At 36.2% G+C, this 288,358-nt stretch overlaps 1 protein-coding gene, 1 non-coding gene and 1 pseudogene across 4 annotated transcripts; 1 reads left to right on the forward strand and 2 right to left on the reverse strand.

Annotated features, from left to right (window-relative positions):
• Positions 1-35,654: 35,654 nt before the first annotated feature.
• LOC117025970 (60S ribosomal protein L19-like) lies at positions 35,655-36,375 on the reverse strand (annotated as a pseudogene).
• Positions 36,376-46,646: 10,271 nt separating this feature from the next.
• GRB14 (growth factor receptor bound protein 14) lies at positions 46,647-162,095 on the forward strand. Of its 3 annotated transcripts, XM_033112858.1 has the most exons (14): positions 46,647-47,388; positions 48,624-48,756; positions 119,465-119,621; positions 136,157-136,278; positions 138,117-138,191; positions 141,120-141,257; positions 145,893-146,003; positions 146,197-146,292; positions 152,098-152,178; positions 157,597-157,713; positions 157,805-157,877; positions 158,022-158,109; positions 160,304-160,397; positions 161,705-162,095. In XM_033112858.1, exons 1-14 carry the CDS (start codon positions 47,198-47,200, stop codon positions 161,849-161,851), a joined length of 1,623 nt encoding a protein of 540 aa, XP_032968749.1. In that variant the 5' UTR covers positions 46,647-47,197; the 3' UTR covers positions 161,852-162,095. The 3 variants fall into 3 exon arrangements, with proteins under 3 accessions (XP_032968749.1, XP_032968750.1, XP_032968751.1); XM_033112859.1 differs by lacking the exon at positions 160,304-160,397 and having other exon boundaries at positions 47,017-47,388; positions 161,705-161,895; XM_033112860.1 differs by lacking the exons at positions 46,647-47,388; positions 48,624-48,756 and adding an exon at positions 100,593-100,768.
• A 52,677-nt stretch (positions 162,096-214,772) lies between these two features.
• On the reverse strand, positions 214,773-214,901 carry LOC117026415 (small nucleolar RNA SNORA25). Its single transcript, XR_004423766.1, has one exon. It is a non-coding gene; the product is annotated as a small nucleolar RNA SNORA25 (small nucleolar RNA).
• Positions 214,902-288,358: the final 73,457 nt, after the last annotated feature.

The following is a 288,358-nucleotide window of genomic DNA, read 5'->3' on the forward strand; positions in this document are numbered from 1 at the left end:
AGGAGAATAACTGAATGGCTACTTTCTCTGAATTTGTATTCATTGTGTATTTTAAGCTTGGCTTGATTATTACTTGTCTTCCTTTTAATTGATACCCACAAGGTAACAAACTTCACTATTTCATAAATTGTAAAAGTCTCTAAGAATCATAAGGAATAATAGACATTATACTAGTAAATACATTTTGCGTGTCCCAAAATTCTAATTTCATGATAATATTACAGTAACATTTAACTGAGGAGAGATTTTATTGCTTTTGCTGGAATCAGTTTCATTCAGGAGGACATAGAGTCTTACGTAAGGCAATGTTATTTTCGGGGACCTCAGTTCTAGTGCTGGTGATGCCCCAATTTGCCACATCTTATACAAGGCATTTAATTTCTCAGAGCTCAATTTATTCACTAGTAAGAGAAAGTTTCTGTTAAATGACCCTTGTCTCTCCAGAAAACATATATTTTAATGAATCATCCATCACACCAGACCTGGGAATTTAATAGTAACATGTTTTAAAGTAGCCATTTTTAAAGGGGGAAAAAGAAAAACATCCTTTCTGGAAATCTAGATTCCCTATAAGTGATACTGTTTCTCTATGAAGAAATAGAATGAGCTATGGTGAAGTGACTTGTGTAAATGATCTCATTCAGGAGGCACCGAGGGGACAGAAACTTGTCATTGCCAAGTAAGTCACATTTAAATTCCCTCAAGCCTTGAGAAATAATGTGAGGGAAAGTGCAAAAATAGCACAGTCATTCCTTTGGACCAAGTCGACTCCTAAGCCTCCTGAGAGTGCCACAGCTGTGTATTCATCTATATGCAAAGAGAAATAATAAGAATCATCTATATTTGGCACATGGCACTTTGCTGTATACCCGGGTGCTCATCTATCAATGTATTTTTTGCTGAGCCTTTCGGTAAGGAAAGATCCACCACGCACACTGCCTTAGCTACAGACATGTATTGAAGATGCTTTCTTTCCCCCACCCCCCCAGCAATAGAAAAATAGCAAGTGCCCATAGCCTCACTAAACCAACCAGAATGAAACCAGAGGCAGCTGTATCTGATTGAAACCATGGAGAGAATTGAGATTGACAGAATCGCAGGGCTAGGAGGTTAATGAGTCCATAGTCCTGCCTCCAGGCAGAACTGTCCGGAACCATTCCAGGCAAATGACAGCTCAGCCTCTTAGAAAAAAAAAAAAAATCTTTATAACATGCTTCGGTAACATATTCCATTGTCTAAATGTCCTGATCTTCATAAAGTTCTGAAAGCAATATAAGTCCACACTCTTCTCTGTTTAATCTCCATGTTGACAGATACATAGAATAATAAATTGACAGAAACGTCAAAGATGACGAGAGCCTTAGAGATGGGTCACAGAATTGATTATCATCACCTTTCCAGAGACCTCAGAGGAGAGAATAATTAGAAAGTTTGTGGACGGTTGCAATAATATTATGGGTCCAAGTATTTGTTTGTATAAATAAGATATATTTATCATGAGTCACTAAATGAAATTTTGCTTTGCACTTCAGAGCAAGAAGGACCATGGATTTAGCAAACACTATCTCGAGTTGAAACATGTAATCAAAGAATAGGTTCTTACATTAAAAAAGCGAAGAAAGTATAGAACTGGTGTGCAAATAGGCTCCTATTGCTGTATTTTCTAATTTGTTTGTTACCGTATTCAAATTTATGGATGCTTTCTTACATATACTACTCCTAATAATAAGTTACTACCTCTCTTTTACTTTTAGGAGTTAAAGATAATGACTGTGTTGGCAGAGTCATATAAGAGAAAAGAGTATGATCTGTGAAGACCCCGGTTCAAATCCCTTGTATACTACTTATCATGTGCATGGTCTGTAGTAAGCGGCTTGATCTCTCAGTTCTATTGTTCTCACCTGTAAGGTTGAACTAGTAACACTTATTTCACTATGGTCTTGGAAAATAAAATGGGATAATAGTGGTAAAAGCATCTAGGGCCTAGCAGGCACTAGAATAAATGTTACCTGACCATGAAAGTGATGTGTCACACATTGCCTTTCTTTCCTCTTCTCCCTTCCTTACAAGTTCTGAGAAGTGATTGAGTGAGAGACAAATTTGTGTCCTCTGAGAGTGTCACCAGGCCGTGTTTCTGCTTCTGTTAGGCTTCTTTTCTCTGTTTGCTGAGCACCCTGCAAACTCGTGGGGGTATGTCCCTTAGGGACTAAAGGGTAAGGACAAGGAGACCTTCTGATGCCAAGTTAAACCTGATGCTGGGTTTTTGCTTGAGTTTTAAAATATCTGTACATGTTACATTTGTGCTAACAACAAGTAGATGGAATTCAGATTCTGAAACACTATATTCATTTATAGAAAGCTGTGATAGAACTGCTTTGTGCAAAGGATAAAAAGGCAGATTCAAAGATAGACTTAGTTCACATGAGTGAGCAATAAGAATATTATTCATTGTGAAGTAGAAATGTTATATGTCCACAATTAGGAATAGATTTAGGTAACTTTCTATCAAAGAAATATGTTTGTGTTACAAAAAACACATAAATCTAGAGACATTTTAAAGCATTACTCCTAATTTTATAACCCAGAGCCAACCACTGATAATATTTGGGTACATTTCTCTCTTATCTTTTTCTGCACACATTCTGACAAGCAAGATTGCTTTCAAGTTCAAATTCTGCCATTTACTAGTTGGTTTTCAGCAGGTTATTTAGTTTTCTAAGCATCTGTCACTGCATCTGAAAACTGGTATCAACTTCATAGTTTTTGTGATGATTAGTGCAATAATGCTTACAAAGCACTCAATATTATATATGGTACATAATACGCATTCAATTTTGTCAGCCACTATTATTATTAGCTTTGTTATACATTATATTTTAAATGAAAAAATGGCAATTCAAGGAGAGGAAATGAAGGTCACTAGCAAGATATTATGACCTGGGCTTTTGGAGTCTGTGCAGTACAGAAAGATTTCTCACAGAACAACATAATAGACAATTTATTGAATGCTTTGCTATGTGGTTTAGGATATTATGATATTATAACTCATTTAATCTTCACAATAGTCCTGAGACGGGTGGTATTATTAATAGCCCCATTTTACAGATGAGTAAACTGAGTCAAAGTCAGGTTAAGTAACAATCAAAGTCTCACAGATAAGTGGTAAAGCTGGCATTTGGATGCAATCAATCTAATTCCAGAGTCCATTTTTATGGACAGATATAGAAGAGTTTACTATTGAACAGGTATTTTTGTAAATATCACAGTTTAAGTCAAACATTCTACAAAGCACATGATTTGCAACTAATTAGAAAATGACCAGATAGATAAATACCAAGAAAAGAATTAGAGGGATGTCCTATTCTTTTACACAGAATATTTTGCAATGTTCCCAATAGGCCCATTATGCCCATCCAGCAGTTACAGGGCCTCACATTCGATCCATTTCTTCTGAACTTTGTAGGTGGCTAGAAATGGTTAGACAGTAAGCAGCAGTGTTCTTGGAAAAATAGATTTGTATTACCCTTGGAAACAGACTGTGTTGCAAGAAATTCTTTGGCATGAAATAAGGCTGAGTATACACAGTTGTCTCTCAGATGGTGTGGGTTTGGAAACATAAGTGGACAAGCCAAACCCTTTCAGTCTTCCTTTTCCTTTGAATTGAATTCCAGAATGTGTTTTTGATGTCACTATGTAGCATTTGTGTTTATACTTATTTATTACTGCATACTATTTTATTGAGTGCATATAACAATGGCTATTGAATGAAAACAAAAAGATTCCTCAGTCATTCCAAACTAAGTTAAAAGTTCCATGCTCGCCAAGTTTATCTACTGATCCTTTTTGGATAGTAAGGAAAAAGAAAAGAAAAAGCATCCCAATGCATGGGTGTGGATAATGATAAGGTGAAATTGCTCTCAACTTTTGGGTAAAACTGGTATGTTCAGATATTGCTGATGAAAGTGTAAATTGGTATATTTCTTTTAGAAAACAACTTGGCAACATGTACAAAGTGTACTATAAATGTTCATACCATTTGGCATAGTTCCTCCTATTCCTGGGAATTTATCCTAAGGCAATAATTAAAAGAAAAAACAAACGAAATGTAAATGTAGACAGAATTGAACTATAGTGGTAATTATAAATAAAACCTAAGGAGCAAACTGTTCAACAATAGATAGATAAGTAAATATTCATGGAATATTCTGTTCCCTCTAATAATTATAAACATGAACTATATAATAACACAGAAAAACAAAAAGTTAAAAAGCAGAGCACTAAATGATCTGTATACTTAATTGTACTATATGATGTGAATAAACTGGAAGGTAACATTGAATAATGGAAACATTGTGTTAAAATAGGAATAAGATCTATGTAATTTTTCTTCTTAAATTTCTTTAAATGTTGTTTGAGATATGCAGAAAAATTAACAAATAAAATTAATGGATGAAGAGATTTCTCCACCATTAGAAGAGCAGGTAAATTTTTCTCTTCCCACCTCCCAGTGACTGAAACCAACCAACCAACCAAACACGTGAAAAACCAAACTACTCGCCATTTGCCTTCAGAGAGAGCTGGTGTGTTTAGGGATTACATGTGAAATAGCCACTCCAGTGAGAAAAGAGATTGAAAGAATTTTTGGAGTTTTGCTTCAATTTGCAGATTTCACTTCAAAAATTAGATTGTAGCTGTTCTTTTCTTTCTTTCTTACCTTCTCCCCTTCCTTCCTTCGTTTCTTCCTTCCTTCCTTCCTTCCTTCCTTCCTTCCTTCCTTCCTTCCTTCCTTCCTTCCTTCCTTCCTTCCTTCCTTCCTTCCTTCCTTCTCCTCTCTCCTCTCCTCTTCCTCTCTCTCTCTCTCTCCCATTGTTTTTCTATTTTTGAAAACTCTGACGGCAGCAGAGATATTGCTCCTTTCTTGCTTCCTCTTAACAAATTGCTTTCCCTTATCATCAACATGGCTTTAAGGCTCCCTTCTTAGTGTGTATTCACTTTTTACTTTATCTTCTATCTTGATGTGAGTATTTTACCTTTCAGTTCTATTTGTTATTCATAGTTGATTCTCTAATATATTTTTACTCTCACCCTGGCTGACTGGCTGTATTTTCATTTTCAGTAGTGGACATAAGGAAAGTTTAACTCAACTCTGTCTCTTAAATAGCACTGTATTTTGGTTAAATAATTTCTCAAAAGAACTAAATGATAATGGCTTTGTGTCACTAAGATCATCTTCTAATTATTCCTGTCTTTGATTCAAATTCTCTGTTGCAAACAGAGTAAATGCTTTAAATCTTTACATTTATTCAGTATAATTAGATGCCTTGTGGGGAAATTAACTGTTCTTTTTCATGTCATTAAAATAGTTTTTGTCACTTGGTTTTCATAGTTTGTCTTATAGCTGATTAGTATTTCTACTTTTTTTACGTGTTGGAGTAAACTAGTTAGGTATCTACTGTCTGTAGTGATTATTCCCTCATTTTGTGTTGCTAGTGCTTTATTGTCTGAGTTATTTAAATTGAAATATTTCTTTCCCAAGTGGATCATTTCCCTAAAGCACTTTTCAACTTAATAAATATAAGTTGGGCTTTTCCTTTCGTCATGAAGTCTTGCCTATAGGCAAGGTCTCTAATTTGACTTTGTTGTTTGACTTAGATCTTTTAGCATTTGAAAATACCAGATATTAGGTACAGAAAATTATGCTTCTCCAAATGGAAATGTAACACCATGGGCTGATTTCTCTGTTTATATAGGTGACATGTAAGTGCACTTCTGAGGCCTAATTTAACTATCATAGGTGAAAATTTGAGCTGTGTCATCATGGAATAATATGCAAATACTTAATCTTCATTTAACTATGATCACTGAAAATCTACTGTGTTAGGCTCAATGTAGGGTCCCCAAGATACAGGAGGAAGCAAAACTACCTTCTCCACATCTTGTACTCTTCACCTGGAAAATGGGAAACTGATACTTTATAAGTCTCTTCTTGAGTGTCAAATCTCTAATAAATCTGATTGATTATTTCAAGAATCATAAAAGATAATACATTTTAGTAAAAGCAAAAGTGTTTTTTAGATTAAGTGATACATGGCTTAATATTTACTTTACCACATAGACATTAATTAGCTTGTGAATGTTTGGGTTATCTTTGAATATGGCTATAAATATGTGTATTGATATTTCCAAAATTATGTGTATTGCATACAGAAATTTAAATGTGTAGGTTTTTCTATGCCCTCAGAAAAATTGAACAAAGGCAATGAAATATGATAAACATAATACAAAACAATAGGAGTTAGAGGTTTTTACATGTAGACTAAAACAATTCCCTGAAAAATTCAAGCATACATTGAATATTTCTACCATGACACTGAGATGAAAGAATGGTCCCATAATATTGTACGCCAACTCTTCAGAAAATCCATATTAAAAATTCTAAATATATAACAGGAGTAAGTGTATTAGTTTCATGTTATACCACCAATCATTTATAGATTTTCTTTAAAAGGAACCATTTATGATCTCTCCACTAGTACATTTATAACATGATTCCATGTGTGCAATTTTTATTTCTGTGCAATTTCTCAGTAACAAATCTATTGTGTAAAGCGTGGTCTACTTGCAATCTTCTTATACTGTACTAAGAAAGGCTGAATAGCCTCAAGGTCATTCATACTGGTTTTTGGCTTCTGTGTGAAGATAGCCCCAAGCTATTTAAGGAATATCTGTCTGCTAGAGAGCTTGGAGCCAGATTTGCAGCTCATCACTAGCAAGTGTATGTTTTTGAGATGTTAACCTCACTCCTGGCTCCATTTAACTTTTCCATTCTTATTTTTCCTTTAAGAAAAAACTGCTCTAAATTGTTGTTGGTGCACATCTAGATATAAAAATAAATGAATAAGGGCTAAATAATTTGGGGGATTATTTGGAAATCAAAAAGAGCAAAATTCTGAAATAATCAATGCATTAATTGGGTTTATGCTAAAATAGAAAATAAATAACCATAAAAAAGCATCACTTTTTAACAGACAATAACTCATATATTGATGAACACAGAGAGCTACAATGGGAAACTGACTTATTTAAATATATGGTTTTCCTTGAAGTAATCCTAATGGTATTTATTTATAAATTAAATTCTAAAGAGTATATGAATCTGTATAAGTAGACTAAGACATTTGAAAATTCCACTTCAATCCTTAAAACGGTACCTTAAAGTTGATTTATAGAATGATCCTCGTGAAAATACCTGATACCTACATTAATACAGTGAAAAGTTTGTAATCAGTGAAGATTCTGTGATTTCCACATGTATCAACAGTGGCACATTGCTTAATGTAACACTCAATTACATCATGTTTAATTTATGTGGAAATATTTGGATATGCCTTAAATGTCTGTGGTAAATCATTTGGGGATCTTAATTGAACATTTTTTCTGTGATAAATTGCTTTGTAAACACTGAAATAATATTCTTACATAACTACCAATTTATTTTGAAAGACTCCAATGACCTCAAATCATTATATTATTTTCTTTGTATGATCTAAATCTTGTATACTTCCGGAATTTATTCTTTTAGCCAGTAGAAAATAATTCTAACTTTTATAACATATTTATTTCCATCCCATACCTGGTTAGCATTTTTTAAAACTCAAAATATTTGCATGTTGTTTTAACATGTTATATATCGTGGTGAACTACAGTCTCTCCAACAATGAAAAATACTTAGAAGCAAAATTTGGCACTCTTTTCCACAACAATAAGCTACCGAATTTAATATACTAAAGTAGTTCTCTATTTTCAGATTCAATTAAACCATTATCTAGAATATTTAAGAAAAGAGTTCAATTTCATGGTGGACACTAGTTGAAATTTTATGTTGATGTTAGTACAGGAAATACTTTTTTTTTTTTAATTAGTTTCAGGTGTACAAAAATGTAATAGTTAGACATTTATACCCCTTACAAAGTGATAACCCCCTCCCCCAATCTACTACCCTTCTGACATTGCACACAGTTGTTACATTTCCACTGTCTCTATTCCTTATGCTGTACTCCACTTCTTGTGACATATATATATATATATATATATATAAAATTATAGTTGACATTCATTATTATTCAGCTTCAGCTTCAGGTGTACAGCGCAGTGATCAGGAATCTACGCCATCCCTGAATTGGTCTCCCTAATAAGACAAGTGTCTTATTATCCTAGTACTGTATCCGGGATACTGTAGGATATCCCGGATATCCTACAAAACCTTTACAACGTAATTGGCTATATTCCCCAAACTGTGTTTTGCATCCCCGCGGCAATCTTGTGGTTACCAATTGTGTTTTCTAGTCCTCTCACCTTCTCCCTCATCCCCACCCCCTTCCCATCTAGCAACCCTCAGTTTTTCCTTTATATCTACGAGACTGTTTCTGATTAGTTTGTTGATTTATTCTATTCTTTAGATTCCACATATAAGTGAGATCATGTGGCATTTGTCTTTCTCTGCCTGACTTATTTCACTTAGCATAAGGTTCTCTAGGTCCATCCATATTGTTGTAAATGGTAAGGTTTCATTCTTATTTTTGGCTGAGTAACACTCCACTGTATAAATGGACCACAGTTTCTTGATCCAGTCATCTACCGATGGGCATTTTGGTTGTTTCCATGTCTTGGCTATTGTGTATAGTGCTGCAATAAACATAGAGGTGCATAAATTCTTTCAAATTAGTGTTTTGGATTTCTCTGGATAGATACCTGGGAGAATTGCTGGGTCATAAGGTAATTCTATTTCCAGTTTTTTGAGATATCTCCATTCTGATTTCCATAGTGGCTGCACCAATCTGCAATCTCACCAGCAGTGCACAAGGGATTCCTTTTCTCCACACCTTGCCAGCACTTGTTTGTTGATTTATTGATGATAGCCATTTTGACTGGGGTGAGGTGGTATCCCATTTTGGTTTTTATTTGTATTTCTCTAATGATTAGTGAGGTTGAGCATTTTTTCATCTGTCTATTTGCAATACGTACATCTTCTTTATAAAAGTGTCTCTTCATGTCCTCTGTCCATTTTTTAATTGGGTTGTATGTGTTTTTTGTGTTGAGTTGAATGACTTTTTTGTGAATTTTGGATATTAACCCCTTATCAGATATATCATTGACAAATATCTTCTCCCATTCAGTAGGATGCTTCTTTGTTTTTATTGGTGGTTTCCTTTGCTGTGAAAAAACTTTTTAGTTTGATGTTATCCCATATGTTTATTTTTTCTCTTGCTTCCCTTGCCTGAGGGGATATATCAGTAAAAACATTACTAAGGGTAACATCTGCAAACTTTCTTCCTATATTTTCTTCTAGGAGTTTTATGGTTTTAGATCTTACATTTAAGTCTTTAATCCATTTTTAATTTATTCTTGTATATAGTGTAAGGTGGTGGTCCAGCTTCATTTTTTTGCATGTGTCTGTCCAGGTTTCCCAGCACATTTATTGAATGATTGTCTTTACTCCATTGTAAATTCTTGCTTTCACTGTCATAGATTAAATGACCATATAGGCATGGATTTATTTCTGGGCTCTCTATTCTGTTCCATTGATCAATGTGTCTGTTTTTATGCCAGTTCCATGCTGTTTTGATTACTGTAGACTTTTAGTATAATTTGACGTCAGATATCGTGGTACCTCCCACTTTGTTCTTATTTCTCAAGATTGCTGAGGCTATCTGGGGTCTTTTATGGTTCCATATAAATTTTAGGATTATATGTTCTATTTCTGTGAAAAATATCCTTGGTAGTTTGATAGGAATTGCATTGAATCTGTATATTGCCTTAGGCAGTATGGACATTTTAACTATATTAATTCTTCCTATCCATGAGCATGGTATGTGTTTCCATCTATTTGTATCTTCTTTAATTTCTCTCTTCAGTGTCTTATAATTTTCTGAGTACAGGTCTTTTACTTCTTTGGTTAAATTTATTCCTAAGTATTTTATAGTCTTTGAAGCAACAGTATAGGAAAGATTTTATGTGAATTTGAGAAATAAATATTTTTAATCATAGAAATACTCTCTAAAAATCAGAAACTTTCCATGTAGTCTTTACAACTATAAAATCCAGATATATGAGAATCTCTCTAAGGCTTAAATCGATACCTGATGAAATGTTTAAACCAAATTCTATTTTGAAAACTTTTATATGACCATTTAGTTGAAATATAATAGCTTCTAGAGCTATAGTTGCTCTAAGTAATGTAATTTAATTAAAATAGATGCAAATTTATATTCTAATAGTTATAAACTTAAATTGGACTATTGCTTTTTGTATCATTTTCCTGAACAATGAGCTAACAAATTAAGAAACTGTATCAGTCAGAGTTCTAGTTTGCAAATAAACAAATAGCAACAACAACAAAGAAACATGATATAGCAAAAAGGGAATAGTGTGCTACTGAGCTTGCTCTTCACCTGAGGCCTTACTGGATTTTGTGAGCCCCCTCCTCCATCACACTTTCCTTTGCCTCTAGCTTGAATGTCAGTGGGTCATGATTCGTTACGCAATATGGTGAGAGGTCTGAGCCGCTGATGGACTTGCTTAAATAATGTTGCAGTACTTGTATACTGACATTTTCTTCCTATCCACAAGTGTGGCAGTAAACCTACTTTACCTTAAGGGGAACAAACGTATTTATAGTAATACAGTAGCAATAGTAACAGTCTTTTCTCTTTTCCTTTTTGTTTTTTCCTGCTTACACAGGGCACAAAGAACCCAAATTGATTAGGTGCAAACTTAGGTGAAATTTCGATTCTAGTGGTCTATTTTATCAAATTTCAAAGTTGGAAAGACAAAATAATAATAACAATAATAATAATAGAAAGCAAACAATTGCCAAGTGAGTCAGTAAGTATAATTCTGAGAAGCCCATCCCAGTTTTGAACCCTGGGATTCCAGACTTGTCATATTTTGGTCAAGGGGAAAAATAACTTCCATATGGTAATCATTTGTTCTGAGAATAAATCATATCCTGAAAGACCGTACCTCCATTCCGGGTTGTTGACCCTTAGTTCAGCTCATCTGACTCTTCAATGACTAGTTCATTTTAAATAATGGAGTGTGCAATCATACCAGTGAATCCCTTGAACATAACCCATTGCCTTGCTTGTTTCTTTAGAAACTGAAGCTATTTTGCGTGGGATACCGTGGCCTTGCATAAGGCAACCAATTAATCTAAGATAGTGTAATCACAAAGAAAAATGACTAGAGAAAACAAAACAAAATCGGAATAAGTATTTACTGCAATAAAAGAACAACTGATGCTGCCCATTCCCCATCTCCCCAAAATGACAGGTGTCATGCATAAACAACTTGACACTAAATAGTCATTTGGTCCCCCTAGCCGTAATGCTTTTCAAGGAGCTCATGATCAATTGCTGATAATAGAAAATGGAACATTCATCAGACCTGTAGCCAGATGGCCTTTGAGGAGAACTCCATGTTGTTGAAACCATAGCTAATCTTCATTCCCTCCGTGACGAACATTCGGTTCTTGAATCCACTGGCATTGCTGAGAGAGGAGGTTGACTATATCTACTGAGTGGATCACCTTATCCATAGAGGCCTATGGTAAACATATAACTTCCTGAGAAATATACACATATCTCTTCAACATAACCTTTCTCCAAACATCCTCCACAGTCTCCTAATCCCGCTTTTTCCAACTGCCTGGCCATCTGACCAGTCCATGAGCTACTGAATTGATGTAGGTTCCTGTTCTGGTTATCTTTGCTGTGTTAAAGAAGAAAAAAATCAACCCACAATTAGCTGCTCAAAACAATCATTTTATTATGATCATGGACTACGTAGGTGAAAAATTCAGGTGGGACACAATGGGGCTTTTCTCTGTTCCGTGGTATCTGGTACCTCAGCTAAGAAGTCTTGAAGCTTGGAGATGATTCAATGCATATGCCCTGGAACAATCTGAAGACTCATTTACAGACATATCTGGTACATAGACTGGGCTGACTCACTGACTGGGAGTGTTGGCTGGAGTATGACCACACAACATGATGGCCACAGGATAGTAGGCTTTCCTTCCAGTGACCACAGGAAATAATTGAAGTAGCTGTTTCAGTTTTGCATACTAGAATCAGGCAGATCTAAATTCCATCCCTGAAAATGACTAAGTAGGATTTTCAATTCCTTCCTCCTCAACTAGTCTAGATAAAAGCCCTGAATTCTACCAATTTCCCTGAGACTCTGTGCTGCAATTCATGACTGGTAACAACGTCAGGGTCTTGGTTGCAAAACAGAAACGGACTCTAGTTCTACTAAGCAGAAAAGGACTACACTGGAAGAATACGGTTTGGCTCAGATAGTCCATAAGATGGCTAAAGAACCAACTTCAGAAAATAGTCTGAATGAGAGTCTGGGAAACAGACAATGTAGCTAAGCTCTTATCTCAGGATTAGCCTGGATAGCACATTGTCACTAGCAGTGCCACCCCTGGATCCTTGTTGTTGCAAGCGTGAAGACCTAGCACCACTGCGATTTGACTTAATTGCTCCATTGCGTCCAGTACAACCCCCAACAACCCATGATTCTGTTGTTTCCTACAGATCCAATATTCCTGCCTAGAGCTTCCTGTTGGCTAAATCCAAGTAACAAGCCTGTATTTTAATTCTCTGGGTAAGAGAATTCTCTGGGTAAGATTTAATTCTCTGGGTAAGAGAATAAATGTTCCTTGTAGTTCCCTGGAAGGAAGTGGGGCTTTGCCTCACCACATTTTCACAACATAATGTACCAAATAGAAAGGGAGCTTAGATTATGAGTAGAGAAAAGTAAATGTTTATCGGACATGCCTGACCTGATTATTTAATAATTAAAGTGAATGAATGGATGAATTAACAGTAACATTTAATTGGTTCAAGCGACTACTCTAATAAAAAGAGCTCTCCTCCCACAAATTCTTGCCTTGATGTTATCGTGTGACTGAGTAAATCATTTAAACTTTCTGGTTCTCTTTTCTCATAAATCAAACGAGGGTTTGACCTCTGATCTCTGACTTTTCATTGTAACCATCTTCTTTCTAAAAGTTGTTGTCAGTGTCATTTGCAGAGGCTTATCCACATGGTGGAGCTATATGCCTAAGACTTGGCAGTACCCACTGTACTAGTTTTAAAATATTAAAGAAATTCTTAGTGAACCAAGTTGGCTACTTTATTTTTAAGTTACAACAGATCGCATTTATGTCTGTATATAAAGATACAGTGAAGTAGTACTGAACAAAATTGGTTAAATTTCATGGTAATGCATCTAATTTTCCATTGTGTGTGCAGAAATTCGGGGATTTTTTTGGGGCATCGTCTCATTTTATTTTCTCAATTCCAATACAACTTGATTGTCTTGAGATAGCCTGGAGATCAGGAAACTCCGGAACCACCGTTCCCAAGAGACTGTGGGTTCTTGGTACAGAAATCTTCATGAGAGACTTTGTTCCAAGGTTATCTAGGAGAAAATTTGGGAACTTTCCATTTAGTTCACCTCATGTGAGTCATTCCTTCAGTGGCCTAGATGTCACCTCTGAGGATGGCCCCAACTTTTCAAGATAACACAGAATCTTTTCTCTCCTCTTTGGAAAAGATCACACATATTCTTTGGAGGAAAAGATGATGGCATTCTAGAGTTGTCTGGCTTTCCCTTTCACAGTGAATCTATCAGGGAGTTTCTCAAGCTTAGAGGGAATTCCCCTTGATCCATCTTTTGGCAGCCAATGTCAAACGGAAACTAAATCTTCAGAGATTTCACTCACAGTGGCTCCCCCACCGTCGTCCTATGTGAATGTCCCAGAACTTTCAAATGGAGAATTGTCTTACGAATTCAGAGAAACATGATTGCTTTTTGGACAAAAAGATAATTTGCCAACATTTTCAGTTTGCTGGCAATTTACTGTAGGATGGACCCAAACTTCCAAGCAAGGTTATGACAGAGAAATCAGACAATTGGAAAGGGCATTCAGAAATGGGTGAACCTCTGGCAACGTGAAATTCCTATATGTAAGAACTTTGGGTTGTATTTACCTCACCTGAGTCATGCCTGTGTTAAAGGGAAATTCCCAGTGAGGTCCTGGATGTGACCACTGGGTGTGCTCGAGCCTCCTCAAGCCAACACCAGGTCCAAACAGGACCTCATTCAGGGAGGCTTACACTCAAACTGGCTCCCACAATCTTGCTGTGGGACAGACTCCACGGTTACAGGGATTTTCACACAGCAGGAAGATGCATTCACAAGTTGCTTTTTGACCAGCTGCACTAAATGCCTATATTATGGAAGCCCATGGATATATTTTATCACTCAGAGCTAAAGATTACTGGTTAGTTGAATATTTAATACAAACAGATGATGGGTAGTTTTCATAAGTTACAGTGTTGCTTGAAACAATTTAGTTTGCTCATAGTGCAGCAAAATTACAAAAAAAAATTTTTTTAAGAAAAAATCACAACTGAAGAGATCAAGACTAACGATCTGCTTACTGAGCTGATGAAAAGAAAAATTCAGAAGATAGTAAATGCCCCTACTGTGTTAAAATTCTTTACACAGGGCCTGGCAGCAAATGATCATAATAGTGGATTGACATTTATGTTAGTTCACTTTGTGACAAAAGCATATTATTGCATCTATTTTCTGGAGAGGTACAAAAAGAGTTACAATGCCTAAGTAGATAGTACTAGTTCGAGTTGTATGTTTTAAGTTTTTATAAATGCACTGTGTGTTCTTCTGTCATTTTTTATTATAAACTTTTCATCCCTCACCTTTCCCTTTATTGATAGATTATCTTTAAAATTTGGCCATATATTATCACACTCTTTGCTATTCTAATAATAATTTAATCTAAAATGGAGATTAATAGCTGTTTATAACATTGGCCCTGGTGGAACTTGTTAGAATATGAAAAATCAGAACCAAAAATACAGGCAGGACTCTAAGTTGAGTGAAGACATGAAATACAAACACAAAGCCACTCATTTTAAAGATGAAGAGGTGAAGGTGTGATATTGAGAGTTCCAAACTTGGCCATACCCCCAAGGACAAAAGACAGGCACATCACAAGAGTAAGTGACCAAAGTTCTAAAAGTTCAAAGGTGTCCTTTCAGGGATGGACTCGGCCATTGGACACTAGAGAATACTAATTAGTTGACAGTTTCATACATATTATGGGTAATATTTATATGAAAAATGTTAGTTTTCTCATAATATTATCAATGTTACAAAAAAAAAATCAGAAGAGAAGAGACTGCTAAGTATGAACAAGTTAATGAGCTGATAGATTGATTTGGCAGCAGGTAATAGAGATCCTGAGTTAAAGAGGCCACGGTTCAAAGAAATGTGAATGGCAGGCATTGCTGGGTGGAAAGCCCAGGTGTAGAAATTGACACACAAAGTGGGACGATCAGAGACAAGGTAGAGAGAGGAATAATATCAAGGAAGAGACTCACAACCTGGAATCTGAGTTATCAAGGGATAGACTGAAATTTGCCGTAAAATCACCTGAATTTTGAGTTCCTGACAGAGTTGGAAAAACAGTCACAGATGAGTTTCTTCTGCTAGGGAATTAGAATTGGCAGGGAAAAGAAAAAAGGGACAGCTGTATTATAAGGAACATAAGCTAAGAATGAAGTAACACCATAGTTAGATTATATATTATTTTTTATAAAGTGAAACGTAGGTCTTTCAATTTATTCATTTAAATTATGTCACTATGCAAATTAATTTATGAGTCATCATTTAGAAATCAGTTGATATTTAAGTCCTTTTAATTAAAAATGCAATTATGGCAAAGGCATATTTGATTGTATATGTCCTAAAATCTGGTACTCATGCCCTGTTTGGAGAAGCCAATCCGGTCATATACTTAGCCTCACACTTTATCAACCCATCACTAAATCCCCCAAATATCTCTCGCCTCATTTACTTTCTTTCTCCCCCAGTGCCTCAACTTAGTCCAGGTCTTCATCTTATTTCACTTGGACTATTGAAAGGTTTTCTCAAACACATTTTTCACACCCGAGCCAGAATGATCTTTACGAAAACAATTACATCACGTCCCTTTCTCTTGCCTTTAGGAGCCCAGCTCAATTACCTCTTAGCTGTGCAACTTTGACAAAATGCTTTTAGTCTCTGGGCCTCAGTTTCATTGCCTTATAAAATCAGGAGTAGTAACTGTACCTAGAACATACATCCAGTGTGAAGACTAAGCGAGATAATTTCAGAACCATAGCAAGCACTAGAAATGTATTACATATTACTCTTATTATTTAGCATGACATCCAAATTCCTTTGTAGGCCATTCAGCACCCTTCATGACCTGGCCCTTGCTTTCCTGTCTGGCATTAACCCCCATTACTCTATCTATCATTCCCTCCCTGCCACCAGGAACTCTCTGTGCTAGCCATACTAAATTACTTGCAGCTATTTTGAACCTTCCATTCTTTTTCTTGGATTAGGGCCTTTGCACAGGCAGTTGTTCTATCTGAAAAGTCCTACCCTGAATAACTTGCCTGACTAAATTCTGTTCTTTGGGACGTAGCTTCACGGTCCTTTTCTTTGCAAAGGCTTTTCTGATCTTCCAAGCCTGGCCCAGATGCTCTTTCTGCCTTCATGCCCTGTAGTACCCCTGTTTACACCTACCTTCAGAAAACTCCTTTGTAACAACTGCTTGCTTCTTTGGCTGTGCCCCCACTAGTCCATAAGATTCTTGGATGCAGAGTTTTCTGAGGGCAGAGCTGTGGGGACAGAGTCAGGAGAGCAGTTTCCAAGTTCTCGCCCTCACGTGGAAAGGTGCTCACTTGGGTAGTAAATGGCCATCGACTGTGATTGCATGGCCATCAGCTGTGGCTAGTTGGCCGTCAGCTGTAACCAGTGAGCCATGGGACACTAATATAACTGCCGTGGCTACGCTAGCAGAAAATGGGGGCTAGCAAGGAGATGGTGGCTGAGCTAGCAAGAGAAGATTGCAGCTAGCAAGTGAGGTTGGTTGGCAGAGAGAAGTGGAAGGCAGGTTGCGGATAGTGTGGCTCCTGCTTCCCGTGTCTCCAACCCAATCGCCTGCGAGAATATAGTGGAATGACTCCCCTACCTATGGTTCCGTGGGTGTTCCTTTCTGGCCTCATCATATCCTGCGTTTTAATGTGGGGAGAGGGACCAGAGACCCCGCATGACAACCTGCATGACAAGAGCCTATGACAGTGCCTCGCACACAGCGTACATACGATTGAATATTTGTTGCTTTCATGAATGAATAGCTTGCTTAAGACATAATACCTTTGTTATTTCAAAGGTGAAACAAAGTAAAGCAAAACATTGGTGGCAATTATATTAACATCCTATCTTTTTCCTTCCCAAAATATTCATGCACACTGGAAATACATCAGTAAATGTGGCAGTTGGAGTATAAATATATCTTATTCAATATGGAAGTTTGTAACCATTACATATCATGCATTTTTTAAACATACTGTAAAATGCATGTAATGTAAGCTACAAATTGCATGTAAGCTACAAATTACAGTGCCAGATAGAAAACATGAAATTGGCAAATTAGCTAATTATATTTCTATTTATAATTATTTCTTACTTTTTTTTGTTTTTCAGTTAGGGTCTCTCTTTTAACTTTAAAACAAAAATGTTCATTGAGCATGACTTATTGGACTGTAACCCAGGACCAACTGAATCAAAGCACACTGGGGAAAATACAAATATGTATTTTTTTATCATGGCAGATGCTCTTTGAAACTTGAATTGTGAGAACAGAAGTTAGACTAATGTGTTTCCCATTTGTTCTTATGACAGATAGAGGCCAAATGACACAGTGGAAAGAACCTCAGCTAAGTGTCAAGAGAAAAACTTGTGTTCTAGAGTCCTCTTTGCCACTTAAAATAGCCTTGTGATTTTATATGCGTCGTCCATTATCTCTGAGGTTTAAAAATGAGTAAGACATTTTGTAAGTGGCACAGCATGGGTGGTAGAAAGGCTCTGGTATGTAGGTGCTAAGGAGTCCTGGTTTTGCCATTACTACTTGGGTAACCACTGGACCATCTGTTTCCATTTTCTCTTTTATCATTTGCATATTACAAGATCATACACTGACACTGTGTTAGGGGACTCAGAATGAAATATGTATCTCTCATCTCCAGGAGCTCAGAGTTCAGTGTAAAAGAGATATACAAACCTCTGATAACATCATCTCTAGCCACACATCTCAAAATTTTATGTGCATAAGAATCACCTGGGGATCTCCTTAAAATGCAGATTGTGATTCAGGAGGTCTGGGGTACAGCCTAAGATTCTGCATTTCTCACAAATTCCAGGCTGTGGAGACTGTAGACCAGTGCACCACAGTTTAAGAATTAAGTGCATTGAAATGTAAACAGAGAGATGCTAGAGGAGCACAGAAGAAAGGAAACTGACTCAATGAGGAAGGCTCCACAGAAGGAATGAGATGGAGTTGAGGGATGAGTAATGAAAGGTGAAAGGAAGTAGTAAATGCATTTGAGTAGAGAGAATATTTTGTATAGGACATAGAAGTATGAATGGCCATGATATGGGTATGGAAAACCTACAGGAGCATGTGGCAGAGAGACCAATTTCCAGGAAGTATCATAGTTCAGATAGGGAATGATGAAGGCCTAAATTGCCTTAATGAATTCATCTTATTATTCACAGCTCAGTTTTGTAAAAGGTGTGTGTCGGAGAGGGCCTAATGAAGGTGGAGACAGTGAAGAAGGAAAAAAGGAAATAGATTTCTCTCAATATATCATAGAGGTACAAAAAAAATGACAAGACCAAATCCCTGACTGAGTGTGGTTGAGGATAAAAGCAGGAGGCATGCAGAGGTGTTTGTAGCTTAGGTGACAGGAAAACAGGGTTGTTTTCTAACTCAGAGAGGGAAGCAGGCTTGAATTAGGTGGGGGAAGTGAAAAGTAAAAATGAAATGAATTATGAACATGTAAAATTTAATGACTGAGGGATAGAGATTTATACCCATTCAGGTCTAAAGACCTATCGTTGCTCCCTTTTGTTAAATCCAGCGTCCCTGCATGTTGTATAGAGTCACCACTATCTATTAGTAATAAATAAGACAATAGCTTTGAGAACAAATTCACATTTTACCCTCATTTCAGGAGTCCCTTCAGGGATTTTCTTTTCTCACATATAAATTCTCTTTGTGTATTCCTTAAAAGTCGACTCATGTCTTTTCATAGTATTTATTTATTTTTTTGTGAATACAGCATCCTTTTATCTTGCCCACAGTTGGGTCATATATAATACAGTTTATTTTCTGTCTCTTCTTCTTAATTATTGCCAGCATCATTGCAGCTGCTTTTGTTGAAAAGTGATTATTGACCTTCTTTTCTCCTTTGACATTACCTTTTTATTTCTCGTGGGCTATATCTGATTATATTACAGACTCTAAGTAAGTCATTCTGAAACAGTGTGTCATAAATAAATTCTTTAAGGTAGTAAATAAAATTGTTATTCTCAAAGAAAAACTATACAACAAAATGAATTTAGTAAACCTTGTCTCTATCTGTAGAGCTGATTTTTTTTTTTTTTTAATAATAGGAGTTGCAAAATCATAAATCATCAGGCCCAGAGAAGTACTGTAGTGAACGAAGTGTGCTGGTATTTTGATGCTGTCATAACTAGTGTTGAGCACGGAAGATGGAATTTGCCTTTGGTTTTATCTGAAGTTAAAACTTGGCCAGGGAGACATTAGTGACCAGTGTGAAGTGTAGCAAACTTGGAGAGCACAGACCCCCAAAAAGAAGAAGATGTCTGTAAGTTCCAGGGGATTGATACCATATGGGAAGGCAGATCCTCTCTTTGGAGATCATCTGATTTTTTTAAAGAGAATTGGGAATCTAGATTTTTTATTTGAAGTCTACTGAATAATGTTGGCTCAAATATTTAAAAAATAGTATTCATAATTGTTATGGGTTGAACTGTGTCCCCTAAAGATACGTTAAAGTTCTAATTCCTAGTACCTGTGGATGTTACCTTATTTTAAAATATGGCATTTGCTGATGTAATCAAGTTAAGATGAGGTCATTAGGGTGGGCCCAAATATGATATGACGGTGTCCTTACAAGAAGAGAAGAAAGAAACACACAGGGAAAAAAAGACCATGTGAAGAAGGAGGCAAAGATTATAATGATGCATCTACAAACCAAGGAATGACAAGGATTGCCAGCTATCAGCAGAAGCCAGGAAGAGAGGCGTGGGTCCAATTCTCCCTCACAGCCCTCAGAAGAAACCAATCTTGTGGCCTGGTAGCCTCCAGAACGGTTAAGACTATTCATTTCTGTTGTTTTAAGCCACACAGTTTGTGGTACTTTCTTACAGCAACACTGAGAAACTAATACAACAGTAAATACACATGCATGTGAGTTTTATATGTAGTTTGCCCCTACATAATATTAAGTAATTTTGTTACAGATAAAAAAAATAAACAGGAATTTGTAAAAATACCGTTTCCCCGAAAATAAGACCTAGCTGGACAATCAACTCTAATGTGTTTTTTGGAGCAAAAATTAATATAAGACTGGTATACATTCTATTCTATTCTATTATGTTATAAAACCTGGTCTTATGTAATAGTAAAATAAGACCGGGTCTTATATTAATTTTTGCTCCAAAAGGCACATTAGAGCTGATTGTCCGGCTAGGTCTTATTTTCGGGGAAACACAGTACATATCTTGGCTGTGCTTTTCTGGAATATGGCAAGTTACTTTGTGTCATTATCAACATCTCCACTTTTAAATGATGTCTTAAACCAGCAGATGACCAGAAAATTATTTGAATTTATTCCTTCAATAAATATTAAGCACTAAGCAAGTTCCAGATACTGGACTAGGTGCAAGGGGTAAACTATGAATAAGAACAACCTTTCCTCAAGAAATGTACCATTATAATTATACCACTGTACCACTGTACCACTGTAATTATAATACAATAAATATAATGACAGGAGAATAGCAGAGGTTGCTATAGGAAAGCATAAGGGCACCTAATACCAACAAGAGGCCAGGAAAACCACCCAGTTGTGATGTGCACAACTTAATGGTGAAGAAGGAGTGACATGTCAGCTACTTTGTCTTACAACTAGTACAGAAATAACCTGAGATTCCCGACCCAGGACCTCTGACCCAAATCTCGTTCTATGTACCCCACCAAACTACTATGGTGTTTTTATCTGCAAAAATGAGGATACTGTTAGTCTTTAAAACTTGTGTGAAGATTAAATAAGGCACATGAAGCACATCAGCCCAATGCTTGGTCACGTCAGATCTCACTAGTGCCTATTAGAATCTGGTTCTCCTACCTGTCGTGGATCCATGGAAGACTCTATTTCCCAGACTCCTCATCATGGGAATAGTTCCGGCCAATGTGTCAAAGCACATTAGAGCCAGTATGTAATTTTCCATGCTCTCTTTCCCTGATGCTAAGGCCACGGATACCATGTGTTCTAGACGAATGGAGCTGCATATGATGAAGCTTCTTTCAGCCGGAGTCTCTGAGCAACTATTAGAACAGGACCCCTGCCAACCTATGATGGAAATAAACCTCTGTTTTGTGAAACTACTGGGATTTGAGAGTAATTTTTTTTTTATATAGCAATTTATCTTAGTCTATTCTGACTAATACCCTGGTCCATAATACATGCTCCACAAATTTTCCTCTTTCCTTTGACAATAATTTAGGTCACAGGGTGATAGAAATAAGTTTTAATTAAAAAAAATAAAATCTAGGGCAAGTATTACCCAGATGCATAGAATATATTATTACTGCAGGTCCTGAGACAAACCAAAATCAGCTTACAATAGTTAAGAAAGTAACTGTGTCTTAGGACTAGGTGAAATGAAAAATCCATTCGCTGTCAGAAAAAAAGTCACCTTTCATTAAAGATCATTTCTCTCATTCCTTCAAACCAAATTATTTAAGGTTAAAAATAGCAAAAGGGACTTATGAAAAAACATATAAATGCTAAAAATCCCAGCCTGAGGTCTCAGCCACTATTCTTAACATACCTTCAGAGGGGTTTAACTGCCATTACTACAAATAGAAGACTTCCAGGAAGGAATTATTCAACAAAAAGAAGTCTTTTGTTTTCTCCACAAATTCGGGACATAGGGAGAAAGATGAGAGTAAATATAATTCCAAGTTTTCCATTCAAACGAATCTAAATGCTTCTGCCTAGGATTCAACATCTTGGTGATATTTTGTCATTTGCTAACTAACTGCACTTCCCACTTTTTTTTTTTTCCAACACGGATTCCATTTTCATCAAGTCTCCTCAAAGTCCACAAACAAGCAATATTCATCATATTTTTATACTTTTATCCATTTGCCTGAAATGCCCTCTCTCTTACTTGGAGAATGAACTCTAGGTCCGCTTCCTGTATTTTGTCCTCTAAGATTCAATACTTTCGTTGTTGTTGTTGTTGTTGATGATGATTTGATTTTATTTTGCCATTGTTTTAAAAGTTGATACATAACATTATATTAGCTTCAGGTGTACAACATAAATAATTTAATACATGTGTTTATTGATAAATGATCACCACAGTCAGTCTAGTTAGCATCTATCAATGCTTTTTTATGCCTACTAATTTTGTTTCTTATCTGGACCATAAGTTCTCCAAGAACAGGAATGATTTTTTACACTTCACCTCCCAAAGCTCTGGCACAGTAGTGAGCACAATATCATCAGTAAATAAATCTTCTTGGTTGATCAGTTTGTGAGTGCTTGTGGGGGTGGGTAGATAATGCAATTTGATCAGGGAGCATGGAAAATTGAAGAGGTTCCAGCAGAAGGACTCGTGACCGATGTGAAAATCAGTGTATGGGGGTGGGACGGCGGACTTGAAATCATCTTCCATAATTTTTTTTAAACCTGAGTATTACCAATTAGTATCCATTTGACAGTAGGTTTCCCACAACTGTCCCATAGAGAATGAAAATAGGTAATGAGGCACTTCAAATATTTCCCTGCTTGGGAACAGCTGCAGGTGGCTGGTGAAAGAGGCCCCCAAAATGATCCTGTTTAGATTTTAAAAATTAGATGTTGCATTTTCTGCTGTTGCCTCCAGTTTTGAGAAGCGAAGCAGATAGATGACCACCAGGTATATTATGTATTATGTCATTTCACTCAGGCTGTTACCTAAGTTTTAGATGCAGCACAAAGATGTTTTATGTAACAGCCGAGTTTCAGTTAGTAAAAAATGTTGTGACACATACTCACATGAAGTGTATTGGCACCAATAAATACAAACATTTAAGATGTTTGGGCAGGTTTTTCTCAGCTACCTAGTTGTACTACACTATGCTGTTATGATTGTAGTTTTCAGATATATTTTGTTAAACTAGGTGGTGAATTAGATTTCACATTCCTTAAAAGCAAAATCACATGGTAGGCAGCGTTATGAACTTAGCTGCTTGAATTAAGGTAAAGGACGGATTGAAGTAGGTATTAAATTGAGTCCAATTGGGAATTTCTGGTTAAGATGACAGAGTAGAAAAACACTGCGCTTACCTACTATCATGACTACATCAAAAATATAACTACACTACAGAATAATCATCATTGAGAATCACCTGAAGTCTAGCAAAACTGAAGCCCTACAACTAAGGACATACAGAAGAAGCCCCTTTGAGACTGGTAGGGCGGGCAGAGATGCGGAATAGGCTTGTCCCACATCCACGTGTGACCATTAAAAATCAGGAGAGATATCAGTTGTGAATGTCCACCCCCAGAGGAATGAGGGGTCCCAACCCCACACCAGGCTTCCCAGCCCAGGGTTCCAGTGCCAGGGAGCGAAGTCCTCATAATTTCTGGTTGTGAAAACCAGTGGCTGATGAAGACTACACTGACTTCAGTTCCAGGTGCTCCTCTTAAAGGGCCCACATATGGACTTAATGCTGACGGACTTACTCGCTCTGAGTTACATCGCAGAGGCAGCAGCTCAAAAGGCACCAGGGACGTATTAGGAGGAACAGAGTTGCCTGGCTTCAGGGCAAGGACTGGGGTGGGGAGGGGCTTTCTGCCAGATGGAGGAACTAGAAGAATCCATTGTTTCTTTGTTGAGCCCTCCCCAGCATGCAGAACTAGGCAACTGCCTTAGCTGAGTCTCCATCAACCTGGTTAACACTGTTTGTTCCCACCACCCTTGATTCTGAGGCTACACCCCACCCAACTAGCAGCCCACCCAAGCAGCTTCCAATGGCTTTTCCATGCAAATATCCTGCTATGGCTCATGGTGCAGACTTTCCTAAAATCTCTCAAAGGTTCACAAAATCCAAACAAGCAGCATCTGGATTTGACATATCCTGTACCACTTGCTGAGCAGACCTAAGCCTGGCACTAGCAGCAGCCAGCCTTGGTTCACAGTTGGGCCTCTTGAGGCACCTCCAAGCACAGTGCAGGCAGCGACCCTTTATGGATTGCTTTGTGCCTCATGCTAGGTGGCTCCGGGCAGAGCACAGGCTGAGGTGAACTTGGCCTGCAGTTGTTCCCCTCCCAGGACACCCTGGGGCTGGCACACCCAATGGCCAGTTTCAGACTAAGCCAAAGCATACTGGCCACCTAGAAGGATGACACATCCAAAGGGAAGACTGGGCAGGCATCAGAGCCCTGCTAAAGCAAATCATGATCCATAGGGTCAGCCCCTGCACAACACCTCCTCCTGTAGTAATGGCCAGTCTTCACAAACCATGAGCTTGAGGGTCAATCCCTCCCACTGATGTGCAAACAGCAACCAAGGCTCAACTATAACAGGAGGATACACACAACCTACACAAGGGACACACCTAGAACACCAGGCTCTGGTGACCAGGGAGACTGAGCTACTGGGCCCCACAGGACACCTACTACATAAGGCCACTCTACAAAGGCCAGGAGACAGAGCAGCCCTACCTAATACATAGAAACAAACACAGGGACATGGCCAAAATGGGGAAACAAACAAACAAAAATTCCCAAATAAAAGAACAGAACAAAGCTCTGGAAAAAGAACAAAATGGAGACAAGCAACCTACTAGATGCAGAGTTCAAAACACTGGTTATAAGGATGCTCAATGTTCTCAAGAAGAACTTCAACACAGTGATCAGAGACATAAAAGTGGAGATAAAAAAATATAAAAAAGAACCAGTCAGAAATGAGTACAATGACTGAAATGAAGAATACAATAGAGGGAATGCATAGTAGGTTAGATGAAACAGAGGTTCAAATCAGAAGTTTAGAAAATAAGGTAATAGAAAATACCCACTCAAAACAGCAAAAAGAAAATAGAATCCAAAAAAATGAGGATAGTTTCAGGGGCCTCTGGGACAACATTAAGTGCACCATCATTTGCATCATAAGGGTACCAGATGGAGAAAAGAGGAAGGAATTGAAAACTTATTTGAAGAAATAATGATGGAAAACTTCCCTAACCTGGCAAAGAAAAGAAATAAACAAATCCAGGAAGCACAGAATCCCACAAAAGATGAACCCAAAGAGGCCCGCACCAAGACACATCATAATAAAAATGCCAAAGATTAAAGACAAACAGAGAATCTTAAAAGCAAGAAAAGAGAAGCAGTTATAGTTACCTCCAAGGGAGATCCCATAAGGCCGTCAGTTGATTTCTCAACAGAAACTTTGCAAGCCAGCAGGGATTGGCATGAAATATTCAAAGTTATGAAAAGCTAGGACCTACAATCAAGGGTACTCTACTCAACAAAGCTATCATTGAGAGTCAAACGACAGATAAAGAGCTTCCCAGACAAGAAAAATCTAAAAGAGTTCATCACCACCAAACCAGTATTACCAGAAATCTTAAAGGGACTTCTTAAAATGAGAGGGGGTGGGGGGTAAGAGAGGGAGGGAAGGAGGAAGGGAGGGAAGGAGGTAGGGGTAAATATGAATAATAAAATGGCAATAACTACATATCTATCAACAATTACTTTTAATATAAATGGGTTAAATGCTCCAATCAAAAGACATAGAGTGGCTGAATGGATAAGAAAACAAGACCTTTATATATGCTGCCTACAAGAGACTTACTTCATATCGAAAGACACACACAGACTAAAAGTAAAGGGATGGAAAAAGATATTCCATAAAAATGGAAACAAACAAATACGGAAAAAATCTGGAGTAGCAATACTTATAAAACAGACAAAATAGACTTTAAAACAAAGACTATAACAAAAGACAAAGAGGAACTTAGTAATCCCACTTCTGGGTATTTATCTGGAGAAACCAAAATGCTACTTTGACCGGATATGTGCATCCATTTGTTCATTGCAGCATATTTACAATGGCCAAGATGTGGAGGCCATTGTAAATAATGAATGGATAAATGGATAAAGAAAAGGTGGTACATATATACAATGGGATATTACTCAGCCATCAAAACAGAATGAAATCTTGCCATCTGTAACAACATGGATGGACCTGGAAGGTATTGTGCTGAGTGAAGTATGTCAGAGAGAGATGTGATTTTGGAATCTAAAGAACAAAACAAACAAAAAAACAAACAAACAGAAGAGAGAGCAAACTCATAGATACAGAGAACATTTTGATGGTTGCTAGAAGGGAGGGGTTTGGAGGTGAGTGAAAAAATGGAAGCGATTAAGAAGTACAAATTGGTTGTTACACAGTAGTCATGGGGATGTAGGGTATAGCATAAGGAATAAAGTCAATAATGTTGTAATATCTATTCATGTTGTCTGATGGGACCTAGATTAATTGGGATGATAGATGGGAGGGGATTTGGGAGGCAGGGTGAAAAAAGGGAATGGATTAAGAAGTATAAATTGGTAGTTACAAAATAGTCATGGGGCTATAAAGTAAAGCATAGGGAATAGGGTCAATAATACAGTAATAACTACGTATTGTGCCAGGTGGGTACTAGACTAGTCAGGGAAATCACTTCTTAAATTATATAATTGTCTAACCACTATGCTGTACATCTGAAATTATTATAAAATAATATTGAATATCAACTACAATTGAAAAATCAAAAAGTGGGAGTAAATGTATAGACAAATAAGAGGTTCAAATTTTCAAGTATAAAACAAATAAGTCTTGGGGATGTAATATACAGCATAGGAAATGCAGTCAATAATATTGTGATAGCGTGGTGTGGTATCACATGGTTCCTGGACCTATCATAGTGATCACTTCTTTAGGTATATAAATGTTGAATAACTATGTTGTATACCTGAAACTATAATATTGTATGTTATCTATATTTTTAATTAAAATATTTAAAAAAATAGTTTCACTCTGAAAATGTGTATAGGTATATAAATGACCTTTGTGATCTTTGAAGGTATATCTTCTTCCAAATAGTCATTTTTTTTTCACAATAGTTTCTCAGTTTAAATTACCTGTAGATTTAGTTTAATCACCCTCAATTGAATAAATAATGTGATTATTTCCCAAAGAATAATATCTAGACTTTATTTTTCAAAAGAAAAAAAAAGCACTTCTGAATCGTCTATGGTAACTATGTATTAGAATATATATCAGTTATAAATACAAAGTCTGGAATCAAACTGCTTGGGATCAAATCCCAACTCAGCCAATTACATAACAACTCTATACTTCAGGTTCTTTATCTGTAAAATGGGTATAATTATTAATTATAATACCTATTTATAGGTATGCTGTGAGGATTAAGTGAGTTAGTGCTTGTAAAGCACTTAGAAATACGCTTGCTACAGAACAAGTACTCAATAAATGTTTATTAATTGTGGCTACAATTACAGTTATATATAGTCATGGCAACATAAAAAATAAATAAATAAATGGAGCCAAATTTTTATTCCATATGTATTTCTTGAATGCCTGGCAGTTCTAGGCACTGAGGAGCTACAGTTGAACAGGCAGACATTCCCTCTGTAACCATGAAGCTCATATTACATTTGGGTTAATAGACAATAAACAAATGAATAAATGGTCAAGACAGAGTCAGACAATGGTAAATACTAAGAAGAAAATAAGATAGGGTGTTATAACAGAGTATTGAGGGGTAGGGAGGCGAGGAAAGACTCTGGGGAGAGGACATGTAAGTAGAGGCCTAAATGACACAAAGGAGCAGCTTTACCCTAATGTGGGAGAGAGTGTCTCAGCAAAGGCCTTTCGGCTGGAGTGAGCTTTGTGTGTTTCTGTTTGAAGGCCAGTGTGATAGGAGCATGGCAGAGGGACAACGAGGAGGGGATGGAAGAGAGCATGGGATGGCTCAGCCCTGTAGGCTCTGGGAAGGAGATTGGGTTTTAATTAAATTAATTAACGAGTAGACCTCCTCACTACCTGGCTTGTTTTTTGTTGTTGTTTTTTAATTCTAGTATTATCTGCACATACTCTGTCTTTGTTTGCTATGTGTTCCTAGGTCGTAGCTTCAGGTCCGTGTTCTCCCCTTTCTTTTGTCCTGGTTGCTGTTGTGAGGAATCCACATCTTATAAACAGGAAGATAATATCTTTGAGGAATTACTTGGAGAAAACACATCTGTTGTGGTGACATTAACCCTATACCTTATAAAGTATATCTGGTCCTCATGTGTGGCTTATTTTGTACCAAACAGAGTACAGTAATGAAACTGAAATCTAAGAAATTTTATTTTATCTTTTATGGTATTGGTACCAGGGCCAATTTATCCATGTGGCACCATACCTAGGGCCCACAATACTTTTAGGGGCTCATAAAAATGTTTTAATTTATCTAAAAATAAAAAAAAAAACAAATAACTTTTAGGTTAGAGAAAACAAATAATATTAATATATTCATTAGGGCCCATGAAAGTCAATGCAGCCCTCCTTGGTGCTTATATGATAACAGATACTAGGGTACTGTTTATTTTATTCTTCAATGCAATTAATACTGTCACAGAAAAACATTTTATTTTGTTTATTCTAGTTTATTAATTTAGTGGACTGTAAAGTATTTGAATGGTGAACCCATAATAGTGAAAAAATTTTGTGTATTCTGTAGGTATATATTTATTTGTAATATATATACAACTATACTATTACATTTTATGAAATATAACATATACTTAGCTATAAATATATAAATAGAAAAATTTGAAGGCTAGATTAAAGATGAAATAATTTTTAAATAATTTTAAAAGTTTTTAATGATACATAAAATCTTTCCTCTTAATAAAGTTATTGATAATTATTTTTAGTGAAAACAATATAATTGAATATGCTGAATTTATATGAAAGTCATATTTTAACATTTAGTGATCTGAGAGTCAAGCTTTTAAACTTGGTTTTAAGGGCTAACATAGCTGAAAAAGATCCTTCACAAAAAAATCTGTATATTCCAATGGAACAAATACATCAAAAGAAGCACTTAGGAAATCATCATACTCGTTTTTCAATCCCATCTACCAATTATGCAAACATTGTATTGCAATTCAGAGCCCGGTATCTTCTTGGGCACAAATCACTTGTTTTTGACACCTAATCAGAAGTTGTTGCGTTGTTATATTTTTAGCAATGAGTTCAAGATCCACTGAAATGTTCATTTAGAAAGTTTTTGGACAGATTATAAAATGTTAGTTATGTTTTAATTAAGAGCAGCTATGACAGTACTTACAGATGACATATTTATATCTGTTGTTAAAGTGCAGCAAAACCACATAACAATGGAAACATCTCTGAAGATTCATTTTTAAAATGCTTTCTCTATATTAATGAGTTTTTCCCAAAGACAGTTAGTGAAGAACTCATTGTTAAATATCAACTTTATCTTGAGGGGATGGATTAAAATATGTATTTTCTCAAAAAATATCTACAAGGTAGCATTTTATTAAGACGCGCCTACTTGTATTGCAGCAAAGTTCAGCAAATTTGGAGCACTAATTTAATTTGTAAAAGAAATGTGTATAACTCACCTTTAATTTCAACAGCAAGTACTTCAATGAAATAACTTGTGCACTTCTTAGTAGGAAAAGACAATCTGGTGGTCATTGCCCTCCTCATTAGAAAGTATTTAAAAGTTATAATACTTCAAGTCATACATTTTAAAGCTCATTTAATGGGACAAGGAAATTGCAGTACATGGCAAATGCTGAAAGGGAACCCAGGAGTGATGGAGTCATTCTCAAAAAACTTTGGATGTCACAGTATGCTCTCAGTATACCCTGCACACATTGTATGATCTATTCCTTGCTGATATACACAAGAAGTGAGGATGCACTGTAAACATCTATATTAAAGACTAGTATGATCAAATTCGTTTTCCAATTTTTAGGCAAGAAATAATTACAGTTGTTTCATCTTCACTATAATGAGTTATATGACTTTGGATACCACTCTGTTAAATTGCCATTGGGTGTTTCTCATCTTTTTTTTTTTTTTACTTTTTATTGTAGTTGCCTTCTCCTAAACATGTTTACTATGATATTGATTCTTTTTCTTATTTTTGCCAATCAAAATGTTCTTTAAAAAAACAATAACAAATAAACATAGATATTACGGACACTTTCTAAATAATCTATGCATTTATACATATTCCTTTCAGGGGTTCTGATATCAGTTAAAATTAATAATAGATATTACTATTGAGGCTTGTTCCAAAGCCTCTGTTTATTATTCAAATAGAACAAGCCCAGATTAGCAAATATATTTTAAAAAGCTGTGAAATATGCAGTCTTACTAAAACTGAGTGAGTAAATTTTGATCTTGAGCAATAAAGTTATTTTTTCATTTTTTGTTTGCTTTCTATAAGAGTATCACATACTGAAACAATAGAAATATTCTGTGTGCTTATCAAAAATATCTGAACACAGAATAGCATCTCTGTGACTTAAAGCATTATGAAAAGACAGAGAAGCATATATTACTTATATGTCAAATTGGAATTTTTAAAAAGTAAAATGACATTATCTAACTTACTAAAGATTGGAAACCAGAGGGTAAAGAGGGATTAGTATTTCCCAGTCAAATATTAGAAAAATAAAAGAGTATATTAATAGCTGAGATTAAAGTCATTCAATTTATTATTTTCAATGCAAAGTATATTATAACATCAATTGCTAATAATTCAATTCATATTTGAATCAAGCAAGTCTAAAGGTTGGCTTAGAATATTCTGGAATGTTTTAAGAATGAATGAGGAATCCATCATCCATTAGCATTGCCTATTACTTTTATTCAAAATAGGGGGTGGAAAGCCTGGGAAAATAAACCAGTTTTGAAGTAGCATTGTAAAAATTGTTTTAAAAGTAAATGGCCACAAAAAATTTCTATTCAGCTCATCAAATTTGCCTTGGCCTAATCCATATTTACCAACTTACTTCCTCCTAGCTATTTTCATCATCTTCTATCATTAAACGAAGACAGTAGTTCTCAGTCTTGAAGCTAGCAGAAATAACCCCCTGAGGGAAGTAATAACTACCTACCTCGTTGACTGCGCCTTCTCTGTCTACTTTGAGGCTTTTCCTTCTTCCTTCTGCCCCCTAAATGTTCCCGCCTGAGGTTTGTGCAAGCCTTTACTCTTTCCTTTTCATACCCTTGCCTCTGATAATCTCATTTACCCCATGATTTCAATTATTGCCTCCCTGCAGGATCCCAAATAAGTGACTCAAGCTGAGACTTTTCCAGCTACAGGCTCACATTCAGACTTTCTGCTGGCCATCTACATGTGGGTATACTGCAAGTAACACAAACTAAATGTCACAAAACCAAAAGCATCATCTTCCTCCATTATCAGTTCAAGTTGTCTGTTTCTATGAATGCTCCCTTTGCCTACCTATGTTGCTTTGAGACTCAGAGCTCTTTGAATCCTCTGCTTCCTCTCTTATGGTCCCATCCTTACTATCGTCACATGCACTGTTATCCATAACATATTAACTAGTCTTCTTATTTCCAACCGAGGAACATGTCAATTTGAAGAATAGCTTTAATTATGTTTCATATCTTCTTTCAAAACCTTTGTTTGCATTGGTTTACTGATGGCTGAATGTTCAAATTTCTTAGTCTGCTGTTCAAGAAGTTAATGATGTTATACTTATCTAGATTCATTGCCCATCATCCTATCACTTATAGCTTATACACAGTTAAATTGTATTACTTAATATTTCCCCAATATAACATGCAGTACCTTGTCCCATCATCTTTGCTGATATCATGCATCCTGTCTCTAGCTTGAAGTAATGCACAGCCTTAAAAACGTAGTTCAAATTGAATCTTCGCTTAGAAGCTTTATCTGATAGATGGAGCTTAGCTATGATCTCTAACTGTTGATTTATTCCTATGGGCAGGCACCATGATGCAATGGAAAGGGTATATGGGCTTTGGAACTTTCGATGTCTAGATTCCAAAATCATTCTGTTAGCTCTGTGGCAATAGGAAAGTTATCTGACTACTTTAAGTCTTGGTTTTCACATCTATAAAATGGGAATAATACAGTTTAACAAGAAGTTCAAAAGAAATCCTGTGTGGTCTCATTGATGTCATCAGGAAAGAGGCCAGTTACATGGCTACCAAGAAGTCTGAGAAGGTAGGATTTGCATTCATTCAGATATATCAAATGCCAACAAAGGAGCAGGTACTTTATAGTGTGATAAACAAGATAAACACAGTCCCTGCCTTCATGGAGCTAACAGTATTAGAGTCTAAATTCACCTCCGCCTAGAATCTAGTCCTCTACTTTGCAGATTCAGACATGACCTGGAATGGATTGGATTGATGGATATGACTCTTGTTAACAACACCCTTAACACTGATGTATGCAACCAGGAAAACAATTTCTTATTTATACTGAAAATGTAACTGTCAAGCAAACTGACCCCTCAACATGGTCTAACCAGGTAGCTGTATGGAATCAGAAAGAGAAGTAGAAAAGATTTAAATGTTTGGTGGACTTGGGTCTGATAGCCAGATGGGTCAATCTCTAAAACAGGAAGATAGACTTTCTTTCTTAATATATGTGTATAAAGAGATCGCACCAGGAATATCAAGTTCAAGAGAATAATACCCAGAATGATACCATTCTCCTACTTTCCTCAATTTCTGAAAAAATTTCAGAATAGAGGCTTCCAACTATTTCTATGGATCTTAAAGGTAGGAATGAAAGTGCTTGCCACAGATCACTGTACAAGATGTTATCTCACAGCGAGGCTGAGGATAATGAGAGAAAGGAATAGAAGTCTGGACTTTTGATCAGGACTTATGAATCCTCAAGTGACAAAGAGAAATCACTGCATAAGAAAGAATGTACTCAACCGAGTATCTTCCATTAGGCAAAATAGCAGCTCAGGGTCAAACATTTTAGCATTGAGCCTAGAATGTCATTATTTCCACAACTACTTTTAAGTTGTGGATTGTAGTCCTATAAAATTATGCGTTTGCCAATCTACTATCTAAACTTGAAGGCTGAGACAAGGCCTGGTTTGGCTTTCCGGTAGAACACCATAGCCAGTAGACAATCCACTCTGCACGTACATTTAAGAAAGGAATGAATGACTCGTCTTACTCTTAAACAAGGGCATGCATGTTATCTAGGCATCATCTGCACGCTGGGCAAACCCCCTTATATAAGACAGATGATGGGGATGGGAAGAGGCCATGCGAAGCAGGCCTTGGTTGGCATGAGACTTAAGTAGTACTCAGGTTGCAGCAGAAGAGAGATTGAACTCTCATCTCTAGTCCCTCCTATCCCTTTGATATTTGAATGTTCAGTAAAGAGAGATCCCCGAGACAAACTGACTGGGCATGGGTAGAAGGGAAAATATAGGGTCAGAATAGCCTTAACAAAATAATGTTTCTCTGGCTTTGTCCATCCCCACTCTGAAGTCCATTTAGCCGTTCTAAAAACTCTAGAGTAGGTAGTAATAATTCTAAGCTGTTAATTATTACTGTCAGGCATCACATAACAATGTTTCCGGCAACAATGGATCGCATATACGATGGTGGTCCCATAAGATTATAACGTAGCTGAAAAATTCCTGTTGCCTGGTGACGTAACCATACTGGAGAGGTCCTAGAGCAGGCATTACTGTTTTGTCCAGCTCAGTCTATCTATAGTAGCACCTGGGGGCGCTCACCTGGGACCTGGGAGCTTCCACAGATGGCTTCCCCTTCCAAACCCATGTGACAACTGGACCAACCCTTATGGTTCCTATTATGATTGCAAGACACCCTTCAGTGATAACTGTTAGTAAACTTGGAAGAAAAAAATAATTTCTTACTTACATGCCTGGGGGTGTACAAGGCAGGCCGGGGGCACAGAGAGAGGCAGAATGAGCAGGAGGCCGGGGCACAGCTTTGATTGGGGTTGAGGTTGGGTGCCAAGAGTTTTACAGATTCACTCTGAATTGGTCAATTTAAAACATAATAATTTAAAGTGTGGGAAGAGAAAAAACAAGTAGCCCCCAAAATCATCAGTTATCAAACCAACCAAGATCTAAAACAAAGGTGTCTCAGTGGGAGAGGCGGCCTGACTCTTAATCCTGGCTCTTTATCAAGTCCAGTGGCTGGCAAGGTGTTTATTCGAGATAGCCTTTGTCGAAGTGGATGCCTCTTGGAAGTGGAGGCCTGGGCAATCGAAGCTTAAGTCAGGCACTTGCTTTACAAAGAGAAGGCCAGGGCTCACACTGCAACTGCGCAAGTGTTTGTGGTGATGCTGGTGTAGACAATCCTACCTTCACCCTGCCAGGCATATAAAAGTACCGCACATACAATGACAGGAGTACGTTATACCATTTAGGTTTGTGTAAGTTCACCTATGATGTTCATACAACAAAGAAATCACCGAATGACTCATTTCTCAGAACATATCCCCACCGTTAAGGAGTGCATCCCTGTGTTGTTATCTATCCATCTATCCATCACTTGGTTCATTCCAAAAACATTTGATTGGGGTTGAGGTTGGGGGTGACTTGAAAACATCCTGCAAGGTAACAATAAAAATAACAGCCACAATGAAATATATGCAGCAAGAAGTCAAAGTCAATTGCTGACAATAAAGAAAGCAAAATAAACGAAAGCCAAGGGTAGTGATCACACACAGAATGCAAACTTTTGGGATCTGTATACATGCTTAAATGTACTACGATATTGACACTGAGACTGACTACACAAGCATTCCAATTTCGCAGGTATGTTCTGATTTCCTTGGAAAATCTAAGTTCCTTAGGATGTGAGCTAAAAGAGAATCTTGAGAAAAAGAAGTGTATGTTAGCATTTCTTTAGTTATACTGTCAGATTTCCGTCAGCCTGAACACATGGCACATTGCTGGTTTAAAAGCTGTTACTTGAAATTTCAAGTCCTGCAGAGTGTTCCTTAAGTGAATTTTCATGTCTATACCTTGCCCCATTTGAACTTTTTGCTTTTGCTGTTTTTAAAGTAACTTAAATGCTTAAGACATTCACTCAAAAGCTAGCCTTTGGTTTTCCTGGCATTGCTGTTTAAATAAGACATACTTAATTTGTTTAATATTTCAAAAAATAATTGATAAGAAGGGAACTACATCCAGTCACTGAAAGTAATAAAAGTTGAAATATAGAATAGCTGCATTTTATACTTTAAAAAGTCAGTGGGAGAAGCTCTGTGACCCATCTGTAGCTGAGGAGTCTAAGAGAGTGCACGTTTTTTTTTTTTTTTTTTAGGCAGGTGAAAGCTATTTTATTGAATGATTGATCCATATACTGGACAATGGCTAGAAAAGCTGAGTTTAAGTACAGGCCACTATGTACAGGTAAAAGAGAGGGAGCTTTATTTCTTGGTCTCTTCTTCCTTGGACAGAGTCTTAATGATTTCCTCCTTCTTGGCCTGGAGTCGCTCTTCACGGCGCTTGCGTGCTTCCTTGGTCTTAGACCCTGCGGGCCTCAGCCTGGTCAGCAAGAAGCTTCTTGCGAGCCTTGTCTGCCTTCAGCTTGTGGATGTGTTCCATGAGAATCCGCTTGTTTTAGAACACGTTACCCTTCACTTTCAGGTACAGGCTGTGATACATGTGGCGGTCAATCTTCTTAGATTCACGGTATCTTCTGAGCAGTCGGCGAAGAATTCTCATCCTTCTCATCCAGGTTACCTTCTCAGGCATTCGAGCATTGGCTAAGTACCCTTTCGCTTACCTATGCCCATATGCCTGCCCTTCCTACGGGCCAAAGTGTTTTTTCGGCATCGAGCTCGGGAATGGACAGTCACAGGCTTCCGGATGATCAGCCCATCTTTGATCAGCTTCCGAATCTGCTGGCGGGAGTTGGCGTTGGCGATTTCATTGGTTTCATTGGGGTCCAACCAGACCTTCTTTTTGCTACAGCGGAGGACACTGGAGGCAAGCCTCTTCTGAAGCCTGAGCATACTCATGGCTGCGGCCGCAGCAGGGAAAGGGCGAGAGCGCACGTTTTTGATCTAATAAAGGCAGGGATGCACAGGTGTGTTGATAGGCACTCACTAAAAATCACGCTTCCAGGGCTGGAGAATTAAGCATGCACTCGGGAGTACTGCTGTGGTTTTCTTTTCCACTTAAAAAAAATTATATTGTACTGAATGTAGCTCATAAAAATGTCATGATAGTTTTGGAGTCACACATTTCTTCCAGCAAAGCAAGAGCAACACTGGGAGGAATATTATGCATTTGCTGAAACACTTGTAGTAATGGGACTTACTTGGGGCCCTACAGGAACTTCTAACCATGCAAAATTTTTACATAAATCGGGTTGAGCCTCTGAAGGCTGTCGTAGGAGACAAACGAATAAATGTAGAAGAAGTACAGGTAGCTTTGCATGTGAACTCAGTTATTGCTCCTAGAAGTTTCATTTTAAATTAAGCACAAAGATTATTTAAAATGGCCATTCATGGCAGAGGGCCACTTATCAGAAGGTAATGGGATCCCCAATAGAGTGTGTTCTTAGAAAGTAGGTCCTGCACTAGCTGACCACAGCACCACCCTTCTGTCTGAAAAGAACTTAAATTGTTAGTGTTACCCTCCTGTGCTTTATGTTACTCCGGTGTGGACTTAATCTTTTAAAAGTCACTGAAAAAAATATGGCTCCTAGATTAGATGGAAGATGCGTAAGCCTTTCCCACAATTACAAATTGCTTTGCTAGCAGAGCTAGCTGTAAACAAGGGGGCTATAGAAATCCTGTCTAAAGGAATAAAATATAATAGGTTAAAATTTGATGAAAAGACATCAAATACAGCATTTATTGATTCTAGAGGATAGTAGGAAGGCTGAGCAACTGTTTATACTCTTGTGAGGGCTACGACAATAGGGCATTATCAATGCAGAGAAAGGAGACCTGGTGAACACCCGTTGATTTAGGATGCACTATAGCAGTAATGGCAAATCAGAAGTAGGTAAGTCTTTTAGGGCCCCTAGAGCTCAGCTTTGCATCAGTTCCAGATGAGGTAACTCCAGAGTGCTCATGCTCTAGGAACCAGCAGAAGTAAATATAATCTTTTCTAAAGGATGCTAGCATCACCCTAGGCCTTCAAATATTTCTTAAAGTTATGAAAATACATAACCAGGTGCTCAAAGAGAAAATAAGACATGAATAAAATATAGCAGAAAGAGTAGACACACAGTGGCTTCAAATATTGGCATTATCAGTCACATATTCTAAATAACACCTATTATTTTCAAGGAGAGGAAATAAGATTGATAATTTCAACAAGGAAGATAACCAAAATTATGTATTTTTGTTATGGGTTTATTAATATCTTGGACTCAGCTGAATAAAGATTTGTCAGGAAAAAAATACCTAGAATAAAGCAGGAAGAAATTAAAAAGTTGATAATACATGAAAAAGGTTAAAAGACAAGTAAGGTCTAAAGTGTGTATAATTAGGATCCCAGAAAGGAAGAAAAGAGAGAAAGGGCAAGAAGCACAATTTAAAGAGATAATGGCTGAAAACATTTCCAAATTGACACACACACACACACAAAATTATGTCACTATTTAAGAGCACTTACAAATTGTAAGAGAAATAAATACAAAGAAATCCTGATGTAGGTACATCACAGTAAAATTGCTGAAAACCAAGAAAAAAGGAAATCTTAAGGGAGTTGATAGGGGTCAAATTACATTCAAAATTAATGACAATTATACTGAGTTGATTTCTCAATATAAACAATTAAGCCAGAGCAATTCAGGAATATATTTAAAGTGTTGAATGAAAGCATTTCCAACTAAGAATTGTATAGCCAAAAAAAATCATTTAAATATGAAGGTGAACAGAAAAGAACATTTAAGAAAATCCTACCCTTCTTCATAATAAAAACACTCAAAAATTTGGAATGGAAGTTAACTTTTTCAACTTGATAAAAGCGATCTGCGAAAACCCACAGCTAACATCATATTTAATGCTGCAGATTGAATATTTTCCCCTAGATAAGAGACAAGACAAGGATATTTGTTTTCACTACTTATATTCAACATTGTATTGGAGGTTCCTGGCCAGGGCAATTAGGCAAAAAGAAAAGAAGAAAAAAGAGAGACCAAAAAAAAAAAGTCTCTACTTTGGAAATGAAGAACTAATATTGTCTCTAATTGCAAATGGCATGATATTGTGTACATAAAATACTAAGGAATCTAGTAAAATAAAAACAAAACATTATTAGAACTAATAAATTAGTTTGGCAAGATTGCAGGATTCAAGCTCAATGTACAAAAATAAATTTTATTTATATAAACTAGAAATGAACAATACAAAAATGAAATTAAGAAAACAATTCCATTTACGTTAACATAAAAAAGATGAAGTACTTAGTAATAAATTAAGGAGTACAACATTTATAATCTGGAAACTGCAAAACATTGTTGAAAGAAACTAAAAAAGAGCTAATGATGAGAGATCCCATGTCTATGGATTGGAAGACAATATTTTTAGGAGGACAATACTTCCAAAATTGAACCACAGATTCAACGTAATACCTATCAAAATCTCAGCTGGCTCCCTTGCAGTAACCGATAAGCTGATATCAAAATTCAAGAGGAAATTCAAGGGACTCAGAATAGCTTAAACAATCCTAAAAAAAGAACAAAGTTGTTCTCACAATTCTCAATTCCAAAACTTACTACAAACCTACAATAATAAAAAGTATAGTACTAACATAAGAAAAACATAGATCAGTGGAATAGATTAGAAAGTTCAGAAATAAACCTTCATATTAACAGTCAATTGATTTTTGACAAAGATTCCTAGACAATTCAATAATAAAACAAAACAAACAAATAAACCACCAAAAAACAAAAACAATAACTAGTATTTTCAACAAATGATGCTGGTACAACTGGACAGACACATGTAAAATAATAAAATTGGACTCCATTCTTACATCAAATACAAAAATGTATCACAGACTTAAATGTAAGGGCTAACACTCTAATATTCTTAGAAGAATATATAGTATATCTTTGTGACCTTGGCCTTCTTAATGGTGACACCAAAAGCACAAAGAGTCAAAAGAAAAAATATAGGACTTTATCAAAATTAAAAACGTTGTGATTTAAAGATGTCAAAAAATGAAATGACAACCCACAAAATGAGAGAAAATATTTGCAAGTTACAAATCTTACAATTGACTTGTATTCAGAATATGTAAAAAAATTTTACCAGTCAATAATAAGAAGACAAACGACCCAATTAAAAAAATGAGGAAAGTTTCTGAACAGACATGTCTCCAAAGAAGATATATAAATGGCCCATAGGCACATGAAAAGATGTGCAATATCATTAGCCACCTGGGAAATGCAAGTCAAAACCATAATGAGATTGTACTAGGGACCCACTGAGATGGCTATAATCAAAAGACAGATAATAACAAGTGTTAGTCAAAATGTGCAGAAAGTGGAATTCTTATACATTACTGGTGGGAAAGTAAAATGGTGAAGACACTTTGGAAAATATTCTGGCAGTTCCTCAAGAGATTAAACATAAAGTTACCATATGGCTCCGCAATTCCAAACAGGAATGCAAACATATGTCCACACAAAAACTTGTATGCAAATGTTCATTGTGGCATTATTCACAACAGCTAAAAAGAGGAAACCATCCAAATGTCCATTAACTCATAAATGGATTAAAAAATATATATTAGGTCTGACACGTAAATTTGCGAACTCATCCTAGACAAAGTGCTACATACTTCATTGCTGAATATCACTATGGTCACCTTCGAGGTACTCCCCTTGGGAAGCTATGCACCAACACCAGCGCTTAGTCCACCCTTCAAAGTAATTTTGGAGCTATTTTTCTGGAATGACCATCAGAGCTATCATCATATTACACTTGATGTCCTGAATGTCATCAAAATGTCTTCCTTTCAATATTTCCTTTATCTTCAGGTAAAGAAAGAAGTCACTGGGGGCCAGATCAGGTGAGTGGGGAGGGTGTTCCAATACAGTTATATGTTTACTGGCTAAAAACTCCCTCACAGACAGTGCTGTGGGAGCTGGTGCATTGTCGTGATGCAAGAGCCATGAATTTTTTGGCGAAAAGTTCAGATCATCTAACTTTTTCATGCAGCCTTTTTAGCACTTCCAAATAGTAAACCTGGTTAACTGTTTGTCCAGTGGTACAAATTCATAATGAATAATCCCTCTGATAGCAAAAAAAAAGGTTAGCAACATCTTTGCAACAAGTTCGCAAACTTAATTGTCATACCTTGAATCTTGGATAAAAACCAAATGAGCAAAAAGTCCTAATCACATGTCATTTAGAAAAGACACTTCTAAAATAAGGAGATAAAACGATATTGACACTGAAAGTGTGGAAAAAGGTTACTTACCATAAAATATCAGCCAAACTGATTAATGTAGACAAAGACTTGAAGGCAGAAAAGTTACTAGAGATAAAGGAGGACACTTAAAAATATTAAATGCTTCAGTTTACCAAGGAGACCTAATAATTTTAAATTTGTAAATTAATATACTAAAATTAACCTCTAAAATATAACCTTTAAACATACAAAGCAAAAATAACATATAAAAATGAAAAGCCTACCATCATAGTGGGATATTTTAATATAATATCTCTCAGGAAATGATAGAACAAATAAAATCAGTACAAATACAGAGAATTTAAACAACATTGTTGACACATTTGACCTAAGTGACATATTACATATAACAATGAATCTACCTGCGGAACGCACCTTCTTTTCAACCACACACATAATATAAATATTAACCTTATGCTGGGCCATAAAGCTAGTTTCAACAAGTTTCAAAAGACTGAAATCAGAGAGTATTCTGTGACAACAAGGTAATTAAACGATATATTTAAAAAAGAACAAAACAAAAAGACAGTAGAAAAGTCTCTACTACAATGGAAACTATAAAATATTCTGAACTGAATGATAGTGAAAATACAACTTATTAAACTCGAGGGATATAGCTAAGGTCATACCTGGAAAGAAATATATGTCTTAAAATGTGAATATTAGAAAATATGATGAGCTAAATATTAATGAGCTATAAGCATCCATGTCAAAATTTAGGGGGGGAAAAGAACAGCAAATAAAAACAAAGTAAAAGGAGGAAAACAGAAAAGGTAAGACTAGAAATAAACAAGATAGAACAAACAAAGTAAGGTCATTCCTGAAAAGCTTTAAAATTGATAAATTCTGGTGAATATAATAAATGAAAAAAGAGAGAAGGCACAAATAAATATCCAATGTTAGGAATAAGAGCAACACAATGAAGCTTTATGGTACTAAAAGTTAAGAGGAAAATATGAATAATTTTGTACTAAAACATTTAAAAATTTCAATGAAAGATACATTTCTAGAAAATATTGTTTGTCAAAATTGACACTAAAAGACATAATTCAGAATATTCCTCTTAAATTATGAAACATTGAGTCATTTATTAAAAGCTTTCCCACAAAGAAAACCACAGGGCCACATGGCTTTACAAGTAAAGTGTATCAGCTATTAAGGAACAAATAACCCCAATATCATGTACTCTCTGATGAGGCCATCACAACCCTACAACAAACCTCATAAGAATATTACAAGAAAGGAAAATTATAGGCCATTCTCATTTATGAACATAGGTGAAAACATTATACACAAAATACCAGCAAACTTATCAAAAATATATAAAAAAGAATGAGTAGGGTTTATTTTATAAATGTAAGTTTAGTTTACCATTTAAAAAAACAACATAATTAACTACTTTAATAGAATGAAGGAGGAAAACCATATGATCAACTCAGTAGGTGCAGAAAAGCTGTTTAATAATATTCAATATCCATTTGTGATAAAATTCTTAGCAAATAAGAAATATGAGGGAATCTTCTCCCCTTAACTGATAAAGGGTATCTATAATAAAGGTATGACAGTATTATATTTAATATCTATCCTTTTGAGGTCAGAAATAAGACTAGAATCTTTTGTACTGAAATTCCTAAGCCGTATCATAAGACTAGACAAAGACATAAACGATATAAAAATTAGAAAGACAATAAAGAAAACCGTCATTAATTATAGAATGGTCATGTATATAGAAAACCTAAAAATGTTTTCAGTTAAATTTTTAGAATTAAAGTGTGAAAGTGTGGATTAAAAAGATCAATACAGAAATCAGTTGTTTTTCTCATCACAACAAATGATAGAAAATCAAATTTTAAAAAGTTATCTAAAATAGTATAAAAAAATAAAAAGAAAATAAAATAGTATAAAAACATCAAATATCTAAGGACTTGTCTAACAATACGTATGTGCAAGGTAACTATGCAGAAAACCATAAAACATGATTGCAGCAAATTAAAGACACAGTTGACTTTGAGAAAATCCATGTGTAATTTTTGACTTCCTCCAAACTTAACAACTAATGGCCTATTGATGACTGAAAGTCTTACTGATACCATAAACAGTAGATCAATACCTATTTTGTCTATGCATTATATACTGTATTCTTACAATAAAGTAAGCTAGAGAAAAGAAAATGATGTAAGAAAATCATAAGAAAGAAAATATACTTATTGTACAAATATTGTACTATACTTATCCATACTGTCCATTCACATCGTCTGTTTTAGGCTACACAGTTCTTCTGGGAGTTTTTTCAAATTGTTGATTGAAAAAAAAACGCGCATAGCTGGACCCACACACAAAAAATCAGTCTCAGGTGATCAGAGATTTAAATGTGAAAGGTAAAACAATAAATTTTTGGAATATTTAGGGAAAATTTCTAAGCAGTACATAAAACAATTATAAAAAGATAAATTTGCTTATATTGTACTTAAGAACTTCTGTTTATCAAAAGATACCATAAGAGGTCTAAGATGCAAGACACAGAATAGTAGAATATGCTTACAAAAGGTAATTAAAGAGCTGGTAACTAGAATACAAATAGAACTCCTAAAAAAGAATAAGAAAAAGACAGACAACCCCATCATGAAAATGGGTGGGAGGCTTGAATTAGTCCTTATCAAAAGAGGATGTCTAAATGGCAGACAATCATGTGGAAAGGTGCTCAACCTCATTGAGTCATAAAAAAAAGTCAAATTCCACCATGAGATACTGCTATACACTCACCAGAATGTCTATTGTAAAAATCCTAATAATATTCCGATTTTCAAGGATAGAAGAACTTGGGAAACTTATGTATAGCTAGTGGTGTGGAAGTTGGTATAATTAATTTATTTTACTATAAGACCCGGTTTTATTTTACTATATGACCAGGTATAATAATATAATATAATACAATAAATACCAGGTTTTACATTAATTTTTGCTTCAAAAGATGCATTAGAGCTGATTGTCCAGCTAGGTCTTATTTTCGGGGAAACATGGTATCACAACCTCACAGTGTTACTCGGGTATATAGACCATCCAGAAATGCATGCACTTGTGTACTAAGAGAAGTGTGCCAAATGCTCATTGCAGCAGTATTAATAATGGTCAAAAACTGGAAATAGCCGAGATATTTTTCAGTAGAATGGATAAATTGTGGTATTTACATACAGTACAATGAAAAAACTGCACCAGCTTGTAAAAGCATGGAAGAATATCGTGAATAATATGCACAAGGGTCATACTGTATGATTCCATTTATATAAAGGTCAACAGCAGACTAACTACTCTATTGTGCTTAGGGATGGATACTTATGGTTCTGAGTCGATTGTTATGAAGATCTGGATTGGTGGGAGGGGCTTTTGGAGGAATAAGAGTAATGCTTTCGTAATCTGACATCAGTGTTTGCCTTGTGGTAAGTCATCACGCAATTTTGTTTGTGAACTTCTTTTCTGTATGTGTATTATCCTTCCCAATATAAAGGGTTAAGAAATTTGATTTGATAAGAAAGGGAGAGTAAAGCAAGGACACATTTTTCTTGAGAGCTAGGAAGGCTAGGATCCCTGGGGAGAGACAGGTGAGGGAGGCGTAAAGGGGCAGAAAAGACTCATAGCGGGGGTGGAGCCAGGAGACAAACTGCTTCCTTTGGAATTTTATAGGCTTAAGGTAAAAGGAACAACAGCCACTCTGGGAGAACTTGTTGTTGGGTACCAAGATATTTGCCTTATTGTTTCAGCAAACTTTGTCATGTATGGGAAGAAAAATCTCCTTTTTTAACTCTCCTTTTGATAAAAGAATGTCTCTGCATTCTCTTAGGCTGTGCTAGGTCTGATAGTCTTCTGCACCTTTTACATCGCATAATGCTTTATTTAGAATCATTTTTTGTAAACCTCTTGGATTCAAAAACTAATTCTTTTGTTGGCTTGCTTAAAAAATGTGAATGAGCTAATTCTAATAATTCTTGGTACAAATCCTCAAGGTATCTGGGCATAAATTAAATATTTAACAATAGTTTACAAGACAAAACTATTTAGGTTCTCATTCCTTAGAGACTTCTTTTCTTTTTGGCCCCTGATAACTGTAGGTATTATAATTTTTACCCATAGGGATTAGAGGAGGAGCATAAAGCCTGTAAATGGATACTCCCTGGATTTTTACTAAGTGAGAAAATGCCTGGAGAGGGGAGACACAATTGAGATCTCATTCCAACCAATGAATACTTTTTCTTGAAGTTAAAAATTTATGCTGGGAAGTAGAGCAAGATACAATATTTACAATACTAGAAAAAGTATTTCTAGTGATTCCAAAGATATACACAGCTGTCACCTATCATTTAACAAAAAAGACCAGCTTGCTGTGTGTGTGTGTGTGGGGGGGGGGGGGTTGTTGAAAGTAGGGAGGAAAGAAACTTCAGTCATTGACTCTCCGGTTAGAATGCTCAAACGGTATCATTTTTAGAGGAGAAATGGCTGCCTGCAACAATTGGATGAAAATAGAGATGTTGATGATGATGATGATGATGATGATGATGATAAAAGTTTATTTCTTTCGGTACGTCTTTAGTTCAAATTATCCGCAAATACGCGTACATAACTCTTTTTCATTTTACTGGAATGACCTCCACATATCTGTACGCTTTTACATTTCATCGTTTATAAACCCATAGAATCCAGGCCATAATTCAGGGAATTGGATGTGAGTGAGGGCTTTGCTTGGAACACAGCATCAAGAGATGTTAGCTATCCTCATTAGTATTATTAATTTTAGCACTCAGGAGAGCTACTGTTTTGTCCTGGCTTGGCAATTACATTGTTATAAAGTATCCTGGAGATCACACCCACCGTGTGACCCTGGCCAGTACGTACTGCTCTTTATTGGGTCTTAATTTTGGCATCAGGAAAATGAAAAACTTGGATTTCATAAGCTCTTTGACTCAGATTTTCTGCCTCCATGGAGCTTCCCCTAGTTTCTTCCCTGTAAACTCTGGGAGTTAGTAACCCCGGAGTGTCAGCTGCGGTTGGTGCCATTGCATGGTGTGTGATGGGTGGGAGCGGTGGGGTGGAGGGAATGCACGGATATGGAGGGGGTTTTGCGGGTTTCTTCAGGAGGTAGTGTTTGCCTTTCCTGGGTAGGGGTTGTAAAGGTTAAGAAAACCTGGTGAAATGGATGCCAGGGACAAATGTTACCTAATTTGGTCAAAGAACAAAGAGTGTGTAAACCATTTGGAAATCCTCAGCAGTGCACTGGGATGGGGGCACTACTGGAAGAAACATACTATCACCCAGAATTTCAGAGTAGGGTCGCTGCATTCCAGAGGGTGAGCATAATGTAATTACTATTTCCAACAGTCTGGTTTGAGAAGGAAACTGGGTTGGAAGCTTGACTGCACCAATTACTAGTGCTATGTTGCAGAAGGTACTTGATGGCTTTGTTCCCCAATTTCCTTATCTGTAAAATGGGGTACATATCTAACTTATGAGGTTGTTGTGAGAGGGGATAGAAGGCAGAGTGGGGACTCATTAAACGAGAGCTGTTCTTACTAAAAGAAAATTAATCATTTTTCTAATTCTCAAGACACCATCAGGCTTACTCATGCCTTGCTAAGAATTCTCAAACATCTCAGTTTTCTGTACTGACTGTACTCCCGGCTCCCCCCCCCCACCCCCATTTCCCCCACCCCTGTCACCGGCTACGGAGTGGAAGGAGGAAAAAGCACGTGGGGACGGACTGGGGCAAAACTAGCCCCACGGCCCCTTGGCCCCCTGGCTTCCTGGCACGGTGGGGCCTGTCATGGCGGCCCAGCAACAGCTTAGGTGATCTCACATTGCAGAGCAGGAAGAATGGAAGGGTCGGGGGTCAGCGCAGCCCAGACCACCTACCCCGCCTGCGGTCCGCCAGGCTAGCCGGGCGCGAAAGCCGGCTCGGCTGGGTCCCCGCCTCCAGCGGCGCGGGACCCGCCTGGACCCCGCGCTCAGCCTCGCGCTCCGGCGCCCACCTGGAGAGGCGGCGGCCCGGGCCTCGGGCGCCGGCAGCGGAGGGCCCAGCGCGGGCGGCTGGGGACCGAAGCCAGGGCCCTCGAGCGCCCCGGGCCCCACGCGGGGCCCGCCAGGCGCTCGGCGCCCTCCCCGCCCCCTCCGCGCGTCGCTCCGCCGCCCGCCGCCCGCGGCCCCCACCCACCGGCCGCTCCTCCCCTCTCCCCACCCTCCTCCTCCGCCCCCTCCCCTCCCCCGCCGCCTCGCCGACTGCTCGGCCGAGCGTCTCAGCCGCCCGGGCCCGGAGCGCAGGCGGCGAGGCCACCGCACCTGCAGCAGTCTCGGGCCGCCGAACAGGCACCTCGCCTCCCGCCACCCGACCTCCTTCTCCCCTGCGCCGGGTCTCCCATGACGCCGGAGCCCCCCGACCGGCCACAATGACCACTTCCCTTCAAGATGGGCAGAGCGCCGCGGGTAGGGCGGCTGCCAGGGACTCGCCGCTGGCCGCCCAGGTGTGCGGCGCTGCCCAGGGGAGGGGCGACGCCCGTGACCTGGCGCCAGCCCCTTGGCTGCACGCGCGAGAGCTCTTGCCCCCTCCGGACGGGACCCGTGGCTGTGCTGCAGACAGGTAGGCAGCCCTCCGAGGGCGCGGGGGAGTGTCCTGGGTTGGCAGCCGGCGAGGGGGTGAGGAGGCGGTCCTAGGGGGTGAGCCATGTGCCCAGAGCTGGGCCAAGTTTGTGAAAGTCTCTGAAGACAATTCCCTTTGAGCTGGCTTCACTGGATCAGCAGGACATTGCGATCTCGCAGAGCCTTATAAATAGCATCACCGTTTCATTGAGAGCTCCCGGTCTCTCGCTTCTATCCATCGGTGTGAACTAAGAGGCCAAGCTCCAGGCTGACCACCCATCATGGCCCTGCATTTTGAAAACAAACCTTTTTTATTTTATGTATTTAAAAAATTGTGGCATAAATGAGTTCACCTCCTACATAAAGTCTTATAGCGACCGTGGAGAAGCAAAGCACAGATGACTTTTGAGCAGTCTTGCTGTTCAACACGAAAGAACAGAGGCTTTAAAAGGTTTCCCAATCTCCACAGCATTCAGCACTTAAGTGCCTTTAGAGTTAACAATTTTGCACATACTTTAGGAAAGAAAAAGGCTGCAACAATACAAAAATGTATAGTCCTTTATAGTCATACATTTAAATGGTACTTTTCCCCAGATTTTCAAAGTCCTTCAACTTCACTAAAGTTAAAATTACTCTGCAGTGGACTAGAGTACATTTATACTAGTTCTATTCACTTACCTCCTCAAAAACACTGCCTTGTGATTTAGTATCTATAAGCACTTGAAACATCAACAGACTGTGTGTGGGCAACATTGTGAATGAAATTTGAAGTGAGATGAACCACAGCTATAATTAATAAACCATAACTTCCAAAAGTGATTAGTAAAATAGCATAGGGATGGATTCGCTAAATTTCTATAGACCTTGTCAATTTAATGGATGCATAACAATATCTAACTCCTCAGGACGATTCTTGCATCAGTTATTATTACAGTATGTATTTTGGCTTCAGGAAAATTATCAAAGAGCTGGAAATGGGGTTTCCATGCCTGGTGACTTTTTAAAGGCCCAAAACAAAAACAAACAAAAGGATAGGATACTATAGATGATTGATTTAGATCAATGAACGTATTTTATTTTGACCCACAGAAAGTACATTACAGACCTTGGCTGTATACTTTATATGATAATGTTGTTGCAGAGTGGTACATGTTAGCCTCAACTTTTTAATCCTCACAGCAATTACATTTTACATTCTGTTTTATGTAAATTACATCCTATGTTCTCTTGGTGTAGGAGAAAAAAGAAAGATCTTGATGTTCTGGAAATGCCGTCTATTCCTAACCCTTTTCCTGAGCTGTGCTGTTCTCCATTTACATCGGTGTTGTCAGCGGGCCTGTTTCCCAAAGCTAATTCAGGGAAAAAACAGGTATGCATTTAAAACTTTTCTGATTCAGAAATCTTAGGAGTTCTAAATCCATTCAGTCTTTTAAGATATTCAGTAACCTACAACATTAACAAAGGATAAGCATGGCCTATTTTAAATAACTCTTTTGACAGACATAGTTCTTTGGCATTATTTTCCTTTAAGGACTTGTTTTCCATAGCTGTGTAATGGGAATGAATGGGAATGTTAAAACTTACCTGTCAGGCTTTTGGGATGAGTTAAATGAGAGAACATATGTAAAGCACAGAGTCTGAGAGCTATAATTATTCACAGAACTGGTGGGAGAATTCTATGTGATCAATTCTAGATGATCAATTTTAAGTTAGAAATTGGAAGGGAGTGCAGTGGTATTCGGGTGAAAAGGGGGTTGGCTGGTTCTTTCAATACCTTGTTTAATCTTGCACGTTTCAACCCAAGCCAAGCTCCTTTACTAAAGGAAAGTGATATAGTGAATCTGTGGCAAAGGTAATTGGAGTTTAGGACTTGACGTGTCTTCTTTATTTCAATGAATTCCTCAGTTTGGAGGCTTCTGGCTGCAGAAGGCAAATGACTTGTAAGTGATGATTAGAAAGTGGACTTTATTTTTATGATTTCCTTTCTTTATGAATTTCTAGTTTGGGATTGACTTAAGCAAATTAGAGTTCAAAGATGAAACAACTATAGGGAGATCCATTATGATTATATATTTTGCAAAACAAACAAAAAATATCAGTGTATCCTAGAATAATCCTATCTCTTCTTAATGTGCTTCCTCCCAGTTTTGAGTCAACAAAACAAAGAGAGGCTTCAGTAGGCAGAAAGTACCTTGTTCTTGCAGGGTAGAAGCAATAAATTTAAAGAATCAGATACTTGCAGTGAGAAGGACAATGAACAGAGAAGACAGTTAGACATTTTCCCCCAACTGTTGTTCCCTTTTTTTTTTTTTTGCACTTTTGCTACCTCTGTGATGTGTTTTTAGTAATGTCTGTTTATAGCTTTAAGAATGGAGGACATATCCTAAGAAACAGATGAATTCTTGATAACATACAGCAGTAATACAGACAGTACGGAAGTATTCCATGGAATATTGTGTTTTGATAAAAGTCTGGTATAACAAAGCATGTATACTTTGGGGGGTGAGGGTTGAAATTTAATTGGTGCATGTGCTTTTTGGATAAGGATTGGAGAAAATGGGAGTCAGTATCCCTGGAGCAGAGGTGTATTCTGAATTAGTCTTTGTTGTGGGAGGCAAGGCCTTAAGTCTCTGGGACTGTGACTTTGAACGCGGGATTGAACAAGGAAGAGACTCTCTTGAGAACTTTATTATCAGGATGAGATTTAAAGTCAGATCCCAAGGAAAAAATGCCCTGCTGAAACGTCTGGGCCTTTTGAGAGCTTGGCTTTTTGGGGTATGAGTGGGGGAATATGGATGATAGGTTTGTCTGTGTGTCATGGTGGTGGAAAAATTATTCTGGATTGTCTGTGTGACCAAGGAGGAAAGGAAATGTCTGAGACAACATACATCTGGGGAGTTGAATAGATTTCCCTGTTTATGGAGGGCCTGTTATGTTCTCTGCACTATCCTAGTCTCCGAGACACCGAGCTACGCAAAAATGCCATCTGAAGGGTGTTTACCAAGGTGGGACTTTGATTTGGAGTTGGGTTAGGGGTTAGGAGTTCGGAGTTGAACAGAGGAAGGAGAGAGGAGGGCCAGGCTTGGGCTTACTCCCATTTTTGTGAACGGATACTGGAAGAATATTGTGTCTAGGAGGTGCGTCCATGTGGTAGGTTTCTTTTGAATATATATATAGAGAGAGGGAGGGAGCAAGGGAGGAGGGGGGAGGGAGAGAGAGATTGAGAGAGAGAGAGAGAGAGAGAGAGAGAGAGAGAGAGAGAGAGAGAGAGAGAGAGAGAAAGTGTTGTATACTTACCCAACTTGTATTAATAGCAAAAAAGAGAGAGTGGGTGTCAGCGTGAGGGTTAAGTCAGAGGGTGCCCTAAGTGTTGCTAGTCATTATCGTAGAGTAAAGCGCCTCATGTTGGGGAATGACATCTCTTCAGATCAGGTTTAGGAAATTGGCAAATAGGAAAAGGGAGCTATATTACTATTGACTCAGACTGGTTCCTACTCAGGCCTTGTGTCTTGTTTCCACAATGACCTTCTCAGGGAGCACTGCACCCACACAAACAGCTGTGCTGTTTCATGAGCAGAGCGTTCTGGCTTGAGGCCTGGAGACCAGTCCCAGAGGGGTGTTTCCACTGGAAAGGGCCCTTTCTGCTATTCTCCTCCTTCCGCCCAAGGGTTGGGGATCTCTGAGAAGAGAAGGCTGCCCCAAAGTTGGGAAGAGGGAGGTTCCTTTTTATATACTCGTATGTATTTTATATTTCCTTTTCCCCACCTAGACTTTGTATTTAGAACATATCCTTTGTTTTTATTCTTTTGTATGTTCAGTTCTTTGGAATGAGTAAGGTTTTGGGAATAGATGGCTCTATGTCAGTAATTTCCCCAAGATCAATATCTTTGTGACACAGATTACCCTTTTACAAGATGGCATTTCTAGTCCAATTGTCTGTGACCTTTGGTTGAGCTGATGTAAATGACAGTATGTGATAGGTACTATTGAGTATTATTTATGGTTGAAACATTATAGGAGGTGATGTCCCTTCCTTATATTCCCTCTTTCATTTGGTTTGTTTAACCATTCCAGTCATTTTAGCAATTCTTTTCTTCCTATAGATAATGTGAAGAATTGCACTTGTTATGTACAAATAAATGACCAGAAAGTTTGAAAGAATCCAGACTAGAAATGTTAAAATTTGTGTGGCCTTTCAAAACCACAGTCAAAAATCATTTTATAGGCCATAAATATTTTTTTATAATTTGTAATGTGTACATAATGTAAGAGGAGTAAAGTGCATTCAGGCCACAAGTAAGATATGCTTTATCCCCTTTGGCAAGTGGAATGACCCAAAGTATACAGTACTGTTGGCTTATAGTATTTTCATTTAAAAATGATAGCTAGAATGAGATAGAATCTGTATTCTTTACTCCCTTTCCCTCCTAGTGTTTTTATAATACTGGCCAGATATATTTCCCAGGCATATGTCTTTGTGTTCATCAATAAAGCAGATTTATAATATACATTCCTTTATATACATGGTCCAGAAAAGTTACTTGCAATTTAAATTTTATATTAAAAGTGATTTACCTTATGCATTTAAATTTTTGTTGTTGCTATTTCTGATTGAAATTTACCGGGAACTCATCCCTGAGCAATTATTTGAAGAAAGGGGAAGAATCAGAGATCTTTGGCCCTTGCAGCAGAATCAGTTCTTGTCTTGAGTTTGTCAACCCCCAGAAAATTTTTTTGCTTGGATGCAGTTTGTATAGTAGCTCTGGTTAATCACTTCTCAGGACTATGTAGTAGAACTAATTCAAAATAAAGCCTCTGAAGATTTTAAAATAAAAAGACACTGTGAAAAACTGTTATGGAATGTTCGAACTGGAACAGATCTTTGAGATCATCTAGTTAAATGCTCTTTTACAGATGAGTAAGTGAGGCTAAGAAACGCTGTGTGTCTGCTAGTGGCATAGTTAGGACCTGAAATCTGGACTTTCTGGAGGCTTTGACAGCCATTTTTTAGGAATGTACAATTTTCAAAGAAATTGAGAACCGTAAGTGTAGTACAAGTAATAACATTATATCAGTGTTGTTAGTTATAACTCTACCCATAATATAAAAGCAAGGGTGACAAATACCATTAGTAAATATTCATCTAAGGACCTGGAATCCTCTTTTTGTTCCCCCCTTTGAAAGTATAACTGTCTGTTTGTGTTGTTTTTTCTCTAGCTTTCTTTTCCATCTTCTCCCTAACATTGATAGAAAAAATTTATCAAGTAATTGGTCATAGCACCAAATAAGATTTATTAGTATTACTAATAACTAGCATTTGTGTGTAGTTTATAAGCCCATAGGATATTACCTCACAAGTAAACACAAGCAAACACAAGTGGGTCTGTCACCCACATATTAAGCTTTAAAAAAGTGCAAAAGCTACAGGTAATTTGCCTGTGCTTCCACAGCTTAAATGAAGGGAGATAAAAAAGATGATCATGTCTCAGTGTGTGTTGTCCCTCACTACACTATTTCTAGTCTATTCTGTATTGAATTAAGCCTTTTTATGATTTCAGAAAAATAAAAAAAATATCTTCCCAATAATTAAGAAATTACTTTTCCATATGCTCTGCTTTGGAATTTTTTTCCTCTCACATGTCAGGGACTATAAAAAGATAAGTTCATCTATGGCTCCAAATTAAAGGGCCTCTGAAGTCAATCTTTTGTGATGTGAGTAATTACTTCAGTTTGTAGAGTGCTAACCTGTGCATGTAGTCTGTCAGGAATCTTGTGTGGCTGCTCCATTAACCAAACTGTCATGTATTCATTTTTCCAGTATACACAGTACCAAGCAATAAACTGTACCCCTCTGTTCCCATTCTCCAAATTTGGCAGTTTTCAAGATTTTGCCTTGTTTGCTTACTTTATCTACTCCTTTTTAAAGTTTTTATTGTCTTTGTTGAAGTATTTTAAAATAAATTCTGTACATCCTGTTATTGTATCCTTACGTAATTTTATATGAATCTCTGAAAAATACATCTTCTTAAATAACCAAAATGCCGTTATTCCCTAACAAAAATATTAATTTCTTGGTATCATTTAAAACCATCCATAATCAAATTTTCTCAGCTGGAGTGATACATGAAATCCTCAGATTACAAACTGGTTATATTTCAAAAGTTTTAAATTAGCTCTTTGTAAATTTAACTTCATTTTCATATGAAACAACATCTTAAATTGTATGTAGGCTCCCCGAAGTCATTTTACAAAAATCCCATTTAATGTGAAATGAAATGCAAATATGTATATACAGAAAGAATAATAGAAACAATACTTGCTCCTATTAGGGTTTCAAACAAATATCTTTCCAATAGCAATTGCTACTTTTGAATGTTGGCACTTGGTGAATATCGTTTTTCTTGTAGAGGAATTTGAAAGTACAAAGATCTTTGTAGCAGTATTGAAACAGGCTTTAGAGCAGTACTTCTCAAAGTGTAGTCACTGCACCAACTTACCTCAGAATGAGCAGGGATGCTTGTTAAAAATACAGATACTTGCAAAACCCATTGAATAATACCTTCCGGGTGAAGGGCATAAGAATTTGATTTTTTATTTTTTTTCTCTGACATAGATATAAAATCAGGGGAACTCTTATCCTCTGCAACTTTCAGACTCTGGGGCAATCTGACTTCAAAATTGTGGACAATTTCATTTAGTTGAGAAAAGGTAGCAATATTACAAATGGACTTTAGTTGGTAGAACTAGCCTGAAAGGTTATATTATAGTACCTGAAAGCCAAAAGTTCACTGAACTCATGAGACATTGGAATGGGAATTAGAAAGTCAGCAATCATCAAGGCAGCCACTTTCTGACTTTTGTTCTCTCACAAGCACAGCACATAGTCTGTACTTCTTGTAAATCTATTTCATTCTCTGATGTTTCTCTGCAGCCATGCTTGTCTTAATTGTGTGTGTCAGTGCATACTGCCCCAAATGGCCACCCCTTGGGGAATAAATATTTCCTCCTGTTAGTGGGTCAGCCCGTGGTAACTGACTGGAGTCTGTATCTGAACAGAGATATTAGCCCAGTTTGTCGAGCTCCTATTCAGTCGGCTGTGGCTACGGGGACACAGGGACCTGGACCACTGCTCATTCAGCAAGGGTTTTGGGAAAAATTTTGTGAACAGGAAGTGCAGGTTCAGTAGGTATGGCATATAGGGGTGGTGAGGACATAATGACAGCTAGTGAGTGCCCCAGGAAAAAAAGATTTCAAACAAAGAAACAGGAGGGCACAAACACCAATTCTTGCCATAAGTCTATGATATATGGTGATCCACTGACTGGTTTGGCTGACTTAGCCTAGAGAGTTCACAGTGTCCAGTTCCTTCACCTCAATTCACTTAATTCACTTGAAGTGTTTTTATTTGACAGTGTTTCAGTGATGGTAATCTTCCTTGGCCGTTGTCTTGAGCTTACATTTTAGCGAGGTCCCGTAGCCAGATTCTCCCTGCTTCAGGCTAGTTACCTTCCTTTGTAGCAGAAGACAGCTGTCTCTTCCTTTTTTAAAACTTAAATCCCCACCAGATATTCTGTTTGTCAAGATTTTATTTCCAGTTTGAATATTGCCTCTAATTTTTGGTTAATTTGCAGGGTACATTTGCAGTCCAACCTTTGTCTGCAATATGGGTTTTGTTTTTCACTTCTTTGAAAGCTCAGCTTCTAGTTTGTTTTTCCCTAGGGGCATATATTATCTTCTATCAAGAGAAGGAGAATTGGAGTCATTCATGGTTCAATATAAATGTGGATCTTAATTAATATAAAAATGCTTTCTGCAGTCTTATGGATGTTGCTTTCACAAATGTCAGCTGAAAAGGAATAGTAATAAATTGTGTTATGTAAGTATACACCAATGTGTATTTGAGCGAGTATAAGCAGACTTGGGAATTGTTCTTTTGGCACTTTAGATAAAGGACAGCTCAAGGGAGAACCTAAGAAGCCAAGGCTCGGAAGCAGCGGGGAAGCTTTTGGAATCAATTCGGAAGAGAAATGGGAGAGATGACATGGGGAGAGCATCCTTTACTTCTTGTTCTTCCCTTTGGTCCCACTTATTTAGTATTTTTCAAAGCCACAGAAAAAATAAGCACAAATAGGAGGATTAATATTCTTACAAATGCTTCTGTCTGTTTCAGAAGATCATTTGTAATTTGGCTGTGCACACATTTTCTATAGGTGTAATGTTACATGTGGTGGTTAGATTGCTACGGCAATCAGTAAATGTTTTTTCACCCATGATAGCTCCAAAGAATACTACATTTACAGCATCCTGTGCACCATTTTTAATATTGTTTCTGTGTGAGTCAGTATGATGTGATTAAAAGATACTGGACTGAAAATCAGCAAGCCTAGTTTTGAATACGGTCCTGCTGCCGAGTGATGCTGTATGAGCCCATTGTCCACACTCTCTGGGCCTTTGAGAACTACAGTTTTATCCTGTTCTGAGAGCAAGTGATTCTGATAACTCTTGAAGTATTAATACTAGTGACTTCGTGTAGTATATACAGGAATCTTGGGAATTTGCTTTGGTTCTATTGGTCCCAGAAGTTTCCTCTCGGCCTTTTTTCAGAACTTCCCATGTGGTCACCATACCTCCTTTGATAAAGAGTCCATTTAGGGTGGCCTGGGGCAAGGAGCGTAGGAGCCACCTTCATGGAGATGGTGGGGGCAGGAAGGACTAGTTAAACTAAAAATTATTCATCAAAGTCAAGTCCAAATGTTAGAGGTCAGAAAAGGTATCATATCAGAAAGGGGCCAAGTTGAGTGGTACAGTTGTATTTAAACTTAGAAATAAGTATATGAGATTAGATGTGAACTTTTGAGGCTGGCATAGGTCCAGTGTGTACTTGGATTTGCTTGACTTAAAGAGTTTGGGGCTGTCATAGCCTCTGAGTTCTTCTCTGAATTCCTCTTGTCCTATCCTCAAGTCATCCATTTGGTTGCTCACGCCAAATGGTCTTTGTGGAGTGCTGCTACATCTCTCATCACAATATACTTGAATCCATAAACTTCTTTCCATCTCCACTGCTACTGTCCCACTTTAAGTCACTGTCTTGTCGCGTAAAGAAGCCTCATAACTGGACTCCTTGTTTCTATTTTAGCCTATTTTGGTCCTTTCTCCATATACTTATTACAGTTAACTTTTAGAAATGTAGATCATATCATGTCATTCCCTGATAGCTTAGAATAAAATCCAAATTTTTACCTAGGCTTATAGCACTCTACATTTGGATTGGATTCTGTCTACCTCTTAAATCTCATCTGCATTCTACTCTTTGTTCATTATACTCCAGCCATGGTGGAAGGGCAGCCCTACCTGTTTGTGAACTTGGCAAGCTTTTTTCTACCTCAGAGCCTTTGGCTTGACTGTTTTCTCTGTCTGGAACCTCTTTTCCTGGCTCTGTATATAACTGATTCCTCTTTATTCTTTAGGTCTCAGCACAAGATCATCTATCTTATTAGGGAGGCCTTTTGGGACTAGTCTACATAAAGTAGTCCGCTATACCTGTTATTTTTTCCCCACCCCATCACATTTCCTGTTGTATTTCCTTGGCTGTACTTTACCAGAATCTAAATTGTCTTGTTTATATATTTAGTCTAATTATTTATTGTTTTCCCCTCTAAATAAAATATCTTGGGTTTGTTGTTTTTGGGTTCTTTCATTAAAAGAATGAATTACTGGATTATTGAAGATAGTTAAAACCAATTTTAACAAATTGTATTTTGACATGTTTATTTTAATCATGATCAGTCTTTTTTGTGCTCTTCATCAAATTAAAAATATATTTCTAATTCTATTAACAGATTCTATTAACAAAGATAAAGTTATATGCTAGGATCCTGGACCAATTGGATTTTAGTATATACCTTTTGCTTTCATTACACACATAGGAAATTTTGATCGCGTGTAATGAAATTAATAGATATATTTCTGATTTTATACGTTATTATTTAGTTAAATTTTAGAAAAACTTAAGTGGAAAAATCAATTGGGTTTATAACCTGAGTCTGTCAGAGCAAGGGGTAGATATTAGCAAATGTTTTAATTATTAACTATTAATGTCATAGGTGAATGGATTAGGCCAGTGTTCATCACGTGGAAATGGGGAAACATATGCTTCTTGATTATACAAGAAGGCTTTCCAAGGCGTGTATAAGCTCATAGATTTAGGATAATCAGTTTCTAAATCCTCATCTTCCATATGCACTTTTTCCTAAAACTTATCTTCCCGAGAGCCCACCTGTGTTCACAATGATCTTCTCACCTGGTGCTTTACCCGGGGGCATGTAAACCTCTAGGCCATCACCACAGGGAAAGCTTCTTTTAATGATTAATCAAAGCACCACAAATCAGAAGTGTTTTTTGTCTTTTTATACCTTAAACATATTTCTGTTAAGGGGAAATATATTTGAAAATGAGAATTTTGGCGAGTATTGAGATGTTCTGAATTTAGATATATGATGGTGTAATGGGCGTAGTGACAGTTTTTATTTTTAAATTTTCAATGATTGACTTCAGTCCTTCCTTCTCCTGCCTGTTGTCAGAGAATGTGTAACCATTGAGGGAGAGTTTCCTAAGAACAAAGCAAATAGTGCATCAGTGAGAAATACTGAATGCTGAAAGTGGCCTTTTGTCAGGTATTTAAGTGTATTTTCCACTATGCTCAATACTTGGGACACATCAGTAGCTGAAAGAAAATAGACCTCCAGACACCTGATGTGATATAGGTTACTGCTGCAGTGAGGTTCCCTGGGAAGCCATCTTGGAGCACAGGTTTGCCTGAAGGAAGTTTACTGCCGAGAGGTCTTGGGAACAATGCCTGTGGCGATAGACACGGGGAGTAGACATCAGTGCAGCAACCACCAAGGCCATAGCCAATCACATAGGAGCTCAGGAGTATGCATAGCCCTACAGAATTGTTCAGAATTAGGGCCAAAGGGCTGGGCTGCCCAGGATGGCATGGCTGTGGGCATGACAGCTTTCTTCAGCCGAGTGCAATGGCCGGCAGGGAGGACAGCCAGGAGGTGTTAGTGGTTGGCACTCTGACAGCTGTGAGAAGGACTGTTTGAGTCCTGAAGTGGGTGGGTTTGAATGGTATACCACAGCATCTGCAACAGTCAGTAACCGATGCTTTTACATTTGACAGTAATTCTGTCTGAGACTACCGTTTTTTTTAAAAAAGATAGATTGTATAAACTCAAAGAGATAACATGTACATGATTTCTTTCAGATTTTGTGTGTGGTATTTAATATTGTGCAATATTTAATATCCTGAAATATTTATTCCAATGCCAGTCAGTTCCCGTCCTATTTTATATAAAATATTTTACTATTTCCCACTTTCTGTTAATAAAAATATGCTAGCTTCTAGACTAATTGTTTTATGTTACATACCATTTGCTTTCATTAAACACATAAGAAGTTTTTATCATGATGAAATCACAATTAATGGAGCTACTTCTAACTTTATACTTGATTTTTATTTAGTTACATCCATAAGTTGAAAGTCAAGATGGAAATTATATTCATACAATTACCAAAGAAATTCCATGTCCTTCCTAGCACTTCATCATTCTCCTCAGAACCCTTAGTTCTGTATTATTTTAATTTTGACTTCTTTCAATTATTTATCTTATACAATATAATCATTACTTAATTTTCAGTGTTTTTTAGATATTTTTTTCTCAGAATGCATATTAATACCTCTTGAATTGAAAAGTAAAGTTGGACTTCATGAGTCTGATTTGGCTGATTGATTTGAAAATAACGACTAACTTTTCCAATTATGTGGTTGACATTTTCTTTAAATTGAATAACCTGTATTTAAGCCCTAAACTTTTGATGAAAAAATATGTAAAGCACATAATAAGACAAAAGCATTTATTTAAAAAAATTGGAAAGAAATCATGCAAAAGCCTCACCATATGTTGGTTTGGCAAGGTGTGATAAAATTCACACTTTTCCCCTAAATTTTTTCTGAGCGTATTAGTTTGAACAAAGTGCATTTAAGTGAAAGAGCTGCATATCATTAATGGTAAAGCCTTGGTGATAAACTGTCCAGAAATTGAGAAAGTGAATGAATGTGATTGGGTAATAAATCCTTTTCAAATTCGGATTTTCAAATTCAAATCCCTTTCCAATTCATTGTTGTAGGAGGCCCTAATTGATTTACTGGGTGATGGATCATTAGCACTCTTCTAGCTCAGATGGAATTGAAAGATTGACATTATCTTATACTACCTCTGCATTCTCTTTTCTTCCTTACCCAGCTTAATTTTTCTCTCTAGCACTTACCATCATCTTGCATGTTATATGTTCACACATGTATGTGTTTATTCTCTGCCTTTTCCCACTAAACAGAAGCCTTGTGAAGACAGGGACTTTGTTTTGTATACTACCCACTCTCGTGCATAGTGCAATGTCTGGCACTTAGTAGGCCCTCAGTACATTTTGCTGAATGAAAGAATAAATGAATGAATAAGTGAATGGGGAAAGACCAGAGAAGTGGTTGTTAGTAAGGGAAGGAATGAGAGAATATTTGGGAACGTACTGATAGTTTAATATAAATGATAAAGAGTTTGCAAGGAAACTTAGAACAGTGAAATTTAATTAGTTACTAAGAGGGGTCTGAAATTGGTAGATGTTAAAAGAGATCCTAGGCAGGACAAACATTTGAGTATTGATTTACCACTATTAGCACATTCTAAATTTGGATTACCCTTGCTCAGAATAAGTTCTGTTCTTTGTTTCTTTGGTCCCCTTTGGTAAGCATATTCAGTCTTACCAGCCCCTGTGTGCCAATTAAAAAGCATGTATACTTTATGGGGCTGAGTCCAGTAAAAGCTTTTCAATCAACCCACATTCACAGTGGAAGATTACTTTCATTCTTGGGAAGGGTGACATATGTGTGTGAAGCCCAGAATTCAGATGAAAGGGGTACTTTGGTATTATTCAACTGTGTATTGGCAAGACTTGGGCCAATATCTAGTTTCTCTTTAGAGACATTTTGCATTATATTACAGTACTCTTACTGTGCCGTGCCAGGGAAATTAAGATCAGCTGGAACACTCTGTAGGTCATTGGCTTGGAATCTTAGGGCACTGAGAACTTGATGTTTTGTTTTAATGACCTCATTTAGGCTGAACCTGCCTTTGTTCCAAAGGCATAAGGGCCCCTTTACAAAACCAGGTCTACACCTTGGGAAATATATGGGAGAGGTTTAGAGACAAGTGACTAAAATATTTGAAGGCGTTGGGTCAACCTCCATGTAAAGAGTACTTCATAAATTACGGCTCTGTAGCCAAGAAAGATGAAGAGGAGGCATAATTAAAGTCTCAACATGGATGTAGCCATTAAATTCCATGATATCTGAAAGGTACTTTGAAGGTGGAAGGAGGTTGTTTTGACAAAAATGAAAGGAAGAAATGTTTTTTACAGGCCATGGAGCAGTTCATGGGACTTGTGCTCTGGCAGATGCTTTCTGCAGAGATTTCCAGAGGACATCACTCTTGTGGAACGAAACACCTCCTGCATATTTCACCAAGTGGGAGTTTGTGATGTGTGTATGCATATGGGGTGTGCGAGGATTGTGGGAGGGCCATATGGGAAGTTGTATGATAAACACGGAACACCTTTCTGGAGCCGTAATTTCAGTTGAAAATAAGGGGAAAACATTTCTATATTAAAATAAAATTTCCTTTTTTTACGAGTAGAAGGCACAATTTACATGGATTTTTAAGAACAAATTAAGTACCTTAGAGTTATTGCCTGCCCAGAGATGGCAAAGGCTGTGTAATTACTTTCTTTTGCATTTTGGTAATTCTGGTGGAAAAATTTGAGAAACACTAGTGTCGTTTTCAGTTCTGTGGGAAGTGACTCTTTGTAATCCTCAGGAGGTTTGGTTATTATCTCTTTTCTTCTCAGTTCTTCTCTAGCCAAAGTTCTTTCTCTCTAAAGCTTCTCTTTTTTTATTGGTACCTGTATCGTTAATATTGAGGGTATTGGGTTGCCAAACATTTGATATGTTTTTTCTGCTCTTCTGCAACTTAGCAGGGTATTGCTTTCATTAAAGTCTCTGAAGACCCCCTTATTCCTGAAAACCCACTTCACTTCTTATTTGGATATCTCAGCAGTTTTTGGACATTTTTGACTACTCTTTCCTTCTTGAAATACTTTTTTGACTTTTACCTCTTACAGGTCTCTGTTGTAGGATCCTAATGTTGGTATTCCTTAGAGTTTGTCCCAGAACTTTTTGTTTTCATTTTACTGCCGAGGGTCTCATCTCTTCCAATTGCCTCAACTGCCATATATTTATCTATATCTATGTCTATATCTACATATAGATATAGATATATATATATCTGGGCTGCCTACTACATATCTTCACTTATACAGTTAGTCCATATATATCTCAAATTCAGCATATTCTAAACAGAATTAATACTTTCCCTTTTAAACTTGCTCCTCCTATGTTTCCCTTCATTGGGAATGGCATACTCTCTTCTCATACTAGAAAATCTGAAATCTTAGTTCATCTTTGGCTCCCCTCTATTTATCTCTTTCCTCATCCAGTTGGTTACAAAGTCTTCTGGGAAAAACAACTCTTGAATTTATCCATTCTTTACAACCTCTCTGCCATTGTGGTACTTCGGGCCAAATCATCTGTCTCATAATAATTCTGAGAGTCTCCTCATTGCTTACTCTATTTTCAGTCTTGCTTTACTCCTAGAAGTGCCCTATGCTTAATTTTTTTTTTTTTATCGAGGAGCTAAAATTTATATGACATAAAATTGATCACTTTAAAGCATACGATTCATTGGTATTTAGTACATTTCCAGTGTTACGCAACCATCATTTTTACCTAATTCCATCACCCCAATGGAAACTGTGTATCCATTAAGCAGTCATTCCTCATCCTGCCCTCCCCACTGCCCCTGGCCGCCGTTAATTTGCTTCCTGTCCCTATGCATTTACCTGTTCTGGATATTTCATAGAAATGGCATCGTATAATATGTCACTTTTTGTGTCTGGTTTCTCTTTCACTTAGCATGTACTTGAAGTTTATCCACATTATGTCATGTAATAATGTGCTTTGAACCATGAAATAGTTCCAGACATGCAGAGAAGTACATGTATTTTTTTTTTCTTTTGAAGAAATAGGGGGTTGTTTATACATGGTAATAGTCCCCCTCTTTATCCCTTTGTTCTCAATCCTGTTTTGTCTCCTTTGCCCCTACTGTGAGGGAACCACTTTTCTGAGGTTGGTGTGTATCATTTCCTTCCATGTTTTTATCCTTTTACAATATAAGCACTCTGTTGTGTTTTAATGATTTACGTATGTGTTATGTAAAAATTTATGTGTTTCTCTGCAACTTGTTATGTCAGTCAATTTTTTATTAATTCATGTTAATAAATGTAGATTAATTTACTTTAATTTTTATTGTATGCATACGTCACAATTAATTTAGTCTTTCCCCATTGAAGAAAATTGAGAATCTTCTCAATTTCCTTCATTAAAAACCATACTAGTGTGCATTCTTGTGCCTCAGTGCAAGGGATTCTCTACTGTATGCGTGTAGAAGTGGAATTACTTGGCTCTAGAGCAGGTGTGTACCAGCATTAGACGTGTCTTCATTTCCACACTTTCTTGTCAACAGCTGGTATTTTCAGATTTTAAAGTTTTTGCCAATATGGTAAATATAATGAAATTTAATAACGGTGTTAATTAGCTGGTTACCTGTGAGGTTGAGCATCTTTTGCTTTTGGGCATTCATATTTCTTCTTTATGAATTATCTGTATTTTTGTATTGTGTTTGTAATTTTAGGATTTGAAGGAGTCCTTTATATAGTATGGATACTGATCTTTTTGTAATTATAAGCATTGCAGTGATGTTTTCTCAGTAATTGAGAATTGTCTTAACTGTTTAGTGTCTCTTACGATACAGAATATTTTTGTTTTAATTTAGTTAAATGTAGTTTTGTACTGTTGTGTACCTTAAGACATTTTTTCTTTTACATCTTTCATATATATTTTAGTCACTCATTAAAACATTCTACTTCTTATACTTAGGTCTTTAACACAGCTTGATTTATTTTTATATATGATGGGAATCCAGTTCTTTTCCAAATAATGCAGACTCATAAAAGTACCATTTATTAAAGTTATTGCCTCTTCTTTTCCTAAAGGTTTTTAAGATTTCTTTGATCAAATATCAAATTCTCTTTTTTATAGTGAAGTGGTAATTGTAAAGGGCAAGTAAGAGTATGTCATTCTTCTCTTAAACCATTCCCTGGATCCCCCATCATTCTTTGAATACTGATGTTAATACTGATCATAATTGGGCCCTTAGGGTACCGCATAGTTAGACCACCTACCTCATCCTCCATGCTTTGACCACACTGAACTTCTTTTAGGTTTCTAGTATACTGTTTTATCTCTTATCTGACCCTGTGAGGATCGAGTCTGTACATATGATGTTCACTATTCCTGCATCTCTTTTCTTCTTACTCTAGCTAACTTCATGTACATTTCTTTGAAGATTCAGCTGAGAGAGTCTTCTCTCCCTCTACCAGATCTGCATTAGGTGCCCTGCTTAGAGGGAGTATCCCAGGTCAGTGATGTTATATTGTTAGTCTGTTTACTCATCAGTGTTCCACCATTCAGGAAACTCTCTGGGGCAGCAGGAACAAAGTCTGCCTTGGACATCAGTACATTTCCAGACCCTTACGTTGTACCTGGCACATTGTAGGTCCTCTGTGAATGCTTGCTGAATGAACGGATGGTTCAGATAACACTTTTACCTAAAGTAAGATTCGTCTCTGAAGTATCTGATAGATGATCATCCATATAGTCTCCTCGAGCATTTTCAATGATAATGAACTTGTTTTGCTTGTGATTAATAAAATCCCTGTATAAATGATTTCTTATGAACTACATGTAAAGCGAGGCTGTATATAATAATTGTTAGGAAAAAAATTAATTGCAAAAATTTTGGTAGGATTTAATCTTTCCTTATTTAAATCATAATTTTGATTCATTTTTCCAGCATGTCAGGATATTACTGAATTGTATTCTTTTATTACAGCAATTGCTCCTCTAAGCTTTGGTTTATTTGCGCATAGGTATAGATGATATCAATGTATCCATTGAAGAAAGACTAAGCTTGCCACTTTAACCTTCTTTCAGGGGGGTTTGCTATTGTATTAGCCAATACTTTAAGTTTTCTCAAAGCAATACTCATTCGTTCAACCAATATTTATTGAATGTGTGCCTTTGTACTAGTCATTATGTTTGGTATATATGATTGTGTTATCACTCTGGTCCTACTTCATCTTGTTCATCAAAAGTGTCATGAGGTATTTTTCAGTTAATCTTTAGAAATCAAGATACCTTCAGGCCTAGATATTCCTGTGACCTATCAGTAGAGCGGCTTACTTAAAATGTACTAACTTAGCAGTTATTACCATCATCAGTAATATTTATTCAGTTCTTACAATGCATTGGGTGCTCTGCTAAGAAGGTAAGTTGTATAATGTTTACTTTTCCTAATATCTCAGTGAGATAGACACTATCATCACATTTGTCTTGTAAAGGAGGACTTTTAGGTTGAAGAAAGATATTACTTGCTCAAAATTACACAGATGGGAAGTGACAGAGGCAGGATCCAAACTTAGACTGCCCCGTGTTAGTGACATTTCCTTCCTTCCTGTCTTCCTTCCCTTTTTTCCTTCCTCCATTCTTTCCTTATTATTTTTTAATTTTAAAAAACATTTTGGAGACAAAAATGGAAGGTTTTTAATAGACCAGGTCCATACTATGAATAGTAAGTATTAAAGGGTAGAATTCAAGAGCCAGGCATTGCTGAGATGTCATTTGTACATTGGTATAACTGACGTGCCTGATGGAACAGAACCAGTTTTAGACTTATCCAAAGTTTCTTTCACTCAGCATTAGCTTGGACTTGATTAGTTTAATTCTAGCATGCACGTTGCATTCTCTCTCTCTCCATATATATTACACACATATATATATATATATATATATATATATTATATATATAATAGTAATCATACAAAATTTAAATATAAAAATGCTTTTACTTCTTTAGGAAGAATGATTCTTCAAAAGTATGAAGACTATATCGTGGATTGCAGAGGTCTGTGTAGCTGTAAAGTCCTGCGACTTCTTTTCTCATGTTGGTTTCTATGGGTGCATATATCCTGCCTTTGTATTAGTGATGATATGGTTTTCAAAGCACTTTCAAATATGTTACTACCTGACTGTAGAAAGTATATGAGGTAGCTTTATCTCAGTTTTACAGATGGAAGGCGATAGGGCCAAAGATCAGGGGTTAAATTGTACAGTACTGCATGACAGAGCCAGGACTTGAATCCAGATTTTCAGATATTAGTTCTAGCTCTGAGTACCTTACACAGAATCAATAGGTGGTATTCTTTTTAAAAACGACATGCAAAATATCTCCTTTGTGCTTTCAGTATTGCAGATTTTTATATAGCGAAACATGGGTTGTGACAATAATAAAAAAAGTTGTTTTTTAAAACTGCACATGAAACCCAACCTTAATATATTTTGATCTCCCTCTACCTGAAGTGTTTTTCCTATGGTATTGGTATATTGCTTTCAGAAAACTAAAAAATCCTTTTTTTGTTATTTGAGGAAGTGTCACAAATCCTATTGTTATTATTATTATTTTAATTTGTAGGATTTTGAATGATTTTTCAGAAACTACCAGGCAAATTGGATCATTTTCAAATCAGAATGTATTCTGACGTAGTTGTGCTGTGGGGTGTTGAATTAATTTTCATTGACAGACCTCTCCCTGGTATTTAATTGAGATTTAAGTTAGTAAAAATCCTGCTCTGTGGCCTAGGGAACAATTGACAAAATAGATGAGGTGAAGAGGAATGTATTTTCTCACCTTTTTTCCCCCTGAGACAGAACCCAGGTCACTTCAGAAATAGTTGAGATTTTGTAGTTGAACTGTCATACCACTACAAGGTCACCATTAGCAAGTCCAACACCCATCATTAGAATAATTATGAGGCTATAAATATCAGTGCGGAGAATACTGGCTTTTAAAACATGGAATCAAAAATGATTCAAATATTTAGAGATCGAATTAAATTCCATTTTTAAAAAAGAATTTAGCAATCCTTCACTTACCACTATGATTACCCTTCCATCTTTGAACAGTTGTTTTATTTATAATGCTTTAGCGTGGCAATTCTCAAAATTCAGTGGGCATGTCACAGACCTAGTATATTTGGTATAAGTACAGATTCCTGGGCCTCATCTCTGGGGAGTCTATTTCCATAGGTCTGGAGTGGGGCTGAGTTATTAGAACTTTTAAGACACACCTGCCAGGAGATTCTTATGATTCTGATACAGGTTGTCTGTAGACCACTTTTGAGGAAGCCATGGTATAATCTGATTGAAACAGGAGTTGAAAGGACACCATTTTCCTCACAGAGGAAGAATTGGGCAATCTACCTTCATTTTGGCAGGACGTGTTACTAGTGCATCACATGCTTTATATACATTTGTGGTTCTATAATATTTTGTCTAAAGGATAAAACTTTTCTAAATATTTTTGCTTCATCTCAAACCTGATTAGCTTTTGCTTGAACTTTAAATTGCATTACCTTTAAAAATAAATTGTGTTGTTTAATAGAGAACCTCCATGGCAATGGGAATTGTCGGGGCTCCATGACGGCCGAAATGGTTCTTGAAGTAGATCACACAGGGGGGTGCTGTTGAGATACGTTTTTGTCTGTGGTTAGTTCCAAGTACAGACAGCAGAGGGGGTATGTTTTAAATGACCCAAAGAATCTGTGACCTGATTGTGTTAGTATGAATTATTCTAGATTGCATTGTTAATTCATTTAATTTACACTATGAGAGGAGAATCATTTGTTGGAATAAATGATTCATTTAAAAAAGGACCATGTGATTGGTAGTTTTTAAAAAGATAATTTTGAAGAAAAGTATTGTAATTATTTAAATTTAATTCTGGTTTCTATTCACATCTTCATATTACGTTATGAACAGTGGTTCTAGCTACCAACTTTTATAGGTTGGGTTTTTGTTTTTAGTTGTTAGAGTCTGGCATGCTAAAAAGTTAGTTGACTATAAAACTAGAATTGACAGATATGTCCTGCAAGTTATTTGTTTAATAAAGTCGTATAATGTTTTGCCTAAGAATTGAAGATATATGTAATTCAGACCAGGTTATATCATTAAAAAATTGGAAATAAATCCCATATCCTAAAACTTTTTTCCCTTTCCCATACTTAGTGCACATGTACTTTGTTTATAATGTGATATGTGGCGTTTGTTTTTAATGTCGTGTTTTTCCATACATGCTTTTATCAATAAATGCTCTGTTAGTAACAATAGAGTAAATCAACTTGAGTTAGGTTAAGCAGGAAAGGAATGCCTCTTTTGCTATTCTTTTTGTCAAATTGTGACCATTTTTTAAGGCTGGGACTGTTCCCTTTTTATCTGTTTAGTTTTGGCTATGAAATATTGGACAGAAAGAATTATGAGTGTCACCACTGGTGTCAGTTTCTAGATGCAGACTATGGTGGATGCAGGATGGCAATAGATTGGAATCTGTGACTCATCCTGTAGGATCTTGGAGGGTTCTGATTATTTGACTGATACAATACAGTGGAAATGACACTGTGACAGTTTCTGGTCCCAGGCTTTGAGAGACTGGCAGCTTCCGTATCCTGTTTCTTGGAGTACTCTCTTTGGGAAACCTGAGCTTTCTTATCTGAGCCCTGTCTTACTATACTGAGACCACCATGCAGGAGAGGCCATGTATAGGCTCTCTGATTGGTGGTTTCCACTCAGCCCTGCTTTTCAGCCATTCCTACCAAGATGCTAGACATGAGAGTGAGGCAATCTTGGATCCTTCAGACCAGCCCATCCACCAGCTGAATACCTTGTGACTTTCATTGACACATGTAGAACTGAAGAATTGCTTAGCGAAGTCCTGCCCTCCTGATCCACGAAATCATGAGACACAATAAAAGGGATGTTGTTTTAAGTCACTGTGTTTTGGGGCAATGTGTTAGGCCCCAGTAGAATAACCAGAACACAGGCGAAGTACCTGACACAAGAATAGATGGTGGCAACTAGAAAGAACCTTGAAGAAAATCTTATTTAACTCCTCCCTTTTATAGGGAAACACTGCATTCCAGAGAGATGAAGTGACATACTCACTTCAAGGTCATCTAGACGGTTACTGTCACAGTCAGAACTCTAATCTGCCTTTGTTACCCTTGCCTCTGGAGGACTCTACAAGATCATTAATTTTGCACTTTACAACTGGTAAATAAAAACATGGAACTAATACCATGATAGAAAGAACTTTTGCAACCTCAAAAAGGACCCCAAAAAAGTGTTTGTTCAAATACGCAGCCCAACCGTTTTGTACTATTTAACTACTATCATACAAAGTTACATTCTAGTATAAAAGTGTGTTTCACTTAATATTCAAATATATTAAGTAATACTAGAAAAATAAACGTACACCACTAATGAATGCTCATTTTTTATATAGTCAATCTCAACATTTATGTCATTTGTATTCCAAATATTCTTTGGTAAATTTGGAAACTTTGAATGCATTTTCCCGTAGAAACAATGGTATTCAAAATTCAGTTTAACATATAACATGCCTAATGGGTAGTGCTTTAAGTAATCGCCGTATTTATCAGTTTTCCATGGGAAAATGCTTTCCAAATTCCAGCTTGGTATTTTTGCACTCATCTGTCCAACCTCTTCCTTTATTTGACTTTGGCAGAAGAACTGGGTTCTACTCTTCCTGTGAGCTGTGGCTGTGGGCTCTTTACCTTACTCTTAGCACCAGCTGGTAGCAGATGCCTTCTTAGCCTAAAGATGAAAGAGAGAAGGTTGTGAGGGCTCCATGTAGTTGGACAGTGTGCTGTACTTGGTGATGAGGAAGAGAAAGGGAGCAATAGCCTGGTTCAGGACTTCCTATTGGTTAAATTTCATAGTTCAGCTCCCCTAGTGCTTTCCCTCCCCTCTTTCTTTTAAGTATCGTAAGAGATTGGTGTACTTTCTTTCCTTTCCATCTTTCCCAATAGCTTCCTTCTTTCAAGGTATCAGTTCTTAAACTCAGTAGACAACAGGATTAAGTCTTTCTATTTTTCTACACTTTCCTATTTCTAAAGATGACAGTAATTTTAATTTTTTTTCTTTTGGTTTTTCCTTTTCTTTTCTGTTTTCTTCTCTCTTTTTCCCCTTTCCCTCTTCTCTCTCCCCTCCCTCTTTTCTTCCCTCCCTCCCTTTTTTCCTTCCATCCATCCGTCCTCTTCACCCATTGTCTTATTTCTTTTAAAATCAACCTAATTTCTTTTATGCCTTGGGAACTGTTAGTTGGTATAGTTAATTAGATCCTTCAGTTTATTTTTAGATTTAGGGAAGGTGAGTGGCACCTTGACTGCTTCTATAACTAAGACAAATTATAGACATTTCCACTAGATTGTAAGCCCTTGATCGGAGGGAGTACATCTAATTTTTCTCTATAATCCATTTTTACATAATTTTGAAATACTTATTAGTTGTGTAAATGAGTAAAGATTAAAGGTCAAAATTATGACCTCTCTCTATGATTATATAACTGTGCTAGAAAGAGGGTGAAAATTCACCAAAGATTATTATTTTAAAATCCTGTGAATACTTGCATATTCCCCACATTTCTAGCCTGTGTGTTCAATGCAAGTGTGTGAAATTTTAAAGTCAATTTTTGCCCTTGGGTTTCTCTTTTACCTTTATTTTACACTCTCACTGATGTTCTGGTGATCCTGCTTGACTGTTGTTATGATACCATCAAACAATGGAGCTGTGTAAAGGCATAGATGTGTGGTAATTCACTAGTTGTAAAGAGAATATCTGACATTATTTTTATTCCTTAGAGTAAGATTAAGTAAATGAAGGTTTGGTAGGTTACTTCAAGGATTAAAAACTAGATGTAAGAAATATGTTTTTTTCAGCTGGTTTTTTGATGACACGTGAACTATAGTTCTTTACTCACACATAATAATCTGCACTGTGACAGTTTCAGCTTTCCTCAAGGATAACACAAAAGTTATGCTGAAAAGTTCAAGGTAATTTTTGTTTTAAGTTTCCTTGAGCCTGATTTGAACTGTAAAAATAAGATGCGAAGAAGTCCCAAGTTGAAGAACATATTATTCTACAAAATGTTTATCCTGGTGTATTTATCAGTTTTTTGCTCTTACTATTCAAAACTATTTGCTATTTTTATCTTCTTAGGCCAAATGTACTTTAAATAATTCCTCAAGTAATCAAAAACAGCTATGAGAGAATCCTAAAGAGAAATTTTTAAGAGAAACTTAAAATATGTAAGGAAACTTTTATTAAGGATCTTGGTAATTCTTAGTCTTTTTTTTTTTTTCCAATAAAACTGGCATTTTAATGACTTGAGGTGTATAATTACCTTCTTATGTTAGGGTTCAGGATTCTTCAGATATCCAATTGGTTGCAAATTCTTTAGAAACTCAGTATTTCAAAAGATGGAAAGACTATTTGCTTTACTAAAACTTGACCTATTAATGTCATAGATTTTATAAAAAGCAACTGTTATTGTGTTCCTTCTATCACTGTTTAATCACTTATGTTTAGGAAAAATTTATTTGTAATCATGCATGGAGTAGAATACCTATAGTATATTCCAGGTTGGAAGTTGATATGTAGGTAGCAAATATAGAATGCAGCTTTTGTTTACATTTTCTACTAAGCATATTCTAATTAGACTCATGATCTTCTTATTCTGCACTATTGCAGGAGTCTTTGAAATGCCATCAACTGCTCCCCGATCATACCTTTCTCTTCTTTTTCTGTGAGTTTTAGAGTACTCTCTCTAAAAACCTAAATCGGAACATGACATTTCTTCTGTTAATTCTTGAACGACGCTCCACTGCCTATAGAATAGTCTAAGCTCTTTACTATTGCTTGCTTACAAGGAGTTCTGTGATCTGACTTCTGACAACCTTCCCTTTGCCTGCTCTCTCATCTCCTTCCTCATTTTACTTTCCCCTCCAGGTGTAGCTTGTCAGGCCTTTCCTAAAGGGCATGTCCTGTTATACTCAAGAAAAATGGGTCACATTCTCCTTGTATCCCACTGTATCCTATGCGTTTGTGTTCATAGTATTTATACCATCTGTGCCTTTATGGTTTTTATATCTGCCTCTTTCAGCCACTAGACAATCAGCCTTTTGGGATTAGAGATTATGTTTTACTCATCCATGAATCCTTAGTACATAGCCCGTGGCACAGTAAGGTTTAAAAAAATGTTTAATGAATGAAAGAATGAGTAGGCTTATCAAACTGAAAATGCCCACTTGACTACATTCACATTGATTTATTATAAAACCTTTTGTATGTTCTCAGGTTATTTGTTCATCTGGGCTTGTTTTATTCTTTCGTTGATTTATTTAATAAATATGTATTTTGTTCCCTGTATTATAGATACTGAGTTGGCTCTGGTGAATGAAACAAACATGGGCCTATTAATCATCTGATATTATAATTTGGCATTTGAGGATTAAAACCATTTTTTTATGAAGAACCTTTGGCTGAGCCTGGCAGAAATGGATTTTGAGATTTAGTGTGAGTCTACTTTGAACACAGTAGGGGTATTCTCCTCTTTTTCCTTCTCTAAACCCTGATTTTACTTTTGTAAATTTCTTTTTGTTATAAAAGTTGACAGGGTAATATCTAGTAGATAAGTTAAAATGTGTACAAAATATTTATGGTAAAAAATGTATAGCTGTAAGATCACCTAATGAAGAAATGTAAAAAGAAATTGATTGCTTCTTCCTGCCCTTAGATATGGCGGCTACTTCAGCTAATATCTAAGAGATTGTCAAATTATGAGTGAGTCCAAATTTCTCCTGCACCTGTGGTAGGTAATGAGATTATTTGAAAGTCCCTGATAAATAATTACATGAAACATCTATACTTGACAAGAAAAAATACAATAAACAACATCCTGGAGTAAGAGTCAAGGAAGTTGGTTCTACCTGTGGCTCTAATAGCTAGTTTTACAGAAGTTAGCAGACATACTGCAAATTTCCTCATCAGTAATACAGAGATGATAATACCATCCCATTTAAATTCCATGGTGTCTTGTAGATTAAATAAGAAATTAGTCATGTGGACACATGAAGTTATTTTTGTGTCAAAATAATATATGCATATAGCTTAAAAAGTCAAAAAAGTAAGTCTTATAAAAACAAAACAAAGACTCTTTTGTCATTCTAACCCAGGGGCAAATTCTGACAAAGGATTTAGTCCTTTTTCTCTGTTATGTAATACAGTATTTTTTAATCAGTATATATAAACTGTGGTCTTGTGAGTCAACACAAGATAAATTTCTTTTTTTATTTGATAGACTATGAACACATGGTACTTTAATTGATATCTATGAACTTCCTATTATGGCAGCTGAACATTTTCAGTTCTTTGGCAGCGTCTCTTCGTCACTCTTCCCTACTGACAACATGATCACGTCACATTTTTTTGGTAATCACCTTAATATGACTATGTAAATACCATTCACTGCTACATAGTATATTATGATGACATTTATTTTATTGTGAGAACCTTTTGTTTTTCCTGAAATTAATAATTGCATCGTTTTTCAAAATTTGCTTCCTATTCTGTAATCTTATGACAAAATGTATTCACCCCTCCCAAGAAGCTGGGAAAAGACTCTCAGCAGGCCTTCTGAGTAGTCAACTGTGCAGGTAGTCTGTTGCTTTCCCACCCACGCATCCTTCTTGGAACTTTCTGTTCTCCTGTTTTTGTCCTGTTCTTGTCTGGAAAGGGTACTCTCTAGGATTGCCACAGAGCTATTGTGAGTTTGAGACATTGTTTTGCCTTTATTCTGAGACTTCCTTTTTTCTTTTACCTTTATTGGATTCCCTATTTCCTGAGTCTCGTGATTTCTTTTCCCTGTTTTTGTGATGGTGTACATAGCTGGGGGAGGGAGGAGTAATATTTTTGAGCCTACAGGTCTTAAATGTTTTTGTAATTAGGCTTACAATTCAGTATTAGTTTTGTTGAATATAGAATTCTAGTCATTTTTACTCTTTTAAAGACATTTCCCTCCCCCCCCCTTTTGTATTTGTAGATTGTTACTGAGAATTCCAGTTCGTTCATAATTTCTGTTCTTTGTGACCTGCTTGTTCCTATCTGGAAGTTTAGAATCGTCTCTTCGTCACTGATATTCTATAATTGTATGATGATGTGTCTTGTGGGATTTCTTAAAAACAAATTTATTGTGTAGGATACTTTATAAATCTTTTATCTGAAGATTATTATTATTCCTCCTCTTCAGCATTTTTTCCGTATTATTTCTGTATATTCCTACCCTGTGTTTTCTCTATTTTAGAATTGTATAAGTCAGATGTTGAGCCTATTAAATTGATCAAATTTTTAATCATTCTTTCCTTTCATCCTTTTTTGTCTTTTTGTTCTACTTTTTGAGTGATTTTCTTAATTTATGTTTCCGTTTTGGAATAACCATTTCGTTTCAGTAATTATATGTTTAATGTCTGAGAACTCTTTTCTTATTTCTAAGTATTTCTTTTTTATTTTTATAGTAAATGGATGCTATTTCTGCCATCCTTTTCAGGATATTACTTATGCCTTCTTTGATGTTATCTTCTGTCCCATTTGTTATACCTAATTCTTTTCTCTGTTTATTTGTTATTCTTCCTTTTTCCTGTGATGAGATATTCATTAAATGTCCGTTGACTTTTCACTGCCCATTTTTATTTATAATGAGACCATAAACTGATTACTAAAAGATCTGTTTGTTGGCTAGTAGATTTCATGATAGGGGCAGTATCAATCAAGCTTACTGAGGATTCAAGCTTTGAGATGATATAGGTCTTTTATCTGAAGCTATTTACTTCATCTGGACGGGGATCCTTTAACATTTTACTTGGAGATACAAGCCTGGTGGCTAGTATGTGGGAGCTAGGTGAGGACAGAGTGCTTGGAGAGTGGGTATCCTCTTGATTGGGATATAGATTTTCATGCCCAGCCTCCTCTGGTCCTGGAGCCTCTCCAACACCATTTCTCTTTAGACTGTATCTCCTCAGAGTGGTGATGATATAGGATTCTGATGTCTGGTGCCCTGAGTTCGTGGCCTCGCGCACTCGAAGAATGAGAACGCGGACCCGGACAGATCAATTGAAGCAGTATGCAGTTTCATTGAAAAAGCTAAAAGTGCAAGAATACAGCTCTCCGAAGAGAGGGGTGATCTGAACGGAATATTCTGTAGGCTAAGCTGAGCCGGAGACTGTATGTCCTTGGATCCATAATCTTTAAGTTGTTTACCAGGAGCCGGTTGGGTTCCCCCCGCGTCCCCTTTCTGCACCTGGGCTGGTATCTTGGCTGACTGCAGTCTGATGCGGTAGCCCCTCCCGCCTAGTTCCCTTTTCTACATTTCTTTTCTGTTAGTTACTGTTCTCTTTGGCCTTGAGGCCCTCCGCTGCATGTCCCTGACTGCCTACGATTTTCCCATCTCATTTTGAGACTGTTTGTCTGCGGTCCTGTCCCTAACTGCCTATAACTTTTCTATCTCAGTGGTAGAAGTAGTGTCCCTGCATGGCGGGGACTTGGGAGTGTAAAGACCCTTTATACAGATTTTCAGGCCATGACTTTGTAAAAAATATATCCAGTAACAACACCTCCTCTCTACAGGACTTACATTTCTAGTTTCTGAACATTTCAGGCATTTACTGGACATATTGGTTTGCTGCTCCTTGCTTTTGCCCTCAGGTTTGACCTCGCTTCTTTCTCCTAAGTCATCCTGCCATTCTTCCTGCCATTTTATGTTTCCATATGTTAAAGTCCATGGTTAAATCTATTTACCAGTTTTTTTTGTAGATGGAGTTAGTGTTTTTTGTTTATTGTTCTTGTTTGAGGGAATTTGAAAAGGAGGAGAAAATGCATTATTCTTAAAACTTTAAATCCATTTAAAGCACATTTATCCATTCAATTTTTAAATTTATTCTTCTGAGTAGGTATAGCATACATGTAGTTCACAATATAAAAATACAGTAAAATTAATTCGAAACGTCTTGCTCCCATTCTTACATCCATTGATGTCTCCCCCAATTCCCACAGGGATCCACTTTTATTAATGTCTTACCCATTTCCCTGTATTTATTTATGCAAATATTGATAACTATAAATATATTTATTTATAGGCATGCTCCACTTACTTTTGGCTTAACAGTTTCTCTGGAAATCTTTACATGAAAGCACCTTAAAGGTGTAAACTAGTGTATGACAAAAATTGACTTGTATTAATTTATAATTTGGGATTGTTTTTTGTACAGTTGCAACCACATATTTGTGAAACTCAAGGCTTATCATGGGGAAATGCAAAAGATTGGGGAATAGCAGATCAAAATGGCAGGTGCATAGAGGCAGAGCTGAGATGCAATGAGAGAAGCAGCACAATGGTGGAAGGAAGCACAAAAATTAGAGGTGGGTATGTAGGCCAACTTTCAGAAACTGAGGAGTATTTCTACATGTGGAAAAATAGTTTACCTAGTATATATAGCGCTTTACTCTATACAAAGCACATACAAAGTAAACAGAGAAGAAAGTTGGTTTTACTGTATGCTTCCCAAAATATCTGTGGTTAATAGCAAAGTTTGCCTCAGAAAGTTTTCCCACTTCTGAAAGACAATGCATATCAGTATACATCTTGAAAAGTTTTGATAGACTTGAGATTTTTAAGGATTTCTGTGACTTTTGGCTTATACATGTGTATTCAGCAATAACTATGCATTCAGTGACTCACAATGAGGATGATGCCTTTAACGAAATTATTTTCCAGGCATCTATCTTAACATTTTACAAAAACAACTAAAAGACTTTGCTGGTTGGAATTTAGTTAATGATGCTGTATAAAGAGTTCCATCAGGCTTTGTGGATGTGTAAATGAGATGTGTAAAACAGCATACAACAATACAAAAAAAGTTGGATGATTTGGAAAAACCTTGCCTGATTTTTAACATCAGTCTTTATTTGGGACTTTATTATATAATTTTATTTTGTATTTTTAATTTAAAATTAATATTAAATTTAAATAATTTATTTTAACTGTTAAATGTTATGGAAAACTAGGAACTATATACAAACAAAGGATAAAACTAAAACCACAGAACAAAAACTAAAAAAAGCCCAATCCCATTGCTTAGAAATACTCCTGCTGATGTCTTGGTTACCTCATCTTTTCTGCCTTTTTAATGCATCTATACATAATTAAAATGTTTTTGATCAAATACTGTATTTGCTCTAGAATCATAAGCTTTTAGCAGGAAGGGGCCCTGTTAATCATTTGTTCTACAAATGTAGAAACCAACCCAAATGAATTACTTGCCAGGACTTGGCCATAATCCTTTATCAAGCAGAGGGGAAGCAAGGTGTTCTGATGATCTTTGTACAGTGTCACTGGATGCAGGTCCCACTCTTCCTTTAATTACTGAGATTGTTAGTAGGTTGCCATGCACACAAGTGTCAGACTGTGCAGACTAAGCTGCATGAACATACTGTGCCCAGTGGCTGGTGCCAGCCACCTGCTTGGATCTCAGCCTGGCAGTGCCCATGAGGCAGGACCTTGAAGTCAGAGCTGGCTTGTTCAGAGTCGGGTCCCAAAGGCCTCACTGAGATCAGTCGTCTAGCAAGCGGAGGATCTGGACCAAACCTACCAAGCGTGTCCACCCACCTGCTGAGAACAATAGATACTGCGTTGGAGACGGCAATAGAATCAGGAAATGGTTTCTGTGGGAATGTAATTAGTGGGAATGAAGATAGAGAAATAAACTGCCCCGAGTCCTCTGGAAACCTCTGGCCTCCAGACCAACAACCCCAAGGACTGGAGGATGCCAGGTCTTCCTATATTGGTCCTCTAGTTCTCTGAGAAGTAGCAAAATTACAGGAAGGTCCTGTAGGACCCATTTGGGCGTCTGCAGAATAGCATTCCCCTTTCCCTCTTTTATTGAAGAACATAAGTACTATTAAGACACCCTAGGCCCAGTCTCTGCTTAAGGTAATGTTGATGTGGGGAGAATGGCAGGGAAGGAGAAGGAGGAAACGATGATATGTATTTTTTAAGTCTTGAAACATCCTAAGACTTTTGTTACTCAGTAGATACTTTCACTGCATATTTTGGTCAAAACCTCTTACTTAATGGACTGGGCTGGAGGCCACCTCTGTGAGATGCTGACAATAGAAGCAAATGCTAGTGTAACCTCCCTGTGTAGTCTCTTTCCATCCCTACTGTTAGAAACTCTCCCTTCTAACCTAGAAGACTGACATGGAAGCATATTTTCAAGTGCAAAATTATCTCATTGACTGCTGTTTTGGAGAAGAACTCTCAGGGAAATACACAGAAATTTCCATGTATTATCCCAATCAATTTAATACTAGAACTGAAAGCATTTTCTTAGAGCTGATGGAAATTCCTTAGGCCAAATAATTTTACTGGGTTAATGAACTGCATAATTGATTAGGATTACAGCCAAGTACTACCATGTTATTACACATGTGACATTACTGTTGGAAAATAAATCAAGTGGCAGTTTTGCAAATGTGGATTAGATCAATCACCGTTGAGCAGATCACCATTAGAACAGATCAGATTATCATGACTGATCTTAATAGAATATTACAATAGCAACATAATGGAGTTAATATTCTCTTGTAATGAAGAATACGATTGTGTCTCGTTTACAAAATTAAAAAAAAAAAGTGAAACTACTTCTATAAAGCACTATCAAAGTATTTTCAGTCGTAGGTTTAGAGGAAACAATGCTGTAGATGGGACATGTTTAGGACATGTTTAGGACATGTTTAGGACATGTTTAGGATGTCCTAAACATGTCAGGGTGCTATGTGCTGTATATAAAGCATACATTAAAGGTCCATTTTCACTAGATTATAATCTAAATAATAGTTTTGTTACTTTCACCCCACCTCCGAACTATTGAATTTAGCTTCATTTGGGTGTGGCTTAAGGTCAAGCAATGTATTTGTTTCATTCCAGAATTGATACATCGGAATGAGTGCAGTCGCATTACAAATGTCGCTGGAAGATGGCATCGATTCTAGTGATGGTGTTACTCCTCACCAGTTTTGGGACAACTGACTTAGTTTTTAGAGATTGATAACAATCTTTTAACAAATACTCCCATTGGTGACTGATCTTAATTCCTTGCAACTATCTGATTTTGAGAAAGAGCAAAACGTTTAGAGCCAATTCTAATGGCTCTAAAGAGAATGACATGAGAGCACTGAGAGTAGGCAATAGATGAAGACATTGATGAGGCTCAGCATTTCTTGCTTGACTTGAACACTTTCATATTCCTTAGTAAGAACATAAAAATTGCTTGTAGAGAGGAACGTAGTTAGAATAAGGATGAAGTTTAAAACTTTTTCTGTGGTATTTTTTTGTGGAACTGCGAACTAGAATATTTTTTACTAGGATAGTATTTTTTTCCAAGGCCAAGGTATTATTACAGTTGTAATTTGAGCTATAAACATCCTAGTATGACAACATCGTGAAAGCAAAAACACAGTAAATATAAATCCCTGTGAATAGCAGTTGAATACAGTCTTCTCTTCCAGCTCCTATAAAATGTCTGTAAATGTGCACATTGGGTCCAGAAGAGACCTCTGTGTACTGTGATGTGTACATTAAATGTGTAACAGAGCTGTGATTCTACTTCATCATCACAACTAATATGAATATGAATGCCTTTCTATGAATGTTGTGTAACAGAAATTTTTGGAATTATTTATCTGAATTGGGAATAAAGGTGCCTGGGAGGTTTACATAGAAACTATCTTTTTTTCTCACAGTAGCTTTCCCTGCAGCAGGCTGAATATTCAAAACCGCTGTCCTGACTTTAGAACCATGTTACCTAAAATAGCCTGCACCCCTTCCCCATTTATGCCAGAAAATAATGGTCTCTTGTTAATAAACTGTTAAATGGATAAAGGTGGCTGAAAATAAAAATAAAGGTTTATTTTAAACAATTTGTCATGAAGCGGCCCATGAGGAGCTCTACCTGAATAATTTCTGAGACAGTCACTTTTGAAGGTTTCACTCATTTGCTGTATCCTTATGTTCTGGTGTATTTGTTAAATCAGTGTATCGTTATCACATGCTCACACCTCATAAATATTTGAACTTGCGGTCCAAAAATGCATGTTCTTCCACAATTACAGTTAGTAGTTTTCTCTCTCCACCTACATACAACTTTATAATGATGTCCACATTTGCTTTCCCAAAGTTTCTGCTGTGACCACTGGCAGAAACAGCATAGCAGACCAGATGGTCTGTTGATTTGAGTAGAGAAATTCTTTGGCCCTCATTTAATTCAGTAGTTCTACTCAATCTGCTCAGGAGAGTCTAATGAGAGAACATAAGGATGCTGCTGTGAAGACGAGGTACATTGGCAACATTTCTGCATTTCTTGCCTACCCTCGGCTGGGCATTGTCGGTAGTTTTCTTATCTTTATAAAACCATTAAACGAATCATTTGAATATTAAAAGCATTTTCCCATGTGGTGTAATATTTTCTAAAAGGTTGTTCTAGGTTTAAATCCTGTTACCTATAATAACCTATGTAGAGAGACACTGAAGACCGGAAACACAGATTTTTATCTCTTAACAATTGACAAGAAGTTGACCATCTCATTTGGCTTAAGAAATGTTTTGGTGACTACTGTGATTCTCAGGTGGAAGGATTGCAGTGATGGAGTGAAGTCCCGAACGAGTGCAGGGACTCTCTTTGGAACTGGATGTTTTATATCAGAAATTGCCATGACAAACAGCGTCTTAGAAAAGACCCTTCACATGCTCACCTTCTAGTGTTACCTACAGCGATTCCACTTAATTCCCTCTCTGATGTGGTTTATTTCTGTGAGAAAATTTTTATGTCAGGTGTAGTTTTCTTTACAATTGGTCCTGACATCTAGAATGAAAATTGGCTTTGGAAGATAATCCTGAATGTCAGTTTCTGATAGGTAAGGTTAACAGACTGAATTAGGGAAAATAAAAGTGAGTAAATATCTTTGCCTTGAATTATTAATTGGAGTTTCAACTTATTGACTGCCTGACTGACTTCCTCCTTCCTTTCTTTCCTTTATTGTCAGTAAAGTTATTTGTTAGTCTGTGGTATGAGAATTGGCAGATACAAACAATATTAAATTATTATGTCATTTCTAACATTCAAAATACCTACCTATAGAAATATTGGAGATGAGGGTGTTTAGTGAATACAGCATTCCAATAAACTGATTTTTTATAAAAATTAACTAACTACAACTTTTTTATGCAGAAAACCTGTCTTGGTTACAGTAGTTCACCTGAAAGAAATAGTGACTGCCTAGCACTATGCCTGAAACAGATACAGTGTTCATTTATAATTAACAGAGAAAAGAGCTCTATTCTTAAGGACGTCTTCACTTGACCTTTACTCTTGTTTCATAATTTGTCTAGGTATAAAATTCCAGGTTCAAAATAATTTCACTCTCAGAACTTTGAAGATATTAATCCACTGTCTCTCAGCATCCAGTTTTGAAGTTAAAAACTTTGTTGCCATTCCGATTCCTGTTTATTTGTAAGTAAGACTTTTTGTTTTGATTTGTTTATTGGTTCTTAAGCTTCTCTTTGGAAGCTTTGAAGTTTTTCTCTTTTTGTTGGGGTTATGATATTTCACTAAAATATGTTTTAAAATTGTCTTAAAACATCCACTATTCCTGCTCTGTACTTGATAGGCTCATTTAATCTCAAGCCTACAGTCTTTTATTCAGCTAAGAGAACATTATGTGTTTCATTATTTTCCCTCTTCTGTTTTTTCCTTCTGGGTCCAAATTTTGCCAAGCATTATGTCAGCATTGTGGTTTTGAGCAAGTTAACCTCTAACATCTTTGATCATCAGTTGCATTATTACAAAGTGGAAATTATAATCCCCAGGAGGTCAGTACCCAATATGGTAATTATTCTTTCTCCTTCAGATGCCTTGCTCCTCTGAGCTTATCGTTTTGATCAAGGCACTTGAATCTAAATATAGACTTCTGGCTCTTAAAGTGATGTCTGGGCTGTTTTTAGCATGAAGGTTATTGGACATGACTCTGGTCTTCCTCAAGGTAGCACTGGCTCACTTCGGAGAGCTTCTTTGAATACTGTAGGCTTTGTTACATGGCAAATTTAGAGGTCAGCACAAGGAGAAGTCAAAGCGTCCGTATGTGGAAATGGTAGACAGAATGATAAATAACAAGGTGACACATAACAGTTTGTAATAAGGTAGAAGTCTATAAAAGAAAATGGTAGGATCAACAATATTTCCATATGGATTCATCTGATGAATGGTTGCCGGATTAATCATCCCAGAAGGACAGCTCTGGTCACATCACTGCTTAAAAAGTTTCATTGGATCCTGAGTGCCCACAAAATTAATATCAGATTCTTAAACTTAATTTTCAAGTTATGCAAAAGATTGGCTCCAGTGAAACTTTCCAACCTTGTATTACACTATTCTCTACCTATTCATTTAGTTTAATCAAAATACATTATTTCCCAAATCTAGCTCATACTATTCCATTTCCATGCCGGGAATCTATTCCATGCCTGGAATTCTCCTTGCTGCCCTTTTATGCTTGAGAAATCCTTCCTTTTTAAGGTCCACAGCCCCTTCCTTTGCAAAGCCTTTATCAATGTCTGTAACTCTTTATCTGTGTGACCCAAAGCACACGATTTGTGCATCTCTTATAGCACCTGACATATAAGGCATGGAAGTGCTGTTAGGTGGGAACTATGCCATACTCATATGTCCACCTCATACTGATCTAAGGTCTAAATATGGTTGAATAAATAAGTGAATGGATGCATTTCAGTTATGCTGCATTGTAACGTTTTATTTACATGGAGAAAAGTAAGTTGGGAGTTTTTTTTTAATGGAGCTGACTGGTGACTAAAATTGTGCTTTGTTGACTATTTTGACTACAGGATTTTATATTATCTGTATGATCACTTCTTGATATTTATGAGTAACTATAAGTACTGGTAATGACACAGGGATACCGTCAGATTGGGGAAATCGCAGTTACTCAGCTTTCAGTCCTTTTCAGGAGTTTATATGAAAACACTGCTCGTGACAGAAGATACTATATGCATTTTAATGAAATTTCTTGTGCCATTTCACTTGTTTACCTGTGGAAATAGTTTGAAAATAAACCATCTTGTTAACTTGGGATTGACAATAATAAATCTGCTGTGAGTTGAGGTCTATTTTAAAATGCATTCTGTCTTCTACTTCTTTTCCACTGATGAAGTTGAAGATACTGAAAGATCTTACTCTTTAAGTTACAGCGTTCCCCGTAAGGAAGTGTGTAACCTTTATAAAGGCACTAGCAGTTTCTTGATGGATATGAAGGAGTAGGGCAAGATATTTCATGGGAGTTGGTTATGTGTGATTTATAATATTTGCAAGAAGAGCAGCCAGAACTTTGTGTCTTTAGTCATAAGGTGACACTGATTTGTGGCAAGTCATTCCTGTGTAGTTTTGCAACATTGATGATGTCTAAGAGAAAAGTACTTAAATTTCCTGAAAAGGACTTTTGAATCGTAGGAACTTATTCCTAATCATCCTTCTGATAAACGTACACATATGTTCGTTTCTTTCAGAACATGACTTTGTTTTTAAATTTACATTAATGTTTTTTTCCTTAAAATAAATGGAAAAATACATAAGGACCATTTTGTACAAATAGTTCATTTTGCCAATAAGGATAGATGCTCTGAGAGTTGGTAGAGGACTTGGAAACAAAATTCAAGTCTTCCAACTTAATACTAATGGTATTAACAACAACAATGATAATGATACTAGCGGCTAATATGTATAGTGCGTATTAATTTCATATACTATCACTGTAAGGAAACTGAGGCACTGAGAATTAAGTAACTTAGTTAAGATCACACCATCATTAAGTGGTAGAGTTGGGGTTCAAATACAGATCATCTTTAGAGTCTCTCAATATAACCCAGACATGTGGTAGTCTGAGGGTTCATATATGAAAGCTTTTTAAATGAAGGCTTTGAGTACATATATATTCTGTAAGGAAATAAGGATTAACGTTAAATCTAACATCATAATGTTAGTATTAAAATGGTTTCCTAAATGTTGTTTCATCTCAGAGCGTACCTATGTTACAATTCATAAAGACAAGAATAAAACTTTCATTTTGGGGCTGAAAATTTTCTTATTTAAAATAAAAATATGATGGAAATTGAAATACAGTTAAACCTTTTGTAGTTTATAAATTGAATTAATTGTAATCCATTCTAAACTTCAGTATTACTATAGAATTTGATTAGAATGTCTAAGTGCATATGAGGTCACTTAATTGTATTAGATTCTCAGGAAGACAAAACATTAGTGTGATTTCCAACATCAGTAAAGAAGGAGACTCCCACGAAATGGAACTTACCCAGAATGTTTATAATCAGAATCTATGAAGTAACTATTTCAATTTTGATGTAAAAATTAGTACAGTATTTTACGATTTCAAATAGTTCATTGTATGCCCTTTTACTATTTCTCCCATCTGTTTTATGTTTTTTATTTTTTTTTCCTTGCCTTCTTTGGGCTAATCAAGTATTTTAAAATTATTTTACTGTTCTTCTCTATTATGTTGTGGATTTATACTATTTTAATATTCCTTTTGTGGTTATGCTAGACTTTGTAAGATGCATTCTTGACTCATTGAAGTGATACTGTTAACCATTACTTAGACCAGTTAAGTCTATTATTGCCCTCTATCCTTTGTGTTAATGTCATATATTTTAATTCTAAATATATATATATATTTCCCCAAAAATAAAACCTAACCGGAAGATAAGTCCTGGCATGATTTTTCAGGGTGACATCCCCTGAACATAAGCCCTAATGTGTCTTTTGGAGCAAACCTTAATATAAGACCTGGTCTTATTTTCGGGGAAACAGACGACACACACACACACACACACACACACACACACACACACGTGTATATACACATATATATGTGTGATATATATATTTTTTTAATTTTGGGGGTGAATATTGGGGAACAGTGTGTTTCTCCAGGGCCCATCAGCTCCAAGTCGTTGTCCTTCAGTCCAGTTGTGGAGGGCGCAGCTCAGCTCCAAGTCCAGTCGCTGTTTTCAGTCTTTAGTTGCAGGGGGCACAGCCCACCATCCCATGTGGGAATCGAACCAGCAACCTTGTTGAGAGCTCGCGCTCTAACCAACTGAGCCATCCGGCCGCCCCTCTGGCAGCTCAGTGGCAGCTCGTTGTCTTCAATTTATGTAGTTGTGGAGGGCGCAGCTCACTGGCCCATGTGGGAATTGAACCGGCAACCTTGTTGTTCAGAGCTCACATTCTAACCAACTGAGCCATCCGGCCGCCCGTGTAAATATATTTTAAACTTAATAAGATATTAATATGTTCACTCAAAATTCATTTTGAATTACTGATATATTTACTTTTTTCATTGCTTTTCCTTGCATTCTCCATTTTAAAAAAAGTCTGGAATCAATTTTCTTTTGCTTGAAGAATTTCCTTTAATATTTATTTTAATGCTGTTCTGCTAGTGACAAATTATCTCCAGTTTTCTTTGTCTGGAAATATATTTTGAACGATATTTTCACTGGCATAAAATCCTAAATTGGCATTATTTTCTATTAACATTTTATATAGATGTCCTTTCATTGTTTTCTGACTTCTGTCATTTCTGTTAAGAAAGAAGCTGTCAGTCTTAATGGTTTTCAAAGATATGTTACCCCCTCAGGCTGCTTCTAAGATTTTCTCATGTCTTTAGCTGAGCTTAGTTATTTTTATTTATTTATCTGCTTCATGTGTAGAGTGCTTCTTAATTCTTTGACTTGATGGCTTTTCTCAGTTTTGGAGTGTCTTGACGAAATGAAGAAAGTTCTTTAAATATTTTTCCCCCAATTCTTTCTCTGCTGCCCTTATGATCTTTGTTCCTTGCCTCATATGTACTCCTTTTTGGCCTTCTTATGTTAGCCTGAATGTTCTTACTGAGATATTTCAGTTCACCAATCTCTTTGGCTATACCCAAACTACTAGTCAGGCCAGGTTTTGAGTTTTTAAATTCACTATTGTACTTTTCAGTTCTAGGATATCCATTCCTTTTTATAGATTTGACATCTTTTGTGAATTCTCCATGTTGTCATCTATTTTCTTGAACACATTTGTTAAAATTGTTTTGAAATTCATATTCGATAACTCCAATATCTAGATCTTTTTCTAGATGGTTTGTTCTACCTTCATCCCTCACCCCTTCCCGACCCTGTTTCTTTGTATGTCAGTTAACTTGTTTATATCAAGTGTTGGACATTGTGTACGAAAACTTGACTAAGTTCTAGATAAACTCATCGTCTTCTTGGGAGTATTCATTCTGTCCTCTGATTGGATTGATTACTTCTGTCCATTCTTGAGAGTAGCTTAGATGACCAAAGACGACTGCTGCAAGGAGGAAGAGGGGGTGATACAGTTTAATGATAAAAGATTTAAAGCTAAGCAAACTTAGTTAAGAGGAAGGGAGACCTATGTAAAAACAGTAATGAGGAGTAAAAAGAACCTCTGCCCGTCTCTAGGTCCAGGGCCATGAGAAGTGGGGCAGACATTAGAGCCGTAATACCGTAAGAGGGCCATATGGGGACCAGTGGTCCTCTGTGATAAACAGGATGGAGTGATAATCAGTTAGAAGGAAGGGAAGTTGAGAGAAGAGGTTGAATTTTATGGGATTTTGTTCATGATTAACTGTGAGCTCCAGAGGTACAGTATTATAGAAGGATTTCAGTAGTTGGGGAAGTGTGGGTGACGAGGTAAGAGGAAGTGATGTACTGATCCTAAGCAGAGAGTCTGGGGCCTGAGGATGACCTGGGAGTCCTGGGCTCGGAGTAACTGACATAAACAGGAAAATGGGCATAACAAGATTTGTCTAGAGAACTCAGGTAAATAATCGTTGTAAAACCGTGAAGAGGGAGAGTGTATTAGCACACACAGTGTTCTGTGTTTTCCTATCAGCTATTCCAGTGTGGAAGAGGAGGTGTGTGGTCATGGGTGTCTGAAGCTTCCACTTCATTCCTCAAATTGTCTATAAGAGATGTAAATAAATAGATTAACTTGAGAGATATTTTGGAAGCAAAATTACCAGGACTTGGTGCCATGATGTATATAGGGTGTGAACAATTGGGGTATGTAAAATATTACTCCCAAATTTGTGTTTTCTGTAACTGGATGGATGGTGGTGCCATTCCCTGAGCTAAAAACACTAGAAAAGGACCAGGTTTGGATGGGAGATGTTGACATCATGAATTTATTTGGACTTTTCCAGTTTAAGTTGCTCTCATGTCATCCAAATGGGCATATTAGCCAATTAAATATATGAGTCTGTTGCTTCACAGAGATATCTGAGAAGATTTATGTTTGTGTGCATCTGCCTGTAAGGTGCTAAGTCTTTGGTCTGAATAGCTGGCCCTTTGGTCAACAGAGAGAGGCTCGCCAAGAATGTCAACATAATGTTGAAGGACAAATAGAAGGATGAAAAATGTCCATTTTACTTAGCTTCAAGGAGATCTTTGGTGAGAGTTGGGTTAACACCTTTAGAGTAGAGGCCTTAGAATATATTTGAAGAAGTTTGTTGGTAACAGAGGAAAAAAATAGATATTTTAGCAGGGGCAGTGGGGGTGGGGCATTTTAGTATCTTTTGTTTTTAAATGTAGGGGCTTAAAAGCCAGAGAGAGGAATTTGGTTGTTAATATGTTGACTATCCGAGAGAGAAGAGATCATAAAGTTTGGCTAAGAAGCTGGGACTGAAAGAGGGATGTATGAGTTTCCTATTGTTTCTGTAACAGATCACAACAAATTTAGTTGCTTAAAACAATATACATTTTTACCTTATAATTTCAGTAGTCTGAAATTAGTTCACTGAGCTAAAAGGAAGGTGTCAGCAGGGCCATATTGCTTCTGCAGGTCCCATTTCCGTACATTTGCTAGCTTCTAAGGCTGCCTGCATTCCTTGGCTCTTGGACTCTCTTCACTCTGACCCTGCTTCTGTTTTTACATCTCCTTATTTCTCTCTTTGCTTCTGTTGACAGATTTCCTTCTCCTGCCTCCTTCTTATAAGGACCCTTGTGAATACCTTGGGACCACCTCGATAATTAGGGATAATCTTTCTTTAGCAAGATCCTTAACTTAATCACATCTTAATAAAAACTCTTTTTTACCATGTATGGTAACGTTTATAGCTTCTGGGGATTAGGACTCGGACATTTTGGGGTGGCAACTCATAGTTGGAGGAAAAGGCTCTAGAAGAAAGAGAACATTTTCTAATTTACTTAGAAAGAAGGAAGATAGAATGCTTGCAAGATACGGGTGATTTGTTTGTCTGACAGTGGAAATATTTTGTGGCTGATGTTTCCTATTTCCTCTTTAAAATGGAATATATTTCACTCGCTTAAGGGGAGACACACAGATAGGAAGGAGATCCACAAAGGAGAATACCAATCTAACAACTACAGCACGCCTGAATTTAGCTAATAGTTAATAAGAGCCTGCTGGGAACCTGGTGGGCTCATGGATACAAAGCTGTCAACACACGGTGTTTATTACTTTTCTGTATATGGAGGTTGAGCGTGTTCTGAATGACCATTTGACCAGAGGCGTTTAGAAAGGATTTCTAGGTACGAAGTTACATAAGATAACTTCATAGACCATTCAAATATTTGCTTATTGTATAAGTTATGTGGACTTCTTAAATATAATATATTTTAAAGAAATGGATAATGTATCATAGAATGCATTACATGCTAATACCAGAGATAATTGCTCAGAAGTAAAGAATACAGTAAGAATTCTTAAGGAACTGTTATCAATATTGAGCAGTCAGAGCTCATGGCACTCTACTTTTATTAAGTACTTGACCTCTAACTTGAGCAATTTTATAGTGGTTAAATTTTAATTTTTCTATGAATACTGAATGAATTATAAAAGTTATAAAAATAAATACATTGAAATAACCACTTCACGATCACATCTCTTTTCAATCTCATGTTCCTCTTTAGAGATCAAAATTACTAAAAATTTGTTATGGATTCTTCTAGGTCTTCTTCTATGGGGTTACCTATACTTTTGTGTATATATAAAAGTATAGGTATTTTGTTTGTTTTTACACAAATGAACTCACATTAAATTACTGTTGTGTAATTTTAAAAAATTCAACAGTATGTTTAGCAATCTTGTTTTGTTAATCCATACCTTAGCTCTATCAGGTGCTGCCTAACATTCCATAGTTAATCTATAACCATTTTCCATATATCAGTTGTTTTCAACTTTTTTTCTCTTGTAAATAGTGATACAGTGAACATTCTTCCAGATGCCTTTCTAAACATTTTTGCTGATTAGTCTGAGTGTATACAACGAGGAAAGGAGTAGTAGCTATATCGAAGGACCTGGCTTCTCAAGATTTTTATAGACGCTGCCAAATGTCCTTCCAAAGTCTATTCTCATTTATTCTACTTTCATCAGTATCTGAGAGTACTGCTGCCTTCCTAACACTTGTGCCAGCACTTGACATTATTAGTCTTTTAATGTTTTGTCCAGTGGTGAAAATGCCTTATTTTAATATGCACTTCCCTTATCACTAGTGAGATTGAATATCTTTTCCAGTTTATATATTCAGTAGTATGTTTATATGTGTGTGTGAATTGTGTGTTCATATCTGTCCTTTGTTCATTTTTTTCTTGGGATGTGTTTATTTTTTTCTGTAAGTTTTTAGGAACTCTTTATATATTCTGAAGGTTAGTTCTTTTCTCTCAATCTGCCTTATATTTGAATTTTATGTATGGAGTCTTCTACTATAAACATTAAAAATATTTATGAGTTAATTTTTTCCTTTTTCTTTTTTATGGCTTGTAGGTCTTAGGAAGTTTTTTTTCCACTAGATTATTCATCCATTCTTTGTTTATTTCTTCTAACATGTATATAAATTAGTTAATTTTTAGAAATTTCTCCTTAGCTTTCTAATTTCAGAGTCCATTTTAGTGTATCATGTTAGGTAATGTTAAAAACAAAATTCCGTTGAGTAAATTTGAAGCTCTTTATAAAGGGATCATGAATTGGGCAACATCCCATCTGGCATCTAGAAGGGACTTCCAATGGGTTGTACAAAATGGAAGGTTTTTATAGGAAGAAGGGTGTGGCAGAGAGTTATTAGCAAAAGAAAAGAAAGGATCATTTTTAAAGCAGGACATCATCTTTTGAGAGGGAAGGGAAGGGCAAAGTTTTTATCATGTAGATTACCTCTTCTTTCTATTGAGGGGTTGGTGGTATAGAGAGGGATTACCTCATTGGTGTTGACCAGAAATTTCAGACTGGTTTATTAAGATTATATTTCTGTAAAGGTTGAAACTGCAATTAAGTCAGGTACTATTAAGTCTAGGTTTGGTGTCACGGGCTTTAGCACAAGTGATACCAATTTAGGCCTGTGCTTTTCTTTTTAACAGTAATGAATTTATATCTTTTATTTACTCATATGGGTATAGTTAGCCATTTTTTGAGTGTCTCATCTTTTCTCTGTTGATTTCAACTGTTGTATATACCTATGTATCTGTCACTTTCTTTTTAAAAATTGTATGAGTACAGTTTTATAATGCATTAATTATATCAGCTATGGAAAACCCTCCTTACTGATCTTGTTCTGATTTTCTTGGCTATAGGTGCACATTTTCTTTACTCTAAAACAGTTTGGATAGCATAGAAATTATTTGTTCCTTAAAAGTGAGATAAAATTTCTCTGTAAAACAAACCATCTGGGACTCAGCCACTTTTTTGAGGAGTAGCTCTTTGACAACTTTCTTCGGTGGTAATTGATGTTATTTCCTGGATTCAATTTGTGTACATTGTGTTGTCCTATAGAAGTATCCATTTCATCCAAGTTATATTTGCAAAAACTGGGATAAGTAGTTTTTTTTTAATATTCTTTTATTTGCTTCTTCATTTCTCTGGTATTATTTATTTTGTATATTGGCACTTTTTCGTTCCTCTAAATTTGTTTCATTAGCTATTTACTTTTTAATTTAATGATGTTTTCTGATTTTTAGGTGTTAATGAATTTATTTTTATTCTTGTTTATTAGTAGATATGTGGTTAAAGCTATGAATTACAGTATGATGGGATTTTATTTGCGACCTAAAATTTGACCAAGTTTTTTTTAAAAACCACTCTCTTAAAGAGAAGTTGTATTCTCTTATTTAACCTTAGAGTTCAATATGTAACAGTTAAATCCATTTTAATTATATCAGCCTATTTATATTTTTTATATTTTTACTTACTTTTTAATCTACTGTGCTTCATGGTTTGAGAAGGTTGGTAATCGTCTATTAATAATGAGTTTCTATCTGATTCTCCTCTCTCCTATCAGGTATGATTTACAAATGTGTGTTATATGTTATCTAGATATTCATAATCAGTATTTTTTAAATTCCGAATCACACCATTCAGCATTACAAAGTTTCCTTTATTTCTTGTTTAAAGCGTTTCTGTCCTGAATTCAATCCTGCAAAATATTGACCACTGTGTTCTTTTCTTTCTTCTTTCCCTCTCTTCCTCTTTTCCTTCTCCATCCCTCCTTCCCTCCTTCTTTCCTTCCTATTTTCACCCCACCCCCATTCCTTTGTTTCCAAACTTTCTGAATGACTTGGTTATAGGGGTCTCTTACCCACAGAATAGAATAAAATCTGCTTTATGATTCAAATGGCAAGTTTGTTTCTTTTCAGTAGGTTAGTTTAGCTCCTTGATATTTACTGAGATAACATAAAAGTTTGTTACTAATTCTGTTATATTATTTTATAGTATATTTTTAAATTTATGGGTTTTGAAAAAAAATTGTAATGTGTTCTGCTTTCTTAGCTTTGTGTTCTTTTAATTAGAAAGGTTTATATTTCTGTTGTCATTAGGACTAAAACTGTATGAAAACCCTTAAAACCTATTATTTTTTAAAACATTATCTATTAATCTCCTCTGAAGAACAATAATAAAATTAATATTTTTCCTCTTCCAATCCATTTTCTACCAGATAATTTTAGCATTATAGAATAACTTACTTAAATTCTCCTGTGATTTATCAGTTTTAAATAATATTGTTTTGATCTCAGTAATATTCCATGTTCTTCCTCCTTCAGCTTTCATCTTTTCTTTTTGTTTGTTTTATCATTTCTGCGTTGTTAAGGCTTATATTACTTATATTTTATTATAGCAACATAATTATATAGGGATTTATTTCCATAATTAGTTTTGGTGTTTATTCTAGTCCTTGTACTCTCATTTTTCCAACCATCTCTTGGATGACTGTAGTTTAATCTTTTTAGTAAATTCCTGAAGAAGATCCCGTGGGAATAAGATTTTGTGTGTTTGCATATGATCAAAACTTTTGAACATTGTCTCTTGCCTTTATAATTAATGAGTTTGGCTGGATTTAAAAATTTCATATATATTTTCTTTTCCCAAGGGTTTCATGGGCATTATTCCATTCAGTGGAGTAACTAGAAGAGGTCTCCTGAAACCTGTTGTTGGGGAGAAATACCACGACAGAGACCGATTCCCCTCCCCTTTTACTTACAAGCTACTGGAGCTTTTTCGCCTTAATATCGAAAAGATTTTTTTTAAAATTTGAAGTCTAGTAACTTTACTAGGATGTCTTACTCTTGACTGTCAAAATGAGTTTCTCTGGGGAACTCGGTGACCTTTCAATAGGTATTTTATTACAAAAAGTTTTCTTATATTTTATCTTTATATGTTTATTCTTTTCCATTATTTTGGTTTTCTTCTGTGGAGATTCTGCTTACATGTATATAGATCTCCTTTACTTCTCTTTAGATAAGTGTTTCTAATACTTTTTAAATTTAAAATAGTTTTTCTTTTTGTATCTGTCGTCTGTTTACCTTAACTCTGATTTCACTATAGATTTCAATACATAGCAATTAAATCTCTTGAGCTCTGCCAGCTGATGTTTCTTTTGATTATCTTGATGTTTCTTCCTTATGTTCTTAATTTTCTGCTTTGTGTATAAACAGTTATGATTTCATTTCATTAATTTTTATTCTTGTTTTAATGTATGATCTTAAATTTTATCTGATATTTGGTGGTAGTAATCCTTTTCTTCAGCTGAGAGTAGTCCTCATCTGCCATTTGTTTTTCCTGTACCTTTTCTCCTTTCTTTTCATTCGTAGTATGTTTGTACAGATTGGGTGATGGTTCCATTTTCTTATTATATCCAAAAGGGGTCAGTTTTTCTGGGAACATATTCATGAGAGGTTCGTCAGAAAGACAGTCATGGTCCAAGTTATAACTTTAAAAGAATTTTCTTTTTTTGTGTTAGGATTTTTCATTAATGAATTGATTAATTAATTAATTAATTCTTTAATTCCTCTAAGTTAATGGAAATGGGAAAGTGTGAAGTTTTTCTTAATATGACTTCCCACTGCTATAGAGGTATGGTGTTCCCTGAAAAAATGGATTTCTGATCTCCTTTGGTTTCTGTTATTTTTTGTGTATATGTTCATGAGGGATACCGATGAGAAATCAGATAATATTCTGATACCAGTCTGATTTTCATACCTTGCATATAAACATTAATTCTTCTCTAAGAGTGTTAAGAATTTTATTTTTTCTCTTTGAAGTGTCACATTTCCCACTATTTTTTCATTCAAATTATTTAACTGTCTGTGAGCTCTTTTAATTTAAAGGCTTGTGGCTTTTATCAACTCGGAACTTCTCTTCTACCTCTTCTTTCATTTTCAGTTTTTGCTCTTTCTATAACTCGTATTCTATATGTGTTGATCTTTCTGGATTGTTTCTCCATGTCTTTTCTTTTCTTTTCTTTGACTTTTCCCTTCACATTATGTGAGACACGCTCTCAATATTAACTCCCATATTACTTATTAGTTTTTAACTTTGTTCATTATGGTAAGATCTTATGTTGTCATATTTCCATACTATTTATAATATCCAAGAATGGTGTGTTTATTTTACACAGCAGAACATTCTATTTTATCAGTGCCACAGCACTTTGAATTTTGACGTCATCTGAGGAGTCCAGTTAGAGTTTTAAAAACATTATAACTTTTATCCCTGAATATCTTATATTTTTGGAGGAGATTTTTTTCTTTTTTGGTTCATATTTACATCCTTTTCATGTTGTTTGTTTTCTTCAAATGCTTATTGATCCTTGGTGATGAATTATTTAGAGATTCATTATTGTAATTCATTATTTAGAGATTGTAACTTTTTTTCTTTTTGGTCTCTTGGAAGGTATGGGTTGCCTTGGCCTCTGCATTACTTTTCTCTTAAGTATTTATGTAATATTTGTAACGAGCTTCTATTTTCTCGAGGTATACTCTAAGCATAATTTCTTTAGATCTGCCTTCACTCTCATTTCTCTGACACACAAATTCTGGCTGTAATTTCATGTATTCTTATCATTATTTGCAATGACTTTCGGTCTTCCACAAATTCTTTTAGTTAATGGTCTACTGAAGGTGTCTTTCTTATATTCTCGTGCAATAATAAAAAAAGAACGGACTTCTTCTTTCTCAGCAAGAAAATATTTTTTTCTTTTCCTTCTCCTCTTCCTTCTTTTTCTTGTTGTCATTTTAAGGTTTTGGGGATATGAAGAAAGGTAGGTGCTTGTTTTCTGTCTTGATCTAATCTCTGTAAAATTTTAATGACTATTTTTCTTAAGAAACCCTTAAAGTATGTGAGATCTGAAGAGTTTAGACAAGGTGTTTATCTCTTTATAGCCTATACTTTTGTTAATTATAACTTGTGTTGTACGCTCATATACAGGGAAAAAAAATAATGACTTTTGTGTGTATTTGACTACTTGATCTTGCTATTTCTTCCTCCTTGTCATCTCTGAAATCTTGACTTTCTTCTAATCTGGTAATTTGAATTTCTATTTTGGGCTCATTTAGGTCTTTCTGTTGTTTTCCTTGCTTCTAGTTAGCATTCTGTGAAATAACACAGGTTCAACTTCAACACTGAGGTAAAATTCACATTTTATCAAATATTGTTACCGTCAAGGACAAGAGACACTCCTCAGCATGACGTAGAATGACTGTTCTTGACTGGTCCCTCCCTCCATGTTTTTCCAGACTCATCTTTGTATATGCTTTCTTTATCCGGAATTACCTTCATTCTTGAATCCTTCGTCTACTTGGGGGAACTTGTCTGCTACCTCATGGTGAAGTTCATCTCTTTCTCTTTTGTGGTTCCAAAACTTTATTTATACTCAGTTACAGAACTTAACACAGTGTTATAATTTTTTTTTTTTTAAACTGTATCTGCCCTCCTATAGACAGTAGTTCCTTATTAGGCAATAATACTCCTAGAAAACTATCGGGTATACAATAACCTAAGTACTTTTTAAATACATGCATGAACTGTGGATTGCCAGTATTTATCATCACTAGGGCTTATAAGTCATTCAATAATTTCTTTGAAATACGACATTTTATTTTAGAATTTAGATCTATGAGAAATCCTAGAAATTCCTGTTACAAGGAAATAGCTCTCGGAATGGAGGGGGAATTAGGATAGAGGTAGATCAGATCACGCTCATCAAGTATGAAGACCGATGCCATGTCATATACCTAGGGAAGTGAAGGGTCTTAGTAGAGTGAGATGAGCAGGTTGAAACTAGAGGTACTGAATTTATATTTAAAGATTTAGACTATTAATTGGTATAACAAACTATTTTAAGATTTTTCTGAAACCGGTGTTTTTAGGACAACAGTTAAATTTAGTATCCACACTGCTAACCACTAACAGAACTATATAAGATAGCAACAGAATTTCCAAATGTTCCTGTGAGGAAGACTGTATGCTTTTGTTCAGAATAAATCATAAGGCTAGCAATTGATAATATGAGAAAAGAGGCTTGTCTGCCATGTAACCGGAGTGACTAGTCTTTCCACATTGATTGTGAGTGAACGTAATGCCTACTGTGTATGGAAAGCACTCTCCTAGGTGTTCTGAGAGCAGCAGAGGAGATAGAAGCCTGGGTCCCATGCTTAAAGATTATATTTTTGTTAGACGACAAACTAGGGCCTAAGAAAGAATGTATTAGTTAGTTATCAAAACAATGTATTAGTAAGTACAGAGCAAGACATGAGAAATGGAAAAGTTGAAGTCCTAAAATGTACAAAACAAGGAATGGTATAATTTAGATGGAAGAATGACTTCATGGAGAGGTGAATTTTGATCTGAGTCTTTGAGGGAGAAGATGGACCTAGATAGGCACTGAGGTATCCCAAATGGATAGTACCATAGCACAAAACACACAGGGAGAAAGTGAAGGGGCAGAGCAAGTTGTATTTTATATAAGGCAGGAGATTGATCAGTTGGTTAGCTAAAGAAGTATTTCTAGGACTTAGTAATCAGAAAGCATTATTTTGTCATAGCATTTTTTTTTTCTGTACAAAACCACTGGGTAGACAGTACAACAGTTAAAGAGAAGTACCTGTTTCTACTCTCAAGGAGCCTACATTCCAAATGATTTAGAGTGCGCACACATAGGAAACAGTAGCTGAAACTTGACTAAACTAGTAGATTATCAAGGGAAAAGAATCAGTAAGGAAAAGTGGTTATGGTTTGAATCTGTAAAAAAGAATGAAATAATGCCTGCTTTACAGGGTGGTTAGAATAAAATGAAATGTGTAAAGTGCCTAACACTTCATAGGCAAATGATATGTGTTTGTCGTCTCTCCCTCCTTCTGTACCTCTCAATTTTAAGGTAACCTGTGCCAAAAAAAGGAGAGATGCTTAAAGGATGCATGATCAATGCAACTTTTAGAAGATGTGTAGTTTGTCTTGGGCCTTGAACGATTTGTGTCATTTAGTGAGAGAATATTATAAATAAAGAGGTGGGAATACAGAATGTGCTTTTGAGAGCTCCAAGAAGGTTTTGTTGATGTTGAGTGGGAGAAGAGGTTTGCAAGGCCAGCTTGGTCCTTCTGGCTGGATCCCACCTTGTACACCTTTGAATGATTCTTTACATGTTGCTGTGTGTCAGAGCCTTTGATAAACAGGAACCAGGAATTGATCAACTTTGAATTCCCCATAGCAAACAGCGTAGTATTTTATACATAGTAAGACACTCAATACATATTTATTAAATGAGTTAGTAAAACAAACAAATATTTAGGTACATCAGAAACAAGAGCTGTTGAAGATGACATTTTATGCTAATGTAGTATCAAATTATGCAGCACAATGTGGGAGAGAATATTGTAGAGTGGAATAGTGGAGTGGCTTGGAGATGGCCCGATGCAGTTTTCCCCTGGGCTTATTGGTTTATGTACTTTGTGAACTTGGGCGAGTTCTTTCGCAATATGTACTTCTATCTGATGCCATTTCTTTCTTTCTTTTCTTTTTCTTTTTTTTGAATTTTTATAAACATTTTTTTGAGCCAAACAGAGAATACACCTGGAAGCACGATCTCAACAGATTGAGATAAATGCTTCAGAGAATAACAGTTCGCAGGTGTTTGTGTTTTTTTTTTATACATTTGAGATTAAGGGTGGAATGTAAGGAAGATTACATGAAGGTAAGAGGAAGCAACCTGGGAATGGGATTACAGGATAGTTAAGGTTATGTGCTGTCCTGAGGGTGGTTAGGGTTTATTTTAAAGGTGTGTTAGATGCACAAAAATAATGGACAGGTCCTGCTTAAGGCAAAGATAAACCTTTTACTAAAAAGTTATATACCTGGCATGACTACCTACCATGACCTACCCAGTTAGGAGTTTATGTAACCTTGTGAGGTTACTTTCCATAGAACCCCCCTTTTTGTCAACTACAGTACCCCCTTTTGGTCACAAATGAATTCGAAGGATGCATTGCTGACCAACCTAGGAAATGAGACCATTTCTCAGCTGTCCACTCTTCTGGTCTTCTTTTCCTCATCTATTGAATAGCTAGTACCTACCTCATAAGACTTGTGAAGATTAAATGTAAACTAGCTCAGTGCCTGGCTCATACTGGGTGCTCACATAAATATTATTAATAATCATAATAACATATGTTATTATGTAACATGTAACATAATAACATAATAACAAGGTATGCTTGTTATTTTTAATTCACATTGAAACCTTGACATGCATATTTTGGGTGGCAAAATTGACCCTTACTCTTTCAAAATATTTAGCAAAAAGCAAAATAATGAACAGTGCTATTCTATAATGCTTCATTGTTGACCCTGCTATGTTAAGTTTAAAACCCTGTTGTCAAAATTTCATTTTTGAAAATAAAGACCTGTGACACAGTCTAAGGAGAATGCATTTTAGTCCCAATTCTCTGCAGTAGGAGCTCAAGGAGTGTTTTTTCAGCACCTGCCTGGGGCTCTTCTGGGCCTTATACAAACTTAATTTCCCTGATCCTTGTAGCACTTCCATAATTGTTGGCCATAACTTTTTATCCCCATTTTGCAGCAGCTGAGGAAATGAAGGCTCAGGTGACAAGATGAGTGAGTGTGAAAGTCATTTATAATAATGATAGAAAATAATAGACTAAAGTTAAATTTTGAATCAGTATCTACAAAAGCTAGGAAGATAAAGCAGGGTCAATATGAACACTTTGGAAGGATTATTGAAAAATGAGACTCTCTATCTTAAGTGTGAATGTCATCTCATTCGTCTTTCAGCCTGCTAACTATGAAAAGTGTACGTTTCATTTTTCAAAGGCTGCATTTTACTTTTCGTGATTTTCACTGAAAACTTAACAAACTTCAGTATTCTAGTGTTTCAAAGATACGACTTAAGACACTTTAGCAGTTAGTTGTCTGTCAAATGTTTTTTAAGCCCTTACAGGGCAGGCATATTGTGCAATAAATACAGACATAAAAATGGACATTATTTTGACTTGAAGGATTCATTTTAGTGTTTAAAAAGCTCTATAGTGTGATTGTAAAACAGCAGCTTTGATTTTCACACACCTAGATTCAAACCTTGGATTCGGCTTTGAGAACCCCACTTTATTTCCATTTCATTTATCAAGTTCTCCATATTCTTTCCCCCTTATTACATTTCAAAGCAAATGTCATTTCTTCCTTGAAGCCTGCCGTGATGTCACCCTCTGATGTGTAGTTTCTTCTATTATGGTGTACCCCTGGAACACGGCGTTTAATCACAATTAGACTCACTTAGCCCACTACTGAGTGTGATTTTTTAAAATTTAAAAGCAAATATCTCTATTCCACTATGAGACAATGACCATATCTTGTTCATCAATATCTTCTTACCACCTAACACAGTACCTGGCACAATGTAGGTACTGTGCTTCATGAGTTTGTGAGGGGAATTGCTTTGATTATGGTGGACCTCATTTTTCAGACCAGAGATAATACTTCTTTGTAATATTCAAAGACTAAATTGAGAAAAGAAGAAAGAAAAAGCCAAGTGTTAAAATAATCTTGAAATTATGTAGTTACTGTAGGCTTTGTTATTCTTGGCCTGCTAAAAAGTGACTCAAGGTTAAGCTAGACTCTTTTACTTCACAAATGAGCACTCCCCTTCCAGTGTTAATAGATTTTTGTTGGTAGTTTTATTTTAAAAGCCCATGATGAACCTAACTGAATAAGGATCAAATGAATGCCCCCAACCGAGATCTGTCCATGACTTTTTATAAGTGAATTTTCTCCCCCCTGGCTACCATTGTGAGTCACTGTAGGTTTTAAAATTCAAAGTAGGGAACACTATAGAGTTTGTAGTGTTCCTGTTTTTCATTTTTTCTTTTCTTTTTTTTTTTTTTGAGGAATATGAGATCACCACGCATGTAAAACACACCCAAGAGTAAAGCAGTAAAGGGAACCCTGTCTAATAGTCATCTAGATAATGAAGTGGAAAGTTTGTGTCTGAGTTGCTCAGAATCTTCCATTTGCCTTGTGACTACAACAATCATGGTGTAATCTAGAAATTACGAGGCTGTCCCCTCCTGCTGAAGGCTTTGCGGTTTCCACGGGTCAAGTTGAAGAGCACTGAGGAGGTGCTTATTGAAATGTCAGTTCAGGAAGGATTTTATAATGACAAAAACTCAAATTAGCTTTAATATTGCAATACCTTTTTATCATTTTTGAGTGTTTCTTTTAGTCTTTATTTAAACTTTATTGAAAGTTTTCTTCTCAGCAAGCAATGCTTAGTTGTGACGCTCCTCCAACTCCTTAAAACAGAATACAGTTTTTAGTTATTGTGAGAAAAAAGGCAAAATGATCATTAAAATTTTGAGATTGCTTTGAGCAGTGATTATTGTTTAAATCTTTTTAATGCAATGAAATATGCTAAATTATGCAGATCTGTGCTTCTTAAAAACATAAGCATTTGAGATTCATATATTACAGTTTAATATTTACAATTATTATTTAGGTTGATTGTTCAGATAATATTTAACAGGAATATTTAAGTGTGTAACCTCAAGGAAAGCTGAAAGTTCCATAATGCAAAACTTTCAGCTATTTAGGAAATGAAATGCCTACATGTATATTAGAAATCTTTTATTATAATATGTAAATTTACACTTTTTGTCCTACTCTGACTTCAGGATTATTTTTGTGCCTCATATAATACATTCCAGTTGACTCATATATCAATTTTTTGAGTAGCATAAGTAAATTTAGTTCATCTGCCTATTTATATACTTTAAATAGACCAGTGTAAACAGATTCTTATCTTCCATATGTTGAAATGTTTTAGTAAAGTAAAGACAAAACTGCCTAGTCAACAAAGATGGCATTGAATTGCACTGTTTTGGAAAAAAAAGTTAAGTGAACTAGATGCCTGTTAATCTGGTTCTTTAAATATCATAAACAAAAGTATCAGAATGTGTTTCCAAGGACAAAGGCGGAGTTTTCCGGGCTTTGATTGGTTGCTGCCTTGTCCTGTCCCACAGCCATCCTTAATTGGCTTTGGGTAGATTGGGATCACATAAGCAGGGTGACATTTATTGCTTTCCTAGTTGTTTCTTTGCACTGAGGCCTGAGATTCCCAAGGAGTAACTGTAAAAGAGTTCTTTCCTTTTGTCCATGATCTACGAGAGGGGATCATTCTAAGAAGAGCAGGCATGAGTTTGAGTGCGAGAAGAGTCACTCTGCCTGCAATAACGCCAATAGTTCTACAGAAGAGGGTATGTGGCTGCTTTTGGCTTTTTTTTTTTTTCTTTTTCTGGCTGTTTTCTCTCCCCCCCGCCACGTTACTGTGTTTATTAATATGTGAGAAACTTTAGTTACATATCCTGAGAGAGACTGTAATTCATTGAGGCTACAGGTAATTAAAGGCTATATTATTGGAATTAGACTAAGGAGAAAAAACATGCTGCGCCAGAACATCTCTGTAGTAAAAAAGCTCCACGTAAAAGCAGTTTGGTCTCGATTTCAGGGCATTGTGATTGAGAGACTGTATTGAAGCTTTTTCTTTTCTCTTTTTTTTTGTCCTTCTGCTGTAACTTCAGGCCTCTTTGCCTTTAGTTCAGTAGGGAATCTGCTTGCTATTATGTTTTATATTTGTTTACTGAGGAACAGTTTTTTTGTTTTGTTTTGTTTCACTATAATTTATAACACATCCATCTTCATTGTTGAACGGACTGTATAATTGTTTTACTGTTTAAACATATGGCACCAGTTTATTATCCTCTGGTTTCTGCCCATTTCTATTGAGTTTCTCCCAATTTGTTTAAGAAAAACTTTCCATTAAATTTCTCTGTGAAAGGATTTTCCGTTAATTATTAATGTAACCATTTCTGTGTATGAAAATATCTATTAGTTTTTTGTAAAGATTATGTTTATGCCTTACGTGCAGTAGTGTATTTTATAAGATAATAAATACACCGTATAATGAAGCCTTTAAATAAAGCTAAATGTACTAAATTTCTCTTGTGAATACACTAAATAACAGCATTATATTGAACTCTTTGCAGAATCAAATCTGTTGCATAGAAAAAGAAAGCACCAAAACATATTTTTGGCAATATTCTTTCTGAGTGGTTTTGGTGACACTAGGAACTGTAATGTTTGTTTCCATACTTGACTTTTTTAGTTAACTGTTAGTTAATTATTATTGTATTCCATTAAGTTAAAAGTCATGGTTGAATTTATTTGAAAATGACAACTCTAACAATTAAGGTTTTTTTTTTTTAAGAAAACGAGTGTCTTTTTTTTATTGTTTTTTGTTTTTAATTTTTAGGTTTTCAAATTTTCTTATCCAGTCCACCATTTATTCACTAGGGAATTTTACTTGACGTTGGAATAGTATATGGTAATTTTGCCAAGATTTGTCCTTTATCTTTCTTGATTCCTTTCTCTCATCTTAAACAAATTTAATTAAAAATATTTTGCTTTGAGTTTGAATCTTTATTTAGATTTAGACTTAGCAGTGCATTAATAATGACCATATAGGTTTCCTGATTCATTGCAAATGTGAAAAGATATATTAATATATATCAAATCTATGTTGTTATGTTTGAGTTCTTCTTTATCCAGTTAATATTGCAGTTTAGATTGACCAAGAAATGTTCATCATACGGTGTTTTTGGACAACATGTTGGTGTGATGGAACGCATACCACCTGGACTCTTCGTTTACTAGCTGTGTGAGTGACCTTGGGCAAGTCACTTGAACTCTCAGAGTCATTACTTTCTCACCTGTAAGATAATAGCTGAGAGATTTTCATTAAGTGCTCTCTTCAGCCTCATTTGCATCCATAATTATGTGAATCAAATGCTATAGTTTGTGTTTTCATAGTTATAGTAAACCATTTCTTATTTACTTAGAGTATAAAAAGCTAAAAAAGATGCTATCAATTTCAAGAACTTTGAGTAATTAGTCTAGGGGAAATTGTTATGAGTAAAACTTGTCTAGAAAATAGCTTCTAGCACTGACTAGTAAGTAGCAAACCAAGGTTATTCTGGAAAGCCGTGATTAGAATTGATGTTAGTTCTGAGCTGCCACTAGACACATCACTGTGATTTCTCTTGGTCTTTTTATAATAAGTTTCTTGCCAGGTTTCTGTTATAATAATTACATAAGTCCAAATTCCCTAAGCCCAAATCTGTGTTATTCCCTAACACTGAGTACACGAATTAAATGTTCATATAATTTAGCACATTATGACTTGCAGAAAGTACTTGGGCCATTTCTTTCACCTGATATTTTGACCGCCAAAGGATTCATTGTCTATAATATTGTTCTGAAAATTTTAGTGTCTCTTATTTTTGGAATTGGCTATTTTTCTGACTAAAAAACATCCATCTGCTCTGGCTACACCATGTTTTTCATTTTTTCCCCCAAAATAGGAAATGATTCCACACTTGTAATTAACTTGTCATTTTCTATATGCACCATTATTCGGTGATCTTACACATCAGTTACAAACATTTCTTAGAGGATTTTGGGGGCAGCTTCTCATTTTCCCAAGAAGGCAGATACTTTTCCCACAGGTTTGGGATAAAGTTTGCTCATCCTGAATGAGTAGCTCTTGCAAAATAATTTGCCAACTGGAATCCTAATCATTTGAAATGCAAAGGGTATTTCTGACAATGCTTCATAGCACTAGGGAGTAAATTTTCCATCAGCTAACATATCTGACCTAAATGGCCATTAAGAGTCTCCTGAGAATGGTTAGGAACTTGAATTTTAACTATGGCTGTTAACATGGTATGGATCTTTTTTGGGGCCGGTCAAATACACTTTGATCTTTGAAGAATAGAGTATTTTGGTAGACTCTCTATCGAGCACATTGGAAAGAAATTTTTGGTTTCCTTTAATTTTATTTAGAACTGATTTCCTTGATTCTTAGTGAATCAAGGTTCTAGTGATGAAGGTTTCATCATAGCCTCCAGAAATTATCACCAAAGGTTGTGAATGAATCCTTTATTTCATAGCATTTTTCTCCTATAACTACTAGGTTATGCCTTTTTTTTTCCTTCAGATGAGAAGACTGAGTTTCTTGGGGGTGGAGTGACTTATGCAAGGTCACCCAGAAGGTCAATGGCAAAGTTAGAAATAGAATCTAAGTCTTGTGACTTCCAGTGTGTTTCTTCTGGATGCGTGTGACTTCCTGAAATTAATATGTTAATGAAATTGCCTTATGGTGTGTATAATTGCCATTCAACTTCTAGTCTGGAATTACCTTAGACAAATCCTTTCATCTTCATCTGTACCCAACTCCCCATATGCTCTAGTATTGAAAACATTTTATTCAGAAAGCAGTTGTAAACAACAAAGTGAGTGATTTTTGTTTTTGTGTGTGTGTGTGTGTGTGAGAGAGAGAGAGAGAGAGAAAGAGAGAGGGAGAGAGGGAGAAAGACAATTTATATCTGGAACTCTAGATGGTACATTACATCAAGAAAACATTTTAAGGTCTCAAAAAATTAACCAAAGACTCAAGCAGGGTAAAGTATAAATGAAGTACAATATAAAATACACATATTTTATTTTTATTAGAAGGGCTACAGGATCATAAGGCCAGGATGTCCATATTCTGATTTTGTGGGTACGACGAATCTTTCATGCCTCTATCAGATTCACATTGTTTTGCAAATTATGTTTACAAGCATTTCTGCATTCTTTATCCATACTACAGTTACAGAGGTGTTGATAAACACACAAGATCCCAAAGGGTCTTCTGAACTCTCAGAGAAGAAAGGGATAACTTTTAGAATATATTTTTCTTAAGATTCATATCCTTTTTAAAAATCTCAAATTCTTGAGTATAATATGGAGCAATGCCATTTATCAAAAGATTCAATTCCTCTTCGGTACAAGAGAATAGTTTATTATATTCATTTCCTTCTTCATACAATTAGAATCATTGCTATGTTTTTTTTAGTTGATTTTTGTGAAAAATGAAATAGATCATATCATTCTTTTGTTCAGAAACTTTTAAATATGTACAAAATCCATCCGAACGTATGTAACAGTCACTGTGCTTCAGGGCCTGGATACACCGTAGTTTCTCTAGCTTCACCCAAAGCCTCCTCTCTGGCATTGTTTTTTTCTCCCTGTGCTCCAGTGTTTGCTGTTTCTCCCTCTGTACTTCTGCTCTCAGTCTTTTGCTCAATGGTCTAGGGACAACTCCAGGCTCCTGTTTGCTTTTCCAAAGGTTGTTTATTGTCTGTGCCCCAGCTCAGGCTGTGTACCATCTTGGAACCTTCTAAGATTCTTTCTCATTTATCTTAATGTTATCTTGATTCAGTATTAGTGGACTTGCCTTTGTTACTCCCTTCTCAATTCAGTAACTCCGGTCATGTGACATCAATTTTATTATTACCTTTTATGAAATTTAAGTCTTATTAGCTATCCATAGGTGTGTATCTTATGGTTTCTGGCTTTTCAGATTTGACTTTACGTCTTTTCTGTGTATCTTGTGTATTTTTTATGTATCTTATACTATTTAGTTCTCAAATTTTGTCGCTTTTTGTCTTATAACTGGATTTTAAAACTGTAAGGGAAAGTCTTTTTATACAAAGTGCTTTGTCAGTTACAGGTTGAATTTCATTTCATGTAACCATAAAATTCAAAAGACAGCGTATTAAACAGGGAAGAGATTTATTTTTCTTTTACTTTACAAGAAGAATCAGTCCAAAGCTAATGTAGCAGCCACATAACATCCTGAGGCAACTAAGCTCCTGCTTACTTTCTATTATATCCTTCTTAGTGTGGTTCCCTTTTCCTTTTATGGGAAGATAAATGCAAATCTGCAGTCAGTCATCCTGTTCACATTCCTGGCATACAAATGGGAAAGACCTAGGCATGCCATCCGTTCTGTCAGATGTTCAAGTGCCGCCCTGAAATAACCAGGAGCTTCTGCTTACATCTTACTGGCCAGGATTGTGTCGCGTGGTCAACCCCGGGCACAGGGAAGCCAGGAAATGTAGGCCTTGAGCTCGACACACTGCCCTCCTCAACAGAATCAGGATTCATTAGGAGTGGAGAGGGGAAGGGTAGTGCCTGGTGGGCAGCTAGCCATCTCTACTACAAGTGCCTTGGACGTAATTGGCATTTGGTATATGTTTACCTTGGATTTGTGTTAATGCCCTGCCAGATATGAAATATGGTTATGCTGTCTGAACAAACGTATCCCATTACTTGTATGAAGATAGCAGAAGGTGTGCTCAGTAGGGAGAGAGCAGGTTTCCTGAGTAGGGGAAGGTAATGGAGATCCACAGATAGCGCCCTGAGTTCAGGTGGCTGGCAGGCTTGGAAGGTGGTCGTAAGTATTGTTACTGCCATTTACCCAGAGTTCTCATTCTTGCCAAACCTTGATCTTTCTTCTGGCCTTTTCATCTTTATACAGGGTGACTCATTTGCATATTGACCCAGGAAGAGTACCAAACAGATGAATGGTTTTTGTGTTTTCACAAAATGTTTTCTTTGCTGAGAAGTGAGTTTTCAGGAAGTGCGATGGAGTAGAGATTGTGTGTTTTGGAGCCAGGAAGTCCTGAGTTTAAGCTCAGCTCTGTCACTGACCAGTCTTCTTTTAAACCTTTGTGAGAATCCGTTTTTCTGTCTTGGGGATAATGAGGCTTCCCTACAGAACAGTTGTGAGGATTAAACTGGATAAATATTTAGCAGTACTTGCCATATAGTAGAAGCTCAACAAACGTGAATTCCTTTTTCCCCACTCATCTGTAAAATGGCATGTTTTGCTAGTTCCACAGTTTAAAATCTCCCGATTACTATGAATTTAAATATTTTGTTCCCTGTTCTATTAAGGTGGTTATATAAAAATGTCCATGTAGCAAATGAATCAAACAAAAGTAGTTGTCCTTGATATAATGCAGCCAGGGAGAGAAAGATAATATGCCTTTCAAATCCTTGTTCCATTTGCTCCCTTTCTGTAACTTTAGGTGGATTCTAATTTGAATTTAAATCTAACTATTATATGCTGGTAAGTGGTGCTAGGTGATAATAGGGGGTTAGATTATTTCTCCTTTTATTATCCTAAGGAGTATCCGGCAGTGTATCCGGCAGGGACTCCTGGGTCATATATTTGAAAGAGGTAAAATTGTGTCTAGTGTTTAGACATTATTTCATTAGACAAAGATGATGCTATATAGTTATATGGTGGCAGGGGCTGTGTCACTTTTGATCATCACTGGGCTCAGTGCTCAGCACAGGGAAAGGTACAGAGTTGATGTATAATTACTGTCAGTTCAGTAAACACAGTTGAAAAAACAAACAAACTCCATCTTGCTGCTATGGACAGTTTGGTGTACTCACTGCCCTCCCCACACACCAATAAAAATAAAAACAGCTATAATGTGTTCAGCCCTGATTACAAATTCTCATTAATCCTCATAAGAACCATGCACAGTTGGTGGATAAACCCAGTTTTGGATGAGGAAAGTGGGGTGTGGAGAAGTTAAGTATCTTATCCAAGACACACTGCTAATAAATGATGGAGGCAGGACTGAGCTCCAGGCCTGCTCTGCCAGCACAGGAAGCTGCTTCTCACAATCGCATGGGCACATGTATGCCAGCCACTGAGCTGTCACCACGGCACAGCTGCAGTGCTCTCCTCTCACCTGTAATCTACTCATTGGACGATCTTGAACCTTTCTGCCAATCTGCCTTTTGCTCTCCTTGTTATTTTTCCCTTGTTCACTCAATCTCAAAGACATCGTGACTAAACTGTGTTAGAAGTACTTAGAGCGCAGTGGGACTGTAGGAGTCTCTTGGGTCTTACTCATATGCCTTATTGACTTTCAAACTATTATAATAATCTCTAACATTAATTGAGTGCCATCAGTTTGTCAGCATGTGGTCCATTTTATAGTATGAGGAATCTGAGGCTCATAACTGATAAGCCAATGGTCTGGGATTGGTTCACAGAGCGGACTCCGGGGCCCATCACAGCCATGAGCACCTGGATGAACCCCCATGAGAACAGGAACTGGGCCCCATATTATGCTGTAAACTACAGTGCCTGGTTCACGTTTGGCAAGAAAGACAGATTAAAAATAGCCGGCTGATTTAACAGTCTCAGACTCTTACTTGGGGCAGTCTTAGAGCTGGCTTTCATGGCTGTGCTCCAGCGCCCTAAGCCAAATCTAGAAAATACGAATCTCTCTTTGGCAGAAAAGAGAAGCAAGATCTTTGGTAATTTCAGATATTAAACCCTCTGAAAGGATAATGATTTTCTACCCCTGTAGGATATTAAAAATGATTGCTCTTAAGACAGTTCCAAAAGAGAAATTAAAAAATCATTTTGGCAAGAACAGCACTTCAGAAAGTGATTATAGCTTCCTAATTGGACATGCATATTTGGACATATACATTCGGTTGTGTTTGTGAAGATATCAGGAATATCATTTCATAGTTTCAGAAGTCAAATTAGTTTGGATGGTTCTATCAAGATTTGAAGAAAGATTTTGACGTCACCATTCTAAATGCCAGGGAGAACCTCCAGCTTCAGATTCCTGCTGAGGTGAGTGAGTGTGTGTGTGTGTGTGTGTGTGTGTGTGTGTGTGTTCCTGATATATATATATATATATATATACACACACACACAGTATATGTCAATATTCCTCTTATTGAAGTTTCAAAAAGTTAAGAATATTTAGGAATAGATTTAAACTTTGTTAAAAGCTTGTAATTATATTCAGCAGGACCTCCGTAGGGTTAACTGTTAAAGTTGTAATTTTCAAACCATATTTTACTTTCTCTATTTGCATCCACTGAAAAATAGAGACTCCCTCTGCTGGCTATTTCATGTATGCAATTTTTCTGTCACGTTATGCTGAGAAAAGTGAAATACAAAGAAAAAAACCCTTTTTGACATTCAAAAAATGAGGTGCTTTGGGACATATATGCATTTTTATGTTCTAGTGTTTAGTTGTCTAACAGTTTTATCCAAGATGGTGTATAGAAGCAGCAGCTTAAAGTAGGATGAAAGTCAGATGAGCAGAGTAGAAAGGGCAGGATCAGGTAGGAACCCAGTGGAGACAGGCTTCCATGGCTGGCTCTGCCAGTGACCAGCTGGAGATCCTGGGCAAGTCACAGCCTTTCCAGCCTTGGCTTCTTCTTTTGTAAAATCGGAGAATTTTAGTGGATGTTCTCCAAAACCCTTCTAACTGTTAGTATTTTATGATTCTAACAGTATTGATTTCATTTCTTTTAAAGGAATATGCTTTATATATATTTTATACTGAACTCAATTAATATTTAGAAAAATGAAGCAAAGGTAAAATTACAAAAATGGATATAAATTATTTGTTCCTAGTGTTGTCTTAGGTCTAGAAAGTGATATTTTGTATGCTGTTATAAGTTTGTCAAATAATGCCCCCACATATTTCAGAAAGACTGAACATAGCATATTTATGGCTTCTGTGGCACCTTAAATTGCAAGAAGCATAATTATTTTATATGTTTCCAATTAAACTGTGACATACCGTTGATGGTAAATTACACCCAAATTTCAGTGAAGTTAAGTGTGAAAAAGTGTGCTTTTAAAAATCAGTGAAATAAGGTAGTTCTAAAAGTGCTTTAGCTGAGCCAGCCAGCTCAAGAATTGTGATAAAGTCTGATATGTCCTGGGCTCTAATAAATGTTCTTTCCTCTCCTCATGTTTTCCTCTTTTCTCTTTTAATCACTTCTTCCTTCCCCTTCCCCCAACTTGTCCTTTCTCACTGTGAAACAATTTTTAACTTTTTTGCTTAGACATGTCTGATGGTTATTTTGGGAATAAATGATTGCTTAAAAACTGAAATGAGATACTGGAATGACACTTTGTCCAACATAAGCATGACCAGTGGCTTTTTTTTTTTTTTTTTTTTTGCTTTAAATATGAATAAGCATTAGCACTTGTGAAGGTTTTTTCACTTCAAAGATGAATTAATCAGCACTGGCATCTTCACAGGAATTGCATAAGTTTTAAAAACACTGAGGCTTCAGAGAACACTCCTTTGATGAAGTCATTGGAAACTGTGGGATTTGTGATTTGACCCTCTTTAGTATTCATACTGGATTGAGGTCCTAGGATAACATGTATATATACTTATGTATATGTGAGTGTATATGTGCATCCATGGTTTAGGATATTTTACAATTTCATTTTCAATGTTTACCTTCTTTTATAATGAAATTGGAGCTGTTTCTTTTGCCATATTTTTCTACCACATAACAGCAAACTGAAAGGGCTTCCAATTTCTCTCTTTGTAAAATTGCACCCCCACTTGAGTGAGCGTCTTTCTACCCTCAAGGGAGAAAAGAAGCCCTTGGAAGGAGCAGTCTGCAAGGCTCTTGGCCTGAGGCAAGAACAGAAAGGGGAAGATCTGAGTAAGGGATAAAGGAGAAGGACTTTAAGGAGACTTTGTGGGTCCTCTTTGCCTGCAGACTGTCTTTCTTCTCTTGGTTGGAAGCCTAGACGGGGCATGATTCGGCAGTGTCACTGATCCCAGCTGCCAGGTGTGGCAGTGCTAAACCCCTGCGCTGCCAAGTTTGGGGCACTTCCAGTAGTGAGGCCGTACTGGGCCTCTTTGGCCTGGCCTGATGCTGGCTGGGAAACAAATTAATACATCATAAAACTTTACCCTTGCATTTGAGTTTATATCCAGAACTTATGGAAGACCTGTATGGATACCCAGTAACACAGGTCCTTTAACTCTGAATTGGTTCGTCTCTATCCAGGCATGCCCTGTAATTTTCCCGTTGAAATATAACAACATGCAAATGTGTACCATTCAGAGTTTTTACAGAAGTGGTGTGGGGGTGACCCATCTTGTGACCTTCAGGGTTGTGGACCAACAGAAAGAGCCTGGGTCCGTGGTGGCCTGATGGAACTGCCTCACCAAACCCCGAGCTGTCTGCTTCTGGTTTCAAATGGGAGAAAAAAATAAATAAACCTCAATTTGGTTAATAAGTCAGTGTAGGGTAGCTTTTCTGTTACTTGTAGCTGAACCTGTTCCTAAATGATTAAGTCACCATGTGGCCATTTATCCTTATTCTCTTACCTCTTTGTAATCATATTCTTGTAAAACAGTCATTTAAAGCGTAATGCTGTATCTTCGACCATTGAAGAAGGTACCCTGTCACTTGTATATCTTAAAAACGATCCCCTATTGTAGTGGCCCCCTCTCTAGTTGTATTTATGGAAACCAGTGTTCAGCAGTTCTGGATGCAGATACCTTTCACAGGTACCTGTGATTCCTCACCTGGTCCTCATAACTTAGTCCCTCTGAGCGTGGCAAAGTGCTTTCTGTACATATGTACTGTTCTGTGCATATTTTTTACTGTCAGTCCTTCGTGTCTTTGCTCATAATGGTTGTCCCACACAGGTGTCTTCCTACCTTTTTTTTAATTCTCACAGAATCCCAGACTTGGAACGTGCCATAGAGGTCTCCTAATCCACCTTTGTTCAGTTCACAAATTTCAGGAAACCTTGCCTATGTTTTCTCTTTGGTTCATGTGTGTCTCTTCTCCCCTAGAGATTTTCAAACCCTGTGAGGTTTCAGAGCTACTGTTTTGGAATCCCTAACATTGCCTCCTACCAGCTACGCGTGATGGTTTCCTTCATCACTAAAAATATTTTTGATGGATATTTAGTCACTATGTGCCAGGCCCTGTGCTAACTGCTGGGGTTATGATGGGAAGCAAACGTTGATGTCATCCCTGCTGTCATGCAGCGTTTTGAGTAGTGGAGGCCCATGCATAGTAATTACAAAGCTGAACATTCACGTGCATGGAACAGAGAGCCTGGACCTACACTGGGAGAGTCAATGAACGCTTCCTTAGTGGTATGTCTGAGGGATGAGAAGTAGAAGGTGGAGAGACACTGTCTGAGGCAGCAGGAACAGTATGTGCAAAGTCCTGTGTCTGTCAGGAAAGGATAAAGCTATCTCAGGAAACTGAGGGAAAAAAATATATGGTTGGAGTTAGAGAATAAGGAAGGGATTATGGGGAGTAAAGTTGAAAAGGGGATGTAAGTATATGGAATGGACCTCTTTGTGTCAATCAATTCCTGTAATTCTGATACTGGTGACTCAATATCTATATTGAGTTAATATCTTATAACTAATCAAGTATGTATTGTCATGCTCAAATCAAATGTGTTGTTGAATATCTCAAAAGAGAATTTGACTCCCTGCTAACTGATTTCTCTAAACTATGTACTATTTTGCTCTTAAATAAGTATTTGACAGCTAGCAAAATGATACAGGATGGTAATAAAGAAGCAATAAAGAAGCAACAGCTTTTCTTGAGCTGTTAGAGTCTTTTGGAACAGCCTTTGTTTTTAAAATACAACATTTTGTTAGAGATTTAGAATAAGTAATAATGAATATATTATTTTCCATTCCCTTCAAGGGAACACATTAAGTTGCTTAATTCAAAATATCTAAGAATGTCTCCGCTTATCGTAGGACACTGTGTTCCTTATTTAGAAGAATGTAAAAGTCCAGGGCTACTCTGACCTCGATATAAAAATATTTCACATGTCTTAAGTACGTTGCCTATCTGTTAAAAATATTAGAAACATTAAAAGATGGCTTTAAATCCTACTGTGCTTGGATGGTAAACTATGAAGAACTGTAGAATTAAGTTTTCCTCTGGGACTTATCGTGTTTCCCCGAAAATAAGATGTACTGGACAATCAGGTCTAATGTATCTTTTGGAGCAAAAATTAATATAAGACTCGGTCTTATTATTATATTGTATAAGACCCAGTATTTTATTATATTATGTTAAAGACTTGGTCTTATATTAAAATAAGACTGGGCCTTATATTAATTTTTGCTCCAAAAGATGCGTTAGAGCTGATTGTCCAGCTACATCTTATTTTCAGGAAAACACGGTAGTTGAGAGCGAATCTCTATGGGCTTTGTTCCTTATTTTTATTTATTTATTTATTTATTTATTTATTTATTTATTTATTTATTTATTATTTCAGGTGTACAAAACAGTGTACGTAATAGTTAGACATTTACACCCCTCACAAAGTGATAACCCTCCTCCCCCAACCTACTACCCTGATGACATCGATATAGATATTACAATTCCATTGACTCTATTCCCTATGCTGTGCTCCACATCCTGTGACCATGTATATATACTAAATTGTAGTTGACATTCAGTATCATTCAGCTTTAGCTTCCAGTGTGCACTGCAGTGGTCAGGCATCTACCCTGTCCATGAAGTGGTCTCCCTAAAAAGACAAGTGCCCATCTGACACCCTACATAATCTTTACAACATTATTGATTATATTCCCTAAACTGTCTTTTGCATCCCCGTGGCAGTATTGTGGGTACCAATTTGTGCTTTCGAATCCCCTCACCTTCTCCCTCATATCCACCCCCCTCCCATCTAGCAACCCTCAGTGTTTTTCTCTGTATCTCTGAGACTGTTTCTGATTAGTTCTTATTTTCTATTAATTATATATAAACAACACATATATTTAATAGATATAATAAATGAAAATTTTTTTTCTGTTTAAAAGCTATATACTTTTCATCACAAGATCTTGGTATTTAAATGTGGTGTTTATAAATTATTTTAAATTAAAAATTAATGAGAATTAAATGTGGTATTTAAATGGAGTTAATTTAAAAATTAAATTTGTGTTCCTAAAATGGAAACTTTGACACAGAAGATAAGCACACCCCAACAGTCTTTTTCTTCCCCCTCCCCCACATTCCCCTTCTCTCTCTTCCTCTCTCTCTCTCCCTGCTGAATGATTATCCCTCTTCTCTCCTTCCCCCTCTGGAGAAACAGAATACATGGGGGAAAGCTCTCCAGTCAGTATCTAATTGCTGAATATGGGGTCCAATGGCCCTTTCTGCTCAGTGTCATTGCCAAATGACCAAATGACAACCTGAGTTTATTTCGAATATCCTAGTGTGAACCAGGTTGGAAAAGGACCTGACTCTCTCTGGCCATCACATTCCTGGGGTCCACAGGCCAGAGGAGAAAGGCTGGCTGTTTAGCCCTCGCTCAGTGCTTGCTTAAGGCTTTCCATATATTCTGCTCTGAAAATCAGAATTGCCGGTGATTGTAGAGATAAATACTTGGTGTGCTATGGGGGCAAAGTGATACATATTGAATCAACTTTCAAACTTGATCTCTATGTTTCTTTTTCCAGAAATGGCCTTATATTTTAAATATTTTGTCTCTTTTAGTCTCAAGGTTTAGAGACCTCAAGCCTTTTTCTGAAAAGTTAACCATTTCGTGCTGTCCCTTTATTTGAACATTGTTGTGTCTACTGTTTTAAAAATGGGTTTTGTTAATTAATCTCTTGCCTTCCCTTCCTTTTTATGGAGGGCAGGCTAGGGGAGTTGAGGTATAAAGTGTAGAGACTGCCTTGATAAGGATGCCAGCCAAAACAAATCGGTTCCACCTACATCCCAGTGGACCCCCTGCAGGGGCTGCTGTGTCTGTACAGTACGTTTTTGTTGCTTATGCCATGTGCTCCCAGAGCAGTGTTTGAAGCTGTAAACCTCTCCCTAGGCCAAGGTTGTTCTGAGTGTCAGAATTTCAGCCACACGAAGGGCTTCCTGAACATAGCCTGTGTGTACCCTGTTGGCTGTTCTTGGGTGCTCTCTCTGTTTATGCTGGTGGGGATGTTACAGACCAACTGTATCAGTGCGTTTCTCTCTTACTAGGCAAGTATTTGTTCACTGCTGAAACAAATATAGTTCCTAGTCTTCTTTAGGGTCCAGGCAGGATTTCTTCCTGCTGGTGTACAGTTTCAAATGATCTTCTAGATAAATTGATATGGGTAATATTCTTCTTACCCTGTTTTTTACTTTATAAAGTAATCTGTGAATTTGGCCACTGACCTGGAGATATATAATATCCCTTTATTAGATAACATGATAATACATGTATGATCTTCAAATCTCTTTTTCACCTCTCAGGATATGGAGGAAACAGGATACCAGTATTTTGCTCTAATGATTCTTAAGAACAGTTCTGCGATTTGGTTTTTACATGATCACAAAAGTTTTTAACTTAGTTTTAATCAATACTAGTCATGTATCTTTTCTGAAGACTTCTTTTCTTAAATAGGAAGTTTTAATATAGTCATACTTTTGGCAAGAAGCATAGTCAACTCTCCTAAAGAGTTAAGTCTTAGATTAACATTCCCCTTTTCTTAAATTTTAAGGAGCAATAAATGGAAATAAAATTAGACTTTTAACAAAGGCATCCCATTGGTTAGTGTAAAGATTTTTTATAATTACTGAATTGATCTAAGAAATGACCAGGATTTACTGCCATGGAATGTCAACCAAAATATAAATTTATCATTCATAGATAAATGTGTATTTTGGACAAATATCAGCATTAAATAGGATTTAAAAAAAAAAATTGAAATGGAGCTCCAAAAGAAGTGTTAAGTTTTTCTCTTAGCAGGTGTTACTTATATAAAAAATTAGTGCATGTACCTATTCCAGGATTCTAAGTCGGCCTAGCCCTTCTAAATTTACGTGTCTTGCTTCTTGACAACTTGTTTCTTTCAAATTTGCAGCAACAGTTTGAAGAAAATAATGGCTTTCCTGATTGGTTAGCTTTCTTTTTTTCATTTTCCCCAACTTTACCTCTTGCTCTGTTCTTGTCCTCTCCTTGAATTTGGCCTAAGCTTCAGAATGTCTCCAGCTTTTCACTTTCTTAGCCCCTCTGATAGAAAAGCTGGAGCATGACAAATAAGAGGCATGCTTCTGTCGCCCCAGCTGATAGGAGTTTGCTCTCAGAAATCAGGGGTAGTCAGAAAGTGCAAGGAGCCTATTCAGCAGCCAGCAGGCCATTCCCAATTGCCCCATTTCTTGTGCAGCCCTTCTCGGAGGGCCCTGACATAGTGGGTCCTCCTCGTCTCACATGGTGGAGCAGCCCCAGGGTTGGCTCTTCTCGTCCTTTCAGGCATGGTCGTCTTCACGCGGCTTTTGGTAGAAGCACCCACCAGTGCTTGCTTGATTCAGTCATTAACCACACGGATGTGCAGTGGACAGCATCCTTTGGCGCCCCGCCAGTTGTCTGGTACAGACACAAATAATGAAGGGGCACACTTAACAACAGTCGCCTACTCAAATGCAGTCATGGGCGTCACTGAGATTGCCAACAGCTCTCGGAGTCTCAGTGAACCACATGTATTAACCACAAAATAAATGAACTGAAATAAAAACTCAGTCACCTCTGATTTTGACAGTATATTTTTATGACCTTTTTCAAATAACTTTATGGCTGCCTCAATGACCTGAAAAACTCAGAACTGCCCACTGGCAGCAACATTGAGTCACTGCTCACCTAGGATTACTTATACGAAGAAAAAGTGTATCTGTTGCTCATTGAGAAGAATTTTAATTTCCTCAGTGTAAAAATTAAATTAGTCATATAATTTGTACCCAAATATTTTTAAATTGAAATTTACAAATATGCTTTGAGTACCTACTTTGTGCAAAACACTTTGGTGGGCTTTGCAAGGTTACAAAGTTCATTCATTCCAAAGATCTTTATTAAGGCATGCACTGCCTTGGGCTAGGTCCCTAGGATTTGATGACAACTGGTGAACAAACAGGTTTTTCTTATAGGAGCTTACTAGTACAGGAGGAACTAGTACTGCATGAGGAGGAAGACATGAAATACAAAATAAGAGCACATAAGAGGGGCATGTTACAAAGCCATGGGCAGTCAGGGAAGACTTTCTGGAAGAAGTGCCATGGAAACTGGGGCCAAATGATAAGTAGGAATTTGCCAAAGAAAGCATATTGTTGGTGGTTGGGGCATGATTCCAAGTAAAGGATACCTCACGTGCAACTAAGAAAAAATGGGTTGCAAGTGTTTGTCATTTTTGGCTAGGATCACAGAATGATCTCTTCCATAGGCTAGGATGCTGGGGAGTGTGCATTCTGAGCAGTTTGGACTTTATCCCATGAGGTCCCACTCCCCTGGTTCCCTTCCTACCTCACTTTATCTTTTAGGCTTTCTTGCCTCGAGCTCACTGTTAAATATTGGAATTTCTTTGGGTTCAGCCCTAGATTCTCTTTTTTGTCATTGTTCTTTGTTTTCTCCCTTGTCAGATGTATTCATGTCCATGCGTTTGTTTAGCACTTGTAAGCTTGATGATTCTGAAGTCAATTCTGATTTAGGTTCTTCCATCCCTGTCGTTACCGGCATGCTTACCACTCAGTTTCCTTAGGACTATGCTCCCTCTTTGCTGTTCCTGCCATCCCTGACTCCTCTTAATCCTTATAACCTGCCCGATTCCTCCTTCAAGTCCCAGGGACTTTGCACAGCTTCTGTTCCCTTAGCCTGAAATGCTCTTACGTTCTCCTTGTCTAACTCCTACCCACTCCTCCTTTAAGTCTTGGCTTAAATATTGCTTTTTCCCAGATGTCTTTTGAGCCTCTCCTAACCCCCATTTTAAAATTTAGTGACTTGCTGTACTTTTATTGTTTTTAATACTACTTACCTGCTAGACTTGATCTCTGAAGGTAACAACCATCTCTGTCTGTGATGGCTTTATATTGAAACACTTAGCAAATGACCTATACCTTACTTGGGGTCTTAATAAACGCAATGAGCTGCTTGAATTAGGACAATGAGGAGCTAATGAAGAGTTTTAATAACAGAGTGACCTGATTGGATTGACTATTAGAAAGTCTATTCTGCTGTCGGTGTGGAGAATGAGTTGGAGGAGTCCATGGCTAGAACAAGGGAGATAAGTAGGTGGGTGTTCCCTCTACACGCTCATGGCCTCAGCACACAGATGATAAAAACACAAAGAATTCAAATGCTCCTTGATCCAGGGGCTCAGTGATAGTCTCAGAACTCTCTTCATCTCTTGGCAAGGCTAACTCCATCTGGGCCCCCTTTTCCCACAGTCTTTGTCTTTATGAATTGTAGCAGCTTTACCCTACATCTGCCCAATAGAAAAGAGAGCTCACCCTATGGTTATGTGGACCAATACCAGATTGGTTCTGACTGGCTCTGATCAGGTAATATACCCATCTCTGAAGGAATCATTGTTGCCAGGGGGATTCTAGGTGTTGATACATCAGTCTGGATCACATGTTTTATCGGGAGCCGAGTCAGTCGTACACTGGAAAACTGGCTTAAAAAAACATTTTTTTTAAGGCCACTTTTGTAGCATTTGTCAGTGTCTTTGGTATATGTACTCTCCCACCATGGCAGATTTCAAGATGCCTGGCTTGCAAAGTTTCTAAATTTTAACAATCAGTCCTTACAAGCTTGTTCCAGCAGCTTTAGCACACCATCTCTAGCTGAAGGTGGAGCAGCCAGAATCATAAAAATTGATGGTGAGGGGAGGGGTGGTGCTCTAAAAGGCAATCAGAATACTCTTAGAAGAGGGGTAAGTGCCTGGTAGCCAAATTCAATGAGTAAGTTTGCACTGTACCACATAACATATACTTTTCTGCCCTGATTTTATTTTACTGAAGAATTTTTGAAAGTTCTTATACCATTCCCTTGAAGAACATTTGTAAGGACCATCTAATATTCCATTCTGTGAAAGTACTGTAGTTTACCATTCTTTCCTTGTCGAGTCTTTAGAATGATAGAATTATAAACAATGCTTTGCTGGACAGGTCTATGCCTAACGCCATTTTCCACATTTAGGACAGACTTATTAAGATAGTTTGCTTAAGTAGAATTACTGGGCCAAAGTAAAGAAACTTTTGATAGTTTTGATAAATACTTTCCAATAGGTGTACAAAATAGTTCTCCAATTTATATCACTACCTTCGTTGTAAGAGAGCAACTGTTATTGCACTGTCATTAAGTATAATTAAAAAATGGATAGGACAGAATTGATACATCATTTTAATTTGCATTTGTTTGAATTACTAAAGATGTTCAAATGTCATGTTTTTGTAACAGATGTTTTATGTTGAATTGTCTTACCATTTCTCACTTTTGGGTGTATGTGTTGATCTTACTGTGCTATTGTCATGGCAATATATAATGAAACGTAATTAATAGTGGAAATTCTAGCAGCAAACACAGCTTGGTAAATGTTAAGGAGAGTATTGTATGCAAAACTCTAATTGTGTATAAATTAGGGTAACATAACTGCTCTAATAGATAGGTACAAACTCACAGTGAGTTAACGTAATAAAAATGTGTTTCTTGTTCATGTCAAAGTATCATATGGGGGTTCCTAGTTGGGCATCTTTCCTGTGGTTGTTCAGGGACAAAGGCTCCTTTTGTTTCGTGGCTTTCCTCTCCGGTAGGTTCTTGTACTCATTTCCATTCAGTGAGAGGGGGGCCCAAGAGAATGGGGGACAATATGTGGGAGATTTTTATGGGCTAGGCCTGGAAGTGCCACATTGAATGTCCTTCCATCCCATTGACTAAAATGGAATCCCACGGACACAATTAATAGCAAGGGAGAAAAGAAAAAAGATTTGGTGAACATCTCGCAAGTCTTTGGCAAAACTGCCATACTTGAAATAGAGAAATCTTTTAAAAAAATCGGATGCTATTTATTGCTTTTACTACTTGAGTATATCTAGGAATAAATAACCCATGTTTCTTGGATTACTTATGGGATTTAAAATAGTAAGGAAAATTTTAAATACTGAAAAGAGATAACATAGCTTTTTAATGGGCCAGAGTGGTAGGGAAAGGACATTAAATGGTCATTGGCCACTTGTTTAGACACTGAAGAGAAGACAGTGGAAGTTGTTGGACAAAGTGACTTTGACACGTTGTAAACAAGTCTTGGGAAGAGTAACAGTCACTTAATTATAAACAAATTAGATGTACAGGAAACTGTGTAAGGAATTTGTAATCAGCTCAACCAATAAGTTTGATGACTGACTACGATGATATTTTTAATTGAGTATTTTAGTTCGTTTTCTTATTTCTGTCTACGCAGGTAATTAAAGTATACAGTGAAGATGAAACCAGCAGGGCTTTTGAGGTTCCCAGTGATATAACTGCCCGAGATGTTTGCCAGCTGTTGATCCTGAAGAACCATTACGTCGATGACCACAGCTGGACCCTTTTTGAGCACCTGCCTCACGTAGGTCTAGGTAAGGATACAGAGTCATAGTTACACATTTCTTTTCTGTCCCTTCTAGTTTTGATCATATGGCAAACAGTTTCTTCAGATATAGAAAAATAAAAGAACAGAATGAGTAGTCCTTTTCTTTATTCTTTTATTTTTGGTATTGGTGGTGAAAAGACAAAAATAATAGAACAAAATGGAAATAAGGGTAGAAATATTACACATTGACCACTCCTCTTTGTTTTATTAAATAATGATTTATGTGAATTTTTGAGCAAAATATAGAGTCCAAATTGATGGAAAGATAAATGCCATAATAATCTTTAGTAGCACAATGAACATTTTCTGAGAAGTTAATACAATAAGCGGTTATTTGAACTATTTTTTGAACTGAGTGTAGGGCAGACATGGGGAGTGCCCACAGCGGTGGTTCTCTTTAGGGGAGCATACACCCTAAATTTTTCTTGAAGAAATAAGTAACTTATTCACATTTTAAGTCATAAACATAAAGAATAACCTTTTAAAAAACATTTTTAATTTGAAATGCAACTCTCTATTGTGAACTTTTGAGGGTTTTGTTTTTTTCTTTCCAAATCTTTTAATAAGTTATAAAAGAATTTTCATTCTTCTCCTAGAGTGAGACATGATTGGCAGCAATTTTCTCTTTCCTCTCTCATTTTTACAGATATTAGTGTTGAAAAACATGCTCCCATAATAAGTAGTTGAGAAAGGAAGAAGTTACGACTATGCCATTCAGTTCTTTGAATTCTGTATTTGTTTCCTGTGGCTGTGGTAACAAATTATCACAAACCGGGTGGCTTAAAACAACCAAATATTTATTCTCTCACAATTCTGGAGGCCAGAAGTCTAAAATCAGTATCACTGATTCTTGGGCTGAAACGAAGGTGTCCTCAGGAATGCATTTCCTCCAGAGGCTCTAGGAGAGAATCTGTTCCTTGCCTCTTCCAGCTTCTGGTGGCAGCTCATGCCTTGGCTGTTGGCGCCATCACTAAGATCTTTATCTCTATAGTCATGTTGCCTTCTCCTCTTATGTCTGTGTCAAATCTCCCTCTGCTCTCTCTTATAAGAATAGTAGCATTTAGGGCCTACCCAGATAATCCAGGATAATCTCCTCATTTCAAGACCCTTAACTCAATCTGCAAAGTCCATTTTGTTGCCCATATAAGGTAACATTCGCAGGTTCCAGGATTTAAGATGTGGATATCTTTTGGGGGCTATTATTTACCTTGCCATAAACTCCTTGGTATTACCATGTTTTGCTGTGTATAATGCGCACCCATGTTTTTGGCCCAAACTTTCAGGGGAAAAAAAATCTTTCATTTTAATTTTTTAATTCAAATTTTTATTTGTTTATATTTAGTACTTGGTTTTTGTATTATAAAGGAATATTAGCATTTATTTTTTTAGCATATTATGGTACAAGAAATTTTATGTAACAAATAATTACAAAACACAAGAACAGAGACAAGGTGTAAGAAATTTTATGTACCGGTAACACATTTACGATATTCATGCATCATAGAAGGCCAAGAACTCTTCCTCGTTGCAAGTTCATCGTAAGTTCAACAAAACTGATTATCTTATTCCAGGGTATTGTTTTGCATATGGATATCGTTATAGATTTCTAAAGTTATACTTTAAACTCATAAGCATAAATAAAAGAATTAAAAACAATTAGGTCTGCCCCTGTATAATGCGCACCCTTATTTTTCCCTCACAGATTTGGGCAAAAAAGTGTGCATTATATATGGCAAAATATGGTATATGTCCAAAAAAAACCCAGCAAAAATACTTTTAGTAATAAATCATTAAAGTTATTTTAAGTAATTTGTCAGTGACAGTTGAATTAATTCTTTCTATTTGTTTGGGAAGAATTGAGAATTTTATATCTAGTTTCGGGTTATTCACTTTCTTGCAAAGCTAACTACCAATATATAAAATGTTCCCTTTGTTTGATGCATAGACGGTTTACACCCCAGAGCAATAGCCAAAGTGAGGTTCAGTTCAGATGAGAAGTTTGCCTTTGCTTTATGAAATAGCATAAAGGTGATATTGGCACAAAAAGTGTGTTCTTAGGCGGATCTGTTTTTAAAACATTCTGAAAAGGGGCTCATTTAAAACTACTTGCATTTCCTGAACCCTTCAGAAAGTGTTTCTGTGCTTCCAATTTGAAGACTATTGTCCTAGAATATGTCAGAACCTCAGGCAGAAGACAGAGTGAAGCCTGTGGAAAAGAATGTTGTAGTTCGACAGGCTCCACAAAGATGTGAACCCCAGCCCATCTTCTCTGACCCCCAGTTGATAATTGATGAACTACAATCCGTCAGCTGATCTTGACAGCTGAGCCTATACCTGCCAAGAAAACCTGAATTCTGAAGGTATGCTATTCTGAGCAGTGAGACTTACTGCCTCACCCTCCCAAAGGCAGAAAAAGCCCCACCTATACTTTCTTCATTGCTACTTGTGACTAATTTGACTTCTGTTCATGATAATTCATCTCCTAGAAATATGGTGTTAACTCTCAATCGATATCTGCCGTACTCCAAACTGTTTCACTTACTTGTGCTTGTCGGAACATAGCTCTTAATTAGTGTAATATATAATTACAGTACTTTATACTCTTAGATTTTTCTTTTAGGGAGACTTTTAAACATTTTTTTTTTTTTTGTTATAGTCACTACAATGTATCCTTAACAAATGGCTCGAAGTTCAGTAATAAAAATCTACTCTGTAAATCAAGCAGCAGTTTTCACTGAGACCACTGCAAATTCTATAAAGGAATAAAACCCACAAGTCTTTTAATGTAGAGGCTTAAAATGGAACATTGAGAATTAATTTGAGCTCCATAATAAATTAAGCTTTTAGGCATCAAATAGAAATACATTTCTCCATTACTGTATTTTCTGGAAACCACTGAAATAAAATCAAAGGTGTGAGAATATTGTCTCATGGCTTCATCAACCATGCATTAGACCAAAGCTTATGAGAAGGAAATTTAGTTCTAGAGCTACTTGTGTACTTTTTGTTTTTTCACTCAGATTATATCTTTAAAACAGTAGAAACATTGCAGACACTAATGCTACCCAAATACTAATGTGTAATTGATTTACCGGCTGGCTTCCAATTCTTTCTTTAACAATGTAACAGGAGCATAACCACTGTTGGTCTTCCTCAGCATAATATATAAAACTGATGTGTTTATTTATGTACATTTAATTTTTGTGGGTCTGTAGGTTATAAATACTCTTGCAATATCTATTCAGTGGTATTAAGTAACTTTCTTCATTTGCATGTTAAAATGAAGGAAAAGAACTAGAGTGGATTTCCCCGCTTAAGTAGGGTATGTAGCTGCAGATGCTCGTGTCTGTAGAATGAACCACTAACACCTTGATCTGTAAATCTTCTGTGAGTGTCCTTGATACAGTGAACCAGTGGACAAACTATTTGTCAAAACTTTGGTGACCAGCTACTCAGTTCTGTGTATTGTTCAGGAGATACTCTTGACCTTTCTTTGATTGACATAATGAATTTTCAGTGAAAAGAATTCTAAAAGAGAGGGGGTGGTATCTGTTATCTTAAAAAATATTTTTGATACAAAAATAATTCAGCTCATTGTAAATAACTGAGAAATAAAGATGTCAAGAAGTAAACAATATTATCCATAGTTTTACAACACTGAGATGACATTTATTAGTTTCTCTATTTTAACACACTATCTAATTATACTATCCATTCACTTTTGTAGACTACCTTCTTTGTGTGTGTACACTAAGAAATACATCCTGAGTATTTTAGTTTTTTTTTCACTTTAGGGACTCCACATAAACTAGGAACTCTCCCTGCCTTTCCCTCTTGCCTTCCTCAATTTAGTAAATATTTACTGATTATTTTGTACCAAACCTATTAGAAAAAAAGCACTGCCCTTGTCAGTTTGCATTCTAGTGGGGAGAAAATAAATAAGTGACTAAAATGTGTAGTCCCTTAAGTGATGATAAGCACTGGGGAGAAAAAGAAGGCAGGGAAGAGGGACAGAGTCCTAGGGTGGGGGTGGGGCGGTGGGGGGAGATGCACTTCAAGTGGAGGGACCAGTAAAGGCCTCCCAGACGGAGACATTTGAGTAGAGACCTGAAGCTGACAGCAGCAGGCCTTGCAGTGAAATGGAAGATTGTTCTAGACAGAGGCAACAGCAGGTGGAAAGGCCCGGATGAGGCAATGTGCTTATGTTCAGGAAGCAGACAGGAGGCCGATGTGTCTGGAGTGGAGTCAGTAAGGTGGGGTGTAATGGGAGAGCACTTCACGGAGCTGCTGCAGAGCCGGCTCCTGGCGGGTCTCGTAGGTCATGGAGGGGACTTAAGGACTTTTACACTGAGTCAGAGGAAAAGGGACTGGAGGTCTTTGAGTCAGAGGGCAGTATGATCTGATTTAGTTTTTCAAGGATACTGCTAAGAAGGCCAGAAGGCAGATTTTGACCTTTTGGAGTCTTCCTGGATTGATCCTTGCCCATCTCTTATTTCTGCTAGTTGTGCACGCCCTGTTGTACTGTCTTCACCCTATAGTCTGCACATTGATAAGGTTTAGTGTTTACAAGATCCTGAAGCCTTACAGGCAAGAACATTTTGATTTGTGCGATAGAAAACAGTTGAAGGTTTTCGGCACTTTAGTTCACTTTAATGTCCAAGATAAGCTTAGGAAAGTTTCAGAGACGTTCTGTGTTGTTAGTGGATGAGCTGCTACAGTTGCTTCTGATCCATTAAAGCGTACTCCAAATTACTAACGTCAGAAGAAGGAGCCCTTGACATTCAAAATACAGTAGGTTTATGGAATCTAAAGTCTGTTTTCAGGGTGATATTTTCTGTGGCCAAAGAAACTTCAGTCTTCTTAGTGTTTTTAATATGAATGCATGTGTGTGATAGGTAGTGTTAATGTGTATCTTATACGTGCGAGGCACGGAGTGAATGGGTTTACATTAATCTTGGTAGGTGCTCTCAGTACTTCGCCTCATAGCAACCCTGCTGCAAGGTATGTTTTTTTAATCTCCATCTACATATAGTAATACAAAGACTCGATGATGAAATACTTTGCTCAGAGTCAAATATTGCACAGATCTAAATTCTGTCAGATTCTAAAGTGTATGTGTTTTCCTTGAAAGCCTCTTGGTTTCTCCTCACCCTATTAGATCAGGCAAATGTTCCTGGGATTCTGTTGTTGGGTCGTCTCTGTTTAAATTTCCATCTCTATCTCTCTTGCATGTTACAAGTTTATATTTTGAACCCTCCAGAACATTTTCAGATAAATCTTTACTAAGGTAGTATTGAAATTATCAGGATCAAACTGATCCAACCTGGTTCACTTTACAGCAGAGCCAGCTATTTATTTTGGCTGAGCAAGAAGGTCACATTGGAAATGACTTGTTCTTGAATTTCTACACGACATAAATAGTAATAGGCTATTTGGAACTTTGAATACAATATCAATATTTCATATCCTCTGCCCATAATTATTAATAAAGGCGGCTGAGAATTTTAATAGGTGGAATAAATCATCGAAGGCAGCTAAACATCCTGACTTTGTTATGAATCGTTGATTTGCCTGACTTTGGATGATGTTATGACGAGTGTCTAGTTGGACACACAATTTTATAAGCATTGAGTATAAAATATCAGTATATGAACAAATATTTCCCCTTGTCTCATGATGTAATAAACTTGAGTTTTATAACTGGTGTGTTTTACTTCACAACCACTGGATGTCACTATAGTTCCCCAGATGGAGTCTTCTGTTTTTATAATCATTGCTAAGAGGAAGGTGGGGGGAAAAAAACTTCAGTTTTAAGTCCTCTGGAACTTAATGGGATCTATGTTTGTCTTGCTCCCATTTTGATTCCTAATTGAAGCCATGGTATGAAGCCATGGCAATTAACACAGTACCTCAAGCGCATACCTCTAGACTCCTCAGGAAGAGGAATTAATTGTAGTGTAGTGTCATTGCTGGGGACAGCCAAGATTTCTATTGTGAATATCATTGTGGAGTAGCTTTAATAAGCAAAATGAATGACTGGAGGCTTTTATGCCATTTTATGTGTGCAGCGATACCCACGTGATCTCTTTCAGAAAGAAGCAGTGCACAGCAGCAGTGAAGGAATGCTTCACAGCCACCTGCTTTGAAGCTGCTACTTCACTTTTTCTCTTTTTCTTTTACAATAAAGGCTCAAATGTTTGTTGTTGTTGTTGTCTGGAGCTGATATGTAGTTGTTCTTTCTGTGCTGTTTGGAATTCACCAGCCGCCAGAGTTGCCATCACCCTCACCGCCAGCAGAAATAACTGTGACGCCTGTAAGACTTGTAGCGCTGCGCTTCCTTCTCTACTGAGACTTCTGTCTCCCTGGCCTGAGTTTTGAGGAGACTTGGTGTTCTAGTAGCATGTTAAGGTTGGAGATAAAAAATATGAAACCAGTAAAGAGTGCTCATAACTAAATCTGCCTCTTGGTACAGCTGATTTTCCCTTCTTGGTACTTGTCCTTATAGCCAGAGTTCAAGTCTCATCTCTCTCCTCGTATTCCATTAGTCTCACAACTGTTCCCCTTGCCTCTGGTGGTACCAAAGTTACCCATCTGCATGCAGGCCAGATTCTCCTTGCATTAGGATCCAGTGTCCTTGGCAAGGCTCGTAACACCTGTGACATGAGCCCCCCTCCTGTCTCCCGCCCTGTGCCTCACCCCTCCCTCCTCTAATTTATAGATTAGAGAACCATCTCTAGTTGCCAGCATACACTGGTTTCCATGCCTTGCTTTGCTTGCTCATGCTGTTAAGATTCCCAGGAAATCCCTTCTCAGCCATTTTTACCTGGCTAACTGCTATGCTTCTTCCAAGGATTATTTGGAATTTTAGTAAAAAAATGTCAGCAAAGTATAATGACTGTTTCCTAAAAATACCTATGTAAACAAAGGACAGTGAAAACCCTCAGCTATCAAAGCTGACTGACAGCCAACCTTGTGCCATAATTTAGGGAAAGGAGAGAGAGAAAGGCATCCCGTGTTGGAGGCATCCCATGCTCAGCCTTACGAAGCAGAGTTACCCTTTCCATCTACCCTTTCCAGAGCAGATAGGGAGACACACCTGCCTCTTCCATATCCCCAGTCCCTGGGCTCAGACTTCTGCGGCTCAGAAGCTGTACCCGTAGTCAATCAAGACACTTGCTGGCACCACCCTTTCTCATATATCTGTTAAGAAATGGCAAGTCCCGAAAATAACAGAGTGGTACAGGAAGCACTAGGAGTGATAGTGATGAATTGTGTCCTGGGAGGTGATGCTCCCACAACTACATGCCATGGATGGGTGTGGGAAACAAGCATATTTGGACAAGAAATAGGTATAAGGCTATTGAAGCAGGACTATTTACTATATCAATTAGAAAAATAAAACCTAATGCTATAATAATAGGGGAATGCTATAGTTTACAGTATACCCATAGGATGTAAGTTATGCAGCTTGTGTTTATGTTTTGGAGTTCTTCCTTTGATGACTGATGTGGGCAAACATAAGATTATAATGCTGGTTGAATAAAAGTATATTTCAAAAAATTTTGGAAATGTGTATGGTTTTTTTATGTTTATATGTAAATAATATTTATAAATTTTGGAAAAATATATACACAGATACTCATATAGACCAGAGAAAAGACAAAAAGGGAATATACTGAAATGTTAAGTGTTATTCCTGATTGATAGGTTTAAAGATGGATTGTGATTATCAGCTGTTCATGTTTTTCAAATTTTCTGTAATGGAAGTATATTATTTTAGTAATCAGAAAAAAAAGAAATAAGCACAATTTTTAAACTTTTCAAGAGATTTTTTTTTTTTTTTTTAACTTTTAAAGAGATTTTTAAGGACTTAGCTCAGACATCTTCCTGAAGCCCCAGATTGGGCCAAGTACCTATCTTCTGTACTGCTATATTAATTTTCACAACTGTATTAATAATAGTGATCATATTATTACAGCTAGACAGTAATTCCATCAGAGCTGGAACTCTGTGTACACATACATCTTTGTAACCTAGGATTTAGGACAAATAAATGGTTTTTGAACTAAGCTGTATTCAGTTGTAAGGTATTTATATCAAACATTCAGAGGATGCAGTACAATGTACACAGAAGGGAGAGACTTAGAAAAGAAGCCAAAGAAATCACAGGCCATGTCCAGATGGAAATTTACTCTGAGTCCTTGAAGGATGTATTAGGTAACTTAGAATTTATGGAAGCTGTTTTTAAGCTCTTTAGGTTGAGATAATATATATGCAAACACTTTGTGGAAAAATAGGCTTTCTGTGAATACAGGTTGTGATCGTTCAGTCCGAGTTAATATGAGGACGATTTCAATTTGCTGAAGAATGATCCATTAAGGCCTTTATACCCTCAAGCTGAAGTGTCAAGATTTTCCTCTTATTGGACTTGGGGAGCTGAGTTTGGCAGTGGCAATTTTCTGGGGGATCTTGCTGGTATTAAGTAGTTTTCTTAGGTTAAAGAACCTTTTAGAAATTGAGCCCTATTTTATTCCTTGCTTCTCCAGTTTTTGTTTTGCTTGGTCAGAGGTTGCTCATTTTTATCTGAAAATAAGATTGACAAAATGTATGTAGTTTCTACCTAGCGCAGAGAAGTACAAGGACCATTTGTCTCCCGGAGTTTCCTGTAACAAAGGTATACAAAGAATTGTTTTCTGGGTGAATCAGAGGTAAAAGCCACTCTTGTTTCTTCTCTTATCAAGTGATGAGAAGAGTAGGGACTCAGGTTTCTATTTGAGCCCCATGCCGTACTTTCAGTAGATTCAGCAAAGAAATCCAGGCAGAAAGGTCACAGGTGAACACTTTCCATACTGGGAGGATTGAGCTTTTTTAAAAGACTTTGAAGTTAAATCAACAGTTTCAGAAGAAACTTTTTTCTTCTCTTCTTTTTTTTTCCTTAAAGAGAAAGTTTCAGAAAATTAAATAGAAAACAGAATTTTATGTCGTTATCATTATTTGGTAATATTTCATTCTGTAACTATAAGACTTCACACCTGTCAGAAACAAAAATTAAATTTAAAGCAATATGAAACTTGTTTTTGTTTCAAAAAAGATTTTTCTTTTCTTTTTTTTTTTTTTTTTACTGTTGGAAGCTTCCTTTCCCCTTTTCCTCCTTTTTGGTTGCCAAGTTGAAGTGAATTAAGAGTGGTCTTTCCTATTTTCCTACCTACATACCGTAGGAGGGGTATTCATCCTTGTAATTCCCTTTCCATTGCCTAAAGTTTCGAAAGTTTTCAAAAAAAAAAAGATGTATCTTTGAAGTTTTAATGAGATATTTTAATGTATTTTAGATGTATTTATGAAGTTTTAAAAATAAGGTCTTTAAAATAATGATGATGAATCTATGTGAAAGTTATCTGGGGTCATTTCTCAAATGGTAACTCAGAAAGCATCTGGGTAATAGTTTGTAAAATCGTTGTTTTAAAGTGTTGCAGCAAAGGGCCCCTCGTTATATAATTGATTTGTGTCTCTTTTGATATTTTAAAAATACATTATAGGGGTGGCCAGTTAGCTCAGTTGGTTAGAACATGGTGCTAATAACACCACGGTTGCCGATTCAATCCCCGCATGGGCCACTGTGAGCTGCGCCCTCCTAAAAAGAAAAAAAAATACATTAGAAATTTGTAGGATTACTTAGTTGGTTAAAATCTGCTTGGTTTAAGAATGGGACTTAAGAAGAAGAGTCAAGAGAAAGTATTGTAAGCCATCTAGACTAGTAATTTCCTTTGTTTCTGTTTTCCCTTCCTTAGTTCTTGGTTATGATGTTTTATGCCTGGGCCTAGGCAAAACAAAACTGGTCTCTAGTAACTTTTCACCCCACCTTTTAGCATTTTTCTTTTCCTCTCAGAGGAAATAATTCATTTAGGCATCTCGTATCTTCATGTTGAACTTTCTCCCTATTAAGATCTGTATTTACTTAGATATCTGCCTTTAAAAAAACAACAACAGTAATTTTCGGTAAGATGTGATTAACTGATCATCAATTATGCCTCTTAGGGTTATCTGGATTATTGTAGCCTTAATCCTTTATCCACAATGAGACTTGGTTGGGGGATGGTATATGACAGTGCATCCAAATTGGGATGGGGATGCATCAATTTAAAAAGATTCCTTTAATACAATTTTAAAAAGCCAGATTCTGTAATAAGAAAGTTTTGTCTCTGTTACCAGGTGAGTATCTAAGGTAAGAACCTGTGGCTGCATTTCATTCTCTGGACTTTATTTGCTTTCTTATATGTTATCTGAATTTTCAATATATAGGACCAGAAATCTTCTTTGAAGGCATGGAAAGTATGTCTTTTGCTTTCTTACATACTCTAGTTTGTGCTAGCTTTATTTGAATAAATTTTTCTTCTTAAAATCACCAGCATATTTTCCTAATGTTAGTACTTTACATTATTTAAACAATTGGTATTATGGTTCTGTGAAATTTTCTGTAGATACTATATCCCTTTTTTTTTTTTCTAGATTGATATGCTGAGATTTATTTGCATATGTTCAGTAAAACCCTGACTAGACTGCTCTGCTCTTCTTTGGTGATCACATATTACTATGCGAGTTCTTTTGTTACACATTTGTCATAGCTGTTCAAATGTGTTTGGTTTTTCTATCCATTTTGTTTTATTTCCTTTTTGGGTGCAGTCCAATTGCATGTGATTTGTGTTACTTTCATGTGAGGTTAAAACTGATATAATTGGAAATATTGCCCATTATTTTTTTTTTCCCCTTCCACTCAAAATGTGGTTGTTTATTTTCACTTAATTAGCAAATATTTATTTAACACATTTCAAAATAAAGGAATTTGAGGTGATTGAAACATGAGAACTGCAGGAACATGAGAGATTGTAGGTGATACTGAAAGAATGAGCAGGATACAAATAGACTCAGCAGAGGTGCAAGGGACAACCCCCCCCATACACCATGCCCCCCACCCCGCCTTTGGGAACTGGAGTGAAGGCACAGGCAATGCTGTGCAGAGGGAAGGAGCTCGGACTTGGGGCGGACACGTGACTGCTGTTCAAGTCCTGACATGTTTGTTATTCTGAACTTCAGTTTAATTTTCTGTCAAATGGAGATAAAATGTGCTCATTAGATTATTGTATTAGTTTCCTAAGGCCGCTGTAACAAATTACTACCAACGTGGTGGCTTAAAACAACAGAAATGTAATCTTTAGCCATTCTGGAGGTGAAGTCCAAAACTAATTACACTGGGATGAAATCAAGGAGTTGGCAGGGCCATTCTCTTTCGGAGGGCATCAGCAGGACTCCATTCCTTGCCTCTTCCTGCTTCTGGTGGCTGCCATCATTCCTTGGCTTGTGGCCGCATCACTTGAGTCTCTGCCTGTGTGGTCACATTGTCCTTGCCTCTTCTGTCTGTGTCAAATCTCTTCTGTCTCTCTCTTGTAAGGATACTTACATTTGGGTTTAGGGCTGACATGGATAATCCAGGATAATTTCTTCATTGCAATATCTTTAAATTAAAGACATCTAGAAAGGCTTTACTATATAAGGTAACATCTAAACTTCCAGAGATTGGACTGCGAGGGAGCAAGATGGTAAGCAGATGGTATAGTTCCCAAGTGACCCTGGATCCTTCCCCCTTCCAGAACTAGAAGGCTTTCAGGGTGCGGGGCTGATGGGGATACATTTAATGGTGATGTGTGGCTCAAACCAGGTTGGAGCCTTAGGAGACTTTCAGCCTCACGCAAAAGCCCCAAGACTAGCATGGTGGAGAAGCACCAGCTGAATGCAGTGTCGAGGCAGATGAGTCCATAGCATCCCAATGTGGGCAAAGAGCCATCATTGGAGCCATTATTCAGACTACTGCAGATATTATACAATTTAAATACAGTAATGGAAAAGGTCTCAGATTGAGACTTACAGGGATGTAACTTCTTTTATTTCTATAACTTGAATTAATTTTGACTCTCAGTCTTGTACCTTCTTAATGACAGACAGTTTAATCTGTTCACTTTATGGATTGTTCTCTGTCTTGTTGGGGTACATAATAAAGTCAGGTTCTATAAATGAGTTACATACAAGTTTAAAATATTTTCAATTGAAGGATTGGATCTACTTTCAATGTTCCAACATTCTTGTGGGGCATTTAAGTACCGGGGGGATATTTTTCGAACTCTTGTCCCACTCTTCATGTTCTGGAAACTCTTGCTCCTCTTATTGATTGTACATAAAGACCTTAAGTTCATGGTCTTTTCTTGGTCCTTCCATGCTTCTTCTGGGGCAGTTGGTACTATTGCATGCTCTTTGCCCACATCGGGATGCTATGGACTCATCTGCATCGACACTGCACTCAGCTGGTGCTTCTCCACTATGCTAGTCTGGGGGCTTTTGCGTGAGGCTGAAGGTCTCCTAAGGCTCCAGTCTGGTTTGAGCCACACATCACCATTAAACTTATCCCCATCAGCCCCGCACCCTGAAAGCCTTCTAGTTCTGGAAGACGGAAGGATCCAGGGTCACTTGGGATCTATACCGTCTGCTTACCATCTTGCTCTCTCCTAGTCTTCACTATACGCTTTTCTCCATTAATCCTTTAACTCCAGCTCCTTTCCCAGAGAATGGAGGGTGGGTCCCTGTCTCAGGCAATGGGGAATTGGCTAAGCATGATTTGTCAAAGATTGATAAAGTCTACTTTGAACCTCAAAAGTAAAGAAAATGCATCTGTGTCATTATTTTCCTCTCTGAATAGTGTATCTTGAGGGCAGGACATATGCTGTTTTCTTAGCGGTAGAGAGAGGTAATTGGTATGAAGAAACACAGATTGGTAAGACAAATAAGCAAACATCTTGCTTAATACATTGAAGTTTTCTCCCACTATAGTTGCAAACAATATATAGTTCTTAGCACATAGTATGTTTAATAATGTGAACCTATGTTTCAAAAGCTTGAAAATACCAGATGGGTTTGTGTGAGAAGTAGACAAAATAAGGACAGAAAGATTGTTAGGGATACAACTTCCCAGTCAATATCTCAGTGACAGCTGGATCTCTGCCTCCCCGCTTCCCCCACATACACACCTGTGTCTCTCACAGTGCTCTGAACTCATTAATGGCAACACAATTCTTCCAAGAGCTTAGGTGAAGAACCTTGGTGTCTTCCTTAGCTACTCTCCCTCTTACATTCCATATCCAATTTGTAACAAATCCTGTTGGCTGTACATTCAGAATATATCCAGATTCTGCCTACTACTTATATGTGGACTGCTACTACTCTAATCCAAGCCACATTGTCTCTCCCCTCATTGATTATAATATTCGACTAAATGGTCTTCCTGCTTCCACCCTTAAGCCTTTTAAAATCAGTTCTACACTCAGCAGCCAGTGTGATCCAATGAAAACAGAAGTCAGTTCATGTTATTTCTCTGTTCAGAATGACTTGTTATCTAACTCAGAGGAAAAGCCAGATCTTTACTATGGACGACAGGGCTTTACCCAATCCCCCCTGTGCATCGCCGTTACTTCTCTAACCGCGTCTTCTGGTCCTCTCCCCTTTGCTCACTCAGCTTCAGCTACATTAACCTCATTGCTGTACTTGAAACATACCAGCCTTGCTCTTGCCTCAAGAGCTTTGTTCTTTTTCTCCCTCTGGATAATCTGCTTGGTTTATGCCCTCTTCTCTCAGTTTTTGTTCAGACATCACCTTCTCAATGAGACCATCCCTGGCAAGCTATTGAAAATGGACTGCTCTCCTCTGTGCCCTCCTCTCTCCTTCTTCCCTGCTCTATTTTTCCTCTGTATTTTTTATGGCCACCTTTTAAGATTTACATTTTATTCATTGTCCATGTCTTCCCATTAGAACGAAAGTTCCACACGGCAGTGATTTTAGTTTTGTAGACTACAAAATTCCAAGTCCCAAGATGAATGTCTGACACATAGTAGGACTTCAGTAGTGTTTGTCAAGTACATGGATGAATGAATGAATTATAACTGCCAGAATGCATAGATTTATCTCATAACAAGTGGGCAGTAAACAAGCTTTTTGAGCAGGGGTCACACTGATACAAATGTTCCGTGAGGTTTGCTGTGATATCAGTGTCCGGGTTGGATTGGAAGAATAAGAAAGTAGAGGTTTGGAGATTAGTTAAGCAAAGATGAAGTTTTAAGTTGGAATGGTGATAGTGGGAATGGTAGGGGGTTGTTGGTTGTATGCAAGATACTCAGAGGAAGACTTCCTGATACCTGGGGATAATGGAGTGGAGGATATGGGATAGATATAGAGAAACATGTAATGGAGATAGGAGGATTTAGGAAAAAGCAGTTTCAGAGGGTAAGAGAAAGATAACTGTTGTTTTGTTTTTTTTTTTAATTTTGGTAACATGTACATAACATAACATTTACCATTTTATCCATCTTTAAGGGTATAATTCACTGGGACTATGTACATGCATATTGCTGTGCAACCACCAACATCCATCTGTAGAAAAGTTTTACCTTCTCTTTCTGAAATTGTCAGCCCAGTAAACAATAACTCCTCGTTTCTTCCTCCCCCCACACCTGGCACAACCACCATTCTACTTTTTGTCCATGAATTTGTCAATTCGAGGTACCTCATGTAAATGGAATCATACAATATCTGTTCTTCTGTGTCTGTCTTATTTTACATAGCATAATACCTTTAAGGTTCATCCATGTCGTAGCAGGTGTCAGAATGTCATTCCTTTTGAAGGTAAATACTCCCTTATATATCTATACTACATTTTGTTTATCCATTTATTTGTTGATGGACATTAGGATGTTGCCACCTTTTTGCTATTGTGAATGATGTTCCTATGAACATTGGTGTACAAACGTATGTTCCAGCCCCTGCTTTCCCTTCTATTGATTATCCGAGTATACTCAGAAGTGGAATTGCTGGAATTATTTTATATTTTGAGGAACTGCCATACTGACTTTGGTTTTAGGCAAACTGTGTTTGAGGTGGTGGCAAGTCTAGCATTTAGGACTGGAATGTGAGTGAAAGCAACTGTAGCCAAAGATTTCACTTCAAGGAACTTGACAAACATAATGGCTGAAGAGGGGAGCATGAATTAGTTTAGAGAAAGGGGAAGAATAGAGTTGAGCCAAGGACTGCATCTTAGGAGGGAGAAAGAGCTACAGGAGCTAGTCAATGAGACAGAAAAAGAGCAGTCGGAGTTAGGAACAGAACCTGGAGTGTTGATACACACTCAGCTCAAACTCATCCATATTCATTGAGCACTCTCACAAAAACCTCCTTTCAGATGAATAAGGTTCTATTTAAGTATGACATTACTTTCAAGGGTTCGGGTGTTATAGGTCACAGATCACTACTGAGTGTTGAATTTCTGAGACACAAATACTTTTTAAAAGGTCCTAGAAGCACCTAAAACAAGCAGAGGATTTCTGTATTCCTTATTTGGCTGTTTTGAGTTAGTAATTTCAGTTACTTTTCGTTAACTTTTTATTGCAGTATGACATTCCTTAAGAAAAGTGAACAAACCATATGTGGACAGCGTGATGAATTCTCACATATTGTATACACCCGAGTATCCAGCCAACAACCAGCTTCACAGAATATTTCCCATACCCAGTAGTTCCCTTCACACCCCCGCTCACGTACCCACTACCCCTATTACCTTGATTTCCAATACCATAGATTTACTTGTTTTGAATCTTATATAGGCGGAATCATGTAGCACGTACTCTTTATGTGTGAATTCTTTCATTTAATACTATGTTTGTAAAATTCACACATACAATTGCATGTTGTTGTAGAATATATTCCCTGTGTGCTTTTACATAATTTATATATTCATTCTTATGTTGATAGGCATTTGGGTCGTTTCCACTTTGGGGCTATTATGACTAGTATTGCTATGAATGTCACAGTATCTTATTAAATAGGTATTTTGCATGTTATGGTCACCTCTTTAAAGTTGTCATTGCTTACTTCATTTAAGTGCCTTCCCACCCTACCTAATTATTGTTAATAAAAAATGTATTTGCCTAAACATTAGTTTCAAAAGTATAAAGTGCCACAAGAAATTAGGTTTCTTAAAAAATTGTTTATACTTGCATTAATATTTCCTTTCATAGCATTTATTTTAATTTTTGTCAACTATCCAAATTATTTATCTTAAATGCATATTGAACCTTTCAGAATTTTTAATCTCTTCATGGGCCGAATTGTTCAACCTTGAGGCAAATATTTTAATTTTGTCACCATGACGAGTTGGAGAAAAAGAATAGCTCTGATATTGTTACTGCAGATTTGTTATCAAACTTATAATTTACATGTAAATATCAATCTATATATATGTGTGTGTGTGTGTGTGTGTGTGTGTGTGTGTATAGATAGATAGATAGATAGATAGATAGATAGATAGATAGATATTTGTCTACATACCTGACTTATCTTTCCATCCATCCATCCATCCATCCATCCATCCATCCATCCATCCATCCATCCACCCATCTGTTGAAATACTCACTGAAACATTCTTTACAGAAAGAACAATAGAAGACCATGAGCTCGTGATTGAAGTGCTATCTAACTGGGGAATGGAAGAAGAAAATAAGCTATACTTTAGAAAAAATTATGCCAAATATGAATTCTTTAAAAACCCAATGGTAAGTGAAATCCCCATTAAGAGTTATGAAAAATAAATGAATTAGTTAAATTTTATTTTATGTGAAGAAAAGAGTCACTATAAATAAAACAGAATTCCCTATGTGCTAAATTGTAGGTAAGAATTCTGGTCCTTTAAAATTAGTCACAGTTTGTTCTTACTGTAACAATGATTAGTCAGCATTATCACAGAAGTTCAGGTACACAGTTTTGGGTAACTATTGCTTCTTCTTGTTTTTTAAGGAAAAAAATACATTTGATATAGGGAATGAACTATTAGATATCCGCAAGCCGGTTCCAAAATATGATAGTTTAACAGAATTTAGGAAATTTAGGTAAGAAAATTTCTAAAGTAAAAACAGACTGATGATTGTTGGGAATGTTATAATTTATACAGAAATTTAAGGTTGACATGAGTCTTGCTGTTCCAAATCATTTTGTTTTCAGTGCAATAATTACTGAGCTGAGTAGAAATGAGATAAAGAGCAATGCATTGTCTAGTAAATATTATTTTCACTGTAGTTCTCTTTAAACAAGAATAAATGTTACGTCACATTCTAATGAAGACTAGGAATCTGGAGAAGTCACAAAAGCTTCTGGGCTCATTATTTTAAACTGTTTTTGTCTCTGCAGCTGTAGCATATTTTTATACTAAGTTATGGTTGATTAGATTGAAATGATCCTTTATGAAAAATATATGATACTCACCATAATAGAATATTTTCAAACCCTGAAAGACCTCTTATGTTCTCTTTTATTTGAACCTATTAGTAGAAACATAATGGGATGATCTTTGATAAAGAAAATAAGAGTCCTAATAAAAATTAAATAGAATTTGAAGGGAAACTGTTTTCTTATTGTGAATCTTTATTAAAAGCAAGAATTTAAAAGTCATAAAGACATATGGATTAGTGCTTGTTTTTGGTTTTATCTTTTTCTTTTTTAATTTAAACAAGGTTGTATATTCATTTTGTAGACCTAGAGCCGTGGTTCTCAACTGGGGGTGGGAGGTGGCGATTAGACAATGTCTGGTGACGTTTTTAGTTGTCATAACTGGGGGTAGGGAGGGCTGCTAGTGAGGAAGGCCAGGGATGCAGCTAAACATCCTACAATGCACAGGACAGCCCCCCACAACACAGTATTATTTGAGCAAATGTTAATATTAATAGAACTGCTGTTGAAAAACCCTGTCCTGGAGGAAGTATAGTAGAATATATTTTCCCAAGGGTGTCTGATCATTAAAAATTACCTGGGGGAGGGGGAGGGTCCAGGACCTACCTGGACCTACTGAATCAGACACTTCAGAAACGAGGCCTAGGAATTCCTATTTCAGACAACCTCTGTGAGTGAATTTTATGGTTAAATAAGTTTGGAAAAATCGTAGGTGGAAAGGACTGTTAGCGACCTGGCCCTAATTTAAATCCTGGCTCCTCTACACTGGGCTATGACCTTGAGTATACCCTTTCCTTCTATGAGCCTTGACTTTATAAAATTGACTTAATGGTCCTTTAGTACCTGCTAGAGTGGTTGCAGGACGCAGGGAAGAGATATGGGAGCAAGCACACTGTCAACCTAAGGGCAATGTTTTGTAACTGGAGGTACGTGGATCTCTCTGCACCAGCATCATCTAAGGGTGTTTGCTGCGCTTTGGGCCCTACTCTTAGCTTCTCATTAAGATACCTGAAGGTAGAGTCCAGGGCGTGGCATTTTTAAAAGCACTTGGGGTGAATTTTCAACACACTGATTTAAAGAACATTTGTTTGAGATTACTGTGATGGTCATAGTTGAATCTTTTTCTAGCATGGGTTTTGGGATAATGTAACCTGTATCTTTTCGTCAGTATTTTTTTCCAGAGCATATGCTGTCTTTTGCAACTGAAACCAATGGTGAAATATCCCCCACACAGATTTTGCAGGTAAAACATATTTTCATTAAAATGTGTAAGTAATAATACAATAAAGGGAAACTTTAAGGTCCATATTTAGAAATGCCCAGATTTTGAAATGTTATGCCTTTAATGATTAATTTTTGCTGGAGATGAAACTAAACAGAAAAGAGCAAAATGTGGATAAAGAATTCCCTAAATCAGTAAGGCCCCTAACAATATTATTCTTCCGAGTTTTGGTCAACTGTCAAAGGGTTTTAAACATTTGAAAAATATGCATCATGAAAGGAAACTTTGCAGAGCTTTTCTCTGTGATGTGTTTAAAGATATGTTAGTCTTTTGAAAAATCCAAATTCCCAGTTAATTTAAACATTTTACTAACAGATATTTACTATTAACTTTTGTGATAAGTGTCCTCAATGCTGTTTGTGATGAAATATCTATAATTAAATGAAAGAAAAAGATACAGAATATATTTCATGCACTAACATTTGTAATAGCTATCATGGAAATACCGGACTAGAATTGTGAAATATCTTAGCTGAATTAAAAGTTCGGGTTATTTAATTAAAAATCTCCTTACTTTTGCATTTATTGGGCTCATTTTTTCCAAACTAGCAGTAGCTTTAGGTGATACTTTTCCAAGTCATTTCCATTAAAATAAAAGAATTTCAGTTATTTTACTTTATTTTTGATAGATTAACAGATTTCACGTCAGAAGCTCTATAGTTGTTACCAGGTTTTTGTTGAATAATATCTTTGTAATGGTTGCTGTTGGAGCTAAGTCCCAGGCATCCCCAAACCCACTCACTTATTCTTTAATGAAGAAAACTTTTACTACTTTCATTATAGATACTGTTTTAAATATATTGGTACTTAAATATATTGGTAAATATGTTGGGTGTCACAGATTCGTTTGCTGTGCGCTTTTTAATAGGTTATATTTCACATTTGCACTTGAAAATACTTTAAAAATATAATTAGTCTCAAGAGATTTTTCTAAAAGCTACTTATAAGCTTACCGGGTTTTCACAAATACCCCATCAGAATATTAGGGTGAATGGCAGCAGCAGCAGGGCCTCAGCACCCCAACTCTCCGTCCTTCTCAGTGCCTCCCCACTGAATTATGATAGCTTGGTGGATTGCAGTTTTTCTTCCATCTCCTTCTCCAAATTCTCCTATAATTCCTTTAATGTTAAATTATAAAAACAAGAAAAACGAGAGCTTTGGAATCACATAGTCCTGCATGTGCCCTTGACCTCTTCTCTCCACTGAGGCAATGTTTCCAGTTTTTAAAACATTTCTTCTTTTTCTAGTGCGACCTCTGTGACTCCCTTTTTAAAAATTTAATTGGTTTGGTTTAATAACTTGGAAAGCACTCAAACTAAAAAACCTACTTGCCTGTTTTGCATGCCAATTAATTAATATCTGTGGCTCATTAAGTTAAAGTTGTTTTTAGTAATTTACTTAAAAAACATAAATATCTCCTATCAGCAGTTCCCTTCGTAGCCTTTTAAATATGTACATTGTTTTAGCTAATAATTTCTGTTACCTTCGGTTTTTCCATTTTGTATTTGTTTATTCATAGGGATTTTTATTTTCTTCTTTTAATGAGATGCTAATGCATTTCTGCTGCCTTATTAAGGATGCTTAGCACAACCACTCAGATAGAGCTATTCCTTTTCATTCTCATTTTCCTGACCAACACTTGTCTCAGTTAATTATTACTTTGTGACAAACTATTCCAAATGTTAATGGCTTAAGTATTCACTCACATCTTGCCTACAATTTTGTGGGTCAGGAATTTGGGAAGGGTTTAGCTAGGTGGGTCATCTCTGAGACACACTGATTCACAGAGGGGTTGAAGAACCCCTTATAAGTTGGTTTTTCACTACGTGTGCCCGATACTCTGTCTGTGTCCACGTGGTGTCTCAACCTGCAGGGCTCTTCCATTGGGCTTCTCACAACATAGCTCTGTCAGGGTAATCACATTTCTCATGTGACAAGTAGCTTCCAAGAGTTAAATCATGGAATCCGTCAGGCTAGTTAAGGACAACCGTGTTTCCCCAAAAATAAGACCTAGCCGGACCATCAGCTTTAATGTGTCTTTTGGAGCAAAAATTAATATAAGACCTGGTCTTATTTTAATATAAGACCGGGTATAATATAATATAGCATAATACTGGGTCTTGTATTAAATTTTGCTCCAAAAGATGCAGTAGAGCTGGTGGTCTGGCTAGGTCTTGTTTTCGGGGAAACACGGTAGGATTAGAACTGGCTGTCACTTCTTCCATGTTCTATGGGTCAGAGCAGTCACAAGCCTTGCCCAGATTCAAGAGAGGTGGCGAAACAGACTTCACCTCTTTATGCTTCAGTGGCAAGATCAGATCATTTTGCAGAAAAGCACGTGGGATGGAAGATGTTGTTATAGTTCTCTTTGAAAAGCACAACAAGCCATCTCTACTCACAACTGAGAACCATAGAATGCGGAGAAGAGATTGTTTGCTTTACCCTTATTAAAGAGGTGAACTTCACTTAACTTTCTTAATAACTGAATGATTGAAGTCAGGATTATGATCTTACACCATATGAAGATGAGATTGATAGGCTCTCAGCGAAAACCATAGAAAAGGATGAAAATATCAGGCCTTTACTCCATAGATGAAGTCCAGCTTTTCAAATGGACAAGTAGCTTATAATTTTGGTGTTTGGTTCAGTACTGATAACTTAGAATGTATATTTTGTGAATATATTTTCATTTGAAACTTGCCTCAGGTTATCAACAGACTGATTTATTTTTATGTTGTGTATGTTTTGTCATTTTTGTGATGGTATATAAGTGGTATTCACACTGTTAGATTTTACATGTTCATATTTGAAATCTTGACATGATTAGTGTATAAGACTACAATATCATTGATTCAAAACCAGTATGAGAGTGTCTAATTTTTTTTCTAGATGTTTCTGAGTTCAAGCACATATCCTGAAATCCATGGCTTCTTACATGCAAAAGAACAGGGAAAGAAGTCCTGGAAAAAGATTTACTTCCTTCTAAGAAGATCTGGTTTATATTTTTCTACTAAAGGGACATCAAAGGTAATTGGAAATATCAGTGATGTGTTATGAGTCATACGTAAGTTGTAAGTTAAAATTGGTTTTATTTAATACTTTATTACTGGATCTCAAGAGTTGGTAATTTTCCTAGATTCCCTACCTTTTCCATAATCTGTTTAAAAACTAACTCTTCAGCTTTATTTCCCACCAGTTGAACATTCTTTGAGGGAAGCTAGCTGCTCTTATTTCAGTACCACATACTCCGCTCACTTTTTCCTCACTCGGAATTCACCCCCTTTCATCTTACCCTAGAGTGCAGACTTTGAGGCCCAATGTAGTTCATACCTTTTCTTTTTATTCCAGGTCATACTACTGATCTTACCCACTTCTGAACTTGTGTTGATGTTGATAGAGTTATTGACACTCAGCTGAGTCCGTAATTGCTCTTTAATTCCTTTGTGTGTGTCAGTTTTGTCTTGTGAGCTAGATTGTGAACTAGGGGAAGTTATGTTGTGATCAAGTGTGGGTGTATTTGTGTGCTTGTGTATGCATACCTACGTATACAGTTACGTAGACAAACGTGCAGCTGTCCATGCACACATACATAACCACTCAGACCTGTAATTCCCACAGTGCTCAGCACTATTCGCTCTGTGTCTGTGTAGTCTAGTTGATGTAGACTCTGCCATATGGTGTATGTTTTATAAGTGTTGATGTTTTATGTAATGCATTGATTTCTTTCAAGTAAAACTACTTTTGAGAATTTTCATGAGGTTATTTTAATTCTCTTTTCATGCATCTGTTGTCAGTGACAACTCTGTTGATTCTTTATGGGTAATTTGTCATTTTTCTCTGGCTGTTTTCCAAATATTGTTATAATCGTTGGTGTTCAGTAATTTCCCTGCCACATCTCTAGGTACATTCAAATATATTCTGATAAAACTTGCTTGATTTCAACAGATGAATTACATCTTCAAATTCTTCCTTTTCATTTATGCTGGAAATGTTCATCTGTTATTTACTTCTCATTCTCATTATTTGATCCTTTAAATTTTCAGTAGGATTAACTGTCTTGGCTATTCATGTCTCCAGGTGCCTATTTGCTGTGGCTTCCTAACTCCATTCTCTACTTCTATCTTCACATGACTTGCTCCTTTTTCTCTGTCACTTGTAACAATTGTCATTGGATTTAGGTCCCAGCCACATAATCGTAAATGATCTCATCTTTATATTAAGTTAACTTAATTATATCTACAAAGACCCGTTTTCCAAATCATGTCATAATCACAGTTTCTTGGGGGTTGGAACATGAACACATTTTTTGGGGGGCTATCATTCAACTCAATATAGGAAGCAAGTGAAAAATTTTGAGCAAGAGAGTGAAATGATCAAGTCGTAAGATTAGTATGGCCATAGTGAGCTTAAAAAATCAAGTAGAGAGAGTAAAAGAGAGTGAGGAGAAGGGAGCAAGAGAAATGAGAAGCACAGATGATAACTAGATAATTGCAGTAACCCAGGGTGGAGGTGATGGAACCTAACATGGGATGAGCAGTGAAGGGAGAAGAATGTGATCGATGCCAGATTAAATGGCAAATGCCCAGATTTTGTTGCCTGAGTGATATGAAAGAGGAGGAAGCATTTAAAAATGTTTTAGAGAAAGAAATAAAGAAACAGAAAGTGATCTAATAATAAACAGGAACAGGAGGTTTGCTAGAAGGCCATTGTTTTGGAAATAAGATACTAGTGATCTTAGTTCTAGATATACGGGTATGGTGTCTAGGTGAAGCATCCAAATAGAAATGCTCAGAACACAGTTGATGATGGGGACCAGTATTTGGGTCGTGGTCCTAACAGGACCTAACAGAAGCCGCAAAGGAGTAATATTTGACTCTCTTCCATATTTTTCTCAAGGTTTCTTGCATAGTGTCCTCCTTTCCCTCATACAGTTTTCCTTTGTTGCTGTTTGTGCACCCATATGTGCATATGTATGTGTGTGTTTTCTTGATTTGTAAGTGATGGAATGGGGCTTTACTAATTTAGTAATCCATGCCTTACAGACATCTTTTATTTTTAGGTGTATATTGTTTGACAGCTAGTGTTTCATCATATGGATGCATTTAACTAATTTTTCATGAACATTCAGTTTTCAAATTTAGTATCATAAATAACGGTAGTATAAATAATTATCCATTTTTGTAATTAAGGTTTTAGACTTTTTCTTGATGACTTTAATGAGCTTGCTCTTTTTCCAATGTTCCTAATGTATGAAATTACGTATGAAGTTGTTTTTGAACAAATGTGTTCAGGATCATCTTTTTGCTTTTAAAGTCAGAGAGAAATAGCTTCTACATTCAGTAATCAGGCTTATCTCACAGTTTTTTCAGTAATTCTTCACTTGAAGATATGATAATGTCTCTTTAATTCCTAAATTCTTACTTCTTCAACAGTTTTCTCATTGAAATCAACTGTCCTTTCTATTTTTACTTCCCCCTTCCCCTCCTTACCCATTATACAACACAGCTCTTCTTCCTTCTACTAGATCCATGCTTTTATCCATGCAATGGTCTTCCCCTTGGCTACAAAATTCTAAGCATCAGATCTCTATTTTTCAGTCCCAGACCTTAGCTCTTTTTGACACAGAGTCTTATTTTGCTGTGTGCATTAGCATACAATATTCTTTTCTTTAGCCTGTGCCTAACGAACTCATGTTCCATAGTCTATACATGAAAATGATTTTTAAATTCCCCTCAAATAAGAACTTTGAGGTAGTAGATAACCTTAAAAATTATGACTGATACAAATTATATAGGTTATCTGATGCCTAATATTGACATTTCTACCAGGAAGACCATTTCCTGTCCTTTTTCTGTGAGAAGGGTCTCATTTTATTTTACTTTCTAAAGATGTAGGCTGCATGGGAATTAGATAACCAGCTACAAGCCTTGGAGATGGGACTGTGGCTTATACTTACAGAGAAACCTCTCAGTACCTGCCCTCCTCCCCACCTCCCCCCTGATGTACACATGGGCATGCTAAGGTTTTGCTAACCTTGCCATCTCAGCCTTGTAGTCTTACAGTGGCGTAAGCCTTGGTATGTCTGCAGTAATGGAACAAAAATCAATCAAGAGAGGAAACTCACATGCCTCTGTGGCCTTCCAGTGTTTCTTGAGCTGCCTTGTTCTGGCATTCAAATGACTCATCTACATTGACTTCTACAATATTAGAAGACAGGGATGGTTTTATTCCATCTTCACAGAAATCAGACATTTTTTCTAGCAAATCACTTTCTCTTGAGGAATAAAGTTTAAAGGCCATGCCAAGAAGAGTACCTTTTCCCTGCCTCCTCCCTTGTGCTGTGGGCCCTAGACTGGGTTTCTCAGCAATTTTCTTTTCTGTCTTATTCTCCCGTAGAGTTGGGAGCTATAGTCATTCATTAGATTGAGATGCCCAAGAACAGGGACACACAGAGAAACAGTGACATACATAGAACTTCTCTCTCTACCTATCTTCAGGGATCGAATACCCTGCTGGTAAATGACTGAAATTTCTTTGGATTTGAATTTCAATCGGTTGCTGAAATTGCTGAATGTTCTTTTTCTGTCTTTCCCTTTCCTTCCTTTGCTTCCTTCCTTTTTTCCTTCTTTCCTTCCTTCCTTCTTTCCTTCCTTCCTTCCTTCCTTCCTTCCTTCCTTCCTTCCTTCCTTCCTTCCTTCCTTCCTTCCTTCCTTCCTTCCTTCCCTCCTTCCTTTTAGATTACTGCTTCTTAGATTTCAGTGCACACAAATCACTTGAGAGCTTCGTAAAATGCAGATTTTGATTCAGTAGGTCTGGAGTAGGCCCTGAAAATTTGCATTTCTAAAAAGCTTCTGGGTGATGCCAGTTGGGAACCACACTACTAGTAGCAAGGTTTTAAAGAACAAATGTGTTTTGGTCAGTTTTGATTATACCTTCAACCCCGGAATTAAGCCCTTCTCCAAGTTATTAACCTATCACAGAATAATATGACCCATTGATTTTTCCATGACCAGTTCTAAATCTCATGGATTTTCCAGAGAAGAAATAGCTGTTCATGACTCCACTTTGCCTTGAAAATCAGACATATCTCACTGCCAGGTAATTTCCCTGAATTCATCGGTGCAGGCTTCCTTCTTTTTGTAAAGAAGATAGTCATGCCACCTCTCTCACTGCTTGCTGTGGAGTGTTGGGCAGTACACAGACATGAGGGATGGTCGTTTCTGAACGAAGCAGGAATCATCCACTGTTTCTCCTTTTGCTTCTCTAACTGCTGCAGAAGTTTAATCCACCTTCCTCCTTTTATTGAACTACCATTATTTGAAACCCAGACAAGGAAAACATTTTAAAAAACCATTCTTACTGTCTTCTCTCCCTCAGAATCCTTGAAATGGTGGTTAAAGGGAATGATTTTAGAATGGGAAGGTGTATTGTTTTTTTTTTGGAAGTTAAAGTATAAACAAGTTGCCACTTCTCAAATAATGTTGCATCAAGCTCCCGGTTATTTAAGGATATAGTGACTTAGTTCTTCTTCCCCTTTTGTTTCTGTGACATTATTTGCCATAATTTTTGCCGAGGTATAAATTATGTAATATAATAGAAATACAAAAGAGATAGTGCAAAATATGTACCTATGTCAACACTTGCATATATTTTCTTTTTCAGGAACCACGGCATTTGCAGTTTTTCAGCGAATTTGGCAGTAGTGATATTTATGTGTCACTGGCAGGCAAAAAAAAACATGGAGCACCAACTAACTGTGGATTCTGCTTTAAGGTACAGGCTTAATATTTTGATAGATGAATAAAGCAAGCCTCAGCCTTTTAGGTAAGCTTGAGTTTTTTTTAATTTCTTTTAAAAAGAGACAGCTTTCTCTTACATATATGGGAGAATTTTAGTGGCTTTTATTTCAACAGGTGTTACCTTCAAGATATGCATTAACGATAAACAATGTGCTGTGGCCTTCTAGCCTAACAAAGCGCGAGGGCCCCGAGACCTGAAAATGCTCTGTGCAGAAGAAGAGCACAGTAGGACGTGCTGGGTGACCGCCATTAGATTGCTTAAGGTAATCTCGCTGTAGTTATGCATTTTGATTAAATGCTGGGAGTACCATCAAGGTTTGAAAATAGCTGTATTTTAAAATGCGGAGACTCGCTATGAATCTGTGTGGGTATGTGAGAAAGAAGAAAATTAACTGCCACCCAGTGTGTATATTTTATTTTATCTAAAAGATAAACATTTGTGGAGCTGATTGGAATAACCTAATAGCATTCATCTTTTGTGTGTGGAATAAGTACTCCATTTTTAGAAATGTCCTGATATTTATTTTTTGTAAGACTATTAATACATAGCCAGTATAACTGAAACTTCCGTACCCAACTTAGTCTACATTTTAAAAACATTGCCATCAATCCAATACAAAGTACATTTTAAGATGTGCCCACCTGGATGTGTTTAGCACAGTTGTTTTATGTTTTATCGATGTGTTGTATAAATTGCTTTCCAGTTTAACTCAAATTATTATATAAAGTTTACTATAGATATATTATTAAAACATCTGCCTTTGTGCTAAGTAGAAATTACAGCTTTCATAAATGTAATTTCTTGGCAAGCATTTTGAAAGGAGTAGAATGTTCTAAAGATAGATAGGGAAGAGAGACACAAAACTGTTTTCTTCCAGAATGTATAGAAATCATATTAATTAATTAATTAATTAATTTATTTATTTATTTTTATTTTAAATTTATTGGGGTGACAATTGTTAGTAAAATTACATAGATTTCAAGTGTGCAATTCTGTATCACATCATCTATAAATCCCATTGTGTGTTCACCGCCCAGAGTCAGTTCTTCCATCACCATATATTCGATCCCCCTTACCCTCATCTCCCACCCCCCACCCCTCTTACCCTCTGGTAGAAATCATATTTATTTTTGAAACTTGGATGCTAGCAAATTTAACACAACTTTAAATTTATAATTATGAAAATTATCAGTCATTTCCTTTTGAAGAAGGGCAGAATAATCAGAATCACATTAGTTGTCATATAGGTTTGGAACAAAGTTTTAATTTCTATTAATTTTCTTTTAAATTGAGGTGAAATTTACATGACATAAAATGAACCAAATTAGTTATTTTTACTGTGAACACTTCAGTGGCCTGTCGTACATTCAAAATGTTGCACAACCACCACCTCCAGCTCCAAAACATTTTCTTCATTTCAAAAGGAAACTGTACTCATTAAGCAGTTACTCCCAGCCCCAGGCAACCACTCATTTTCATTATCTCTATGAATTTACCTGTTTGGACTTTTCATAGAAATGCAGTCATATAATAGATGACCTTTTGTGTCTAGCTTCTTTCACTTTGCGTAATGTCTTGTGGTTCATCCTCAGTCTAGCATGTATTAGTAGTACTTTATTCCTTTTATGGCTTAATTATATTCCAGTGTATATATATGTATGTTAAATAAACTATTTATTTATCTGTTGATGGATATTTGGGTTGTTTCTATCTTTTGACTATTAGGAATACAGTAGAGATAATACCTTGAGGTCTTCGCTTTTCTCTCCCCTTCCATCAGAACTCTGAGAATCAGGCTAGGCTGGTAGACAAGATGCTTTCCAATCTTGTTAGCTAAGTCTTCCTCTCTTCAAACTTGGGCTCAAATCAGACACCCAACACAGAAGCATGTGGTAAGACCACTCCTTTAATCAGTCTTTCAGTGACTCCAACACACCACTGATTTTACTAGGATACTCCATTATTTTTTTGTGTCTAATTAGAAAGAAAAGAATTATGCCAATAAAGTTATGATATGATGCTTTCATATTACTGACAATTTTTATTTTCATTTAAATGGTTAGTTTAGATTTATTTAGACTTATAGACCTGGATTTTCATCATCTATCAATTTTGTACACACACACACACAGACACACACACACATCCATATATGAAAATACATATGTGAAATAAATTAGTTGAGATAGCGTTAAAACTTCTTCATATTATAAGTCTGACTTTTCTGAATCATTTTCATCTCAGATCAAGGATAGCTATATTTTCCACAGAACATCCAGTTCTGTACCATCAAGAATTTTTGAGAGGCTGAACCTCTCAGAGAAATGCCTGCCATGGTCTGTGGGGTTGTCTTTCTAGGTACTAACATCTCTTTTGCAAGGTTTGATACTAATGATTTCTTTATCCCACTGACTTCAGGCAATGACAAGTCACTTGGACCACAGTGAATATAAGATGCAATAGATTATAAGACAAATTTATAAATGTTAAAATCATAAAAGAAATGTGTCTAAGAATTGATGAAATATACCAAAAGCTTTCTTTGATCCTTCCGTATACAGAATGATTAATTTCTGTAAGATTGTCCTCTTCTTACTTTTTTCTCTCATCTGACTCTTCTGAAATCCACTTTCAAGTCATAAATGCCCAGTTTAAAGATGCTATGTTATATTAATTTTCTACAGCTGCTGTAACACATTTACCACCATAGTAGTGGCTTAAAACAAGATAAATTTGTTATCTTGTACCTCTGTCATTTAGAAGGCTGAAATGGGTCTTAATTGGCCTAAAAACACAGTGTCATCAAAGCTGTGTTCTCTTTTTGAGGATCTAGGGACAATCCATTTCCTTTCCCTTTCCAACCTTAGAGACTGCCCAGATTCCTTGGCTCATGGCCCCTTCCTTCATTGTCAAAGCCAGCAGTGTCCGCTGAGTCCTTTTCATATTGCCATATCTCTGGTTCTCTCTCTTTTGGCTCCCCTTGCACTTATTAGGACCCCTTGTGATTACATTGGAACCACTTAGATAATCCAGGATAATCACTTTATTTCAAGGTCATCTGATTAGCACTCGTAATTCCATGTACCATGTTTCCCCGAAAATAAGACCGGTTCTTATATTAATTTTTGCTCCCATTAGGGCTCATTTCCAGGGGATGTCTTATTTTTTCCTGTCCAATAATCTACATTTATTCAAATACAATCATGTCATCTTCTGGAACATCGTCATAACGTACTAAATGCGTCCATCTGGCTGAGATCTTAACTGGGGCTTATTTTGGGGGTAGGTCTTATTTTCAGGGGAACATGGTATAGCCTAATGCTCCTTTGCCACATAGTCTAAATCATAGGTTCCAGGGATTATGATGTGGAATCTGTGGGGGCCATTATTCTGCTATCATATCGGCATTCCCTCTTTGTTTCAGTTGTGACAAAGCCTTTTCCAGATGAAGCCTGAGAGGGAGGCAAGCATTAGTGAGGACCTTTATCCTGAGCCAGTGAGAAACCACTGAAGGGTTTCAAACAGGAAAGAGACATGATCTGTTTGACACTTTAAAATATCCAGATAGAGGAATTGTGGACTTGCCAGCCTGGACACATTGGAGGCACTCTAATAGGGGAGTGAATTGGTTTCCTCTGGCAGCTTGTTGTCCGTGGGGCACCTGTGGGACGCCCCTGGCTGGTGAGCTCAGCTGGGTGTTGGAGGTCACTTGCGATTGTCTCCTTTGGTTGTCTGTTACGTTATTTCCAGAGTGTATCATTGCACAGTAAGCCCTCACTTAACATTCACCTCACGTGCATGTCTTCGGGATGTGGGAGGAAACCGGAGTATCCAGAGACAACCCACGCAGACATGGGGAGAACATGCAACTCTGCATAGAGAGTGGGCCTGGCCAGGAATCAATTTTTTTCTTTTTTTCCCATCAACGTTATAACAAAAGTGACGTTATTCGAGGACCTGCTGTATTTAGCGGGGAGGAGCAGGGAAGAATTAGTCTACGTTAGGTTGGCTGGAACAGAAGTGTTCCTCATTTTTATTATATACTACTTGTTAGAGATAGCCTTCCCCAAGAATTTGGCCTCTTGTTTCCCTTTCATTTCATAAACACATAAAAACTCTTCATGTAACATCAGATGGAGATAGTTCTGTTCTCTTTGTAGAAATTCCAGTTACATATAGAATCATAGAAATCTGAGACTTAGAAAAGCAATCTGCTCATGTATGGTGTTCCCTTTCCTTCCCTTAGAACTCTGCTAGCTTCACTCTGACATATTTTGGTCCCTTAATCTGCCCCTCCGTAGGGGCAGGGAAATGTTAAGGTGACCCATGCCCTACCCCTCGGCCAGAGTTAAATGCCTACCAAAGACCTCCAACAGCACAGAAGCCACTACCTAGCACCACAGATACCAGGGACAATATATCTTTGAAGAAAAGTCTTATTAGTTGGTAGCAGACTTTTCACTGCAGATATATAAAAGGGGGCCAAGCAGCATGTTCTTTGTGAAAGTGTTGGAGGTTATTGTATCTTCTCCAAAATTAACTTGACTAGGAATTAAGCTCCTCTGTCTTGTTTTCAAAATTATTGTAGGCTTAGAGTTCATTTAAAATAAATTTTATTAGGTCTCATTAATGCCAATCAAACCTTAAATTAAAAAATAATTTTTAGAAGTTGAGAAATAATTGGATAAAGAAGTCAACATAGAGAATTTTAAATGAGTGTGGGTTTATATTCATGTTAAAAGCAAAATCTTGAAAACAGTGACTGTCCTCGTCCCCCCACCCCACCTCTGATTTTCTGCCTTATTACCAAATACATCCACTTTGCTGGAATTGCTTTTAAGGAAATAGTCTTTAGTAGAGAAACAGTTCTGTTGGAATGTTTAAATGGTATTCATCTGAAGGGTAAGATTGAATTCTGTGGTGTCTCTTCAATTTCTTTTATATAGGACCTACTTTTAAGTTCATTATGGCTCCATGAAATGGAGAGAATTGTAAAGTATCCCCCTGCCCCCCTCCCCCCAAAAAAAGCCTGTCTGTCCCATTGGTCTCCTCTCCTCTCTTCTCCTCTCTCCTCTCTTTCCCTCCCTTCCCTCCCCTCCCCTCCTCTCTCCTCTTTTTCCTTTCCTTTCCTTTCCTTTCCTTTCCTTTCCTTTCCTTTCCTTTCCTTTCCTTTCCTTTCCTTTCCTTTCCTTTCCTTTCCTTTCCTTTCCTTTCCTTTCCTTTCCTTTCCTTTCCTTTCCTTTCCTTTCCTTTCCTTGTTAACAAAGTGACTTCAATCTAAGTGGGTTATCTTCCAGTTTCAGATGGAGACCCCTACAAGATAAGTTTGGTCATGGCAGTTGGCATTCTTAATGTTTCTCAAACTGATAATCCAGTATTACTATAATCTAAACCCATTTTCCAGTTGCAGCCTGGCAGCCCAAGTCTAATGATGCTACCTCCTGCAAGTGCAGGCGCCACAGTTCTTTTGTCAGTTACGTTGTATTTGGTGACCCTTTGTCTGAAATCAGCCTAATTCCCCACTATTTTGGTTTCCCTGAATTTAAAGCCAAGCATTAAGCAGTGCTGGAAGAGTATTGTTACCAGAATCTTTAACGTAGGGCCAAGTTTATGGATTTACCAAAAATACAATGTAAGTCATCAATCAGTCATTGTAGAGTTATAGTGAATTTACCTGGTTTTGCTTAGGATGTGTATATGGTTTGCAGACTCTTGGTACCATTAAGCCTGGCACCTTCCCAAGTGAGCTTTCTGATTGCTGGGTGATATACCACTCCAAATGGTTTTGGTGCTATTGGTGCAAAGAATAATGAGCAGAAATGTCAGTTCCAGATCTTTATACTGGTGAGCTAGACCTGAAGTGTGGGTCCAAGTAAAAAACACTGTCTTTTTAAATGTTTCATTTTAAGTCACTAAAGTTTGCTTTCACAATTTTGGTTGCTTGTTTTAAGGAATGCTTAAAATTTTTATTGTTTACATTGATGATGTATAATTAATGAGTTAATTTTCATAAATTATCTGTGTAGTAACAGTGATGGGAATGTGTTTGTATTTATTTATTCTGCAGTATGGCATGCAGCTGTACCAGAATTACATGCATCCATATCAAGGTAGAAGTGGCTGCAGTTCTCAGAGTATATCACCCATGGTATGGATTGAATTTTTCAACCTATATTCTATTTTATATTTCCATTATATTAATTTGCGATTGCATTACATTATAAATGAATATTATAATGCATTTATATTCTTTTGATTAAGTAAAATAACTCTTTGTCACCATCCTACCATAATGTTATATTGAATTATTTGTTCTTGGATTGTATATGATTGCAGTCTGTGTGATAAAATCGCAGCAGTAGAGTGTACATGAAGTATTCAATTAAAATAGTTATGTTAAAGATATTTTTTAAACATTTGAAAGAATTATGTGAGCCAGTCTGTCTCATTACAACATTTGAAGATTAGATCTTAGTAAGATAATTTATAGAATATTTTCCGTGGGATTGTAGCTGCTTTCTTCATTATTGATTTTGATTATGGGCTTATTTATTTAATTTAATATTAATTCTGGGATTGTCATAGCCTAATATAAAGATGCCAGTGGTTTGGAATTTTAAAAGCTAAACATATGCGTGCGAGCTCTTTTGCATTTGGGCTTTCTAACAATAAAATTTTGAAAGTTCCAGGTCCTTGAAAAGCAAACTGCTCTCCAGGAAATCCCAAAACTTCCAGCTGAAATATAGGTTGTGCATTACATTACAGTCTAGCACGGCTTCTCAGATGTATCCTAAATGCAACCTGGATATTTATTTGCAGACACACACACATCTTTTTCCTTCTTTAGGACCTAATTTTAATTTTCTGTGCATTAACACAAGACATTTATTTCTTAACTTAAGGTTTATGTTCTGCCATTTTTGGTTGTGTTCTTAATATTGAGTATATTGGGAATTCAGATGTATGTCCCTGTGTTACAAATCAGCTAACGTGCTGCCTTTCCACTTAGGTTTAATATATGCTCTTCATGTATGGGACCAAAGAAGGTGCATTTCCCCCCATGTAATGTAGCAGATGAAATGCTCAGTTCTAGGAATGAGGCATGAAATAAAGTTGATTATGAAGCCTGATAGACTAATACGGAAAAAGAACTCCAATTTTATACTTATGTTGCTTTAAATATAAGTTATGGAAGAGTAATTTTTCATCTTTGTATCATTACTTTTAAGCCCTAAAATAAGAAACAGCAATGTAATGAATTTTTATAAAATCAATCACTTTAAGGTGAGTATTTTTATAATTTGTCAGCTTATCCTTATCTTTCAATCCATATGTATATAAAGAATAATGAATTTTATTATCTTAAACCTTTTCTAAGTCATTCTAAATTTCTTTTAGAGTCTAAAGGTATTAGGCTGAGCATGTAAATAGCAGCCATGCATTTGGAGGCGATTATTGCTTAGTGTTCTCTTAATCATAGGAAAAATTGTCAAAAACAAAATACGTTTTACTTTCATCACTGTCATTAGCATACAGGTATGGTATTATTCTTGCCTCTTTCCAATGAAAGTGGTACTACTGTTGAGCACTATGCATATGACCATTTGGTTAGTGTAGCTTTCCGTGTTCAACACCATGTATAGGAAAAGATGTTCTTTGAGTGAATCTGGTTGGGTTGAAGGAGAAGGGGTTTAGACCTGTCTGTCCCATATGGCAGTTTTCATGATCAGAGAAAATAGCATTTGATAATTTTAGCTCCACTCTTCTCCATTTACATGAAGGAAACTAAGAAGTTTGGGGAGGTATTTACATTTAGTTCGGTGTCTATACAGAATCCAACTTTTCTAGATTATCATGGAAGAATCAGTGGCCTGTGTAATGGATACCAGTTGTCTTCACCTGCCTCTGCTGGTTTTCATCCAGGCACTGTTTTCAATGAGCAACATGGAAAATTTAGTATATTTTAGTTATGTTTTTAAAGGAACAATATTATCATCTTATCCAGGGATACATTTTGAGAAGCGAAATAAGAAAAAAAATTATCATACCATAATGAACATCATAGCTATCTATAGTATATAATAGGCGCCCATATCAGCCTTTGAAATGAGAATCATGAGCAGATATTTCAGGAAGCCAAATATAGTTGGTCCTTTTTCAGGGCTAATAAAGGATTCATTTAAAGGAGCATCTGTTAATATGGTTGTGGCTGGAGTGAGGGGATGGGAAAAACAGGTCTACACAGTTCTTATTCTTCCTTACTTTTTAAAAAATGCTGCAATATAAAGCTCTTTTTAATTAAAGTATAGTTGACATACAATATTATATTAGTCCCAGGTGTACAACATAGTGTTTTTATATACCTTACAATGTAATTACCATGAGAAGTCTGGTAACCATCTGTCACTGTACAAAGTTATTGCAATATTGATTGTAATCCCTATGCTGTACATTACATCCCCATGACTTACTTATGTTGTAAGTACAGTTTTGTACCTCTTATTCCCCTTCACCTTTTTTGCCCATCCCCCTACCACCCAACCCTCTGGCAACTAATTGGTTTGTTCTCTGTATCTATAAGTCTGTTTTGTTTGTTCATTTGTTTAGTTTTTAAGATTCCACATATAAGTGAAATGATACAGTATTTGTCTTTTTCTGACTTATTTCACTTAGCATTATACCCTCTAGGTTCATCCATGTTGTCACAAATGGTAAGATTTCATTCTTTTTTATGGCTGAGATTCTTCCTCGCGTTTGACCCTGAGTGAGATGTTCCAAACTGCAGTTTCTTCCCTGTACCCCCCATTATTATGGTACATGACAGAACCCTCAATAAATCCTGTCTGTCACTGCCTTTACCATAAGCTGTCTGTGCGACCTTGGTTGAGTCACTGGTATCCTGCAGTGTAAACTATGGGAGGCAGTTGCCTAATCTCTAGAATCAATTACATCTCTGACGTCCTGTGGCCGTATATGAAGCAGATGAGAACAATATCTGAGGAAATTCTGTGTCCTCTTGCTAAGGACTGCACTGCAGGTTTATCTAGATGTTTAAATGGGGTGACAGTGTATGGCTACTAGTTGCCACCAGCCAACTTCCTGAAAACCATTTATGTCCGTTCAGAGTGACTGGGTCTGATCTCAGTGTGACCTGGATAATCCAGGGTGTACCCCGGCCTTTTCTTTCTTAAAAAAAGAGGCATGCCCTTAAAATTACGGACCTTTTTTTAGGGTTTGCCCTGTTTATTCCATCAGAAGAAAGAGCTAGAAAAAGGAACAAATATTTGAAAAATACACTGATTCTGAATGTTATCAACATTGCTTTTCTATGTGAAAGAAACTGAGCTGAAAAATGACCTTTTGAGTTCAAGTCCGATTTTTTCTTCACTTCCATTTCTTTGTCCACCAAAGGTAAACTATTAATTTTTCATCCACCACCTGCCATTCAGTAGAAAATATTTGCTATACTCCTGTGTTTTCCTCTAGTGTAGTTAATATAGCAAATGAAAATACTCATTTGTATTGTAGACTCCCTACTTATGTCAAGTAATTGTGGAATATGGATCTTGTTTTACATTCAGCCTGTCATATTGTAGGAAAACGAAAAGAATAAGAACATTTATTATTCTTTCCTAACAGTATTTTTATGTTATCAGGACCTTGCGATTACAGAGCCCATCTTGGCATGTGAAGTAGAGATATTATAAGGATAAAGCTATCATTGTGATTGAGATTAGTTACTCTGCGGTTTGGGCAGGTAGAGGCTTTTCATTAATGTCGGCAAAGCAAAAGTATATCCGACTGGTCCACAGCCCAGCACAGAAGATCACGGGGTGAGAAGGGCAAAGTAAGGTGTGACAGCAAATAGAGATTACAGAGACAGCATCTGTCTGGAAAGAGCAGCTGTCAGTTATAAAGGCTCCTGTAACAAATGAAAGATTGCACGCTGGATCTCCAGAAATAAAGATGAACCTAAATAAGATGGTGGGCTACTACAGCATGGTTTGAAGAGGAAATAACATGCTGATAAAGTGCCATGTGTGATGCAGTGATAAAGGAGGCCCCCTACCCCCCAGTTTTTGTGTGTGGACATTTTATTTCAAGAACACGTGTGATTATAGTTTGTTAGACCAAGCAGGCTATGGCTGAGTCCATGTGGAGAGATACAAAATGGTCTTAAGCCACGAGTCTCCAGATGCATATTGGCTCCTCCTTTTCCATTAGATCCCCAGTTTTTGTTTTGCTCCTCTGTCAACGAGTGGAGAATAACTGTTGAACATTGTCCATGCTGTTTTTGAATAATTTTTCTTTTGGAGAGTTTTAATTCTTAAAAACTGAGTGACACTCTTGACTGGATATTTTGACAGTTTTCTTTTCTTTTTTTTTTTTTTTAAGATGGATGATTTGGGATGGCATACTTTTTAAAAGATGGTTGTGAAGTAGAGCTAGAACCCTAAACAAACAGAAAGTAAAAATAAAATCTAGGTTTTCAATATTTTATTTTCACGTTCAGAAAATATGTATACAAAAGTAATTGGCAAAATTAACAAAAAAAGTTATTTAATATTGTTTGTTTAAAAATATCTTCCTTTTAGATTAGTTCTACTTTCATCATTGACTTATTTTTGCAGCTCTCATTTTGCCATGTTCATCTTCACAAGATGAAAGAAATATTTATAGGGGCGGCCGGATGGCTCAGTTGGTTAGAGCACGAGTTCTCAACAACAAGGTTGCCGGTTCAATTCCCCCATGGGATGGTGGGCTGCGCCCCCTGCAACTAAAGATTGAAAACGGTGACTGGACTTGGAGCTGAGCTGCGCCCTCCACAACTAAATTGAAGAACAACTACTTGAAGCTCATAGACCCTGGAGAAACACACTGTCCCCCAATACTCCAATAAAATTTTAAAAATATATATTTATGTACTAAATCATAGAAAGTTTAATAATATGAAGTTATCTGAATTACTTCACAAAATTTGATTTTCTAAGTAAGATGAAAGTGGAAGTGATAAACTTTTAAAATACATATTATAGTTCTGTTATAAAATGAGTACTACTTTTTAAAGAAGTGATGTAAGTCAGTTTATTATAGCTTTAGTGTGTCTTGAATCTTAATAAATAGTTGCTTCATAATAGGTAGATGTGACTACCTTTTATTTAAATGATGATTGATCTCAAAGCATAATAGGGAACTGAGTTCAGAAGTAATGGATCTTTTTAGTCATAGAAAGTGCTAAAAATTCCTTTCTAAATTGGCATTTTTCCTGTTTTACTAGAGAATATGAAGAGGGTTGTTTTAGGATAAAGACATGCTTACCTTGAAAGCTTTTAATCCCTTTATTCAACACTTAATTTAGTGACCTTAATTAATAACTATGTCACTTATTAATGAAAATATTTTGTAGCTCCATTTTACCTTGAATGTGTTTATTTTTAACTTTAGTTTCCTGCTAGCCACCTTTGGAACTGCATCCTAGTGTAGAAACATATTGCCAGCAAAGCACTGAAAGATAACTTCAAATGCATTTTCATGGTAAAAAAATGTGATTTTTTTTTTTTTCCAGAGAAGTATATCAGAGAATTCCCTGGTAGCCATGGACTTCTCAGGCCAGAAAAGCAGAGTTATAGAAAATCCCACGGAAGCCCTTTCAGTTGCAGTTGAAGAAGGACTCGCTTGGAGGGTACAGATAGGTTCATGTTCTTCAGAAATACTTATTATTTACGTTTGTTTCACCCAGATAGTTGATATTTGTTTTACCCTTCCTCGTGCAGAAAAAAGGATGCTTACGCCTGGGCAATCACGGTAGTCCTACTGCGTCTTCACAGAGCTCTGCCACCAACATGGGTATGTCTGCATCTTCACTGTGACCGAATGGCTGGATAGATATGCATTTCGGTATACACATTGAGGGGTTATGGTGGAAAGTCGTATAATGAAAAATGTGAGCATTTCATGCAAAGCTTTGTATCCCTCCATTCATTTCTTCAGCTATCCACCGGTCCCAACCATGGTTTCACCACAAAATTTCTAGAGATGAAGCTCAGCGATTGATTATTCAGCATGGACTCGTGGATGGGTAAGTTTGATTTTCAGCGTTAGTGATTTTGATTTCTCTTGTAGTCAGTAATTACTTATTCAACAACACCAAGAGTTTTGACTTTGGCTTACTAAAACAGAAGTGACTTTGTCCTATAAGGATGGTTGCCACTTTATCCTAGCAGTATCTGTAAAATACCTGTTACATAATATTTGCTTAGTATTTGTGCATAAATTAACAGAGAACTGAACAGGAAGCTCTGCTCTTAACCAGTAATCACTAATATTACCCGTTCTGTGCCAATATTCGCATCTCAGGTATTAATTGATGGGGGACAAAGATGAACTTAATCTTTGGGTGTCAGTATTTTGACTTGAAAATATAATATGATTGCAAAGTATGGTTTGTGTTATATTTTTTTAAAGTTTGATGCAGGGTGTGTTAAGTAAAAAGCTGTTTCTTATATATTTAACTATTTGTCTTATTTTTTTCTTTCTGGTCACATTTCGATTTTCTTTTCTCTTAATTTTAACAGCTTAAAGTAACATAAGCCTACGAACAGAGTACTTCGTGACTGTTTCTCATGTTATCTTTTAGTAGGATACCATGGAAGATATAGGAGAAATATAAAATAAATTATGAACGATTTATAATCAAAAGAATTTTCTTTTTCTCCAAGTAGTCATTATTTCAGATAATTCCTATAATACCTGCTAAATTCTCTTTCCAAATGCAATACAAATTAAGGAGGTTGTATTGAGGTTTGGATGAGAAATGAAACCAACATCAATTTAAACAAGGGGTGACAGAATCTTATATTTTCAAGGGTTTAAGATGAGGACAGGATTTCAAGGTGATTTAATACTGACATTTGGATAAAAATGCATCTTCACATGGAATATTATTAATAGCAAGTCAGAATTTCTCTAGGCTCTAAATAAGAAAAGATTTTAATGTGCTTCTCTGCGTAGAGCAGTCTTTTTAGATATAAATTTGAACGATCAGCAGAATTACAATCTGATGAGACCAAGAAAAGAAATAAACGACAAAGATTGTTAAAATGTTTTGGAGGTTTATAATTTCCCTTATTCCTGAGCCCGGTTTATGTAAACTGAATGAAATATTTGTATAAAGAATGACGGTATCTTTATTTTTTAATTAAAAATTGTTTTTTGGTATTTCTGGGGAAATGTGATGATACCAAGCAGTCCACTAGGTGGTAGTGGTGATTTACTCGGGAATGGGGAGAGAATTGCAATTTGATTTACCAGTGAAACTCCCTTTTGTTCCATCTCCCTGTGATGTAATGTTGGAATCTCACACAGCCTAAATGAAATGGATAATCTCATCCAACATCTGTGATGTCTCAAATTTGGCTGCCTGTTTGCCCAGGCGCAATGAGATTAGTATTGGAGTCACCAGTGGGGACTGTGTGCACTGTTTGCCAACAATTAATACAAAGCTGGTTTTGCACTGGATTGCTAGTAAGTAAGAATACACGCCTGGCAGCATTTTTCTCTTAGGCCATGAGGCCATGGCTTGTTTCTCTAGCCTGACATTAGAGAGGCTTTTCTGCTGCATTCTTCAAGGTTAAAGTACATGTTGTTTGGGTGTTTCTTTTACTTAAAACATTTTGCTCAAACATTTAATAAATTATTTCAGGATTGATTTTTTTTTTAAGGATTTTTTAAGGATTGATTTTCTTTTTTTAAAGACTATATTCATTTCTCACTTGCTCTTGTGTATGTACCAGTAGGAACCAGAAACAAATGGAAAAAGGGGATCTAGTCAGTGTAGAAGAGGTAGTTAAAAAATGATTCCCTTCTAAATAATATTTTCTTTCAGGGCCTAAAATGACCCAGAAGTTAAAATAACAATATGCTAATGCCCTATTCTTGTATTAAATATGTGAATACCCAATTTCCCAGTGAAAAAGGACACTGTACTAATTATTAATGCCAGCATAATATTACATTGGTTATTGTGAGCTAACAATCTGACAAATGGGCTCTGTGTTTATCCTGTGAAAATTAAATTAGCACTGATGACAATTTTATAAGATAATGTTATACCATCAAGTTTGCCATGTTAGATAATCCCATCATTGAATACACAGTAAAGGAAAACTTTGGCTATATTTAATTTTATACTTTTTGGATTTGTTATATGCTGTATTTCTGTGAAAACCATGAGTAAATGTAGAAACACATCACAATTCTTTCTCTTTCTTTAGAGTTTTCTTGGTACGGGATAGTCAGAGTAACCCCAAAACTTTCGTACTGTCAATGAGTCATGCACAAAAAATAAAGCACTTTCAAATTATACCAGTAAGTAATTTGTGATTTCACATTCATGTATTAGAGATGATCTTAATGCATAAGGTTTTGGAAACTTTGGTTTTCTTTAGTTCTTTTATTAAATATAATTTGGGAGTTTGTACTTTGACTATAGTTAAGTTTGGCAGAAATGGTTTTATGAGTCTGAATTAATATAAGAAATACAGGAATTGTAAAAATTAAATTTTCTTTTTCCCATGAAATATGATTTAGCAATATTGTGTAGACCCCATGCCACCTATTGTTAAAAGGCCACTAAAGATTCTTTTTCCTGAACTCTACTAGCAATTCTTAAAAAACCATTATTTTAAAGCCCTTTCTTCTTTCTTGTCCTAAAAATTTTTTTTGTTTGTTTTGTTTTTGTAGTTTTGTTTTCAATCATTGTGGATAGATATACAGGTGCTATAGAACTATATATCATTTTAACTATTCTGAGCACATTTAAAAATTTTTTTGTAATTGTGCTTCTGGTTGGCACAGCTTGTTTTGGATTTTTGTTTCTTCTGTTGCTGATTTGTGTGTGTGTGTGTGTGTGTGTGTGTGTGTGTTGTGTACACTTGCACGTACATATGTATGAATACATATGATCTGTATACTAGAACCAGATAGTGTGGGATAGAGAATCAATCTACTTTCAGGAAAGTGTTACATGAGATTGCTAAATTGCTAGTGTTTACTTTTGAATGGGATGTTTTTGGAATTATCCAAAGTCCATATGCAGTATCTTCCCTGCTTCATTGATTATGTGAGCGATGTCCCTGGCACGTATCAATTGGTTAATACCAGAAGATCTCACTGCCCTCCCCCCAAAAAAAGATAACTATCATTCCATTAACATAATGTTTGATTGCTTCGGAATCAATTTACTGATGTAAATATTGTGAATATTCATTTTTAATATGCTAAGTGATACTGGTAAGGAGACAAAATTTAGAAATGGAAATTAATGTCTGTAAGTGGGAGCATTAAAACCTTTTGTTTACCATTACACTGAATCGTGTAGAATTCTCACTGTATGTTGATTCAAACTATTCATGCTATTCTAATTACAGAACATTGTAAAAATTAGAAGTAGACAAAGTAGAGCCATATTGATTATTCTAGGATCATCTGATACTTCTTTTAAATGCAAAGTGAAGTGACAAAAATGAAGTAGACATGCCAAAACATTCTTTTCACTATCCTTTAGTTTATAAACCTGTCAATTTTGACATATAAAGACACAGTATGCAATGGAATATAATTGTCCTTATGAGTATTTTGCCCTTCTTACCAGCTTGTTATTTTTCCTCTTGCAGGTGGAAGATGATGGTGAAATGTTCCATACCCTGGACGATGGCCACACGAGATTTACGGATCTGATCCAGCTGGTGGAGTTTTATCAACTCAATAAAGGCGTTCTTCCTTGCAAGTTGAAACATTATTGTGCTAGAATTGCACTTTAGCCAAACCAGAAGTGACTTGTTAAACTATTGAAGAAAAAGGCCTCGGAAAAAAAAAAAAAAAAAAAAAAAAAAAAAACAGAAAAGGACCATAAATAAGAGTGAAAATATTGCCATGGTGAAAAGAATCTATTTCACCTCCAAGTTACAAAAAATAGTTTGTGTATTGCAAATAAGCAAAGAATTGGATTGACATAATATTCATCATTTAAAATTCATTAGTTAAAATTAAACCTCAGAAAAAAAATGGTTTGTTGTGTTCTTGTGTGATTTTCTTCAAATGTATGTATTTTAAACATCTTTCTGTCCTTACCATAGCAGCATTAGTAGATTTCTCAACTACAAAATATGGGGGAAAAGTTGGGTTTCAGAATGAATTATTTGAGCACCGAATTTAAATTATACTACTTTTTTTGTAACTTAAGAAGTATGAAGAAAACTTGAGTTATCAATGAAAAGAAGCTACCCATAACCTGTTAAAACTAAAAACTATTTTGAATTATATATTTTCTGAGTCTATTATAACCTTGAAATCAAATCATATTTTTAAGTAGCAGCTTAAAATTATTTTGAAGTATATTGATTTTTTTCAGGGTGATTTTTTTTTGAAATTATTGAATGATTAATTATACTATAATATTTACACTGGTATTGTATCCATTAGTGCCACAGTTTTCATTGTATTTTTTTAATTCATTCAATGATTGACTGGAATTCTCCAGTCCTGTGTCCCTTTAAGGCACGATTATTTTGAGAAATATGTCGTTAGATGATTTCATCATTGTGTGAACATCACAGAGCACACTTAAACAAACCTAGGTGGTACAGCCTATTTATTACACACCACGGCTCTATGGTATAGCCTATTGCTCCTAGGCTCCAAGCCTGGGCAACATTTTACTGTACTGAATAGTATACGCATTTGTAACATGCTTTGACACTAATGACAGCTACAATGTCACTAGGCTATAGGAATTGTTCAGCTCCATTATAATCTTATGGGACCATTGTCATATATGCAAACCATTACTGACTTAAAGGTCATTTTGTGGTATATGATTGTATTTGTTTTTTAAGAAAATGATCAAAATATAGAGGGGACTTATATAATTTGCATATGCTTTCTTGTGGCATATAATCTATGGCAATATTACATTTTCACCTTAATATTTCACATTTGTTCCCATGCTGTAACTTTATGAAGACTCCTTTGATCCTTGTTAATAGTACTAAATCATTAACCTAATCAAAATGAATACAATCAAAGATTCAAAATCTGTTAAGATCCTAATAGGTAAATTTGTGCTATTCTTTTTGCCTACCCCCTTTTCAGTTTCTTACCTAGTTAACAGCAATATAGAAGCCAAAGATTTTGGAAACATGAAACACTAACTTTGTTACCTCCTCTCTGAGATCATCTGGGAAGCTTTTGTTGGGAGTCCATGATTCTGTTTTTCCCACTTTTTGTGGGAAGGATATTCATTTTTCTAAAAAAAAAAGAAAAAAGACAAGATAAAACATTTAATGTCTACAAATTTTAAGTTATAGATATTAAAATCCTACAAAATATTGCCCATCTCCTTTAATTGATCCTTATAACAACATTGTGGGAAAGTTAGGAAGATTTTTTTTAAAAACTATTTCAAAACTGCACACTTAAAAATTTTTTTTCAGGTAGTTTTTAATTACTTTCATGTATACAAAACAATATAGTGATTAGAGATTTATATACCTCACAAAGTGATAACCCCAGTGGTGAGTCTGTTACCCACTTGACAATGTAGTTATTACAATATTATTGACTATTTCCTGTGCTGCACTTTATATCCTTGTGACTATTTTTTTGACATTCAATATTATTTTAATTTCAGATGTACAGCATAGTGGTTAGACATTTATATAATTTATGAAGTGATCCCCTTAAGTAGTCTAGTACCCACCTAGCACTATGCATAGTTACTACCATATTATTGATTATATTCCCTATGCTTTACATCCCATTGACTATTTTGTAACTCCTAATTTGTATTTCTCGATCCCTTCAACTTTTTCACCTGTCACCATCTATCATCCCTATAGATCTAGTACCCATTTAATACCATACATAGTTATTACAGTATTATTGACTATATTCCTTATGCTATAACCTACATCCCCAGGACTACTGTGTAACAACCAATTTGTACTTCTTAATCCCTTCCCCTTTTTCACCTCCCCACCCTCTCCCTTCTGGCACCCATCAAAATGTTCTTTGTATCTATGAATTTCTGTTTAGTTTGTTTATTTTGTTCTTTAGAATCCACTTATCGGCAAAATCATATGACATTTGTCTTTCACTGTCTGACTTAATACACAGCACAATACCTTCTAGGTCCATCCATGTTATCATAGATGGCAAGATTTCATTCTTTTAAATGGCTGAGTAATAGTCCATTGTATATATGTACCACTTATGTTTTGTCTATTGGTGGACACCCAGCTTGCCATATTCATATCTTAGGAATTGTAAATAATGCTGCAATGAGTGTATGGAAGAACACATCACCTTAAAGTAACGTTTTGGGTTTCTTTGGATAAACACACAGAAATGGGACTACTAGGATCCTCCTTTGTCTCTTTTTATAGCCTTTGTTTTAAAGCCTATTTTGTCTGGTATAAGTATTGCTACTTCAGTTTTTTTAAAAAATTTATTTCCATTTTCATGAAATAACCTTTTCCATCTCTTTACTTTCAGTGTGTATGTGTTTTTGGATCTGAAGTGAGTAGGCAGCATATGTATGGGTCTTGTTTTTTTATCCATTCAGCCACCCTGTGTCTTTTGATTGGAGCATTTAATCCATTTGCATTGAATGTAATAGTTGATATGTAGTTATTGCCATTTTATTCATATTTTAAAATTTTTATTATTTTTTGTCTTTAATAAGTACCTCTACGAGTCCTTGTAATACTGAGTTGGTGGTGATGAACTCCTTTAGCTTTTTCTTGTCTGGGAAGCTCTTTATCTGTCCTTTGATTCTAAATGATAGCTCTGCTTGGGAGAGGAAGCTTTGTTGTAGGTCCTTACTCTTGATCACTTTGAATAGTTCCTGCCAATCCCTTCTGGTCTGCAAAGTTTATGTTGAGAAATCAGCTGACAGTCTTATGGGAACTCCCTCATTGGTAACTATTTTCCCCTTGCTGCTTTTAAGATTCTGTTTCTGTCTTTAATTTTTGGCATTTTAATTATAATGTATTTTGATATCACCTTTTTGGGTTCATCTTGTTTGGGACTCTGTGCTTCCTGGGCATGAATATCCATTTCCATCACCAGATTAGACAGTTTTCTGTCATTATTTCTTCAAATAGGTTTTCAATTCCTTGCTCACTCTCTTTTCTTTTGTTACCCCTATGATGCAAATGTTGGTATGCATGATATTGTCCCAGAGGCCCCTTAAAGTACCTTCATTTTTTTTGGATTCCTCTTTCTTTTGCTCTTCCGATTGGGTGTTTTCTGCTACTTGTTTTTCAAATCATTGATTCGATCCCCTGTATCATCTAGTCTGCTGATGATTCCTCTAAGTGCATTCTTCATTTCAGTTATTGTATTCTTTATTTCTGACTGTTTTTTTTTTCTATTTTCTATCTCCATTTTTATGTTTCCTGTATCTTTGTTGAAGTTCTCCCAGAGATCGTTGAGCATCCTTATAACCAGTAGTTGGAACCTTGGGTCTGGTAGATTGCTTGTCTCCATTTTGTTTAATTCTTTTTCTGGAGCTTTGTTCTGTTCTTTTATTTGGGACATGTTTCTTCATCTCCCAATTTTGGCTGCCTCCCTGTGTTTGTTGCTATATATTAGGCAGGGCTTTTTTTTATCTCCAAGTATTAAAGTAGCCTTATGTAGTAAATGTCCTGTGGGGCCCGGTGGCACAGTCTCCCTGGTCACCAGAGCCATGTGCTTCAGGTGTGTCCCTTGTGTGGGTTGTGTGTGTCCTCCTGTTATGGTTATGCCTTGGTTGCTGTTTGCACATCAGTGGGAGTGGTTGACCCTAGAGTTCATTGGCCATTACTATAGTGAAGGAGCTGTTGTGGAGGGGCTGACCCTATGGAGCATGATTTGCTTTAGTAGGGCTCTGGTGCCTGTCCTTTGGGTCTGTTGTCTTTGGAGGCAGCCAGGTGATGCTCCAGCTCAGTTTGAATCTGGCCCCTGGGCATGCCAGCCCCAGGGACAACTGCAATCCAATTTCTGCTACAGCCTATGCCCTGGCCAGGGCCACCTGGCATGAGCCACAAAGCAATCCAGAGATAACTACCACTCACGCTGTGCTTGAAGTTGCCTTAAGAAGCCAAGCTGGGAAGCAAGGCCATCTGACACTAATGCCGGGCTTAGGACTGCTCAGCCAGAGGTACAGGGCTCAAGCCAGATGCTGCTTGTTTGGGTTTTGTGAATCTTTGAGAGACTTTAGGAAAGTCTGCAGCATGAGCTAAGGCAGGCAGTTTGTACAAAAAAGCCACTGAAAGTGGCTTGAGTGTGCCCAAATATTGGGTGGGGTGGGGTCTCAGAATCACAAGGGTAGGGCAAATGAACTGCATTAGCTAGGTTGATGGAGATGCTGATATGGCGGCTGCCTGTGTCTGCATGCCAGAAAAGGGTGGGCTCAATAAAATCAATGGCTTCCGTCAGCTCCATCCAGGAGAAAGCTGCCCCTCAGGCCATCATCCTGATGCCAGACAACTCAGTTCCTCCGTGTATGTGTCTTTTGCCTTTCCAGATGCTGCCCCAGTGCTGGAGCTCAGCCAGTGAGTCTGTCAGTGAGTAAGTCCGTGACCAGGCCCTGTTGAAGGAGTACCTGGGAGTGCAGACGCCCTTTGTCCCACTAAGCCACTATCATCGCTGTTTTTCACAACTAGAAATTATGGGGAATTCCCTCCCTGGCACTGGAACCTTGGGTTGGGGACCCTGGTGTAGCTCTGAGACCCTTTGATTCTCCATGGGGACGTCTGCAGTTGAGATATCCCAATTTTTAATGATCACACGTGGGTATGGGAACCTGCCTGTTCCTGGTCTCTGCCCTTCCTACCTGTTTTGAGGTGGCTTCTTCTGTACGTCCATAGTTGTTGGGCTTCCGTTCAGCAAGACTTCAGGCGATTCTCAATGATGGTTCTTTTGTAGTTTAATTGTAATTTTGATGTGGTCATGAGAGAAGGTAAGCACAGTGTTTACCTACTCCTTCATCTTGACCTGAAACCTAAAACTGCACACTATTTTAGGTTTAAATAAAAGCTATAAATTTTGATAGCAGCATCTGAAAATATTCATAGAATGCTAATTAAATCAATTATTGCTGAAAAATTATTGGCAGAATTTTAAAAATACTCTATTTTTAGCTGATAGAGACCTACTTCTTAAAACACTGAAACTTAGAATATAAATCTAATGTTATAAAATATTGATCTGGTTCTACAAAGGCTTGGAAGACACATAGGACCGCTAAGCGGAAAATCAAGAGGTAAACACACACAAGGCCTTTTCAACCTTTAAGAATAGCTTTGAGTTTTCTGATTTATTTCTGATTTTTAAAAATACGTTTTTAACTGAAATGCATTTTCTCATTTTATAACCAGTTCAAATTGACAGTATAAGGAAATATAGTATTTTAAATAGATTCTTATAAATTGACCTATTTGTGCATGTCTTTGTGTCTCTAACTTCATCATTCAAAGTTATTGGAGCCAAGATTTTGTATATGATTGTTGCTGACTTTGATCTTAAAGCATGAATCAAGAAAAAATATTAAGGAAAGGTTCATATCCTTCTTGATTCTGATAAAAGATTTTGAATGTGTATGTGTGTATGTATGTGTGTAAATCTAATATGAAATTAAATCTGAGATGTTCAAATACATTCAGTTAGTACAGTATTAAAATGGATTTCTAAGAAAAATGTGAATTTTAATTTTTTCATTTTGATTTAGCTGTGTTCTGCTATCTTATACCATTTTGGATAGAGATTAGGCAAATCAGTTGTTTTCTTCTTTTTTCCTTTTCATCTGTCGGAGTTAGCATCCTTCACTCTCCTAGAAAAAAGAAAACCCAGCAGATCATCTGGCCACATTGTTTGTTTTGTTTTGTTTTGTTTTGTTTTAATTTCCTTATATGGAAAAATTAAGTAATTATTCTGAAACATTCAGGAAACCTAATCAAACAAGATAAAAATTAGTAGGAGTGTTTAAAATCAGAAAATGACTTGTTTCACATGTATGATGGTGTAAAACTTGACCAATTTGAGTATATTAGGTGGAGTTTTTTGTTTTAGCTCTGTTTTACAGTGGTCAACATCAATTAATTAGAGTCCAATGTGGTCTCTGCCTTCTGATCACCAACAATGCCTACTCTGCATATGGTAGTTATGTTATGGTACTGATATCAGGCTATTCCATGGATTATGATTTCTCTGAAGAGGAAAGGTTGTCTGTCATTGGTAATGGTTACAACTTGGTGTTTCAAGCTGTCTCCAATATTTAGAAATCTCTTCTCCCTATTGCCGGGCATTTTAAAGCTTTCCTGTGCCTTGTATCCATCTAGCAGCCTGATAAAATGTATGGACCCCCATCACAGAATGTCTTTAAATGCACAAAATAAAAACAGAATTTCAAAGCAAACCAATTACAGAAACATAACTATAATTGCATATATAGGTGGAAACCCTGTTGTAGTGTGACCTGCTTGTCTCCTGGCTGTTGACTGTTGCCCATATATGGCTTCCAGTGTATTGCTTTGTGTTCTCTAGGGAATAGAGTGGGTGATTTTCAGTCACTATTACCTACACCAGTGGGGTACAGACTAGTTTGCTTGAGATGCAGAGTTCTCATAACACCTACTGAGCACGTAAGCAAACTTCATACCTGCCTCTTGTGGGATGAATCACCTCCTGCCAGTTCTGGCTCTCACACTGTTACCTTCTGTGACATTTAGGCATGCCTGTAACTTGGCCACTGATTGTAATGTCTCTAATTGCATATATCACAGGCCACAAATTATAGATGTGAACAAGAGAAAGGCCAGCCAGCCTCTCGGCTGACCACATAATTATACTCACCCAAATGTTCATTGCAGAGATCCTCCACCTTGAGAAAGGTATCCAGGTGAATTTCTAACCAGCAGAAATACTAGTTACTGCAGTTGGGTTATCAAGTGACTAGTCCTTTTCCATGCCAACTCCCTTTGTGATCATATATATATGTATATATATATATATACATATGTATATATATATGTATATATGTATATACATATGTATATATATATGTATATATATATATGTAAATTGCCATTTCTTAATTTAATTCTACATAAGACAAGGCATTAAACGAGTTAAAATCATAACTCTTAGGTGGACTTTGTGGACTTGAATTCCAGTCCATTATATAGTAACTATATAGCCTTGGTCAAATCAGTTTTTTTCATTTCTATAGAGATCACCTCCATCATAATCATCTGTTTCTTAAAGTGTGATTAAATAAAATCATGCCTGTAAAGTAGCACATGGTCTAGAATCTTGATTGATTTTTTTAAATTGCATTAATGATCATTCGTTTAGGAACTCCACCTCCCTGGGACATTGTCCTTTCCACCACTGTATGCCTTTGTTCTGCTGCTACTTTTTTACCCTTCCTGCCAAGAATAATGTGATGTACATTAAACATTGTGCCTCTGCTCTGGTTTCAGTCCTTCCAATATGACCACGTTTATGGAAGTAGTATGGTTGCAGTAAAGTGGGGGGTGCCCAGCCCATCTGTAGGGCCTATGTGGACAACTCTTCACCTGTACCAGAGACTACATTCTCCATGCTTTCTTCTTGATAAAACACCTAAAGTGAGGTTTGAGATTCTCATGCTTTCCACCTCTCTTCTCTCAAATAACAATAATTGATAGGCTAGGAAATACATATGTTACCTGCTGTTGAGTCTGCTCTGACTCCTGGTGACCCTATGAATAAGTCGTGTCCACAATGTCCTGTCCTCAACAGCCCTGCTCAGCTCCTGTAGACTCATACCTATGGCTAATTTTATGGAGTCAATCCTCATATTTGTCCTCCCTCTGTTCTTGCCGCCTCCTAATTTTCTCAGCATTATTTTCTCTTCCAAGGACCCTGCCTTCTCAGGAATTGCCCCAAATATAGAAAACAAAAACCTGCTTTAGAGGTCCGCGCCTGTACAACACAGGAAATGGGCTAATGCGTGGCTGAATGGAGAAAATTGAAAAGACTATTAGGGAATTGGTGCATATCTGAGAAATTAATAAACTTTCACAAAATGAATATGTTTCAGATCATACCATCAGAGTGGATTCTGGTCTGCTCAGAGCTCTTGAAATGTTAGCCACCTGATTAGGAGGTAAAAACGATGTTCTTACCTTGTGTTTGTTAAGTTCACTTCAGCATGTATTGAGTGCCTATTATTTGAAAGGCACTGTTAGAGATGCAAAATTGAATAATAGAGTATAGATATTCAAGTACCAGTCCTGGAAGCCGGGCTGGGTAAGTGTGATCTATAAATACAATGGGAGAGAGACATTGGTCACACTTGCTGAAAGACAGGAGGAATAAGGTGGGTCCTGGAAGGGCTGTAGGAGTTACATTTACAAAACCTTGGAAAAAAAACTGTACAATATCATAAAAGGTGCAGTGGCAATGCCAAGCAGCATGGAAAGGGCAGAGACTGAATTTAAAAGTTTTTCAGCAAATAATAGTTTCATTGAAACTGAAGTATTCAGGGTATTGTGACGGAGGAAAGTCATGGCAAATAGCAAACCCTGGAAAGCTAAGCTCCTGCTGAATTAGGGAGAGCTTTAGTGCTTGGCAAAGTGGTTTGTATTTTAATTAAGGAAGGTGGTTTACATGTTAGTTAAGAAAAGCCATAGTTAGGTTCCACAGTGTCGCACTACTAAATTTTTATTTGGTTGAAATCGGGAATGGGCTTTATTCATCTTTTTGTCTCTGCCCTGCCTATTGGAAATTCTCAGAAATGTCTAATGAATGCAGGAGTTAAATAATTAGAGGATAGAAGTACCCTGATGATGTCTGGATTAGAAGGGCAATTGTGTATAAGTAAGGCTGGGAAAGGGAACCAAAGGAGGATGACCCATCAAGAAGCCATTGCAGTAATCTTGGTGATGATCAGGAGAGTCTGCTCTAGAGCCGTGGGCATAAAGGAAAGTATTTTATGGAGAGGGAATCGTCAGTGATTGGATAAGAGGAATGAGGGAGAAGCAAAGGAGGGAGTAAAAAAAATGATTAGTACGTTTAGGACGAGAGAAAGTAGGAAGGTGGTGATAATTAGGAGAGTGAAAAAGTTATGATTTTAACATGTCATCGGAATTTTTAGAGAAAGTATTGACTTTATTTAGAAGCTCTTTATATAGCAAGGTGACGCCTGAAGGCTTGATGCTGAAAGACATAAGTACAGAGGACTTCATTTTGCCTAGAAAGTTAAGAATTTGGGCAAGGAAGTGGAGAGGAGAGGCAGTGAGAGAATGAGTCTCGAGGCCTAATGAGGTGATGGAAAGCTGAAGCTGAGAAGAAAGATGGCCATTGAGAAAGTCCAGAGACCAGGTGGCAAAAAAGGCTCTGAAGAACATGCATATTGAGTACATATTTTTCAAGGGTGTTTGCTCCGTGATTCTACAATTTAACAAACTTTTATCTTTCCAAACCTGACATAAAGCTATCTTTGTTTTCTCTATTAAGTGTAAGTTCCTGGCAAGGAAGGAATGTCTTGTTCATGGTGGTAGCCTTATAACTTAGCAAAGTGTGAAAGGCTGATATTAAGTGCTCAATACAGATTTGTTGAATGAATCAATGCAATGATGAGGAGGAACAGAATTAGTAGTTCTAAAACAGAGGTCAGTTTTAGAACTCCTAAATCTGGAGTTCTTATGGGACATCTACGAAGAAATGATTCCAGGCTTTTGGAAATATAAATCAATCTATCTTTCTCTCTCTCTCTCTCTCTCTCTCTCTCTCTCTCTCTCTCTCTCTCTCTCTCTATCATCTATCTACCTGGCTTCAGACATTATAAGATAAAAACTCAGAATTCATATATATACAGTGGTTCACCTATGCATGACAATCACTTAATTTCCTTCTTATTTTATTTTACCTCATTGAAAATTTACACTTATTTAAAAATTGCTTTCACATTAAATTTGGTTGTAAATGTCCAAGAATTGCCGTGATGTCTTTCTGGGCCAGTGGCATGGTATCTCTCCCATTCTGCTGAGTCTCAATACTAACCAAACCTATAAATTCAATACAACCTTCATCAAAACCCTATTGGATGTTTTTCCTTGATGTAATGATTCTAACTTTGTCCAGAAGAATAAACATACAAGAATAGCCAAGAGCACTTAGGAAATGATGGGAAGTTAACACCACAAATATTAAATATATTATAAAGTAAGAGTGATTAAAATAAATTTTAAATAGTTTTTGTTGCTGAGGACTCACCAAAAAGAGGAAAGCTATTTTTCCCCTCCCCTTACTTCAGAAAGTGGAGACCAACATTGTGATTGTAAACATCTGAGCTACCCTTACACATTTGTATCCTACCCACCTAAAATGAGGTGGTAAAATCTTGTCTTTTAGGATTTTTGAAGGGGAGCAAAATCCAGAGAGGACAAAATGGATTTTTATGTTGCAAGAAGAGGAAGTGGCCTCACCAAAAGAGAGAGAAATATAATTTAGTCAAAATTGAGACGCAAGTGGTTGTTTTCGGTTTTCCTTGAGAAGTAGAAATCTGTGTCCCTCTTAGCCACAACTCTGTGAATGGGTGAATGATTGGAGATTGCCTAGGACACTAGACTCTAAGTATTTTGACAGTAGAGACAAGGGCTTCTGTGGCAGAACCTGTAATCAGAAGTAGACTACAGGTTCTGTAGCAAAAGGACAAAATGGTGCTGATCACCATGGAGAAAGATCAAGACACAGCCCTCGCTCATTGCCTGGGACCATGTCTTGGATTTCTACAAAGGTGAGATTTGTTGAATTCAAGTATCATTGAGCAAATTCATATTTCTTTAAAATGGAAAAAATGAGAGAAACCAGTAAAAGAATCAAGAATAGTCATGGAATTGGAACTCAATAAGGGAACCTTTTTTTCTTTTTTTAAGTTTGATGGGACAACTAGCATTTAATAACTCCCTACTTCACTCTTTATGCTATACTAAATTTCAGATAGTTTGAAAACCTAAACATAAACTATGAAGTCATAAAAACACGGAAAAATTAAGGGGGGATATTTTTGTAAAATTGTGGTTATATTTAATCATGATATTAAAGCCATAAATAAAAGAAACATTGAAACATACAAAGTTAAAATCTACACAAAAAAGGAATGGTACTATTAATAAGGCTTAAGAACAAAAGAAAAATTGGATAAAATGTTCATAATATTAACAAGAAATGACTAATATTTCTATTGTGCAAAATGCCTTTATATATCAATAAGCAAAATACACATTCCAATAAAAGAAGACAAAGAAATGAACTGGCACTTAACAAAATAGATAGCCAATAAACATATAAAAATATGTTCAGGCTCATTAGCATTCAGCAAATTAAAATTTAAATGTTGATTAGTTATGTATTTTCTTAATAGATTGGTATCAAGTATTGTAAAAAGTGTAGAGAGAAAATTAAACATCTCCACCACATTATTGGTGGGAATTTCAAGTGCTACATTCTTTTGGTAGAACAGTTGGGCAATACTTACATTTTGCAATTTTAAAAAATTGAGATATAATCGGCATATAACATCATATTAATGTTGGGTGTACCACATAGAGATTTGATATATGTATATATTGTGAAATGATTACCACAGTAAGCTTAGTTAACATCCATCACCACACAGTTACATTTTTTTCTTATGATGAACACTTTTAAGATATACTCTTTTAGCAACTTTCAAATATACAATACAGTATTGTTAACAATAGTTACCATGCTGTATATTACATTCCAGCACTTGTGAGGTCTAACAATTAAGTTCTCGAACTTTGTTGCAACACTGTTGCTAACCTTTTTTGATATCAGAAGGACTGTTCATTATGAATTTGTACCAACTAGACAAACAGTTAACCAAGTTTACTATTTGGAAGTGCTGAAAAGGCTGCATGAAAAAGTTTGACGACCTGAACTTTTCACCAGCAATTCATGGCTCTTGCATCATGACAATGCACCAGCTCGACACTTTCTGTGAGGGAGTTTTTAGCCAGTAAACAAAGAACTGTATTGGAACACCCTCCCTACTCACCTGATCTGGCCCCCAATGACTTCTTTCTTTACCCAAAGATAAAGGAAATATTGAAAGGAAGACATTTTGATGACATTCAGGACATCAAGGATAATACAACAACAGCTCTGATGGCCATTCCAGAAAAAGAGTTCCAAAATTGCTTTGAAAGGTGGACTAGGTACTGGCATTGGTACACATGTTCCCAAGGAGAGTATTTCGAAGGTGACCATAGTGATATTCAGCAACGAGGTATGTAGCACTTTTTCTAGGATGAGTTCGCGAACTTAATTGTCTGACCTCATATTTATCGTCACTGGAAATTTCTACCTTTTGACCACTTTCACCCATTTCATCTCCATTCCCCACCCCCACCTCTGGTAACCACCAATCTATTCTCTGTATCTGTGAGTTCCATATATTTTTTTTAATATTCCACAAGTGAGATCATACAGTATTTATCTTTTTCTGTCTGACATATTTCACTTAACATAATGCCCTCAAGTTTTTTCCATGTTGTTGCAAATGGCAGGACTTCCGTCTTTTTTTTTTATGGCTGATTAATATTTGGCAATATTTATGTAAAATAGAAGATGTGAATTCCCCTTTATTTAGAAACTACTTCTAGAAATTTATTCTAAGGAGAAAATTGGTCAAGAAGTGCATCAAGATGTGTTCATCATTTTTTTTTTTTTTAAATATTTGGGATGAGGTTTTTTTTTAATTAAAATTTATTGGGGTGACAATGATTGGTAAAATTACATAGGTTTCAAGTGTACAATTGTGCAAATACATCATCTGTATATCACGTTGTGTGTTCACCACCCAGAGTCAATTCTCCTTCCATCACCCTATATTTGACCCCCTTTACCCTCTTTTATCTTCCCTCCCCCGTTACCCTCTGGTAACCACTAAACTATTGTCTGTTTTTATGAGTTTTTCTTTCTTTATTTGTCTGTCTTGTTCCTTTGTTGCTTTCAGTTTTCTATCCCACATATCAGAGAAGTCATATGGTTCTTAACTTTTTCTGTCTGACTCATTTCGCTTAGCATAATAATCTCAAGGTCCACCCATGTTGTCACAAATGGTCCTATTTCATTTTTTATTGTGACAGAGTAGTATTCCGTTGTGTATATATACCACATCTTCTTTATCCAATCATCTATCAAAGGACACTTTAGTTGTTTCCATGTCCTGGCCACCATAAAAAAAAAGCTATAATGAACATCAGAGCACATATATCTTTATGGATAAATGTTTTCAGATTTTTTGGGTATATGCCTAGGAGAAGAATTGTTGGGTCATATGGTAATTCTATTTTTAATTTTTTGAGGAACCTCTACACCCTGCTTACTATATAACCTAGCAATTCCTCTTCTAGCTATATACCCCAAAAATCTGAAAAACATCCATATTCACCAATTCATTTCTGCAATAGCTATTTTGTTAATGTCCATTATATGCTTGACTATGAACAACTGGGTGTACAGAAAAGATATTCATATTGTGGACCTTATGTTATGGCTAAGAGTCAAAACATAAACAAAACATAGGGTCAAAACATAGACAAAAACCAAGAAAAATTAAAAAATGGTTTCAAATTACTTGTAAGATCAACTACTAGCAAGCATAAGAGAATGAGTAATGTATATTAGATAAGAGGTCCAGAGAAAACCTCTCTAGGGGAGTGCCATTTCACAGGAGACAAATAAGAGATAGCCAGGTGAGAGTCCTGTGGATGAAGAATATTCCAAACAGTGAAGAGAACATGTGCAAAAGCCCTAGTCAAAAAATAACACTACATGTTTGAAAAACAGAATGGTTGAACATAGTGTATAAGGAAAGAATAGTACAGATGATAGTGGAGAGACAGGTAGCATTCAGGTCATAATAGCCCTTTTATCCATGGAAAGTAATTTGGGTTTTATTATAAGAGTCAACAAACAAAAAAATGATAAAACTAGATCACTCTTGAAGCTTTGTGGGTAATAGATTAGAAGTGGGCAAGAGGAGAGATGTTTACTGCTGTCTCGTTTATAAGTGAAAAATTAGGAACAGGAAATACCCAAGGGTTTAGTCATAATCATCGTAATGAATGGGCGTGTATCTGTAGTCATTGATATGTAAAAGTCCACACAATTTTTGAGAAAAAGTGTGTATGTGTGTGCATATGTGCATACACACATGCATGCAAGCACGTGTTCCAAATTTTTCACAAAAATGATAGTGGAAGTAGTTGACCCTGAATTAATGGGATTTTTTTGATGACTTTATATTTGGCTTAATTATTTTTTTCTATAGTTTTTATGTATGGGTATACTTTTTATAACGAGGAAAATAGATGTCTTTTTATTTTAGAGAATAAAAGCCTTATGTACAATGGGGAAAATTATTTAGGTTATTTAAACTCTCTACTTTTCTAAATTTGCCTACTTCAATTGTTTGTCATTTTTGAAAAGATTTTTATTAAAAATATAGTTAGCATATAATATTATATTAGTTTCAGGTGTACACAATAGTTGGTCAACATTTATATACCTAAGGACGTGATCACCATCATAAGTCCGGTAGCTATCACACTATCACAATATTATTGACTATATATATTCCTTATGCTGTACATTACATCCCCGTGACTTATTTGTTTTATACCTGAAAATTTGGACCACTTATTGCGCTTCACCTTCTTCCCCCTTCTTAAATTTTTAAGTTACAGTTGCCATCAGTATTATTTTATATTAATTTCAGGTGTACAGCATATGATTAGACATTTATTAATTTAAGAAGTGATTGCCCCAATAAGTCTAGTACCCATCTGGCACTATACATAGTTAGTACCGTATTATTGACTATATTCCCTATGCTTTACTTTACATCCTTATGATTATTTTGTAACTTCCAATTTGTACTTAATCCTTTCACCTTTTTCACCCTGCCAGTAGTCCCCCTCCCATCTATCACCCCGATAGATCTAGTACCCATCTGACACCATATTTCATTATTACAATATAATTGACTATATTCCTTATGCTATACCCTACATCCCCATGCCTACTTTGTAACCACTAATTTGTACTTCTTAATCCCTTCCCCCTTTTCACTCACCATCCCATTCTCCCTCCTATCTGGCAAACATCAAAGTGTTCTCTGTATCTATGAGTCTGTTTTTGTTTTGTTTGTTTATTTTGTTCTTTAGATTCCGCATATAAGCGAAATCACATTGCATCGGTCTTTCATGGTCTGACATACTCCACTCAGCACAATACACTCTAGGTCCATCCGTGCCACTTCAGGTGGCAAGAACTCATTCCCTTCCCTGGCCAAGCAATATTCCGTTGTATATATGTACCACCTCCTCTTTATCCATTCTTCCATTGATGGACACCCAGGCTGCCTCTACATCTTGGCCATTGTAAACAATGAATATATGGATGCACATATCCCCTCGAAGTAGTGTTTTGGGTTTCTTCGAGTAAAAACCCAGAAGTGGTATTATTGGTTCTTTCTTTGTCTCTTGTTATAGGCTTTGTTTTAAAGTCTATTTTGTCTGGTGTAAGTATTTCTACCCCAGCTCTTTTTGGTTGTTGTTTCTGTTTTCATGAAATAACTTTTTCCATCCCTTTTCTTTCAGTCTGTGTGTGTCTTTCAGTCTGAAGTGAGTCTTTTGTACACAGCATAAATAAGGATTTTGTTTTCTTATCCATTCAGCCTCCCTGTAGTTTTGACGAGCATTTAATCCACTTACAGTGAAAGCACTTGTTGATTGATATGTAGTTATTGCCATTTTATTATTCATGTTTTCAATTTTTTTTTCCATCTTAAAGAAGTCCCTCTAAGATACTTTGTAATAGTGGTTTGGTGGTAATGAACTTCGTTAGCTTTTTCTTGTCTGAGAAGCTCTTTATCTGTCCTTTGATTCTAAATGACAGCCTTGCTGTAGAGCACCCTTGGTTATAGGTCCTGTTTTTCATTATTTTTAATATTATAGTGTGTGTTGATGTGGGCCTGTTTGGATTCACAATTTTTGGGACACTCTATGCTTTCTGGACTTATATGTCTATTTCCTTCACCAGTTTAGGAAAGTTTTCAGTCATTATTTCTTCAAATAGATTCTTAATCCCTTGTTTCTCTCTTCTCCTTCTGGTACCCCTATGATGCAAATTTTGTTATGCTTGATGTTGCACAGAGGTCTCTAAACTATCCTGAAATTTTTGGATTCTTTGGGTTTTTTTGCTGTTCTGATTGGGTGTTTTTGCTACATTGTCTTCTAAATTGCTGATTCGATCTTCTGCTTTGTCTAGTTTGCTGGTGATTCCTTCTAGTTCATTTTTCATTTTAGTTATTGTAGTTTTCACTTCTGACTGGTTCTTTTTTATGGTTTTTATGTCCTTTTTTATGCTTGCTATCTCTTTGTTGAAGTTCTCACTAAGTTCATTGAGCATCCTTATAACTATTGTTTTGAACTCTGTATCTGGTATGTTGCTTGCCTTCATTTTGTTTAGTTCTTTTTCCGGAGTTTACTCCTGTTCTTTCATTGGGAATATATTTTTTTGTTTCCTCATTTTGGCTGCCTCCGTATTTGTTTCTATTTATTAAGTAAATGTGCTATGTCTTTTAGTTTCTGCCTGGTGGTATTATGTAGTAGAGTCCTGTAGGTCCCTGTGGCACAGTCTCCCTGGTCACCTGAGCCAGGTACCTTGGGAGTGTCCCTTGTGTGGGCTGTGTATGTCCTCCTGGCATAGTTGAGGCTTGGTTGCTATTGGCACATCAGTCAGTGGGATTGACCCTCAGGGTTTAGCCATGTTCACAGCTTATGGGCCATTGTGCAGGGGGCTTACCCCTCTGAGTGGGATTTGCCCCAGTGGGCTCTGTTGCCTGTTGAGACTGCCCTTTGTGTATGCCACCTGTGGGACTAATTGGGTGGTGCTTTGCTGTGGTCTGAAGCAAACCTCCAAGTATGTTGGTTCTGGGGCCTCTTGCAAGGGGTTGCAGGCCCAGGTCAGCCACTGTCTGTGACTGGCTGAGGGCTACCTGGTAGGAGTTATAAAGTGATCCATGGTGGATTACTGCCTGTGCTAAACCTGGATGCGTGTGGGAGAACCCATACTGGGATTCAAGGATGGCTGCCACCAATACAGGGTCTGGGGTAGCTCCACAAAAAGCCAGGGCATTCCAAAGCCTGCTGCCACTTGCCTAGTTCCTTAAGATTCAGTCACTGATAAACCCACTGCAATTTGGGTGAGACAGGGTCTCAGTGAGTCAGCAGGGTGGAGCTCACCAGGCCAATCAGATTCAGATTTGCCCTGTGGGGGTGGGCTCAACACAGGAAATATTGTGCCCACCTGCTGGCTGCACAGAAGTAGGACCCCACACAGGAAAAAAGGGGACTGCCGCTCCAAGTCCTTGTCCCGAAGTTATGCAATTCAGTGTCTCCCTATATTTCTCTGACACCCTTAGAGTTACCATCCCTCTGCCAGAGCGCAGGGTAAGTGCCTGTGCAGGCCCTTTAAGCAGATGTTTGGGTTTCCTGCAGCTTTCCATCTCACCTGGATGGTCAGAATCCCCACTGTTTTACACATCTGGAAGTTGTGGGGGCTCCTCTTCCCGGCAGCAGTACTCTGGGTTGGGAGGCTGGTATGGGGCTGTGGTCCCTCGCTCCTTCGAGGAGAACCTCTGTGGCTGAGAAATCTCTCTTGATTTTGAACTGCCACATGTGGGTGTGGAACCAGCCTGTTTCACATCTCTGTCACTCCTACCAGTCTCGATGTGGCTTCTTCTTTATATCCTAAGTTACAAAACTTCTGTTGAGCTAGACTTCAGATTGTTTTCCAGGTTGATTGTTCTATAATTTAATTGTAATTTTGATGTGTTCATGGGATGAGGCAAGCACAGTGTTTATCTCTCCACCATCTTGAATCTCCTCTGTCGTTTTTTAATGTAAACTGGCATTTTTGTTTAGTAAAATACATATGTGGATTATTGGGTGTCTCATCCATCCAATTAAGTGTTTCAATCTGAGCGTGATACTCTTCTGCCAAAACATGTGGATTTATTATTTCCCATCAATTCTCAATGGACAATTAACACACATCTTGGCAGATACCTGCCAATTCCTTGAAGAAAAAAGAGATGTCTAAATTTAGGCTCTCTCCCTAGACTGTGTAGTCTTTGTAACTCAAAGAAACTAGAGAATTTTCATTAAAAGTGACCAGTTTTTATTTTCTGAGGCTAGGCTAGCTTCCAGCTTTTATCCAGCAGGACTAGTAAAGATTACAAAGTGGCTTCAGCATCAAATTCTCAAGTCCTTTTCCAGTGATATTATCCCAGACATATGTGAATCCTACACAGGTCTTTGGGTGCCTGAAGATTGTTTGAATATGTTTTCTGAGAGGACATTGTTTTTTTGTTGCCCAGTATTGTAACATTGTGACATTTTACTGTAGTAAAAGGAATAACTTACCTGAAATTGTAATCACCTGATTAATTTCAGTTTCTCCAAAAAATGGAAAACAACAGTTTTCCCTTCTCTAATTTCTAGATGCTGTATCTCCTGTTTTTACCGTTTTATAAGCCCATCTCTATAATACATTTCCTTGGTTTCTCATTGAAAATAGCTTAACCTTTGTGCTTTTTTTTTTGCCCTTATGTCTCTTACCTTCTTGTTTCTTCTCAAAATTGTCCGTTACTCCAAGTCACAATTATTAACTTAAAGTTATTAAATCATGTCTCCCAAGTAAATACGCAAGAGCTTTGTGCAATAACTCAATTCTTACCATCATCCATAAAGCTTCTGGTTGATTGCAGGCTTAGTTTTGGGATTTAGGGAGGTGATGATAATAATGATGATGATGCTGATTGGCTAAATATTATCAAAACTGCTGAATGCACCATGAAGTCCTCCCTGCAGAACCGCAATATCCCCAGAATCTGTAGATTTTTACTTAAACTTTAAAAAAATATTACATAAATAGTGCATCTTCATTGCAGGAAAGTCGGACAAAACTAGCAAAAAAAAAAAAAAAAGAAAAACCACAAGAAACTGAGCTATAATTTTCCCACTCACACAGATACATAGAGTGAGTATGTATTGCCTTTCAGTGTTTCACCCTAGTTGTCCTCCACCCATTTATTCTCATTTTTCTGGGCATTTTACTTTTATTTACAAACAATCATAAATTATTTCTGTTCTTACATGCACCACTTGGAAGATTTGAAAAAAAAATGTTTTTTTTTTCTATTTAAAATAATTTTTGAATGATTTGATGATCAAATTTTGGGAAGTCCTCATTTTAAATAATTGTTCCACTGATAAAGTTGACATGTTGCCCCCAATAGGTTGTCCAGAATTACAGTCTGCATTCTGTATGGAATTGCATGTTTGGAGAATTTAGGCTAAGAGATTCTCTCTCGTAGTGCAGTGTTCCTTAAAGTGCATTAGAAACTTCTCTCAAAGATTGTAAGGTAGGTCTGCAATGGAGCCCAGAAATCTGCATCTATAATAAGCAATCCAAATGATTCTGATGCTTACTAAACTTTGAGAGACACTGTCTTCATGCACTCGACCATTCCTGCCCAGTGCTAGTCTTTGCCAAATGATTCACTGTTTTCAAAATTATATCCGCCAGGCAATTCACCAAATCCCCATTAGTATAAAAGGCAATATTGATTTTCACTGATTACATAATCAGTGAAGATATTTTTTCCTCTCACTGTGCTTCCTCTCACAGTTTGTCTTCTTTGAATTCACAGTGGTGGGGAACTTCATCAGAATCATTCATTCTCATTCAGAATACAAGAATAATTCAAACTTTTAAAAGTTAGATATGTGATGCACTAAATATAAGGGATGTATAGGTTAATCCAACTAATGTTGACTCCAGTTACTTACATTTAATATTAAAGAAAGACATAAATATGTAAAACCCAGTGATTTTTTTTTTCAAGTCATACACTGAAAATCCAAAGAATCTGAACAATGCTAAGGGACAGCCAGTGGATGTCACCAGTGCACCATGGATTTGTAGAATTAAGCACTGTTTTTGCTGTTACCTCTCAGAAATAACTGTGGCTGGTTGTCTTATACCTTCATAACTTCCAATATATATATTTTTTCCTTTCTTATGAATTATTAACTGATTCTGAACCAATTAGTTATACCAGTTGGTAGGTTTGCTATCAAGTTAAGCTTCAAGACAAGAACCTGGACTGAAATGATTAAAAATTTAGAGGCGGTTGATTAAATATGCAGATAGTCTGTGAAGCTACTTCTTGCAACCATTATATTGCCTTTTAATACTAATGATTTGTATAATTAATTAAAAAAACAAGCTTGAAAGCATTAAAGAAAGAAATGAGACAGTAAAGACAATTGGGTTAAATGCCAAGAAATAAGAATATAATTCGATCAGGGTATATTTACCCTGTAAGTTAGTTCTAGCTGTTTTGTCTTAATAATGTGGTTCCCTTTTTAGCAAAGACTGTGTATTGAATTATACAATTGTTTTGGAAAGTGTGTGTTGGATTTAGTGAGTGGTCTGAGGGCTAATTAAATACATTTTGAGAATTGTATACTTTTCTTCCAATTAAAAATCTCAATTACTCCAGTGAATTTTCTGATTTGAAGGTTTGTTGTGAAGTATAAGCAGTGAAGCATAGATGTCCAAATCAAATTGGGACTGCTGTTGAGAGCTTTTGGCTTACAGTGAAGCTATTTTTAGTTAATTATAAAATTATGAAATTGCCCTAGAAACTCTGACCCCATATTCATGTTTTTTAAAATGTGTTTTTCTCCAGATCATGGACTCTTTGCTACAAGCACAAATTTGAAGTCAGTCCAGGTTTTTCATTGTGCGATAGCAGAAAAAACATTTAAACTCTTTATCTTTCTGTTTTCTTAGCTGTATTACAGGGCAAATCCAACAATACCAGAAATGACTATTATTTTGGGGCTCTGGTAAGTGTCAGTCATTATCATAGGGTCTTTGCATGATTTTACCTCATTTAATCATTGAAAAAAAATTCCAGAAGGGAAGTTGTGCTATTCTGATATCACAGAACAGAAAACAGAAATCAAATACTGGAGCTTGCCTTTAAATCCTGGAGTATCTGACTGAAACGCCTAAGATCTTTTTAACAAGGACTCTTTTCAGTAGATAATGCTGTTGCCATGTTTTCTAAAGCCTAGGCATTGCCCAGGCATTTCCCTGAATATGATCCATAGGTAGTGTGTTTACTTAGGGGCTGGCAATGTGAGCACCATTGATGCCAAAGTACAATGTTCCTGGACAGAAAATGTTTGCCAGGTCTCTTCCAGTGCCCTTTGAATGGGGGCTCTGTCTGTTCCCACCCATAGGATTGACTCCAGTTACTTACATTTTGGAGATTGTGGAATCAAAACCATGTAGAACATTAATGTTTATTGTTTAAGTTTGGCACATTATTGTAGAAGAAAGAATACGGAAGAAAAGATTTTCAGTCTTAATTTAGAAATGGAAAAAAACATGATGAACATAAACAATAGCCTCAAGCCCATTTCAAGATTCTGGATTTATCTCTAGGATTGACCAATTTTTCTCATGTTATGCCCTGGATATCACCTGTTTGAGGCTGATTATCAGTCCTACTTCTGTTGAAGATATTTTTCTAAAGATTGCTTTAGTAACTCCAGTTTTCTCTGGGGTTATAGTTAACTATATGCTCTAACATCATCCCAAACTCAGCCTGACACAATTATATCTGTGGGTAAACATTGACGTTCATTAAAAAAGCCATTGTAAAATGATTTAAAATAGGTTAAATGATTAAGAAATGAATGTTCTGGATTTTAGAAGTATGTATATATGTGTAAATATGTTGGTGGTATAATTTGTTTTCTATTTCTTCATATGTCAGGGTTTGTTTGTATTTTCTTGCCCAGGATTTTGATACAACTATTTTGTAGTTACTTGTGTGTGTTGCTTCTCAATGCTGTTTAGTGGTCATATCTATCTATCTATCTATCTATCTATCTATCTATCTATCTATCTATCTATCTATCTATCTACCTATCATCTCATTTGTTTTTTTTCAAACCAGACTATAAGGACTTTGTATAGAGAACCCTTGTCACTGGATGTTTTAGTTAGAAGGGACTTATTGGAAACAGTGTGTGCATGGGAGGCAGGAGATGGAGAATAAAATAAATGCGTGTTTGGTACAGAAAGACAGGGGATTCAAGTCTTCTTAACATCTCTGTGACTTTGGGAAAAGTAACTTAACTTCTCTGTACTTCACTTTCCTTTTACAAAAGGAAATACCATAAGGATTGAGAAAATATATGTAAAACACGAGGCCTCAGGCCTGGTATAAAAGAGCTCAATCAATAACTATTTTTAAAATCCTTTCCTTTCCTCTTTTTCTACGTGAACATAACAGTCATTCAATAGATTTTGATTAAAAGGATAAATGACTGCTCCTGTATAAATAACTTTTAAACCCATGGATTATTACTTCTTTGGATACAATCTTCTAATGCCCTACCTTCCAACTTATTTTAAACGTGAGCCTGTTGGCTTCAAAACCTCTCTGAGTTCTTTTGCTGATCACTACCTCTACTTTTGGTAGGCTCTCATGCCCTCTTTTTTCATGTCTATTTCCCCAGAAGTAGACACTTTTTTTCCCTCACCCAAGGCCTCCTTCAGTTACTCACAATCTTGTTGTACTTCAAAGTACAACTTGAAATATAACTTTTCAATGAAACCTTCCAAGATAAAAATACTGGATTCACACAGCACACAGTTCTCTAAAAGTTTTACATTTCTGAAGATATGTTGAAGTGGGCTTTGTAAAATTAGCATGTGTTTGAAACAGACTACATGGTCCTCATGAGTAGGCAATGCAATTCATGTATTATTTCCTATCCTCTTGATACTACTTACTAAGTAAGGTTGGAACTCAAATATTTGCTGATTTGAATAATAGATACATTTCCAACCAAACCATATCAGAAAGAAAGAATATAAAATAATCCTTCTTCAGGGTTTTAGAAACAAAAATTCTCTCTCCTCTTCATCAGTACCTTTTTTCTTTTTTCTTTTTGAGGACTGTGAAAATAATTTTAAACTAATTTGTGTGTAAGAAAATTTTCAAAGTTGTTTTTTTGGCCATAATTATTTTCTTTACCTCCAATTCATCTGTTTAATGTCTGTTGATCACCTCCTATGTTGTAGATACTCCTCTAGGTGCCAAGGAAGTGAAACATTAAAAAGACAAGGTCCCTGTCCTCAAAGAACCATGAAAAACGATGACGAGCCCTGTAACAGGTAAGTATAAAATTACGGTTGGTGCAGTAATAGAATTCAGGGGTGTAGCCGAAGCACCCCAAATGGGCAAATTTAACCTGCTTTTGACTGCCATTCTTTTCAAAATAAGATATTCTTATTTCACAACTTGCCCCTGAAGACCTTGATTTAGTGGACTCACACTCTCCCTTACCACCATACTTCTCTACCCTATTGAATTGACTTCAGAAAATTTTAACACTTTTATATTCCGTGTTGGGAATTACATATACATTTATATATGTGTATGTGTATGTACACACATATATATTCCATTCATGGACCTTCTCCATTCTATGCATGAAATTACTGTCCAGATTTCCTCTTCTGGCAATATTGATAATATATAACATATTCCTTTGGCATCACTTATTACCTTTCAAAATCATCTATAATTTGGACAAGATCTATTCTGTCTGTGAACATCTGTAAAAATAGTAGCATATTATATTTCTATATCACTTGATACTCTTCAAGACATTCTTATTGAGATGCGAGACATGGGAATAATGTTTTCCAGGAAAGACGTACCATGTTCATAACAGAGTACAATAGACAGAATATTTGGCAAATGCCACATGTGGCAATTTTTTTCCATACAAAGGCAGTTCAAAATGTTTAAGTAATTCTTGTCATGTCAGAGAGTGCAAATGTTCTTCAGGTATGGTTGGTTGATTTTATAAATGAGTTTTTCCACTTTCCATAGTTACGTCAACAGACATTTCATTAAATTATACTTAAAGATTTGACAAGACAGGTCCTCTGGAAAGCACATTAGCTTAAATTTCACCATCTCGTCATACTGTGATTGGTCTATGTGTGGTAGAGGCTGAAAGGGTGGGCTTAATCAGCATGAACATTTGCAGAAAGTAATGAAATTTAATAATAAATAATTCCAAGAGGCCTCGTTAAGCTGGAACATTATTATCACACTGAATATACATGTTGACAGCTATGCCAATAATTTGAGAGCTGTGAACATTTACCACATAAAATAATGAAGGTCCTTTGAAAGGCTCTGCTGCTCTTGTTCTAGGAAAAGATTACTCCCTGACTTTGTTTTCTTTCTTTGCCAAAAAGGGAAAAATGAGGCAGAAAAATACTTCTAGGTTTGTTGTCACGGACACACCTGCAAAGAAATGCAGTAGGTCTAAATGAACTGTTAAAAAAAAAAATCCTAAAGAAGTTTATCAGATTATTTCTGCGATCAAAATTAAGACTAGAGATCAAGATGATGACAGCAATTTCCTAGAGGTTTTACATCTTATCAAATTGAAATAGTGCCTTTGAATTTTAGTTATGAATAGGAATATAAGATTACTTAATCCCTACATCTTGATTCTGAATGTAGAATTGAACACAAACTTATTATAGTTGCTGCATTAAACAATAAAATTATAAACCAATAATTAAATACTATGCTTCAGGGTAGATGATGTTATTTTTGCAACTACCAATAGTTTTTATAAAAGGTAAAAGAAGTAGACAAGCTCTGTTAAATTTGTTTAGTATCTCTTGTTTCAGAACATGGATACGTCTAGGCATTAAATTGCCTTGGACATAAAAATACCTAGTATGCAACTTCACAAAGAGAACTGCCAGCATAGATGATTACAAGTTAGCTGTAGGCAGAAGAGAATCAAATATATTATGGAAGCTACAGTATAATGAGTGAATTTGATAAAGAAACTCATCTTAATGAGGTTAATTTTAGGCACAATTGCACAAACCATACCATCATTGAAGATAAACAATATAATCCCCTTAAAATATTTTTTAAAAAATCTGCACAAAGTATTTTTGGGACTTCAACAAATTTTAGTTTTCTTGTACTGGATCCAATAAACAGATGTGAATGAATATGAATGAATGACCCTTCTTTGATTTTTGTGTTTTCCCATAAACATATTCAACTATGGAAGACTTAGCACGTACTTGTCAATTGTAGTCATCAGCAAAATAAGATATCTGGCTTAAATTGTCAGAGAAACAAAAAAAGTCCTGAAAATGCCTGTCCTGTGTTTCTGATTCAGGGCATGTTGTAACTATTACACTGAAGTTCTACACTAAAAACGTTGGACTAAAACTATTTTCCCCTCAATTTCTGTCAGCCAATTAAATATTTGAATCTGTTAAGGGGTACTGTTAGGCAGGAATTTGGAAATCTATTCCTTCTATAATTTTCAACCCTCTTTCCAACCTTGCATTGACAGTCCTTTCTGCATGTCCTCTGTAGCTACCCAGCTCTTGATCCACCAATGTGCAAAGAATGTTACAGCTTCCAGATAGTATAGTTACGAGATAGTGAATCCTCTATCACCTGGATTCCTGGGTGGAAAAGAGCCCTCCACCAGTCAGCTTTATATGTACAAAATGAGTGAGAAAGAAACGTTTTTATGTTAAACCAATTAGAGTTTGGGGGTTGTTTTGGACTTGTTTTCTACTAAGCCAAACCCAGTCCAACCTGATTAATAAATGCTCTGACACACACTAATTTCCCATTTCTATTCTTCTTATCAAAACTTTCTGCATTGTAGCTGGCTAACCCATTAGATTAGAAAACTGTTTAAAATTCATGTATATGAAAATATTAATAGCTGCATCTACCTCTGGATGGTAGTAAAGAAAGCAATGAGAGGACAGAGACAAGGGTGAGGAGTAACGATATCATTGCCCAAGAAAACAACTATTGGTTGATTATTAGAGCACTATGGCTGACTGGAAGGGGAGGATAATTTTAAGTGAGAACCCTTCTCTATTTCTCCCTGGGGTTCTAATAAAAATGTTAGTGCGTCCTGGATATCTAAATCCTCTGCACTAGTTTTATGTCTGTGTAACCTCAGGAGTAAGTTGCTTCTTAAATGGTAGATATTTTAAGTTGTTTAAAGCAAAAATTATTCAAGTATTAATGAGAAAAATAATCATAACTCAAGTTCAGGTAGGTAAAGATCGTGAGAAATGAGATGACATTAATTCCTTGAGTTTATAAGAAGAAATGTTATGTACTCCCCTCCCCACAGCTTTATTTTTCATGGCAGACATCACACCTCCCCCAAATTAGTAAATAACATTTTTTTCATATATACTTCTTACTATTTTTTTAAAGAAATAAAATATTATAGTCCCCCCCTTTTTCCCCCAAAGGTAATCACATTTACAAATTTTGTGTGTATTTTATATGCTTTTACTATGTATATAATTATTCAAACAAGATAAGATTTTTTCTGCATGTGTTTGAAAAAATGACATAATTATACCATCCTATACATATTGTACTATAATTTACTTAAAAAACTAAACATTACATTTTGAGAACCATTCATGTTGATTGATTGATCTATTGTTCTATCATTCTATTTAGCGATGTGTATGTATTTCATTTTTGCTGCTTTTTAAGATTATACCAAAATTTATCCATTTCTTTATGTTACATTTGGGTTGTTTTAAGTTTTCATTATTACAAATGATGCTGCAAAAATATTCTAAATTATGACTCTGTCTGAGAGTTTTGTGTTGTTTATACTATAGCTGTGAGAGGATATACCCAGGAATTGAATTGGTGATTCTTAGGTTTTGTACATTTTCTATATGACAATGTACTGCCAAATGCTTTCTTAATTGATACCATGATTTTATACCCTTACCAGCAATTAATATGAATTACCTAAATTCATACCAACTTAGTGTTGTAGACTTAATTTTTTTTTTTTTACCAGTCTGATCAGTGTGACAGAATATTTTAATCATACTAATGTGTGTGAATATCTTTCCACAGGATCATGTTAATTGGCAATTCAAGTTTCCTTTTCTGGTACTTGTTCATATCCTTAGCCCAATTTACTACATGGTTGTGTTTTTGTCACAATAAGACTTTTTAACATTTTCTTGATTTTAATTCCTTGTGATATGTGTTCTAAATATCTTCTTCCAGTGTATGGTTTGTCCTTATACTTTGTTTATGGTATTTTTAGTACACAGAGATTTTAATTTTGATCCAGCCAAATTAATCCATCTATTCCTTTATAACTTCTAATGGTTTGACACTTTAAGGCCACAGATAGTTTCTGTTTTTATTTTTTTATATGTAAGTTTTAATCCCCTTGTAATTTTAATCTGTGTATATTGCTTGGTTAGAGTCTGATTTTATTATTATTATTATTATTATTATTATTATTATTATTATTATTTAATATGTGAAGCTAATGTCCAAATGATATTTTTGGAATAGTTTGTTCTTTGATAATGTGTTTTTAATGCCTGTTTTATCATTTACCAATTTCAACTATATGCACACTTCTATTCCTGAGATTCTTATTCATTTCTCTTGATAAATTTGTCTTTTTCTACTCTATAAACACACTGTGTTAATTATGACAGCTGTATATAGTAATCTTTATTTCTAGTGGAACAAAACCTCTTTGTTCCTTGTGGGTTTTTTTTCCCAAACGTTTTAGTTTTAGAGCTTTATTCCCCTGTATGGATTTAAGAATTAGTTTGTCAAAGTGTATGAAAAATTTTATTGCAGTTTTTATTGGAATTGCATTGAATTTATAGATGTGCATGGCATTGTGACTTTGTCTACATAATATTAATATATTTGAATAAAGAATCAGTACATATTCCAGTCTTTACTGCTAAACCACAAATAGCATGTCGGCATCACTTCCAAATCTAATGGGATTCTCAAGAGATGTGAGCCTGTGTTGGAGGTACTTTAGAAAGAAGAGCAAGTGGTGTTTCAAATGGAAAAGAATTTGGAGAGAATTCAATTTTAAAAACAGAAATAGGAAATAAGCAAAAAAAAGTCACCATGGCAAGGAACGAAATGACACCTTATCAGGTATGTGAATGGAGCGCAGTGGGACTTACAAGGAAATCTCACAAGAATTCTAGTTGCCTTGTTTGAGTCTTCAGGTTCTGCAATTGGAAAATTTTCGAGTATGTTTTAAAGTGGTAACATTTTCCTGCAAATAACAAATAAATTAATTTCAAGAATCACTGCCAAGTTCCAGTTCCAGAATTTGCCAGTTTAAATGGTCTGTGCCAATGCGTTCTTGTACATCCACTTGCCTCTGCCAGCTTCATTGTTGATTGGATACTGATGGATGGCATTGCTCTGTTCCACTGCAGCACTTTATAAATAACATAATGCTCTGATCTACAGCACAATGGAAATTCCTATTTTTGCAGTTATTAGACTGGCTGGAAACAAATGATTTCCCTAATAACAGGCCTCTGGATGGATATTGGGCTCTGAAGCCATTGCTAATAAATGTGTCAACAAGGTATTAAAACATGATGTATATGATTTTATGAATGTGAACATTTTAGGCTCAAAGCAAATTTATTATTTAAATGTACTTGTGCTTCCATAAGTGCAAAAAAACAAAAAAATAACTAAATAAAGTAAATTGATACCAGGGGAAATGTCAAGCATACTGCACATATTTGTTATATAAACATTACTAGGTGGCATTAACAAATGTTAGTACTTTATGTCCCCAGTATTTCTCTTTATTATTATTTCTGAAGAATATATATATATATATATATATATACACACACACACATATATACGGATATATATACATATATATATATTTGTATATTTCAAGGATTTTTTTTTAAAGATGCCATTACAAAATTGACAATATTTGATTGAGAAAAGGTTAACTATCAAAATTTGGCCAACATACAAAAGTTACCAAAATTTCAAGATTGTCTATTTATAGAGATATGGTCACTACTAAGCTTGACATTAAATGTAAGTCAGGAATTTACATCAGCTGATTAAGGATTCTGTAATAAGAATGCTAGGTGGCTAGCTAGATTAAAAAGACTTCAAGAATAAATTCCACAAGAACTTTACAATGGATATTGTAAGAATTGTGGACTTTGGTAATTATTAGAATCACAGGGGGTTACATTATCATTTCTTCAAAGTCTTCCATTTTACTGGTGAAACTACCAAGCACAAGTTTTTCTCTAATTAGAAAATTACATACAAGATCATTGTAACATCATGGTGCATGCCCCCCTCTCTTGTCCCGTAGTAATACTTCCTTTCTGTACACAGGGAAGCTCTAAACTCTTCCCTGAGAATACAGAATACCTTGAAATGATGCGACTCTGTCATACTCTGTTGCTCACAGGCTTTTTCAAATGTTTCTTCAGGGTAGAATGCCATTTCCTCCACCATCTAATCCATGCTGATAATCTCCTACATTTTCTTTGATGAAAATGAGAATTAGGGACATTTATTACATACTTCCTAGATGCCAAACACTGTTCTAAGCATGTGACACCACTTTACTCATTAAACCTTCTTATTGACCTGATGGAGTACTATTATTCTCATTCCCGTTTAACTGATGGGAAAACTGAGACACTGAAATCTTCAATAATTTGAACAAGACCACAAAGTCAGATTGATTAAAACTTAAGAAATATATCTCCAGTGCAGGTCCTGCACTGGAGATATATTATAGTTTCTATGTTATACTGGTACCACAGATTCTGCTCATATTTCACTTGCTCTTAAAACTCTCCTACCCAGGAAATCTCTTTTCTGATCCTCCACAGGGCCACTGGGAATAGCCCCTTCCAAGACGAATATTAGTAGGTTTCAGTTTGGCCCTCCAAACTGTGAGCTTCTCAAAAGCAATAGGCAGCATTACATGGAATTAAGAGTTTATACAGAATTAGAAGTTTGGACCTGGGATTGGACAGACCTGGATTTAAATCCCAGGTCTGTCACTTACTCAAATTGTGATGTTGGCAAATTAACCATTTGGAGCTCAATTTTTGTCATCTGTAAAATGGGGACAATAATAGTTGCTTCGTCATAGTGTTATATGTGAAAGATCAAGTGCATTAATCTCAATAGTTGCTCAATATGGATTAGCTATTATAATAACTATTATCTGAGTCCTCTAAATTTATTACTGTCATACTAGTAGATGCATATTTGTTGCATAAAGAAGACTGCAAGGGACATAAATGAACCAGATTGTATTCTGAATTTACCAACTAGTGACACACTTATTTCATGAACTCTGTAGTTTAACTTTCCATACAGAGAAGTGTCCCTTTCTTAGCTATGTTATCTTCAGCTTAGGTCCTCCTTGGTAGTGCACTTGTCACCTTAGTTGACATATCAACTCAGGCTACCTAGGATATTATTTAGGGCACAGATAGATTTTTTAATGCACTGATGTTTTCTGAACTGAAGGAAGGATGGACGCTGAGAGAATTTAGTCCTTTAAATAGCTCCTTGAAGCAGAGTGAAGGAGCCATTGTAGAGTGGTGATGTGAGCCAGTGAGTTGCCACATAACCTTCAAGGTATTATTCTAGTTTTGCCCTAGAAAAAAGGAAAAGAAAACTGCAAAACGCTTGGTTCCCTTTATCCATCACCCCTAGTGTGTGTGTGTGTGTGTGTGTGTGTGTGTGTGTGTGTGTGCGTGCGCGCGCAGAGATATGGCCGAGGCATCATCACTTTTGTCAATAAGGTTTGGGAGGGCTGGCTTAGGACTAAAGTGGGAGGTAGGCATCACAGTTCTGAGTTTTCTGCCTTTAAAAATATCACCTTTTAGCTATAAAACTGGAATCTATGTAAACAAATATGCAAGCAACAAGCCAAAAATGAATGATCTTCTCTTAAAGAATGATGCTGTTCATGAGGAAACCCATTACCGATCTAGTGTCAAAGCACAGTGCGTTCCCCAATATCCCCAGCATCAGGGTCCCAGTGTACAATAAGTGAGGCACCCCAAGTGAAGTTTCCTGAGAGTATTGATGAGGTCCCATTAGTTAAGGACAGATTTTGTCTGATACAATATAATGTTAGCATGTGAAGGAGAGATACTTTTAAACCTCCATGACCAATCTATTCTCTGCATATCAGCCAGAATAATCTGTTAAAATGAGAATACAGCCTGTCATGCCTCTCTTTGCACCTCTTTAATGGCTTTCCATTGTTCACTGCATTACAAATACGTGAGAAAGTTATTGCTATGACCTACAAGGGCGTCTGTGTTCCAAACACTGCTTCCCTTTGCAAGGTCATCCACTCTTCTTCCAAGCATGCTCCCAGACCCTTTAAGTCAGTCCCTCAATGCACCCTAAGTTTTCCTACCTCAGGGCTGTGACACATACTGTCGCTTCTATCCAGAACATTTTTCCTCCAGAGTGTGCATGAATGCTTTCATCTCATCTTTATGGTACCCTTTTACATGGTATCTTAGAGAGGCTTTCCCCAGCCACCTTCCCCTTCCCTTACCCCTTTCAGTTAACTGAAAGCATCTTATTCTCTATCATTAGCCCTACTCATAGCTTCATAAAACTCTTCATAATTTGAATTATTGGTTTTGTTTGTATTTTTACACTTTGTAGATGGTTTTTCTTCTCTATTAGACTGTGAACTCCTAGTGGGACCTTATTCTGCCTTGTATATCATTGTATAGCCAACACTTAGCTTACTGTCTGAACATAATGTGTGCGTAGATGTTCAATAGCATTTGTTGCATGAAGAATGAGTGAATGAATGAATCGATAGTTCTAGTCTAGTCTCATAGACATTAGATCAATCAGTAACATGAATGGGAGCTTCAAGCCAATAGCTTCATATGTTTGAGGATCCATCAATTTAAGAGTCATCTTTTTCTCCTTGGTATGGTAGAATGGTGAGTGCTGGAAATCAATATATAGAAGGACTCCAAATGGCAATAGGTTTGAATTCTGGTGAGGGAAGGCGGGGACTTATCAAACATTTTTGTTATGTACAAGACTCTCTGGGGGACACAAAGCTGAACCACATGTGATCTCTTTCCTGTCACATATTACAATTTAGAGTATGGGAGTGGTCCTATAAATATGTTAAGTCTAGTGTATGTGTGGTAGACAGATCAGTACTATGTGTTATTTGCAATTGTGCTACTGTGTGTTAAATGTTATAGGGGAATACAGGTAATACTTGGCTTTTAAAATTGCACTTTGAAGGCAGTGATTTCTAGTCTTTCTAATTTAATCTGTTCTGTATAAATAATGGGCTTCATGCATCTTTAGGTCTATGTGCCATTACAAAATTCTAAAGTGGGATGGGTAAATACAACTGTCTGTCACTCGCTTACTAATTGAGTTGGGAATTAACCTTTTATCTTTTACAAAGAATCAGGCCTGTGCCTAGTGTGCTAGGTACCAGGGCTATTGCTGTGAAGAAGGCAGACTAAATCTCTGCTCTCATAATGACCTTGCAGTCATGCAAGAAAGGTATTTGTTAAATAAGAACTATAATGTAAGATTCTGAAAGGTAGAATGATGGAAAGAGAGTGATGAGATGTAGACCTACTGGGGTGCTGGAGGTGGGTCACTCTAGGTAAGCTGATGAGGAGAGGCCTCCCTAAGCAGTGATATTTGACCTGAGGCTTGAGGGATGACCACAAACTGCCCAAAGGAGAGCTTAGAGCAAGAGCCTTCCATTCAGAGAGGGGCAAAGGTAGGTCCTCAAGATAGGGCAGGGCTGTGTGTGTGAAAGACTGAGGGAAACTGGTATAGATGAGCCTAGTGGGGATGAGAGTGAGAGGGGGTCAGAAAGATACACCATGTAGGGTCTTATGGGCTATGCATATGAGTTTTGATTTTATTCTAAGAAAGATCAAGAGGAAGTTATTGGAATGTTGTAAGTCCAGAATTGACAGGATCTGATTTATATTTTTAAGGAGTTACTGGTGTAAGAAGAAGAGGTTGTAAAGGGAGCATGAGTAAAATAGAGGACTTCATGATCTTTGAGATCACTATTATTCATATATCTCCATTTATGATAATGCAACTCAGCAAAAGTATGTTGAGTAACCTCTATGTGCCAAGTACTGTGCAGAAATAAAAAGGTGGTGTTGCTGAATTTCATCAACAATATTACTGGGTTTTCTATAGGGATTCAATGGCCATATTTTTCTAAATTGATTTCTTCATTCATTTTCAATTTCCTTTCCATGATTAGCTAAATCGAAAGCAAATGTTTGGGGTCCTTTTAACCTGCTCACCTCAACCCCTCTTTCTCTTTCTGAGCAGATCTGTAATTTCCCAAAGTAGTGCATGGCTGTGGCACACTACTTATCCCGAAGAAACAGGTTCTGCTGGGGGTTCATGCTTGAGTCCATTTTTCTTATCTTTTTCAAATGGCCGAAGTTAACTGATTTGAAAGGGCCTCATTTTAAATTACATTCATTCAGTGAAAACAGAAATTAACACTTAGAGACATCTATATGCTAATGATTGTAGCTCAGGGAATTCACTTCTAACCTTTTCAAAAGGCACTGGTAAAGAGCTATTTCACTTGAAAGCAACTTATAAAACTGGTAGATTAATTAAATACCATAAAATTTCTTTAAAAATCTTTATTTCATTTATCATTTATGCCATTATTTTTTTTCTTTTTTATGTGAGCTACCTTAGCTCAGATCGTGCCTTCTAGGACATATCATTTAGCAGATTATTTGACATGAATAATGGAAAATCCAGAGCAGTAATGTAATACCACAAGTTTAGAAGACAGTAAAGGAACAAAAGACAAACAAAGGAAATCTTTTCATCAAGGCCACTCTTACCTCATGTTGCAGCTTTGTTAAATTTTTTTTTAAAAGTTACCCTTTCTTCTGTCAGTGAAACCCTAGGTGAATTTAGCCTTGGTGAATTAAGTCAGGGTGCAAAGCCCCTTTTGTCCCTTCAGTCACATGTCCTCGTACAGTGAACAAATTACACAGCTGTATGTGACATCCTTTAGTGGCTCTATGTCTCATCTCTCTATCTTACCCATCTGTATTTATTTATTTCTACTGTTCCTTAACCATGATTTCATATGTCTGTAAATTCTGTCACCAACGAGAAGCAGGGTTTCCCCCAGTCTACCCAAGCCCTGAAGAGTAAATTCCACTAAGGATTTTGGAGTAAGGTGCATTTTGTTGAACTGCATGAAGAGGATATCATATACTGGGGCAGGGCAGCCCCTTCAAGGGGATAGTTAATGAAGCCAAAATAATTTGATGTTATATTCACATCCAACATATTCCTCCTCTCTTCTCAGTAAACAGCAACATTTTAAAGCATGGGGTTTTGCAGTCAGACTTGCTTGTGAATCCTGGTTCTGCCTGACATTTACTGGTTGTATGACTTTGAGTGTGTTATTTGGTTTTTGAGTCCCAGTATCCTCATCTGTAAAATGGTTACAATAATTCTTCCTGGGAGGATTAAATGAAAAACACATGTAATATGCTTGCTAAGATGCTAGGCGCAGAGTAAGTGCTCAGGAGTAGGTAATGCTTAAAGTGGTAAGGGTAAATTAAAGGAAGAAACAATTGGAAATACTGCTGCTTTCAGAAGCTGTATTCTAGAAAATGATTCCCAAGTGAAGCTGAAATAAAAGACCTCAGATACCTAAGCTAGCAATATTGTATGACCTGTTTATTAAATATTCTTTAGTCATGCTTCCCTCATACTTCTCCTTGACCCATGACCTTAAAAAGTGACACTCTACGGTTATCAAAGGGAATCATATCAATAAATTAGTCCACAGTATATTTAGCTTTATTACCCATCCGTTTTCTTAACAACTGTAGAATTGGATAAGTCTTGACGTATATTTATACCCATAAAACCTCCACCACAATTAAAATAATAAACATATACATCATCCCTTAAAGTTTCGTTGCGCCCGTTTGCAATCCCTCTCTTTATCCTCCCACTCTCTACCCCTATCCAAGGCCCTCCCCATCCCCAGACAACCACTAATCTACTTTCTGTCACTATAGATTAGTTTGCGTTTTCTAGAATTTTATATAAATGGAATCATACATTATGTACTATATGTACTCATTCTTTTTTGGGGTTGTGTAAGATTTTTATTAAAATATAGCTAACATACAATTTTATATTAGTTTCAGGTGTACACCATAGTTATTCAACATTTATATACCTAACGAAGTGATCATCATAAGTCCAGTAACCATTTGACACAGTACTATGCTATCACAATATTATTGACTATATTCCTTATGTTGTACATTACATGCCTATGACTTATTTGTTTTTTACCTGGAAATCTGAACTTGTTATTCCCGTTCACCTTTCCTCCCTTTTTTAAAGTTTTGATTACGGCTGATATTCAATATTATTTTATATTAATTTCAGGTGTACAACATAGTGGTGAGAAATTTATATAATTTAAGAAATGATTTCCTTGACTAGTCTAGCTCCCACCTGGCATTATACATAGTTATTATCATATTATTGACTCTATTCCCTACGCTGTACTTTGCAGCCCCGTGACTATTTTGTAGCTATCAGTTTGTACTTAATTCCTTCACCTATTTCATCCTGCCCCTTGCCCCCACCCATCTATCATCCCAATAAATCTAGTATTCATCTGCACCATACATAGTTATTACAATATTATTGACTATATTCCTTATGCTATTTCCTACATCTCCATGATTACTGTGTAACAACCAATTTGTACTTAGTTTCAATCCCTTCTTCAATCACCCCCAAACCCCCTCCCATCTGGCAACGATCAAAATGTTCTCTGTATCTATGAGTTGTTTTTGTTTTGTTTGTTCTTTAGATTCCACACATACTGTGTTTCCCCCCGAAAATAAGACCTACCCCAAAAAGAAGCCCCAGTCAAAATCTCAGCCAGACGGGCGCATTTAGTATGTTATGATAATGTTCTAGAAGAAGATGACATGACTGTATTTGAATAAATGTAGATTATTGTACAGGAAAAAAATAAGAGATCCTCTGAAAATAAGCCCTAGTGGAGCAAAAATTAATATAAGACCTGGTCTTATTTTGGGGGAAACACGGTGTGCAAAATCACATTACATCTGTCTTTCTCAGTCTGACACTCCACTCTGCACAATACCCCTCAAGTCCATCCATGCTGCCGCAGATGGAAAGAACCCATTCCCTTCCCTGGCCAAGAAATATCCCAATGTATATGAGATCTGAAATCAAGTTTGTGAACTTGTTGCAATGATGTTGCCAAATTTTCTTGATACCAGAGGGATTATTCATTATGAATTTGTACCAACTGGACAGTTAACCAAGTTTAGTATTTGGAAGTGCTGAAAAAAGGCTGCATGAAAAAGTTAGATGACCTGAACTTTTCGCCAACAATTCATGGCTCTTGCTTCATGACAATGCACCAGCACACACAGCACTGCCTATGAGGGGGTTTTAAAGCTAGTAAACAATTATATTGGAGCACCCTCCCTACTCACCTGATCTGGCCCCCAATGACTTCTTTCTTTAACCAAAGATAAAGGAAATATTGAAAGGAAGACATTTTGATGACATTCAGGACATCAAGGGTAATACGACGACAGCTCTGATAGCTATACGAGAAAAAGAGTTCCAAAATTGCTTTGAAGGGTGGACTAGGCACTGGTGTCAGTGCATAGCTTCCCAAGGGGAGTACTTCAAAGGTGACCATAGTGATATTCAGCAATGAGGAATGTAGCACTTTTTCTGCGATGAGTTTGCAAACTCCATTGTCAGAGTGGTATATATACCACCTCCTCTTTATCCATTCTTCCCTCACAAACACTCAGGCTGCCTCCACATCTTGGCCATTGTAAACAATGCTGCAATGAACATATGGATGTATAGATCCCCTTGAAGTAGTATTTGGGTTTCTTCAGATAAACACCCTGAAATGGGATTACCGGGTCCTTCTTTGTCTCTTCTTATAGCCTTTGTTTTAAAGTCTATTTTGTCTGGTATAAGTATTGTTAACTCAGCTTTTGTTGTTTCCATTTTTGTAAAATAACTTTTTGTATCCTATTACTTTCCATCTGTGTGTGTCTTTGAATCTCAAGTGAGTCTTATGGAGGCAGCGTATGTAAGGGTCTTGTATACTTATCCATCTAGCCCTTCTATGTCTTTTGAGTGAAGCATTTAATCCATTTACATTGAAAGTAATTATTGATAGATATGTAGCTATTGCCATTTTATTGTTCGTAATGTTGATCTTTTTTTTTTTTTCCCCCATCTTAAAGAAGTCCCTCTAAGATTCCTTGTAATGCTGGTTTGGTGGTGATGAACTCCTTTGGTGGTGATGAACTCCTGTCTGGAAAGCTTTTTATCTGTCCTTTGATTCTAAATGATAGCTTTGCTGGATAGAGTAATAGTTGTAGGTCCTCGCTTTTCATAACTTTCAATATTTTGTGCCAAGCCCTTCTGGTCTGCAAAATTTCTGTTGAGAAATCAGCTGACAGTCTTATGGGAGCTCCCTTATAAGTTACTAGTTGCCTTTCTTCTGCTGCTTTCAGGATTCTCTCTTTGTTTTTAACCTTTGGCCATTCTAAGTATAATGTGGATGGGCTTCTTGGGTTCATTTTGTTTGGGACTCTATGCATTTCTTGGACTTGTGTGTCTGTTTCCATTGACAGGTTAGGAAAGTTTTCAGTTATTATTTCTTCAAATAGGTTCTCAATCCCCTGCTTTCACTTTTCTCCTTCACATTCTGGTATTCCTATTATGTGAAATTTGTTATGACTGATGTTGTACCAGACATCCTTAAACTATTGTAATTTTTTAGGATTCTTTTTTTCATTTTGCTGTTCTAATTGAGTGTTTTCTGCTACCTTGTCTTACAAATTGCTGATTTGATCCTTTGCTTCATCTAGTCTGCTGGTGATTCCTTCTAGTGCATTTTTCATTTCACTTATTATATTCTTCACTTCTGATTGGTGTTTTTTTTTATGGTTTCTATGTTCTTTTTTATGCTTGCTATCTCTTTGTTTAAGTTCTCACTAATGTCTTTGAGCATCCTTATAACCAGTGTTTTGAAATCTGTATCTGGTAGGTTGCTTGCCTACATTTTGTTTAATTCTAATTCTGTTTTCTCCTGTTCTTTCATTTGGGACACATTTCTTTATTTCCTCTTTTTGGCTGCCCCTCTGTCTGTTTCTATGTATTAGGTAGATATATTTTGTCTCCCAGTGTTGGTCAGGTGGCCTTATATAATAGGTGCCCTGTGGCGCCCAGTGGCAGTCTCCCTGGTCAACTGTACCAGGTACTCCAGGAGTGTCCCTGGTGTGGGTTGTGTTTGTTTACCTGTTATAGTCGAGCCTTGGTTGCCCTTGGCACATCAGTGGGTGAGATTGATCCTCAGGCTGATTGGCTGTGGGGTTTGGTCATGTACACAGCTTATAGGTTGCTGTGGAGGAGGATTCACCCCAGTGGGCTCTGGTTCTGGTTGAGACTGCCCTTTGGGTGTGCTGCTTGTGGGGCTTATTGTGCAGCGCTGTGGTCTGAAGCCAACCTCCAAGTATGTTGATTCTGGGGTCTCTTGCAAGGAGCCCTGGTGCTGGCCTACTCACCCACTGCCTGGATCCAGCCGGGGAGTACCTGGTAAGAGCTACAAAGCAATCCATGGTCATTCACTGCCTGTGATAACCCTGGGGGCACGTTGGAGAGGCCATGCTGCGAACTGAGGACGTCTGCCAACAGTACCATGCCTGGAGTAGCTCCACAAAAAGCCAGGACACCCTAAGGCCTCCTGCCACCTGCTGGCTCCCTTAAGGTTTAACCAGTGATAAAGCCTCATGTGGTACACTAGTTGTGTGAGGCTGGATCTCAGGGGTCATTAGAATGGGAAGAGTTGTGGTTGTCAGGTTAATGTAAATTCTGGTTTGGTGCCAGTGCTAAGCCTAACGCTACTCAGCAAAAGTCTCAGAGCACATTGAGTCAAGACGCCCCCGACCCCCAGGGGTCTGTCAGTCAGTGATAATTTTCAAAGAAAGAGTGCAATGTGGGCAGGGCTGGCTGCTCTTGGAGAAAGTTCCCCTGGCATTAGGGGAATTGAGTGGGGCAGGATCCCAGTGAGTCAGCAGCATAGAGCTGTGAGCTCACCAGGCCAATCAGATTCAGATTTAGCCTGTGGGGGCGGGCTCAGCACAGGAAAGATGGTGCTTGCCTGCTGGCTGCATGGGAGCAGGACGTCCTCACAGGGAAGTGGCGACTATTCTCCAGCCCTCAACCCACGTGGGGTGTGAGTATGTCTCTCACACCCCACGAATTACTGTCCCTCCGCTGGAGCCCAAGGTAAGTGCCTGGGAGTGAGAGAGTCTGTGTGTGGGCCCTTTAAAAGGACACCTGGGTTTTCCACAGCCTTCTATCCCACCCAGATGGTCAAAATCCCCACTATGTTTCCGAGTCAGATGTTGTGCTCCTCTTCCGGCACCAGTACTCTGGGCTGGGGAGGGTGGTGTGAGGCTGAGATTTTTTGCTTCTCTGGGGGAAACCTCTGCTGCTGAGATATCCCTCTTGGTTTTCAAACACCGCATGGATGTCTGGCGTTAGTCAGTTCTGCATCTACACCACTTGTACCAGTCTCAGCATGGTACAGGCTTCTTTATATCCTTAGTTATAAAACTTCTGTTCAGCCAGACTTCAGATGGTTTTCCAGGTTGATTGTTCTATAATTTAGTTGTGATTTAATCTGTTCACAGAAGGAAGCAGGAGCAGTATTTGCTACTCTGCTATCTTGGATTTCCTTTTGGTATTGTTTTGATCTGGCTTCTTTGTGTCTTCATAATTATTTACATTTTATTTTCGAGATAAATATTTTGGCCCTAGTGAAGGCATTGTTTTTAGTTGAGCAACATCCATGTTGGTGTGTGTATCAATAATTTATTCCTTGTTCTTGCTGAGCAGTATTCATTAGACAGATACAACACAATTTAATTATCCATTCACCTGTTGAAAAACATTTGAATTGTTTCCAGCTTTGGGCTATTACAAATAAATTTACCATGAACATTGAAATATAAATTTTTGTATGGGCATATTGTTTCGTTTTTCTTGGGGAAATAGCTAGGAATGGAATGGCTAGATCATATGGTAAGTGTATGTTTAACTTTTTAACTAATTGCCAAGTAGTTGTGCAATTTTACATTCTCTTTATCAGTGTATGAGCGTTCTGGTTGCTCTATATTTTTACCAGCATTGGGTATGGTTGATCTTTTTTATTTTAGCCACTTAAAGAGTAATATAGTGGTATTTTATTATGATTTTAATTTCCCTAATGACTATCATGTGCTTCTTTCACATCCTTATATTTTCTTTAGTGAAGTGGCTATTAAAGTATTTTCCTCCCTTTTTTATATTGGATTGTTTGTTTTCTTGTTATTGAATTTTGAGTTATTATATATTTTATACATTTATACAAATACATATTTATATTTTGGATACAAATCCTGTATCAGAAATGTGATTTACAAACATTTTCTTCCTGTCTCTGGCTGTCTTTTCATTGTCTTTATGGTGACTTCAAGGGAAATTCTTAATTTTGATGTTGTCCAATTTATCAATTTTATCTTTTATAGATCTTGGCCTAATTCATTGCTACAAAGCTTTTTTTTTTTTTTTTTTTTTTTTTCCTATGCTTCTTTCTAGAAATTTTATAGTGTTAGGTTTTGCATTTAGGTCTATGATCCATTTTGAGTAAAAATGTTTATATGGTGAAAGATATGGATCAATGTTCATCTTTTTGGATATGAATGTTTAATTCTCCCATTACCATTTCTTGAAAACATAGTTATTTCTGCATTGAATTGCCTTTGCACCTTTGTCAAAAATCAATTGATCATATATGTGTGGATCTATTTCTGGATGCTCCATTCTGCTGCATTGATCCATTTATCTGTTTTTAAGTCTATGGTTTATTTTGTAACCTTTTAATTCTCCAGGCAGTTGGCTCAGTGCCATTCCCTCAGTCTGTCCCTCCTTCCGTATAGCTCAACTGGACAACTCAGTGTAATTTTCTCTTTTAGGAAAATTTAGCCAAAGTGAATTTAACCAATGCTTTAAAATGGGTCTAAAGCCTCTCTCTAGCCTTTGCTAATTTTGTTTCCCAGTTTTCATTTTTATTTGGTGTGTGATTTCTTTTTTTCTGAGGGGAGGCATGGAGATGTGATAAAATACCTCAAAAAAACTTTTTATTGCTTATAAATCTATAGAAATTGGCATAAATTATCAAACTGCTCATGGTAGGGTAAGTAGTAGCAGTGGAAAAATCAAATGAAGAACCAAAACCCTCTGTAAAGAATTCCTGCTAATGACTGTGTCCATTTCTAAATTATATCTAATTTTCTCTCTGTATACACAGAGGAAAAATGTCCACTTTTGCTTTAGACATGACTTTAGGGGTTCTTGAAAGCAGAGGCAGGCCAGAAATCCCTGGGCAAGATCCAGTTGAGCCTGCTAGAGAACAGGGCTTTCTCAGGTAGGATTCCACTTGTAAATCCCAGCTGTCAAGCTGTGATGGACAGCCTTAGAGGCAAGGAGCCAGCCTAAGGGAGGCGTCGGGAGAGTGCGTGTGTTGCAAACTATAAGGCAGGGAAGGTGATTATCAGCCCTTTAATAGGTCCAAGCTGATTGGCGAGCTCCTTGTTGATGCTAATGAGGCTATTTTTATACTGATAGCTATGTTATTCCCAGCAATTGTCATGGTTACACGAACAAAAGGAAAAGGCGAACAGTAAACTTTCTGAATAAAGGAGATGGCATGAAATTGGAATCATTTAATCATTTATTCTAACAACAAAAACAGGTCCTGTTGAAGATCAGTTCATGAACTCTGTTTTACCCCGGAGGCTATCATCCTCCACTGACATCAGTCTCCTCATCTGTGGGAATGATGGGGATGGACTACATGATCTCTAAGGCCCTTTTCTGCACTGAAAAGTCTGATTCTATGATTACTTAATCTATTTCTTAGTGACTGGAGGTTTTGCATTTACCACATGTAGAAACAAAGGGGACTTTTAACTTGGAAATTTTATTTGCATCACAAGCTGGACTACAATAGAGAGATGGTGTAGAGATGTTTGAATTAAAGAAATTGATCTCTAATATTTTGGATCATATATAGTAGTCACCTGTCCATTTAGTGACACATTATGTATGCAGGCCATGAAAGCATTAAAAATCCTGCTGGCCCTGAATAGAGGAACAACTTTAAATTCATGATAGGTTAGCTCTTTTCTCAAGAAGAATAACCTGATATCTGTGCTAACTCTACTCTTCTTGCAAAATGGTTCTCAAACACAATTTGACAGAACGCATCAAGCTAATCTGGTAGCCGTGTATCAAAGCTCTGTTTGACCAAACCAGGATGCTCATCCCCCGACTTGAGTAGACTCTATGGAGACATTAAAAGAATGAATCAGAATTCTCCCAAACAGGAATCTACAAGCAGATTATCAAGGCTGTTATAAATCTGGGTCCCAAATGGGCAGGACTTTATTTTATTCTATAATGTTTTCATAACATGGAATCTATAGAGAATAACCATAATGTTGGAATCAACAACCTGAAAGTGTGAGCTCATGAATTCCTATTTCCACTCAGTCTGGACCCACTGTTTTAGAAAAAATGGTCCAAAACTTTGCAGTCTATGCGTCTAGTTTTAGCCTTAGCATAGAGGACATTCTGTAGCCCTGTCCTCAAGGAATTTACAGTCTACTGGAGAGAGAGAGACCTGATTAGCCATGTATGGCAATGAGTGCCCTTGGGGGATAGGACATGGTTATATGTTAGGCGCTTACTGGGTACCAGCTAATGGGCATAAGTCACACTGTGAAAAATGTCATCATTTCTGTTCCTTGGATTGAAACACTGAGTTCTAAGGGGATTAAAAAAGAAATACAAAACCATGGTTATACATATAGTAAACTTTTGATCTGGGGTTTGAATAGTGCTTCCTTGGATGGCAGGGTTTGTCCTATTTCCTCAGCATCAGGGATGGCAAAAAGGTTTCAACTCACCTGCCAATGCTGAGTAATTGATGGGGCTGATTGGAGTGATGGTTGAGAGAGTTTCTGTATGCATGTCTGGGATCAGAGTGGAGTGAGTGCCTTGGTCTCTCTGTGATATTGCATGGGTTCTTGGAATTTTTCCATGCTTGCTTTAGTGTCTGCTGGCCAACTGTGTGGCACACACCTAAATTATTGGAGGAATGAAAAGAAAAAGGGAAGCTCAGCAGAGTGCATTTTCAGGGAAAGTTTCTTAAGAAAGCTGAGAGCTAAACCAGCCTTAATAGATGGATAGAATTTGGACAAGTAGACAGAACGCAAACTAGCACTCTCAAAGAGTTTAAGATGTGGAGCAAGAAGAGAGCAGACTTTTAAGGCAGAGCTTCTTTATGAAGCTAAGACATTTGTCTTCACGCCTCTGTTAACCATGGGGCGATGGAATACAAGTAGATCATTTAAACTGGTTCAAAGCCTTTCACATTTACGTTGCTTGAACAATCTTTCTGTGTTTCATTAGTTGCCAATAAGTTATCCCTTTGTTTCTGTGTTTGGTTTTATGGATTCTATTGTTGTAATGATGAGAGCAGAGGGAAATCATGTAATGACAGGGGGAAGCACTCGCTGGGGGAAAGAAAAAACACACTTTGAATCAATGGGGCTCCCAGGCTGCATCTGGGCGCAATGCCAGCTTTTCTGTGCTGAAGAACTTGCCAAAGAAACAGCGGACAATGACGACAATTCACCTGTAATAGAGACCACCCATACAGACTGCTCAGCACACTAATCAATGATTTAATAATTATATCAATGAAACAGATGATTTGATTGGCTTCAGGGCATTCAAGCCCCCTCTGCATTTATATGCTGCCTTTGACAACGGCCTCACCTTCCTTAACAAACGCACACATTTCCTTCCAGCACTTTTATTTTATGACTCTCTGGTTATAACTTTTATATCAAAATATATTGAAACATCCTCTACCCCGTAGACTAGTGTTTATTGACATTTATGGAAGTGTCAGAAAATTCCAATGAGCACATAGAGCTTTTCTCCATTCTGTCTCTCTAGGTTTGTAGAGGTCTGTCCCTGGTGGCAGTGCTGTCCCTTTGGGGGTCAGAGGACATCTTTTCTTCACATGAATTGCTGTTTCCTAGGATGCACCACATCCAACTGACAGGGTTTTGTCAGAAAGAGTATATATGAGGTGCTGTTTTGGATTTCCTCTACTCACTCGCTCTTTCTCTGTGATACTGTGAGGTGTTCTCAAACCCAGCCAAGGTTTTATCCAATCATAAGTTGGGTTTCCTTTAGAGGATCTGGTTGACATTTTCCTCCCCACTTACCAGTGGTCAAAGGAACAGATGCAGTAATATGTAGGGACACTCACTTTTGGCTTGTCGAGGCACATGGGGCCCTGTGGGATGCCTGGTACTCACGGCAGGTCTCATGATCCATTGCTGTCACTTCCTCCTCAGAGAGTTTTCATAGGACTGTTTCCACCTCCCTACTTAATCTCACACAAAATGATCTATCTATTATCTGATCTCTTACATGTTAGTTAAACCTAGTCGGTTTTAGGAATCTGAGCATTAATGGTATTGGGTCAGTTAGAATTAAATCTTTCCTGGTGGTGAGCCTATCATGACATTTGACTTTTATGAGAGAAAAAAAGCAGGGGCATACATCACTGTGTAACCATCTCTTGAAACGTGTTGGTAGGTATATGTAGGATCTCAGACAGATTAAAAAATAAAATCAGGACCTTTCCTCCATGAACAAGGGGAAACAGGCTTAAAATGTTTATAAAGAATCTGCTCAGGGTCCCCTTCCAAGCACCAGATTTCAATTATTTTTTAAAAATGTCAAACTCCTGCAGTCCTGGGATCAGTCTGCCTGGCCCCATTGTTAGTGATTCCTTTTATAAGTTGAGCATTTTTTGTCTGTTGTTTTCAACTGTGGACCCTAGTGCCCATTCAGAGGCAACTAGAAAAGTCCCACTCACCATTCTGAAATGTACAACTGCTCTAGGCAAATTTTCCATATCTGGAAATATTTGTGTTGTATTAATTTTAAAACACTCCGCTACCAGCACTATCCTCATCCCTGATTTATTTTGGGTTCTATTAATTAAGGGCGCAATCTATGAGAAGACTGTGGCCCTTTTAAGCGTATATACATTTTAATGGGTTTTCTTAAGGCATGAAAAAGATTCAAGACACAAAGGACTGAGTCGATAATGGTGGGATTTCAGCAGTGTGACAGGATTGAGGGGTATACTTTTGGCCAGAGGCCCTGACTGACTCCATTCAAATTTCACAAAATAGACAGTTGTCTCTTCCATCAGCAAATGGACAATATCCTTTTCTTCTTTGTTCCCTTCATAATTTTGACATAAGCTATGCAGTGGAAAGTAGGTGCTGACTGGTAGTATCCATTATGTATGGGGGCCAATTTTATTAAGGATCTAGGAAATCCTTCCCTTGGTGGCATATTTAGAAAGTACTATTGGCATCCCGTCCCTCCGTGTTACCAGTGAATGACATGTCAATGTCTTGATGCCTGATCTTAATTATTCACTTTCTGCCATTTCTAGAGCCCTGAGATGGCTTTCGTCTGTGCTGACACATGGAATATAGCAAAGAGCATTAGTGGATTCCAAATATGACTATGAGAACAGAGAAGAGAAATTATACATATATGTACATGTACACATACATACATATGTGTATATATACAAACACACACACACACACACACAAAGGTTGGTCATAAAACCAATTTAGTGGCATCTAGCATATGTGGTGAGAGCACCATCTTGCTCATGTACATAAGAAACCACAGTGATGTTTCTTTCTTGACTATCCCCCAGAGAGCACACTGGAGTATTTAAATGTTATCTATTAATATTTATGCAATGTTTCCTATTACATTATTTGTAGAGCATTCTTTTGAGGATAAAATGAAGTGATAGATTTGAAAATACTTTGAAGATCATAAATTGTAAACTGGAAAACATATTTCATCATAATTTCAGCTATGATTATTTTCATGTTATCCATTTGGTTGCAAGTTTTGGATTACAACTTCCTGGGCAGTAGGGCTGACATTAGTTGGATTTTCACTGTGAGTGCCGGAATGTCACAATCATGCAAACAGCACAAACACAGCAAAGCAGAGGAACAATGACTGCCAAGAAACTTGAGTTTTATTCCCATCTTGCTGGTTACAAATCTCGTGCCTTGGGCAAATCATTTAATCTCACCAAATCTTTGCATCATTCTCTTTGTTATTATTTTACTTCTTTTTTATTTAAATTTATTTTTCAGTTACAGTTAATATACAATATTATGTGAGTTTTAGGTATATAGTATAGTAATTAGACATTTATATACCTTATGAAGTGATCCTTATCTTTAAAATGAGGGAGTGGATAAGCCAATTATCAGTGATCCTTGGAAAAACTTTTTTTTTTTTTTTTTTTTTTTTTAATATATGAAACCTCTCATCAGGGGAAGTTACTACCACAAAGTCTTTCCTTCAACCACAAAAATTAGCTTTGGTCCAGGTCCCATAACATGTTAATTGTAAGAATTTGACAAAACTGATATATTTTCCAGAAATGATTTTAATGCCAACAGGCTGTTATCATCTGTGTTGATGCCATGACATTATAATATGTGGGAAGAAAAAGTTAAAAATAAGAACACACAAAAAAACAATCATTTTTTTTTTTTTGCTGCTCAATGAGATTTTGTTGTCAGCCTGATTTGTCTATATACAAAGAAGTAGTAAATGAAAGTTTTTCTCTTTCTTTTAATTTTTCTCTCCCTCCCTTCCTTCCTGCTCTCCTTCCTTCCTCTTCTTCCATTCTTCCTCCTCTTCACAGCCCTGTTCTTTATAGAAAAATTAGGTACTGTATTTTATATGCTCCCCTGTATAATGCTCACCCAAGTTTTTGGCCCCAACTTTCAGGTAAAACAAACTTTCGTTTTGGTTTTTTAATTCAAATTTTATTTGTTTACATTTAGGTACTTGTTTTTTGTATTACAAAGGAATTTTAACATTTGTTTTTTAACATATTGTGGTACAAGAAATTTTATGTAACCAATAATTATAAAACACAAGAACAGATAGAAGGTACCAGAAATGTTATGTACCGGTAACAAATTTATGATATTTGTGCATCATAGAAGGCCAAGAACTCTTCATCATTGCAAGTTTGTCATAAGTTCAACAAAAATGATTATCGTATTATTTTGCATACAGATATCGCTATTGATTTCTAGAGTTACACTTAACTCATAAGCATAAATAAAAGAATTAAATGTATTTATATAGATATAGAATTAGTACTACGCATGTATAATGTGCATTCTTATTTTTCCCTCACAAATTTGGGGAAAACAGTGTGCATTGTACATGGCAAAATACGATAGATAGAATCAGTGTTCAAATCTAATTTGGAGTAGTAGGAAACGTTGCAATTGGTGGTCAATAACTTTCTAAGAACGCTTGTAGGCATTCTAACCATTTGTGGAAAATGAAAGGGATGATTCAGAAAGAAACTACAGGGAGAAATGCATTTGTAACAGTCTCCTCCTATGAAGCCACAGCATTTCTACATTATGTGTCCATGTTATGCATACAAACTATGTCACCATTTGGATTTTCCTCTAATATGGCAATATTCTGTAAAGAGTCTACAACTTTTGTGATTTCTCTATTTTAAAACTGACTTGATAAATCAACTGGATTAAACTATTTGTAGAAAAAAAACATTTATAAATCTCTAAAGGTCTTACTAGGAAGGTGATATTTGAACAGTAATCTAAAGAAAGTGGGGGAGCAGACCTCTATTCCTATCTATGTTGGTGAAGAGCAGTCCAGGCTAGGAGAAGAGCGAGTCCAACGGCCTCAGGGCATTTCTTGAGGCAGGAGAGTGCTTGGTTGGAGGAAGAGCAAGGAGGCTGAAATGCCTGGTGGTAGTAGAGACAGGAGGAGCAGGCAGATCTCATGAGACTCTGTAGGCCATTGTAATGAAATCAGGAAATCATTGAAGGATCTGAGCAGAGGAGTGACTTAAACTAAGGGATGTTACAACAGGATATTTCTGGCAGTAAACAGAGAGAGAGAGATTAGAGGGCAATTAGAATAATCTAGAGCTGGATGATGGTAGCTTGAAACAAGGTGGTAATAATGGAGGTGATGAGAAATGGTCTGAATCTATTTTGATGGAAGAGCTGACATAATGTGATGATGGATTGAATAAGGAATATGAGAGAAAGAGAGAAGTCCAGGATGACTCAAAGGTTATGGCCTGAGAAACTGAACCTATGCAATTGCCATCAAATGAGATGGGAAGATCAGGAATTTGTTTGTGAATATAAATTTTTGATGCGAAATATGAGAAAGAAATGTTTTATAAACACTTAGTCAGCACACTTGTCTTGGGTAGCTATTTTCATTCATATTTAAATTTAAAAAGCGGATTGAGAAATGGAAAAAAATTTCAGGACTAGCCCTTTCTTTTATCTATTCATTTATTCAGTTACTAATTACTGTAATTTCTTACACATTAAGAACTAGCTGATAGGTGCTGAGAGAGGTAGAAAAATGTTCAAAAGTGAATTATGCTATCAGCATGCCTATAATTTAATAGTGGTACCTGATAGAGGAGGGAAACATGTGCCATTAGCACAGGTAGGGTGCCATGGTGTTTGGATATACAAAAGCGATTATAAGGAGGTGACATGTGAGATGGCTTTAAAAACTGGCTGGCACTTTATCTTCCAGGAAGAAACATGTTACATTACCAAAGACAGAAAGACTATGGAAGAGAGAAGAAATTGTATTACTTGTTAATGATTTTGCGAGATTGTTGAAGGTAATCTGAAAGAACAATCTAGACCGGCCTTTCTCAAGAAGTTTTGAGAATTAAACCCTAATGCTCATTGTATATAATGAATTTACTTATCTCATATGCAACTAGCTATGTACCATTCTTGGGAGAATTGAGAAAACGGTTACGTGGTTGAAAAAAATCTGCTTTACTCTGTCGGGTTTTAAATTCAAGGTTATATTTAATTAGTGTAGAATATCTCAGCTTCTTGTCAAACTTCCATATCTAACCCAATAAGAAAGAAGACAGGTGGTAGATCTGCTGAGCTCGACATCAGGTAAGAGGCTATGTAGGTAAGTGAAAATAGCAAAAGAAATAAAAGAGATTGCTGTTATTCTTGAGGATCACATAATCTAACAGGAAAGGCAAACACAAGGGCAAGTATATGAGAACAGCTTTACAGAACAATCTAAATATTGACCAGTAATATCATAATTTTTGAGTGTGGACAAAGAGTAGGGTGATAATTTGCATTAAAGAATAATCAAGGTTGGCTGGGTTGAAGCAGAGAGGATATCCTGGAGGGTCTGAATGTTCACAAAATATTGGCAAGTCATTGATTAGCCAATTTACAAAAATTGACATTTGAGCAGGGATTTTATCAGCTAAACAATTGAGACTTTATAGATATGCTGATATTCAGATGATTTTACTTGATTTTCAGAATAAATCTTCATGTGCAATAATCTTTGCTTCACTCATATTTGTGCTTCTCAAACCTGCTGGATTTTCCTGTCCTCAAGGATGACATCTGTCTAATACCTGAGCTGTGAAAATGTCCCCTTTGATAGGCTCTTTGCATTGACAGTTATAAAATTTCTTTTTGGAAATCACTGAGTGCTGCCTTCACAGAAAGAACACTCCAACATGATGAAAACATTGAAGAGAATGCAAGCTCCCATTCTGCGCCGCCTGTGTGTGGATAATTCATGGATAAAGCTTTCTCTCTTTAGGATGTGGGACTTCCTAAGGGATTTTGAGGTACACCATCTGGACTCAGCCAGGCGCTTCAGCCTTGGCGCTCTCCATGCTAGTCTAGAAACATTCCAGACACGTTCAAGATAGCAGAAAATCACACTGTATATTTCCAATACCACTTTCGGTAGTATGTTACGGAAACCAACGATTTGTAATGATAACATCTTGAGGTGAAAGTGAAAGGGCAGGTGCTATTGCAAGTGGAGGAGGAGAGGTGGTGATGCTTTGTGAAGGCCTGTTGAGGAAGGCTGGAGTAACGTGACAGGGCCCCGTGTTACCTGAGCACAGCACATTGAAATACCACATAAGTGATGCAGAACATTTAATGAATTGGTTCTGAAAACTTTAATTAGCTTGTAGGGCTTTTTATTATTATTATTGTTATTTTTTGTTCATTATATTTTCTGCTCAGTCTCTGTGGATGTTCTGCATTTTCATCATCAAATGACTGGCTGGCTATTTTTGTCAAACAAGAAGCCTGAAACCATCAAGTGAGTGCGGAGACGGTCTGCCCGCTCTGTCAACAGGATGAAAGTGAGTCTCAGGCTTTTTTAATTACAAGGATAACATGTTCGCTCATCTAATAATGAAGATGGTTAGCAATTTTAAATTTTAATAATCAATTACTGAAAGTAATTCTCCATTAAACCACAAGAGAGCCATTAAATCTCAAAAGATGGAACATGCTGTATGTAACAGTAGCAAATTTTCTATTTTTAAATATCATTAGGGAATATCTGATTGTTTCATTTCTCTGCATTTCTTTTACCTTTTTCCTCATGCAGACCATCTCATTTTCTGCAGGAAGACAGCACATGATCTTATAAATAATAAAAGAAAACCCTTGCAAGACTTGATCCAGGGGTGTGAAATATGTGCTAAGAATGTAATTTATTTCAGTCTGGCATATTTTGACTGAATAATAAGGAAGGTGACTAATTAATATTATACTATGCTGTGGGCAAGGCAGCACAGTGGGCTAATCCATGCTCCTTTCACCTCTGGAGACCAGCATTCAAGCCTTAGAGGAGTCACAACCGCTGAGCACAGTTTGGGGGAGGGGAGGGAAAAGCATCAGATGTCTTTCTCTGGCTGTGGAGACCCCTGTCCATATTGTAAAACTACCCTGAACCTCAGCCTCTGCTATGAGGAGATGGGGGAAAAGACAAATGATTGCTACTTGGCTATGGCAATTTGGCTGACTTACATGTCAGGGGGAGATAGCTCCGTGACAGCTGCAGCTGTCCCAGCTCTAGCCTGGTTTAGCTAGCTCACTTTCATCCCACTTAAACATTTGGAAATAGATGGAATAAAAGAAAAGACTGTGTGTGTGTGTGTGTGTGTGTGTGTGTGTATGTGTTCAGGCAAGATATTGGATCAGGGTAGGGGCACAATAATGAGATGGTCAGAAAACAGTGAATTATTTACAATCAAATTAGCCTAAGTCTCCATTAGAAGCAGCTGATTCCATTTCTGTAGTATCTAGAGCTCAAAGAGTAGAAAGGTACTGTGCTTTATTTCTTAGGCATTTGATTAATTTTCAGACAGTCGGAAGGCCACTTTGAATCTAATCAGTGATACTATACGCTGCAGCCCCTCCTTCCCCATGTGGTCTATGGGATGCAGGAAACTTGACTGCCTTGAGTACCACAAACAGCATGGCTGGAGATGAAGTTCCTATCATGTTGATAGTTTTTTTTGATGGAAAGTGTGCCTGGGCTTCTGAACTGTGCTGGCCTTTCCAAGGAGCAGTCCTGTGCTTCCCTGGGAAAGATTAAAGCAGTAATTCTGCCTAGCCAGGCAGGGTAGGGGGCAGGTAAGGGAGATTTCATGGATTTCATGGATAATTAAAATGCAGTTCCTTTGTACTGGTCACAGGAAATTTCAAGTTTCTGGATATTGTAGGGTTCCTATTTCTCTCGGTTTGCTACTTGGACTTTAGTCATCATTAGAACCATTGCCAGGGAGAAGCTGGTTTGATGGAGAAAAGGGAATGTTGGTTCTCAACCTCGGGAATGCTCCAAGTGGAATTTGAAAATGCCCTCAGTACAAAGAGGGCAAGGAAAGACAGAAGAAAGAAGCAAACCACTCCAGATTGGTAGGTGGCAGGTTTAACAAGCAAGGGAACTTACATAACGAGGCTTGTCTTGTTGTGCAGTCACAAGATGAATAGATAGATCTCTGCACCATACTCAAGAATCCTAAGCGTTTATATAGAGGCTTTAATGGGGTTCAGTCAGATGCACAGTCCAGATGGTCTCAATAACATATTACTCTCTCAAGTCTGCCTTTTAAAGTGACTTCTAGTGCTAAATGGTGGGCAGAATGTATATTCCAAGGACAGGGGAGGTGGTGAGAAGCCTCAATTGCCCTGCTCCAGCTTGAGGGTCAACTGGCAGTGACAGTCTCCCAATGACCTTCTCCAGGAAGGAAATGTGATACATATTGGATAATTTTGGTCTTTATTAGCACATCTGAGAGGTGATTTAGTGAGGGGAATAAGAAGAAAGTATTTTTTAAAGTTTAGGTTCTGATGTGAATTCCAATTATCCCATTATGATGACTAATCCATGTTCCCCTATCTACTATTAGTGTGGATCATTGGGTGTGAGAGTTTTTATATATATACAAAGGAATATATATATCCTATAGCCCCTCAGAAAAACTTGGCAGTATTGAATGACTATGGCATCCAATGGGCAACTTAAATCTTTGGTCATAGAGTTAAGAGTTCAGCGTTTCACAGCCCCATGTGCCCTCTTTGAAATGACCTATGTATGTTTTAACTGTAACAGAAAGACTCATCATCTCTGGATGACATAGGCAGGTTTCAAAACCAGAAATCCTCTGGCAATCACATTTGTGAATGCTGTGGAACGGAATTCACATTAATGGGTTTAGTTTTGCTTGATATCTGAGAACGTTCTCAAGTGTTCTTCCATATCCCATTTTCTACAGAAACAAATCTGGTCCTTCAGCAGGGCACACAATAGGAAGTATTGTTTCTTTCATTTCAAATCTATATTTAGAGACAATTTATAGCTCCTGATGCTGTGGTTTAGCAAAACTGCTATTTTGGGGCATGCGTGTTACTTCTGTAATGGCTGACCCAGGGCGTGGATAAACTAGCTTTGTGCTGCCTGCTATCTTTTTGGTGGACTGTTTTAGATTGGCTCCTGGGGAGCATGCAGATAACTGAGTAACACACATTGGGTCCTCAGCTGCTTGGTTTTGAGGTCAGGCTGTGGATTCCCTCCCCTGGGAAACTTGACTACTTCGCAGTGGGAGAGAGTCAACTCTTCGTGGCTTCCCTAAGGAATATCTGATACTCCATAGACAGTTGGAGGGAAAGGGCAGTGCCAAATGCCTGTAACCTCCCCAGTGGTGTTTGGGTTGTTTCCTAGAGGTGGAAAAGTCATCCATGGCATCATTGAAGGCAGGATGCTACTCCGGAAGATGGCAAAATCAGCAGGAGGCTGCTCTAGGGAATCCTCTACTGTTTACTGAGAAGCAGAAACAGAGTAAAGGCAAAGCCTAAAGGAAGCCTAATCTAACACCCAGTGCAGGGATTGAAAGGGAATCAAGTAATTTTACTAGAAGGCTGTGGACTACAATCATGAAAAGTTAGGAGAAACATTTAGGAAAGCTCCAGGTGTAGGCTTCCACATTGCTGATGAGAATTGGAATGACTTGTGAAGATCAATGAAGTAGAGAGAAGCCCTACCTACACCAAAACTGAAGACCTCTGATTCAAAGCACCAGGTTTGTTGCATTATGGGATTGTGTACAGGGAGGCAAATAATTTTTTTTCAATGAGGTACAATGCAGCAAGAATGTTACATTGTGGAGAGGGTGTGGACTTTGGACACATATTAGATCTATGACCTCAGTTTATTTAACCTGTCTTTTTTTTTTTTTAGATTTTTATTAAGATATAGCTAACATACAATATTGTATTAGTTTTAGGTATACACCATAATTATTCGACAGTACCCACCTGGCACTATACTTTGTTATCATATTATTGATTATATTTCCTATGCTAGACAAATGATCACCGTGATAATTTCAGCAACCATCTGACACCATACCACATTATCACAATATTATTGACTATATTTCCTAAGCTGTATCTTGCATCCCTAAGACTTATTTATTTTATCCCTGGAACTTGAAACCTCTTATTCCCACCTCTCTTTTTTAATTTTTCAATTACTGTTGACATTCAATGTTATTTTATATTAATTTCAGGTGTACAGCACAGTGGTTAGACATTTTTATAATTTGAGAAGACTCAAATTAGTGAGACTAGTCTCCCTAACTAGTCTAGCACCCACCTGGCACTATAAAAAGTTATTACCATATAATTGATTATATTCCCAATGCTTTACTTTACATACACAAGACTATTTTATAACTACCAATTTGTATTTCTTAATCCTTTCATCTTTTTTGCCCTGCCCCAACCACCCCCCTATCTAGATCTAGTACCCGATCTGGCACCATACATAGTTATTACAATATTATTGACTATATTCCTTATGCTCTACCCTATATCCCGATGACTACAGAGTAACTATCAATTTGTACTTCTTAATCCTTTCCTCTTTGTTACTCACCCCCAACTCCCTCCCATCTGGCAATCATCAAAATGTTCTCTGTATCTATGAGTTTGTTTATTTCATTTGTTTGTTAATTTTGTTCTTTATTTCACTTACAAGTGAAGTCATATGACTTTTGTCTTTCACTGTCTTACTCCACTCAGCACAATACCCCTTAGGTCCATCCATATTGTTACAGATGGCAAGAATTCATCCTTTTTTATAATTAAGTAATACCATACTTCCCTGAAAATAAACCCTACCCCAAAAATAAGGCCCAGTCTGTCAGCCAGACGGACGCATTTAGTACATCCGTTGCAACACACGACGGATGTATTGAATTATAAGATGTATTGAATTATAAAATAATAATATTAATATATAACTAAATATAAATAAATAATATTATTGACATTGATACTTAAAATAAGTGATAATATAAATTATAATTAAGTATTTGTAAATACCCAAGCGGGCACCTTTGGACGAGAGGTAAATGCCTGTGTAACAGTTGAATTCGAGAATGACAGAATGACCAATTGGAGTACAGACAAAATGCACGAATAATGTGTGCATTTGATAATGAACAGACATGGCTGTGTCTAATATGAATCTTCATAATTTAATATGTCGTTCGTTGTAACAGATGTACTTCATGCACTCGTGTGAAATAAAGAAACGTTTTCTGAATTGTGGTGCCTGCAATTTTTCGTTGCTTTTGTGTGGACCATCATTCTTCACTGTCCTCATTTTTGTTGCCACTTCTGTTTTGTGAGTCTTCAATTAACACTTGATTTAATGGTAGATTTAAAGGAAGTCATATTTTGACCCCCAGACAAGATGAGTGCAAAAAGAAAGAGCTATTCTGTCGGGTACAAGAAAGGAATTATGGAGGACTCTCAGGGCAAGAATCTTACAGATTTCTGCAAAGAGAAGAAGATGGATCTCCAAATGGGAAGCTATCTGTCTGTCCTTTGATTCTAAATGATAACTTTACTGGGTAGAATAATCTTGGTTGTAGGTTCTTGCTTTTTATAGCTTTGAATATTTTGTGCCATCGCTTCTGGTCTGCAAAGTTTCTGTTGAGAAATCAGCTGGCAGTCTTATGGGAGCTCTCTTGGAGGTAACTAACCGCTTTTCTCTTGCTGCATTTAAGATTATCTCTTTGTCTTTAACCTTTGGCATTTTAATTATGATGTGTCTTGGTGGGGGCCTCTTTGGGTTCATCTTGTTTGGGATTCTGAGCTTCCTGGGCTTGTATGTCTATTTCTTTCACTAGGTTAGGGTAGTTTTCAGTCATTATTTCTTCCAATAGGTTTTCAAGTCCTTGCTCTCTCTCTTCTCCTTCTTATACCTCTGTATGAGAATATTGGTATGCTTGATGTTCGCCCGGAGGCCCCTTAAACTGTCCTCAGTGTTTTGGATTTTTTTTTTTTTTGCTGTTTTGATTGGATGTTTTTTGCTATCTTATCTTCTAAATGTCTGATTTATCCTCTGTTTCATCTAATCTACTGTAGATTTCCTGTAATGTATTCTTCATTTCTGTTATCGTATTCTTTATTTCTGACTTTTTTTTTTATGTTTTTTGTTTTCATTTTTATGTTTCCCATCTCTTTGTCAACGTTTTCCCTTAGCTTACTAAGTATCCTTCTAACAGTGTTTGGAACTCTGCATCTGGTATGTTGCTTGTCCCCATTGTATTTAGTTCTCTTTCTGGAGCTTTGTTCTGTTCTTTTATTTGGGACATGTTTCTTTGTCCCCCCCATTTTTGTTGCCTCCCTGTGTTTGTTTCTATGTATTAAGTAGGGCTGCTATGTCTCCTGGTCTTAGTACAGTGGCCTTATGTAGTAGGTGTGCTGTGGGGCTTAGTGGTGCAGTCACCCTGGTACCAGAGCCAGGTGCTTCAGGTCTGTCTCTTGTGTGTGTTGTGTGTGTCCTCCTGTTGTGATTGAGCCTCGGTTGCTATTTGCACATCAATGGGGACAATTGACCCTCAGGCTCATTGGTTGTGTGGACTGGCTGTGACTACAATGGAGGAGTTGTGGTATAGGGGCTGACTGTACAGAGCATGATCGGCCTCAGTAGGGCCTAATCCACTCTTTGGGTGTGCCATCCTTGGAGGCAGTGGGTGATGCTCCAGCTCATTTTGAAGCTGGTCACTGGGTGCACTAGCCCCAGGACCACCTGGGAGGGGACTAAGTGCAGGTCAAGTTCAGCCGTAGCCCATGCCACACCCAGGGCCACCTGGCAAGAACCACAAAATAATCTACTGCTCACACCATCTTGGAAGTGCCTTGAGAGTCCAACCCATGAACCAAGGCCAGATATCACTAGTGCCAGCATTAAGGCTGCTCAGCTAGAGGCACCAGACGTACACATGCCAGATTGCTGTTTGTCTGGGTTCTGTGAACCTTTGAGATACCCTAGGAAATTCTTGGCATGAGCCAATGCAGGTAGTTTGTACAGAAAAGCCACTGGAAGTGGCTTGGGTATGCCCAAAAGTTGGGTAGGGCGTGGTCTCAGAATCACCAGGGCATGGACAATGAATCTTGTCAGCCATCTGGGTGGAGACTCAGATATGGCAGCTGCCCTCCTCTGCATGCAGAAAGGAGGAGGGCTCAACAAAGAAACAATGGCTTCCACCATCTCCTCTGTCCAGGAGAAAGCCATCTCTTCAGCCCTCATCCTGAAGACAGACAACCCAGTTCCCCACTACATGTCCCTGTCACCTCTCCAGCCACTGCCCCAGCTCTGGAACTCAAAGCCAGTGATTTTGTCAGTGATTAAGTCTGTTCATTGTCCCTTTAAGAGAAGTGCCTGGGACTGCAGCCACCCTTGTTTCACTCAGCCACAACCTCCGCTGGTTTCCACAACCAGAAATTATGGGACTTCTCTCTCTGGCACCCGAGACCTGGGTTGAGAAGATTGGTGTGACGTGGGGACCTTTTGCTCCTTCTGAGTGAACCTCCACAGCTGAGATATCCCTTCTGATTTTTAATGGTCACACACCAGTGTGGGACCACATCTTGTTGCGTCTTTGCGCCTCCTACCAGTCTCAAGGTGCCTTCTTCTGTATGTCCTTAGTTGTAGGGCTTTGGTTCAGCAAATTTCAGGTGATTCTCAATGATGGGTGTTTTGTAGTTTAGTTGTAATTTTGATGTGGTTGTGAGTAAAGGTAAGAACAGTATTTACCTACTGCATTGTCTTGACTGAAACTCTTTAACCTCCTTTTTAAGCCTAATTTTTCTTATCTGTTAAGTGAAGATAAAAGTAGGGAAGGGTTTCTCAGCTTTGGCACCATTGACATGATGGGCTGGATAATTCTTTATTGTCGTCTTCTTTGAAACATGTTTATCATCATCCCTGGACTCTACCCCTTAGATGCCAATAGCACAATTCTGAAAACCAAAAATGACTCTAGGAATTGCAGAAGATCCTTTTGTTTCAAAATGGTTCCTCTTTAATAGTGTAATAGTGAATATAAGAGATTCTATGGAAAGCATCTGGTGTGATATCTGGAATGTAAAAATTGTTTGATAGATATTAGATAATATTTTTACCCATTGATTAAAGATGTGAGCATTATTTTTATTAGCTATTAAATAATACCAGGTATTAGGAGATAACATTCACTCTCACAGGTAGTGTGTGAATAGTGCAGAGTTTCAACTGGCATTCCTGTCTTTTGCTTTGAATAAAGGGAAGCATGTTAAAAAACAAACCATTTTTTTTCTGTGTTCACATTCTCAGTTCATGTATTCCTATACCATGCAGATCCACTCACAGCTCACCCGGTAAAGGTTTGCAGAAAAGTAGCTGCATGATTAATTGATGAAACACTGCAGTGTTCATAGTATATTCTGGGAGAAAAATTAGAAGTTCCCCAATGTAATATATGTTTTGATTTGAGCAGCTGCCCACAGTATTCTTATTTGGAAAAACATTCATGACAATTATATGCAGGCTTCCATTAAAAATCTGTTTATATTGTTCTTGAACCATAGAATATTAACTGGCGTTTTTGGACATAATCTAAAAAGGAAAAATGATATTCATTGCTGTTTATCATGTACATTAATGTCCTATCTTTCTTTGTTATTAATTTATAGCAAGTATAATAATATAACCATTCAAAATGCAATTCTAGCTTCTCCTTGAATTCAGTGATTATAAGACAGACCTCACAACATGAACCACCGAGTCTTGGCTTCATATCAAACTCCCACCACTTCAGCAAAAGCAAACTTCAGGCTGCTGATAAGAAAAGGCCTGACTAACCAAGGTAATTTCTTCCTGCACTAATCTTAAACTCTTTAAGAGTCATCAGGTTTTTATTTCTTTGGCTCCAGATTGAACTGTTGAATTTTACAGAAAGCATTAAAAGTTACACAAGGGAGATTAAATTAAAAGAAAAGACACAACTGTCATTAAGACAATATCAAAGACAGGTAGAGGAAAATCTAATACCTCTTGGTTTCGTGTGTGTGTGTGTGTGTGTGTGTGTGTGTGTGTGTGTGTGTGTGTGTGTTTTAAAAGAAAACATTGGGCTAAGAAGAACAACTTTTTAACCTGATCTAGAAATATTTAGGTTTGGTTCTATCACTTAATTCGTTTAGAGTTAAACTCATACAGTAACTTACGGAACAATTGACTTGATAGATACTTGATGCAAAACTTTGGGCAAATGGTATATTAGAATTAGAATTTTTATTTTCCAAATTGCAAAAGCAATTTGAAGAACCAAATCAAAACAAAGTTCTTTTTATTTTCATTTAAATCTGTGATGTATGATTTTTGAGGTCATCTGTCAATCTTCCTGCCTCCACTTTCCTGCTCTTGTATCTTCTACAACTTTATTAGCCCCAAATATACATTCTCATGTGTTCCTACGTTTCTCTTTGGACATCTATCTTCATCACTTCCTTGATGTTCTGGGTCAAAACCTATACTTTCAATTCTCTTTTCTAGCCATACCTAAGCACACTGATTGTGCCTTGATTCCACCATTCCTCATTACTTAGGTAATTTTTTTTTTTTTTACTATTTTATTTTCCATGAATTTGTATATTGTTTAGCAATTTTGTGCTGGTTGCATGTGTTTCATATCTTACCAAGCATATTGTTATATCATGGAAAGCACAAACTGTCTTTGAATTTCATTTTTCTCAAAGTTCTCACCAAGGTATTTTGAGTGTATAACAAGTATGTGTTGGGTAAATTAATGAATACTATATTGAACTATTTTGAAGTGAGCTTTTATAAAGGGCTTCTGATTTAAATGTTTAATGTTTTTTTAATGAATCTATGTAATAGCTAATAACAACATCGGAAATACCACTGAATTAGAATGGTGCACTAGTATAATCTATTCTAATTCTCATTTGCAGATGGCAAGACTGTAGGGATAAATGATTCACTCAGTAAAAACTCAATGATCAGGCCAGAAGGGTAACTGGCTATTTCCACTCACAGTCCCTAGTTTTTACCTCTTAGTATACTTCCCCCATTAGTTACCAATAAAAAGACACACTAATCTAAAATAAATATAATGGTAACAAGTCACCTCACACTTTGCTAGAGGGGCAGTATACTCGTAAAGCATGCTGGAGTTAACCTCATGCTTGAGAGGCATATAGATTGGAGACTAAGGCTGGCTTTGCTGTTCCTTGGGCTAGAGAACTCTGATGAGTAACTTTAATTCCAAGCTTTGTTTATTTATCTGTAAAATGGGACTAATAATTGTACTTCCCTCAATGCACCTTAACACATCTGATATATTTTGCATGGCATATAAAAAGCTGTTTGTAAATGTCATCCATAATTATTAACACTTTAGGGCTTTAAAATTTAAAAATATTTTTTCGTTATAGTATCTAAGGTGTTTTATAGATACTACATATGCATACCAATTCATATATTTTATGGTGTACTTTAAGAAATGTGTATCTTTCTACTCTGTCAATGTCCCCAGGAAAATTTCTTTTAATAATAGTTTTTTTCTAAATTACCTGGAGAAAACAATTTTTTATTCTGAATTTTCAGTTTAGATAATTTTGATGTTATGGAGACTTTCGTTTTTATTTTTAGAACACTCATGATCCTCATTTAAAAAATAGCTATGAATATTCTTAATCTTACTTTATAGTTTTAGTCGTATACCTCCTTAAAGAACTACCTTTTTCTTTCAAAAAGTGAAATGATGAAAAATAATACTGAGATAAATTGCTTATTTTATTCCTATGCAGCATAATATTTTATAGTTACTTCTTTTAAAACCATAGGTTAAATATAAAATTCACATGGGGATGAAATTATAGATTTCTTTTATTAATTTCATATCTTATCTGTTTTAATTTCAACTCAGACCTTTTTTTCTCAGATAATTGAAAAAATAACTTTCTGGAAAATGAGTTACATAACATTAATTTTTTTAAACATTTGCTATTATCTAAGATCAAACTAGCACAAATGTCTTTTCTTGGTCACAAGCAGGTTTGAAGTATGGCTGTACCAGGGCAAACTCCAAGTACCTACTCTACATAAATTAATCTCCCAAAGGAAAATGCATTATGCTTATAATTGAAGTTATCATTTCTAATACCACCATTAATGCTGATTGAATCTTAAATTTGTGTTGGGATCATTTATTTGAAGACACTATATCTCTTAAAAATTCATGTCAAGTACACCCTATAAAGGTTAATCTACAGTCTTGAAGCTATTTCTTAGGCTTTGGCAACCTGGAGAAGGTCAGATTATGAATCTATGCAAAAATAAGAGCCTATTTTTTTTTTTAATGGGTTAAGAGAGATCTGTTTTACAGAGACTAGGGTTTGGCAATTTAACATAAGGGTCTTATTATTTTTTAAATACAAAGAGTTGTTAGATGTGTTCACAGTATGATCCATTTTTTCTTAACTCATCATTTTCATTTTGTTAAATTAGAATTTTCATTTCAGGCTGTTTCCTTTAGTCTTCATATGGTGAGTCCTGGAAATAATATTCTCCTCCAACTAGTAAATTTCTTTGTCTCTCTTGTGCTGTTTCTTTCACGCCTTTTCCTACATACATGGGTGCCGTCACTATCTACCCAGTTGCTATATTTAAAAACTTTGAAGGAGGGTCACCCTTGACGCTTCCTTTTCCCTCCCTTTTCCATATCCTAGCAATCTTAAATGCTGTCTATGTCTTCGCAAACATGGCTACAGAAGATATGGAAAGCATCTACATCTTTGTATTCTCCCTATCATTGCTTTAATGCAAACAACAGCTGCCTAGTAATTCGGCTGAACCATACAAAACTGGCATTTGTGTCAGACAAAAATAGTCATATATTAACAATTTGTGTATTTCCATCTAAATAATTTTTCTTTCCTTTTTTCTAATTCATTTCTTTCACACTATAGTAAGAGAAAAACAAATTAGAAACACAAGTCTAATCATATTTCACCCTTGTTAACCCCCTTCATTGGTTTTCCTTTGTTCCCATGATAATGTCTGAATTCCTTTCCATGACCTACAAGGTCCTGCATGAGCTGGTCTCTATTGATTTCTTTAGTTTCATTTTTTTGCAACTTTCTATCCTTGCAATTTTGCTTATCTTATCTCTGGTCTTTTGTATGTATTGTTTCTTCTACATGATCTGTCTTCACTGTCTTTTCTTGGCTGAATCTAATTCATCTTTTAGATTTCAATGTTTCCAGCACTTTCTGTAACCTCACCCCACCCAGGTCTGAGTTAGAAACTTTCTAATGTGCTTCTGTAGCACTCACCACACTGTATTTAATTCCGTATTTACTTTTTTTTATCTCCTTACTTAATATGCTCCACGAGGGCAAGGATCATATCTTCCAGCTGATCCCTGGACTTCTAGAGCTTATACTTTGCAGGTATTCCATACATTCTTGGACAAGTTACTTAATCTCTCAAGTTAGCCTCACTTTCCACATATCAAAGATGAGAATAACTTCATAGGGAAGTAGTGACGATTGCAGGACAACACCTATGTAATAGGACATTTTGGCAGGCTATTATTATTTTAGGTCTTTGTACTTCCCCTCCTCTTCAACTTCCTTAGTATTTGTTTCCTTTCATTTGGAACCTTTTTTTTTTCTCACTGGTGCATGATGTAGGGAGGATAAAGGATGATGGGAAACAAGGAGTCACTTTTCCAATCCCCCTGCCAACTCACATGCACGAGACTGGGCTTAGGCAAATATAGAGAGAGATGCAGAAGTGGTCGGACTCTTCAGGGCTGCACTGTATCTAGGTGATAAAATAGGCACAGAGTTTGGAAGGAGACCTTGTCACCCTCTTGCATGGGACCCAGTACTTTGTGACTCCCTGAGGATTGGGACCTTGAGTTTGCCAGACTCAGGTTACAGGAATTTATTGTGAGATTACACCTGGCACTAAGGAAGACAACATTTATCTCGTGGGAATAAACAACAGTAGACACAACATGCCAGCCTTTGCAGAGACTAGAGCTAGATTCACGAATCTCTAAGGGACTTTTGTTTTATGGATCTTCATTTTTGTGTTCTTCTATTAACGGCACTCCAAGACATTCCCAGGCTTGTTTTTGTTTTCTTTTGTCTTCTCCCTTCTCTTGCTGCTGGCTGTTTTACTCATCCTCTATTCTGTATGTCCTTTATGTCAAAGCTTTTTATCTATTCATACATCTATTTACAGCTGAAATTATCTTCATTTTACCTTGGAGGATAAGACTAAATAGGAAACCAGCTCATCATTTGACTGTGAACTTATTTTCTGATCCTGTGCCTCTGTAAGCATTACTGTATTTACTCATTTATTCATTCAATTAATTCATTAAACAGATATTCACTGAATATCTGCATTTTAGGCACCCTTCCTGGCACTAGTAGTAATACCTAGATTCTATGCATATAAATATCCCTGCCCTCAAGATACTGACATTCAAACTATTGTAATTTAATATTGGAAATGGAAAGGAGACTGAGATGGATGTAGAATTTTAGTAGTTACTAATGTGATATTACATTCAAAGTGGTCAGCAAAGTAACAGATGAGAACATGAAGATCTGTTTTCAGGGCTTCTTCAGACCGCTCCATGCTTTCATTCTACCCCTTGATTGCTCACAGCCTTCTCTGTTGTCTTACTTCTAACCACACAATATATATTCCTTGTAACTTTTCTCCCATCACACTGCACCCTGCTGTGTCCCACTGCCTTAGAGAAATGCTGTTTCCCTAGATTATGGGTAGTTTATCTATGAAGTTAAGGTTTGGGCCGGAGAGCACTCATGAATGAGTACATATTATGTCCAGGATTATGCTTGTATTTCAGAGGGAGTTTATGCCATCCTACACCCCCTACAACGCACCTCTAAGGATGATTTCAAACCTTTTTTTCACGCTAATGGGGAAGCGATTTGGTCAACAGGCAAATATCTCAGTGCTCCCCAAATCTCACCATCTATGTGGTTAATTGGTAAATGCTGTCTTAATATCCCAACCAAAAGAGAGATGAGCCAGAGTCACTTCTGTTTTCATGCCAACTGTTGCCTATGTCTTTCATCCTTTAAAAAAAGAAAACATTATGAATCTAAAGTATTATGAGGTTATTTCCACGTTGTGCTCATTAAAACTTAAAATTAAGTCTTTCTTATGTTTGACTTTATAACAAAGGAATCCTGGGTACGATCTTTAAGTGGGATGAGAGCCATCATCAGTGAATAGCTGTTTAAGTACAAAGATGCAACCCAATTACAACGCTGCATTCTTATCATCAGGTTGTAAGTGACGTTCCCCTTAATGTTATTTTATCTTAAATATCAGTGCATTTATTGCCTTGGACTCTAAAATTCACCACAGTGGGTGTTATTGACTGCTTTGAGGGCAGAATCCTCTTTCAAACACAATCGAAGCCTTGAATTTTAGTATTTCCCAGTTGGCATTCTCCTGTCATAGCCCTTTTAAAAAGGTTTGGGGTTCTCCTTTCATTACATATGCATAACTTCCATTAGTGTTAATCACATGCTCCATTTTAGAACTGTTTTGGCCCCTCCGGTTAAATGGGCGTTTAAGCAGTTTTTAATGCATTATGTGTACTTATTTTTTAAATGAGTATTATATGCCCAATTGACTGGAATGAATACAAAGTCCATCAGGTGAATACAGATTTATAATTGTTTTTAAAGCATGTATTATTTACTCGACCAACCATGACAGCCCTTTTGGAGTCATTCCAGCTGAGAGGGGAAATACATGTGTATGTCAATATCAAATAAACCTTCATGAAATCTTTTAGTGAGGTTCTCCCAGTTAAGCTTAAAGCTTATCTGGCTAATCATTTCCTCTCAATTTCTCTTTCCACATATTCTCAAAATATTATTCAGTATTTTTAGCTTGTGTTATTATATTGTCTGTGAACTAGATGAAAGCTATGTAAAGCCCCATTCAATTAAAATAAATTCAGTAAATTCAACAAGATATGTAGTGTCTATGTGGTATTAGACCCTGAAACTGAAAAAGAAAATATGTGTATATGCTTAGCTCTCAAGTCACATATAATTGATCTACATAAATAGCATAATTCCATAAATTATTTTACGAATCATCCCATCTGCCTAAAAATTACTATAACTAGGCAGACTGAAAAGAGATTAAATATATTGTTTGTTCTCTTTTTAGATATACAATTAAACTCTACGCTGCTCTTCTTTCATAGCATTAAACATATTAAATATCTTTTCTTCCCTCCCTACATTAATAGGATTATTTCAAAATTATTTTCCAAGACTTTAATATAGTTTTTAATTTTGTAGTATCTTCATTTTTTACTATAATAATAGAGTGACTCTAATACGACACCGGCATTTATTTTCATTAGGTTTGAAAGCTCAAGACAGATACATCATGTAATTTTAGACAATGTGGTCAGACCCTATGCCAAATGAAAGACGGCTGCTCTAGACCGTAAGGTAAGCCATGTCCTATGGTTGGCAGAATTAAAATCCATATTAGCTGTGAGGAGAAAATATATTTCTTATTACCAGAAAAGAACAGCATATTTAATTTCTGACAATGCAATTTAAGAGTTTTAAAATTTCAAAAATACTTTAGGAAAACCCTGCCATTCTTTGTAGTTCAAAAATGAATGCATGAGAAAGACTGTATTCATTAAAGCAATCAAGAGTAATTCTTTCTGTACTGTATACATGTGAAAATCATTCTTGGAGTGAGTGCTACAGCCTTTATTTGCAGAAACTGGCCATGTTTGCAACTCTCCGTCAGACTTGAGGTCAGTCTGAGACTCTTACTAGGACAGTTTTCGCAGGAAGCAGGACTCTGAGCTCAGGTGTGCTGCTGGCTGCTGCTGTTGTCCAGAGGTTCCTAAGGGGGCCACTTTCTGCGACTTCATAAGAACATCCTCTGGTGTTCTTATGCGGCTGTCACAGAGGGCTGCTTAGTTAGGACAATGTGGTTGAGAAACTAGGTAGCAATAGATGGAATGTGGTCTCTATTTGAAACAAAAACATAAACTCACCTTTACTAATGTATCATTATAATTAATGAAAAAAGTGAACTTACATAATAAAAAAATGCACGATGATATTCTCAATAATGGATAAAGTGTCAGCCTACCAACCACATTTATATCTGTATTATTTACTTATAGATTAATGCTGTTCCATGTCTGATAGCAATGGCTGTTTCACTTTGATTTTCTTATACATTTTATACCATTCTTTTTCTTTTGGGTTTTTCTGTTTTTTAGCTTTCTTATGCAAGCCTGTCCATCCTTCCTTTCTTGTTCTTTTCTTTTTGTCCTTCCAATTTTCATCTTCTGCAAATGCTGATTGCAAATTTGCTATATGAGTTAGGCTCTGAATGAAATATGGTTCAAGTCTTTAAAACCTTCATAGTTTAATAAGGACTATCTGCATACAAACAGATAATAACAGTTCAGTGTGAAAAGTGTATAAGTATAGTGTTGATAAAAAATACCAGTAGGATGATGTTAGTTGGGACTCGTTGGTGGCTTGAATTTTTTTTTTCAATTTGTTTGATATGGGCATTTTTATATCAGTCAAGCTTTAGCAATAACAAGATCCTTTCTTAAAATAGAAGAAAGATATTTCCCTGGGAGAATCAAATGGTTTTACTAAAAATTATGGGAAAGTTCCCCAATGCCCTTCTGAGTGAGTATCTTCGTTAAATATATACATTTTCAAGAATATAAAATATGTAGTTAATAAAGTCCATATAATAAAAGTATTACATATAAAAGTATAGCTTGATTTCAAGTTGGGAAGTATTGTCATTATCATTATAAAACCTAACCAGCCAAAAGTATAATTTACAAAAGAATAAAATAAAACTTTACATGATATTGTAAAAATAGTATAAAAAAATTTACATTGCATTTCCTCCCCACTGTTTTTTAAAAAGCCTTTCAAAATTGTTCATAATTTAGGGGACATATCTCTAGAGAAGTGAAATCTTTTTTTTAACCTCTTACATCATCATTATATTTTCTTTACTATTTTATAAGCAAACATTTTTATATCCTTGTTTCATAGTTCAACAGTCTTCCATGAATGGGCCACATTTTCTCACATGTACAGGTCCCACAGCATAATCACGTAGATTAACTGACCTTGATCGTTAATTGTTACCCTGGAAGAACTCTATAAACTTGAGCAGAGAAGTGAGTAGTGATGTGACATTGACCATAGATTAACATTTGCTTTTTATGTTGTTTCTTTGAAATTGTTTTCTATTCCCTGGTTATTTCCCATTTGAAAGCAATATTACTGAAATGTTTTACTACAATAAACTACTTCCACATTTAGTAATCTCAAAATACCCAACCATTTCATTAGTTGAAATAGACTCTAGATTTCACTCAACTTTTTTGTTAGTGATAGCTTTTTCTACAAGCCTTCTACGGTGCTGTTAAGGTGAAAATAGGTAAATAAAAAGCATCAGCATCAAAGCAGTGCTGCTGTTGCACTTCAGAAAAAGAATTTAGATGAAATTGTGATATTTTTGTTTATTGACATTAATGCTTTGAGCTTCTCTTCCCTCTGTTATGCAAATGGTGGCTTCAGTGAGAGCTCTGCTGGCAACAGAACAGAACAAAACAAATAAAACCTAACCAACCAAAAGTATATTTCACAAAAGAATAAAAGAAAACTGTACATGATATATAACTAAAGAAATATTTCCATGGCATTTTCTCACCAGTTGTTTTTTAGAACTAAGTTTAAAGTATACATATTTCTATATTGTATATTTTGAAAGCATGTATCTTTTGAATTACTGACTCTTTTTTAAAACATTTTGAAACATTTGTTTGTTAAAATATTAAAAGCCTACCAAGCTAATTCAAACAAAAAGAAATCAATTTAGTATGGCAGATATAGATTCAAAAATCTTTTTTTCAAATTTTTTTCTTACTTAGAAATAAGAAAATGTGTTCAGGTTTCCAGAGAAGAGCAATAACAAATACATTTTAAAGGGTTGAATTATTCCTGCTTTCTGTCTCTCTTAGAATCCCCTGAAATAGACACCGCAGCTGAGCTGATTTCATGTTAGAAAGCTGTCCTAAATACACATTGACAGAGGGACCGTGTGAATGGACGCAGAGCTGTCTGCTCTCTCATACATGCCACCACACACACACACTCAGGTTCTGAATTGTTTAAGAAGACTGTGCAAGGAGTCCTCAAGCTTATTCTCAAAATGCAGTCTAGTTAAGATGAATACAGACTCAGGAGCCTGTACACATGTAGTATATCTTGAAGCTGAAAACAGTTTACTTGATATTTAATTTAACATGTATTAACAAATTATAGAATCACGGTTAGCAGTTCTATTGGTTAAATGAGCATTCTGGAGAATATTGTGATTGATCCATGAAAAAAAATATATTAGTTTAAAAAGGGAGTAGATGGGCTTTACTTGGTGTGGTTGGTTTGGAAGGTGCGTTCTTAATGTTCTTGCACGGTACAACGAAATGCTGAGAATCCACAGTGATATAAAGAAATAGAATTCACATATATCTTTATTGAATGTGACACAATATAATCAAAGAATGCACATAATTAAGTGCTGGAGCTCAAAGCATATTTGAAGCAGGAATTCTGCTGATTTTTTATTTTATGTGATTGCTCACAGATTAGTTTTCTATTTGCTCCTAAAGAATATACTTAAACACTCAATCAATGAATAACCTACAGCAGTTTGTTGTAGATTCAATAATGGAGAATGGTACATTGTACCAGGATAGTCAGATATACCCACAGGGAGTGTCAGTGGTCAAAATGCTTCCATTGCCAGAAGGTAGTCTGAAAATGGTCTGGAAATTCAATACAGCATTGACCCTACACTGTATACATGATCCACAGTCTGTTTCTCAAACCTACTTGAAGTTTTAAAAAGAACCATTAAGAGAAAAAAAAAAGCTGGAATTTGAAAAAAAAATTACATTTTAAATGTTTTTCTTTTTTCGTTGATTTTAAATGTATTAGTTCAAATGGTCTAAATAGCAAATCATTTTCATTTAGGTTAAATGTGTCTAAAATTGTTTTATTTTAAAAACAATTTAGTACAATTTTTAGTTTTAAAAATAAAAATTTGAAGTCATGTACTAATATTTCTGTTTGTACAGTTAAATGCTCATTTATTTCATTCTTCTCAAATCCCGATTATCAAACAAACACATATACACAAATCCTTGTGATGTCTCTGATTTTTTTATTAACTTTTTTTTTATTAATAGACTAAGAGCAACGTAAGTGGAAAGACTTCTAAGTAAACAGACTAGAGTCAGTTACCAAATATTATACTACTGTGTTTGCTTTTTCCTTCGTTCTGAGAATTGCCAGTATATTTTCATTAAAATACCTATCAACTTTACATTCTCTGGTTATTAAGTGCTTTCATTTGTGTAGTTATTCCAAATGGTTTTAAGATGTCAACTTTGTTATTCTTAAATCAGAATGAAACTAGAATTAGAATTCCTACTAACAGAAAATAAAATATTTTGGAATATACTTAATTTGGGAATACAAAAATCTGTTGTCATTCTCATACACAAACTGAGTTCCTTTTCAGAATTTTAATAAATTGAAAATGCACATCAAAATGTTATCACATTAGATACATTCTAGTACCTATTTTGTAAGTTTTAGACTTTTCATTTTTAATATTATAAAGATAGCTACATTTGCATTATAAGAACTGCAAGTATATTTACATGTATAATAGTAAATATTACATATATGTAAATAATTTATCTGTATATACCTATACATGCATAAACATATATTTTCAGTATTTCACTTGGGGGATAGTAAATGTATAAATAAAACATAAAATTCCATGTGCTTTAGAAGCTGCTACTAAAATCTTAGTTTGACATTTATGATATTTGGTCAAATGGCATGAACAAATCATAGAATCATCGTGTGATGTTGCTGAGAATAAAATTCTTTCATAAACTTTAAACAGCACCCCGTTGATTATTGTCATGCAGATTTTATATGTAAGATTTCAACAGTGCTTGATGGTGGTAACTTTAATTTCAACGTTAATTTTTTTCCACAATGATTGACAGGTTTACCCTTTTCAGCATGTTAGCTACTTCTTTAGGAAGTTGCATTAAGTCTTATGGCTTATCAATCAATATAATAGTTCATTAAGACCCCCCCTTACAAAATATGTGTAAGGAAAAGTGCTATTTATCTAATTACAGATGGAGGACATAGTGTTATAATGCAAGTTGATTATTTTACACACTGGAACAAGAGTTAATTTTAATGATTCATTGGTTTTCCTATTTGACTCTCTTCTATTTTAAGATAAAGACTATGCTATTCTATAAAATGATTGAGCTGATTTTAATCTGCTTATGAAAGATGTGAATGTTTGTGGTAAAAATATGCAGTGCCTGGAATTGGGCTAGGCACATACCTTGTTTTCCCGAAAACAAGACCTAGCCAGACAGTCAGCTCTAATGCATCTTTTGGAGCAAAAATTAATATAATATATGATATTATATAAGACCCGGTCTTATTTTACTATAAGATGGATGCAATTTACTATAAGACGGATATAATATAATATAATATAATACAATATAATACCAGGTATAATATAATATAATACAATATAATATAAGACTGGGTCTTATATTAATTTTACTCCAAAAGACACTGATTGTCTGGCTACGTCTTATTTTCAAGGAAACAGGGTAGTGAGATGTGTAACAATTGCTAACTCTTTTCCCGTGTTCTGTATTCTATACTCACCACAAGAATTCTAATGTTTTGTGCCTTTTTGTGAAAGAAGACTACATTTTCTGATTTGGGCAAACCAGCTGAGAAATTGCAGTGTACCTTGAAAATAACACAGGCTATAGAACAAAATTTGGGTAGACTGAGCACAAGAGGGTTAAGGACTCAGTACCAGAAAAACTTCCCTTTTACAAGGACTCATAATCATAGCCTGATAGTAATGATCCTGAAGCTGGTTTCCTAGTTTAATGCTAAATTAGAGTCTCCAAGAGGACAGGACTATGAATTTGTCCTGTTCACTGTTTTTTATTTAACTCCCAGCACATAGTAGGTGCTCAGTAAATATTGTTTACATGAATGAACAAAAAGATACATTTTTTTCTTTATTTCCATCTTTATCAAGCCATGTACATTAGTTTAAAATTGCTTTAAAGAACTTGTGATATTTTTTACATAATCAGAACATTCTGCTTCCTGTTTTTCCTAAGATTGAAGCTAAAGCAGTATCACCATGATCATGATTCGGGCTCCTTATATGAGGAATCACTAATCTGTATTTCTTATTTTCCGCTCACCTTGCCGAATGGTGTTATACCTAGCACAATACCCCTACCTTAACTGTGGGACTTATAAGAACTTAATGATCTTAATTTATGTATCACCATTTTTCAATTAGCTATTTTTTTAAACAAAGACCTTTACCATTGACGTTTATGGGTGGGACCTTATGAAAGAATTTTTCACATGCCTGGAAATTAGTGCCTGCTCTACTTTCACTGATGCAAATATTTCCTAAGAGGAGAAACAAAATAACCTCCCCCCCCCTTTTTTTCCTTTTCTGAAACCTAAAAGCATTTTGTTTTCTAGAGCTCTATAAAAGTTCAGAGTATAAAAGGTTAGGAGCCTGACTTTTTTCTGTCGTGTATATCTTTGAAAAATTGGTTTATGAAGAGTCATACATCATGTAGCCAGACATATGGGAATAGTTAAAGATTAAGGTAAATAGACAAATTGAACTGCTTTAAATCATTTTCCTGGTTTCAGTTTTATGAAAGAGCTTATGAACAAAAGCTGACGTTAAGCAATCACAATAGGCTCTTCTATATGTTTTAGACAGTGGTAAAGACTTTAGTGTCAGAAAGTGTTGCATCACCAATAGTTACATCAATTTGATTGGTGTCCAGATTTCAAAAATGTTACCTTGTCAAACCATAACCTTTTCCAAGTCTTTCATTTGTCATTGTTTTGTAGATTATATCATTTATTTTACATTACCTGTATCAGAAAGCATGGATCATGGGTTATAAGATTTTTTTTATTATATATTGGTTGTTTTTGTTTTTTAAATAAAATTAATACTGTAGGCATTTGTATTCGAAAGGGACTAATCAAATATTTTGGCAGGAAGTTTGATTTCATGTAACAAATATTACTATAACTTTGCCTAAGGAGAGACCTTGATTCCTTTTTACTTTAAAAAAAAAAGAGGTATTTTCAGGACCATTAGGGTAACATTTTAAATAAATTGAATAAATATACTGAACTTTTCCAGGGTACGTAATGCACTAATCCCCTGTGGAGAGAAGCTGGCTGTTGGACTTTAAGGTAGGTCCCAGGAATTTGCCCAGTGGCATGGTGACAAGCCCCTACTCTTATGAAAAGTGCTGTGGGATCTTTAATGTCCACACAGGAGAGTAAGGATTTAAGATTTTGTGGTCTCATTTGAAAGACCCCTACATAGTAAACTGCATGGAACTCAATTTATCTATCTCTGAAAGAAGAGAAGGCTTTGTAGCTCCTGTACCTATAAATCTAAGAAATGCTGTGAATATATGCCTTCATATTCATGCAGCACCAATCCCCTTCTTAAAAAAATAATAAAAATAACAAGGTCTATGATCATCAGATTGATATAGATAAAAATCCATTAACTTTTCATCATTATCACAGCTCTCATATCAAAGTGCAGACATCGTGGGGCTAGCTCACCTCCCGTGGTAGCTGTGCAGAAAGATAGATGAAGATCTTTTACATACTTCTTTGTTGGTTTGCCTTTTATAGAGTATGTGCTCGGTTTGGGAACTGCTGATGGTAGAAATGTAATTTAAGAAGAGTACAAATATTTGCACAGGTATGTGAGCCCAGCTGCTAAGACATCCAGCTAACAAGGTTTCTCACTTTCTGAGTAATGCGAATGGTAGGGAAAAGAGGAACTTCGGCAAAGTGCTGACTGAGTTTACTGTAAAGCTTGATAGGATTCTATGTAGGACAACACATATGTTTACGCCGAGTCTGGAGACTGACGTACAGTAGGCACTGCATTCATGTTAGTTGATTTTTGTGTGTGAAATTTTCATTGTCACTAGAAATATATATAAGAAATAATCTCATAAAGTTTGCTGAAACACCTCAGGATGTAAACATATGAAGTCTTTTTCAATAAGAAATTTTCCTAACAATTTTCACCCCAATAAACTAATTTGAAGAAAAAAAAGAAATTTGGATGTAAAGGAGGAAAGTACCATGTATATATTTTGAAAAAATTCTGGCATTTTTACAATTGAAAATCTTTGTGGGATTGGAAGCCTCTTGCAATTTGTTCCTCAGTCTCTTATTTCCCAACACACACACACACACACACACATTTTGATTCACTTAAAAGATAAAATTTTTATGTGTTTGTTTTTTAGGTCAGGTTAGCTAAATGACTTATTTGTATGAATACAGTTTATGCCTGCATAAAATATCACTCTCAATTCATGGTTTTTCATTCCTTCACTATATGTTTAGCTCATCAACCCAGAAAGGTATATTCACTATTTAAAATTGAGTACACATGTTTCCTTGTATCTGTTTTTTCTGACCATGAAATTCTATTTCAAAATATAACTTAAAACAGTATTTGGCAGATATGTACTCAAAATTATAATGGTATTTTTGTGTGAAATTAAGGCAGTTAAAACTAAGAGAACACAAAAGTGATCATTTAATCATTTGATGGGATCTTTATTGCTCACTGTTAAAGTCAGTTATCTTTTAAAACAAGTCAGAGTCATTAAAAATTTGGATTCAGAGGTAAAGTTTTTTTCCTTCCCACACTTACTGGAAACAATGTAAGTTCAATATTTCATTGTACATTATAGTATTGAGCGTGAGACAACCTTTCTCTTTAAGGTGCTGTCATTAGTTAAGTCAGTTATCCTAGCAGTTTAAACAATTAAAACATATCCCGAAATATCCATAAAATTTGACAATGTATCACTGAAGCAATACTCTTAATAAAGTTAATGCACTATTATAACTTAAAAAAATCTTAGATCATTTAAAATTTCTCTGGTATGCTTGATCACAGAATGATATTAACATATTTTTAAGTTTAAGAGCACAGTTAGGTCACTTGGGATGATGGATATACTTTTAAAATTTTCTTGATATTGGCTAAAAAGTGTCAATGAGCTTGAACTGCATAGAAATGCCTTTTCCATCTTCCGCAAGGTGCTTCAAAGCTGTGGGCAGTAGAGGGTGCTGTTGGAACTGCTACTAACAGTAAGACACCTGAACTTGTTCTTTTGAAATCAATGCTATCAAGATCCAGAAATGTTTCTAACGAAATACTATATCATTATTAGTTTTTAACATTGGGCTCTGTGAATGTCATCAGCACAACTTGCCAAACAAATCACAAATGCAATAATTAAAGCAAAGAGCTCCAGAACTTGACAATAATTTATTGTTGAAAGGAAATCAGGACTTTTTCTCCCATCCTTTTTAATATCCTCCCAGTCTTTCTTCAGGATGGTATAGGTTGGTGATACATTTTTATAAATGGCAAGGAAAACGAGCTTGTCAGGCAATTAACATTTTCTTTGGACTTTAAACGTGCATAGCCACAGAAGGTGTTTCTTAAAAGAAATGTGTCAAGAGGCTGCGGGTCCAACTTTTCTCATGATGTTTGTGGGAAACTGTGGGCATTCAAGGCTGCTTGTACATGAGGATACGCCATCCTTATGTTGGAAAATGTTGCTTTCTATGAAAATTGAAGAATCGTCTCCTCCCCCCACCCCAGTTATTTATAAACGTGTCACTCGTAGTTGCCTTTCTTAGACCTTCCCTGAAGGCATAATCAGACTCAAGCAGGCAGCTATTTCCCTTTAATTTTCCACAGCAAGCCAGTAATGCTTATGATTATTGTGAAGTCAGGAAAAGTTTAGTTTCATCAAGTGACATGTAGTGATACAATTAGTTATTTAAGCACTTCTCATAAAACGTTCCACCATGGAACATAGTTTGTCAGATGCAGCTAAATATTAGCATCTCATATTAAACACGAGAATAAAATTGCCTCGTGGAAAGCACAGCTGACAGCTCTCAACATGAGCTGAATGATCACTCTCAATTGTAATCGATTCTGTAAGTACTGAACACAAACCCCCAGGCAATTGAAGAAAATAGGATGATGAAGGACTGCAAACTAATATGTTACACATCTTCATTGATTAGACATTGATTAACCATTATTTTCCTGAATGACAAACAGCTAGTGGTAAAGTAACTGAGGCTTGTGATTTATTTACATCTTAGGCAGAGATGACTTCTTTATTCAGCTGATTGTGAGCTAATGCTAAACCAGGAGATAGCAATAGTTTCAGAATCCAGACTGCTGTTTTCTTTCTTGCTTTTTTTTTTTTCCTTTCTTTTCTTTTTTTAATGTTCTCTGGCAGTTTTCTTAGACTTCCAGCATGTTTCTTTCTATTAGAAACAAATTTAACTAGATTTAAAAATAATCAGCTGAATTCCAAAATACAGAACATATGCCGGTGGTATAACTACATTTAAAGGGAGGATCATTTTATAGACTTGGTATTTACAAGCATATTGATCAGTGTTTATTGAACTTTTAATTTAATTCTCTCTTTTCCTCAGTGCCTAATTGGCAATTTACACAATTTTAGAATGAGGACAATAAGAGTTTGTATCTGTTCCTTATTTTTCTCTAGAAATATGTGAATCTATTGAGATATGACACATGTCGGGAGACAAATATTTTGCAGTTTAAGTAATTTTAGTTCACGTAAAACAGAGATATTTTAGACAATCTTGGATTTATGTAGCAAAATCTTGAGGCAGTGGAATAAAATGTCTTAAATCTATTTCAATAGATTTCAAACGATATGCCCAATGGAAAAGTTTGCTCTTGAATTTTCAGGTAACCGTTTTTCTGTTACAATGAAGAAAAGAGAGAAAGATATTCATTGAAATGAACTGCATATTATAATGAGACTAGCTTTTTTTTCTTTTTTCTTCTTCGCTTTCTAGAGCGTTCTTGTGCATTTTGAAGATTTGTGGGAAACATTATTTATAAGCAGAAATAATTAAGATGTTGTGGCATTTTTCATCATGATGGTCATGATAAAGACTTTTAATGTTCAAGAAAGCATAATTTGCTTCTCTGTTGGAATTTGATTGTAAATTAGCACTAATTAATGTTCACTTAAGTGTTACAGATGTGTGATATACTAGTTACTTACCAGAGGACGAACAGTAGAAAAATTTGTTCTGTGAAAGTATAGAAATTTAGAGTAATCATTAGAGGGTAATTTTAAACAATAAGAGACATTCATTACCATTTCCAGTATTATAACTTAATTTTAGCATTTACATAGCTTGGGAAAAAAGAAAAAAGAAACCATACCACTTCAATTTATATAGTGATGCATTCAACACCGCCCTTGTTATTGAATTATTAGACATGTAATTGTGAAATTTCATTGTCTTTTGCCCTTTAATGTAATTCTAACTCTAGGTTAATAAATCAGAAACTGTTTTTATGGACACTGCCTTCTTTATCATAATAAATATATGAATATGCTTTTCACCAAGCAACTTTTGGTAGCCTCGTCTAAGACACTGGGTCTTTGTGTCCAGGTATATTATTAACTTAAGGCTTTTAGTTAAAGATTTGATGACACTTTCAGGGTTCTAAAGATGGGGTAGAGAGAAAAATATGTGAAGTTTATTCTACATTTTTAATTTTGACAATTGGAAACCTAGTCTATTTGTTAAAGAAATCCAGCTGTACTTTTAGGGAAACAGATATGTTAAGTTTTAAAAGAGGAGGGCTCTCCAGCTGGGATAATGTGTGACGTTCAAACTTTAACAAAGGAAACTAAGGATAAGATTGACTCACCAGTTGCCATAAGTTTAAAGTACATCAGTGGACCTATGCTAATTATAAATCATCTTTTTAATATCATTTTTGAGGGCTAAGTTCATCCTTAAATTTACACAGTGCTCAGAACATAGGGAAGGAAAAGTGTTGATTGGCTAGTGGAGCATGAAGAAAGAACAAATGAAAAACCATCCAACAGCAATATCCCAGAGGGAGATCGAAACCCCAGAAAGAAGTCTAATAGTGTGTAGTTTCCTGGTCCATCTGTGTGCAGGTGATAGCACCACTACAGGAGTCTGTGTGTAAATGTAAAAATCAGAAACCTGGAATTTCATAGAAGCAGTGACGATGTGATATTTGCACAGCGACTCCCTTTTGGGAAATAAAAGACACCTCCTTTTGGTTTTAACTGTCTTCTCTTTTGAGTGTGTGTGTGTGTGTGTGTGTGTATGTGTATGTATGTGTGTGTATCTACACACACACATACAAACACATACACAGAGGCTTATGTGGAGCTGAATATGCTTCAGTTTCTTCAGGCATATTTAATATCTTTAAAATTTCAAATGAAAATGTAGCTGTCAATTTTAAACTAATTTGGATGGACAGCAATAAAATGCAAACCTCACTTCAAATTAGAATTTTCAGTGAGGATTTCTAATGGAAAGTAATTGCTGACAATAGGAAATGACAAATTACTAATTACTTAGTTCAATTAGACTTTTGTGCCTTTGGTCCTAAGTGGCAAGCATACAGCAAATCTTGCACTTTTATAACAATTAATGACACTAAAACTATTTAAACTGCCAACAGATGTGAGTAAGAAGACATGATTGAAACTTACTTAATTTACATACTATCACTATTTTATATCAAGTAAATGGTGTTTAATTTTTATGCTACAATTAAATGTTACTGGTACAGTGCAATTTTCACAGAACTTCATAGGGCAAAATATGACTTCTCAAAAACTGGTCAGTGTTAATGATTCATTTTCTCATCTCACAGCAGTATTTCTGTCTATCCTGTATTCATGGCTATACATCAGTGTTCATTAAACAGCAGAATCTCTGTTCTTTATTTTTTGTCTATTCTGTTCATCTTTAATTTCCTAATGACCTATTTAGAATCCATGTATTTTTTTATGCCCCATCTTTCCCCTAAGAACAATTCAGGTGTGGCTCTGTGAAAGGATTTTGTTTAGAAGTTCAATTACATTAACTGTCTGTACTGTTAATTTCTGGTTATAACTTACAAGGAATTTAATATGGTATTCCTGGTTTTATCATTTTGGGTAATTTTGATTTTGTAAATATAGAATTTTTTAATGTTTCCAGTTATAATCAGAAATATATATATTTTTCTCTGTAGTTCGGCAGCTCAGTAGACCTATCACAGATGCACGTGAAGTAAAAACCAAAGGCAAAGGATCCAATTGTGTTTGCAATGATCAATTAAGACTTTAAATATATTTATTCTTTTTTCAAAGAATGTAAAACAGTATTGTGAAATGACAATAAAAATGTGATCAGTCCTGAGGCAAATTCACCTGGCATTTTGTGCCTACAGACTAAGAGAAATGATTTTAGACAACTAAAGTAGCCATAAAAATAAACGTTAAAGGGTGTTATAGAAAAACAAAATACATAACCCTGGTAAAATTAAGTATTTCAAATCATTACATACTAAGCAAAGAAATGATTCAAGTGTAGGAATCCCAAACTGGCTATTATAGTCCACAGTTCTCCTGTGGGAATTTCTTTAGCTTGTGAGATTCTCTGCATGTCACTAAGAGATCAGGCATCAGGAGCTTGATCATCTTTCCCAGTGTTCTGGATAAGACTGCAAACCTCCTATTCAAATGAAATGTATTTTTTTATACTTATCACTTACAGTTTAAGATAGCATGTATTCTGTGTCATATTACTGTTGAGAGTTCCTTGTAAATGGGTGCACGTAAGCTTTTTTGGTCCTATTCTTCTGTAAGCAAGGGGGAAATGTAAATAGATCTTGTTTTATCATATGGATGCAGGGTGGGGCAAACTGGAGGGCCCTAAGTCTTGAGAGCAAACAGATGACAAGTGCTTTCTTCAATGCTTTGCTTGATTTTTGCTGTGTTTTTTTTTTCTCTGAGATTCCTGCAATTAAGCTATTGTTTGGAGGCAACACTGTAAACTAGATCCAAATAACCAAGGGTAGTTTTTGGACAAACCTCTGTTGTTTCACCACAGCTGTAGTTTTCTTTTCTCACGAGCCCTGTGAACTTTAAGGGCTAGAAATATAACAGAGAGCATAGCAGATAATAGAGGAAAAAGGAAAAGCTTAGGCAGGGGGTAGGAGGCCTGGGCAGGGACATAGGAAAGAAAGACTTTCACAAATCACAAGAAAAATGCACTGGCATTGTGCCTAAAAAAAGATAACGTGGAAAAGAGGTAATAGGAGCAATAGACTTAGCAAGTGTATTTAGAGCAAGAATGATAGGAAGAAAGAAATGGCCTAATTAGAAGAGACGGAAAGGGACAGAGAGAGAAAGGGAGCAAGAGTGCAAAGAGTGTCAGGGAAAAAACAACAACCTAGAAAGTAATGAACCGAGGGAAATTAGCGAACACTTATGTGAAGCTAAGGATATATCCTCACATGTGTCACAATGCATCCCGAGAATACAACATCTCAGTTGATTTAAACATCCAAGGAATGCATCATTTCTTTCCTGGTTTCCATCATCATTATTGAGATACAACAAACATATAAATGTCACTTTGGTAATCAAGATTCCTTTTATGTAATTACCTGAGGAATACTATCTACATATTTTGCTTTACGAGTTATATAAAATTGTCACATACCTACTTCCATATACTTTGTATCATGTACATGGTTTACACATTTCATTATTCAGTGAAAATTTTGAGAAGGTTTTTAAGCTCCAAGAACTTTGAACACTTTTTAAATTATTTTGTAAATGAGGAAGCATGTTGAATTCTTTAGATTTTGAGATAATCGTAGGTTTTCTAAACTTACTATTTTAATGAACATATATAAGTAAACTTTCTTGAGTTGTATTTTCCATATGAAGAAGACCTTACTTAGATGATCATGTTTTCTATGTTGTCAGTCATTTCCTTCCTTTCTTCCATCGTTTCTTCCTTCTTTCCTTCTTTCCTTCTTTCCTTCCTTCCTTCCTTCCTTCCTTCCTTCCTTCCTTCCTTCCTTCCTTCCTTCCTTCTTTCTTTCCTTTCTTCCTCCCTGCCTTCCTTTTTCCTTCCCTCATTTCTGAAGGTGTAGGGCCAATTTGGATTGTCCCATTGAATGGATTGAATGTTAGTCAGAATATGATATTAAAACTTAATGGGATGAAATGTATGGTGATGGAAGGGGAGCTGACTCTGGGTGGTGAACACACAGTGTGATTTATGGATGATGTGATACAGAATTGCACACCTGAAATCTATGTAATTTTACTAACAATTGTCACCCCAATAAATTAAAAATAAATTAATAAAAAAAAACTTAATGGGATGAATAAATAGGGAAAGATTTCCTTGAAATAATCTTTGGAGGTGCTCTACAATGTTTGCTAATTTTACTGTTAAAGCAGATCTATACATGTAGGTGCTAGTCAACAGTAGATAGGTTCTTGATCTGTCCCTTTCAGGTTCAGCCTTTGTTTGAGTAATTTGGATACTGTCTATACAATTTCTATTATATACTCCAAAATCAACCATGGTTGATTCCATTTAGGAAGCTGGCTGAGTGCTTATTGCAGCTCTTGAATATCTTAGTAGAAATTTACCCGATATGAGGCCACTTTTTGATGTACATCCATTTCTGTCTTCATTTATCTCTCAGAGGCTGAGGGTTAACATAGCAATAGTTAAGATACCTATTGGTTAGATATTGTACTATCTACCATTTTTGTTTTCTTGGAAACTGTTATCTGTCTTTTGGAGAGTTTTCCTTTTCTCAGGTATTATGTAGACCTAAAACATATTACATTCCGTGTTATTCAGGGAATTCCCTAATTTCGAATGGATATCTTTTGCTCTTAAAAGCTCTTCTTATGCTCCGTGTTGTTTGGGGATTCTCTAATTCTCAAACCGTGTTAGAGTGAAACCGTGTGCTAGGATGCCATGTTGTACGAGGGTTTTCCCCAATTCTTGAACCATGTTAGAGCGAAACCATATTATAGAAGTACCATGTTATATGGGGGGTTACATATATATATATATCCTAGTACAATATATTTTCTAGTCCACTTCTACATATCTTTGAAAAATTATTGAGGTTAATTTAAACTTCCTATACTAATTTCCTCAAATAATTGTTCATATACCCTGGAAGATTTTGATTTACTAAGTGACAATATAAACAGATTTCAAGTTCAAAACCCTCATTTTCACTGTTACCATCTTTATTTCTACTGTGAGATTAAAAAGAAAATCTATTGTCAATGTGATGCAAATATCTTAGTAGAAAAACGTGTGGATTTATCACAAGCATAGCAAAAGGAATTTGAAATCATAAGATTGTAATCATAACTTTTTTTTCTTGAATGGCTAAAAGAAAATGTATTTTATTAAATTTATTGGGGTGCCATTGGTTAGTAACATTATATAGGTTTCAAGTGTACAATTCTATAATACATCATCTATATATTGCATTGTGTGTTCACCACCCAGAGTCAGTTCTCCTTCCATCACCATATATTTGACCCCCTTTACTTACTGTCACCCTCCTCCCCTTTTACCCTCTTGTAACTACTAAACTGTTGTCGGTGTCTATGGTTTTTTGTTCGTTTGTCTTGTTCATTTGTTGCTTTCAGTTTTATATCCCACATATAGTGAAGTCATACAGTTCTCGAGTTTTTCTGTCTGACTTATTTCACTTAGCATGATAATCTCAAGATCCATTCATGTTGCAATCCCTCTTCTAGGTATCTACCCCCAAAATCTGAAAACATTTATCCATAAAGATATATGTACCCCTATGCTTACTGCTGCATTATTTACAGTGGCAAAAACATGGAAACAACCAAAGTGTCCTTCAATAGATGATTGGATAAAGAAGATGTAGTACATATATACAATGGAATAAGATTTACTTTTAAGGAACATATTCTCGGTTTCTGCAGGACCCTGGACTTCAAAAATGATATCTCAGAGAATACTTATTTTCTGGCATTTTAGAGTCATAGCACATTTTTGTGAATTTCTTGCTGACTGATGCATAGAGAGTAACTTGGCATCTTTTATATTAAAAGAAATAATACACTGCACTTTTACATAATAAAAAGCAGAAAAAATTTATTGTAAGGTATCTAGAATAGTCAAACTCATAGAAGCAGAAGGTAAAATGGTAGTTGGCAGGGTTGGGGAGAGGAGAAAATGGACAGTTGTTCAATGAGTATAAAGTTTTAAGATGAAAAAGTTCTAGAGATATGCTAAAGAGCAAAGTGCCTATAGTTGACAATAATGTGTTATGCACTCAAAAAATTTAAGTGAGATCTCATGTAAAGTGTTCTTACCATAAAACAAAACCAAAAAAACAAGGGACATGAGGAAACTTTTGAAGGTGATGTATATATTTATTACCTTGATTGTGGTGATTTTTTTATGGGTATATGCATATTTCCAAACTCTTCAAACTGTAAACATTAAATGTGTGCAATTTTTGTATATCAAACATACCTCAGTAAAGCTGTTAAGAAAATCAATCATAAAAATAAAGAAGGCGAGAACTAATTTGGCCCCTCTCTTGCTATTTCCCACTCTTAATATGTTTTATTCACTTCCTGATTTTTTTCTAAGTGGTTTATTCATGTCAAGATAGTATTTGCTCCATTCTCTTAATGTCAAAGTGACATTATTAAAAAGACAAATCAAGTCAGTTGTGTGAGTTATTTTTACGAAAGTCATCTTGGGTTTTAAGGATCACTACATGGTTTTCATTATATTTACATTTCTCTTCAAATGTTCACAAACTACCTCTTTTAGATTGATCCTGATTATGGATATTATATCTATTAGATCACAGATCCATTATTTATAAAATTTATGTCCTCCATATCAATGATTTTCTAATGCTTTTTATGAAACACTCCTTACAGTAAAATATTTTTATGAATTTGCATTGCAATATATGTTTAAATATAAATTATGATCTTAAAATATAAATATAATCAAATACAAATATGGTAAGTATATTATAAAACTTGGCTAATAATAGCAACTGAAAAACAATGAAGTTGAATGCAACATTATTTTCTTTTTTTATGTGAAAATGTTTTTCTCACTTAATTTTAGTAATTATATTATAGTCAATATTAATAGTATAAATAATTTTAATATTTCAGTGATAGTAACATGATTGTATTAGGTCAAATGAAATTATTGACTTTTTAAAACTTTTAAAAAAACTTTTATTTTTCAATTATAGTTCACGTACAATGTTATAGTAGTTTCAGGTACACGACATAGTGATTAGACATTTATATAACTTACGGAATGATCATCTTGATAAATCTAGTACCCATCTGAAATCATACATACATAGTTATTACAATATTATTGACTATATTCCTTATGCTATACTTTACATCCCCCTGACTATTTTGTAACTACTAATTTGTACTTAATCCCTTCCGATCCCCTCAAGCATCATTCCATTTGGCAACTGTCAAAATGTTCTCTGTATCTATGGGCTTGTTTCAGTTTTGTTTGGTTGTTTTGTTTTGTTTTTTAATTCCACATATAAGTGAAATCATATGGTATTTGTCTTTCTCTGTCTGATTTATTTCACTTAGCAGAATCACCTCTAGTTCTATCCATGTTGTTGCAGGTGGCAAGATTTCATTTTTTTATGGCTGTGTAATATTCTATTGTATGTATGTACCACTTCTTCTTTATCCATTCATCTATTGATGGACACTTAAGTTACTTCCATGGCTTGGCTATTGTAAATAATGCTGCAATGAACATATGGATACACATGTCTTTTCAAGTTAGTGTTTTGGGTTTCTTTGGATAAATACCCAGAAGAGGAATTGCTGCGTTCTTTGTCCCTTTTTATAACCTTTGTTTTAAAGTCTATTTTGTCTGATACAAGTATTGCTACGCCAGCTTTCATTTGTTTCCATTTTCATGAAATATCTTTTTCCATTCCTTTACCTTCAGTCTGTTTGTTTTTTTCCATCAGAGTGAGTCTCTTGAAGGCAGCATATGTAAGGTTTTTGTTTTCCTATCCATTCAACCACACTATGTCTTTTGATTGGAACATTTAATCCATTTATATTTAAAGTAATTGGTAGATATGTAGTTATTGCCATTTTGGTTTTCATATTTTTCTTCTCCTTCTCCTTCTTCTTTTTCTTCTTTTCCTCCTCCTTCTCCTCCTTCTGTCTCTAGAAACCCTTTTAACAGTTCTTGTAATGCTGTTTTGGTGGTGATGAAGTTCTTTAGCCTTTTCTTGTCTGGGAAGCTCTTTTTCTGTCCTTTGATTCTAAATGATAGTTTTACTGGGTAGAGTAATATTGGTTGTAGGTCCTTGCTATTTATTGCCTCGAATATTTCATGCCAATCCCTTCTGGACTGTAAAGTTTCTCTTGAGAAATCAGCTGACAGTCTTCTGAGAGCTCCCTTGTGGGTAACTAACTGCTTTTCTCTTGCTGCTTTTAAGATGATCTCTTTGTCTTTAACCTTTGGCATTTTAATTATGATGTGTCTTGGTGTGGGTCTCTTTGTGTTCATATTTGGGATTCTCTCAGCTTACTGGGCTTGCATTTTCTTTGCCAAGTTATGAAAGTTTTCCATCATTATTTTTTAAATAGGTTTTTAATTCCTTGCTCTCACTCTTCTCCTTCTGGTACCCCTATGATGTTTGCCCATGATGACTTCTAGGAACAAGGTTCGGTACCTTTCATTTACTGATTCCCTCAATATCAATCCCAACTCTGAGAAACCCTACAGCAACCTGAAATTGGACAGCCATGAGCTGACTTCCTTATCACTGGCACTATTTTTCCATCATAGGAAAGAATTCAGTTCACACAAAGAACACATGATGAATGGTATATGAATGCTGAAATTCCTCATGCCCCTGAAATTTTATTCTTTAGTATGTGTCCCTCACTTCACTCATATTTACTAAAGAGGCAAGGATTCTCTTGGTATGCCTTCCTTACTCACTTTACAGTGGTTTTCACCTCCACTTCTCAATACCTGCAGACATCTTTGGAGTTCTTTTTTAATTAAATGTGTTTGTTGTCTTAGATAACTTTGATACCTGTCCCTCAATTATTAAACCTTTAATAGAGAAGAAAGGAAATAAAACTGATAATGTTGTTAGGTGATACCACCTTTGTCTTTTTATCATGCTATTGTGTTTTTCTTCCCAACTTTTTCTTCTGTTAAGAAAATGAGTCCTTACCTCCCTTATTTATCCTTCACAATCACTGTACAGACACTTTCAAAAGTATTTTCTCTGTCATATAATGCCCCCATGTTCTCCATTGATGACAACTAGAAGCTTGTCTGTCAGCATACACAGGGCATATGTAGCAGTATGTTTCCCTTACACTTTCATTATGTTTAGAGAAACAATAAATTTCCCATTACTTTGTCAGAAACTTGGGAACTATTTTAATCTGTCAGAAATACAACTTAGATTTCAGAGGGGGTTTATATTTCAACACTTCAAGTCATCTGACATTTCTTCTTTTCATGGAACAGTTAAGTGATGAGGGAGAACTCGGAGGCAAGCTTTTTGAACAGATTCATTTGAGAATTCTTACAGTTCATGTTCCCATATGGTCATTCAAGCCTCTGGAAATTTAGTTAGTTTAAAATGTACTCAACTAGTTTTTTACTACCAAGAAAGTATACTTGTTCAATAGGCTGTGACATATATACACTTAGAAATTGTAAAAAAAAAAAAAATGTTTTAAGACTGAGGATGATTTTTTAAAGCTTGTGGTTTCATTTTAATTTATCAAGGTGTCAGGATTGCCAAGGCCAAATCCAAAGGAATTAGTAATAGGAACAGAAAGTGGGTCTGGAGTATTTCTTTTAAAAATAAAATTTAGTGTTGTGTTTCTGATTACATGTTGACTATATTTTGAAAACATGGAAAACAAAGGGAATATCACCACTTGTTATCAGATAGCCCTGACAAAATTTTTCTATGGTCTTGAAAATTTCATATTGCATGAGGAAGTTGAGTTTAATTGACATGTTTTCCCATTTCTTTAGGGGTTAGTAGTTTATACAAGTTTTGTAGCTCTTGGATCAATTTTAGTAGTTTTTTTAAAAGTCTTTTTAGGAACCCATCTTTTAATTGAAAATTTCACATTTTTATTTATTACTATAATTGTAGTTAATTTATTTTATGATTTTTATTTAGAATATTGTTTATATTTGTATATTCATTTGTGTGCACAAGATCCAATGTATTTATTCATATGTATTAGTTTCTGTTTTATTTTATTACTTTCATTCATTTATTGTTAAATTAAATTAATTTTATGCCTTAACCTCCCACAAGCTATTGACTTAAATGCTAAGTTCATTGAGTTTTATTTTTCCTTATTAAATGTTGAAATATTTTAGGGTTACTAATTCCCCCTAACTGCAAATTTTACTGCATCCTTTAAGTTTTGTTATGTAGCTTTTCTCATGTTGTTATTTTGTATATAGTATGTAATAGCAACTTTATCTTCTTCCGTTATCTGGACCAGAATTCCATAAGAAGCCTGGGATGGACAGTACCCTCTAATCACTGAGGTGCTGTATTTTCTCAGAATCTATCACACTGCTGAATGAAGTAGTCAGAACTATAGGACTATCTCCTTTTAAGAAGGGCCATCTTCTTCTAAGATCATGCATCCCCTGTTTCCTCACATCATGGCAAGCACAAACACTGATAATATGTATATATCTCAATACGGTAAACAGTTGAGACTATTTCCAGCTAAAATGCTTACTTCAGGAGCTTTGGGGCCCAGAACCAGCTGTACTCAGAGCTAAGAGACCAACATCCCAGGTATACCGGTAACCTATGCTTGGCACACTAGTTGAGAATTTCTACTTTGAGAAACCACTAAAACTACTCTTCATGCTTTATGTAATTGTTTACCTCAGTTAACATCAGAGGTCCAAGCCTCCACACTGAACTGTTATCAACTAATTAAAGTAATTATTGGAGTTTAATTTATATACAATAAAACTCTTCATTTTTGTGTACAGTTTTAGGAAATTTGATCAAAGCTTGCAGTTGTGCAGCTACTACCACAATCAAGATATAGAATAATTTTGTCACTCCAAGAAATTCCTTTGTGCCCTTTTCAGTTTACTCCTCTGTCACTCCCAAACCCTAAACCACTGGTTTATTTTCTGTACTCTATAGTTTTGCCTTTCAAAAGTATCATAAATGGAATCAGACATTATGCATTCTTTTGAATCTGGTTTCTCCCCCTTAGCATAATACAATTGAGATTCATCCATGTTGTTGCACGTATCCGTACTTTGTTCCTTTCTCTTTATGATTGAGTAGTAGTCCATTGCATGGGTGTGTGTCATTCAATGACCAGCTGAAGGACATTTGTGTTGTTTTCAAGCTTTAGTAATTAGTAATGATTTGTGTACAGTTTTTTGAGTGAACACACTTTTTATTTCGCTTGGATAAATGCAGAGAAAATAGTGCTGCTACCTAATTAACAATGATTTATGTACAGCCATGAATATTGTATGAATACAAATTCATTCTTAAATGGACTTTCACTGTAACACAGAACATTATGATGTTCTAGGAGCTTACTTTCCAATTCTTTAAGCCTCCTAACTTCCCAAGACTAAATTTCATATGAAGACCTTACATCATTTTTCACTGAAAAATTGAAATCTAATGATGCAAAATCTATCATCTGCTCACCACAATATAAAAACCCCTTTTTTACATCTGTGCCCATTTCCTCCACTTTCCCTCCTGTTAAAAAGAAGCAGTTTCCTTTGTCTATTTTTGCAAAATATTTTTTTACAAGGTTGTTTTTATTTCTTGAATACTTATTTACACTCTCCTCTACTTAAATTTGATTTCCACCCCCACTATCCAATTGAAACTACTTACAGCAAAAACACCAATTTCCTTCATGTTGCTAAATTTAATGAATTTTTATTTTGTCTTCATCTGACTCTGATCTCTTGTATATTCATCACCAATTACCATTTCCTTCTGGTCTGTTTTAAAGCTTTTTGTTACTGATAGCTGGAATATTTAATAGGTTTAAATTGTATTATTTTGAGACATTTGGAAAAGTCCTAGAGTATAATGTAGTGTTTTCTATTTCAATTTCACTCTATTCTCCCCCAAACTTTTAATTTTTAAAACTATTAAACCTATGGAAAACATTCAAGAATAGTGAAAAGAACACTCATACACCCTTCACTTTGATTCTTCAATGGTTAACATTTTGCTAAATTTGATTTATTTCTCTCTTAATCTGTCTCTGTTGATAGAGAGATCAATATCAATCTATGTTTGTATATATGGTACACTTAAACATAATATTTTTTCTCTATTATATCTTACAATTTTAATAATTTAAGCTTGTATGTATAGGTCTATGACCATTTTAAGTTAATTTTTGTGTGAGGTGGTAAGTAAGGATTGAGTTTCTTTTTTTTCTTACTAAGTTTCCTCTTTTTTTAATGGACTTTTTTTGTTTGTTTGTTTTAAGAGCAATTTTAGGCTTACTCCAAAATTGAGAGGAAAGTACAGAAATTTCCCATGTACCCTCTGCCCTCACACACACACAGCCTCCCCTATTATCAACATCACTCACCAGAGTGGTACTTTTGTCACAACTGATGAACCTACGTTGACACATTATCACCCAAAGACTGTAGTTTATATTGAAGTTTGCGTTTGGTATTGTACATTTTATAGATTTGGACAAACATATAATGACTTATATCTACCAATAGAGTATCATACAGAGCATTTTCATTGCCCTAAATGTCCTCTGTGTTCTGCCTACTCATCCTCCCATCCCCTCTAACCCTTGGTGATCACCGATCTTTTTATTCTCTCCATCGTTTTGCCTTTTCCAAAATGTCATATATTTGGAATCAGAGTATGTGGCCTTTTTAGATTGGCTTTTTGCCCTTAGTAATACACATTTAAGTTTCCTCTATGTCTTTTTGTGGTTTGACAGCTCATTTCTTTTTAGTGCTGGGTAATATTCCTTTGTCTGGATGTGCCAGATTTTATTTATCCATTCTCCTACTGAAGAACATCTTGGTTCCTCCCAAGATTTGGCAATTATGAAAAAAGTTCCATTAAGCATCTGTGCGCTTAAATGTGTAAGCCTCCTTAAACATTTGTGTGTGTGTGTGTGTGTGTGTGTGTGTACGTAGTGTTTTACTCCTTTGGGTAAGTACTAAGGAGTGTGATTGCAGGAGTGTATTATGAAAACATGTTCAATTTTGTAAGAAACTACCAAACTGTCTTCCACAGCGACTGCACCATTTTGCATTCTCACCAGCAGTGTACGAGAGAGAGTTCCTGTTGCTCCACATTCTCATCAGCATTGGTGCTATCAGTGTTCTAGATTTTGGCCATTCTAATAGGTGAGTAGTGGTATGTCATTGTTTTAATTTGCATTTCCATGATGATATATGATGTGGAGCAGCTTCTCATATTTTCATTTGCCATTTGTATCTTTTTTGGTGAGATGTTTGTTAAGATCCATTTTAAAGTTGGGTTATTTATTTTCTTATTGTAGAGTTTAAAGAGTTCTTTTATATTTTTGATAATGGTCTCTTGTCAGATGTGTTTTTTGCAAATATTTTCCCCCAGTCTGTAGTGTATATTTTTATTCTCATGACATTGTCTTTTGTACAGCAAAATTTTAAAATTTTAATGAAATTCAACTTATCAAGTTTTTCTTTTATGGATTATGCCTTTGGTGTCCTGTCTAAAATGTAATCATCAAACGCAAGGTCATTTAGATTTTCTGCTGTGTTTTCTTCTAGGAGTTTTATAGCTTTATGTTTTACATTTAGGTCTGTGATCCATTTTGAATTAATTTTTGTGCAATGTGCAAAGTCTGTGTTTGCATTATTTCTTATTTTTTTGCATGCGGCTATCCCATTGTTCTTGCTCTTGCATCATTTGTTCAAAAGACTACCTTTTCTTCATTGTCTTGCCTTTGCCCCTTTGTCAAAGATCAGTTGACTACATATTTCTGGGCTCTCTATTCGGTACCACTGATGTATTTGTTTATTCTTTTGCCAACATGACACCATCTTGATTACCTTTATAGTAGCTTTATAGTAGGTCTTGAAACTAGGTAGTGTCAGTCCTCCAATTTTGTTTTTCTCCTTCAATATTGTGTTGCCTATTCTGTTTCTTTCTTTCTCTTTTTTTTTGCCTCTTTATATAAACTTTAAAATCAATTTATTGATATCCAAAAAAATGACTTGCTATGTTTTTGATCAAGCTTGAACGGAATCTATAGCTCAATTTTGAAAGAACTCACATCTTGACAATGTTGCGTCTCCCTGTCTGTCAATATAGATAATGTATTACAGAATTGTACACCTGAAATCTATGTAACTTTACTAACAATTGTCACCCCAATAAACTTTAATGTAAAAAAATCTCTCTTTTTATTTAGTTATTCTGTGATTTGTTCATCAGTTTGCAGTTTTTCTCATATAGATCTTGTACGTACTTTGTCAGATTTATTGCTCTTTTATTGCTAATAAAAGTAGTTTTGCATTGTATTATAATGCAAAATTAGTATTGTGATTTTAATATCAAATTCTGCTTGTTTATTCCTGTTATATAGGAGAGTGACTGACTTTTGTATATTATCTTGTATTCCACACCCTTGCTATAATACCTTATTTGTTCCAGGGGTTTCTTTGTCAACTCTTTTGCATTTTCTACATATATGATCATGTCATCTGTGAACAAAGACAGTTTTATTTTTCCTTCCCAGTCTGTGTACTTTTTATTGCCTTTTCTTGTTATTGCATTAGCTGGAACTTTATTACATCATTGAAAAGGAGTGATGAGAGGACACATTTGTGCCTGATCCTGATCCTAATGGGAAAGCTTTGAGTTTCTCAATATTAAGTATGATTGTTAGTTGGAGGTTTTTCATAGGTATTCTTTATCAAGTTGAGGGAGTTTCCTTCTATTCCAAGTTATTTAAGAGTTCTTATCATGAATGAATGTGTGTTGGATTTTTTCAAATGCCTTTTTGAATCTATTCAATGGTAATGTGATTTTTCTTCTTTAGCCTGTTGATATGATGGATTGCATTTATTGATTTTTGAAAGGTGAACCAGTCTTATATCTGAGATAAATCCCACTTGGTTGTGGTGTATAGTTCTTTTAGCATATTGTTAGAGTCAATTGCTAATGTTTTTCTGAGATTTTTTTTGCATGTATGTTCATGGGAGATATTGATCTGTAGTTTCTTTTCTTATAATTTATTTGTTTGGTTTAGTTAACAGGGTAATGCTGACCTCATAGAATGCATTAAGAAGTATTCCCCTTGCTTGTATCCTCTGAAAGAGACTGTAGAGAGACTGTAAAAAACATCTTCCTTAAATGTTTAGTAGAATTTACCAGTGAACCCATTTGGGCCTGGTACTTTCTTTTTTGAAAGCTCATTAATTACTGATTTAATTTCTTTAATAGATATAGGCCTATTTAGATTATGGTTTTCATCTTATATTTCTTCTTGTGTGAATTTTGGCAGATTGTGTCTTTCAAAGAATTGGTCCATTTCATCCAGGTTATCCAATTTGTGGGCATAGAGTTATTCATATTATTCTTTCATTATATTTCTAGTGTCCATAGTATGTGTAGTGATGTATATGCTTTCATTTGTGATTTTAACAATTTGTGCCCTCTCTCTTAGGGCACAAATAAAGGTTTATTTATTTCATTAATTTTTTCAAAGAACCAGCTTTTTCTTTCATTGATTTTTCTCTATTGATTTCTTATTTTCAATTTCATTGATTGCTGCTCTAATTTTTATTTTATCTTTTCTTCTGCTTACTTTGGCTTTACTTTGTTCTTCTATTTTCAGTTTCCTAAGGTGAAAGCTTAGATTACTGATTTTTCATTTTTTTCTTTTCTAATGTATGCATACACTGTGATAAATTTTCCTGTAAGCACTGCTTTCATTATATCTCACAAATTTTGGTAAGTTGTGTTTTTATTTTCATTTTGTTCAAAATATTTTAAAAATGTATCTTAATTTCTTCTTTGACTTGTGTTTGACATTCATTTTTGTGCGCATGGATACCTAAGTTTTCCATCACCATTTGTTGAAAGATTGTTTTTTCTCATTGAATTACCTTATCAACTTTGTTGAAAATCACTTGACCATATTAGTGTGAGTATAATTCTGGACTCTTTATTTTGTTCCATTTTTCTATGTGTCTATCTTAATGCCAATACTGTACTGTCTTGATTAATATAGTTTTATAGACTACATTGACTTCAATTTGCATATTGTAAGTTTCCCAACCTTGCTTTTTTTTTAAATAAATATTTTATTTTAAAGCAGTTTTAAATTTACAGAATTATTCAAAAGCTCAGTTTCTTCTAGTATTAACATCTGATATTAGTGTGGTATTTTGTTAAAATTAATGAAATAATGTTGACATATAATGTTTATACTTTAATCAGATTTATTCCTTTTCCTTAATGTCTTTTTTTGTTGTTGTTATATGATCTCATCCAGGATACCACATTAGATTTACTAGTCATGTCTCCTTAGGCTTTTCTTAGCTATGACAGTTTCTCAGAGTTTCCTTTTTACGATGACCTTGATAGTTTTGAGGATTACTAGTCAGGTATTTTGTAGTATATGCCTTGGTTGGGAATTGTCTAATGTTTTTATCATGATTATGTTGGGCTAATTTGTTTTTAGGAGCAAAATATAGTGGTAAGATACCATTTTCATCACATGAAATGTATGTGTTGGGCACATACTATATACACCTTGATGTATATCAAAGTTATGTACTGTCAATATGTCTTTTTATTATTGATCACCTGGCTTAAATTTTGTTCCCCATTCTTAAGAGTGGAGTATTTACATAAATATTTGAAATTTTTCTACACAGGAGGTACTCCCTCATTTATTTATTTATGAAATCATTTATTTATATCAGTATGAACTCATGAATATTTATTTTATACTTTGGATAATAACCAAATACTAACCTATCTTTATTGTTGTACAAATTATTCTAGCTCCAGCTATTGTGAACTCTTTCAGGTGGTTCTATACCCTTTGACATGCCCATATTGTTGGATTTTTTTTTGTTTGTTTTTAACGTTACTTTCTTTTAGAATTATTTATTTTTTATTAATTTATTATTAAAGTAGAACTGGCATACAATATTATATTAGTTTCAGGTATACAGCATTCACCACACTAAGTCTAGTAACCATCTGTCATTATGCAAATTTATTATAATACTCCTACTCTTTTTCATTACAAGATGCTCCAGGATCATATTATATATTTCTTGCCCTTCCCTAAAGTCAGCTATTTCTCTAAGGAGCCCAGGTTCCTTTTATTGGAGAACAGTGTTAGAGAACAGTATTGGAGAACAGTATTAGAAATCAAGATCTGGGTGTTAAGTGTGCTTATTATCATAATGGTGTTATTGTTTCGAGGCTCTATCTTAGCTGACAGGACAAGGAGATAATGTGTGTATACACATATCTATAACTATTTCTCTACTAATATTCTGTGTCTTTATTAAGCTAAACATGAGCTCATACACTGATCTCTCCAACTCTAATCCATTACCATAAAGTTCATTCTGGCTTACTCCCCTTCCTGTCTATAATCTCACTCCAACAGTGAGAAGACCATTGTCTGCCACCCATTTACTTATTTGTTCAATTTTGTTATAAATGTATTTTAGAATTGTTGACCTGTACCCTACACAAACAACGTTTTTCAACTAAGTACATTGCTTATATACAATTTCCTTTGCCTTTAGTCTTACAGACTCCACTCATTTCTAAAATTAGTGAGGTCAGCACCTTTCTCCCTCATCCTGTTCAATGTGGTTGTTTCATACATGTGTAATAGATTGTTTTGTCATATTCTGCATTCCATCCTGGGGCCCTGAAACTTCCTATTTTTGTAAAAAAAAATTGTATACATTAAACTTCACTCTTTGTGCTATAAAACTCTTGGGTTTGACAGATGCACTGTGTCATGTATCCATCATTAAACTATCATACAGACCAGTTTCACTACCTTAAAAAAACCCCTGGTTCACCTGTTCAACCCTGCCTACCCAAACCCTAGTAAACTGATCAGAGAATCTTCTATCTCTATAGTTTTGTCTTTACTAGATGTCATATAGTTGGATTCATATAGTATATAGCCTTTTCAGTCTGCTTTCTTTAACTTAGCAAGATAAACTTAAGATTCATTCATGTCTTTGTGTGGCTTGAACGCTCATTTCTTCTTTATCACTGGATAGTATTCCATTCCATGAATGTATGACAATTAAGTTTTCAAACTTGTTGCAACAATGTTGCTAATCTTTTTTTGATATCAGGGGGATTATTCATTATGAACTTATACCAACTGGACAAACAGTTAACCAAGTTTATTGATTGGAAGTGCTGAAAAGGCTTCGTGAAAAAGTTAGACAACCTGAACTTTTCAGCAACAATTCATGGCTCTTGCATCACAACAATGCACCAGCTCACATGGCACTGTCTGTGAGGGAGTTTTCAGCCAGTAAACAAATAACTGTATTGGAACACCCTCCCTAATCACCTAATCTGGCTCCCAATGACTTCTTTCTTTACCGAAAGATAAAGGAAATATTGAAAGGAAGACATTTTGATGACATCAAGGGTAATACGATGACAGCTCTGATGGCCATTTCAGAAAAAGAGTTCTAAAATTGCTTTGAAGGGTGGACTAGGCACTGGCATCAGTGCATAGATTCCCAAAGGGAGTACTTTGAAGATGACCTTAGTGATATTCAGCAATGAGGTATGTAGCAATTTTTCTAGGATGAGTTCACGAACTTAATTGTCCATCTCGTATGGTACTTGTTTAACCATTAACTTGTTGAAGGTTTCCTTGGTTGTTTCCAGTTTGGAGTGATTATAAATAAACCTGGGATAAATGTTCACATGCATGTTTTTTTGTGTAGACCTAAGTTTTCAAATCAGTCAGGTAAATATCTAGGAGTGTAATTGCTAGATCATATAGTAATACTGTGTTTAGCTTTGTAAGAAACTGTCACACTCTCTTCCCAAAGAGCTAAACATTTTGCATTCCCATCAGCCATGGATAAGAGTTCCTGTTGGTATGCATCCTAACCAGCAATTGGTATTTTCAGATTTTAGCCATTGTAATGGACATGTCGTATTTACATTTTCCTAAAGACAATTATGTTGAGCGTATACTTATTTACCATCTGTATATCTTCTTTGGTGAAGTACCTAGTTGTATCACTTGTTCATTATTTAATTTCATTGTTTGTTTTCTTATTGTTGAATTTCAAGTGTTGTTTGAATATTTTTGATACAATCTTTTATGAGATATGTGTTTTACAAATATTTTTCTCTCAGTCTGTGGCTTGTCTTTTTTTTGTTTTAGTCCTGACAGTGTTTTTCTAAGAGCAAAAGTTTTAACTTTAATGAAGCCTAATTTATCATTTTTTTTTCTTTTATGACTTATAATTTTGGTGTTGTATCATCACCAAAGCCAAGGCCACATATGTTTTCTTTTAGTAGATTTTGTTGTTGTTTTTAGTTTTTATTTTACACTTAAGTTTGTAACCTATGTTGAATTAGTTTTAGTGTAATGTATAAGCTCTGTGTTCACAGTCATTTTATTTGCATAAAATGTCTAATTCTTTCATTATTTAAAAAGTCTATCATTTCTTCACTGAATTGATTTTTAGCTATCATAAAAAAACAAATTTACTATATTTATGAGCATCTATTTCTAGGTCCTATATCCAGATATATTCCTCCATAAATCTATTTTTTTACCATATTGTTAATAACTTTATAGTACGTCATTTTCTGTTTTTTAAGATTTTTATTGAAATATAGCTAACATACAATATTATATTAGTTTCAGGTGCACACCATAGTCTTTCAACATTTATCTACCTAAAGATGTGATCACCATGATTCGACCAGCAACCATCTGACACCATACCATGCTATCACAATATTATTGACTATATTTCCTATGTTGTATATTACATACCCAAGATTTAATTTTTGTTATACCTGGAAAGTTAAACCTCTTATTTCCCTTCACCTCCCACCCCCCCTTTTTAAACTTTTCAATTATAGTTGACATTCAGTATTATTTTATAATAATTTCAGGTGTACAGCATAGTGGTTAGACATTTATATAATTTAAGAAGTGATTCCCTGACTAATCTTGTACCCACTTAGCACTATACATAGTCATTATCATATTATTGACTGTATTCCCTGTGCTTTACTTTACATCCCCACAACTATTTTGTGACTACCAATTTGTATTTCTCAATCCCTTCACATTTTCCACCCTGCCCCCAAACCCTCTTCCATCCATCACCTGGTAAATCTAGTACCCATCTGATACCATATATATTAATTACTGTACTATTGACTATGTTCCTTATGCTATATCCTACATCCCCATGATTACTGTGAAACAACAATTTGTACTTTTTAATACTTTCCCTTTTTTCACCCACTCCCAAACCCCCTCCCATGTGGCCACCATCAAAATGTTCTCTGTATCTATGAATTTGTTTCTGTTTTGTTTGTTTGTTTATTTTCTTCTTTAGATTCCACTTATAAGTGAAAACATAGGGCATTTTTCTTTCTTTGTCTGACTTACTACACTCAGCACAATACCCTCCAGGTCCATCCATGTTGTTATAGATGGTAAGATGTTATTCTTTTTTTGGCTGAGTAATATCTTATTGTACATATGTACCATGTCTTCTTTATCCATTCATCCATTCAGAGACACAGAGATTGCCTTTATAACTTGGCTATTGGAGGTCATGCTGCAATTAACATATAAATGCACATGTCCCCTTGAAGTAGCATTTTGTGTTTCTTCAGAAAAATACCAGGAAGTGGGATTACTTGGTCCTTCTATGTCTCTTGTCATAGCCTTTGTTTTAAAGTTTATTTTGTCTGGTATAACTTGCTACCCCAGCTTTTTTATTTCCATTTCCATTTTCATGAAATATCTTTTTCAATCCCTTTACTTTCCTTCTGTGTGTGTCTTTCAATCTGAAGTGAGTCTCTTGCAGGTAGCATATGTATGGCTTTTGTTGTTCTTATCCATGCAGTCACCCAATGTATTTTGATTGGAATATTTAATCAATTTACATTCAAAGTAATTGTTGATACATATATAGTTGTTGCCAGATATATAGTTGTTGCCATTTTATTATTCATACTTTTGACCTTTCTTTTTCATCTTAAACAAGTTCCTCTAAGATTCCTTACAATACTGGTTTGGTGGTGATGGTTTCTTTTAGCTTTTTCGTGTCTTGGAAGCTCTTTATTTGTCCTTTGATTCTAAATGATAGCTTTGCTGTGTAATCTTGGTTGTGGGTCCTTGCTTTTTATTACTTTGAATATTTTGTGCCAATTCTTTCTGGCCTGCAAAGTTTCTCTTGAGAAATCAGCTGATAGTCTTATGGGAATTTGCTTGTAGGTAGGTAATTGCTTTTCTCTTGCTGCTTTTAAGATTCTCTTTCTGTCTTTAACTTTTAGCATTTTAATTAAAATGTGTCTCAGTGTAGGCTTATGGGGTTTTTTTTTGTTTGTTTTTGTTTTTTTTCTTTTTTTGCTGTATGCCTCTTTGGGCTCATCTAATTTGACTCTCTGGGTTTCCTGACTTGAATATCCATTTCCTTCACCAAGTTAGTGAAGTTTCCCATCATTATTTCTTTAAATAGGTTTTCAATTCTTTGTGCTCTCTTTTGTCCTTCTGGTACCCCTATAATGCAAATGTTGGTATGCTTGATATTGTCCCAGAGGCTCCTTAAACTATCCTCATTTTTTTGGATTCTTTTTTCTTTTTGCTGTTCTGATTGGGCATTTTCTGCTATCTTACCTTTTAAACCACTGATTTGATCCTCTGCTTCATCTAATCTACAGTTGAGTCCATGTAATGTATTCTTCCTTTTCGTTATTGTATTCATTTCTGACTGGTTCTTTTTTATGTTTTCTATCTTCATTTTTATGTTTCCTAGCTCTTTGTCAAAGCTTTCCCTGAGATCACTAAACATACTTATAACCAATGCTTTGAGCTCTGTGTCTGGTAGATTGTTTTCTCCATTTTGTTTAATTCTTTTTCTGGAGCTTTGTTCTGTTCTTTTATTTGGGGCTTGTGTCTTTGTCTCTCCATTTTGGCTGTCTCCCTATGTTTGTTTCCATGTATTAGGTAGGGATTCTATGTCTTCTGGACTTAATAGAGTAGCTTTGATAGTAGGTGTCCTGTGGGGCCCGGTGACACAGTCTCACTGATCATCAGAGCCAGGTGCCCCAGGTTTGTCCCTTGTGTGGTTGTGTGTGCCCTCCTGTTGTGATTGAGCCTTGATACTGTTTATACATCGGTGGGATCACCTGACCCTTGGGCTCATTCATTGTGAGGACTGGCCATGACTACAGTGGAGGAGCTGTGGTGCAGGGACTGACCCTACAGAGCAGGATTTGCTTTAGCAGAGCTCTAAGCCTGCCCACTCTGTCCTTTGTGTGTGTTATTGGCAGAGACAGCTGGCTGGTGCTTGGGCTTGGTCCAAATCTAGCTACTGGAAATTCTGGCCCTGGGGCCTCCTAAGATGGGCTGCCTTCATCAAGTTCAGCCGCAGCCTGTGCCCTGCCCAGGGCCAGTTAGCATGAGCTACAAGCAATCAGCCAATAGCCATGGCTGGCACTGTGCTTGGAGGTGCCTTGGTAGGTCAAGCTGTGAACCAAGGCCAGTTGTTGTTACTGCTAGGCTTAAGGCTGCACAGCCAGAAGTATGGGACACACCGAAGCCAGATGCTGCTTGTTTGGGTTTTGTGCACCTTTGAGAAATTTTAGAAAATTCTGTAGCATGAGCCAAGGCAGGCCCTTTGTATAGAAAGGCCACTGGAAGCCACTTGGGTGTACCCAAATGTTGGGTGGGGTGGTGTCTCAGAATCACCAGGATGGGGGTTAATGAAGGGTGTTAGCCAGGTTGATGGGGACACAGTTATGGTGGCCACCTGCATCTGCATGCCAGGAGTGGGGAGGGCTCAACAAAGAACAATGGCTTCCGCCAGCTCCTCTGTCCAGGAGAAAGCTGCCCCTCTAGCGCTTGCCTTGAAGCCAGACAATTCAGTTTCTCCTCATATGTCTCTGGTGACTTTCAAGCTGTTGGCCCAATGCTGGAGCTCAGAATGAGTTAGTTCATCAGCAAGTAAGTCCATGCGTGGGCCCTTTAAGAGGAGCACCTGTGACTGCAGCCACCTGCCATCTCACTCAGCCACAATCTCTGCTTCTCTTCACAACCAGAAGTTCTGGGGACTTCTCTCCTTGGCACTGGAACCCTGGGTTAGGGAGCCTGATGTGTTTTGAAACCCCTAACCCCTCCAAGGGATGGGGGAACCTCTGCAGCTGAGATGCACTCCCAATTTTTAATGGTCACATGAGGGTGTGGGACCAACCTGTTCCTGTCTCTGTCTCTTGTACCAGTCTTGAGGTGGCTTTTTCTGTATGTCCTTAGTTGTAGGGCTTCCATTCAGCTAGACTTCAGATGATTCTCAATGGTGTTTTTTTCTGTAGTTTAGTTATAATTTTGATTGTAATTTTTGGTCATGAGAGGAGGTAAGCACTCCTCCATCTTTACTGAAAATTCCCTACACTAAGTCTTTACATAGGTTTCTGTTATTATTTTTCTTTTTTAGTATTTTACTGTCTGTTCTATGTTTTGTGGCTTTCCATATCAGATTTAGAATCAGTTCATTGATATCAACATTGTAACTTCCTGGGATTTTGATGTGGATATCATTGATCTTATAGACCAAGTTAGGAAGAATTTACATCTTAACAATATTGAATCTTCTAATCAATAAAAATAGAGTATCATTCTGCTTTTTTAGATCTTAGATTTCTTTCATCAGTGTTTTCAGTTTTCACATATAAACCCTATACATAATTTTTTATTTATTTCTAAGTATAGCATTTTTTGATGCTATTGTAAATGGTACTTTTATTTATAATTTCTTATTCCAATTGTTCATTGTTGATATATAAGAATGTAATTGCTTTATATGTTGCTCTTATAACCTATAAGTTTTCTATACTTGCTTATTTGTTCCAAGGTTTTTCTTTTCTTTTCTTTTTTTGCAGGTTCTTTGGAGTTTTCTACATAAATCATGTCATCAGTATGTTTCTTTCCAACCTATGCACCTTTTATTTCTTTTTCTTGTCTTATTGAGACAAGAAATAAGGTTTTACACTAGTTAAAAATTTCAGTATAATGTTGAATCGGAGTGGTATGATAGGGCATTTTTTGCTTTGTTTCCAGTCTTAGAGAGAAAGTGTCTAGTCTTTCTAGACACTTTAAGTATAAAGCTAGCTCTTTTGTTCTTTATTGAGATGAAGAAGTTTGCTGAGCTGAAATAGGTGTAGTGTCACTTTTGTTGAATTATATCAGTTAAAGCAATGATAGAACTCAATTCAAATAGAAGAATGAATGGCTAAATCTTACTGAGAAGAGTTTCAAAAAATACGCAGCCACTTTTAATTCAACATAGTCATCCCTGAACATCAAATTGTTTATATTTCTTCCAAATGGTAAATAAACTCACTTCCTCTAAATCCCACAAATTATTATCCTATTGCAATATTGTTTCAAAATCTAAGATCTCATTTTTCTAAATATAGTCAAAGTGTATATTAGAATCCTTTTTTGCAGTTCTTTATGTATGGTTTCTCTTCATCTTTACCTATGGAGAAGATATGAGTTGTGTGTTCCCAACATCTCACATATAATGGTGTAAGATAATAGCAATAGACAATCTTCTTCAAAAAGTGGGAAAACAGAAGTTATACGGCAATCTCTGATCCATAGCAATTCTGAAATCCAGTCAGGTGTGTGTTGACATTAAAAAAAAAAATAAAGCTCAGTAAAACTTCATAAAAATGATTCTTTGAGCCCATTAACTTCTCCCTCTGAGCTCTTGGTTTTGACATTGAATTTACTTTTTCTTTCTATAGTCTATTTTTGAATAGTTTTCTCAGCCATATATATATATATATATATATATATATATATATATAACCTTGGAACTACTATATTAGTTATTATATATATTAGTTATTAATTTATATATTTATATAAATATATATATATATTTTTGCTTGTAAGAAATTAGAAGTCCAATTGCCTTTTCCATTTATAATAACACTGTCTTTTTCAGTTTAAGTGGTATAATTCTTTTCAAAGTTTTGTGTACTTCATGTGCATCAATTTACAGTCCATCCCAACAAACAACAACACCCCACTCATAAATATCTTCAAAATAGGCTCTTCTATACCTCGGGCACTCTGTGATGCTGTGACAATGCCCTCAAGATCCTCAGAAGCCCAATATTTAAAAAGAGAGGGTCTATAGGGTTTGTCTAAGAGGGCTTTTTGTCCTTAGAAGTCATTTTGTCTGGCTGAAAGTGTCTATGAAACGCCATTTTAAGTTTCTCTGAGGTCTTAAAAAAAGTTTTACACTTTCACCCTTGACTTCATTTTTACTCTCAGACCATGCTTTACTTAACAGGGACTTGAATTTGATCTTTTCTCTGAGGCTATTCCTTTCTTTTAGCAGTTTTTTAGGCTTAGAAAGACTGTCTTGAACTCTTAGTATTTCTTCCAATTATTCTAGGAAGCTTAAGGATTTCTTCCTTAGTTTGTCTCTCTTATCTTTCATTTTGTCATAGGTAGCAAGAAGAATTTGTGCCTGCAAATCTCCTTAGCAAGATTTTTGAAATCATTAGGTTGTTTTTGTATTTTCCATATTGCTGCAGGCAACAGTTTTGCTAACTGTTTTGTCTGTATATAACTCAGCTGCCCTTTTCACTGGCCTCCCATAACATTTTCCTGATTGTCCTTGAAGCCCTAATAGTCTCCCTAAGGCCATTCAAGGTTTCACCAATAGTTCCTTCCAGCTCCTTCTTATCACCCAGTCCTAGCCAATGCTACATATTTTACATTTTGTTGTTGTTATTATTATCACATGTCACTTCCAGCTAACAAATTCTGTCCCATTATCTATTGCTACATAGCAAATTACCTTAAAACTTAGAAGTTTAAAGCAAGAAATGCTTTATTATATATCATGATTTTGTGAGTCAGTAATTTGAGCCGGGCTCAGCTGGCTCATACTTCTGATTAATATTCAATAATGGCATTTGGTAGTATTCAGCCTGTGGGTGAGATGGTCTGGAGGATCAGGATGGCCTCACATGTATTTCTGGTGCCTAAATGGTGGCTGGATGGCTCAACTCATCTGGGATTTTTGAATACATCACATATCTTTGGCCTTTTTGGCATGGAGGTCTCAGGGTAGATGGACTGTTTACACAGCAGCAGCTCCAGGCTCACAGAGAGTGTTCCAAGAGACACAAAGTTTAAAATGCAGTTTTTTAAGGCCCTGGAATAAAAACGGACTCAGGTATGTTTCCACTATATTCTATTAGTCAAACCAATCAGAGAGCTACTCAGATTCTAGGTCAGTAATCATGTGTCACTTCTCCATGGGAATAGTCTCAAAGAGTTTTTGGTCGTCTCTAATCTGCCCCACCTCTTGTTTCTATTTTCAATGATCTGTAACAAACGGACACTCTCAAGGTTTGGACGAATTTTTCTTGTAGCAAAAATTGTTTGGAAAAATTGGTCCTGAAACTTGGATATCAATTAGTAGTCACTTCCTAAAAATGACTACTAATATTAGAAAAAATCCTCTCTTTTTAGCAATTAAACTACACTGTAAAAGTGATCTAGTCCTGTTTAGATCATGCCTTTTATCACTGAAGAATCAGAGGCTTCAAATTAAATGTCAGTTCTATAATTTATCAGTTTTATAATCCCAGGTGAACATCTTGATTCTCTCAATTGTAAAATGGTGTGTGTGTGTGTGTGTGTGTGTGTGTGTGTGTGTGTGTGTATGGGGTATACCTATGGTATCCTCATAATATGGTCTAACCTGTGGCACTTTGGGAAATGCCAAAATGAAATGACAGTATCTACTTGGTAAAAACCTAAAACTGAGGATATCTTGGGTAAATGAGGATCCATTTCCCTTTCTATTTCTCAAGGTTTTTGTAATTATCAAACAAAGCTGTATGTCAATGAAGATTTAAAATTATAAAATGTGAAATAGAGACAAGGTAATGGTATTATTTCTTCTGTTACCTTGGAGGATATTATTTACATTCTCTATTTAGACAGTTCTAAAAATGGTTCTAAATTTGTTTGAATCACGTTCAGTATATAACAGTTCGATATTCATTATAGTAACTCCTCAGTGATTTTAAATTATAAACTTAGGGCAGTTTTCAAACTGGTCATCCATCAAATAAAGCTATCCTTTATTTAGTATATTTAATATAATGAAAATCTTTACCTTAGCCCATACAAAGTGAAACCGTTCTAAAATACACTATTTCAGAATGATTTGTCTTAGTCCATTTCAGTTTTCACCCTGATTTTCCAGCCCAGGATATTATGACCAACTCTTCAACTTTATGTTTCACGAATTCTTGTCTGAGTCTAGATCTCGTTACAGGTTACTGGTCTTGCTTTTTGATTCTGATACAAAAGAAATAGCAGTTGTGCAGCACTATCCTTAGTAATCCTGGGGTAATAGAAACCAAGAACAACTCTGAACAAAGCCTGAAATAAAATTTTCTCCAAAGTAAAACTGGTCTTCAAAGACAGGTAATTTATTCCATGTGGGCAGTGGAGGTTCCAGATAGAAGCACAGTCACTGGCTACAACTCAGTAATGGGAAAACTAAGGAACAAGGTCAGATCATTGTTAGAGACACTTCTGACTCAATCAACTATTCAGGGAGTAAAGACTAATCCATAACTCTTTATATTCTCATATTGTATGTGCAGGGTTGGGCCTTAGTTTGATTTATAGAGAGATTTATTACATTAAAAAAGAAGACACAATCTGTGTGTTCAGAAACTGTGAAATGTAATAAGAAGTGTGGTTAAATTTGCCAAATGTGCAATAAAGAGAAATTAATACTTACAAAATTAAACAAAAACATTGAGGAGAAAGGATGAGTATGTTAGCAAGTTGGAAAGAGTTAGTTTCAAGTCTAGAGCTGGGAATATGTCTGTCGGAGCACTTAGTCAGTGTTTGTACATGCATGGAGGAGTCTCACTGAGGTAGTATTAATGGAAGCTCAGGAAATGCTGTTACATTCAAGTTCAAAATATACATGTAAGTGATACTAGAAAACTGCTTCAAGGAAATATTTAAAAATCATAACCTAAACCCTATCCTTTCAGGGTTTGATGTAACCATGTCATTTTAAATTTAATGCTGCAGTAGTCGGACATCATTTGGATTTTGCTTAGAAGTGTTATTTGATTTAGTGTATATTTCGCCTAGTTCTACAGTAGGCTTTTATCTTCCTGTAAATATCAAATATTTTCTTGCAAATTACTACCAAAATATCAGTGATGCTTGATTAAGTGACATCAATCTGAATGGAGAAGTGTCAGCTTTGCACAGTGTCAATGATAGACTTAATTATATCATGAATTGTGTTTCCACTATTGTATTAAGAATGAGAATTGCAAGCACTTTCTTTTCCTCTGTTTTTTAAAGTATGGCATTGCATTTTCTTTTCAAAAGAAATAATAATTAAAGAAACATGACACAGTACATGGTTTCATGGCTATATTAAGTAGAGTTATTTGTTTTGATAAATTCTTTGCTAGTAATTCTGATTATACTTATTTAATAGTGACTGTAATAATCACAAGACAGTGTTCATTGTTTTCATTTTATTGAGGTTGTTGCATTATATGTAACGAAAGACTTCTCTTTCGGCATTTTCTTGTCTTTAGATTATTTTATATCTGCAATAAATTTGCATATAACTATATGTTTTTATTATATAATTTATTCAACAATGATACAATAAAAATTCAAAGCCTTCAAAAGTTTTAAAAAATGATACTTTGAAAATGCTACCTGGTAACCTTTGACATTAATAACAATCCAAAAGAATAGTATTTGTTGAGTTGATATGATTTAATTGTGAATTAAATATATTTTATTCTTTTAATATAATGCCATTTAGCATTTAGTTCAGAGACAATACAGCAAATGTTATTGCAGTAACAATCTTTCCCTCATTGAAATTATATATGATAGTTGAATTATTGCCAGTTACAGAAAGCTTTGTGCTTTTTCACATTAAAAAAACTTAAAGACAAAAAATATTATTTTCTAACTACATTTAGACTATAACTTGATCATCTAGTCTTTCCACTACCTTTCAGGCCTATTACTTTTCCAAAAACTGTCTTAAAATGCTCCTAACTAGAAAGTCCTAATTTTTTTGTTTCTTAGGTATTTATATTATGGGTTGAGATGTTTTACATTTCAAATATTGAGCTATTAATTACCTAAATTTAACTAAAATTATTAGTTATCATTCACCTCAATAAAATTTTAGATCAAATATTGGCTTTCTTACCCAAATTGTTGAATATTATGTACTCTTTGCTTTTCACTTAATGAACTTCATTGTCCATATTCTTACATAATATTTGTATTTTTATTTAATCTGTTTTATTTTTTAATATTCTTGTAACCTATATATATTTAGTATGTTTTGACAAAATGGTTTTTACTTGCTAAATTTTAACTTTGCCCATTACATCACTTGCAATGTAGAATTAATTCTATAATTTTACAATTTGTTAAAAGATCATCTCTGCAAAATTAATTTCTAAAGTAAGATGACCATTAGGACAGAGTCATCACAGTATTGTTAAAGTACATAGGGAAAAAAGGACCATTTACCTTCTATACTATGGATATCACCTATGGAAACTTGGGCATTTTATTTACCATGTCTGAGGTTCAGTGGAAACTAATACTTTTCTGTTTGAAAACAAGGAACTCTTCTGGGCTATGTTTTTGTTCTAAGATCTCGGATTTCCTGATTGTAGGTTTCCTTCTTGGTTTGGACCATTTAGATTTTCAATATTTCTTGATAGATTCAGGGTCTTGCCTATAAGCCTTTTGGTAGGTAATATTTAAAAAGTTTGGTCATCAGCCTCTCTTGATTTCTGCCCTACTTTATGTTTATTGAATGTTTACATTACATCTGATATAAAATGTTTGGGATGTGGTAAGGAATCATTCCAGTAAAGAAACCAAGTGTGAGTAAGTGTGAGCAGATTGTTAAAGCAACACAAAGAGAAGAGCCTAGCTCTCTTGGGTGCTCGCTACCAAGGTGACCAAGAAAAGAAGGAACCATGGTCGTGCCTAAAAGGGCCAGGGCCATGTGCAGCCCATTCCTTGTACCAACTGTGCCGGATGCGTGCCCAAGTACAAGGCCATTAAGTTCGTCACAAAACATAGCAGAGGCCGCAGCCGTTAGGGACATTTCCGAAGCGAGTGTCTTCCATGCCTATGTGCTTCCCAAGCTGTATGTGAAACTACGTTACTGTGTGTGTTGTGCCATTCACAGCAAGGTAGTGAGGAATCCTTCCCTTGAAGTCCAGAAGGATCGAACACCCCATCCCGATTTAGATCGCGAGCGCTGCCCTATGACCTCCACCAAAGTCCATGTAGGGAACTAACTCCTTAAGGACCCAAGGAATATTCTCTGGGGGAAAAATAAAATGGAAATTATGCTTAAAAAAAAAAAAGAGCCTATGAAACACATATTGAATGAGGTGATTTGAAAGCATGTTAGCTCTATGACAGTCTCAGAAAACAGAATTACTTTAAATTAGGATCAACCCTCTCGACCCTTACACTTGTTCCTTGAATTATTTGGTGAAGAGGATGGGGAGATAATAACAATTAGTTCGAGGAGTAGATGTGATTCTTTCTCAGAACCTTAAAGAATATCTTCTATTCCATTGTACAGATAATCTTTTAAAATAGTTGATAAATTAATAATTAGTGCTGCCCAAGTGGAACATGGTGCCCTAAGCTATAGGTTCATAGTGAACCACTGATGGCATCCTTTTGACCTCCCTCCAACTGTATTTTAGGCTTATGAAATTTTTAAGAGAGTCTCATGAATATCCATAAATCATTAATTTTTCTCTATTAGGTTTTGTGTGTGTTCAATGTTACATAAGAAAAGGATATTAGGTATTATTAAATAGGTCCTAGCACTGATATCTGATATATTTTGCATAAATACATCAATTAAATTTACATATTATGTTTATATGTAATGTTTTCCCTAAATAGTAATTCTCAGTGAAGTGCAGTGAGTGGACAGTTATATTCAAGAAAATTTTACATTATTTCTATTAGTCTCAAGAGTCTTATAGAGCAATGAAACCTTGAAGTTTTGGGGATCAAAATGGAATATATAAGAAAAAAATTAAACAAAAATGGTGTGATGAGTGACGCCTTACCAGGAAACTAAGAAAGAAATGACATTCCTGGAAAGGAGGAATCACTTGTGCAAGGCTAGGAAATGAGACAGCTCAGTATGGTCAAAATATGTTGTATTATAAAATTGGCGAAGGGGAAAGAGACAGTCCATGGGGCAGGAAATTCTGTGTCAAATCTTCAGCAACGCTAATTAGGAAATGTCAACAATCGCTCACTGTTTTGCCAGTGTTTTAAGAAAGATAAAAAGAAAAAAAATTGCATACCTTGTCTACAATATCATCTTATATTTAGATATTATATAGTTTATATTTATATGTCTTATGTAAAATATTTACAGGCAATGGATTGATAGTACATTTACTAAATCACATTTTCTATGTAGTAGTTGAAATTTATTGGTGAATCTATTGTTTATGTAACTGAGACCTGAATGAATTTTTGCTTTTTGTTTATATATGAGCCAAAGAAATCTTTTTTTAAACATAAATTCAGGGCTTTTTTTTTCCTTTAAAGTTTATTGGGGTGACAATTGTTAGTAAAGATAAATAGATTTCAGGTGTACAATTCTGTAATACATTATCTATATCTCACATTGTGTGTTCACCACCTAGAGTCAGTGCTCTTTCCATCACCATATATTAGACCACATTTACCCTCTTCTAGAGCCCCTCTCCCCCCTTACCCTCTGAATTGAGGGTATTTTTAATATACTTTTAGTATTATATATCACACTCTCAGAGCAACTACATCAATAGAAACTATGTATAATCATAAAACGAGAGCAGAGCCATTTTAGTCTATTGGCTTTCATAAAATTAAAATTACTGGCATTATTTCCTCATTTCATGCATTTTTACTTCTGAATTTATCTGTTGACTTATGGAACAAAGTATCATGTTAAGCAAATCTGGTGCTAAATATTTTTCAAAGGACCCCAAAATATTAGATCTTTCACTCTTTCTTATAGTCTAAATGTAAATCAATCAATATTCAAACATTTCTCCTAACAAAAGACTTTTAATAAGTTATATTCTAGTTTAATATTCATATTATAGTAGCTGGTATATCATAATTCTTTTAAGTTAGTGGCTGCATTCTGAAATCAAATCTTTCCAACAGCCTCTAAAACTATTTAGATAAAGAAGATAGTAAATAACATTATCCATTGACTGGCTAGTCATGAGTAGAAGGCAAAGATGACTACAAACTACAATTCACACAGAGTGAGTAAATAAACATTAAAAATAAATAGAAGCAAGCTCTGGACCTTTCAAGAAAGTAGAAAATCAACAAAAATAAGAGAGAATGAAAATGAGTGAGGAGAGATCCTACTGGGGACAAAAATCAGGTCATATCAAGTGGGTTTAATCTTGGTAGAAGAGATTTCTACTCCCTGTGGGGAAATATTGTAAAGAGGCCTGACTGGTGGTGGACTAAATTAAAGGAAGGGGCTTAGAGTGTTTATGAGACCAGAGGAGGTGGCAATTTTGGAAAGATACTACATGTAACAACAAGGGCAGCAATGTAGAAATGTGAGGTATCAAGTAGAGGTTTGGCTGTGAAAGAAGAGAAAGCATTTGAAGATAAAGAGCAAATAGAAACAAGGAAATGCTACAATATGAATTAGACAAACTGCAAATATAAAAGAAAACCATGAAATTAAAAATAGACACACATCAGAATGATGTCATATGAAAGCTGACTGAACTAAGGAAATCATTGAAGAAAAGGACAGTCATATCAGTTATAAAGATTAATTTCAAGATGCTGAAGGGAAGTAGATATGTTTGATAATAGTAAAAGATACAGAAAATAAGAATGAAAAAGCCAGAAGAATAAAATAATAAAGATGGGAAAAATTAGAGAAAAAAAATTGATATAATTGGAGTTTAAGAACAAAAGCAAAACAATGGAATAGAACTAATATTTAAAATGACAATCTAAGAAAACTTTTCTAAAATAAAAGAAGACTTGATTATATACATTGAAAAAGGCTTTCATTTGCTGGCAAAAATTTACTTTGAAATATATTCTAGCTAAAATGTTGGACTGTAAATATAAAAATCCCTTCAATCTTTCAAATTAAAAAAAGAAAAGCCACTTAAAAAGGAAAGAAAACTAACTTGGCATCAGAATTCTATATGGCAACATATAAATCGAGACAACAGTGGACTAATGTTTTCAGAAAACTCAAGGATAGAATGACAAGAATTTTATATCCAGTCAAGCTGTATTCTAAGAATTGGGCTAAAGCAAAGCAGTTTAACACTGCAAGAACTGAAAGAATATCATACTCCTCAAGACCTTCTCAAGGAATCTACAATGGAACAAATTTCATTGAACCTCTAAATGTTAGGGGAATTTTTGTAAATAGACTTATGAGAATTGGAAACATTTAGATGGGTATAAGTATGGAAGAAGAGCATTTAATTTTTATATGTGCTTGACAAAGTAGAAATAATGCAATTAAATGGAAAATGAGAAGGGAGAAAATGTCAAATATGAAAAGCTCATGAAATGTCATGTAATTAGCATTTTGGAATCAAAATTATTTCAAGCTGAGAAAATAATACAAGAAGCTTAAGTAAGAAAAAGGAGAACTAAGTAGAATATACAAAAGTATTAGTATAAGGGTAGTCACTAGAAAAATATACAAATATTCCTATCAGAAGAGTGTAAAAAAACTTCAGAAAACATAATGAAAAACAATAAATATATTATAATACAGTTGATTGTACATATATAAACATTGTATCTATGTATCTGTGTGTATGTATGTGTGTAAATATGTATGTATGTATCTATCTGTCTGTCTCTCTATCCATCCATCTGTCTGACAAACTTGAAACCAAATATGTCAGTCATATTAATACATGTAAAAGACATTAATCACTCATTGAAAAAGATTTTTAGGTTGGTTTACAAATCAAAACTTAACTCTTCTAAGTACAAGTTACACATCTGAAACAAAGTAAAACTATACCATGTGTATTAGACAATTTTGTGTCCCATTTTTAATCCTTGTAGGTGCTCTTCTTATTCCAGACACTTTGTGGCTATTGATTCCAACTAGGCTTGCACCTGTAAGAACTTAACAGTGCCTCACTTCCAACCTCTGCCACCTACTTCACTTCCAGAACAAAGGATTCGCTGATGCCATCGCAAGAAACTATCTAAGACAATCTGCTCAATAGTCATGAATTACCCAGAATTGTAGGAAATTTACACTTGTGGGACCACCTTTTAATAAGGGAGAGTGGGTGCCTATGGATAAACAATTTTCCCTTTTATCCATTCAGTGAAGCGTTATGAGATACATTTCATAAGGCACCTCATCTAGTCCTGCAGAGTTGAGAACCAGTTATCTGTAACTGTAGCCAATTTGATAAATTAGTAAATGTGAGTGTATGGGCTTTACTTTCTTCCTTATTTCACTCTATCCCTCCATCCCTTCAGCTCTTTGGGAATGTTTGCCTCAGGCTATTTGGGTCAGTTAAATTCAAGCAAAAACAGAGATTACATCCTTGGTAACTAACAATCTTGAGCTCAAGGCTCAAAGCATTAAATGAGGCAAGAAAAGACTTTTATAAAACTACAAGCTACAATTCATATTACATATATAACCATTATGGGTATATATGTGCCAAATCACACAGCCACCACATAACATGCCAAGAGGGACACTTTAACGCTTTCAATCTTTATATGCCACACTCATGGGCCATTTATATGTAAAAAATATGTGAACCTACAGATGACCTAAAGTACAAAATTAATGTAGTCAATTTTATGAATATATGTTAAAATTGGGAATCTGAAATTTTAGGAAACACCATCTTTTCAAGTGTACAAGAATCTTACCATGTACCAAGTCATTACAAAACAAACAAACACCCACTAAATTCCACAAAATAAAAATGATATGAACATTCTGTGGTCAAAGACAGTAGAAAGAAGCATTTTTTGACAAAAATTTTAAAAGGGCCTTCTTATCTAGAAATGTATAAAACGCCTTATAAAATAATTCTTGGGTCAAAGGGAAAACACAAACATCCAAAAATAGTGATAAATGGAAACCACATAACAGATTCTCTGGGATACCATTAAAACAATGATCAGAGGAATTAAATAATTAGGTCAATAAAGATGAAAATAAAGGACCTCCATTTTTCCATTCTGCATATAAAGAACTTGAAAGTCACCACTGTGTCTTCAAGCCTGAACAGACTGAAAATTCAACAACTATTCATGTATGTGTAAGAGAGGGGAGGACACAGGGAAAACCATTGCTCCCAAGATTGGAGAGACTGACAGGTGAATGCAGGGAGTCATGGTTTACCAGAGCAGAGCCTTATGAGCAGAAATCTCGGCAGAAACCAGGGCCAGCTTAGGAAATCTGAATTGTAACTGATAAATTGAAGGAGACTTAGCATCTATAACTTTGAGAGTTAAAATCTCCAGGGGGACACAATCAAAGATGGGAGGGAGATCCCTACATTATTGTGCAATTTACCTTCAAGAAGCTAGACTAAGTTCTAAAGTAAATCTTGGAGAAAAATCCCATCATGCGTCCAGCAGAGGTAAGGCAAAAAGAACCACTTCGAAATACAACAGAGCACTCTGTTCCTCTCAAAAGTCTGCTCACAGGAGAACTAGTTAACAAGAGCCCAAAGCGCTTGGGTATTATTGGAGCCTAACTGACCTGGGGAAGGGAAATAACCAACTCCAGCCTCCTCTAACCTTCCATATTTGAGAGGGGATATACCCAGCTCCAGCCTACTGTAGCCATTCTGTACCATCTCAAGTGTGTGTGAGTGTGTGGGGGGGAGGGGACGGGAGGAGAGAACTGAGAAACATTTGTGAATTTCACAGTCCAGAGGCATACGCTCACTAAAAATACTGAGACCTAGATATAAGACTATAGCACGTGCCCCCTTCACTTCCTAACACTACATTACTAAAGGTCTACTACAGTATTTCCTTTACCCAATACACTGTGTCTAGATAAGAAAAAGAAATTGGAAGGCGTATCAAAAAGCAAAAAAAACAATTTGAAGAAACAGAGCAAGCATCAGAACTAGACAAGGCTGGGATGTTGAAATTATCAAACTGGGGATTTAGAACAACTATGATTAATATGCTAAGGGCTCTAATAGATAAAGGAGACAGCATGCAAAAACAGATGGGCAATGTAAACAGAGAGATACAAATCCTAAGAAAGAACCAAAAGAAATGTTAGAGATAAAAAAAAAAACACTGTAACAGAAATAAAGAATGCCTTGAACGGGCCTGTTAGTAGCCTGGACAAGGCTGAGATAAGAATCTGAACTAGAGGATATAGCAATTGACTCCTCAAAACACAGATTGACAAGAACAGAAGAAAATATTCCCTGTCTGTGGGATAACTGCAAAAAGTGTAAGATAAATGTAATGGGAATATCAGAAGGACAAGAATTTCCCCAATTAATGTCAGACAGCAAAACACAGATCCAGGAAGCTTGGAGAACACCAAGCAGGATAAACATCAGAAAAACAAAAAGAAAAAATACACCTTTGCATATTATTTTAAAACTATAGAAAATCAAGAACAAAGAAAAAAATCTAGAGGAAAAATGTACCTTACCGACGGAGGAACAAAGATGAGGATTGTGACTTTCCCTTAGAAGCCATGCAAACAAGAAGAGTGAAGTAAAATATTTAAAATGTTGAGAGAAAACCCCTCATCACCTTGGAAATCTATGCCCTGTGAAATTATCCTTCAAAAGTGAAAATGAAATGAAGACCTTAGCAGATAAACAAAACTGAGAAAATGTGTTGCCAGAAGACCTGCTTTGCAAGAAATGTTAAAAGAAGTACTTTAGAGAAGGAGAATAATACAGGTTAGAAACTTAGATCTGTATAAAGTGAGGAAGAGCATAAAGAAGGAATAAATGAAGGTAAAACAACAACTTTTATTTTTTCTATTCTTAATTGTTTTAGCAAGTAATGGTTTATTAAAAATAATAATAGCAACAATGTATTTGATTGTGTACGCTTCCATATACATTCCCCCTCTCCCTCTCCGCCTCCCCCATCCTTCTCCCCCACTTCCTCTCCCTCTCCTACCTCCCTCTGTCTGTCTCTCTGTTTCTCCCCCTCTCCCTCTCCCTCTCCTTCTCCATATATATATGAAATGGAAGGGCCTCAGCTGGGGCCTGGCATGGCTGGGAATGACTCAAAGGCTGAGGATCAGAATGACATTGGCACTTTCTCACCTCCATGCTGGGTATTGGGGCTGAGTTGACTCAAAGGCTGAGCTCACTTGGGACTGTTGCTCAGGGTACCTATATGGTCTCTTCATTGGGTCGGGGCTCCTCAGAGCATACTGGCTGGGTTTTGACAGAGTATGTCCTGAGAGAGAGCATGTGAAGAGCTAGCTTTCCAAGAGACAAATGGCTATTTTGGATCTAGCCACATAAATCACACAACTTCATTTTTGCCACATCCTATGGGTTTCAGTTGAGTTATTAAGGCTGGCCCAAATTCAAGGAGAGGGGAATTCAACTCCATCTATTGATGGGGGTATGGCAAGGTCATATTGTAAGGGTGGCCTTTAGGATGGGAGATAGTGTTGTGAAGATTACTGGAAAACACAGTCAGTTATACTCAGCACCTCATTTAATGGGGAGATCCTAGAGGTCTACCTGCTAAAGGCCAGTCAAGGTGCTCACCATCTTCGCTACTATCTGACAGTGTAGTGGGTGGGGGTGGTTACCAATGTAATTAGACCACAGAAACCAATGCAAGGCAGCATATGAATTAGAAAGGACTACCTGTGTGTGTGCGCGCGCGCGCGTGTGTGTGTGTGTGTGAGAGAGAGAGAGAGAGAGAGAGAGAGAGAGAGAGAGAGAGAGAGAGAGAGAAAGAGAGGAAAGGAGAAGGAAGGGAGAGCATTAAAATAAAGCACAAAATTAAGATGGAATGTATGCAGATGTTCATAGGACTATTCTTATTTATTGGCAACTCAAAAGATAGAGAACATCGTATTAGCTTTCACAGTGTGTATTTAAAATGGACAGGCTTGGTCTTTGCCCTGTAGGTACCTATGATCCAGTAAAATACACAAACAGATCAAATATACAGTCAACCAAGCAGTATCATTTCAAATTCTAAAACTACCTCTTGTAAGAAGTTGAAGCATGGTTATGTTGGCAAATTAAGGATGGATGACTGTAATCTGAAAGGTTTCTGAGAGGAGGTAAAACATGAAGGAATTTGTGACAGCATGTACAAGTTGGCAAACAGGAGCAGGGAGGAAATTGATGCATGAAGACCAGCATTTGGCTATTTGTGTGAAGAGGCCTGGGTTGCAGGGCTGGTAGCAGGAGATCGTGTCTATGTGAAATAACTTATTAAACAAGTCCATACACTTAGCTCGGGGGGAGAGATTCAGGAGGGGAAGGCCATGCATGTGGTGTATCAGTTCCCCGGGGCTATGTCAGTTGTTACGCTGCTCAAAAGTCTATAGAAGTTTGTCATTGAAAGTGTATGATTGAAGTAATGATAATAACAATAATCATAGTAGTAATAATAATAATTAATAATAACAATAATAATAATAATAATAGTGCTAACCTTTAGTACGCCTTACTGTATACTAAACATTCTGCTAAGTAAGAAATGCTAGGCTCAGCACCTCTAGTGTTATTTTCTGCTGCACAGTTCCTTCACTCAAATTTATATGGGCTCTCTGCTGTCACAGAAGCCTGAGTAGAGAGCTCTCCGGAGGCTGTGATCTCCCTCCCAGTCAGTGATAAGTGGGGGGCAGACTGTGGCCCACCTCCCATCTGTGTCTGAAGTCCGAAGAGGAGCGGAGAGCTCTGGAGGTATTATTGTATATGCCCTTTTCATTAGCATTCAGTTTTGCTCTGTTGCTTATGATGAGATAGGACAAGCATTTTCAGGGTGCTCCATTAAATTTCTTCCTAACGCCTGAATCTCTTTATGATAGTGGGAAGATAAGATGCCCTTGTCCTCCATGTCCTTTTATTATTCACTCTAACCTGGTTCTCGAGTGTCTCCATTCACCCATTCTGAAGCCTTCTTTTCCTAATCTTTGTAGATTATTTCTCCATTTTTTGAAGACCGGGCAGTTGGCTCTTAAATGTTTCCTGCGGTCCTTTCATTTCACTGAATTTTAAATATTTCAGCCAATTTGAAGAGTTCATAATGATGAATAAGATTAAGCTTGGAGCTTAACCTTTTGAAACTGGGTGACGCGTTAACTCGGCTGGAACGCTGGTTAATTTAACAGCAGGAGTTGAATTAACTTGTCACAGCTCTGCCATTGTTAAATTTCCTGCTTCTGATCCTTGCCCCAGTCTCGCAGAGAGCTTGGTTGTCCTGGGACCAGGGGATGAGCTGGGGTGAAGAATAGAACGAAAATGGGAAAGGGAAGATGGCACACATTGTTAGGCTGGCCAGAAATGCCCAGAAGAGGAATCCATTTTCGTTGGGGAAGACTAAAAAAGAGCAGGAGAGAGGGGAGCTGGAAAAATAAAAGGCAGTGAAAGGGAGTCATGGGAGGGTGTGAACTGAGGAACAGAGACAGGAGGAGACATGAAAGAGAGGAGTATATTAAGAAGAGGCAGTGGGTGATGTGACTTGAATTTCTTGGAAATGCAGTATGTTCAGCACATTAGAAGCTCTTAAGTGTGGCAGTCTGGCACAGAAAAATAAAATTACCTGCTTAAAAATACCCCTTGCATTAGGCAGGAATGAAACTGTTAAACTGCAGGAATAATTACACAGATGATCTCAACAAAGAGAGAGAAGTTCTTCTAAATTTGGCTCAGCAGAAATATTTACCTGGCGTATTTGTAGATCCTTGTCAAACATTTTGGCTTCACGCAATTTAGTCAGCGGGAAGGGTGGGGGGCGTAGAGGAGGGAAGGAAAGTAATTCAGGGGACCCTGAGTCAAAGAGGCAGTAGCTAGAGCACAGTGGTCTTTCCCCAGGGAGGAGTGGGGAGGTTGTTGGTGGAGGTTGAGAATGGAAAGTAAAAATGGAAGCAGCTGCAGCAGCAGCCGTAATATTTGCATAGCTCCCTCTGCCTTAGTAGCTGGCATTGCTCGGCTGGAATGCTCTTTGCACGTACGGCTTACCCCTTGAGTAACTCTCAAATATGCATTACCTCCGGTTTGCTATTCCCTCTCAGACAGGAATCTTTGTGTAGTAGAGTAAGCTGCTCAGCCTTCAGGGCAGAGGCCTAATGGCACCCGAAATGCAGGCAAAATAACCAGTGGGTTTCTAAGCACCAGCCACTTTGAGGCCCATCAACAGAGGTCAGTCTCCCTTTCAATTGTTTTTGCAGTGCCTTAACTTAACACCAAAAGGATGTTTTCTTTTCTATTTGTATGATTTTGTTTCAGGGTTCACATTATTCCATGGATGCTCTCACAGGTTTTCAATTTCCAAGGTAGTTGCCTGAAAAAGCTGTTGGCTGTGCAGAAGCCTAACCAGCGCTTAGTAGCTGGATCTGAAGTGGATTACTAAGGATTCCAGGGCCTTTTGTTTCTGTCCAAAATTACTTTAAGATATAGCTATCAGACAGCTGGGCTGTGTCCGATGGATCAAGAGAGTGAGGCAAGTGGAGAGAAGGTGAAAGGGATAAGTAAGAGATAGAGGACAAAAGGAAGGTAAAAAAGCAAAAAAAAAAATGCAACAAGAGAGGAAAAGAGTGAAGAAATTCTTGTTTAGTTTCAGGAAAGAAGTGAAACTCTCGAGGCATTTTAAATTGACCAATAGATGTTAAAGGGCACTGAGAAAGTTTTGAATCCGGGTAGCTAGAAAGCACAGCAGTGAAAAGTAACCGTAAGAAAAGAGATTTGAAAAAGTAATGGGTAAGATGAAACTATCCTTCTGCTCCAGAGCAGTTTTCTGAATGTATGCTGGTTGCTGGTTTTACTTCAGATAATTCAAGCAGCGGTACCGTTGTTGGTGAAGGTTGGGCAGAATTTGGAGGTATAAATTTGTACAGTATTTTACACGGCAATAGTGTTAACTAGGTTTCCCCTTTTTGATGGAAGTCAAATTCAAATAAGTGTTTTTTCACTATCCAAGAGACATGTAAATCTCATAATAAAAATAACATCTACTGTGAGGTGGATGTGTCTTGTTCTCCAGCATAAGGATTTAGTTTTTCAAGTTCTGAGGGATCTTCAAATTATTTGTCGTGTAGGTCATGAACTCCAAGGGCAACACTACATAGACTCTCTAACATCGTCCTTGAACATAATGCTTATTAGTTGGCACAACCGGAGCTTGATTGGACTTAGCATTTCTGTTAGTTAATGAAAATGAAGAAAGGAAAATTTAAATTATAAAAAAGAGGGACACGAGAATTTTTACTATCTCGGATGAATAAAACAATGATTTCCAAACTATGATTCTGGAACAGTAAATTGAATGGTGCTTCATGGAAAAGGTATTTTAAGTCTTTATTACTATACATCTCCAGGATGTGATAAAAAAATTCCCAAATGTGTTGACCAGGGAATCATTTTCTTCACAGAATACCAACCCTTACATTTTAGAACAGAGGTATTCTTCCAAAGACTATTTCAGTCATTCTTTCATTTTTCCAATGACTATTTCAGTCATTTTTTCACCGTGTTTTCATGCACATGCACAGAAACAACTACCCTACAGCCTATTCACAGACAGGATCAAATTCAACATTTTCAGTGCTACCCGTGAGATTTGATGCTATAGATGAGACATAAGAAATATTTAGCTATTTATGTGATGCTAACTTGGGCAGCCACCTCAGCTTGTGGTGACTTCTATTTGTGGCTAAGTGTGTCCCAGTAACTTTGTGTCTACAAGTTAAAGAGGTGTCATGGATTTGCTACTAGGAAAACCAACTCTCAGGGTTTGAAGGTTTCAATGTGCTGAGAGTGTACATTTTGTAGCTACCGAGAAGGGGAGATGTGGGCTGCTCTGCAATGTCTGGACAGGACATCTGTACTCCTAGTCAAATGGCCATCTAGGCACCTCTGTGCTACTTTATGTGCCTGTAATTTCCATTATGACTTTAGACTGTCATCTTTCAGCATATTTTCATTTATTGTTTTTAGCTACAATCAGGGCAGTAATAGGAGAACGATTCTAGGGAGTGAGTGTGCAGATAAAATATGTAGACCCTGGCAATAGCGAGGTCTACTTAGCCACACCTCATATTTCAGTTCACAGAAATGTGTGTGGGGGCTGACATAAGTACTCCCTGTTGTGTGATTGCTTATGGCTCAGTAGCCCTTTGAGAAGACCGAAGAATAAAGGACTGCAGAGAGCGGGTGTTGTCGAAATGGCGGTGCTAGAGAGGGTGCCTACAAGCACCCGAGAGAGTTTTATGTTTTTTAACAAATGTTTTCTTGATGTTACTCTTAAATCCCACCTGCGTTTCCTTTTCTCGCCATCCACATCAGTCACCTCTCTGCTTTTCAGGTTTCCTTTTGAAGCAGCAGTGAACCTAAAGGAAACCAGCATGGTGGGAATTTCACCACATCTTGCAGCATATCACACTTGCTTGGCAAGCAATATTATTGAAAGGCATTCAGACTCTCATTGCAGGGCCACAGCTGATCAATAATTTCCAGGAGTCCCTTCTGACTGTGTCAGAAGCAAAATAACCAAGGAATGTGACTAGACCAGTTAGAAATAGCACCCTGACATGTAAATTCCAGGGCAGTCAAAAGACAAATTATAACATTAGGTTAAACTACTATGTGCTAAGGCTCTTTCTTGACAGGAGACATTTGGTCCCCATTGTAAGCCTGCAGAGGGCTTTAACTAAGCATGGAGATATGAGTGTCATGAAGGAGTGTTTCGAAAAGCTGCATTAAGAAACTGAGGTTGTCAAATATCCCGATATGATTTTAAAAACGAGAAATGATCATCCAGGCATATACTAAAAGGTTCCATTAGAAAAGTATTATAAATGCTGTTACCCTGCCTGGTAAAACCTCCCCTAATGAACTGGAAATAATGTTATGATTTCTAAACTATTTTTTTCTTACTTTTCTATCAGGACAGTCTCTCATTTTGCAAGATAGTACAGGTATATTTTTCTTAGCTTATTTATTTCCCTTAGTAGTAATAGCAGTAGCTCTAGTTATATAAATAGTTGCTGCATGATTAACTAGGAATTCCAACAGTTTATTAACTTTTAAAAATATTAAATAATTCAGTGCCTGTCACTGTCAGAACAGTGACAAAAATAAGAGAACTTGCTAAGAACTTTTGGGTGATGAAGAACACAAAATCCTCCTTTTTCCTTTGTATTGTGCATGTAGAGAGTAGAAGACAATTTTTACACACATCACTGACATCAAAGCTATTTATTGGTGACTGCACAGAATGCAATATGGCTGGGGATAAGGAAAAGGCAATTCAATTCTTGGACCATTTATCCTCTGTTTGTAAATTAGCAAACTGAAGGTCAGACTCTTTGAGTAGTCCTGTAGGTCATAAATGGTCCAGGTGGAATTTGGAAGGAGATAACCCAGACTCTAAAGAACTTGCTCATTCTTTAATACAAAACTGTGTCCTCGTCAGTGACAAAAAAGTTGGTGCCAACAGTTTATTCTGTTTTCAGCCTCAGTTATTTCATCTGTAAATGGGAATGATGTTACATTCATTCCACATATTTAAAATCTGTTGGAAAGAAGAGAAATAATTGATATATAGAAAGTTATATAGTAGGCTCTTAGTTGATGGTTTTCTTCATCATCATCATCATCCTTCTCAAAATTTTTCTTAAAGTGACAATGTCAATATTGATCAGCACTTTGAAAAGGCCAGACTTGACAGAGAAGGGGAAAGACCATTCAAATTTGGAGAGAATATCTGTGTCATGACTTGGAGGCAAGATTAATTTTGTTGAGGATCTTTTAAGTAGGACTCATCAGATGGAGTTGAGAGGAGGAGTGAAATATGTGTGGCATTGCAATGGTGGTGATGGTAATTAATAAAGTCTTCATTTATTTATTCAACAAACATTTACTGAATGCCACTTTATGCCAAGAAAATACTAGGTGCTGGATTTATAAGATATATAAATCGTGATTCCTGCTTTCATGGAGCTCACAGTTTAATGAAGTATCAAATAATGAACCCATACTTTTCAGAGTGGAAAGTATTATAAAATGGAGATGTTTACAAGGTACCGTGGTGACAATGAGCAAGAAGAAGCTGACTTTCTTGAGAAGACTGTGTAGATCTTTCCTAAAGGATGCTGCTTAAAACAGCACTTTCTTCTGGAATTGTAGTTTGAATTTGAGAGGATGGATGGCCCAAGAGCTGACCAGAGAAGTGAACTAGCATGATTGAAATGCTTGACAAATCAATCACTTTACTTATAGGTCGGAGTGGAGAGTGGGGAGACAGAGATATCTGAAAAAATGCTGTTTTATATCATGTAGGTAAAGGATAGAACCTGACCATAAATAGATTTGGAAGAATTAATGGATGATGGACTCTGTGTCAAAGGTAAAAAAAAGAGACTTGGAAAAATATGATATTATATTTATGAGCTTGAGTGTTGTCAGAGATAATTGTGCCTCTGATATATATACAGAAAGATGAAGAGTCATACAAAATGGCAGCTTCAGTGGGAGTTAATTATTCCCTGCATAGAGAGAACTTCAAGAAGGTGTCAACCAATGGGAGCAACTGGGGAAATTGAATAGCTTACAATCCTTTTCTGAATTAAGTCTATTTAGTTTTGCATAGTGTCCAGAAACCACAGACATGCAATGGATAAATCTGAGAGGTTGATAAAACCATTTTCCCCCCACTTTTTGAACTTGTCAAGAATAGAGAAATAAAAACAGTCTCATACGACACCCCTATATCCAAAAGGAAATATCCGAAAGTCCTTAATTCAGAGCCTAAAGTGACTTTGAGATTATTTCCTGTTCTACTCTCTTGGTTAGTATCAATAAATGAACTGACCCTGTTTGTGTATAAGACTTTCAACATAACGTATTTCTTTGTTTCTTTAAGTAAGAAAATATGAAAACTGGGTACAGTTCTTTTCATTGTATGGAAAGAACTTTATCTTCAGTCAGTTGTCACGGTCACGGTTATTGTCGCTCTAACCCTGGCAGCATAGATTTCACAGCTGTAGACTGACATGTCCTTCTCTGCTATGTTCTATCCTGACTTGAATCAAGAGAAGCATGTCACATTTGCTTTTCTGTATTGTGCAAAATTTCTGGTTTTCTTAGGTTCGCCATATGGTAATTATTTATATATCAATTTTTTTATCCCTGTTGAGTGGATGGAAAAATCTTCCTGAAATTAACAGGCAGTGAAAATCCAGGAGAGTAAACAAAGATCTGAAGATCTGCATTGATACTTTCAGTGAAGGAATACGGCTTGCACAAAAAAATGTTAACTTTCATTTAATGGGAGAATCAGTCTTGTTTTCATGAGAGACATCAAAATTTAAAATTGTTGAGGGCAAAAGTGTATTCCCAAGAATATAAAGGAAATTTGGAAGATATAGGCCAAGTGGACATTACTGGGTAGTTGAGTAACAAAAATCAGAGTGGCGAAAGAGAACCCTGGAAAATTCATGTTTGTTTCTTGTATATTGAGATGATTCCAAATTCCATGTTGATGTTTAGGAATAGTATAGAAGCATGGACTTATCATCAAAGAGAACTGGATTCAAATCCTTGTGTCCCAATTAATTATGGAATTTTGTGCTGTTATTTATTTTCCCTGCATCTCATTTCCCTCATCTAAGATGGTGTCGAGAATGAAATAAGGATACAAGATAATGGGATAGATAGATATTGTTTCCAAAGTACTTATCATGGTGCCTGACACCTTGAATGAGCAATAAATGGTACTAATATTAAAATTTTATATTTCTTTCTCCAGAGCTAGCTTTGAAAATTCAAAGCAAAGGAAACATTTCAGATATTCACGAGCAGAGGATTTAGTTGCTTCTCAGCCCGCTTCTTTTTGTACAACAGTAGAGAAGTACAGAAATCGGAGTAATTTTGTTGGCAAACTCAAATCAATGTTCTGCCCGCTCTCTCCCAGACTTGGGATGGTGACTTCTTTACAAGCTGGTCCTGACTGCTCAGAGGCCCAGCACTGCTCCCTGAAGACAGAGCTGCTTAAATGAATGACTTCCTGTCACCAGGGTTTTGCTGTAGTTGTTGGGCTCTGGAGCCCTAGATTTTGCCCCTGTTGCCCTTACATGGGGGTTTTGTCTGCCCCTTTAGTCTTCAGTCCTTTTTAAAATTTCTCTTCTATTTTAGCTCCTTGGAAAATGGGGAGCAAAAGTGAATTTAGAGTTCTAATCCCTGATATGGGGCTTGTGACTTAACCTCCCCATGGGTGAACTGAAGAGTTTACTCATCCAAGCCCAAATTCCAAACAGTGCCTGTCAATTCTTAGCTCCGTTTTGGGGGATGCAGCAGATTCTTCTTAGTCTTAGGACAATTGTTAAACAGATGAATTTCTTATCCCACTTTCAAATTCTAACCATGCAGTAAGAGGGGTGTTTCTCGTCCTTAGCACAAGCCATACCTGAAGCTGTTTGGTCATGGCCAAATACCGATAGGCAACTTGTCTTGGTGCAAATGATGATAGTGACTGCTCCTCTTAGTGCTGCTGAGAGCATTACTGTGTGGCGCTACCAATTCCAGCGACTTAATCATTTGTCCCATAGGGGAATCAGATGTGCTCGAGCAATGCAAGGTCACCCTAAACCCAATCTACCCTGGATCCTGTGGAAGCAGAAGACTCTAAACATGGAACAGATTTCTTGTAGAAAAACTCTGAAAAAGTAGCAGGTTACCACAACCTAATCTGAAAGGAACCACATTTTTCAGAAGTTTAGAACCAGCTTCTCAAACTGTTTTTCCAGGTATAGTCAGGGTCAGTTCAGTCTCTGAGTGATTTACACCAGAAGAGTATAAAATAGCACTCTCTTTCACTTGGGATTTGTTTTGTGTCTCATATTATTTAGAGTACTAAAGAGAGTCTAACTCAGAGATGTTACCATAATGAAAAAGTGAATGAATACTCGTCTTAAAACTAGTGAGCCACTTAATGCTCTCTAAGAAATTGGCTCGTTAAGAAAAAACACTGAGTTTTGTAACAATTTTCTAAATTTTACATTTCTTTTCTCCTTTGAGGAATGGAAAGTATAATACTGATATGGCAGTCATCTGAAATTAATTTCAAAAGCCTACTCAGTTTACTACTTAAGATCAAAGTCTATATTTTTCTGACGTTCTTTTGATACTAATTATCATTACAGCTTAATTCACTTCCATCTGGGAAAGGATACGCACAAACAAAACCATGCAATGTTGTTTTATACGCACGTGTATATATACATACATATATATATATATATATATATATGTATATATATATGTATATATATACATATGCATCCTAATATACTAAAATAAAAACAGTATGATAACTGGGTTTTAAAATCCAGACTTGACTTACTAGGATGTATTAAAGATGGTCTATAAAATAAAATTCAATAGAAACCAAGCATGAAGGTAAGTTAGATTTTGTATAAGCAAAAATTCTATTCTAGCCATCGTGGAACTCTGTGTAAGACCTTTCTGAAACATAGGAGCAGAAGCACAAGCCATTCTCCCAGCTCTATCTCTCTCTCTCTCTCTCTCTCTCTCTCTCTCTCTCTCTCTCTCTCTCTCCACATTTTATAAAACTGCAGTTTTATTGCTAGATAATATGGTAAAAAAGATTCATTGTAAGGGTTACCTAACAACGTTGGTGGTGTTGATGAATAGTTGCAATTAATACATTCCCTTAATTAGTCTGATACCCAGAAGATGCACCTGGCAGGTCATTTTAATACTACAATTGATTTATAGCTGCTAGAAATGATTTTACCAGCTATCTTCAGAGAGTACAATTAGAGAGGATTTCATTTTTTTATGCATTTTCACTGAGGAATAAACATAAAAGGTCTATGTAATTCAGAACAAAGCAGCTATAATGTACTAATGGTTTATGGATTTTATTAATATTCAGCTACCATTAGAGGCAATTTTAGGGGAGAGCAACCTATTTTCTTTATGAAGTATACAGTTTTTTAGTAATATCTGAGTGCTTTGTTTTAAAAATAAGCCTTGATATTTTCAGATGAATTTCTTCTTTTTCTTATGGGAAAAATGTTACAAGTTACAACATATGAATGAAGAAAAAAAAAAAAAATATGTGCTTTATATTAATTGCATGCAAATGCATTTATATACTGTATATTTACTATACTTTCAAATTTAAAAATAAGTCATTAGGCATTCATGTGATTTGAATAGTGCTTCCATTAATATAATTGAGCTAATGGATGAACTCTATTAGTAATGGAGGGAGTTGTACTTCGTGGTTGAACAGGTAACAGAATATTTTAAGAAACTGATTGCATATCTGGCTTTTAATTCCCTGTTTATCTGGGGTATTAATTTTGCTAATCGAGAATCTTTGTCCTTTTCTCTCATCATCCATAACATGAGACCAATTTACTTATTTAGTTTAAGATAGTAGGACAATGAGAGATAAAGCCAGTAGTCCCATGAAAAGTATTATTATTTAAATACACCATTTCTATGACTAAAATGAACTCTACCTAAAAAATGTCTTTATCAAAGGGTCCGTGAACCTCTGTTAGTTCAAGAAAAATTTACATGTAAAAATCCAAAATTTATTTAAAATGTATCCTATGACTATTTAGCAAACGCCTACTACATATAAGGTACTAAGCTTAGAAGTGCTGTGGATTCAAGAGGGAAAAAGCAAAAGGCTTCTGCCAGCATGGAATTACACTCTAGTGAGAAAGGGCAGGAGGATTCATCAACGGATCCACGAATACAAAACTGTAAGCTGTGGAATTTCATGAAGGAAATGTAGAGGAGAAGACTGTGAAAGGATATCACAGGGAGGCCTGGTGGCTGTTGCATTTCTGTATTACAGATTCTAAACTAGAAATTGACAGCCTGGTCTAAACTACATAGAAATGCACTGCAGGACCCATAATCCCTCGAAATAATCTCTCTCCTCCATCAACAGTGAAGATTCTTCTGAAACCCCATCAGTAGGTGAGTTTGGCTTTTTGTTTGGTTTTGTTTTTAGTAGTTGGTAGTAGATTTGCAAAGTCATTTAGTCCTTGTCCAAATTTCCTTCCTGCTAATGCTACACATTACAGCCAGTTAGGGTTTGCAGTAGAGTTCAGGATCAGGTATGCTAATGCTTTGGATGCTAATTATCCTAATAGAATATAATTTATCAAATCTTATAACGTATATTTTTAACATAAAACTTTCTCAGCCAACACCATTCCGGATAACTGAGGATTACTCAAAATTAGTCTTAATTAATTTGTCTGCAATCATTAAGGCAAGATGACCTCTCAAAACACTTTAAAGCCTTTGATTCTGTACCATTCCTGTAAAGCAAGTTAAATATATATAT

Source organism: Rhinolophus ferrumequinum, chromosome 8 (assembly GCF_004115265.2).
Source record: "Rhinolophus ferrumequinum isolate MPI-CBG mRhiFer1 chromosome 8, mRhiFer1_v1.p, whole genome shotgun sequence".
Lineage (NCBI taxonomy): Eukaryota > Metazoa > Chordata > Mammalia > Chiroptera > Rhinolophidae > Rhinolophus > Rhinolophus ferrumequinum.

Bases quoted from the DNA above. Each gene is read 5' to 3' on its own strand.
- GRB14 (XM_033112858.1), top strand. From the start codon at position 47,198: ATGACCACTTCCCTTCAAGATGGGCAGAGCGCCGCGGGTAGGGCGGCT. The intron at 119,622-136,156 runs GTAAGGATACAG...CATTCTTTACAG, and splicing joins CCTGCCTCACGTAGGTCTAG to AAAGAACAATAGAAGACCAT. The intron at 146,004-146,196 runs GTACAGGCTTAA...GTGGCCTTCTAG, and splicing joins ACTGTGGATTCTGCTTTAAG to CCTAACAAAGCGCGAGGGCC.